Source organism: Bombina bombina, chromosome 1, assembly GCF_027579735.1.
Source record: "Bombina bombina isolate aBomBom1 chromosome 1, aBomBom1.pri, whole genome shotgun sequence".
Taxonomy (NCBI): domain Eukaryota; kingdom Metazoa; phylum Chordata; class Amphibia; order Anura; family Bombinatoridae; genus Bombina; species Bombina bombina.
In genome coordinates this window covers 1,332,031,376-1,332,319,733 of record NC_069499.1, presented here as the reverse complement: position 1 = coordinate 1,332,319,733, position 288,358 = coordinate 1,332,031,376, and the positions used below count along the sequence as shown (strand labels likewise).

The 288,358-nt window shown below is 38.4% G+C and overlaps 1 protein-coding gene across 1 annotated transcript; it reads right to left on the bottom strand.

The window, feature by feature from the left end:
- Positions 1 to 126,149: 126,149 nt before the first annotated feature.
- FA2H (fatty acid 2-hydroxylase) lies at positions 126,150 to 249,503 on the bottom strand. The gene is made up of 7 exons (XM_053695246.1): positions 249,194 to 249,503; positions 166,537 to 166,629; positions 153,008 to 153,150; positions 146,904 to 147,010; positions 145,783 to 145,955; positions 142,081 to 142,333; positions 126,150 to 126,649 (listed from the first exon to the last, which is right to left on the bottom strand). Exons 1-7 carry the CDS (start codon positions 249,470 to 249,472, stop codon positions 126,573 to 126,575), a joined length of 1,125 nt encoding a protein of 374 aa, XP_053551221.1. The 5' UTR covers positions 249,473 to 249,503; the 3' UTR covers positions 126,150 to 126,572.
- Between the last annotated feature and the right edge of the window lie 38,855 nt (positions 249,504 to 288,358).

Sequence of the window (288,358 nt, the reverse complement as noted above, 5' to 3'; positions counted from 1 at the left end):
GGAGTTCGGGATCAGGGTGACAGAGGATGGGTGCCGAGGAAGATGCAGTTTTCAAAGCTACAAAAGCCTGTATAGCAGTGCTTGACCAATCTCTGCAGTTTTGACCCTTTTTAGTAAGGGAAGTGAGAGGAGAAGTAATATTAGCAAAGTCTTTTATAAATTTTCGATAATAATTGGCAAAGCCAAGAAACCTTTGTAAGAACTTAAGGGTGGTAGGTCTAGGCCAGTCCTTAATGGCAGAAAGTTTATCAGGATTCATTTCGAATACAGACTTCGAAATAATATACCCCAGAAAAGGAATAGAGGTCTGGTGGAAAGAACATTTCTCGAGTTTGGCAAGGAGATGATTCTCACGAAGTCTCTGGAGTACTAACTTCACACGTAGGAGATGTTCTTGTAAGGACTCAGAGTAAATCAGAATATCGTCCAGATATATGATGATGAACTGGTTTAGCAAATCACTGAAAATTTCATTTACAAAGTGTTGGAATACAGCAGGGGCATTGCATAGCCCAAAAGGCATAACTAGATATTCATAGTGACCAAATCTAGTGTTGAAAGCTGTCTTCCATTCGTCCCCTTTACGTATTCTGACCAAATTGTACGCCCCCCCGGAGATCCAATTTGGAGAAGATGGATGCGCCTTGGAGACGGTCAAAAAGCTTTGGAATGAGCGGAAGACGATAAGAATTCTTGATAGTAATTTGGATCAGTGCCCGATAATCAATACAGGGTCGGAGGCCTCCATCTTTCTTCTCGACAAATAAAAAACCTGCTCCTACAGATGAGGACGAATAAAGCCTCTGGCCAAGTTATCTTTGATATATTCTTCCAAAGAAATGTATTCTTGACGTGACAGGGGATACGTTTTCCCTTTAGGGAGAGGAGCTCCAGGTAATAAATCAATAGGACAATCAAAAGTCCGATGAGGTGGTAACTTTTCAGCATCTTTCTTAGAAAACACATCACAGAAACAATGATATTGCATAGGTAAAGATTTGGGAATATCCAAAACTGTTTCTACTGAACTTGGAGCCATATGGGGACTCTGCAGGCAATGTTTGAAGCAAGTATCTCCCCAGGTTATAAGTTCCCCTTTAGACCAAGCAAAAATAGGATCATGAAGCTGTAACCAGGGTAGTCCCAAAATCAAAGGAAATTGAGGAGAGGAGATTACATCAAAACAGATAGTCTCAGAGTGAAGAATTCCTACAGACATACATAGAGGAATGGTGGCTTGTTGAATAAATCCAGAACCTAGAGGTTGACCACTGATAGTAGTAACTTTGATAACTTGATCTTTTTCAAGAAGTGGTATCCGGAGAGAATCAGCAAAACTAGAATCAATGAATGTCCCTGCAGCCCCAGAATCAATTAAGGCTTGAACTTGAAACTTAGCACTTCCGAATTTCAAAGTAACAGGAACAAAAAGTTTTGGATTGAGGGAAGAAAAAGAGTTCTAGCTTAACTCTGTCCCTCTGTCAGAAGTTAAGCCCGGGCTTTTACTGGATGTGTAGGACAATCCTTTAACAGATGTCCCTTAGTTCCACAGTAAAGACAAAGTCCAAGAGTACGCCTCCTGAGGCCTTCAGAATCAGTTAATTTGATTGCACCTACTTCCATAGGTTCTACAGACTCAGAGTTAGAAGGATTAGGAGGTCGGGAAGGCAGGCGAAAAGTAGGTTTGGAAAAGGGTCTCTTGTTATGGTCTCTTTCCTGAAGACGCTCAGAATAACGTGTGTCCAACTTAATACATAAATTAATGAGATCGTCATGGGATTCGGGTAGATCCTGAAAAACAAGCTCATCCTTTAGACGTTCACCTAGACCTTTGCGGAAGGCAGCTCTCAGGGCCCCATGGTTCCAAGTAGTCTCAGCCACAAGAGTTCGGAATTCAATAGCGTATTGGGCTACAGAGAGAGAACCTTGTTTAAGATCCAACAGTCCTGCCTCGGCTGCTGCAGACCTGCTGGGCTTGTTGAACACTGAAGAGAAAACAGATACAAAGGAGTCCACATCATATAGCAAAGGGTCATCTTTTTCCAGAAGAGGAGATACCCAAGCCAGAGCTTTGCCCTTCATGAGAGAAATCAGAAACATTATCTTAGAGGATGAGTTAAAAAACACATGAGGGTTATTTCTGAAATGAAGACGACATTGATTTAGGAATCCACGGCAGTCTTCAGGGTTGCCGTCGTATTTATCCGGAGGGGGAATCCTAGGAGTTAAGTTACTAGTAGACTGAGGTGGGTTAAATATGGGTCCAGAACTGGCCACGGCAACAACTGGAGTTGCAGGAGATTAACAGGAGAGGCTAGATTATGAAGAAGTGTAGTGATCTGGTCCAACTTAGATTCTAGGGATTGCAGGTGTGTAGCATGAGTTCCAAGAAGCTGTCCTTGTAGGGTCACGGCCCTGGATAACTCAGCGGGATCCATATTATGGTCCGTTTGTTATGTCAGGTTAAGTGAAGTCCCGAATCAGACCCGAATGCTAGAATGATAATTAACAACACACTAGCACACTCAGTATAAACCAGGACCTGGCCCCACGACAGCCTCTCTGGAAAAGAATAATACAAGGTGAGATGTTACTCACGTAATCCAAGTAATACCACAAAGATGCTTGATTGAAAATAAGGGGTCAGGATTAAACGTAGTCAGGCAGGCAAGGATTTGGCAACGTAAGATCCAGCAACAAGGTAGATTCAGATTAGAGAGGGATTATCTGAGACTCGGTCAAGTAAGCGAAGTTTATTAACAATATATCAGGCAGTAACGTATCCTCAGGTTTGAAGGGGTTAAATAGAGACGTGGTCAAGCAAGCAAAGTTCGTTAACAGTAAATCAGGCAGCAAATTATCCTCAGGTTTGAAGGGGTTACACAGAGACATGGTCAGGCAAGCAAAGTTTGTTAACAGTAAATCAGGCAGCAAAGTATCCTCAGGTTTGAAGGGGTTAAACAGAGACGTGGTCAGGCAAGCAAAGTTCGTTAACAGTAAATCAGGCAGCAAAGTATCCTCAGGTTTGAAGGGGTTAAACAGAGACGTGGTCAGGCAAGCAAAGTTTGTTAACAGTAAATCAGGCAGCAAAGTATCCTCAGGTTTGAAGGGATTAAACAGAGACGTGGTCAGGCAAGCAAAGTTTGTTAACAGTAAATCAGGCAGCAAAGTATCAAAATGAGTACTCACAAAGCCACAGCAAGGAAAAAACAAACGGGCATCAGGTGAAGGACACGCCGGAATTTGAACCCAGAGTGATGTCAGCAGAATGGGACGGCTTCAGGGAGCGTGTCAGCAGAGTGAGACAGCTTCAGAGGCAAAGGATGTTGCTAACAACACAGCAACAGAGCCTCAGAAGCGAGGAGCGTGACAGTACTTTTGCATTGTCTCTTTATTATACATTTATTGATTATGCTATTCTACTGGGTTTTGTGGTCCTTTAAGTAGCATAATCCCTCTTCTGATTGGTCAATTAATATCATGAGGACACCACCTATATAAACTTTTTTTTGTAATAATACAAGCTTTATTGAAGCATTTGAAAATATATGACAAAATATGAAAGATGATAAATGTTTAATTTTTGTCTATAGATACATCAAAGAAGATGGAAGGGCAGCTTGGGATCCTGTCTCAGATATGATAGAGAAAACATTGTCTGTGAATACGCCTGATAGAGGACTAGATTTTAAGGTGGCACTCTATTAGTAATGTGCGTGCGATACAGCAATTTTGTTCCCTTTTGGGCGCAAATTAAAGAACATTTTTATTACAAGTTATAAGTAAATACAACAGAGAGCGCAATCACATTTAGCACAACTGAAAAAGTCTGGTTAATTGATATGCAAGTAAAAAAGAGGCACGAAACACATCAAAAATACACATCAAAAATACAATCACATTCATATTACCCCGTCCCGTCAATCACTTGGTCTGGAACAATCTTTATGATTATTCCTAGAAAACAAAACCTATGGCCAAGTGTTTGCTTTATCCCTTCATATAACACACCCTGTTTTCCTATCTAATTATCAATGAAACACATTTCTAAGAATAATTATCTCTGTGTATAATTGTCCCAGACATTCTGTAGCTTAATATTCTAATTGAAATTAAATGCAGGATGTTATGGATTATACCTGTCGTTATTAGCTTCCTCGATTCCTGACATTAATTAACAAGTAAATAAACACTCAGTATGCATGTGATACTCTTATGTTTGCTTTCACAAACACCTTAATCTTAGGAAACCCAGTATGGATGATTATTGGCCATTGCAAAAATGATCATTTTGCACTCACCATCAAGCAGAGGTTAATTCTCACTTAAATAAATGTCTTTTTCTGAAACAGATTATTCTGATTATACAGTCAGAGCATTTAATGGAATCTTTCTATTCCTGCAGAGCCGTCCTTAGCATTTGCAAAAACTTGGGCAATATTAATTTGTTGGACCCCTCAGCCCAGCATCCTTATTCCCCTCACCCTTTATTCCCTGCCCCCTGTATAGTCCACCCCTGTACAGACATTTAGTTGTACTTATATAAAGAATTACACTTCCTGACACCATAAACACTGCTTCATAAAATAAATACCGGATGTACACTGCCCTTTTCATAACCTCACCCCTGACACTGCGGGTCCCGCCAAAGCACAGGGCCCTGAGCAGGTGCCCTTCTCACCCTGCCCAAATGGCAGGCCTGCATTCCGGTGTATTATGCGGGTATTTTGTAAGAGACGTACTATTATAAATTATTATGCTGTGATGACTTTGTATTGTGCCTTTTTGTATGTATCTATTAAACAGAGTAGTGATGGCAAAAAGAGAAGAAGTAGATTGGATTAAAAAATTAATAAAAGAGAAGTAGAAACAAGGAGCGGAAATGTGAAAAACAGATCTATCAGAAGAAAAATAAGAAGACATTGAGAAAAGAAATGTCTTTGCAAGAGTAAAATAAAAAATATACTAAAAGGCTAGATATTTACTTGGATCCCTAGGGGGCGCTAATCTTTTAGAAAATACAAATAATATTAAAATTAAAAACAAATTATACAAAAAAACTAAAAAATAAGCGCACTACTCGTAATCTAGGCGTTAATAATGTTCAATTCAGGCAAGTCCCAGTATAAATAGTAACAGTTCAGAATTGAAATTTGTCTGTGTAGGGTAAACACAATTCCTGACTGCTACTCTTGTATGTCCCACTCCGGGTCCCAAATAATTCTGCATGTATTCAAACACAAAACAGAGGGTGCCTCATGTGCATATCAGTAGCTCAATATCATGTACAAAGTCAAAGGAATCACAGGGTACTCACATTTAGCTGCAGAACCCTGGTGTACTGATAGAAGCGTTCTGGAGACTAACAAGGCTCCAGCTCACTCAACTGCCGGCTACTGGTGATGCCAAAGCTCAAAGTTGTGGGGTTATCTCATCCGAAGGTAGCATTTAAAGTAGTGCAGACACATTGGTATATAAGTCAAATGTGTTTATTAAACACAATTAAAACCAATAGAAGTGCACAAAGTGAAGAGTATAATTGCATAAGTTCCAACCCCTCATTTGCAACGCGTTCCTCGTCTCACTGGCCGTTTCTTCAGGCATAATAACACAAGCCTAAAACCACTACCTTAAGTACAAGACATCACCAATCATATTGCTTCTAATTAAAACATCAGCTGTATCAAATTAACAAGAGGGATTCCCCATGCTCTCCGTACACAGCTGTCAATAAACATTCAAAAAGTGCTACAGAGCAGTAAAACATAACTTAGATCAATATATATCAGTGGTTATTTGTTTAAAGGGACAGTCAAGTCCAAAAAAAAAGTAATTTTAAACAACTTTCCAATTTACTTTTATCACCAATTTTGCTTTGTTCTCTTGATATTCTTAGTTGAAAGCTAAACCTAGGAGGTTCATATGCTAATTTCTTAGAACTTGAAGGCCGCCTCTAAGCTGAATGGTTTTTCACCACTAGATGGCGTTAGTTTATGTGTTTCATATAGATAACACTGAGCTCACGCACGTGAATTTACCGAGGAGTGAGCACTGATTGGCTAAAATGCAAGTCTGTCAAAAGAACTGAAATAAGGGGGCAGTCTGCAGAGGTTTAGATAAAAGGTAATTACAGAGGTAAAACATGTATTATTATAACTGTGATGGTTATGCAAAACTGGGGAATGGGTAATAAAGGGATTATTTATCTTTTTAAACAACAAAAATTCTGGTGTTGACTGTCCCTTTAATGGAAGGTCTGGCACTAACATACCAATTGTCAAAGTATCACATCATCCATGTCTCTGTGATTTCAAATTGCTGTGTCAGCTTTATAGTATGAAGTGTCCACCACAAAATAAACACATTGGGGCCGATTTATCAAAGTCTGGCAGTCATGATACATTGTAGCGTATCATGTCCGACAGACATTGCTGAATGCCGACAGCATACGCTGTCAGCATTTAACATTGCACAAGCAGTTCTAGTGAATGCCATGCCGCTTGCAAATTCTAGGCCAATTGGCCACTAGCTGGGGCTGTCAATCGACCCGATCGTATCGGATTTGGCAGATTGATATCCACAGCTTCAGAGCAGCGGTCTTAAGACTGCTGCTTCATAACTGCTGTTTCTGGTGAGCCTGAAGGCTTGTGTGGAAACAAGGGCATCAGGGCTATAAGGCTCAACATAATAAACAACGGCATGTGAATTAACCCTATTGGTATCATCTCAGATATTATTACAGTGAGAGCAATTTATTTAATAAAGAACGTACGACTCCATAATAGTAATATAAGCGAAATGACACAACCTGACTGCAGATACTGTATGTAATAACCTAGTAAGAACCGATACGACAAAAGGCGTTAAGCTTCCTGTGACTATCAACACTACAGAACAGAATACAACGATAGCTTTACTGAACCAGGGTGTAAAATGCTGCAGATATATGGTATTCTGTCTAATAATAATAAGGGCATCTACTAAAACAATATAAGTACTGCTAACACAGTACAGTATAAATTAAAAAATCAACCCTTACTACGATGTTGCCTTGAGAATAGAGATAAACTATAACCATTCAGAAATTTCCTTATAGATACCCCTGTTACTATAAAGGGAACAATAAGGTTATCTATCATTTAAGAAATAATACTAATAATACAGTTATTCTCTTGTTGCCCTATAACCTGACAGATAAAACATCACATGCAAAGGTGTCAATTCCGTAATTTGATAGGATCAAATTTTTCCAAGACATCGGATGCACCATGTTCCGTAAGACGTCACATGCAAAGGTGTCAATTCCGTAATTTGATTGGATCACGTTATTCCAAGACATCGGATGCGCCATGTTGCGTAAGACGTCACATGCAAATGTGTCAATTCCGTAATTTGATTGGATCACGTTGTTTCAAGTGTTGGTATATACTAGGTTTAAAACTCAATATTTATTCCTTAGTTATTGATTAGTTAGCTTTATAGACACCTTGAATTATATTTATGTAGGAACTAGATTATGAACCAATTATACACGTTTATTCTGTTACAATTATTCTACACAAAGCAGATCATAAAATGCACCTCTAAAAATTAACCTTACTCACAATGAGTCACTTAAAATATCACAATTAAAATACCAGAATATAGACCGCTAAGTTAACAGTGCTTAGTTAAACAATATAACAAGATACTTCACACAATTCTTACTAAATCTCAATACATTTGGGATAACTTTCAGGGAAGTATAATTAAGTTATTTAGCCCACAAATGGTTCTATATAACTTCAATTAAAAACACCAGAATTTATATATATTATAATGCAACAGCCAATTTATATGCCAATATGTCTGGCCTGGACTGTAATTAGCTTATGATATTAAAATACAAAAAATCTTTCTAAACATTAATATTTAAATACCAGTATACTTTACCAAATAACCAGTATGAGAATTCAGCTTCTGGGGTTTCTTGTAGGTCATATAAGAAGGTTTTATCCACTATTTGCAAGGGTACAGGCCTCAAATTATTACCTTTCTTGTCCAAATAAATTGTGCCAAAATTTGCAGAGAGGTACTTAGCACAAATCTGTGTGTTTCTCTCTCAGGCAAAAGTTATGCTGCTTGTTTGAGTCTGTCCCTTTGTCTAGAGTGTGTGGGCTCTTATTCAAGATAAACCACTCCCTCTTTTCTTTAATCACTCCCACAGAATATTGGATATGCCCTGAACGAAGCTTGTCCCTCATAGGTTATTTGGGAAATACTTCCCTGAGCAGCCAAATACCTTTTGGTTGCAATACCATTTTTATTCTATCGGGGGCAGCAGACAAAGAAAAATGCAGTTTCATTTTCAATACTGCTAACAGCTTACTATATATCTTTTAATTTTTAAAATTTATATTTAGTATACTCACTATTTCTTGCTTCAGCAAACAATTATGTCCAATTTGTATGGGATCATTTAATACTATTTAATCTGAGTATTTCCATACTAAACATAATATACTTCTTTATAATATTTTAAAAATGCGTTTAAAAGTCACATTTTCTATGAAAGGCTTTAGAAGGATTATGTCATACTTTCAGCATGGATTCAATTCATATTTTACAATTGTCATCTTTTCCAGTTATTATAAATATTTAGTGTATAACTATATGATAGGACTCAGGGTAGGCACTCCTGTAACAGCATTTATTAGCCTCATCTGGAGCCCAATCTGTCCCTCAGATGTCTGGAATATAGAAAAACAAAAATATGTTATTTATGGTATATATATTTTAAAATAGGGCAATACAGTTGTTCATTTAATTTATTACAAACCGGAAATGCATTTCTCATATCCATGGATATATATATTTATACAGTCTGAGTATCAATGAAATCTTTGAGAATTATACAGTTAATATAGATGAATTTCTAACTTCTCTTTTAAAAACCAAGATTTAAATTCTTATATGCTTTCAACACTCACAGGGTTAAATATTTTTCTGTTTTCTCCTGCTATTTTCCATTGACATACGTACGTCTGAGCTTCGTGTATTTGAACTCAGTATGGGACAATTTAACACCTAGATGATAATAGCTACATCCTCTGAGATTCAGCTAGCTTTAAAGACCACTTCAGACTGAGCGACTACTGTAAAGTCTGTAACTTTATTACACATCTTGGGCAGGAAATCCATAAATAGGCATTCAAACTTGAGAGTGTCATTCTAAGATTATTTTGAAAGCAATTTCTTTGATGAATTGGGACAAAGGTTTGAAATGTGTCCTTGACAAATGAAAAACAGGATTTGTGTTACAAACAGCTTCACAATTAAATTAATTATTTGGTGTAGATAAATATATATATATATATATATATATATATATATATATATATATATATATATATATATATATATATGATATCCTGACATAAATTGACAGTATGCGTCATAGACAATCTTATTATGAAGAGAGTCCGTTATTTTTGAGTCCTCATATTTATGCTCTTTAGATAGGAATCTTTAAACTACAATACTTCTTTAGTGCATTTGGGGAAATTACCTTTCATTTTCCCTCTATGACTTGTAGTTGGGATCTAGGATGGTACGCTCGCAACTGATGAATATGGACCCATTTATCCATAAAGGTATCATTTTTAGGTATCCTAATTTTATAGGCAACTGGAGATATTTTATCAGTAATGACAAAAGGACCCTTCCATGACGGAAGAATTTTCTTCTCCTTAACCTGATCTCTTCCAAAGTTATAAAGATAAACTTTATCATTAATTTCATATTCCTTTTTGGAAGTTTTGAAATCATAATAGGTTTTAGCTGCAGTTTCGGCCTTCTCTATGTTCCTTTGAGTAAATGCAAGGCATATTGCAGGTGCTTCCTTAAGTTCTCCACATATTGATGCGTATCGGCAGCATTTATCAAGTTCTGGTCTGATGTACGGTACAATAGATGTTGAGGTAGAACCATACTTCTACCAGTCATCAATTTGAAAGGTGACATCTTGGTAGCACTACTTGGAGTTGCTCTTAATGCCATTAGGACTAGAGGTAATTTTACATCCCAGTCTTTACCTGTTTCACTCACAACCTTTTGGAGGATTTTCACAATAAATTGGTTGTAACGCTCTACACCATCACTAGAGGCAGCTCTATAAGCAATATGGAGCTTTCTTTTGACCTAGTATTTTCCACATCTTGGTCATAACTTCGCTAGTGAAATGGGTCTCCCGATCAGATTCAATTTGCTGGGGTAAGCCAAATCTGGAAAACACGTTGTTGATGAGTAATGCTACGCATGTTTCAACACTATTATTAGGTGCACTGATACACTCTACCCATTTAGTGAACAGGCATGTTACTGTTAACATGTATCTGTTACCTCTTGATGACCTAGTTACTGGACCAATAAAATCAATTTGGATATCTGACCATGGCATTACCACCCCCCCTTTCTGCAATGGCACTCTATGCATTGGTGCAGTGGGTTGGAACTGTGGACAGATAAAACACCCTTGACAGTAGGTTTGAACATCTTTCAACATGTGCGGCCAAAAGGCATAGTCATGCATTATTTCATACATTAATTTTGCACCATGATAGCTGGATGTGGGAGCATCATGGGCATGTTTAAGCATGAGACCTCTGAACTTTGTAGGTACCACCCATTGCTGGATACCAGTTTTCGAGGTTCTAATTAACAAACCATCCTGTAACTTGAATTGTGATTTGGATTTCATTAAGATTCTAAGATCTTCCTTGCTAATACCATCCTCTTTTGATCAGGTTGTTTTCAGGATCTTCTATATGTTTGTATAAGATACCTATAATGGGGTCTTCCTTTTGACTAGTGATCAGGTCTTCACTAGGAGAATCCTGACTCCATTGTACCAGGTTAGGCTCATTTTGTTGTTTAGCCTGGTTTCTAGTAATGGCTTCTACCTGAATTGCACCCATTTTAAGTGGTCAATATTAAGGAGTTCTCCAGTTATGGCTCCTTGTTTGGCTAATGAATCTGCAAGATCATTGCCTTCCTTATCAGGACCTAGAATCCTGGAATGACCTTTGGTCTTTTTCCAGTGTGTGGTCAAACCATTGGACACTACCAACTTATCAGTTTCACAGAACAACTTGCCATGTTTGACTGGTTTGTTGTTAGTTTTCTGCATGCCATTTCTTTTCCAAGTTGGCAGGTATTCAACAAAACTGTCACACACATAATTTGAGTCAGTAATGATCACAAATTCATGAATACCTTGTTCAATGTTTTTTGGAACAGCAGTTAGTTCTGCTACTTGACTGAATCTTGGTCCAATGTTGAAACCTACAGAAATATTTGGTAATCCATTTGTCCCAGTTATACCAATGCCAGCGACTAATCTGCACTCATTATCAGTAGTGGCATGGTGAGAACAACCATCAACATATACCCAAGGTAATGTTTGACACTGGTCCTCATTATATATTTTATATGGGGAAAGCAGTTGTTCCTCCAAGAAATCATCTTCTAATAACTCTTCCCCATGATCTTTAACAGTACAGTAATGGAGCTTGGCAAGCCCCTGTGCGACTGGATTCTTTTTATTTTGTTTGGCCAGCCTTGTAAGGAAAGAGTCCAAGCTGTTATGCAGCTATTGGACAGGTTCCCATCTCTTATTCTCTCACTTTGCAGATATAGCAAAGGCTGATGGGCCGTTTCTACAATAATTTTCTCGCCCTGTATATAGCTATGGAAATTTTGAAGAGCCCATACAGTAGATAAGAGGGTTTTTTCACAATCACTAAATTGTATTTCTACTGGGGATAAAGTTTTGTTTGCATAAGCAATGACTTTGCTTAAAATATCATGCCTTTGCTATAAAACAGCACTCATGCTTATATCTGTGTAACCTGTCTCTAAGTAGAAAGGTTTACCCCCTTTAGGGTACGCTAAGCAAGGTGCTTGAGGGAGTTTTCTTTTCAGCTCTCTGATGGCTGTCTCTTGAGCCTCACTCCAGTGCCATTTCACATCCTTATTTAGAAGAAGTAGCAGTGGTTTAGTTAATTCTGCAAAATTATCAATAAATTTGCGAGAATAATTTGTCATACCCAGGAATGATCTTAATTCCTTTAAGTTAGTTGGGTTCTTAGAATTTATTATAGCTTCCACCTTTTTATTCTGAGGGTTTAACCCTTCAGAAGTAACTTCATGCCCCAAGAAGTTAACACGAGTGCGGCACTATTGAGCTTTCTGTAGGGATAATTTGACACTTGCCCTCTTAAGTTGGCTGAGGACGTGTTTAAGTTCTGTGATGTGTTTTTCAAAGTCTGTGCTTTTGATCAAAACATCATCAACATAGGATAACATCCCCCTTTCCAGTGCATCAGGCATAGCCTTATGCATGAATACAGCAAATTCATGTCCTGAATTTATGTATCCAAACGGGAGCCTTTGGAATGCATACTGGACCTTTTAGAACAAGAATGCAAGCTTATACTGGTTTTCCTCGTGTACTTTTATGGTCCAATATCCCTGTGCACAATCAATGGCAGTGAATATTTTGGATCCCTGCATCTGCGCTAGACACTAGTCAATATATGGCACAGGCCAGCCAGACATGTATATTTGTTTTTAGCTGTCAGCACACAAACACCATTGTCCATTGGGCTTAAGAACACCTAGAATAGGATTGTTATAAGAGCTGTGTACCTGTCTGATGATAATCCTTTCTTCCAGGATCCTTATGATTTCTGCAAGAGAATCATATGAGGCTAAAGGAAGTCTGTATTGTTTAACAAAGACAGGTGGTGCATTGGGATCTGTTTGGATTCTTGCAATGTGCAGGTCTGTAGTCCCACAGCCATAAGAATCCCTAGCAAAAATATCCTTGTACTCCATCAGGAGTTCTCGTAGCTGTCGGCGTTCATCATCACTGGGACAGCCATTAGCTAAGGAGATTTGCTCTTCGACTATTTGCTGAAATCCAGGAAAGATTTGAGGCTGTCCTATTTCATAGACTTCTTCCAACCTAAAGGTGAGATCCCCTTGATTATAATTTGCATTGCCCCCATGATTCTGGGTATTGGGGTATTCTTGCTCTTTGATCAGATGATCAAATACTAGGGAGGCTTCTTCAATTTTACAGGTGCCTTCCTCTGAGCTGAAGGGATAAATATACTGAATTGTAAACAATCCCTCTGGCATAGATGTGAAGGATTGTTCTATTAATTGTTCTTCAGTTAAGTATCCTTCAAGTATTATTCTGGAATCCAAAAGTGTAGTGACTGGATTCTAGAGCATATCCTATGGTAGTTCCTTTGGACAAGGTAATATTGTGTGGGGTCATGTTATGCACAATAACATGTATTGGAATAGTACCAATATTTACCATAGGAGTATGGGTCATTGTTACAATTACATCATTGTTAGATACCTGCATATTCACAGCATATGGCATTTGCTGGTTTGATTTCAGGGCTGCATTTTCATCCTGAAATACTTCAGGGTCTCCCTTTAACCAGCTCCAGAGGCAAAGGTTAATCAAATCTATTTGTATGGCATATCTATGTAAGAGAACGTTGCCAATACAAATTTGATTATGGGGAGTATTTAAAACTAAAGACAGGTGCTTTTTAAAAAAATCTTTATTTAGTACCGACATACAAAAAAGAAAAAAAGAAAAAGAATGAGTACATTGATTGAACGCCACGCAGGGCACATAGAAAAGAAAAAGAATCATAGGAGTATACATCATATTCATTTTAATTTATATTTTAACAAAACAAAGAAAATACCACATTGTGATATAATAATTTACAATGCAATAAAACATTTTCTATTAATAAGAATTACCTTATTATTATTTAGCATATACAGATGCCTATAAGGCTGACCAACAAAATGTGGTAGTGACATAAAGCAAAACAAGACAGACAAACAGGTCAAACCAAAACAATATGAAAACAAACCAAAACAATACGAAAACAAAACAAGACAAGAACAAAAAAAAGAAAAAAGGTAATATTTATCCAGTATTGTTTGGTCCTCCCCTCTCTCTACTCCTCAAGTTACCATTCATGAGTCTACCAAATTCTTAGTAGAATTAGAAATGAATCCCTGAATGGAAAAATCATAATATCCTGTTCTTCCTTAGAGAGCGATTGGATAAAAATGGACCTTTTCACAATTTTCCCATTTCTGTAAATTTGGGTATTGTCTTATCTTTCCATTAATGGAAGATGAGGCTTCTTATGCACAAAATGCAAGAGTTGATAATTTTATTATTAGACATAGCACTATTATAGGGAAAGAGGAGGATTATATTATGCCTGGAAAAAGTAAAAGAAGACATTTTAAGAGGCTTATTAGTCCAGTATTGAACTTTTAACCACAGTTGCTTTATTTTCGGGCAATCCCATAGCATGTGCATTAGATCTGCACCTAATAGTTGACATTTAGGGCATTTATTAAAATCTAGGTTATGCCATTTATATCCCTTATATGGGGTATAATATGTCATATATAATAGTTTAAGATGAGATTCTCTTCGGGAAGCTGATAGTGTGGTTTCACGTACCCTGTTAATAGAATATTTTATATCAAGAGTATGGAGATTTGATAATAAAGGTTGCCATTTATTAAAGATATAGGTTAAGTTATCTTCTCCTCTAGTTCCCGCTAGCAGTCTATACCAGGTAGAGATAGAACAGAGACCATTTGAACTAATTTGATCCAGGAATCTAATTTTGCCCAGTTCCAATTCCAACCATATAGAGTGGTAAGATTGGAAATATAATGTCTGATCTGAAGATAAGCAAAAAAAAGTCCTTATTATCTAAAAGATACTGTTCTTTCATAGCAGAATCAGATTTAACTGCATATAGGTTAAAGTCCACAAATTGTGCCACCTTTAGAAGCCCCAAACAGGCCCATTTTTAGAATATCTTAGTTTGGATTCCTCTAGTAAATTCAGGATTCCCCATGGTGATCTGGTAATTGGAAATTGCATGATGAAGACCCAGCTTTGCAACTACCTTCTGCCAGGCAAGCAATACATTATATAATGAGGCTAACTTTTTAACTGATCTAGGAATGGTTTTAAGATTACAATGGAGGAGGGCTATGGGTGAGTATGGGTATAGAATGTTTTCTTCATGGTCAAACTGAGAGAAATAATCCAAAGCCCCAAGCTAACCTACTCAAAACTTCACCAAATAAATCAAACTATAAAGTTCCAGGTCGGGCAGCGCCAGGCCACCATGTTCTTTCTCAAAAATAATCTTTTCAAATCAATTCTAGGATTTTTCCCTTGCCAACTAAAATATGATAGTGATGAATAAAAATTGTGGAGTTCTTTTTTTTTTAAGAATTCTAGTGATATTCTGAATTATATATAAAATTTTAGGGAAGGAGATCATTTTAAACAAAGCAATTCTTCCTGAAATGTTTAATGGCAAATTATGCCAACGAAGCAGATCTTCTTTGACCTTTGAAAGTATTTCTGTAATATTCAAAGTGTACCAGGTACTTGGGTCTCATGAAATCTTAATACCCATGTATGTAAATGAGTGTGTGGCAGTTTTGAATGGTATGTCTATATTAGATGGCTGATGTTCCTTAAGCCAAAAAAATTCAGATTTTAATGTGTTTACTTTATAACCAGAAAAGGAACTAAACAGTTCTACCTCACGTAGAAGATACAGAATATTCGGTGAGAGGTTAGAGATATACACTAAAAGGTCGTCGGCATAAAGAGCAACTTTAACTTATTTTTTTTATCAGTTTTAATACCCTCAACTTTCTGTTGAATCGCTATGGCTAGAGATTCTATGGCTATAATAAATAGGAGAGGTGAGAACGGACATCCTTGTCTAGTCCCTTGCTTAAGACTTATATTCTCAGTTATCTGGCCATTAATTACTAAAGCTGTTTTGGAAGTATTATAAATATTCTTTACTAAATGAAAAAAAACCCTTGTAAACCGAATTTCTGCAAAGAGGAAAATATATGATCATGTTGCACCGAGTGGAACACCTTCTCTGCATCCAGTGAAACTACAGCCATATCATTGTAGGTTTTTAAAGAAGTAGTAGGGATAGTTTTTTTGAAAGACAATAATCTATTATGATAAATAATACTCTGATCTTAGCAGAGGCATTCCTGCCTTTAAGAAAACCAACCTGATCTGCGTGTATTATTTGGCTTAAGGGACTCTGCAATCTCTTAGCAAAAATAGTAGTCAAAATTTTGTAATCCGAATTTAATAGAGCTATTGGTCTGTAGGAAATCATTTCCAGAGGGTTTTTGCCTTTCTTTAAGATCAAAGTAGCCCAGGATGCAGAGAAGGCATCCGAACACGGTGCTTTGTTTATAAAATAATCATTAAACAGATTTTGAAGGTAGAGAGTAATATTAGGTTTCAACAATTTATAAAATTCATTGGGAAGTAAGTCTGGTCCTGGAGTTTTGTGTAAAGCTATGGAATCTATAGTGTCCAAATTTTCTTTATTAGTAATAGGGGCATTAATCAGGGGTAAAAGATGTTGTGGAGATCTTGGCACCGAGATACTGTCCCAAAATTCTACTTTATGATCTAGATAAGGCTCTTTATATGAATACAAATCTGAAAAGTATGAGGAAAAAAAAAGACAGAATCTGTTTAGAGTCTTTATAAGTCTTGTATCGCTTCAATCCCTTGAGAGCTCAGGGAGATTTTAGTGATCCTAGCCAAAAGTTTGCCCGACTTGTTACACAGGTGGTTTGCTGATTTATTACCTATTGAGATAGATCATAAACATTTAGCTGTGACATTATAGCTTTCAGATTTGTCATCCCGGTCATAGACACAGAGATCTTGGGGCGAAAGATATTTGATCACTTTAGGTTCAGAGATCTGCGCTAATTAGCCTTTGCTTATATAACTAGCTTCCTGCTTTAAGTTCAATTTGGCATATTTGGTTTTTCCAAGGTCATGCACTTGCATAGGGATAAATAGATCATCTTTAACTTTCTCAATTTCTGTGAGGAATTGAGAGTGATCCCCCCTTTAGGGGACTTAGTGTCCCCCTTGTGGAGAGATATGGTTAATGCATTGCCATCTAAGGAAATATTGGCTAGCTTTCCAGGCGAAATTTTAAAAGTATTACCATCAGAGTCACTTTGGGGAATCTGATTATCCATTTGTAGGATGGTTATTTCAGGTACGGAGTCACTCCTGAAATGAATCTCCACAACATCTGACTTCTCTTCCCCCACGTGACAGTTATGTCTGGTGCGAGATATGCAGGACCGCTCATAATTAATAGGTCTTTTTACTTGTGACCAAATTACATTATTTATGCAATCAATTATGGTGCTTAATCGTTTCAGGAGATCCCTACCAATTATTAAATAATCAGTTGGCAGATCCACTATAATAACAGGGTGTCTTATTACTCTGTTCCCTAGCTTTAGCTGTAGCCATGCAGTACCCCCAGCACCTATTAGTGAACCATCAGATTCCTTTAGTTTAGGTTTGTGGGGCAGTACCTGTGGGATAAAATAGTTGCCTGAGAACCAGTATCAATTAATCCCATTATAGGGTTAGTAACTGAATCCTGGAGGTCAGCTAATACATAAAATCTCTTTGCAGTTTCTACCATTTCACACATAAAATTTGCATGATTACACATCTGTGGGATTCGCCACGAGTTACCTGAATCTACCACGTTACCTGATGCATGAGAATTTTCACTCTCACCATTCATTTCCTCTATAATATGGCTGACTGGGTTCCAGTGTACTGCATCTGTGGGAATAAGGTTAGGGGACAACTGCAAAAGAAGAGGTTTGTTAGAGCTTCCAGGCTGATGCTGCCCATCATCACCGCTAAACCGCCCGTTTCTATGCTGTAGGGAGAGAACATGATTAGTACCATTATTGACATTTATCAATTAGTTTGGTATATCTCTCCCTCAGGTAATACCGGACAGACCCGGACTGAGCGTCGGGCATACCAGGCAAATGCGCAGTGGACCGGGGCCACAGTGGGCCAGGGCCAGTTGCCATATGATAGGCCCACTCTGCACAGGCACCACACTGCCGCGCAGCTTTTACTTTTAGAAGCAGCTTTTCTTGGTGGCAGGGTCAGCCCTTGAACTATTGATCCCTATGCACCTTCCTCCACTATGCCTCCCAACTGTCCCAGTTTCTGCATTACCATCTAGCACACAAGTGTTGCACACAGCATTTATTTTTTAAACAGGTTAGTGCGAGTAGGACTGTAGCAGGAGCCGGAAGTGGAAAAGAGAGCGCTATACATCGTGTACACGCTACACTAACCCAGACTGTCTGAGCTCTAAGCAGTTTCAATCGGGGGCCGGGCTTTCAGTGCAGTTTCAGTCAGAATCGGATGAGACCACATGATGGGTCCAACGCAGATCTACACTCGGCACTGTGACTTGATATGGGGTAGTATTCTATCAGTACCAGTCCGAGCTTTGCCGGTAGAAAGATGATGTCTGCCGGTCATGGAGCCTGCCCAGTGCTCTGACTATCCTCCTGGAGTATTTTGGCATAGAAAACACGAACCAGTGCAGTGCGGGTGCTGTAGAAGTGATTCTGGTAACCTTTCATTGTGAGAGCAGTCCTGTCCTTACACTGTTGTATACCATGCTCTTATTGTGTGGCCAGGGCATACTTTGTAAGTTTATTGTGGTACAAGATTGTCCATACGTGTCACGCTGCGCCGCTCTAGCCATTGCTAGGGGCGCAGTGTCTCCTTCCTGCTCGTTGTCAGGGGCAGTGTCGGCTCCAGATGCGTGCGGCGCTGATGTCATTGCCGCACACTCCGGATGCCGGGCGGACCTCAGTGGCGCGAATCTGCGCCTATTTAAATCTTTGTAGAACGATCTGTCACTGCCCAAGTATAGGTGTTACTTTGTGTGCTCCTGGGTGTTACAGGTCGTTCTTTCTTGTGCCTCATATCATTACTGAACCTGCCTGCCTGACTACTCTACCTGTCTTAATCCTTTAACTGCTGGACTGTTCTGCTGTTGCCAAACCCTGCCTGTCTGACCATTCTAGTGGTGTGCCCTTGGACTGCTTTACTGTTGCCAAACCCTGCCTGTCTGACCATTCTAGTGGTGTGCCCTTGGATTGCTTTAATGTTGCCAAATCCTGCCTGCCTGACTATTCTAGTGGTGTGCCCTTGGATTGCTTTACTGTTGCCAAACCCTGCCTGCCTGACTATTCTAGTGGTTTATCCTTGGACTGATTTATTGTTGCCAAACCCTGTATGCCTGACCATACTAGTGGTTTATCCTTGGACTGGTTTGCTGTTGCCAGACCCTGCCTGCCTTACCATTCTAGTGGTTTATCCTTGGACTGCTCTGCTGTTGCCGCTGGGGACTGTCCTGCTGTGGTGAGTGCTGTCTTCCTCATCTCATTAACTTTCTCTGCTCTGGGATATTTCATATCATTCCAGCTCGACGCCGGGATAACAAGACTACTGGCCGAGTTTGGTCTGATAGAGGAGTATCCCACGGGAGTTACATTATACTTGGGCCATGCAGGCAGATGAGGTTGCACAGGCTGTTTATCTTCAGGGACAGATGTTGGGAACCCATACCCCACAGTTGCAGAACATGGATTCCAAGCTAGAGGCTATTACCGCTCAACTCTCCTTACTAGTTGCAGCAAGGGATGCCGCTCCTGTTGCTACACCACCAGCCCCTACTTCTAGTGTTGTGACTTCTTCCTCTGCTTCTGGAAGTATACCCCGGATACCCTTGCCTGACAAGTATGAAGGTACTACTGACTGCAGGGGCTTTCTAAACCAATGCAGGCTGCACTTCCGAATTGATCCTCACACCTTCCACTCTCATCAGTCAAGGGTCACCTTTATCATTTCCTTGCTAAAGGACAAGGCTCTAGCCTGGGTCTTTCCCCTTTTTGGAACAGAAAGCTACACTCCTGCATGATGCTGATGAGTTAAATTTCTGCTTTGTCTTCTGTGTTTGGGGCTTCTGGCTGTACCACTGCTGCGGAATATTCTCCCCCGGATCTCCGCCAAGGCAATAAAACTGTGGCACAATTTGTCATTGAGTTCTGCACCTTGGCACTTGAAACCACTTGGGAGGGCAGTGCTCTCAAGGCAGCCTTTAGGAGGGGTCTCCATGAATGCATAAAAGATGAACTCACTTATTGTGATATTCCTTCTTCTTTGGAAGACTTTATTGCACTTTGTATCAATCTGGACTCTCGCTTTCAGGAAAGGCAAGCCGAGAGAGATAGAACTAGGAGGGTCCTTCCCTCCCATCCTCCTGTTCACCCAGTTTCAGCAGCAACCGCTACCCCATTAGCTACTCCAGTTACCTCAGTAGAGGAACCCATGGATCTATCCTCCTTCAAACCTTCAGAGTCTGAAAGACAGAGAATAAGGAGACTGAGACTATGTTTTTATTGTGGATCTAACACTTACCAACTGAAGGACTGTGACATTCAGCCGGAAAAAGCCAATGCTTAGGGGATAACACTGGAGTACCTCTAAGCATGGTCTCAACAAAATCCCCTCACTCCTCTCAGATCCTGGTAAATATTACCCTTACCTTCCTTCAGAATACTGTCCACACTCAAGCCTTCATTGATTCAAGGGCAGCTGGAAACTTCCTGGAACACTGTTTTATGATTCAAGCTAGTTTGCCTCTTCTGCAGAAAAGACTCTGGGGCATATTTCTCAAGCTCCGTATGGAGCTTGATGCTCCGTGTTTCTGGTGAGCCTGCAGGCTCGCCAGAAACAGCAGTTATGAAGCAGCGGTCACAAAGACCGATGCTCCATAACCTGTCCTCCTGTTCTGAGCAGGCGGACAGACATTGCCGGAAATCAACCCGATCGAGTAAGATTGGGTTGATTGACACTCCCCTGCTGGCGGCCTATTGACCGTGAGTCTGCAGGGGGCGGCGTTGCACCAGCAGCTCTTGTGAGCTGCTAGTGCAATGCTGAATACGGCGAGCGTATTCGGGCGTGATCCATTTTGAGTCAACACCCCTGACCCTGACTGTGAGAGTCCTCCACACTGAACAGCTGCAGTTTGAGGTCATTCATTCCCAAGCACAGCCTGTCATCCTTGGTCTTCCTTGGCTTCGGGTACACAATCCACAGTTTGATTGGGCTGAGGGACAACTGGCCTCCTGGGGTACATCCTGTTTCCACTCCTGCCTTGCTAAAGTAATTCCTCTGCCCCGTATTCCCATAGCCAGTATACAGACTCCTTCAAACCTTCCTTCAGTATACACGGACTTTGCGGACGTGTTTGAGAAAAAAGCAGCCGACTTGTTGCCACCCCACCGTCCTTATGACTGCAAGATAGACCTCTTTCCCGGAGCCCCACTTCCTAAAGGGAGGACTTATCCACTCTCAAAGGCTGAAACCAAATCCATGGAGGAGTACATCCAAGAGAACCTAACTAAAGGGTTCATTCGCCTTTCCTCCTCTCCTGCTGGGGCTGGCTTCTTTTTTGTCAGTAAGAAGGATGGTGGGCTCAGACCCTGCATTGACTACAGGGCCTTGAACAACATAACCATCAAGAATCGCTATCCCATACCATTGATCACCAAACTGTATGACTCACTCCAGGATGCTCGCTTTTTCCCTAAATTGGACTTACGTGGGGCATACAATCTGATACGCATCTTTCCAGGCCACGAATGGAAGACCGCCTTTAACACAAGATTTAGGCATTACGAATACCTTGTAATGCCCTTTGGGCTGTGTAACACCCCTGCAGTCTTCCAGGCATTTGTCAACGATGTCTTCCGTGACCTCCTCAACCGCACTGTCATCATTTATCTAGATGATATCCTTGTTTTCTGTTAGGCGTTATTCCCAGGGGGGGGGGGGAGTGTCAGGTCAGGCCGAAGCCGCGGGCCCACTGTACCACCTGAAGCAGATGTAGATTATCTGATAAGGACATCCTTAGAATAGATTCAGACCACGCAGCAAATGATCTAAAGCTATTCATGTTTATTGAACAGTGCAAGCATGTCTTATAGACTTCAGTGAAAATAGTATATTAAGCTTTTTAGGGCTTACAGATAGAGAGGGCGCCAAGGGCTAAAGGTATCAGACACCAATATAGTGTTAAAAATTATTTAATAAAAATCAATATATAAACATAAAATCAACCAATCTAAATAGGGACGTCTCCCTAGGTATTTTAAAATCCTATGTAACAGCTTATTGCTACAATGTGATAAACATAAGAGTTCAAATAGACATAAAATACATATATGATCTGTATAAATGCATTAATCAGTTAATAGCTAAAACTAAAGATAGATAAAACAAAAACCTTTATACGTTAGACTAAAAAATTAGATATGCATATGCCCAAAGGATACAGCAGATATTTACTGTGAGATATAGAATGGCGGGAAATTTTCCAATAGAGGAGATTAGTCCTGAAAATGTCCAGTACACCTGAAATCGTAGTAAAGTGCTTTGTTTCAAAAATATAACAGTGTTGAAGCAGTATTATACTTTACTTTACCGCCTGTGTTTGCAGCTCGGGAGAGACTGCCTTGGCTCTCGCAGTGGTCCCTGGTGTGACTGAAGACTTCACAGGCGGTAAAGTAAAGTATAATACTGCTTCAACACTGTTATATTTTTGAAACAAAGCACTTTACTACGATTTCAGGTGTACTGGACATTTTCAGGACTAATCTCCTCTATTGGAAAATTTCACGCCATTCTATATATCACAGTAAATATCTGCTGTATCCTTTGGGCATATGCATATCTAATTTTTTAGTCTAACGTATAAAGGTTTTTGTTTTATCTATCTTTAGTTTTAACTATTAACTGATTAATGCATTTATACAGATCATATATGTATTTTATGTCTATTTGAACTCTTATGTTTATCACATTGTAGCAATAAGCTGTTACATAGGATTTTAAAATACCTAGGGAGACGTCCCTATTTAGATTGGTTGATTTTATGTTTATATATTGATTTTTATTAAATAATTTTTAACACTATATTGGTGTCTGATACCTTTAGCCCTTGGCGCCCTCTCTATCTGTAAGCCCTAAAAAGCTTAATATACTATTTTCACTAAATCTTGACACTCTTTAGGGATAGTGACTTTTAGAGAGGTGCTTGGTATTAGTTCCTAAGCGCACTTCTAAATTCTTGTTTTCTTATAGACTTCAGTAACAGCATATAGGGTTAAGGGGATGACACGTTATGACCGCGTCATTTTACACAGTTATACAGAGTTAAACACAGTGTGAATCTGGAAATTCATTAGCTCATAAACAATATCTGAACAACATTATCTAGTCATAATAAACCATGCATCTGCGAAGACAACAAGGCCGTTGGACCATCTTATTGATATAATATTCTCCTCGGCATAATGCCAGGGACATCTACAAGGTTAGCTAGCTTTGCAGAATAAAATGACAAGCATATATTTCTCACTACAGAATAACCCATTATAATAAAGTCTAATCATTACAAAATGGATGCCAATCATTACAAGATGGATGCGAAGAACAAGATGGCTCTAGTCAGGTTCACATTAACCCCTAACATTTTCTCTTCCACTTTAGAGGAGCATCATAGGCACGTGAGACAGGTGCTTCTTCGCCTCAGGGAGAATTCCTTGGTAGCCAAGCTAGAAAAGTGTGAGTTTGATCAAGAGCAAATCCAATTCCTTGGTTATGTCATCTCGAAGGAGGATTTTGCCATGGATCCTGCTAAACTCACCGCAGTACTAGAATGGCCTCAACCTACCTCTTTAAAGGAATTGCCAAGGTTCTTGGGATTCTCCAATTATTACCACAAGTTTATAAAGATCTTTTCTCAAACAGTAGCTCTTCTCACTGAATTGACAAGACTGTAAACATTGGCCCCCAGAGGCCATAAACGCCTTCTCTTGTCTGAAAAAGGCTTTTTGTTCAGCTCCTGTGCTTTGCCATCCTGATCCTGACCTAAAGTTCACTCTAGAGGTTGATGCTTCCGAGATAGGGGCTGGAGCAGTTCTTACCCAGAGGGACGCTTTGACTTCCAAGTCACACCCTGTAGCCTTTTTCTCTAAGTGCTTTACTCCTGCTGAGAGGAACTACGATGTGGATAATCGTGAACTCTTAGCCATTAAGATGGCCTTGACTGAATGCGTCACTGGTTAGAGGGCACCACCAATCCTATTCAGATTCTCACGACCACAAGAATCTGACTTACCTAGAGACTGCTCATCGACTCAATCATCAACAGGCCTGGTGGGCCTTATTCTTTTCCCGTTTTAACTTTGTGGTCTCTTATCTTCCAGGAACCAAGAATAAGAAGGCAGATGCCTTTTCCTGTCAGTTCCCTCACTCAAATGATTCCTCAGAAGCTCCTATTGAACACATCATACCCCCCTCCTGTGTGGTTGCTCAACTCAATACCACCCTTCTGCAAAGATTGCAATGTGCTCAGTCTAGTAAACCTCCTGGTGCCCCCATGGCCTCCGATATCCTCTTTGTACCTCAGAACCTACGCATCCCTGTGCTAGCCTGGGCTCATGATAGCAAACTCTCAGGACATCCTGGTTTGACTAAGACTTTCAAGCGTCTTTCCCAACATGTTTGGTGGCCTACTATAAAGTCTGACACTCAGCAGGGTATCAACCTCATGTCTTCCCTCTTTCAGCTCAGTCCACTTGTGTCCCTGCCACAGACCGACATGTCACTGAACTCACCACACATTGGCAATGTATTCGCTCTCAGCTGTGTTCAGCTGTCTCTAGATATAAGAAGTTTTCTGATCATCATAGGGCTTCTGTATGTGCCATCCCAGTGGGTGAACATGTTTGGATCTCTACTCTACACATTCGTCTACGTCAACCCTGTCACAAATTGGGGCCTAGGTTTATCGGTCCTTACATCCAGTCTTCCATATCTCACTACTTAAACCTTACATCAAGAATAGATATAGTGAGTGGTGAGTGCCACCTTCCTCATCTCATTAACTTTCTCTGCTCTGGGATATTCCCTATCATTCCGGCTCAACGCCGGGATAACAAGACTACTGGCCCAGTTTGGTCTGATAGAGGAGTATCCCACGAGCGTTACAATACGTTTTCACATCACCCTAGCACTCACAGGTCACTAACCATGATGAAAGTCTGACAGGTTAATGGACTGGGTGCTAGGCCATGCCATAGAATATGTTTGAGAGAATAGAGAATCATTTATTTTACTCTATTGTTTAATTGCATAGAAAGATGCAGCAGCTTCATTTGCTTGAGGAGAAAATTCTATCACCACACACTAACGTTGCTTTAACACCACTAGCACTCGGATCATTTTTATGGAATATGTCTTTAGGAGTTTTGTAATCACAGCAGTGATTAATATTCACACATTATTTACAAGGAAATATTTACACTGAGTAGGCCCAGGAAACACTGTTCCATGTAGTATAAAATACTGTTTAAATTGGCTATGCTTGTCTATGCTTTTCTTTTTTATTTGTGCAAATATTTTTTGTGTAAAGAGAAATTATTGGTTTAGTCACTAAACTAATAATTTCTCTTTACACAAAAATTGCACCACTTAACATCTTCAGGGACAGATGTTGGGAACCCATACCCCACAGTTGCAGAACATGGATTCCAAGCTAGAGGCTATTACCGCTCAACTCTCCTTACTAGTTGCAGCAAGGGATGCCGCTCCTGTTGCTACACCACCAGCCCCTACTTCTAGTGTTGTGACTTCTTCCTCTGCTTCTGGAAGTATACCCCGGATACCCTTGCCTGACAAGTATGAAGGTACTACTGACTGCAGGGGCTTTCTAAACCAATGCAGGCTGCACTTCCGAATTGATCCTCACACCTTCCACTCTCATCAGTCAAGGGTCACCTTTATCATTTCCTTGCTAAAGGACAAGGCTCTAGCCTGGGTCTTTCCCCTTTTTGGAACAGAATGCTACACTCCTGCATGATGCTGATGAGTTAAATTTCTGCTTTGTCTTCTGTGTTTGGGGCTTCTGGCTGTACCACTGCTGCGGAATATTCTCCCCCGGATCTCCGCCAAGGCAATAAAACTGTGGCACAATTTGTCATTGAGTTCTGCACCTTGGCACTTGAAACCACTTGGGAGGGCAGTGCTCTCAAGGCAGCCTTTAGGAGGGGTCTCCATGAATGCATAAAAGATAAACTCACTTATTGTGATATTCCTTCTTCTTTGGAAGACTTTATTGCACTTTGTATCAATCTGGACTCTCGCTTTCAGGAAAGGCAAGCCGAGAGAGATAGAACTAGGAGGGTCCTTCCCTCCCATCCTCCTGTTCACCCAGTTTCAGCAGCAACCGCTACCCCATTAGCTACTCCAGTTACCTCAGTAGAGGAACCCATGGATCTATCCTCCTTCAAACCTTCAGAGTCTGAAAGACAGAGAATAAGGAGACTGAGACTATGTTTTTATTGTGGATCTAACACTTACCAACTGAAGGACTGTGACATTCAGCCGGAAAAAGCCAATGCTTAGGGGATAACACTGGAGTACCTCTAAGCATGGTCTCAACAAAATCCCCTCACTCCTCTCAGATCCTGGTAAATATTACCCTTACCTTCCTTCGGAATACTGTCCACACTCAAGCCTTCATTGATTCAAGGGCAGCTGGAAACTTCCTGGAACACTGTTTTATGATTCAAGCTAGTTTGCCTCTTCTGCAGAAAAGACTCTGGGGCATATTTATCAAGCTCCGTATGGAGCTTGATGCTCCGTGTTTCTGGTGAGCCTGCAGGCTCGCCAGAAACAGCAGTTATGAAGCAGCGGTCACAAAGACCGATGCTCCATAACCTGTCCTCCTGTTCTGAGCAGGCGGACAGACATTGCCGGAAATCAACCCGATCGAGTAAGATTGGGTTGATTGACACTCCCCTGCTGGCGGCCTATTGACCGTGAGTCTGCAGGGGGCGGCGTTGCACCAGCAGCTCTTGTGAGCTGCTAGTGCAATGCTGAATACGGCGAGCGTATTCGGGCGTGATCCATTTTGAGTCAACACCCCTGACCCTGACTGTGAGAGTCCTCCACACTGAACAGCTGCAGTTTGAGGTCATTCATTCCCAAGCACAGCCTGTCATCCTTGGTCTTCCTTGGCTTCGGGTACACAATCCACAGTTTGATTGGGCTGAGGGACAACTGGCCTCCTGGGGTACATCCTGTTTCCACTCCTGCCTTGCTAAAGTAATTCCTCTGCCCCGTATTCCCATAGCCAGTATACAGACTCCTTCAAACCTTACTTCAGTATACACAGACTTTGCGGACGTGTTTGAGAAAAAAGCAGCCGACTTGTTGCCACCCCACCGTCCTTATGACTGCAAGATAGACCTCTTTCCCGGAGCCCCACTTCCTAAAGGGAGGACTTATCCACTCTCCAAGGCTGAAACCAAATCCATGGAGGAGTACATCCAAGAGAACCTAACTAAAGGGTTCATTCGCCTTTCCTCCTCTCCTGCTGGGGCTGGCTTCTTTTTTGTCAGTAAGAAGGATGGTGGGCTCAGACCCTGCATTGACTACAGGGCCTTGAACAACATAACCATCAAGAATCGCTATCCCATACCATTGATCACCAAACTGTATGACTCACTCCAGGATGCTCGCTTTTTCCCTAAATTGGACTTACGTGGGGCATACAATCTGATACGCATCTTTCCAGGCCACGAATGGAAGACCGCCTTTAACACAAGATTTAGGCATTACGAATACCTTGTAATGCCCTTTGGGCTGTGTAACACCCCTGCAGTCTTCCAGGCATTTTTCAACGATGTCTTCCGTGACCTCCTCAACCGCACTGTCATCGTTTATCTAGATGATATCCTTGTTTTCCCAGGGGGGGGGGGAGTGTCAGGTCAGGCCGAAGCCGCGGGCCCACTGTACCACCTGAAGCAGATGTAGATTATCTGATAAGGACATCCTTAGAATAGATTCAGACCACGCAGCAAATGATCTAAAAATGATCTAAAGCTATTCATGTTTATTGAACAGTGCAAGCATGTCTTATAGACTTCAGTGAAAATAGTATATTAAGCTTTTTAGGGCTTACAGATAGAGAGGGCGCCAAGGGTATCAGACACCAATATAGTGTTAAAAATTATTTAATAAAAATCAATATATAAACATAAAATCAACCAATCTAAATAGGGACGTCTCCCTAGGTATTTTAAAATCCTATGTAACAGCTTATTGCTACAATGTGATAAACATAAGAGTTCAAATAGACATAAAATACATATATGATCTGTATAAATGCATTAATCAGTTAATAGCTAAAACTAAAGATAGATAAAACAAAAACCTTTATACGTTAGACTAAAAAATTAGATATGCATATGCCCAAAGGATACAGCAGATATTTACTGTGAGATATAGAATGGCGGGAAATTTTCCAATAGAGGAGATTAGTCCTGAAAATGTCCAGTACACCTGAAATCGTAGTAAAGTGCTTTGTTTCAAAAATATAACAGTGTTGAAGCAGTATTATACTTTACTTTACCGCCTGTGTTTGCAGCTCGGGAGAGACTGCCTTGGCTCTCACAGTGGTCCCTGGTGTGACTGAAGACTTCACAGGCGGTAAAGTAAAGTATAATACTGCTTCAACACTGTTATATTTTTGAAACAAAGCACTTTACTACGATTTCAGGTGTACTGGACATTTTCAGGACTAATCTCCTCTATTGGAAAATTTCCCGCCATTCTATATCTCACAGTAAATATCTGCTGTATCCTTTGGGCATATGCATATCTAATTTTTTAGTCTAACGTATAAAGGTTTTTGTTTTATCTATCTTTAGTTTTAGCTATTAACTGATTAATGCATTTATACAGATCATATATGTATTTTATGTCTATTTGAACTCTTATGTTTATCACATTGTAGCAATAAGCTGTTACATAGGATTTTAAAATACCTAGGGAGACATCCCTATTTAGATTGGTTGATTTTATGTTTATATATTGATTTTTATTAAATAATTTTTAACACTATATTGGTGTCTGATACCGTTAGCCCTTGGCGCCCTCTCTATCTGTAAGCCCTAAAAAGCTTAATATACTATTTTCACTAAATCTTGACACTCTTTAGGGATAGTGTCTTTTAGAGAGGTGCTTGGTATTAGTTCCTAAGCGCACTTCTAAATTCTTGTTTTCTTATAGACTTCAGTAACAGCATATAGGGTTAAGGGGATGACACGTTATGACCGCGTCATTTTACACAGTTATACAGAGTTAAACACAGTGTGAATCTGGAAATTCATTAGCTCATAAACAATATCTGAACAACATTATCTAGTCATAATAAACCATGCATCTGCGAAGACAACAAGGCCGTTGGACCATCTTATTGATATAATATTCTCCTCGGCATAATGCCAGGGACATCTACAAGGTTAGCTAGCTTTGCAGAATAAAATGACAAGCATATATTTCTCACTACAGAATAACCCATTATAATAAAGTCTAATCATTACAAAATGGATGCCAATCATTACAAGATGGATGCGAAGAACAAGATGGCTCTAGTCAGGTTCACATTAACCCCTAACATTTTCTCTTCCACTTTAGAGGAGCATCATAGGCACGTGAGACAGGTGCTTCTTCGCCTCAGGGAGAATTCCTTGGTAGCCAAGCTAGAAAAGTGTGAGTTTGATCAAGAGCAAATCCAATTCCTTGGTTATGTCATCTCGAAGGAGGATTTTGCCATGGATCCTGCTAAACTCACCGCAGTACTAGAATGGCCTCAACCTACCTCTTTAAAGGAATTGCCAAGGTTCTTGGGATTCTCCAATTATTACCACAAGTTTATAAAGATCTTTTCTCAAACAGTAGCTCTTCTCACTGAATTGACAAGACTGTAAACATTGGCCCCCAGAGGCCATAAACGCCTTCTCTTGTCTGAAAAAGGCTTTTTGTTCAGCTCCTGTGCTTTGCCATCCTGATCCTGACCTACAGTTCACTCTAGAGGTTGATGCCTCCGAGATAGGGGCTGGAGCAGTTCTTACCCAGAGGGACGCTTTGACTTCCAAGTCATACCCTGTAGCCTTTTTCTCTAAGTGCTTTATTCCTGCTGAGAGGAACTACGATGTGGATAATCGTGAACTCTTAGCCATTAAGATGGCCTTGACTGAATGCGTCACTGGTTAGAGGGCACCACCAATCCTATTCAGATTCTCACGACCACAAGAATCTGACTTACCTAGAGACTGCTCATCGACTCAATCATCAACAGGCCTGGTGGGCCTTATTCTTTTCCCGTTTTAACTTTGTGGTCTCTTATCTTCCAGGAACCAAGAATAAGAAGGCAGATGCCTTTTCCTGTCAGTTCCCTCACTCAAATGATTCCTCAGAAGCTCCTATTGAACACATCATACCCCCCTCCTGTGTGGTTGCTCAACTCAATACCACCCTTCTGCAAAGATTGCAATGTGCTCAGTCTAGTAAACCTCCTGGTGCCCCCATGGCCTCCGATATCCTCTTTGTACCTCAGAACCTACGCATCCCTGTGCTAGCCTGGGCTCATGATAGCAAACTCTCAGGACATCCTGGTTTGACTAAGACTTTCAAGCGTCTTTCCCAACATGTTTGGTGGCCTACTATAAAGTCTGACACTCAGCAGGGTATCAACCTCATGTCTTCCCTCTTTCAGCTCAGTCCACTTGTGTCCCTGCCACAGACCGACATGTCACTGAACTCACCACACATTGGCAATGTATTCGCTCTCAGCTGTGTTCAGCTGTCTCTAGATATAAGAAGTTTGCTGATCATCATAGGGCTTCTGTATGTGCCATCCCAGTGGGTGAACATGTTTGGATCTCTACTCTACACATTCGTCTACGTCAACCCTGTCACAAATTGGGGCCTAGGTTTATCAGTCCTTACATCCAGTCTTCCATATCTCACTACTTAAACCTTACATCAAGAATAGATATAGTGAGTGGTGAGTGCCACCTTCCTCATCTCATTAACTTTCTCTGCTCTGGGATATTCCCTATCATTCCGGCTCAACGCCGGGATAACAAGACTACTGGCCCAGTTTAGTCTGATAGAGGAGTATCCCACGAGCGTTACAATACGTTTTCACATCACCCTAGCACTCACAGGTCACTAACCATGATGAAAGTCTGACAGGTTAATGGACTGGGTGCTAGGCCATGCCATAGAATATGTTTGAGAGAATAGAGAATCATTTATTTTACTCTATTGTTTAATTGCATAGAAAGATGCAGCAGCTTCATTTGCTTGAGGAGAAAATTCTATCACCACACACTAACGTTGCTTTAACACCACTAGCACTCGGATCATTTTTATGGAATATGTCTTTAGGAGTATTGTAATCACAGCCGTGATTAATATTCACACATTATTTACAAGGAAATATTTACACTGAGTAGGCCCAGGAAACACTGTTCCATGTAGTATAAAATACTGTTTAAATTGGCTATGCTTGTCTATGCTTTTCTTTTTTATTTGTGCAAATATTTTTTGTGTAAAGAGAAATTATTGGTTTAGTCACTAAACTAATAATTTCTCTTTACACAAAAATTATTTGCACAAATAAAAAAGAAGAGCATACACAATTTAAACAGTATTTTATACTACATGGAACAGTGTTTCCTAGGCCTAGTCAGTGTAAATATTTCCTTGTAAATAATGTGTGAATGTGAATGTTAATCACTGCTGTGATTACAAAACTCCTAAAGACATATTCCAATTTAGCTATGGCTTCACTCAGACATGTATGCTATATAGAGATGTTCTGCAAACATGTTATATTAAAAAAAAAATGATGGCAGTAGGATTGTCGTTTTTTGGCTTCCTGTGGGAGGAGCAAGGAGGAAGGTGTGCTTGCTCTGAGCTCCCTTGAATCCGGAGCTAATTCAAACACCTGATACCCACGCCACGAAAGCCCTATTGCCGGGGCGAAAGATTTACCCGGCCTGGGGGACAGAAAAGCGTGGTAGAAGGAAGCCATTACACCCTTAAGAACAAATTGGACAAAGTATACCTGCCAAGGGGGAGCCCTAAATAGTTCACACAAACTTAATTGGAGAACAGTTGCAAACTGCCGCCAGCATAGTTCGTGGTGACAACTCTGGGCCGACCTGAATGCCGAGAGGTGGAGATCCGAGGTGCAGTGGAGGATCCGGGGCGGGAGACTGTCGTGGTCGCCGCCTGCAACACAGACTGGACAGCGGCTTCAATTCCCCCCCCATACCGGTAAGCCGGCCAGGTATGATGACGTCATAGCGGCTTGACGCCGCAGAAGTGAGGAACAACCGAGCGAGAGTGTAGGTGAAAGCTGCACTGCTCGAAGGGAAAATTTCCAGAGGACTCATACTAAAGACCCCCCTGGTGGGGCAAAGTGCCAGACAGAGCCATCAAGTGACCGGCCGCGAAGCAATGGGGGGGTAAGTACGCAAAAGTCTGTATATATGAAAGTTTGTGAAAAATAGAAAAGCTGAATTTTGTGTGCATCAAGGCCTAAAGAGCCATCCACGACAAGCAGAGCAGAAGGGAGGCCCAGAACTTTATATCAACCAGGGTTAGACTGGTGGCAGTAGCTCCTTAAGGAAATATAATTAAGTGCATAACGGTAGTTCTTGGAACGTTGAAATAAGTAGATATCTCTAATATGTATACCCATACAGAGCACCTCCCCTTCTTAGACTTTTTGACATTTTGAAAAGCACAGCTACCACAATAGCAAAAGTCTGGGGTCCACATTTCAGCAGAGCAAAGCGTGAACACTGAGGCAGAAGCGTCCTGAGACAAGTTACAGCAGTACTAATAGGAAATACTGGGGGTGCTCACTACAGAAGGTGGAATTTAACGTAGCATCTCTACCTTAGATGAACTATATGGCGCTTTTTAAAGGAGTCGGCAGAAAAGGACTGTAGTTTTGCTCAAGTTTAAAAAAAAAAAAGAAAAAAAAAGGGAAAGAATAAGGGGGAAAAGGAAAAACCTCTATCTGGCTGATGGACGCTCATTGTGCATAGCTGAAACACATTGCCTAAATCGGGACAGTTAATCAGCTAAGGCTCTCTGTAACATTGTGACTATATTGTTAGGAAGGGCAAGCTCAAATTCTGCTAAAAGTATTTGGAGTAGAATGTTTGATTAATGTTGCTATTTTTGAAGTTACTTCTGAACTGCAAAAGGTGCATGCAAAATGAAAATTACAATTGTTTTATTTGCTAGGAAATTATTGGTATTTGTTTACAGCAGTAGTAGTGTTTAGGTATAACAAAGAATCAAGGTACAGACTCTAACTGATTTATTGCGCGACTGTGACACACAGTAGATGCTAAGAATAGGCTGGGAAGAAACTAGGTAACAGTAGTGTCTAATTAAGATAAGAAATCAGAGGACAGACCCTAAGTAATCTGCATTTAGGGGAACTTCAGGCAAAAGTACTGCAGTAGATTGTCCGGGTATTATTTCTACCCTCCAGGATACCTGATATCTGACAATTGTAAAAGGTGCAGGTAAACGCAAGTTAAAATTGCTACACATACAATAAGAGAGTAAGTACTTGCATTGAAAGAAAAGGGAGAAAAAAGAAAAGAAAAAAAAAGAGAGGGAAAGAAAAAAAAAAAAGGGGAATTGCAGACAAGTGAAACTATAACTGCTATATCTGTAAAGGGATTACATGTGTAGCACAAGATTAACTCCATAAGTGTAAAGTGCAGCTTGGAAAGCAGACACAGTAGCTGTAGAGCTTAGCTAAAATTATAACGCAGAAATAGAGTCTACTAGCATTTGATATATTGAATAGTCCTTGGATATAGCTTAATACAGAAATACATTTTATACTGTTGATGTTATAAACTATTAGGTATTCTGTGTAAGTTGGTATGCAGAGTATGAGGATGGGTATGTTTAGGTAAAAGTAACACAGCAAATCGGATTATGACTCTGTCTAATGATTAAGGTATCTGAGTCCTGAAAAAGGGTGTAAAGAAGTGAAAATTATCATTGCTATATATGTATATAACCTTGTCTAGCATTTAATAGCATGAACAGTTATTGATTATAGTTGAAGGCTGAAATACAGTTTATACTTTTTTTTTTTTTTTTTTTTTTATAAAATTGTGTGCAGATTAATAGCATAAATGCATGACTGGATGAAGTAACACTAGTATTCAATAGGGCACCAGATCATAAGGAAAGGGAACAGATAGAGAGGAAATAACACAATAGAGTGTGACAGTACAACCTGTCAGCAGGGGTGAGTTTTCTTAAAGGGAAGTGAGAAACAAGAAGGTGCAAGGGGGAAAGCAAATTAATAGCACAAATGGAAAAATATGTCACAAACGCGAAGAACAAATCACCAGCAATGCCACCAAGAAGGGATAAAAAGCAGAAAGCGCAGAGTGAAACTAGCAATATAGAATCAAATGTTCAGAGCCCAGAGAGAAATTTAGAAACACAGCTCACAATAAATCAATTGGCAGACCTTATATTGCCCCAATTTGAAATTGTTAAAAAAGAGATCTCAGAGTTATCCCAGGAAATCAGACAATTTTCGATCAGATTAACGGAGGTAGAAAATAGGGTGTCAGATGCAGAAGACAAGTTAAGCATTCAAGGGTTAACATTGGATAAACACGCAGAAAAAATTAATGCATTACAGGCAAAGTTAGAAGATCTGGAGGACAGATCACGGCGGAGCAATATCCGTGTAGTTGGGCTGCCCGAAACTAACGGACAGGAAGATCTACTGACCTTTGGTGCAGTGACATTACCCAACCTGCTAGGTATGCAACCAGTAAATGGGGGTTTGTTGGTAGAGAGAGCACACAGGATCGGAGCACTAAGACAACCTAGAGAGAGTAACACCAGGCCAAGAGTGCTCATCATTAAATATTTGAATTTTCAGGATAAGGCCAGCATAATGTACCATTACAGAAAGACCAGAACACTTCTTATTGGGGACAAACCAATCCTGATTTTTCAGGATTTCTCAGTGGAGACATCAGGGAAACGGCGTGCTATGGCACCGTACTGCTCAGCACTGATAAAAGCTGGACTGAGAGCCTCTATGAGATACCCAGCTAAAATCACAGTGCTGGGGATGGACGGAGTTACAGCACTTAACACGGTAGATGAAGCAAAAGCTTTTTGTGCTGAAAATAATATAGAAATATAGAATATCAATTGTTCAGCACGAACACAGAAAGAGGATAATGTGGAATAGAGAAACAGTTGAAGAAGTGGAGGCTGGGGGAGTGGGTGGTCCGGGGGGCGGGGATTTCACTTATATATATATATATATTTTTTTGTCTTTTTTTGTTTGTTTTTCTCTTTTTTTTTTTTTTTTTTTTTTCTTCTTTCTTTCTGACATCTACTAGAGTAGGAAAGGATGAGTATGGCAATTAATTGTGTATCATGGAATGTGGGAGGGATAACCTCCCCCATTAAGCGTAAGAACATTTTTAAATTACTGAAAAAGCAAAAGCCTGACATTATATTCCTGCAAGAATTGCATTTAAAAGCGGCTGAAATAGATAAATTAAGAACTAATTGGCTGGCAGAGGTTATTGCAACCCCATGCGTGTCACGGAAATGTGGGGTAGCTATATTATTGAATAGAAGTTTAGATTATGAGATATTAAATTCAAAATTGGATCCCCAGGGGAGATTCATTATTATGCAAATCAAAATTGACGAGAAAATATGGACTCTGTGTAATATATATGCACCCAACACATTTGAAGTAAATTTTTGGCAACAGATAATAAAGGAACTGACACCGTATTTAGGCCAGAATCTGATAATAGCAGGTGACATGAACACCACGACATATCCTGATAGCGACAGATCTAAGGTGGGTCGCAGACAGCCATATCATCGGGAGGCAAGAATTTTTCGTAATTTCTTAAAAACTATTAAAGTACACGATATATGGCGCTTGCAACACCCAGATGAACGATCCTATACGTGTGAATCTAAGGCACATAGATGCTTTTCTAGAATAGATATGTTCTTGATAGATGAACATCTTCTAAAACACGAAATCCGGATGCACATAGAAGAAATAATATTATCGGATCATTCAATAATTAGTTTTCGGATATCACTCCAGGATAGGTCGAGCTTCAGGACAAACACTTTCAGATTTCCGGGGTATATGTCAGACAACCCAAAATTCAGTAACTGGGTTGCAAACAAGTGGAAAGACTATATCGTATTCAACAGAGACTATACAGATAAGCTGGAGATCTTGTGGGAGGCAGGTAAAGCGGTCATACGCGGCGAGATAAAGGTATATATGGTTAACTTAAACCGTAAAAATAAGGCGAGAGAAATCCAGTTAGCAAATCAAGTTAGGAGAGCATATGTGAGGTATTTGAATGGCTCCAGTCGGGTTAATTGGGAAAAATATGCATATGCAAAAACAGAAAGGGAACAATTTATGAAAGAAAAATGGGCACAGGAAGAGGCAAAATGTAGGGCGAGATTCCAAGGGTTGCAGGGAGTGTCGGCAAAACATTTAGCTAAGATAACTAAGTTTCGCAAGAAACAAAATATAATTTCCACAATCAAGGAAAATAAGAATATATATACTAGCCCTACAGCAATTAAAGAAGCATTTTTTCAATTTTACCAAAAGCTATACTCGAAGGAGGAAATAAACATAGAAATGAAGCAACAATTTTGGGAGCAGATAAAAATTCCTAGAGTAACGTCAGAGGTACTACAACAGATTAATTCCCCAATTTTGGAAGGAGAGGTGGTAAGAGCCATTCAAAAAGCCAAATCAGGAAAAGCTCCTGGGCCGGATGGCCTCTCGGCCGAATTCTATAAGATGACTTCAGAAATAATAGTAGGGACGATAACTAAGTTATATAACGGCTATTTTATTAAGAAAGAAATGAAATCACCTTATTTTTCGGACGCAATTATATCATTAATATTGAAAAAAGGGAAAGATGCTACAAATTTATCATCATATCGCCCTATCTCATTGTTAAATCATGACTACAAGATATTAATGTCTATAATAGCGGATAGACTGAAAAAAGTAATACCAGATCTAATACATCCAGATCAGGTCGGGTTCGTACCAGGAAGGAATTCTGTACGTAATATGAGACGGGTATTAACAACGGTGGAGCATTTTTTTTGGGCCGGGCAGAGCACCGCGAGGCAGAGAAGGGAACGGGGAGATAAAGATATTGCATTAGTAACAATAGACGCCGAAAAGGCATTTGATTCCATAGGATGGGACCACCTCTTTGAGGCTTTGGAGAAATTTGGCCTTACCGGTGCCCTGCTCGACCTGATTAAACTGATCTATAAGACACCGAAATCACAGATGCTAATAAACGGGGAACTATCCAAACCAATAACTCTTGAAAGGGGGACGCGTCAAGGGTGTCCACTTTCCCCCTTATTGTTCGATATTGCGCTCGAACCACTGGCCATATACATCAGACATAAAGTAGCCCCACTGAAGATAGGGGCAGAGAAAATGATGATCTCGCTTTATGCGGACGACATTTTACTTTTTTTGTATGACACAAGTACCTGTATCCCACAACTCCTACAGATTATCAAGGTATTCAGCTCATTTACCGGCTACAAAATAAACCCTGCGAAATCTGAAATTTTATGGATAAATAAAACTAAGACGAGTCATAATACAATTTTTAAAGAGGTCCAGAATATTAGTTATTTAGGGATCAAAATTTCACGGAACCCAGGTGAATGGTACCAGTTGAATTATAGAGAACTATTCGATAACATGGAATCAGAAATAGGAAAGTGGAATATGTATTATCTGTCATTATCTGCACGTATCATATTGATAAAAACAATCTTCTTTCCAAAGATATTATTTCGCATGCAAAATTTACCATTAGTGATTAAAAAGAAGGATATTGATAAATATAATAGAGCGTGTTCATTATTTATCTGGGGCAAACAGAAGGCTCGTATATCAACTGAAAGACTGTCTTACGCAAAAAAACATGGCGGATTTGCCTTTCCTAATATCAGGTATTACAATTATGTAACTTTGATTAAATTTGGAATAGACTGGTTGACCGAGGCAGAATATATCACCTATAATAAACTAGAAGCAGAGATAGTCAAACCATTTAATCTGAAAGCAATATTGCACTGCCCATGTAGGAATTTACCAAGTAATGTGGCGAATTTAGTAACATTCACCAGTATAGTTTGGGCATGGCAAAAATATTGTGATATAGTGGGCCAAGAATATCAAGTGTCGGCATTACTACCGATTGTTGGGTGCGTAGATTTTTCACCGGGGCTAAATAATAGGATCTTTCATGAATGGCACGGCATGGGATTGAAATACTTCTCACAAATAATATTGGGATCAGAGGGATCAACACGAACCTTCGAGAGCTTGGCGATAGAATATAATTTACCCGCTAAACATTTTTACACATATCTTCAGATAAGACACTATGTAGATACTCATATCAAGAGATACGGTTTGGACTGGGGCCAGCCAGTGACCGAGCCAGGCTTAAAGCTATATCAAGCAGGAAAACGGTCCATAGCTATATGGTATCAGAATATAATACAGAGATTAGGAATCAGACAAATAAATTTGAATACGGATAAATTTCTCAGATATTTCCCTTCCATACAAAGTGAGAATATAGTGGATAGTATTAAAAGGGCGGAGGAAGCCACGGAGAGAATTAGTTGGCGGGAGTCGCATGCAAAACTGATAAATAATTTTTATTTGACGCCAGAGAGAATTAGTGGCTGGGATAGAACAACTCCAATAAGCTGCTACAAATGTAATCACGTAAAAGCAGATCTGATGCATTGTTTATGGAGTTGTCCGAAAGTACAGCAATTCTGGAGAAAAATTCAGTTCTGGCTCAACAAATATTTAACGGTTAAAATAAACTTGGAAGCAATACAGATATTTTTTTTGTATCAGACGGAAAACATAGGAGATAAAAATCTTACAAATTTGGCCATTCTGGCAACGCGCAGTCTCATATTCCAGAAATGGAAACATAGGGAGGTGCCGAACATGAAGGAGTTTATAAACAACATGAAATTTCAAATGATAGTGGAAAGACAGGATCTAAAAAGTAGGGAGAAATACTACAAAAGATACTTCCGCAAATGGGAAAAATATATTGTAGATTGGCCAAGGGAGTTACAGTTGCAGTTTCTGGAACCGTTACAGAGCTCAGAGCCTTTTCTAAATCTGGTAGTCGCAGGAATCCTGCCGACACATTGGGTGACGAGATAAGGCAATACATCAATACTGGATATGAATAGAAGAAGAATTTTTTTTTTTTTTTTTTTTTTGTTGCTTTTTTTTTTTTTTTTTTTTTTTTTGTCTTTGTTTGGGTTTCCCCCCCCCCCCCCGGCCTCCGACACTCCCGCACATAATAGTGAAAAAGGAAAGATAGAAAGGTAGGTTGAATGTTGATTTTGGAAGGAAAAGTAGAAGAGAGTGAGTGGATAACTTGGAATATTAACACCTTTTTGATAAGATGGAGAGAGGAACGCCAGGTAGAAATTTTGTATGCAAACTAGGAATTAGTATCTCACTCTCGTATATGAGCAAGGGTGGAAGTTTTCGAGACACCAGAGGGTGCCATAATAGATTGGCTTTTCATTTTAGGGTTAAGAGAAAAACTGAATAAGAAAATATGTATTTATAGGAGATGCAGAAGGAATATGGTTGTTATGTATTTTTTTTTTTAACAAGCGTGGCTTTAAGTAGGTTAGGTTCTGAATTTGTTATGATAAGCTTAGGTATTTTTGCCGAGGTCTGGCCACTCGTTATAAAAGACATTTGATTTGAAAAAAAAAAAAAGAAAAAAAAAGAAAAAAAAAGAAAAAAAAAAAAAAAAATGCAGTATTTAGATAACAAATGTTTAATATGTAGCATGCCTCAACTAAGAAATCAGTTTCTAGGTTTCTGCTGCACCAGTTAAGGTCAGGCACCCTACCTAAAGTGCAGCTAAATAAGAAGTGATGAGCGGAGATGAGGGGGAGTGGGCCTCTATGCCCCAAAATGCCTGGGCCTTTATTTTTGGTCCCAGTCTGGCCCTGATACTGGAGTATTTATTACTGTGCCTGTGGCCCACCGCTGGCCACTGGCTGTACCCCTAAAAAAGGATTATTAGGGTGCTGAGCTGTCAAAGCTTGACTCATATTAGTAAATAGTGTACATAATTGATTTAACTGCGTACTAAGTTGGCCCACTTGATTGGACAAGCTATTTTTACACATGGACCTATTTTTTGATCCTTGCGATCCCTCAGAATCATAGCTATTATTTCTATTTTGACATGGTTGTCTTTGGGGTTCAACTTGTTCAGTGTTAATATCTAGGGGAGCACTATTTACTTGGGGTGTCTGGTTACCCTGAGAGTATTTTCGCCATTTTTTGTATTTATTTTTACGGGGATACCGATTATCTTGTGGGTGTTCATCTCTTTGGGGATAACTATTTATCTGGGTATGCCCCCCATTTTGAGTAAATTCTCTCTGCACCTCGGCCCTTGTTGGGGGAGGAGCAGAGTTAAAACTTTGTGGGGAAGGCCTGTTTTCTCAGGCCACTTCCGCATAAGTTTTCTTTTTGGACTTTATCCCCCTGTTCACCGGACTGCTGAATAGAGTATAACTTGGTACTCTCTTTGATCAGCCATTCCAATGAGCAGTTCTCATCAAAATCTGCAGCTAAATTAGTTTTGATGTGCGTGGACAATGCTTCGTAAAATAAATTCACATATTCTGAGCTTTCAAATATGGGGTAGTCTTCGGCCATACTGTACGCACTTTTTAGTGCAGAAAGGAATTCTATAGGGCTTTGATTTGCATCACATTTTAAACAGTATACAGCTACTTTAGCGGCTGTTTCCGTGCAATATTGCCCGAACTCCTTTTTGCACTGTTGCTTTGTTTCACTCCAGGACTGAATATTCATATCCTTTAGTGAAGCAAATAACTTGTGATGTTTACCCTTAAATAACCAGGGCAGAAATTCAAATTTTGACTGCTCACTATTGACATTCATTATGGATAAAGCATTTTCATAGGCCTCTAAGTGGTCAATTATAGCATTGGTTCCCTTGTTGGAAAATTTACTGCACCACTTAAGAATGTCATTATTTTAGGGGTGTCATATACCTTATTATATGTATCTTAGGCCTTCCTAGGGACCTTATTTTTGGGGCTGGAGTGCCCCCTATCTGCCCTATATTTACTATGGGGAGACCCCTTACATACATTAGTATTACGTGGGCTATCTGGATAGCTGACTCCGCCCCCTGACTCACTATTATCACTCCCCCTCCGAAGTGTAGCAGTTCCCTGAATTTAAAGCATGCAGTGACTGTCTATGTGGGAAGTTTACCTCTGACCCAATAGGGGTCCTTTGTTTAAATTCTTCCCTGATACTCTGCAGTTCATTTCTCATAAATTCTTTGAGGGTTTTAAAATACCTGCATTATTATTTTCATTATTTTCACTATCAATGGAGAGGGTTTCATTATGGCGATATGGTCTTTTTAATTCACTAAGCTCTTTTTGGCCCTCTGCGAGTTGTTTATTTAAACCTTCTATTTTAGTGATTAGTTTTTGCATATGTTTATCTAAGGCGGCCATGTCTTGGTTAAATGTGACAATTTGATTTTTGTCTATTTCTAAATTCTCTTCGCATTTGCGTGATGAATGAATATCATCTTCTAGCTCCTGTAATTGCAATTCTTTTTCTATAGGGTGGGTGGACATTTCGTCAATAATGCATATTACAAGGGGCCAGGATTTTAGTATTAGCTCATCTCGCTTTTTAAAATTTTTACATTGATTAATTTTTAATAATTCTTGGAATAATTAACTTTTCTCATTCCACCTTCCATTATCAATAGCAATATTTTTAGCCTTAGTTGCAAGCATATCAATATAATAATTTAAATCACCCGCAATGTTACACCTATTTTTAATGTGACCTATAACGTCCATTTTAAGGACATCGCCCTTAGTGAGGGGTAATTTTGGGGATCATATTTCAACACTGAGTACAGATTCAATTGATTCACTTCTAGTAACAGACATTATTATTTTGGCTTAGTATTTGGTTAAATTAAAATGCTAATACAATTTTGACCAACGAAAAAAAAAATAATTAAAAAATACATATACATATATATATATGTATAAATTTTTAAATTTTTTTTAGATAATAATTCTAATTTACTACAAAATATATTATATCAATGTGATAAAGATAATAATCATCAGCTGTGCCTCCACATTATATGTTGGTATTTACTAGGTTTACAATATCATTTATTATTATATCAGCAGTAATCTCCAGTAAAATGTTGGAGTACTTATCTCAGCAGTTGTCAACCAATAAAAATGTATATACAAAACAATATATTTATTAAAAATCAATCGACTAGATTACAAGTCTTGCGTTATGAGTAAAAAAACAGCCTTAAGCCTCATAACGCTGCTTTTTTACTACCGCTGCTATTACGAGTCTTGCAGATTTAGGGGCATCACACACTTTTTTGGTTTTGCCGCAAATCAACTTACGCAAATTGCGTATAGTCTTTTTTCTATGGGACTTCCATAGCGCCGGTATTACGAGCTTGTCCTGGGAGGCCAAAAAGTGAGCAGTCCTGCCTATCCCGTCAAGATTCGTACCGCATTTTAAAGTCAGTAGTTATGAGTTTTACACTACAACGCTGTAGCATAATCCCTTAGATTCCGATTGGCAGATAGAATTCTATCAGCCAATCGGAATTAAGGTTGAAAAATCAGCCAATAGGATTGAGCTGGCATTCTATTGGCTGTTCCACCTTAATTCCAATTGGCTGATAGAATTCTATCAGCCAATCGAAATCTAAGGGACGCCATCTTGGATGACGTCACTTAAAGGAACCTTCATTCGTCATGTAGTAGTCGTTGGAAGAGGATACTCCGTGCCGGATGTCTTGAAAATAGACCCGCTCCAGGGGGTTAGTGTTAGTTTTTTTTAAGGGTTTATTGGGTGGGTTTATACAGAACCTGGCTCTCGTAAACCTAAATGGAATGGAACCCTAATTAATGTCATTGCTAACACCTGTATTTGTCCTACTAATTCATGTCAAAATGACTGCTGTGAAAAAAGTCTATTAAACCAGGTTGGTGCAAGACATGCTTGAGCATTACATACACATGTGGTATGAGTTTAATTAATTGGAAGCTTGCTAATAAGACCAACTGTCAATCACATCATTCCATTCAAAATGCCAAAGATCACAAAATTTGACAGACATTGAATCATAATTTTGCATCAGCAAGGCCACTCTCAAAGGGAAATCAGCACACAAACTGGATGTTCAAGATGTGGTATTCAAGCTGTTATAAAGAAATTTGAAGAATCGGGAGAGGTCAAGTACAAAAAAAGGAAGGCCAAGAAAACTTTTAAAATCTGATGAGAAGTTTCTAAGAGTTTCTTCTTTGAGAGACCAGAAGAAGTCCAGCATGGACTGGCTCAGCATCTGGCAGCTTCATTGGGATGCCAAGTTGACCCTTCTACAGTCCGAAGAAGCTTGATCAGAAATGGTCTTTGTGGAAAAGTAGCAGCCAAGAAACCACTGTTTTGGAAATGGAACAGGGTAAAAATGTTGAGATATGCTAAAGCTCAAAAAGATTGGAATGAAGATTAGTGGAAAAGAGTATTATGGAGTGACTAATCCAAGTTTGACATTTTTTAGTCCAATCGTCAACAATATGTGAGAAGAAGAGTTGGAGAGAGATAGAAGAATGAGTGCTTGCGGCCTTCAGTGAAACATGGTGGAAGGTCTGTCCTGGTTTGGGGCTGCATTTCTGCCATTGGCGTTGGGGATATTGTCTGAATTGATGGGATCATGAATGCAGAAAAGTACAGACAGGTTTTAATTCATCATGTTATTTCTTCTGGAAAGCATCTGATTGGGAATGGTTTTATTTTTCAGCATGATAACGATCCCAATCACACTGCTAATGCAGTGAAATATTATAGAGGTAGTATGGGATGAACTGGACAGAGAAAGAAACAAAAGACAACCTAAATCTAAAGAAAAACTCGGGGAAGTGCTGGAAGAAGCCTGGTATAATATACCATAAGATAACTTCTGAAAACTTCAGGACAGTCTCCCCAGAAGAGTTTAAGATGTGCCAAGGGAGGTCACACTAAATATTGACTTTTGCCTGAAGAAGCCATTTTGTGCTGAAAAAGCCATTCTGTGCTGAAAAGGCCATTTTGTTCTGAAAATTGTGTTTTTTTATATTTTGTGTACATACTTCCTGTATTTTCTGTTTGTATCTTAATAAAGAGACCGAAAAATAATTATGGATAGTCATTAAAACTTTGTTAAAACAACAAATCTAATTGTGGCCTAAGACTTTTGCACAGTACTGTATATATATATATATATATATATATATATAGATAGATAGATAGATAGATAGATAGATAGATAGATAATAGGTAGATATATAGATAGATAAATAGATATATATTTTACCAAAAAACACTATATATATATATATATATATATATATATATATATGTGTGTGTGTGTATTTATAAATAAATAGAACATATTCTGCTATGTGAAGAACAATGGAATGTGAAATATTAATATTTAATGTCGGGTTAGCGCACTTGAGAAAATGTGATCGTGTTTGCGTGTTTTCACACTCCTTTTAAGTCTATGTGAGAATACATTAAAGTGCTTGCAATATTCTAACTTCATCTTTTTACGCGAGTCGGGTTAGCATGCAACTTTTTACTTTCAACTTGTAATTGTAATGCTCGTGGGATATTTCCCTATCAGACCAAACTTGGCCAGTAGTCTTCTTATCCAGGCATCAAGTGGAAGAATAAGGAAATATCCCAGAACAAGAGAATAGATAATTAAATGAGTTAAGTAGTACTCACAGTAGAGGGGACAATCCTTCACGGCACCACAGGGGATAACTGGAGAGTAATCAGGCAATCAGAGTTCGGCAACAACAGGGCAATCCAGAGTACCAGCAGTTTAGGGTTAAACAGAAGAGTGGTCAGAGATAAGCAGGGTTCAGCAACAGAAAGGCAATCCAGCAGTTCAGGGGTTAATCTGTAGAGTGGTCAGAGACAAGCAGTGTTCAGCAACAATAGGGCAATCCAGCAGTGCAGGGGTTAATCTGTAGCGTGGTCACAGACAGGCAGAGTTCAGCAACAATAAGGCATACAGTAGTTCAGGGGTTAATCTGTAGAGTGGTCACAGACAGGCAGAGTTCATCAACAGGCAAACAGAGCAATGAAACAAAGCACCCAGGGAGTACAAGACAACCTATACTTGGGCACTGTATGTAAGTAATGCAGGTACCTACATAGGCGCAGATTCACGCCAAGGAGGAATCCCAGGATCCGACCAGCATGAGAGGGGAATTGGCATGCGATGATGACGTCATTCCTGCATGCTCACAACAGCTGCCGCATCCCTGGCAACTGCCAAGCACCGGAGCGGGGTGACAGTAATACATGCGGTATCCGACCCACGCAAAAATCCAAAGTCAAGTGCAGTTAGCACGTGAGCATGATAATTAGCGCTCCACTCGTAATCTAGCCCTGAATACAGGACAACCTGACATTTGCGACATAATATCTGAAATATATTTGGAGGAATACAGTTAATCAGATGAGTAGGAAATTCGACTTCAGACCATAATTACGGAAATATTAGAATATATCCAATACTGTAGTTCCTCCAATTAAAGGTACCTAATAGTAGCTGCCTTTATAGCTTAATGGCCAGTCTCTTCCATCATTTATAAATACTTGTAAAATAATTTAGAATCCACATATTATGGATTAAAATTATGGTTGAAATGTATTAGAATTTTTTTTAATAGATATGTAATTTTTTTTGAGTAGTAGCATCTGGTGCTGAAGAACTTAACATTAATCCAAAGTTAGTGATGAGATATAGGGGTTACTGACAGAACCATAATTTTGGAATATGAGTGTCACCTTAAAAGGACACTGAAACCAATTTTTTTTCTTTCATGATTCAGATAGAGCATGCAATTTTAAGCAACTTTCTAATTTACTCCTATTATCATTTTTTCTTCTCTCTCTTGCTATCTTTATTTGAAAAAGAAGGCATCTAAGCTAAGGAGCCAGCCAATTTTTGGTGCAGTACGCTGGACAGCACTTTTTATTGGTGGGTGAATGTATCCACCGATCAGCAAGAACAACCCAGGTTGTTCACCAAAAATGGGCCGGCATCTAAACTTACATTCTTGCTTTTCAAATAAAGATACAAAGAGAATTAAGAAAATTTGAAAATAGGAGTTGTGACAAAACCAATCTCGCCACTGTACATTGGAGGGCCTGTTATGGAACATTCTTTGGGCTGGAGGTACATGGGCTTAAGGATACCCAGAGACTGCATGGAAATATGGAATGTTATATGCTGGACACCCCATGTACTTTCATAACTCTGTCTTATGTCTATGTCACCCTGTATCCATAAATACAGGATGGGTACAGGGTGTGAGTGCCCCTTGTGGGAGCAATTGTGACTCTATAAGCCAAGTGGGCATAAAAGACTTTATAGCTAATAAGAACTGTTCCTATATTCAGTAATAAGATGTATTCTATGTATGTTTCAGATCTGATTGTGTCTCAGGAGTCTGTCTGGGTAAACTGATTGTGTCCTTGTGTGATTATGTTAACTAGACTGCCCAACATCAGATTGTCTGAGTAAACGTTCTTCCCTAGTTAATTAACTTAATATGTTAATCTGTTTTACCTGTGAATAGACAATTGTTAGAGGTTTGATGCATTGTTCATATGTTTGCTTTACTGTTAAACCAATGCCCTTTGTAACCTGAAGCCAGGGTGTATAAATCTGTGTGCTGCCTTCAAATAAAGTAGACATTCTGTTTTAAACCTGAAACTGGCTGGGTTGTGAATTGCTGATTCCCTATGCAGGACATTGTTCATCTGGTATTAACCCTTGGTACACAGTTGGTACCGTAACATTGGTGGCAGCGACGGAATGAACCTTATCGCCCAGAAGAGCAACTACACAAGCCAGTAACCTCAGGAAGAGGGGGATTATTACAATACTGACTAAGATGGAAAAGAGAAAAGTAAATTTTGCAGCTTTTAAAAACTTCCTGGAAACAGAAGGAGAGATTGATGGGTACCTTGCGGATTTTGAGAGGCAATGTGCACTACACAAGGTACCCGCAGAGGACTGGGTCACGATATTATCTGGAAAATTATCCGGCCGGGCCAGAGAGGCTTTTCGGGCCATTCCAGATGAGGAAGTCAGGGATTATAATACTGTAAAAGAGGCTCTGCTCTCCAGGTATGCGGTTACACCGGAGGCATACCGGAGGCGGTTCAGAGACACTGTTAAATTAGCTGGAGATTCCTACCTTGAGTGGGCATGTAAGGTGCACCGCACAGCAGCTCACTGGATAGCGGGGTGCCAAGCCATATCTGGGGAAGAGGTGCTGCAGCTATTCCTGTTGGAACATTGCTTCGACAAGTTACCCGCAGGAGTTCGAGAGTGGGTTCGGGACCGTAAACCCTCCACCCTGCAGGAAGCGGCTCGCTTGGCAGATGAGTATACGGATGCCCGCAAACTGGACACTGCTACCACTAAGCCCCCTGCTAGAGTGGAGTACAGACCCCCAGTCACCCCAGCAGCAGCCAGTTACCAAACCCCGGCGCACCGCTATACCACACGGCCTCCGGCCACGAACTACCCTCAGAGAGCCCTGTTCAATTTGCGGTGCTACTCACAACCTATTCGGTGCTTTAGATGTAAGCAACTAGGGCACAAAAGACCAGAGTGTCCCCTAAACGCAGCGAACCAAGCGCAGTCCTGGAGAAGACCCGCCGGCGGAATCCCACGTAATCCTCAGCCTGCGGCCCGCTACGTAGAGGCGCAAGAATGCTGGAGCATCCTACATGAGGCAGACCTTGTGCAAGCTGCCCACCGGAATAACCGGCAACTGGTTAAAGTGAATGGGAAGAAGGTCAGTGGTCTACGGGATACTGGTGCTACCATGACCTTGCTTCAAAAGAACTTGGTGTCTGAGAAACAGTACACTGGAGACACTGTGGCTGTGAGGGTAGCAGGGGGCGATGTGTTCAGCCTACCTGTTGCCAGGGTACATTTGGATTGGGGAGTGGGCGCTAGACCTGTGAATGTGGGGGTCAAGAAGGACTTACCTGCTGATGTTCTTCTTGGAAATGACTTGGCCCCCCTTGTTTCTGCCTACGCTCCTATGGGTCCCGCTGATGTTAACTCTGTGACTACCCGTGCCCAGATCCATGCAGCAGAGACTGACCCACCTGCTGCTAAGCCCCAGGACGATGAGCTCAGTAAATCTCTATCCGCTATTGATATGTGGAGGTCCCGTTACAATGCGCTGATGAAGGAGAAGAGGAGCGCAGAGGAAAAAGCACGTTTAGAACGTGAATCTCTGCTAGACAAGCTGCACCGACAGACTGCAGAAAACACCAGCTTGAGAGTGGAACATGAAACATTAAAGACAAACTTAGCGACACTTGAGGAGAAGCTGACGCTGGCTCATAGTGAGGTGCAGCAACTCAAGGGCACCCTATGTCAGTATGAAGGGATTGTGGATACCTATAAAGAGCAGGTACAGAAAACTCGTAAAGAAGCTGATGGGATTTTGAAGGACTGTTTGGCCCTGGTCTGGGCACTGAGGAATTTGAACCCTTGTTTGTATGGACAGGAATTCTCTCTCATAACGGGAATCCAGATGGATTGTCCCAGCAAACTGACATGCCTACCAGGCGCTCTGGTGGTATATGGCACATTATATACCCTGGACAGCCGAGCATGACAAACCAGAGGGAGAGGAGTTTGATGGTCCTGGCTTGTTATGGGAGTCCTTTGCAGAGCCTGACTTTGGGAGCCCAGACTCCATTCCCCAGCGGCAGGCTGCGTTAAAAGGGGTAGGGACAGTTGGTCCTGTCCCCCAGCAACACGGCTGTTTAGCCAAAGGGGAGACGATTGGTCTCCCCCTCCAGCAGCACAGCTATGTATCCAAAGGGGAGACAGTCGGTCTCCCCCTCCAGCAACCAGGCTCCCACCAGGCTACTTCCATGGTAGTGCTGGCACCCGGGCAGAGTACAGCTGGTCTCTGCCCACCTCGCAACCCACCAATTCAGCGTACCAGTCCCCCACACAGCTGTGGTGAGGTACCTGGACATGGACAAGTTTTCCCCGTACTCAGGTGTAGTAACCATTTATTGTGGGTGGGCTGTACTACTAATTGTGTTTTATGGGTGGGTTGCTGGACTAACCAGGGCACTGACCGGCAGGAGGTCAGATACCCTGTTAGTCTGTTTGGAAAAGGGGAGAGATGTGACAAAACCAATCTCGCCACTGTACATTGGAGGGCCTGTTATGGAACATTCTTTGGGCTGGAGGTACATGGGCTTAAGGATACCCAGAGACTGCATGGAAATATGGAATGTTATATGCTGGACACCCCATGTACTTTCATAACTCTGTCTTATGTCTATGTCACCCTGTATCCATAAATACAGGATGGGTACAGGGTGTGAGTGCCCCTTGTGGGAGCAATTGTGACTCTATAAGCCAAGTGGGCATAAAAGACTTTATAGCTAATAAGAACTGTTCCTATATTCAGTAATAAGATGTATTCTATGTATGTTTCAGATCTGATTGTGTCTCAGGAGTCTGTCTGGGTAAACTGATTGTGTCCTTGTGTGATTATGTTAACTAGACTGCCCAACATCAGATTGTCTGAGTAAACGTTCTTCCCTAGTTAATTAACTTAATATGTTAATCTGTTTTACCTGTGAATAGACAATTGTTAGAGGTTTGATGCATTGTTCATATGTTTGCTTTACTGTTAAACCAATGCCCTTTGTAACCTGAAGCCAGGGTGTATAAATCTGTGTGCTGCCTTCAAATAAAGTAGACATTCTGTTTTAAACCTGAAACTGGCTGGGTTGTGAATTGCTGATTCCCTATGCAGGACATTGTTCATCTGGTATTAACCCTTGGTACACAGTTGGTACCGTAACAGGAGTAAACTAGAAAGTTTCTTAAAATTGCATGCTCTATCTGAATCACAAAAGAAAACATTTGGGTTCAGTGTCCCTAATAATAATAATAAGAGGGAAACATGACAAACAAAGATAAAGTTGAGAAGGATACACATTTGGTGGATCTATCAGACAGATTTCCTTCGAAGAGAGGCACCTGTCAGGGTTGTCCTCTGTCACCTTTATTGTTTAATTTATCCTTAGAACCCCTTGCAATTTATCTCAGGCAGGAAGTAAAGGGTAAACAAAGGTAGTGGATATAAAGAAATGCACAGAAAGAATGCAAATACAGCACTGTTATGCCCAAACTAACAGAAAAGAAGTTTTCCGGTGTGAAATTAAAATATAACTTTTATTATAATGAGTTAAAACAAAGCTACAAAAACATACCCAATGATTTAAAAGCAACAATGTGAGGCTATATCCAAATAAAGAAATGGATAAGGTGATTAGATAATGATATTGTGCCTTATAATATAAAGTATCAAAATCACCACACACCTAATAGTAGATATCAGAGCGTATTCCCTCTAGGGCATAAGTAAATAATCAGAGTGGATTAAATGAAAAGACCAATATGGGGTGTGATGGTTCCACTGGTGATCACAACATAAAACACAGCTAGATGTCTGCTTATAAAGTGAGAATGAATAGCAGGTAACAACAGGGCTGTGTAATAGGTATCTGTTCAAGATTCCCGTGTTGAAATTATGTGTTTACAGATCAACAGTTACTGTTATATGACTTGAATATTTGTGGTTAGGGACACACAATAGTAAAGTATTGATCATATATTTGTTACAACAGTGTTTGCATTGTGTTATGCTTCTACACGTGTGGTTACAGCTCATATGTGATGAACAGCAAGGCTGGATAATCACTATCTATAAATCAGTCTTTGCTGGTTCCTGCATATATTCAACCACCTATTGATGCTTCTATTGGCCGTAGACCACAACTCACATGTGATTATTCACTTATGCCCTAGAGGGAATAAGCTCTGATATCTACTATTAGGAGTGTGGTGATTTTGATACTTTATATTATAAGGCACAATATCATTATCTAATCACCTCATCAATTTCTTTATTTGGATATAGCCTCACATTGTTGCTTTTAAATCATTGTGTGTGTTTTCATAGCTTTGTTTTAACTCATTATAATAAAAGTTATATTTTAATTTCACACCAGAATACTTCTTATCTGTTAGTCTGGGCAAAAGAGTGCTGTATTTGTATTCTTTCTGTGGATTTCTTTATATTCACTACTTTTGTTTGCCAATTATCTTTAATGCAAAACACTACACCCCATATCTCTATAAATACATCATTTATGTAATATAGCAGCAGATCTACAATTTGTATAGTGCTATAAATAAACCAATACCGTGGGGATTGCCTATCATAGTGCCATTGTTTATCTTGTGTCTTGAGGAAGTAAAGGGTATACAATTGGGAGAGCAAGAGGTTGTGCTTTCTTTCTTTGCCTATGACCTTCTACTGTTTATGAGTAATACAACATACTCTATACCACAGGTTCTTTAGATCTTTGAGTTGTTTAGCTCCTTTTCAGGTTACAAGATCAGTAATGAAAAATCTGAGCTGCTATGGATATATAAACCATTAAAAGTAGTGCCTCACCCTTTCCAGGAAACGAAACGATCAAATATATTGGTATCACTCTGAGCAGCAACCCAGCACAGTGGTATGATTTCAACTTTACTAACGGCTAGATTACGAGTTCGGCGTTAGCTTTAAAAAGCAGCGTTAAGGGGTCCTAACACTGCTTTTTAACGCCCGTTGGTATTACAAGTCTGGCAGGTACAGGTGTACCGCTCACTTTTCTTCCGCGACTTTTCCATACCGCAAATCCCCTTACGTCAATTGCGTATCCTATCCTTTTAATGGGATTTGCCTAACGCTGGTATTACAAGTCTTGGAAGAAGTGAGCGGTACAACCTCTACCTCCAAGACTCCTACCGCAGATAAAAGTCAGTAGTTAAGAGTTTTATGAGCTAACACCGGAACATAAAGCTCTTAACTAAAGTGCTAAAAATACACTAACACCCATAAACTACCTATTAACCCCTAAACCGAGGCTCCCCACATCGCAAACACTATAATAAAATTATTTAACCCCTAATCTGCCGACCGGACATCACCGCCACCTACATTATACCTATAAACCCCTAATCTGCTGCCCCTAACATCACTGACACCTACATTATATTTATTAACCCCTAATCTGCCGCCCTAATGTCGCCGCTACACCAGGGGTCCAGCAGGAGGAGCCGTGTCTCCCCTGTTTGTTGTTTTTTTAATTTGCTAACCTTGCTTAAAAACTTATACTTATGTCTCAAAAATCGAGTTAATATTCTAAAGTGCCCACAAGACTAGCTGTTAATGCTTAAAAATAATTCAGCCCTGGGATTGTAAGGGCTTAGCCTATGTCAGGTTATCATACTAGTGGGCACATATACATTAATAGTGATAATTTGAGCTAACCAGTTATTATCTCTAAACAAGGTTTTAGTGTTTTTAATTTACTTGCCTTTGCTACCGTATGAATGTTGGTTCCTAGTCTAATTAATAAAAACTTTAAAGTATGAATGATATGGAACTCTATACAATTAGTGTATCTAGTTGTTTTGTTCTATTTAACTTAGAATCCACATCAGATGTTGCTCTTAGCTATTAAATATAAGCAAGGGATTATTTAAAACCTGAAGGTACAATCATTGTGATATATATACAAGAGCAACATCTGTTACTTATTAACTCCAACCGATCCCCAACCCTATATGTTCTAAAACCTAACTACAATTATTAACCCCTAATCTACTGCCCCCAACGTCGCCGCTACTATATTAAATGTATTAACCCCTAAACCTAAGTCTAACCCTAACACCCCCCTAACTTAAATCTATTTTTAATAAATCTAAATAAAATTGCTATAATTAAATAAATTATTCCTATTTAAAAATAAATACTTACCTATAAAATAAACCATAATATAGCTACAATATAACTAATAATTACATTGTAGCTATTTTAGGATTTATATTTATTTTACAGCCAACTTTGTATTTATTTTAACTAGGTACAATAGCTATTAAATAGTTAATAACTATTTAATAGCTACCTAGTTAAAATAATTACAAAATTACCTGTAGAATAAATCCTAACCTAAGTTACAAATACACCTAACACTACACTATCAATAAATTAATTAAATAAATGAACTACAATTATCTAAAACAAAATACAATTAAACTAAACTATAGTACAAACCCCCCCCCCACTAAATTAAAAAAAATTAAAAAATATTACAAGAAATTTAATCTGATTACACCTAATCTGATCCCCCTAATAAAATAAAAAAGCCCCCCAAAATATTAAAATTCCCTATCCTAAACTAAATTACAAATAGCCCTTAAAAGGGCCTTTTGCGGGGCATTGCCCCAAAGTAATCAGCTATTTTACCAGCCCTTAAAAGGGCTTTAGCGGGGCATTGCCCCAAAGTAATCAGCTCTTTTACCTGTAAAAAAAAGAAATACAATACCCCCCCAAACATTACAACCCACCACTCACACACCCCTACTCTAAAACCCACCCGATCCCCCCTATTAAAAAAACCTAACACTACCCCATTGAAGATCACCCTACCTTGAGCCGTCTTCACCCAGCCGGGCACCGATGGGGCAGAAGAGGACATCCGGACCGGCACAAGTCTTCATCCGATCCAGCCAGAAGTTTTCATCGAATCCGGGCCAAAGAGGTCCTCCAAGCGACAGAAGTCTTCATCCAAGCGGCATCTTCTATCTAAAATCAATCGGAGCGGAGCGGGTCCATCTTCAATCCAGCCGACACGGAGCCATCCTCTTCTTCCGATGTCCTAACACTGAATGAAGGTTCCTTTAAATGACGTCATCCAAGATGGCGTCCCTCGAATTCCGATTGGCTGATAGGATTCTATCAGCCAATCGGAATTAAGGTAGGAAAAATACGATTGGTTGATTTAATCAGCCAATCGGATTGAAGTTCAATCCGATTGGCTGATTGGATCAGCCAATAGAATGCGAGGTCAATTCGGGGGCGGCAGATTAGGGGTTAATAAGTGTTAGGTTAGGGGTGTTTAGACTATGGGTTCATGTTAGGGTGTTAGATGTAGACTTAGAAAGTATTTTCCCATAGGAAACAATGGGGCTGCGTTAGGAGCTGAACGCTGCTTTTTTGCAGGTGTTAGGTTTTTTTTCAGACAGCTCAGCCCCATTGTATCCTATGGAGAAATCGTGCACAAGCACATTTTGCCATCTTACCGCTACCATAAGCAACGTTGGTATTACAGGTAGAAGTGGCGCTAAATTTGCTCAACGCTCACTTTTCTGAGGCTAACGCAGCCATTCAGAAAACTTGTAATACCAGCGTTGTTTAAAGTGTGCGCTGGAAAAAAAAGACTTGTTAGCAACGCAAGTTTTTACCGACAAAACTTGTAATCTAGCCATAAGTGTTTTGAGGATTTCCAAACTAAATTACAGAACTGGATGAATCTCCCATTATCAGTCACTGCATGTATCATGCTAATCAAAACTATTCTTTTCCCTAAATTATTATATATCCTCCAAAACCTACCTCTTCTTCTGTATAACAAAGACATTACTTTACTTCACAGGATTTTTAATAAATTCATTTGGCAGGGAAAGCAACCTTGCATCTCATTATTTATATTGACACTTCCCAAACTATACGGTGGGCTGCATGCCCAAACATTAGATTTATAACTAGGCTGCTCTTTGCAAATTCGCATTATAGTGAATTACTGAGAGAGACTATACCGCTTTCTTTGAGCTGGAATATAATTTGATTATCCCCTTTACGCTGAAAGCAATTCTACATTGCCCCCCTGCTAAGCTGCCTAGCACTATTATACAACTTTGCTCATTTAAATATATTGCTACGGCATGGCAAAGGATGTGCACAGAGATCAGGATAAACTATCTTAGGTCTGAATTCCTTCCACCGATAGGCAACCCCAACTTTCGACCAGGGCTAGACACATCAGTGTTTACATTATGGGCGCATAATGGACTGGAATCCGTAGGTCAGATATGTGAAGAGAAAATATTATTGATGAGAACATTTGAAGAGTTGAGATTGACTTATAATCTGCCAAGAACCCCATTTTATGCATATTTGCAAGCTAGACATTGGATAAGGAATTTGAGAATAGAAACAGGAGCAGATCTAGACCTTGGGAAATTGGATCAGGTAATTAAATTATTTTATGATGGGGTAAATACTATTTCACAGATCTACAACTTGTTAGTTAACTTCCACGGGGGAAGCACATATTTCTAAGATAGTAGCCAAGTGGAGCTGAGTTAATATATCTACGGATAGGGAAATGGTACTACAGAGTGTTGGTCTTGTAGTCAACGTGGCAGTCTTTGTTAACTGGAGAGAATCGCAGGTTAAGATAATTAATATGGCTTAATACGCCAGCTAGAATAGTGAAATGGGCGCAGTCTGAAGGGAAATGTTCTAGGTGTGGTCTAGACAGTGCAGACTTGGTCCACTGCTTTTGGGCATGCCCTAAGATCTATCAATTCTGGCAAAAAAGTACATTTTTGGTGTGTCAAGACCTTGGGAACTTTTTTCAAATCCAGAAATTATTGTTATACAGCTATTCAACTTCCAACCCAAATTATAGATTTATTAACTCAATGATTTTGGTAGGGAGGAACCTGATACTTAGGAACTGGAAAGGCAATAAAGGGCCTACGTTATCAGAGTTTCTTAAGAGTGTACAATACCAGTTGATATTGGAACAGTTCAACTTAAAAATTCACAATAATAAGCAGAGAGGCCTCTTTTTTACCAAATGGAAATCATTTATTATTTCACTCCCACTAGAAGCACAAATAAAGATAGTCTCGTACTTTAAGCCCTCTGAGTGGATTAGACAACAAATGGACGCTGGGACTAAACCAAGATGTTGGTTCCCTAGAGACTCTGGAGGCTAGGGGAGGGATGGGGCTTTTTTTTGTGTGTTCCCCACGCATACCGCCCCCCACATGTACTATATTTGCTCTGTACCTCTGCTAAAATGAAGTGGTAGTGGTGGTAACTTAAAGGAGGTTTGAGAACATTTATCCACAGCCTTAATGGAACATATGTTAATGAATGTGGAGGTCACAAGTCCAGTAACATAAACCTAATGAATTATCTATAAGAATTAATTTCACTTCCAGACATATCATTATGCAGGGAGCCTTGTTCAAATAAAATTGTAACCTTTATTTTAATTTATGCTGATGAATGTTAAATATAATTCATGTTAATAGATCTTGAGTTTCATTCCGATGGAATGATTTTGAATATTTATTTGGTGCCTGATGGCACAAGAGGAGTTGTGATTACACAAATGTACTTTAAAGTGAATGTAAATTTTGATGTTTAAGTGCCCGGTTTTTAAAACTTTGATTAAAAACAGGGGCACTTTAATTCATCAAAATTTACATTTCACTCCTGTTGTGACAAAAAAATTACCTTTTAAACTTCACAGCAGCTGCTGCTTCCTCCGGTCTCACAAGCCATTTCTGATGTCAGAAATGATTGATAGGTCATCTTCCAATCACAGCTTCCCCCCCGGGGGATTCAGTGTCTGATTCACTGCTGTGATTGGAGGAAGCCAGATACCTCATTTTAGACCCAGGAAGAGGCTTTGAAACAGGTGGAGGAAGCTGGAGCTGCTGTGAAGATTAAAAAGTAAGTTTATTTTCACAACAGGAGTGAAATGAAAATATTGATGAATTAAAGTGCCCCTGTTTTTAATCAAAGCACTTTAGCATCAAAATTTACATTCACTTTAATAAGATTTCTCCCTTTGTTCCTTTCATTTTACTGACTGTAATTAATATGTTTATCGTGAAATTAGAAAACTTTTTGTTAGAATTTTATTTTTATTCTTTGAAGTGGTCAGATTTGATGTTAATATCTGACTCTTTTATATTATTTTATGTTTATTTGTCAATAAAAAGAAGAGAAAAAAAACACATTTGCAAAAGATTTCCTCATATAAACAAATATGCTAATGAATGTAGCTATTCAATGCATAGTCAGGTCCTGGTATATGAGACCACAGGAAAGCTGCAAGTGAACTAGATATTTAACATTCATATAGAAGCAGCATTACGTGACAGCAGTGAGTGATACTGATACTGTCTAGTCACTTTGAATCTGACAAAGGTAAAACTGTCTTATCTTTCACATGACACAGACTGGCTCTTTGCATGCCATTCAGTTCAATATTCAATTATATCACTGAGCTCTGTCACTGATTATAAAGCGATATAGCATACAATAAATAGCTTGATTAGTCACATTCCAATTAAAGGTACAATTCCCCCGTTAGGAATGATTATCTTTACATTGTATGAACAATTTCATTTGTTTGCTTTGATTTTTTGTTAGATGAATCATTCAGAGTGCTTAGTAGATTATCCATAAAACACAATGGATTTTGTACTCTAGGTGCACTGGGCTGTTTTACATGTACAGTGCATTGGAATTTAATTATATTAGTAATGGTGGAAAAAAGCATGACTGATTGATAGGAATGACTATATCCTATATAATTATGTTTACAGTATCCAGATAACTTTTAAAAAGTGATTGATAAATTTGATTTAAACCATATAATGATTCATTATCATCCCTTTACACAATACTGGTCTCTTTTATTGTTGTATGCTGTGCCCAAATGTATATACTATGTGCAATTCATACATCAATAACATATAGCAATAAAAATGTAACTATAAACCAAACTGAAAAAATATTTCCTATATATGTGATTCTATGACTTATTAAACAAAGTAAGAATTTGTGTAAAAATCCAAACAAAATAATAACATAAAACCCAATGTATAATTATACAATCAATTATTAGACCAAATATCTTTTCATCAAGGTCTCCACTTTGCATCTCGGTGCATTTGGTTAGTAGCTAGCATATGTTGCTGTCATTTAAGGACCCAGGTAAAAAGAGGCCTTGATGCAACACTTAGGCCTTTAACCATTTGGCCAAATTTTGTTACCAACTCTTCATTTTTTGCTTTCAACTAACTTGTGTGTTAGATACACACACATTAGTTAAAAGTTGAAGTGAGTGCCCATTATTTTGTGTGTTGTGTTTTATATTCCTGGGTGATTTTCTCTATCAGACTTTGCACTTATTTGAGAATGTTCCTTTTATAGATTGTAATACATTTTAATGGACCAACAAAATCAACGTTTTTTTTTTTAATTTCATAAACTTTCAAGACCTCACAGGTCTCCTCTTCAGATGTAAATAAAATCTGTCTGAAAAGGAGAGGCTTATATATCTTGTACATATAATAATAATACAATAAAAAATCCAGGTAATTAGATTAACACAAAGTCACTCCTTATAAATATTTTCCCATGAAGGCAGAGATGGAACTGTGAAAATAGCAGACTGAATGTCTAGGATATTTTTTAGTTTCACATCACCCCAGTCTGGAGTTAATATCATAATTCCCATGTCCTTTGAACAAGGATATTTTTAAATTTACCCTTTAAGAATGTCCAGGTTGTGAGAAATGTTTACCCATGGGAGTTCTGTTATCTGAGTGGTGTATGCAGTGTCTATAATGATTCATCCTTTTAGTTGTTGTTTTGTTTCACCTATATATTTGAACTGAATTCGATTTATTACATGCCTGGATTTGCAGATATATAATCATTTCATGAGTACTGGCTTGTGATGTGTTTGATTACTGATGTGTTGGCATATGGCACATTTCCTCCTGTTGCAGGGTTCAGTGTCTGTTTGTTCTGAGTAGGTTAGCGGTTTGCTTGTATTATAAGATTGGTGGTTCAGTTAATTTGTTTCTGAGTTTCTGATCATTATTTAATTTAGGTTGTAAGTCCTTAACAATGTGTTTGAGTAGTGTTGTTGCTTTTGTTGTAAGTAATAACCAGGGGGACTCTGGTGGTCTCTTTTTTCCTCTATATATTTCTAAAGGCTGTTTGTGGGTATTTTTATGGCACGCTCAACTTGTTTGTCATTGTGAATGTCCTTGTTGGATCATGGAGTCATTAAGTGAGAACAGATGTATGTCTCTTGTACCCTTATCAAAGCATTTGTATGCTTGGATAAGGGTACAAGTTTGGTATTAATTAGCTTGGCTATATATAACAGATTTCTTTATGTGGTTGGGGTGGAAGCTGGAACTATGGAGGTATTTGTTGCGCACTGCCAGTTTCTTGTATAGTGTAGTTGTATTGGTGCCTTCTTTACTGATATCAACAGTGGTGTCTAGGAAATTGACACTATTTGTGGAGTGTTCCAGGGTGAGATTAATGGTGGGTTGGAGGATAATTGTTCACTAGATGCAAAAACAATTTTCTGTTAGTACCTGGTGAGCAATCCGAGCAGAGAGTTTTGTCGTTGGCATGTGATGTGTACCCCCTCCCGTTTAAGAATGCAATCCATCTCTGTGTCTAGGAAAAATGACAAATATATCATTTTAGTTTTCTTCTTAATGCGTTTGAGAAGAATCTATAACCTATATATCTATAGGAAAAGGCCTTGTTATGACATTTAGAAATATCACCATTTAGCCAAATACTATAACTACATTTTCATTATTTATTTTGCTTTTAGCTTATATATTAATGAGTGGTGGCTATTCTGTGCATGATGTTACGCTGATTTTATATTTTTAAATTAATAATTTATACTAAATATTTTAATTAAATTATGTTACAGACTGACCAAGGAAGAGTGAAAGCAAACCTAATTGTCTCATAAGACTCATAACATAGCGATAATTATTGTGATATTAAAACTATATTGAAATTCTTTGGCTCTGGAAAAGATTATTATAATTTATTTTTTGATAAACTTTCTGTTTGTATGATGAGCCATAAAAAAAATAAAAAAAGAACTAAGCCTTTATGTAAGCTGATAAAGGTCAGCTGCAACCTGTGAGGAACTGCAGTATATCACAGGTCACATTATAATGAGCTGACGGCACAGAATCACTAGAGGTAAAGTGAGTTTATTTTTATTATTTTATAGCTATTCTTATCTCGATTGTGGTGATATGTGATAAGATAAATCTTATGATTAACATCAACCCATTCCACCAGAGACCGTGATGGATGAATTAACTCACATAAGATAGCTTTGTTTTTGGTTTTTTAAAACATATTTTTGGTCCTGAGGGGTTTATGAGGTTGAATGTATAGATAGATAGCTACATCAACCCATTCCTATTGTTGAACTCTTATAGGGACATGCACCCCTAAATTTTTATTTTGTAAATTAGATAGCGCACCCACTTTTTAAAAAGATTCGGGTTTAGTTCTATTATAAAAATGTATTTTGTACTCATGGTATTTTTTGTTGAAGAGATACCTAGGTATGGTAGCGTGCACGTGGCTGGAGCACTACATGACAGGAAAAAGTGCTGCCATCTTGTCCTCTGGCAAATGTATAATATTCTTGCAAAACTGCTGCCATATAGTGAATCAGACACGTGCATCCTCTGCTTCCCTCTCTGCTTTTTAATAAAGATACCAAGATAACAAAGACAATGTGATAAAAAATATATAATTAGAAACTTGGTTAAACCATATCTGAATCATGAAATAAAAAAAAATGGGTTTCAGGTCCCTTTAAGCATTAACAAGTTAAAAATGTTGTCCCAGTCTCAAATGAGATTATGTGAGCAAAAGTGATTTGAAAAACTGTAAAAACAATGAAGGGAACAGACATAAGTAATTATCTGTCAAATTGAATTATTTATTTACTTTGGTTTGTACCAGACAAGAACTGTCTATTCCCCAACATTGCCAATATCAAGTTCCATCCACAGGCTGTGCTGTTTAAAATCATTAATAAGTGCTCAGTACAAAAATAATACGTTGAAAAAAGTACCAACAACTACAAAAAACAAAGGAGTGTTTGTTTTTACTCATTTAATTTCTAGTTCTCTATTTATTAATTTCATTAAAGGGTCATTCAATTGAAAACATTATGGCCTAGATTACTAGTGGAGCGCACAATTGCACTTCCGCAAGCGCGATGTTTGCGCTCCATTACAAGTTAAGCGCAATCGTGTTTGCATTGCCTAGAAGCTTTGCGCTCACGAGAGCACAATTCCATAGGTTCCAATGGGAGCCTCGTTCTAATGCCATAAAACCCTGCAAATAATCTAGCGCAGCATTGGGCAGCAAATTACAAATATATATGTATATGAATACATACATATATATTTATGTTTATATGTGTATATACACATATTAACACATAAATATATATGTATATAAGCATATACATATCAGTGATGTGAAGCGAGGTCAGAGGCTGGTGAGACAGGAGAGTTATAGCCACAGTAGATACAGAAAGGAATATGAGTTTTACAGGGTTATTTTTATGAAATGTATACACAAAACAGTGGTCTAGATTAACACTGTCAATTGTATAAAAAATAACTCTGTAAAACTTCTATTCCTTTCTGTATCTACTGTGGCTGCAACTCTCCTGCCCTATTAATTGATCCATGGAGGGGTAGTTATCAACGTGTCTACCTCAAATACGCTGGAATTCCACAGCGTATTTGAGGCGAGGCTGATTCGCCTTAGTTATCAAGCCCTAGATACCTGCAAAAGTAGAATTTTGTGACGTAAGCTTCGATCCGCCGGACTCAGTCCGACACAGATCGATTCTTACGTCACTCCAGATGTGCGGCACAATCTGACTACTTTTGCTAGTTATCAAAAAACTAGCAGGTACGCTCTGCACTTTACCGGCCCAATGTACCTGGTTTTCAAACCGCCGCCCTGGAGGCAGCGGATCCCATAGGAATCAATGGGAGTCTGACCATAGCGAAAGTTCATGTTCGCTGCTGCCAGACATCCCATTGATTTCTATGGGAGCTGTCTGCACCTAACACCCTAACATGTACCCCGAGTCTAAACACCCCTAATCTGCCCCCCCCCACACCGCCGCAACTAAATAAATGTATTACCCTCTAAACCGCCGCTCCCGGAGCCCGCCGCAACTATATAAAACATGTTAACCCCCTATACCGGCGCCCCCGGAGCCCCCCGCAACTAAATAAAGTTAGTAACCCCTAATCCGCCACCCCTAGACCCCGCCGCAACTCTTATAAATGTATTAACCCCTAAACCGCCGCTCCCGGACCCCGCCGCCACCTACATTATACCTAGTAACCCCTATCCTGCCCCCCCTATACCGCCGCCACCTAGAATAAATTTATTAACCCCTATCCTGCCGATCCCGGACCCCGCCGCAACTAAATAAATAGTTTAACCCCTAAACCGCCGCTCCCGGACCCCGCCGCAACCTATCTTAAACTTATTAACCCCTAATCTGCCCCCCCTACACCGTCGCCACCTATAATAAATTTATTAACCCCTATCCTGCCCCCCCTACACCGCCGCCACTGTAATAAAATTATTAACCCCTATCCTGCCCCCCCTACACCGCCACAACTCTAATAAAATTATTAACCCCTATCCTGCCCCCCCTACACCGCCGCAACTCTAATAAAATTATTAACCCCTAAACCTAAGTCTAACACTAACCCTAACACCCCCTAACTTAAATATTAATTAAATACATCTAAATAATATTTATCTTATTAACTAAATGAATCCTATTTAAAACTAAATACTTACCTTTAAAATAAACCCTAATATAGCTACAATATAAATAATAATTATATTGTAGCTATCTTAGGATTTATTTTTATTTTACAGGCAACTTTCAATTTATTTTAACTAGTATAGAAAAACTAAGGGGACGCGCTGTAGTGTTGATAAAAAATATGTTGATGTGAATATAACTCCCTCTGGTATCGTGTGAGTTGAGCCGTGACAGATAAGTATGTGAGAGTAGAGGTGTATATGTGTATATGGTTGGGTGAAATCTTGTTAATCAAGAGAAAATATGTGACTTGTTATAAACCATAAAACTTGATACAATTGTGATACATAAGCAAAAAATCATGAAACAACTGTGATACCTAAACAATAAATCAATTTGAAGTTCAATCAGATTCAAGTTCAATCCGATTGGCTGAACCAATCAGCCAATCGGATTGAACTTGAATCTGATTGGCTGATTGAATCAGCCAATCAGATTTTTCTACCTTAATTCCGATTGGCTGATAGAATCCTATCAGCCAATCGGAATTCGAGGGACGCCATCTTGGATGACGTCACTTAAAGGTACAGTCATTCGTCGTTAGTCGTCAGGAAGAAGAGGATGGATCCGCGTAGGCTCTTCTGAAGATGGCTCCGCTCCGCTCCGGATGGATGAAGATTGAAGACGCCGCCTGGATGATGACTTCTATCGGATCGAAGACCTCTTCAGCGCCGCCTGGATGATGACTTCATCGGATGGAAGATTTCTTCTGCGCCCCTTGGATGATGACTTCTGCCGCTCCGGATCTCCTCTTCAGTTCCATCGGTGCTCGGCTGAGTGAAGACGACTCAAGGTAGGATGATCTTCAGGGGGGTAGTGTTAGGTTTATTTAAGGGGGGTTTGGGTTAGATTACGGGTATGTGGGTGGTGGGTTTTAATGTTGGGGGGTTGTATTTTTCTTTTACAGTCAAAAGAGCTGTTTTATTTGGGGCATGCCCTGCAAAAGGCCCTTTTAAGGGCTGGTAAGGCAAAAGAGCTGTTTACTTTTTAATGTAGAATAGGGTAGGGAATTTTTTTATTTTGGGGCGCTTTGTAATAACTATTTAATAACTATTCTAACTAGCTAAAATAAATACAAAGTTACCTGTAAAATAAATATAAATCCTAAAATAGCTACAATGTAATTATTAATTATATTGCAGCTATCTTAGGGTTTATTTTACAGGTAAGTATTTAGTTTTAAATAGGAATAATTTATTAAAGTATAGTGTAGTGTTAGGTGTAATTGTAACTTAGGTTAGTTTTTATTTTACAGGAAAATTTCTCTTTCTTTTAGCTAGGTAGCAATTAAATAGTTAATAACTATTTAATAGCTATTGTACCTAGTTAAAATAAATTGAAAGTTGCCTGTAAAATAAATATAAATCCTAAGATAGCTACAATATAATTATTATTTATATTGTAGCTATATTAGGGTTTATTTTAAAGGTAAGTATTTAGTTTTAAATAGGATTCATTTAGTTAATAAGAGTTAAATTTATTTAGATGTATTTAATTAATATTTAAGTTAGGGGGTGTTAGGGTTAGTGTTAGACTTAGGTTTAGGGGTTAATAATTTTATTAGAGTTGCGGCGGTGTAGGGGGGCAGGATAGGGGTTAATAATTTTATTACAGTGGCGGCGGTGTAGGGGGGGCAGGATAGGGGTTAATAAATTTATTATAGGTGGCGACGGTGTAGGGGGGGCAGATTAGGGGTTAATAAGTTTAAGATAGGTTGCGGCGTGGTCCGGGAGTGGCGGTTTAGGGGTTAAACTATTTATTTAGTTGCGGCGGGGTCCGGGATCCGCAGGATAGGGGTTAATAAATTTATTCTAGGTGGCGGCGGTATAGGGGGGGCAGGATAGGGGTTAGTAGGTATAATGTAGGTGGCGGCAGTGTCCGGGAGCGGCGGTTTAGGGGTTAATACATTTATTATAGTTGCGGCGGGGTCTAGGAGCAGCGGTTTAGGTGTTAGTAACTTTATTTAGTTGCGGGGGGCTCCGGGGGCACCGGTATAGGGGGTAGAACAGTGTAGTTAGTGTGAGTGCTTAGTGACAGGGGTATCAATAAAGCTGTGAAAAAGCCGAAGAGCAGCGAGATCGGATGAGTGATAACTATCACAGTCCGCTGCTCATCGCCCCGTACTTGGTGCGCTGCTTTTTGACAGATTTTTTGATAACTTAGGAGAACGTATTCAGGTCCGCGGCGGCGATGTGAGGCGAGCTTAGGCGGGCGTATTGGACCGGCGAAGGCAGGTAAAGTAGACGGCTTGATAATTACCCCTCATGGTATTTATATATACAGGTTTTTTTTAAGGGTACTCACTGGTACTGAGTATCACCACCTCTACCATGTCATAACAGGTAATATATCATCATGTAAATATTTCACAAGAGGAGGCTGCAAAATATATCAAGCATTGTAAACAACTTTGTCCTTTTGATATATTGTGCTCAGTAACTTTAAAAAAGCAATCAATAATCAATTTTGATTACAAAAAAATAAACACTGTATATAATATATTATGATAGAAAAGCTAAGCCTCTCTAAAAAACTTACTACTTACTACTGAGCAGCAAGGTCTATAAATTGCAGTGGCACTAATTTTTGTGCACCTTAATTTTCCCAATATAAATGCTGCTGTTTGGGAATTTTAGTGCTCATCCTTTCCTGCGGCGGATCAATAAGTAATCTTATAACATAACAGCAGCCTTGTTTCGGTCTTGCTTAAATCGAGTTTAATAAATTGTATACTAATTATATATGTAATAATATCTTAACCAGTTATCTGCCAAAATGTGCTGCAATCGAACATCTAAATGATTAAATGAAAATGTATTTGAACTGCTTCAGAGCTGATTTAGGTGAAATAATTTTTTTATTAATCTCCCTCCTCCATCACAAAAATCATAAGGTTTACATACAGGTTATCTTTAGAATATATCACAACATTAATTACAGATTTTATGTTTCATAGAAAAAGTCTCTTAGCCCGGATAGTCCCCATACGGAGAGCGGCCTATCTCTCATTAGGTCTCTTAATAGTCTGCATATGTGTTTTCTTGATTTTTGTCCTAAGATCAACCTTACTTTTTCCTTTCAAAGACTTTAACCAACGATGGTGGCATAGTCTTGTTCGTAGAGTGTGGAGGAGTGATTTATTTTCATTGCAATTTCCCTCTTATAATCTTCTTAAAACTCTTTAAGTATATCGTCCAGAGTAGGGAAAGTCTTGACATGGGGTTTTGGAACCCTATAACATACTAACAATAAAACCAACAAAGAATGGGAAGAAAACCAAAACAACATAACCAAAAAACAAAAACAATAAAAAAAGAACATACATAATAGTAGCATTTCAAGTTGTCACTGTACATTTCAGCTTCTATCTAGATAATCAATACTTCTATATCTAGCTGAATATGTCTTTTCTCTTTCTTTCTCTATTATACATCAGCAGATTGGGTGATGTCCCTATCTCCCTTCTCTTTTCTTCTCTCTCTAAGATAGCTTATATCCTCATCAATTCCCCAGCCTTTGGTTAGGTGATAATTTACTCCCGACTATTGCTACTCTCTGTTATCCAGTAAAACCAAACCTTCTGAAACGTCTGCTCTGTCTCTTGTATAAACGAGGTCGACTCATACATCAGATATACCATCTGAATTCTAGCTAATACCTCCGTCCAGGATGGTATTTCCGTCTTCCAATATTTGGCTATGGCTATTCTAGTTGTAGTGCATAATATTCTAATAAAGTTGTTAATATATTTGTTCAAGTGTGGGACCCTCTCATGCAGTAATACTTGTGTTGGGGTAAGGGCAATCTGCTCATTTAAAACTGTGCTCAATAGGGAAGATAGCTTCTCCCAGATCCCCCTAACCTTAGGGCAATCCCACCACATGTGGATGTATGATCCTACTACTCTGCAGCCTCTATAACAATAATTGGAGCTTCCTGTCCCCATATGGGCTGTCTTTGTTGGAGTTAGATACCATCTGAAGGATGTTTTCAAGATGTTCTCCCTTAAGTCTGCACTGATAAGGCCTTTACTAGCCTGATATAATGTGTCGTTCCACTGCCTTATCTCAAATTCCCTATCTATGTCCGCTTCCCATTTTAACATCAGTGAGGTCTTAGAGTAGGTTTTAGCTTCTTGAATTGAGACATATAGTCTGGAAATTGCTTTTTTGGGCCTAGTAGAGGCTATACATAAATTTTCTAATGTGGTCTGTTGTGTGTGTTCTTTGTTTCTAGCTAGGTATGTGCGTACTGTTGAGGTTATCTGGAGATACAGGAACCATTGCAATGGAAGAGGTTCTAATTTTTGCTGGAGTTGTGTGAATGTTAATAGCTTTACTTGAAGTAACATATCTGCCACTCTATATAACCCTTTGTTTTCCCATTTCTTGATGTGATGTTTAAATTCCTCGTTTATTATATATTTGAGAGGTATTACTAATGAATGTTCAGGGAACAATTTCCTTGACTGATGTGATGAAGTCCACTGCTGTTTAGTAAGCAGTGTAATCTTGTTTTGATATGTATCCTGATCTTTATAGAGTTCGGCATTCCAAAGAATACTGTCCGGAGTCTCCTGCCCTGCCATTTCCGCCTCTAAAACTGGCCAGAGAACATCATTTTGTCTCCTGCCCAAAATAGAATTTTGGGCTAGTCTTGCCGCCATATAATAGTCTTGAAGATTAGGGGCACCTACTCCTCCTGCTTGCCTATGTCTAGTCAATATGTGGTGTGGTATTCTCGGATGTTTGTTGTCTCTTAAAAACTTATGGATATCTCTCTGAAGACTATCTAAATCTGTCGGGTTAATTTTAATTGGGACCACTCTAAATAGGTATAGAATTCTGGGCAGAATTGTCATTTTAACAGCCGACAGTCTCCCATACCAAGAAAATCCCATTTTCCTCCATTTCCCCAAATCTGATCTAATAGTCTTAAACAGGGGTAAATAATTTGCCATATATAATTTGGATGAATGAGTTGTTAATTTGATTCCCAAATATTTTAGACCTTCTGGTACCCATTTAAAATCAAAATTTGCTTCGATTAGTTTAATGGTATGTTTTGGAATAGACAGGGGAAGCGCCTCACATTTTTCAGCATTCATTTTATATCCAGAAATCTGAGAGAATAGTTGTATTGTTTGATATACAAAGGGTAATGATTTCAGGGGGCTTGAGATGGTGAGCAGGACATCGTCCGCAAACAGAGTGATTTTATGGTGCACCTTCCCTATCTCTAATCCCTTTATATCTGGACAATTACGTATATAAGCTGCCAATGGCTCAATACACATAGCAAAGATTAAAGGTGAAAGCGGACATCCCTGTCTCGTTCCGTTGAGAATATATACTCTTTCTGATTGGTGTCCTATGGCTCTGACATGTGCCGTGGGAGTCGAGTATATACCCTCCACAGCTTTTAGGAATCCCCCTTCAAATCCCAGGGCTTTCAGTACTGCTAACATGTATCTCCAATCAACCCTATCGAATGCCTTCTCCGCGTCCAGGGACAGGACCAGAGAAGGCACTCCCCTATCACGTAGAAGATCTATCACCGACACCATCCTGCGAATATTATCTGGGGCCTCCCTATCTTTGATAAAACCTACCTGGTCAGGATGTATAATAGTGGCCAAAATATGTTTCAATCTATTAGCTAAAGTTTTGGTAACTATCTTGAGATCTTGATTGATAAGCGAAATTGGCCTATAACTAGCGCAGAGCTGGGGATTTTTTCCTGGCTTCGGTATTACCACTATCTTGGCTCTAAGAAGATCTGTAGTGATCTGTCTTCCTTCCATTATATGGTTCGCAAACACTACTAAGTGGGGAATCAGGATATCTTTAAATGTCTTATAATATTCTCCCGAAAACCCATCAGGTCCCGGGGCCTTGCCTGGTTTCAGGTCTCTAATAGCTGCCAGCACTTCTGTCCTAGTAATTTTAGCATTTAAGGCTACTCTATCTTGTTCCATTATCTGTGTCATGTTTGCTTTCTGTAAGAAAGAGTCAAAGATTTCTTGTGTCGCGGGAGTATGTTGGACCTTAGTGCCATCATACAGCTCGCTATAGAATTGGGCAAATGTATCAACAATTTCTTGAGGATGGGAAGTTAATTGACCCTTAGTGTTTTGAATATGTGGAATGGATAGGGCTTGATAATTATCTCTAATTTTTTTCGCTAGATATTTGTCGGGTTTATTGGCAAATATAAAATAATTTGTTTTCATTCTATGTGCAGCTCGTATAGATTGGTCATTCAGCAGGGATTGTAGGGTTTGCTTTCTACTCATAAGTTGTGTTAGTGTGGCTTTTGATTTAGTAATTTTATGTGTTTTCTCTAAGGAGATAATTTCGGTATTTAGTTTTTGTATAAGGCGATCATTTTGTCTTTTATATAAAACCTTTTCCTTAATTAGTACTCCCCTAATTACCGCTTTGTGTGCTGCCCATGGTGTGATAGGATTTTCTGTGGATTCTGCATTTATCTGCCAGTATTCTTTCAAGCTATTAAAAAGTTTGGTTTTAATAAGTGGATGTTTAACGCAGGATGGATCGTAAGTCCAGGTTTTAATTCTCTTTGGGTCTGAGAGGTCACCAAAACTAATTTGTGTGATCGAGTGGTCCGACCATACACAAGGGTGGATGTCTATGTCTTTTATAGCAGGTTGCAAGATCTGACTAGTGAATACATAGTCTATTTTTGTGTAGGAATTGTGAGCTGAGGAATAAAAAGTAGTGTCCCCGTTCCCTTTGTTCAGCGCCTGCCATGTGTCATGTAGTGTGTGTTGGCTGAGTAGTCTTAAGATGTTTCTAGCGACTACACCCTGTCGCTGTCTCTTCTTTGATTGTGAGGTAAGAGTCTGTGTTGTCAATGCCTGCAAATCCACATTAAAATCCCCGGCTACAATTATTCGCATTCTAGACCAACCAGTCAGCATGTCGGAGATAGTACTAAAAAATGTATCTTGTTGCTCATTGGGAGCATATACATTACATAAAAGAATCTCTACCTCTCCTATTCGTCCAAACACCAAAAGGTATCTGCCTTCCTTGTCTGATATAGTTTCTCTGTGTGTGAACGGTATTGAGGAGTGTATGAGAATAGAGACTCCTCTCTTTTTTGAATCAAGGGCAGAATGGTACTGGATCGGAAAATCCCTAGCCCAGTATTTAGGGACAGTATTCTCAAGAAAGTGGGTCTCTTGGAGGTAAATAATAGTAACTTTCAGTCTTCTATAGTTAGTCATAGCTGTCCTCCTTTTTATATCAGTATTTAAACCTCTTGCATTATGCGAGATTAGCACTACTTTGGGTATCGTCACTGCCATGGGTGTAATTATGACTTTTGCTATATGTAGCTTTAGAATTTATTTCCCAGTGTGATGAAATTAGTGTTATATGTAGCTTTTGTTCACTGACCCCCCTAGATCTATAAATAATTTTTCTATTCCTCAATCTAGGGAACTTTTGGTCTCTTATGAGGCTCCAACATTTCATTAACTCAACCTTCGCAGATGTATAAGAAATTCTTGTACAGTTTTTCCTAAATCCATGCATCAAAACTACCAACAATAACAAAATTAATAACAGCAAGTATTGATATAAGTTTGTTCGAATAAACATATACTAAAACAAACATCTCATATGTCTGTTATTGTGGTATACCTTTAACTCTAACTCCTCCTATCTGATCTCTTTCCTATTTAAGGACTACCTGTTGCATTCATTTACTGCCTGATTATTGAAGTCATACCTACTCTGATGTAGCTATTCCTATTTCAGGTCTCCTATCACTTGTATTCTGTGCTAAGTATCGTTCCAAAGATTACTTTTGTTACCTTTTTGATTCTCATATGTTTTGTTGCAACTTTGTTATTACCGAGTCTGGATCACTGAACGACCGGAACTACTTTTTTACCGCTACCCGGAAGTAAGCCGCACTCACACACGCTGCCTCTCCCAGACACGGAGCTCCCAATGCGGTAACGGAACACTCACGGTCCCTAAGGTGGTAACGTACACAAACCAAACTAAAGCCTTTAAGCTTCTTACCTGCATATTGTTGTCACCATTCCGAATTATTGGGCAAATTCCATTATATGCAATATCCATTACAAACAAACAATGTATGTTTGCGGAGTGTCTGAACTTGTAAATATTTTAGGCTGTGTGTGAATGCGTGAAGTAAAGGAGTTCTATTTTTGTTACTATCGTTACTGATTCAGATCATGTCAGTATATCTACTCCTTCTGTGGCTTCCATTCGATATATATTGAACATATGAAATGTATCTCATCATTATATACTTATTTTTATTAACACATAAGTTTGTAGTTAATACTAAAATTCATCATATATTAAATGTCTCATATTGTTTAATCAGGCTACATAGAAGTTGTTTTCTGATTAATACAAAAAAAGAGCAACAAGCTCTAATTTTAGGGCTAACCTTCATAACTATTGCCATAAATACTTGTATCCTGATTTACAAAGCTCACAATACCACATAATAATCAGGCCCAAAAGACAATCAAAATCTTTTTTGATTGGAACATTTACTATTATGGATCCTAATGAAATAAAGAAGGAATTTAATAATGTCTATCTCAAACTTGATTATTTGGCAAGAGCAGTAACTGAAGTGCAAACTGAAAATGCTGCACTTAAAACTATAGTTAAAGATTATGTTTCACAAAAACCTCATGATCCACCTGAACCTCATATTAATTATCCACAACCCTTCTCAGGGAAACGTTCTGAGTTCAGGGAATTTAAGAATGCCTGTAACTTATTATTCTCCCTTAGACCTAAGACTTATCACACTGAGCGGATTAAAGTATGTACCACAATATCTTTTTTACAAGGTGAACCTAGGACTTGGGCTAATAGGTTTTTCAAAAACAATAACCCTATCTTAGATTCATTACAGGATTTTTTTTCTGCTTTGACTAGTCTATATCAAGATTCAAATACTCAAATAAATGCTGAAACGAAATTAAGGTCTTTAAAACAGGGTAAGAGAAATGTGGAAGATTATACCACTGAGTTTCAGATGTGGGCAGAGGAATCTCAGTGGAATGAAATCAGTTTAAAGAATCAATATCGTCTGGGGTTGTCTGAATCACTCAAAGATGAACTTTCACGTCTGGAGATTCCTGATACTCTTGAGGGGCTTATCAAATTAAGCATCTCTTTGGATCGCCGTTTGAGAGAAAGGAGAGCAGAGAGGGCCTCTTATGATAATCCATCCAGGAAACCTTACCAAGTCACTACAAGTCATGACAGAGCTTATGGCAGTGCTACCCCCATGGAGATTGGAGTTCTTAGAGGACCTCTGCCACCAGAGGAAAAAATTAGAAGGAGGTTGGAAAACCTCTGTTTATATTGTGCACATAAGGAACATTCAGTATCCACTTGTCCTATGTTAAAAAAACAAAAGAATGGTAAGACAATAACCAGTGACTTTATTTACAGCATTACAAATGATACCCATATGACTTTGTCCATTTGTTTACAGTGGGACCAGAAAAATATCCAAACCAAGGCATTAATTGATTCAGGAGCATCTGGCAATTACATTGATTCCACCTATGTATATAAAAATAAAATACCAGTTATATGCAAACAAAACCCTGTCTCCATTAAGTTAATAGATGGTTCATTCATAGAACAAGGACCAATCACACATCATACTGTTCCCCTTCTTGTAACCTCATTCCAAGGACACACTGAATACTTATCTTTTGATCTCATATCCATACATCAGCATACTCTCATCTTAGGGTATCCTTGGTTGAAGAAACACAACCCAAACATAAATTGGGTTTCAAGTAAGGTAACATTAGATTCTGCCTTTTGTTTAAAGACTTGTTAACCACATCAAACCATAGCGTCACTTGATAATGGTTTACCCTCGTGTTATCAGGATTTGGCAGAAGTATTCAATTTAAAAGAGGCAGAAAACCTTCCACCCCATAGGGATTTTGACTGCCCTATCGATATAATACCTGGTTCTAAAATCCCTCATGGTAAGATCTATCCTCTCTCTCAAGAGGAACTTCAATATATTAGAAATTACCTAGACGAAAATTTACGTAAGGGATTCATTTCACACTCCACATCCCCTGCAGCTGCAGGAATGTTTCTAGTAAGAAACAAGGATGGTACCATAAGACCTATTATTGATTATAGGGCATTAAATAACATCACAATAAAAAACAGATACCCTTTACCTTTAATACCAGAACTTTTGGAGCGTCTAACTGGTGCTACTATTTACACCAAACTAGATCTAAAGGGGGCTTATAATCTGATTAGAATCAAAGAGGGTCATGAATGGAAGACAGCATTCCGGACTAGATATGGCCTTTTTCAGTATAACGTAATGCCTTTCGGTCTGAGTAATGCCCCAGCAACTTTTCAGTTTTTTATAAACGAGATATTTCGAGACCTTATTGACGTCTGTGTCATAATATACCTTGATGACATCCTAATTTATTCTAGAACACCACAAGAACATGAAAAACATGTACGCTGGGTGTTAACTCGTTTAAAAGAACACAAATTATATGCTAAATTGGAAAAGTGTTCTTTTCATGTTACAGAAATAAAATTCTTGGGTTACATCATCAGTCCCAACAAGATACAAATGGATCCAGAGAAGGTATCAGCAATTTTAAATTGGCCTACTCCCACTTCAACAAAATCTGTACAACGTTTCATTGGTTTTGCGAACTTCTATAGAAAGTTTATTAAAAATTTCTCTTCAATCGTTAAACCATTAACAGCCCTTACTAGTGAAAAACAAAGATTTAAATGGACAGATTCCGCAAATCAAGCTTTCAACAAGTTGAAAGAATATTTTACCACAGCACCCATCTTAGCTATGCCAGACTTTGATTTGGAATTTATTCTTGAAGTAGATGCATCTGACTCAGGTATCGGTGCAGTATTGTCACAACAGGATAAAAACATGACTGAGATTCATCCTATCGCTTTTTATTCTAAGATGTTGACTAGCGCTGAGAAAAACTATAGCATAGGAGATAAAGAACTTCTAGCTATAAAACGTGCCCTTGAACACTGGAGACATTTATTAGAAGGTTCCAAACTGCCTTTTAAGATTTTTACTGACCATAAAAATCTTGAGTTCCTGAAGACAAGTAAGACTTTGTCTGCACGCCAAGCAAGATGGTCGATATTTTTTGATTGTTTTAATTTTCTTCTAACATACAGACCAGGACACTTGAATACCAAAGCCGATGCTCTCTCTAGACAACATGATCAAGACACTCAAGATCAAATCAACCAAATCATTCCAAAAGAAAAGATTATAGGTTTACTTACACCTTTGGAAGAAGATATATTAAAAGAATTAAAGCATGAACCACCACATGGAATAGATTGTCAGAAAGATTCCAATACTGGTCTTTTTTACCATAATTCTAAACTTTACATTCCCCAACAGATGAGATCTTCCATCCTCAAACAAACCCATGATGGGACTCTTGCGGGTCATCCAGGTATTTCTAAAACTATTGACCTAACTAGGAGAAATTATTGGTGGCCACTCATGGATGCTTATATAACAAATTATGTAAAACATTGTGATATCTGCGCCAGAAATAAGTTAGTTCACAAAAGACCATCAGGTCTTTTGTCTCCTCTGCCTATTCCTGACAAACCTTGGAGTACCATATCAATGGACTTTATTGTTGAATTACCTGAATCCCATCAATACAATACTATCTTAGTTGTCATTGACCATTTAACAAGACTGGCTCATTACATTCCTTTAAAAGGTCTGCCTACAGCTTTCACAACAGCTCATGTTTTCTTAGACAATATAGTTCGCTTACATGGATTGCCTAAAGTTATTATAACTGACCGTGGTACTCAGTTTACCTCTAATTTCTGGAGATCTTTATGCAAGCTTATTCAGATTGATTCAAGATACTCGACTGCATTTCACCCCCAGACAAATGGTCTCACAGAACGACTTAACCAAACCCTTGAGCAATATCTTCGCTGCTACATATCTCATCTTCAGGATGATTGGTCATCTTATCTACCTTTGGCAGAGTTCTGTTATAATAATACCACTTCTTCATCAACTAAATTATCCCCATTCTTTGTTACTTATGGATATCATCCTACCACCATCTCTTTGAGTTCTCAACAAGTAAACTCACCCTCTGCATTGGATTTTGCGAATAATTTACATGAAAGGCTGGACATCCTGAAAAAACATCTTTCAGAAGCCAAAGAATATCAGAAGAGGTTGTATGATACCCATCATACAACAGGTCCTACCTATCAAGTTGGAGATTTGGTTCTGCTATCAACAAAGAATCTTAAACTATCCGTTCCTAGCAAAAAGCTAGCTAATCAATATTTGGGTCCTTTTAAAGTGTCTAAAATAATCAACCCAAATGCTTTGAGATTGGAGCTTCCTCAGGATTTTAAGATTCACCCCTCTTTCCACGTCTCTTTGCTGAAGCCATATCTTCCTTCACCTCAGTCCCTCTCCTTGTCTAGACCACCTCCGATAGTCATTGATGATCGAGAAGAGTATGAGGTTGAAGCTGTGTTGGATTCTAGGATCCATAGACGGAGGTTGGAGTACCTTGTGAAATGGAAGGGTTATGGTTCAGAGGATAACTCTTGGTAACTTCATTCTGATCTTCGCACTCCCCGTCTTCTGCGGAATTTTCATCGCCGCTATCCTGAGAAACCTAGTTTGGAATCCCCTGGGGTGCTTCCTTGAAGGGGGGGAGATGTGGTATACCTTTAACTCTAACTCCTCCTATCTGATCTCTTTCCTATTTAAGGACTACCTGTTGCATTCATTTACTGCCTGATTATTGAAGTCATACCTACTCTGATGTAGCTATTCCTATTTCAGGTCTCCTATCACTTGTATTCTGTGCTAAGTATCGTTCCAAAGATTACTTTTGTTACCTTTTTGATTCTCATATGTTTTGTTGCAACTTTGTTATTACCGAGTCTGGATCACTGAACGACCGGAACTACTTTTTTACCGCTACCCGGAAGTAAGCCGCACTCACACACGCTGCCTCTCCCAGACACGGAGCTCCCAATGCGGTAACGGAACACTCACGGTCCCTAAGGTGGTAACGTACACGAACCAAACTAAAGCCTTTAAGCTTCTTACCTGCATATTGTTGTCACCATTCCGAATTATTGGGCAAATTCCATTATATGCAATATCCATTACAAACAAACAATGTATGTTTGCGGAGTGTCTGAACTTGTAAATATTTTAGGCTGTGTGTGAATGCGTGAAGTAAAGGAGTTCTATTTTTGTTACTATCGTTACTGATTCAGATCATGTCAGTATATCTACTCCTTCTGTGGCTTCCATTCGATATATATTGAACATATGAAATGTATCTCATCATTATATACTTATTTTTATTAACACATAAGTTTGTAGTTAATACTAAAATTCATCATATATTAAATGTCTCATATTGTTTAATCAGGCTACATAGAAGTTGTTTTCTGATTAATACAAAAAAGAGCAACAAGCTCTAATTTTAGGGCTAACCTTCATAACTATTGCCATAAATACTTGTATCCTGATTTACAAAGCTCACAATACCACAGTTATACAAGTCTAACAGAAATGTTTAACATATTACAACTTACAGTGAGTGAAGGATTCTTAGCAGTCCTTTATATCTTGTATCTAGTAAGTCGCTCTGTCCCATCAGGGGACATCAAGGTAGGATGAGTTTCAAAATTTTGTGTCGGGGAACAAAGGTATTTTCATATAGGACCTCTCTCTTTTTAACCTAGAGATTTCAGGATTTACCTTTCTTCTTAGTGACTTTTTTCCACTTCGGCCTTTGGGGCCTCGCCTGAAGTTGAGATGAGTCCGACGGATGTGGTGCTGTTTCTTCAGAAAGGGTATCTGGCGGATCTAGATCCAGGAATTTGCAGATATCAGGAATCTCTGCTGTGGTCTTGATAGTAGCTGTTCTACCATTTCGTATCACATAGCGTGCAAAAGGAAAGCCCCATCTGTATGGGATATGGTTTTTCCGCAGCAGGAGAGTAAGTGGTATAAGAGAGTTTCGCCTCTGCAGGGTTTTAACACAGAGGTCTTGAAAAAATGTTCCCTTGAAATTTAAATGTGGGGTTTTGTCTCGATGCCAGCAGTATCTTTTCTCTGTCCGGGAACCTTAGGAGTTTAATAATTACATCCCTTGGAGGTTGATCAGGCTTAGGCCTTGGTCTCAGGGCTCTGTGAGCTCTTTCTATTGGATAGTCAGAGTCTATTGCTGTCCCTAAGATGGCATGGAACAGTTGTTGAAGGTAGCCAGGCAGGTCTTCAGCCCCTATTGTTTCAGAGATTCCTTTGATTCTAATGTTAGACCGCCTGCTTCTGTTCTCCATGTCTTCTAATTTCTCCTCTAACTCCGTTATTGTTTGTTGCTGGGATGCCAGGGCCTGCGAGACCGCTGTAACTTCTTCACCCATTTCCTCTGTAGCTGTTTCTAGTGAATCAACACGATTCCCCATCTCCGATTTCATTCTTGATATCCTTGAGACTACCTGTGACTGTAGCCTGAAAACTATCCATTTTTTCCCATAGTTTTTCAAAATTGGAAGCAATGTCCTGTTTAGACACCAATGTTTGAAGATCTGCCCTAGTCACCGGGGTCATGCCCTCAGAGCTCTCTTCATTTTCAGATTCCATCTCTTCCTCTACCTCCACAGAGGACTGTTCTTGAGATCTGGGTATCCTAGATGTTTTGAAAAAAGTGTCCATAGATAGAGATTTCATCCCTTTGTCTTGCTTGTTTTTCCTAGTAGACATATTGAGTGCTGCAGCAGCAAAGCTGTATTTTGTAGGAAAAGAAGCACTATCTCTTTAGCGTAGCAATGCAAGACCCACCTCTCTCACACCTTAGCAAAAAGGCTATGCAGTTTTCCTGAGCCTTTAAAGATTAGCTGAATATAACCCTTTTTATTTAATGTCCATCTGTCTCTAAAAAGTCATCCAAGATCCTCACTCACTACAATTATATTGCTCTCATCAGGTGATAAAGTTCAGAGATAGAAGCAAGGTTGAGGATAACCCCAGCCATCAGGGTTTTGTATTATTGATATCAGAAGAATATTGAGCATTATATTTCTGTCAGATTGCACAGACATATCTCTTTAAATAACTTTCACATTTCACAGGTCAGAACTATTTCAGCTTCAGTGTTATGTGTGCTTACACTGTAGATGTTTCTTCTGCCTTACAAATAGCAGCTTAATCTCATGTCTGGCAACCCAGAGTGGAGTCAGGGGTTAATTATCAGTGGTGTGTTAAGAGTAATGGCGCACTTACATATTCCACGTGGTCTATGCAGATGGAGGTACCGGAGGGTCCCTTTTATCAGCTTCCCTGCAGTCAATCCGCAGCTATCATGTAAAGTGCCTTCAAAATTACCCCCGATAGCAACAGCTGCTTCACATCTCCTTCCCAGGGTAAGCTCCAAAGGAAGATCGTGGGTTTGGTAGGCCGCAGCCCTCCCTAAAGTGCCAATGCCGGGTTCCCTGTGTTTCTACCTCCAGCTTCACAACTCCCCTTATACTGGGCCAGGAGCCAGAAAAAGCATAGACTGCAGATCCGGAGCGGAGCCCCGACCCTCCGGATCGTCTATTTGTAGTGCCTGAGGTAATCGAGTGACAGTTTACTCCTCTGTCCGGTCCGGTCAAATAAGTGTACAGCAGTCAGATATAGCGCTCCTGAAAGGTCATAAAGAGCAGCTGTGTCACCTCCTATACTTGTCTGACACTTTGGGCAGTTTTTTAGTTGGTCAGTTAATCTCACTTTGTTTCTCTGGAGCTAAGCAAAGACACGTCTGCTCCTAATGGCTGCTAGCTCCGCCCCCCTTCAGAGCTGATTTAAAGGGACAGTCTATTCAAAATTAAACTTTCATGATTCAGATAGGGCACAACATTTTAAAGAACTTTCCAATTTAATTTTATGATCAAATTTGCTTTCTTCTCTTGGTATTCTTTGTGGAAAGCTAAACCTAGGTAGGTTCATATGCTAATTTCTAAGCCCTTGAATGCTGCCTCTTATCTCAGTGCATTTTGACAGTTTTTCACAGTTAGACACTGTTAGTTCATGTGTGTCATATAGATAACATTGAGCTCACTCCTGTGGAGTTATTTAAGTACTGATTGGCTTTAAGCTGTTTTGGTACTTATTGATTATTACAGCACCAGCAATCCCGGTAACTACCAGCAGGTGGCACGATAACAGATAAGTACATTATCTGCAACACGAGTGCGAGCATGCACTCTTCTCCACTATCTTATTTTGCCTCTACCTGGGGGGTTTAAGGGGGGCTTTCTTTGGCAACAGCCCCAAGTGTTACTTGGGGAATGAGGTTTATAATAGAGGGGCAGAGGCAAGTACTGTGGTTTTTTTATGAAAAGTTATATTCGTCAGAGATCTTGATGGAGGAATTAACTCACATAAAATAGCTTTGTTTTGTTTGTTTTTAAACATATTTTTGGTCCTGGCATGTAACTGAGGGGTTTATGAGGTTGGATATTTAGATAGATACGATAGACAGACAGATAGACAGATAGATACGATAGATAAATAGATACGATAGATAGATAGATAGATATGATAGATAGCTTGCAGTTGCAGGGCTTGATTAGGAACAAAAATAAGCCTGGGAATTTTAATACAGAGCAGCCCACCTCCATAGTTTGTTATTTAATTATATTAAAACTAGTCCTAAAGCCCATGCACATGGGCCATTTTTTGTAGTACAGCGGTCCCACCCCTTGCTCTCTCTCTTCCCCCTCTCTTTTGGTCTCTCTCCTCCTCTCTTTTGCTCTCTCTAACTCCCCCCTCTCTTTTGCGCTCTCTCCCCCCCCCCCTCTTTTTTGTGCTCTCTCTCTCTCCCCTCTCTTTTGTGCGCTCTTTTGCTCTCTCTCCCCCTCTCTTTTGCTTTCTTTCTCTCTCCCCCTTTCTTTTGCTCTCTCTCCCCCCCTCTTTTGCTCTCTCCCCCTCTCTTTTGCTATCTCCCCCCTCTCTTTTGCTCTCTCTCCCCCCTCTTTTGCTTTCTCTCTCCCACCTATTTCGCTCTCTCTCCCCCCTCTTTTCCTCTCGGTCCCCTCTCTTTTTTGCTCTGTCTCCCCTCTCTTTTGCTCTCTCTCCCCCCTCTCTTTTGTTCTCCCCTCTCTCCTTTGCTCTCTCTCTCCCCCCTCTCCTTTGCTCTCCCCCCTCTCTTTTGCTCTCTCTCCCCCTCTCTTTTGCTTTCTTTCTCTCTCCCCCTTTCTTTTGCTCTCTGTCTCTCTCACCCCTCTCTTTTGCTCGCAGAAAGAGAAAGAATTTTTTAGATCAAAGTACCTCTTCAAAAGTAAACACACAAGAAGAGGTAGAAAGCAAACCAAAAAAACAAATGAAAAAGAAAACCGAAACTCAAAAGAAATCAGAACGCAAACATTGGAAACCTTACAAAAGGGATCCAAGTCCATTCTGGGAGCTAAGGATGAAACAATGATAATAATAAATCTGTCCTATAAAAATGTAACAACTGACCATGTAAGCGTACTCTCTAAATGCTTATCATTCTGTCCCACATCTAAAGGTGACAAATTTGAGATTATAAAACATGTTCAACTATTCGTGAGAAAGATAGCATTGAAAAGAATGCATTCAAATACACAAAATCAAACTAATACTGATGAAGATATATTAAACTTATCAGAAGACGAAAGAATCTCTCTTGCAATTCTTGAAGAATTACTTAGTGAAAATTAACCCATCAAAGAACCAAATTGGCGCAATAACATCAAAAACAAATCTCAATATATGCCTAAAACCACTAACTGTCCACAATTGGAAGTGTTCACGAATGTGGTCTGTAATAAAATTACTAACCTCAAAGAGAATTGGACAACTCATAATCTGTCAAAATCAGAATCTCAAGCACTTCACGAGATGAAAAAATGGAATGATGTCATAATACGCAACTCTGATAAAGGAGGCAATGTGGTTATTTGGTCAATTACCAACTACATCCAAGAAGCACAAAAACAACTAAGAGATATTAAGTGTTATAAAAAATTGTGCTATAATCCTTCACATGAATACCTACAAGAGTATGCCAATATTATTATGACAGCCAAAAACAATGGACTTCTGACTCCCAAAGAAATGACATTTTTGAAGGTCACTAATCCAACAGTGTACATTTTATCTGATACCAAAAGTACACAAGGATAAACAACACCCGCCAGGTCGCCCGATATTCTCTGGCATTAACTGTCTGACTGAAAAAGCCAGTCAATTCATTGACTATAGATTGAGACAATATCTACCACAATTACCATCGTATGTCAAGGATACAATAGATGTCCTCAAACAATTGGATAACATCTACGTGGCTAAAGATACCTGGCTAGTCACAGCAGATGTTGAGTCTTTGTATACGAGTATACATCACCATTTGGGACTCAAAGCTATTAAAACTTTTTTATATATGGGATCAGAAGAACAAATTGAACACAATGAATTTATTCTTAATCTTTTGAACTTTGTGCTAAATCATAATTTTTTCACCTTTGATCACGCTTTCTACCTCCAAATCAGAGGGACCGCCATGGGTACTGCTTGTGCACCAACCTACGCCAACCTATTTTTAGGTTGGTGGGAACAACACTTTGTATTCTCTGATACTAATGATAAATATACTGGTCAAATACCTATATGGTTACGCTATATAGATGACGTGCTTTTCCTGTGGGAAGGCACCAAGGATGAGCTTGATGAATTTTTTCAAAAACTTAACCAGAACGATCTCAATATCCGACTAACACATGAAGCTAGTAAAACTAAAATATCCTTCTTAGATTTAGAAATCACTAAGAATCAGGATGGCACCCTAAGCACAGATGTATACAGGAAAGCAACTGCTACAAATAGCATCCTGCATAGCTCTAGTGCGCATGCCCCGAATATAGTTAAATCACTCCCAGTAGGAGAATATTTGAGAATGAAAAGAAATTGCTCAACATCTGAGAAATTTGAAACAAGAGCAAAAGAACTCAGAAATAGACTATTACAAAGAGGCTATAGTAATAGATCTATTAAAAGAGCAGACTATAGAGCCAAAACAACCCCTAGCCATCAACTGCAGAAAACCAAGGAATCAAATCGAACCCAACAAGATATAGTTAGGTTCATCACTTCATATAACTCGAAATCAGCAGAAGTGATCAATATCTTACAGGAACATTGGCATATTCTGAAATCTGATCACTCTCTCACTAAAATTCTGTGAGAAAGAGTACAAGTAGGGTATAGAAGGGCACCTAATCTCAAGGATATGATTAGTCCAAGCCACTTAAAAGGTACCAGAACTCGTACACAGTTCAAACATGGGTCATTTAAGTGTGGCACTTGCAGTACATGCAGCTTCATGAGAAAAACCAATGTTATAGAGGATCGCTTTGGAAAAACACATGAAATCAAAGCCCATATAGACTGTACAACCGAAGGAGTTATCTATGTACTCCAATGTAACTGTCCAAAACTTTATGTAGGCATGACGACCAGAAAGATCAGAGTCAGACTGCAAGAACACCTCAGAAATATTAAAAATGCAGCCAAAGATAGTCAAGATGGCAAAACAATCACCCCAGTGGCCAGACATTTTCTACAAACCCACAAATCTAAACAATCTGATCTGAAATATTGGGGTATACAGAAAGCAGATTTGGGCATTTGAGGTGGCAATCTAGAACAAGTACTTCTAAGAGCTGAAAGTAGATGGATCTATTTATTGAATTCTACACATCCATTTGGACTCAATGAATGTAATAACTTTGTATAATTTTTATAAACCTATTTAGATAGTCTACCTTTATTAAACAGTCCCCCTCCACTAACACTAATATTATTTAATGACGCCAGTAGTGAATATTTCTTATCTTTAAGATCTTTAGGTAATAAATTGTAGTACCTAATATGAATAAATATGGTAATTGACACTTGTAGATTTCCCTGTAAGCATAATACATTATGCAACAGGAAATTTGTATATCAATTAACATCTAGTATAGTGTCCTTTTAATTCAGTTTACTTTCACAATCCATCACGATATTTACATAATATTAATTTATAATTTGATGTGCATAATAATGACACACTAATATTTATTATAATTTCGAACTCACATATGAATTTCACTAATTACTTTCAATTTTTATCTATTTATTTATTTTTCCCCCTTTCATAGGCATAAGCACTTTTCAGCATTTGATATACTTACCACAGTTTTAGTGCACATAAATTTAATATACCATATTTCTCACATATATCATTTACACTTCACATTTTTTTTATCCAGAGTGGTTAAAAATATTTAATCATTGTACTTAATCATAATACATCCATTTCATTCATCTTTATTCACAATTTTGGTCACCATCAGTTCACGGTCATTATTATGATAATAACTATAAAATTTCCCTGTGATAATTTTCACACTTTCACACAGCTTTATTATGCAATTATACGGTCATTTACAATTTTATTACCAAAGTACATTAATGTCATAATCTCAATTCTCTCAAGGCTTCATTGATTTAGTCATAGCGGTTTCAGTTCCGTAGATTCCATTGGCATCTCATATTCATTATGGAAGACACCCACCGCATTACGTCATTATGGAGGAGGAACACATAGACACGTAGTCTATTTAAACTCACCATTGTGCGCCGCGCGTGCACCCTTCGTTAAAGCCGATAAGCGGCGAAACATGTCAGGGAATTGGTGAGGAGTCCAGTGAACTCCTGTGTTTTAGGCAGCGTTCTGGCGGCACGATCAGCGTGACCCTGTACTTTATGGTCTCATTAGCTTAACTTTGCTTAATTGAATCTAACTGCTCATATGGGCTAAGGAGCTGATTAATTTACCATATCCATTCAAACCGGCTCAGTTTTTACTGACAAGCTAAAAGCGGATGCTCTAAGGGTATTTTACCACAACCACGCCGTTTTTTTTTTATGGTTTATAAGCGCATCAACTCCTTAGTCTTAGAACTGCTCTTGATATATGATATATAATATAAGCACTGCTGGCATTTTGTGATCTCCTAGATTACAAACAGATGTGTAATTTTTATTGAACAGTTTGGTTGACAATATATGTCCTATTAGTTTTTTTCACATAACACAGCTGAAGAGCCTTAGGCTGTACATATACAGATACACTGTTTAACCACTTGCACAGTCTGTTGCAACTCAGAAACGCTGATACATATTTGACTACTGCAGTCGTTACTTTAACCCTGCAGGCACTCATTAGTTTTAACACAATCAACCATTAAGTACAGCGTGAGCAAGTATGAGCTGGATGTATTTCGTTCACCTCATGTAAAGGTGCTGTTGCTGTCTCCCTTTTTTATATTATTAGACTCATAATCGTATGCATCAGTGATATGGACATATTTGATCTTCAACTCTGACAGCATCCAGCACTTCAGGTGCATATTACAACGAAACTCACAGCCTATTGATATTAGCTATAATTAACTACCCTGTGTAATCAGTTCAAAAAGGTAGTTCTAGTTGTATGCAGTATAGCTTCACTAACATTAACTATTCTTAACTCATTCGATGCTATACAATTCTCACGTTTACTGGCAAGTCATATATCATTAGCCACTCCTGTTTTTTACTGTTCCCAAGCATAAGGGCATGTTTGCTCACTCAATATTAATTACTCAATATCTACATATGATTATATGAGTGATGCTATCAATAATTTGCTCGAGGTACATACTTAATATTTATGGGATCCAATATACATGTTGATGACTACTTTATCTTGGCACTTAACATGTAACCAGCAGTGGGATATACTCCATTATGAGCAGTAGTTCTTTTCTTTAAGCACAGGTGTACACTAGACTATTTTGGGGATATTCAGTATTAACTCTGAGCCTTCCCAGATAAAGGCCTCCTCCTTAATAGTTATTGCTTAACTTTCTGTACTTCTGAGCCCATAGTGATGCTATCACACTAGCATTCACTTTAATTTACATGCTGGCTGTCCTCCGTTACGTAGTTTTAATTGGATGTGTTTTGTATGTTTTTGTTGTTTTTAATTATCTTAATAAAAGTTATATTTTATTATCAGACTATCTGACCCTTTGACATATTAAATAATGTGATATTGTCCTTTATTAATTCCACATGATTGTATCATAAGTATTAGGACTCTAGAGTGCTATTAGGTGTATACTCTTGTTGGGTAACCTAGGCTATCCAATTTTGTGGTTCATATATATATATATATAAGTACATAAAATTATACACACTGAAGAAAGTATATGTATACATTGGGACAGTATACATACAGTCCCAGCAGTGAATGTGAAAAATATACATACACACAAGGACATATATACATACATATACTCACTGGGACAGTATACATACAGTCCCAGCAGTGAATGTGAAAATATACATACACACACATGGACATATATACATACATATACTCACTGGGACAGTATACATACAGTCCTTTTAGTGAGTGAGTAAAACATTTTTTTTTAACTAGTTGTGTAGTGAAGGCTCACAAAGGCAGGCAGAGTGCAATTAATTTACAAGGTGTCAGAGCTGCTGCATACCATTGTGTCCATTAAAATCCCCTGCATCAAAGAGGTTAACTAGTAACATGTAGAGAAGGGGTTATAAATGCAGAGCTGCTGGAGGGAAAAAGATTAATAGCTGCACTGCATCAGTTGTCATGCAAAGCTTCAAATAGTGTTCCTACATGTGAGATAACAAATCTGCCATTTTACGCTGCATTTCTCTGTCAATCCTATGCTGTGCTCTCTATGTTTTAGAGCCCCTGCTCATATTTTAATTGTGTAGGCCCTGGTTTCTCAACAGCCGGGCTATGACAGCCCTGCTGGTGGGCCACGACCTGTCATTCCCCACTGAGCACTCTACCCCCCCACCGGGCACCAGGGGCAGACTGAGACCAATCAGGGCCCCAGGCAAAAATTAGGGAAGGGCCCCACTGTCTCACACTGACACACTGACTAGTCCTAAAGCCCGTGCACATGGGCCATGTTTTGTAGTACAGCGGTGCCACCCCTTGCTCTCTCCCTTCCCCCTCTCTTTTGCTCTCTCCTCCTCTCTTTTGCGCTCTCTCTATCTCCCCCTCTTTTTTGCGCTCTCTCTCTCTCCCCTCTCTTTTGTGCTCTCTTTTGCTCTCTCTCCCCCTCTCTTTTGCTCTCTTTCTCTCTCCCTCTTTCTTTTGCTCTCTCTCCCCCCTCTTTTGCTATCTCCCCCCTCTTTTGCTCTCTCTCCTCCCCTCTTTTGCTTTCTCTCTCCCACCTATTTTGCTCTCTCTCCCCCCTCTTTTCCTCTCTCTCCGCTCTCTTTTTTGCTCTGTATCCCCCTCTCTTTTGCTCTCCCCCCCCTCTCTTTTGTTCTCCCCTCTCTCCTTTGCTCTCTCCCCCCCTCTCCTTTAATCTCTCCCCCCTCTCCTTTACTCTCTCTTCCCCCTCTCCTTTGCTCTCTCTCCCCCCTCTTTTGCTTTATCTCCCCCCTACATATTTTGCTCTCTCTCTCCCCCTCTCCTTTGCTCTCTCCCCCCCTCTATTTTGCTCTCCCCCCTCTTTTTCTCTATTTCTCTCTTCACCTTTCTTTTGCTCTCTCTCTCTCCCCCCTCTATTTTGCTCTCCCCCTCTCTTTTGCTCTCTCCCCCTCTCCTTTGCTCTCTCCCCCTCTCCTTTGCTCTCTCCCCCTCTCCTTTGCTCTCTCTCCCCCCTCTCCTTTGCTCTCTCTCCCCCTCTCCTTTGCTCTCTCTCCCCCCTCTCCTTTGCTCTCTCTCCCCCCTCTATTTTGCTCTCCCCTCTCTTCTTTGCTCTCTCTCACCCCTCTCCTTTGCTCTCTCTCCCCCTTCTCTTTTGCTCTCTCTCCCCCTCTCTTTTGCTCTCTCCCCGCTCTCATTTGCTCTCTCCCCTCTCTTTTGCTTTCTACCCCCTCTCTTTAACTCTCTCTCCCCCTCTCTTTCACTCTCTCCCCCCTCTCTTTTGCTCTCTCTCCCCTCTCTTTAACTCTCTCTCCCCCCTCTCTTTTGCTCTCTTTCTCTCTCCCCCTCCATTTAGCTCTCTTTCCCCCCTCTATTTTGCCCCCACTTCCCCCTCTCTTTTGCCCCCTCTTTCTCCTCTCTTTTGCCCCCTCTATCTCTCCCCACTCTTTGTTGCTCTCAGGCCACGCCCACTCCCAGCTGACCACGCCCACTCCAGGTCCGACCACGCCCCATCACTCCCACCGGTCACGCCTCTCGCCGCGCCCGCTCCCCACGACCATGTCCACCACAACGGCCGATCTGAAGTTGATCCTAAAGGCCAGGTATGTTTGTCCTTGTATAGTCTCTACTGCGCATGACAAACATACCTGGCCTTTTATTATATAGGATGACGAATATAATACACTAGTTTGATTGATAAAACATTTAAAGTTTTTAACACCCTCCAGTACCTGTATTTTGTATACTTTGTATATTGGTTGGAATTAAATACAAACGCAAATATATATATATATATATATATATATATATATACGTACATAAAATTATACAACACTGAAGAAAGTATATGTATACATTGGGACAGTATACATACAGTCCCAGCAGTGAGTGTGAAAAATATACATACACACACATCGACATATATACATACATATACACACTGGGACAGTATACATACAGTCCTTTTAGTGAGTGAGTAAAACATTTTTTTTTTTAACTAGTTGTGTAGTGAAGGCTCACAAAGGCAGGCAGAGTGCAATTAATTTACAAGGTGTCAGAGCTGCTGCATACCATTGTGTCCATTGAAATCCCCTGCATCAAAGAGGTTAACTAGACTAGTAACATGTATTGAAGGGGTTGTAAATGCAGAGCTGCTGGATGGAAAAAGATTAATAGCTGCACTGCATCAGTTGTCATGCAAAGCTTCAAATAGTGTTCCTATATGTGAGATAACAAATCTGCCATTTTACGCTGCATTTTTCTGTCAATCCTATCCTGTGCTCTCTATGTTTTAGAGCCCCTTCTCATATTTTAATCGTGTAGGCCCTGGTTTCTCAACAGCCGGGCCATGACAGCCCTGCTGGTGGGCCACGACCTGTCATTCCCCCACTGAGCACTCTACCCCCCACCGAGCACCAGGGGCAGACTGAGACCAATCAGGGCCCCAGGCAAAAATTAGGGAAGGGCCCACTGTCTCACACTGACACAGATGTATTCACATTTATGCAAATGAACATGGTAGCCTCTGTGCCCTGCCCCCACCAGGCCCCCCCAACTTCCAAATCCAGGGCCCGAGACAGGGCCCTCAACTTCCAGGGCCAGACCCCACACTCCATGGTCCTCACAGCAACAGAAGCCCAACAGGACCACCACACACAGTCTCTAGGGTCCCTGAGTAACAAACCCCACATCCAGGCACAAGGCCCCCACTAAACCCACACTTAACTGCTTAGTTACTGATAGGGCAGCTGAAAACCCCAGCTTAAGAAAAACACTAGTAGCCATGGAGATGCCATTTGTTGGCCCCCTACTTGCTGGTCCCTCGGTTCAGGTCCTATTTGCCTGGCTGCTCAGTTCGTCCCTTCTGTGCACTATATATATAAAACTACCGGGCCCTGGACATGTCCGGCTAAAATTTGTCGAGCCTTGAGGTCACTTTGGTTGAGAACCACTGGTATAGGCAGTACCTCTCTGGTTCTGTTGCTCCTATCTCATCTGCTGTTTTGACAACTCTCCAAATATAATGATTTGCACAGTGTAGCCTTGAAGCAGTTTAAACACTGTTGGCAATCTCCCTCTCCTGAGAAGGAAGAGAGAAGAGGCTGGAGGAGGAGGCTGCTGCACGGCTCTGCCTCTGCATGGATTCAGTGTCCTAGTGGGAATTTCTACCATGAGGTCTAGTCTGCCTCTGTATATCGGCCTGTTTATAGCCAGTCCTTGTCCCAGTAGACCAATTCAGCCCTGGCTGCTGGCTGGGAGTGGCAGGCAAGCTCCAACACGGACAGCTCCAATCCTAGTTCCTCACAATGTTGGCGGGCCAAAACAGTGCTTCTCCAATCATATGTCTAGAGTCTCTACCAACATCAGCCCCTCCCCCATAAAGCAGCTTTCAGAGCTGCCTCAGTTGAGCTATAATTTAATTGGCTAAAAGTTAAAAATTTTACTGTTACAGAGTGGGGCGGGTGCTTAATTATACACCACCGGAGCTATTGCACAAGAGGCTGAGCTGGTGGCTACCTTTCTCCATGAATTTCAAGTATTTTTTTTTTTAGTTCATTAAAACTTGTTTTTTGTATTTCTTTGACAGGTGAGGCAGTGCCTCCCCTGACTGCACATCTCTGATACATATATATTTACAGTGATAACACAGTCCCTATAGACTGCTATGCTATGTAAATGCACTTTTCGTTGCTGTTTTCTTTTTTGAAACACCCCACATCCCCTTTTTTTTAAGCACCCCACATCCACTTTAACCCCTTTTTTTTTTCAATATCTTTATTTAGACAATAAAAGTAACGGTACATAATAAAAAATAAATGAACAGAAGATGTGCAAATACATTGAAATACCGTCAATACTGCAATATTAAAGATCTCAGGAATATTATACATTATATAAGCAAGGGACCTGCCAATAAGGGATCTAATTATATGACTTTCCCATGTCCACTGTGTTTATCTTGCAAATGTCCATAGTTCACTTCAATTCGTTGCTGGGGAAGCAGGATTATACCTAGGAGAATGTCCATATATTTTCACAGTATTAGATTACCCTTACGTCAATTGGCTAGGATCCTGAGATCTCTGAGTCTTAAGTTATAACAATTTAAGAAATTATAACAACATTAACATGGGTGTATTAACGCACACCAAACAGTGTAATACGTATATTCAATATGATTATAAATTAAGAGAGGAGAATAGAAGAAGGAAGAAAGGAAGAGAAGAAAAAAAAAAAAAAAAAAAAAAGGGGGGGGAGGAAGGGATGGAGGGAAGGCTATGGATAAGGAAGAGAATCATGAGCAGACATCCCGACATTTGAGTAGCTTGATCCCACATGACAAGCTACTCCAGTTGGGGCTTCCAAAGTCCCAGAATATATTCATATAATTCCATTTTGTCATCTCTCATGTAACGAAATCGCTCAAGCATTAAATATCTCTCAATCTGGTTTTCCCAGTCAGAGACCGAAGGTACTCTAATGGATTTCCAGTTTTTTGGTATAAGAGATTTAGCGCCGTTAAGCATCATGAAGAGGAGGTGTTTTTTGGGTTTGTCAACCAGCTTAGGCAAGCCATGAAAGAGCAAGAGAGCAGGGTTTCTGTTCAGCTTGATGTTTAATTTGGAATCTATTATGTTTAGTACTGAGTGCCAATATGGCTTCACTAGTTCCCAACTCCACCATATATGGAGGAATGTGCCCTGTTCCCCACAGCCCCTCCAGCACCTCCCATCAGATTGTTTATATATTTTCTTAATTCTGACTGGTGTCAGATACCAGCGTCATAGGAACTTATAGTTAGACTTGAGGGTTCTGGCAGATATTGATGCTTTTGCATGTTTGTGAAATATTTTTTGCCAATCCTTCTCTGAGAAAGGAGGTGTAAGTTCCCGCCTCCACTGTTCAGCATATGTAGGCAAGGGAGTGTCTTTATGAGATGTCAGAAGGCGGTACATTATGGTTATAAAGTGTTTGGGGATGTGGGGTAATAGACAAAGTGTTTCCATTAAAGTCGGTTGCCTAGTAATATTCTCCCTAGCTTTACATGACAAAAGGTAATGCTGAAGCTGCATATGGAAGTACCATGAAATCTTGAGTTCAGAATTTTCAAGGTCCTCAAGTGTTTTAAGTTTTTTATCCGCTAATAACCTACAAAACATAGTCTGACCTATTTGCATAGTATTTAAGTTCACATTTTGGGTATTTGTGAAAGGGATGTCTGGATTATGGACAAATGGAGTCAAGGGAGAGGGATTCGAGGAGACATGTGGGTACTCTATTAGTATCTTGTCCCATTGAGAAAAGAATTCTTGCAGGAATGGATGGGAATTAATTGATTTAGGCCTGGTTTTTGTAGAGGTCCACCCCAGTGAACCCACATTTTGTGCCCCTATAAGTGCCCTGCCTATCTGGACCCATATTTTGTCCTTTGAGTTGTTGCTCCATTCTACCTGGTGTTGGAGGTGTATGGCTTTCTTGTACAGGAGGAGTTTAGAAATGCGCGGCTTGGCCCCTCCCCAGATGAATTCTTCTATCCTTCCTTGCAAGTTTTTTAAGTAATGTGTTGGGAAAGGGATCGGAAGCGTTTGTAAATAATATAGAATGCGTGGGAGAATATTCATTTTTATTATTCCAATTCTGCCTAAACATGAGATCTTTTTATTTTTCCACGAAGAAAGATCACTAACTATCTGAGTCATTAGGTGGGTGTAATTAGCTTCAAATAAGGAATCTGCTTTTGGTGTGAGATTAATCCCTAGGTATTTAAGAGTACGGGTCTGTATGCGTAGTTTGCAGATATCTGCCATCTGACTTACCTCTGCTTGGGGGAGATTTATGTTTAAAATTTCTGATTTAGTCTGGTTTAGATGAAAATTAGATACCCTACCATAATTCTCAAACTCCCTTAGGACTTCAGGGAGGGAGGCCAAAGGATGTGATATTGACAGGAGGACATCGTCCTCATATAAAGAAAGTTTATGCTCCTGGCCCCCTATTAGGATACCCGGGATTTTTTCATTGTCTCTTATTTTCTGTGCCAAAACTTCTATAGTCAGAGCGAATAATAACGGAGAGAGCGGGCAGCCCTGTCTCGTTCCATTAGTTATTTTAAAGGGGGCAGATAAGATATCATTAATTTTGACCTGCGCAGATGGGGCTGAGTAGAGAGAGAAAGCTCTTTGTATAAAATGTTGACCAAAATTCATCTTCGACAGGGTAGCCCGGAGGAAAGGCCAGCTGACCCTGTCGAAGGCCTTCTCTGCGTCAGTTGAGATAAATATAGATGGGATGCCACTGATCTGCGCGTAGCTTGCTAGTAGGGCAGCCTTTATGGTATTGTCCCTGGCCTCCCGGGCCAGGCACAAAGCCCACCTGATCAGGGGAAATCAATGAAGGCAGGAACTTGTTCAATCTGGTCGAGAGGATTTTTGCAAAAAATTTTAAATCCACATTGAGAAGGGAGATTGGCCTGAAATTTTCTGGGCGATTTGCCGGTTTCCCCGGCTTTGGAATGGTAGTTATGTGGGCCAGGAGCATGGAAGGAGTAAAGTCCTGTGTGTCCCCTATACTATTAAAAAGCGATGCTAGGTGTGGTGACAAGGTGTCTTTGAACAATTTATAGTATTTGGCGCTGAAGCCATCAGGGCCTGGGCTTTTGCCTGTATGGAGACTATCTATTGTGTTGGCCACCTCTTCTGTAGTTGTAGGTGCGTCCAGTTCCTCTGTCTCTTCGCTAGATAGGGATGGCAGTGTCAGGGAATCTAAATACTTTTCAATGTTTGTTAGGTGAGCCGTGTGACCTCCCCCCGTTGGCGTGTCAGTGTGATTCTGTAAATTATAGAGTCCTTGATAGTATGTGCGCAGTACCTCCGCAATTGCTGGGCTGCTTTTAAGGGTTTGATCTTGCTTGTTTATAATAGAATATACATGGGTTTTTAATTGTCTCCTTTTCAGAGCTCTTGCTAATAATTTACCGGGTTTGTCCCCATATTCATAGTATTTCTGCTGTGTCTTTAGGCCGAGTTTTTGATGTTCAAGGGTATTTAAGTCTTGTATATCTTTCCTAGCCTGTTGTAGCTGTAGTTTAACTTGGGTGTCTGTGGGTGATCTCTTGTGTTTTTTCTCCAGATCCTGTATTTTGAGAAGAAGGGACGTATATTTTACTCTTTTTTGTTTGGATAGTAAGGCTTTCTGTTTAATCAGTTCCCCTCGCAGTACGCACTTATGTGCTTCCCAGACAACATGAGAGGGTAGTTCATCGCTAGTATTATTTTGAAAATATTCTAATAGTGTGTTTTCTATTTGGGTTTTAATCACCTGATTATTAAGCATGAAATCATCAAACCTCCAGATAAAAGGATGGTCTGGTATGGTGGGCCAGCTCAACTTACAGATAACTGGGGCATGATCAGACCATGTCATGGGGAGTATTTGAATGTCTGTAACTAGCGCTAGTGTAGATTGATCCGTAAAGATATAGTCAATCCTCGTAAACAGGTCATGAGGATGCGAGAAAAAAGTATAATCTTGTCTGGTGGGGTGCCGAGTACGCCATACATCATGCACCGCCAGTTCCTCCAGTCTAGAGTTACAATGTTTAATAATTTTTTTCGGCGTAGATGCCGTGGCTCTGGATGTATCTAATACAGGATCAAGGGGTAAGTTGAAATCACCCCCTAAGATCAGCAAGCCCTTTCTTAATTCCAGAATTTTGTTTGTAATCACAGTCATGAATTTGCTTTGGTGTAGGTTCGGAAAATAAGTGTTAACTAAGGTGACCACTTTGTTGTGTAGCGTGCCTATGAGTATTAAATACCTTCCCTCAGGGTCCCTTTCTATGTGAATCATAGAGAAGGGGAGGAGTGTTTTATTAGTATCCCCACTCCATTTTTTTTTTGTGGGCCTAATGCAAAATACGTCGCAGGATATTTGGCGTTGTGCCAAATTGGTTCCTTTACCCTTTTAAAGTGGGTTTCCTGCAAAAATATTATGTCACATTTCAATCTGGTAGCATCTCTTATCAGGTGCGACCTTTTTTCTGGTATGTTAAGACCTTTAGTGTTTACCGTCATCAGCGACAGGTTGTGGGCACAATGTCTGGACATGGTGGAAAAGGAGGGATAGGGGAGGGAGGGGAGAGAGAGAAAAAAAAAATAAGAAAAGGAAGAGAAAGAAGAGTTTGAAAGAGAAGAAAAAGAAAGAGTCAAACCTTTTTACTCCCAACTTAAATGTCGAGAGATTAGCAACCTAAAAACTTTACCTCTGTGCTGTATTCAGATTCAACAAAGGGAAGAATTATAGTAAATTTATACAGTGTTAAAGAAAATTAGCAAGAAAACAACCTAACCTGGTTGTAATTAGAATGAGGTAAATAAGTAAAAGAAAAGTGTGGGATCAGTATCCCCACACCCGATTCAGTTATTTGCGAAGAGTTTTATAGCAAACTAGGAGCAGGGGTATCTAAACCAGTTAGGTACCCCTATCCGCCCTGGGCTTAATTTTATCCAAGGAAGTTACAGTGGGCCAAGGCTCTCATTAAGATGAAATAATAGCCTGGTGCCCTTTTGGGTATAAAGCTTGGTGGACACCTTACATATTGTTACATGCATTGGTTGTAAGTAATGCATTGCAGTTATATTTCAAATTGGAGCAAGATGGAAATAAGCAAACCTGTCCCTCCATTCATAGATACAAAATGATGAACAAAACACACAGCAAATACAGTACAACGTTTATAAAAACTAATCAACTATTTAGAACTGTTTTAACCATAATACAATCCCCTTCATGTGGTTTCAGTTTTAATGTGACTAAATAAGTTTCTTTACCCACACTATTACTACTTCACTGTGCCCCATTTGGTGTAATAGTGATTATCCCAAATCTCTAATGCTAAGATTACATGTCCCCAATCAGGTACCTAGGTCTATATAACCCGGAAGGATCTAAGCAAAATGTCTGGCTGAACTGAACTCAGAATCACTAAGTGTGTTACTGGGCATGTTTCTATTACATATTGTCAAAAGAAAGAAGAGCTCTAATGTAGCAGCCCAAACAGTGTAAAAAGGCTATATACTTGTTCCATCCCTCTTCTTATAGGGAACCCTTCAGGAAAGATGAGACTTGTCTTGCCTAACTTATATGCTCTAGTGTGTGTGAATATGTCACTAATCGAAACTACATGCTTCCTTATCATAAGTGTGCGTTGGAGACAATGCTAAGAACAAAACACATTATAGACCCTAGAGAGAAACACATTTAACAATTGACAGATAATACTTATCACCTTTCTCCAGATGAATATCCAATGGGTTGTACAAGTCACCAGTCACACAAAGCCAGGATGTCCATCACCTGGGCAAAGGAACATACTATTCCCTTGTGTATCCCTAAAGAGACTATTAAATAGCCTGTCAGTTCAAAAAGACTTCAAAAAGTTCAAAGTAGTCCCTAAATCATGTTTGTCTCCTACGCATCCTGGGCCTGCTGAGATGTTGTTGCTCCATCTGGCGAAGAAATGACTATGTCCAGACTTTTGCAGAAATCATGTAAGTCCGATGGGGATCTGTAGATAGCCTGTGTGCCATTTCGTGTGGCAATTATGCACACTGGGAAGCCCCATTTATATGGTATTTTGTGTGCCTGGAGTTCATTTGTTATAAATTTGAGGTCCCTCCTCTTTTGCAAGGTGATTTGACTTAAATCAGAAAATATCTGTAGGGGTATGCCTGCATGAGTGACTCCATTAAGATTCCTTGCCTTTTGCGATATTAAGTCTTTATCCTTGTAGCTCAGGAATTTAACTATGACATCCCTTGGGGGTGCTTTTGAAGATGGTCTTGGTCTCAAGGCCCTATGGGCTCTCTCCAGAGGGACATACGCTGAGCTAGGAGTTCCTTTTATTGTCCTGAACAGATCCTGCAGATAGCCCTCAAGTGCATTGTTAGACACAGATTCAGGGACCCCCCTAATCCTCATATTGTTCCTTCGCCCCCTATTGTCTAGGTCCTCAATTCTAGACAATAAAAACTGTATATTTTCTTCTTGATCTTGAATGTGCTGAGAGTTGGAGTTTACTTGTTTCTTTAGGTCACTATGTTTACCTTCAAGGGTCATGACTCTCTGACTGACCTGCTGTAGATCCTTTTTCAGGTCTCCAAATAATGACCTCATCTCTGTTAACACTACATTTATATCTGCTTTTGATGATATTATGCTAAGGTCCTCTCTGGTAAGGGGGTTCTGATGTTGTAAGTCTGAGGTAGAGCCTGCTGTGGGTTCCAATGTCTCCCGTGGGGTCATGTCAGTGGTACCCGCATCATTTACTGCAGTTGCTGGCTTTAGATAATTGGTCATGTTTGCACTTTTAGGGCCCTTGTCTGACCTACTGGCTTTCCTATTAGACATGGCTCCTAATGTATTGGGAGCAAATTCCTGAGATGCACAGAGAGGATCATCCACTTGTACTGCAAACTTAGATCTCTGAGGAAGCCACATACAGCTTTCTTGCATTGGTGTCAGTGCTGCACATGTTAAGACAGGTGTATAGCGTGTCCTTCTTGGGTAATATTAAAGGAGTATCACAGTTTTTAATAATAAAGATTTTGTCCCTTAGGCCATATATGTGATTCACATCTGTCAGATAAAACCCAAGTGTAAATCTCTTGCAGGGGAAGTATCTGTGCTAACAGGCCACGTATAGAGGTTGATATGTCTGTGCAGGGGAATAACCTGCTTGTCCCTGTAGATATGAATACAGTTGTAGGCCAAAGCGATATCCGCTGTGAGATGTATGCGCGCCACGTGGGGCGATGACTATGGCCCAGGCCTTAATCCGTTATTCATGTACCCCAATATTCACCTCACCCACCACACGCCATATAGGGTAATTTTTTATTACCTGTCGCTCGTTTTCTGAGTTCAGCTGTTGTTACGAGCAGGTCTGTTTAGCCCTTGGAAGTATCCACCTTTATTACGGTTTCGTTACCGTACGGTGCTTCAGTGAAGGAGGCCGGGTAGTGTGATCACAGCTCGTCTGTTAGGTGTGATGAGGAGCGGTCGCAGTATCTTTTCTGTTTTTTACCTCCCTTCACTCCGCTGACACTTATGTTCTGGTCCGATCGCTGTATCACGCTCGCTCATAGGCCAGTTAGTGGAACGCCAAGGCTGGGAGCACTCCTTCCGCTGGGCCCCAAAGTGCCGCTGCTCAGCTATTGTCTTATTGCCTCCGTGATCTGCAGCACATCACCATGTGAACTTATTCTGGGGTGCTTGGGTTATAACACTATGATATGCCAGGGTTTTCAATAAAAAATAAACAAATTAAATACCTAGTTTTGAGTTTACATCGGGTGTGGGGCTTAAGAGCCAGAATTCAAGCAGCCATCACCCTGTATGGCCAGGCTCCGCCCCCCACTTTAACCCCTTTTAACTGCTTTGTGCAGTTATTTTTTTTTAATTATATTTATTTTAAAATATGCTCATATTTTTTATTTTAATAAAGGAACTGTCCACTTTATTTCGAGGGGGCAATTGGGGGACATTTTTTTAATTGAACTTGAGCTTGCGGTAGCATTAACCAGCAACTTGTAGAGGATGGTTATTTAGGTTGAAATAATTTTTATTAGTTTTCAAATAATTAACATCATAAAATGTACAACAACATTGATAAGTAAAATATAGCTTACAAAATATCTGGCTGAATTGGCTCCTATACACTCTTGTCCTGCCATATAACTGATGGAGCACTAGGGCATGTTCGGTAATTAAGTCCAGCAATTCCTGGGGCTCTGGAAGCCCAATCTCAATAAGTTGTTGTCTTCTGTGGTCCAGTTACTCTTTGCTATCTAGTATATATGACCACCAAAGTAGATATTTAAACTTAAGAATCCAACAATGAAAATCAACATAACAGAAACCTGTAACCAATGCATATGTCTTAGCCTATACATTTTGCCTATCTTTGACATAATACTTATAGCATGTGAACAAGAAGGAAAAAAGGTAAAGTCAGCAACAATATCTCAACATTATTAGAGTTCAGCAGAGCCGGGGAAGGCTAGATCCCCTCTCCCCGTCAGTCCCCTCCTCACCCCTCCTGTCTTAATTTCTAAGTAGGTTCAGTTTCCTCTATACCTCCTCTCACTCCTCTGTCTCCCATAATCCAATAAAACCAAATTTTCTGAAAACTCTCTGTCGAACCTTGAATCAAGGAAGCTTGCTCCGACATGGAGTATGTAACTTTAAACTTTTCCATTATCTCAGTCCAAGTTGGTACCCCCATCTTCCAATACTTTGCTACACACATCCTTGTGGCTGTGCATAGTGTTCTTATAAAAGTGTTTATGGCAGAGTTAAATCTTGGGATGTGTTCGTTCAGTAAGGCCTGCGCCATCGAGAGATTGATATTTTCTGATAGCAAAGTACTCAGTAGAGACGATAGCTCAGACCATATCAGCCGCACTTTAGGGCATTCCCACCACATATGAATGTATGTACCTACTTCTCGACACCCTCTATAACAATGGTTGGTGGAACCACGCGAATAGTGAGAAGTTTTAGTCGGGGTCAAGTACCACCTGAAAGTGGTTTTAATACAGTTCTCTTTGAAGTCAGCACTAATCATACCTCTACCAACGTCACGTGTGATGGCTATCCAGTCCTCTATTTTTAGATCTGTACCTATATCTTTTATCCATCTATCAACTATTGGAGTGTTTGAGGTGTATCTTGCCTTTTGTATAGCTATGTATAGATAGGAAATCATCTTTTTATCCCTTTTCTTGTTAATTATAAATTGTTCCAATGTTGTTAATTTTCTTGTATGAGGAAAATGTAGGTATTTGTGTATCGCAGATGAGATCTGCAGGTACAGAAACCAGTGGAGTTTGTAGGGAGCTAATTTATCTTGGGTTTGTGCGAATGTAATGAATTTACCATCTACTAGAAAGTCGGCCACTCTGTAAAGTCCCTTATTCTCCCATTTTTCCAGTTGTAAATGTAGATCATTCGGGAGCAGAGTTTTAATCGGTCTGGCTATTGAGTCTGTTGGTAATAGGTGAAGAGCACTGGTCAACGCTGTCCAGGTCTTTACCGAGTCTCCAGAGGCTGATAAGGTGGTGTTGGTATTTGTGTATCCCTTAGTAGGTCTCCATAGTATATCAGAAGACTTATCAGTTTTTTCTACTTCAGCCTCCAGTGTAGTCCATATAATGTCGTTTGTGTTTTTATTCAGTAGTAGATCTTGAGCTAATCTAGCTGCTTGATAGTACTCCATCAAGTTCGGCATACCCACCCCCCCCCTGTCTGTGAAGTTGTAAAGTTCTGGAAGCAATTCTGGCTAACTTACTGCCTCTTAGAAATCCCGTTAGGTCTTGTTGTAATTTGATTATATCTGGGGTTGGAGGATGGTTATTTAAAGGGACAGTCTACTCCAGAATTTTTATTGTTTAAAAAGATAGATAATCCCTTTATTACCCATTTCCCAGTTTTGCATAACCAACACTGTTATATTAATATACTTTTTACCTCTGTGATTACCTTGTATCTAAGCCTCTGTAGACTGCCCCCTTATCTCAGTGCTTTTGACAGACTTGCATTTTAGTCAATCAGTGCCCTATAACAAGTAACTCCACGGGCGTGAGCACAATGTTATCTATATGGCATACATGAACTAACACCATCTAGATGTGAAAAACTGTCAAATGCATTCAGAAAGGAGGTGGCCTTAAAAATTAGCATATGAGCCAACCTAGGTTTAGCTGTCAACTAAGAATACCAAGAGAACAAAGCAAATTTGGTGATGAAAGTAAATTGGAATGTTGTTTAAAATTACATGCCCTATATGAATCATGAAAGTTTTATTTTGACTAGACTGTCCCTTTAACATGCGCCAGTAAACGGGCAAATGTGCCCATTTAAGGGTGCACATAAAAATAGCGCCTCACTTGTAATCTAGCCCTATATTGTCTAATTTTCAGTACCTATTGCTGAGACTTTGAAAACTTGGATAAGACATTTGTTCCTGGAGGTCATAAAGGCAAGTGTACTATCTGAACTATCTATATCTGATATGCTTACAGACAGTGTAGTTTTAAATATGATGTAATTTTATTTATTCTAATTGTATATATAATTGTATGGTTAAAAACCCACTATCACAACTAAGTGATTACTCTATAGTAAAACACAGAAAGGTCCATCCATATTTTCCATATAGTTTATTAGAAATCAAATTACCCGTATTGTGCCGCATATAGGCCGCAACGGATTATAGGCCGTACCCTTAAAGTTTGGTGCCATTTACAAAAAAATTAATTTTTAAAGAAAATATCTTCTCACACCTACAATACCCATAATGCAACAAAGTTCCCAAAAAGGGAGGCCCTTATATGCACATTAAGCCCACAAACAGTGTGTATATAATGGCTAAACAAGTCAGCCTATCATGGGCGCGATCCGATATCGATCGCAGTTTGCGGCGCAAGCGAGGGAACCGGCATCGCCCGCAGTTTCAGCTCGCAACTCGAGCCATCCCATATAGGTCGCCGTCAGATGCTAACGTGCCGTAAGTCTCACAAACCAGCGATGTCCAGAAATCTGCGTAAGTACAAATTTCTGGCGTCGCCAGTGACTTGCGCCACGTTAGAATCTGCCGGCGCCTATAAAACCTGACTAAAGTCTAAAACACCCGCACTGTCTAACACGCCTCCCTAACATAGCCCGCACTGTCTAACACGCCTCCCTAACATAGCCCGCACTGTCTAACCCTCTATCCGCTATCCCCCCTCACTAGCCTAACAATAAAAAAGCTATTAACCCCTAAACCGCCACTCCTTTACCCCGCCGCAACCTAATAAAGTTATTAACCCCTAAACCGCCGCTCCCGTACCCCGCCGCCAGCTATATTATATCTATAACCCCCTAAAGTGAGCCCTTAACACCGCCGCCATCTATATTAAAATTATTAACCCCTAATCTAAGCCCCTTACACCGCCGCCATCTCTATTAAAATGATTAACCCCTAATTTAATCTACCTACCCTGCCGCCAGCTATATTATCTATATTAACCCTAAGTATATTATAGTTAATATAGGTATTACATTATATATATTAACTATATTAACCCTAATTATATTAGGGTTAATATAGTTAATATAGTTACTATAGTATTTATATTAACTATATTAACTCTATCTAACCCTAACACCCCTAACTAAATTTATATTAAATTAATCTAATTAATTTATAAACTAAAATATTCCTATTTAAATCTAAATACTTACCTATAAAATAAACCCTAAGATAGCTACAATATAATTAATAATTACATTATAGCTATGTTAGGGTTAATATTTATTTTACAGGTAAATAGTTAATTATTTTAACTAGGTATAATAGATATTAAATAGTTATTAACTATTTAATATCTACCTAGTTAAAATAATTACCCAATTACCTGTAAAATAAATCCTAACCTAAGTTACAAATACACCTACACTATCAATAAATTTAATAAACTACAAACATCTATCTAAAAATACAATTAAATTAACTAAACTAAATTCCAAAAAAAAACAAACACTAAATTACAAAAAATAAAAAAAAGATTACAAGATTTTTAAGCTAATTACACCTATTCTAAGCCCCCTAATAAAATAATAAACCCCCAAAATAACAAAAATTCCCTGCCCTATTCTAAATTAAACAAATTTCAAAGCTCTTTACCTTACCAGCCCTTAAAAGGGCCTTTTGTGGGGCATGCCCCAAAGAATTCAGCTCTTTTGCATTCAACAAATACAATCCCCCCCCCCCCATTACAACCCACCACCCACATACCCCTATTCTAAACCCACCCAAACCCCCCTTAAAAAATCCTAACACTACCCCCCTGAAGATCTCCCTACCTTGTCTTCACCACACCGGGCCGAACTCCTGATCCGATCCCGGCAACGTCTTCCTCCAAGCGGCAGCAAAGTCTTCATTCTTCCGGCGAATGAGGTACCTTTAAATGACGTCATCCAAGATGGCGTCCGCCGAATTCCGATTGGCTGATAGGATTCTATCAGCCAATCGGAATTAAGTTAAAAAAATCTGATTGGCTGATTGAATCAGCCAATCAGATTCAAGTTCAATCCGATTGGCTGATCCAATCAGCCAATCAGATTGAGCTTGCATTCTATTGGCTGATCGGAACAGCCAATAGAATGCGAGCTCAATCTGATTGGCTGATTGGATCAGCCAATCGGATTGAACTTGAATCTGATTGGCTGATTCAATCAGCCAATCAGATTTTTTTAACTTAATTCCGATTGGCTGATAGAATCCTATCAGCCAATCGGAATTCGGCGGACGCCATCTTGGATGACGTCATTTAAAGGTACCTCATTCCAAGTTTAGCAGTCGGCCGGGATGGATGCTCCGCGGCGGCGGAGCGAAGAAAGAAGATTGAAGATGCCGCCGGAAAAATGAAGACTTTGCTGCCGCTTGGAGGAAGACGTCGCCGGAGGAAGAATTCTTCTTTGCCGCTTGGAGGACGACATCGCCCGGATCGGATCAGGAGTTCGGCCCGGTGTGGTGAAGACAAGGTAGGGAGATCTTCAGGGGGGTAGTGTTAGGATTTTTTAAGGGGGGTTTGGGTGGGTTTAGAATAGGGGTATGTGGGTGGTGGGTTGTAATGGGGGGGGGATTGTATTTGTTGAATGCAAAAGAGCTGAATTCTTTGGGGCATGCCCCACAAAAGGCCCTTTTAAGGGCTGGTAAGGTAAAGAGCTTTGAAATTTGTTTAATTTAGAATAGGGCAGGGAATTTTTGTTATTTTGGGGGTTTATTATTTTATTAGGGGGCTTAGAATAGGTGTAATTAGCTTAAAAATCTTGTAATCTTTTTTTTATTTTTTGTAATTTAGTGTTTGTTTTTTTTTGTAATTTAGTTTAGTTAATTTAATTGTATTTTTAGATAGATGTTTGTAGTTTATTAAATTTATTGATAGTGTAGGTGTATTTGTAACTTAGGTTAGGATTTATTTTACAGGTAATTGGGTAATTATTTTAACTAGGTAGATATTAAATAGTTAATAACTATTTAATATCTATTATACCTAGTTAAAATAATTAACTATTTACCTGTAAAATAAATATTAACCCTAACATAGCTACAATGTAATTATTAATTATATTGTAGCTATCTTAGGGTTTATTTTATAGGTAAGTATTTAGATTTAAATAGGAATATTTTAGTTTATAAATTAATTAGATTAATTTAATATAAATTTAGTTAGGGGTGTTAGGGTTAGATAGAGTTAATATAGTTAATATAAATACTATAGTAACTATATTAACTATATTAACCCTAATATAATTAGGGTTAATATAGTTAATATATATAATGTAATAACTATATTAACTATAATATACTTAGGGTTAATATAGATAACATAGCTGGCGGCGGGGTAGGTAGATTAAATTAGGGGTTAATCATTTTTATATAGGTGGCGGCGGTGTAAGGGGTCAGATTACGGGATAGATAAGGTAGATGGCGGCGGTTTTAGGGGCTCACAGTAGGGGGTTAGTTTATGTAGATGGCGGCGGGGTCCGGGAGCGGCGTTTTAGGGGGTAATAACTTTATTAGGGATTTCGGGGGGGGGGGGGGGGATCGCGGTTGACAGGGAGATAGACATTGCGCATGCGTTAGGTGTTAGGTTTATTTTAGCAGCTAGTTTAGGGAGTTACGGGGCTCCAATAGTCAGCGTAAGGCTTCTTACGGCTGCTTTTTGTGGCGAGGTGAAAATGGAGTAAGTTTTCTCCATTTTCGCCACGTAAGTCCTTACGCTGCATATTGGATACCAAACTGCGCGGGTTTGGTATACCTGCCTATGGCCCAAAAAACTGCGGGCGACGGCAGAAATATACGCACGTAACTTCTAGCTTACGCCGTATATAGGATACCAAATCCGCGCAATTATTGGCGTCGCCGGCTTTTGCGGGCGACGCTTTATATCGGATCGACCCCCTAGTGTCCATAAATAAGTAAAGTACCAAAAGCCGTTTACAAGCTTGCACACAAGCTGTGGCAACTTCTGTTTAACACCCGGTGCTGGATGTGTGGCTAACTGGACAACCCAGTCCTCTCCGATTGTGTAATCCCCTTGAATGTAGCTGGGAGCGACACTTACCCAGCAAAAATGCTTCCTTCAGCAATAATGGACACCTCCGTATTCCTCCTTCAGGTTACTCGGATTTCCGCACCGGGCAATGACGTCATCACTCAGCGGCCAATTCAGTGGGGTAGCGGTAGAGGTACGGCTTACAAAGTGCAATGTACATCATGGTTGCATTAAGGGTAGAAACAAGTGCTCACTCCTAATGGCCAAGTCTGGATTCAAATGAAAAATTGCAAGGGGAGCACATAGGGGAATTTGTTTTTGAGATCTGAAATAAGCGTAAGGGAGTGTAGTGCCATTGTGTCAAAAAAGTAGAGTTCAAAGTAGGTAGTGCTATGAACCGCGCTCTTAATTAGCAAGGTTGTGGACCTCCAAGCTTCTTCAGGAGCGTCGAAGTGTAGAGCGCCCTCCCAATGAGTGATATAGAAAGATTTATTGTATAGAGGTGCCTGTATGAGGGCAGAATAGGCGAGAGAGAACACTCTCGGGGCGAGATATCTTGCATCCCAAAGCTTTTCTCACAAGGTTCGGGGTCTCAAAGGTCCTGAGGCAAAACTCCAAGCACGCAAGAAGTTTCGCAGTCTAAAGAACTCAAAACTCATTAGAGGTGAAGGGGAGAATCTGCTTTGAAATAGGGCGACTGAAAGCAAACCTGTATCCGAGAACAAATCCCTTATAGTCTGGATCTCCAGTGCTTCCCACTCCATAGGATGCGGGTCTGCTAAGGCCCCCAGTAGGCCTATGATAGAGTGGGTCGGGGAGGGGTGTGGAGCTATTCCATTCCTATGATGAATTTTGTCCCAAAACTTCAGGTTAGAGGCTATAATGTAATTTAAACTTATCTCTGATTTCCTGGAGTGTCTTGGAATCCAAATTAGATCTCGCAGACTAAGTCCCTTTGGTAGGGATGCCTGTTCAATTTCTGCCCACCTACTCTTGGAAGACTCTATACCCCAAGCTGTGATATGGGCTAACCTGGATGCTTCATGGTACACCGCTATATTAGGGGCTGCCACTCCGCCAGCTAATACTGGATAAGACATGATTTTCATCGCCACTCTGGGGCACTTTTTCTTCCAAATAAAATTGTTGCGGGGGGGCGGAGCGAGCTAAGAAACAGAACGGTCGCATATTACTTCAGCTCTGCGGAAATAGTGAATTAAATCTGCCTTTGCGACCATCTGCTCCAGTTATAATTTACTCCAGATATTATACTAACTGCGGTGGCTGCTACCGTTTGCTTTTGAGCTCAGAGAAGTTTACTTTATAGAAGATACTTGCTACATTAGTAAACTTGGTTCACAGATTGCGTGTGAACGGCCATCTTTTCAGCCACGTGGCAACCCTCTGCAGCAGAGATACACCCGTTGTGTACCCGTTAAACTTGGATTGGAGATACCAGCCATCAGAAGTACGACTATACCTGTGACAGCTGAGGGAGAGGGTCTGCCACAGATTACAGGTATTTATGGATAAGTGCCGTCAGTGACTTCCTAAGCTACCTTTCACTATGGAGGATACTTTAAAGACCAAACGGGCCCTCTTTTTAGATTTTGAGGGGGCTGTACTCAGGGACCTAGAGAGCTGGTTTGCACCGTACACGGCTGGGAGGGTAACGACCTCCTTACCTGAGCCTCTCACATCTTTGTACTCTCCGGTGTCTTTGCCTGTGGACAGCTGGAGAGCGGAGGGGGAGCAGCGTTTTCACCATGTGGGGCAGACATGGTCCATGTGGGATGCGGCTGACCCCTTGGACCAAGTTGCAGTTAATTTGGCTCAGCAGAGGCGCAGCTTGGCTGACAGGAGCGGCAGTTTGGAGACCAGATCGCTACCTCTTTGTGTGGAGGAGAATATGGAAATGAAGAGCCCTAACGCTAAATTGGCACTCATACAGAGTACTAAGCCAGAGACACGGAGACTCTACCAGGTGCGGGGGAAGGTGAACATGAAAAGCCCTACCGCATCTACTGCTTTTGATCCGCGGCTTCTCTGGCAGCCCGCTAAGAAGAAGAATGAGGCCAGTTCCTCTGCTCATAAACTGGGGATAAAGATCAGCATTAGTCTTTCAGCTCACAAGCTTGGAATAGGTTAACTCTACTGACTCTGCTGGCCATGAAAAGAAGGTGTCGATATAGGTTCTGTTTTAGACTTTGAACTTTCTATTCAGTTTTGCATTGGTTCCTATTGCCATTATTTTGTTATGTCAGGTTTTATATTTAGGACATGGATAATATGAATATGTGAATATATTTTGCTTGCGATCAGTTACTCAACCCCAAGCTAAACAACTCTAGCTATTGTTAGTATATTAAAATATTTTTGCTGCTTATTAACTATTCATTGTCGCCGGCATGTTGCTTGGGTATAGGGCCCATGCTTAGGCAGCATGTCCGGATAATGTATTGATGTCAATCAATTGCTGATTCCCTGTATTTTTCAGTAAGCAACTGTATGGCTGGGATTATAATCGTACTGTATAAACATGGTGACAGACAGATTTCCCCCGTGCGATTGTATTGACACTCTGTTTGAGATTATTATTAATTATGTAATGATAGCAGTATATAACTCCTCTATATATTATTCCATCCCCTATTAGATATAAGCGTATTGCTTCGGGAGACTTTATTTATCTTTTATATCTGATCCTAGACTGCTTGATATTACAAGATAGACCTAACTGCATATATTACCTATTAAGGCGTTATTTGACACTGTTGGATATGCGTTAGTATACCCTGCTCAGATAATAATGACCGTTCACATGGTATCAATATCCGCTTTGCGCAAACTACATTGACATACTGTTTAACATATATGTATATAATTGTTGCAATAAGCTAGGGGTGCTCATTACGACCTAAAAATCTATGCCAGGATCGTATATTTATAATTGGGTAATTTGTTAATATAATTATGTCCAGATACTAGAATAAATGATAGACTGCCTGCCTGATTTTCCTATTTACAAGATTATGCATTCGGCAGTTACTTATTTCCTATATATATCTATGGTGTTCATGTTATCGCTCACTGTTATGCTGGGTTTTTTCCTTTGGGTAATACATTATGTTTGAGGTCTGTTATTCAGCCCTGAGTTACACAGCTCTGGCTATTGTTAGTATGATAAAGTCTCTACATATATGCCTCAAACTGATATCATTATGTCTCGGACTACTAAAGTTTAAAGTTATTTCATATATGTACGTGGACGATGGACTTTATAGCTCATATTTTGACAAGATGGGGTTTAATATTGTATCTAGTTAAATGAATGCACTCAGCATCATTCTGCCACAACCCAACTAGGTTCTTTATATATAGGTCATATTTGATATGGTTACTATTAGAGGGCTCCCCCCCCCCCCCGTTTATATAGCTTACTGGTTAAGCCTAGGGACACAGACCCCATATGAACCCCCTAATTCTGTTTAATTGTGCTTTTTATTAATATGTTACTGATATACCCCCCATACCCTTTAAATTGAGGTGTTGCCTACAAAAAATTTAAAGCCAGTTACAAATGAGCAGATGATATGTCTAATTACATTTACGCAGAATATTACATTTATGTTTCGCAACAAATTCTATGGATATTTTTTAAAATGTCACAGTTTTTCTGTATGCCTTTCTTTTTTAACCTCAATAAAAATATAAAAAAAAATTTAAAAAAAATTGTTGCACAACCGCTGGAACTGTGAAATGATGCTCTTAGGTATAGGGAGTGGAAGACACCGGAAAAGATATGTTAATTTTGGTAAGAGGTTCATTTTAATGGCAGCTATCCTGCCCCACCAGGAGATATCAGGTGAATCCCATTTTACAAAGTATTCTTTAAATTTTCGTAGTAGGGGGTGGAAGTTAGATGATATAATAGTAGAGATATCGTGTGAAAGAAAAACCCCCAAATGTTTTAGCTGCGTAGTGGACCAGACAAAGGGAAACCGTCGTTTTAAGGCCTGAAGGTCTAGATTGGAAATGTTTAGAGTGAATGCTTCGGTTTTAGGGTAATTAAGTTTGTACATGCTAATGTTCGAAAATGATTCTAGTAAATCGAATAATTTCGGTAGGGATTCCAGCGGGTCGGTGACCAAAACAGTTAGGTCATCCGCAAACAAAACCACCTTTTGGGTGGTATCATGTAGTTTAATCCCCTTTATCTCAATGGACCCCCTAATGGCTTCCGCACACGGTTCCATCATAAGGGCGAAAAGCAAGGGGGATAGTGGACACCCTTGCCGGGTTCCGTTTGTGATTTTGAATTCGGGGGACAAAAAACCTAGGCCCCTTACTCGGGCTGAAGGATTAGAATATAGCGCAAAAATTTTAGTGCAGATAGAAGATGTGAACCCAAAATGCTTCAGTACTTCTCTCATATATAGCCAGTCGACTCGGTCAAACGCCTTCTCGGCATCAAGCGACACCGCAGCGCACGATATACCGAGCCGACCTGCTTCAAAAAATATATTCAACAATCGTCTAGTATTATCGGGGCTTTGTCGCCCTAGTGTGAAACCCACTTGGTCCGAGGTCACCAGGCATGGGATCATCTTATTAAGACGTTTAGCCAAAATCTTGGCATACAATTTCGCATCTAAATTTAGAAGAGAGATTGGCCTAAAATTGGGGCAAGCGCCTGGGGATTTCCCAGGCTTAGGTAGAGTTACAATAGATGCCTGGAGGAATTCATTCGGAAAATAACCTAATTGCTCCGCCGAGTTAGACACGCGTGTGAGAATAGGGGCTAAGCAAGCACTAAAAGTTTTGTAGAAGAAATCAGAGTATCCATCCGGACCCGGGGATTTCCGTGGCTTAAGAGATAGAATAGCATCTTTAACTTCCTCGGCTGACATTGGAGCTTCCATGGATGCAATATGCTCAGCAGAAAGTTTTGGTAAAGACAGGTTTGATAAAAACGATTTGATATCTTCAACCCTGGGGGGGGGGGTGACCTAAGTTGCAGATTGTACAATTGTGCATAATATCTGGCAAATTCCAACCCTATATCATTAGGGTTAGTCAGTTTGCGATTATCAGTGATCAGGTAAGGTATTCTGGCCTGGGCTGTTCTCTCACGCAACCTCCTTGCTAATAGATAGTCAAGCTTATTCCCCTTAAAATAGAATAACTTCTTATTCTTGCGCAATCTACTCTGGACTCTCTGGTTTTCTAGCATTCTAAGATGTTGCTGCACTAAGGAGATTTTTGGTAGGAGGGCGGGGTCTAGGGTTAGCTTGTGTAAATCTTTCAAGGACCTTAACTCCATATGAAGGTGAGCCAAAGACATCGAGGATTCCCGTGGAGTTTGAGCTTGAAGTTTGATGAACAGACCTCGTAAGTATGCTTTAAAGCTCCCCATAAGAGGAAATTGTCGACGTCTCCTGTATCATTTAATTCAAGAAAAGATTTAATCTCAGATTCGAAATTCTCGATCTGCCCTGGAACCGACAGCAACAAATCAATTAGGCGCCAAGGAGGTCTAGAGGACAGCTCGGCCACTCCATTCAAACAGATAGACACTGGGTTATGATCAGACCAAGTTACCTCACCGATGGATGACCCCCCTATCTTATCTAGAAGCCAGGGAATGCTGAAAAAGAAGTCGATTCTAGAGTAGGAATCATGAACCGGGGAATAGTAAGTGTAATCCCTACTGGTGGAATTGAAGGAACGCCACACATCAAAGAGGTTGGCCTGGGTTAGAAGGGTAAAGAATTTTTGGGATGTGTCTATGGAGGCCTTGTCTATAGGCCTATTGTGGGATACTCTCTTATCCATCGCCGGGTCTATGACCATATTGAAATTGCCAGCAAGTAGCAAAAGGCCTCTCTTTATTTTTTCCAAGCGGGTTAAAAACTTCCTAAGATGTCTAATTTGAGATGAATTTGGACCATAGTAGGATGCTAAAGCATAAGTATTGCCCTCCAATTTACAGACCAGAATAAGGAATCTCCCCTGGGGATCAGCCTCCACTTGTAGTTTTTCATAGGTGACATCTCTATGAACTAGTATAGCTGTGCCTCTAGATTTTTTGGTAAAGGAGGCTGCCTCCACAACCGGAAAATAGGAAGAGCGAATAGGAATCGGTTCACCGATCCGCCAGTGGGTCTCCTGCAAAAAAACTATTTTCGCTTTGAGGAATTTTAATGAGCGGAACAATAAACTTCTTTTAGTGGGGGAATTAAGTCCCCTTACGTTTTGTGAAACACATATAATAGGCATTGTGGGAAAAAAGGAAGGGAGGGGTAAGGAATGTAGAGGAGGAGAGAGAGGAGAAAAAAAAAAGGGGGGGAAGGGGATAGGAGGGGGATACGAGGAAAAGTTATTGGTTTTGCGGTATATACAAGGATTGACCGCGCTAGGAGTCACTGGTATACAAATTTACCAGAGAACTATAATGTCTATAAAGATGGTAAGGGATAAAAGAGATAGCGTATAAACACAAAATTACACCTGTTAAATCAAAGCACAAGAAATAGTCTAATCGCTGACAGATTAGGTGTATGAGTGAATGGGTAAATTAAGAAATGGAACTGTATAGATGTTTGGGTAGATGACCAGGGAGGGAACGGAAAGGTGAATAGATAAATGGATGAGGGTTTAATGGGAGGCGAATAGGGAAGGGAATGAGGTATGTAATATGTTAGTGAATAAATTGGTAGGGGCAAGGGAGCGGAATTATGTAGGTATTCGGGTAGGTGACCAAGGAAGGAACGAGTAGATGAATAAATGAATGAATGAGGGTTTGATGGAAGGTGAACAGGAAGGGGGATGAGATATGTAGTATGCAAGTGAACAAGTTAATAGGGGCAAGGGTAAATAAATGAAAGGAAAGTAGCCAAGTTATGAAATAACTGGGTGTGTGGATACGTGGGCTATAGAGGTAGATGGGTAGTAGAAAGGCAAGTAGTCTGAAAGACAATCAAGTGCATAAGTGGGTGGGGAAGGGGGAAAGAAAAGAAAAAAAAAAGGGGGGGGGGGGGAACTGTTAAGCTCCAAAGGAAGAAAAAACAACAAAGAAGGGTAAAGGAGTTTACAGTATACTGACAGTTATCCTTTCTTAGGTGATTCAATACAATAAGCTCAATGCGATAGGTTGCTATCTTATCACTATGTGTCTTCTCTTCTCATAAATCACAGAACAACTAAGCATAAAGTAGTAACAAATGAGAATGACAATAAAAAAGAGGGGGGTCAAGGGGGGACACCAGGGTAAATGCCACACAGATAAACATAAGTATGTCATAGTTAGTTGCAACGAAAAATAGAAAGTCTTGAAGTAATATCAAACCTTACTCTGCTAAAAACAAGAGAGAGAGAAAAAAAAAAAGAAAAAAAAGATGTACACAATTGTCCATATAACATTCTATGGAAGGATTGGAGAATTTTCAGAATCCAGTGTGATATAGTTGACAATATACCACATAACAAGGTTACACGTCTACAAGGATATATCTGGGGGTTAAATAGTCGCCTATTACCATAAGTTAACCTAAATACCCCACCAGGTAGCGGCAGACTAATCGCCACCCCCAGGCAAATAAACAGAGCAACCCAGCATGTTTATCAGGCGTTATAAGTACATTACAAGAAGTATGCAAAGGATAAACAGAAATTAGAAGTGTGCTTAGGAACTAATACCAAGCACCTCTCTAAGAGACACTATCCCTAAAGAGTGTCAAGATATAGTGAAAGTAGATTGTTAAGCTTTTTACGGCTTACAGATAGAGAGGGCGCCAAGGGCTAAAGGTATCAGACACCAATATAGTGTTAATTAAAATTATTTAATAGAAGTCAATATACAATCATAAAATCAACCAGTATAAACAGGGACGTCTCCCTAGGTTTTAAAATCCTATGTAACAGCTTATTGCTACAATGAGATAAACAAATGAGGTTCAGATAGAAATAAAATACATATAAGATCTAATTTAAATGCAATAATCAGTTAATAAGTTAAAACAAGAGGTAAATGCAATATAAAACAATATACGTTATACTAGAAACTTAGATATGCATATGCCCAAGGGATACAGCAGATATTTCCCAAGTTTGCTGTGGGATATAGGATGGCGTGGAACTTTCCAATAAAGGAGATTAATCCGGAAAATGTCCAGTACACCTGAAATCGTAGTATAATGCTTTGATTCAAAAATATAACAGTGTTAAAGCAGTACTTTACTTTACTTTACCGCCTGTGAAATCTTCAGTCACACCAGGGACCACTACGAGAGCCAAGGCAGTCTCTCCCGAGCTGCAAACACAGATCACACACGTGTGTACGGACGGCGTCTGACGTCACGCCTCGTCCGTTTGTTTCCTATGTAGACAGTTTGAAAGCGTGCTGGTATCGAGTGTTACAAAGTTGTGGACGTTGTCAACTCCTTCAGTGCACAAGCACTCTGTTCATATGCTTATACTTGTAAATACAGTTGGATATTTGAATAGGTTGTTATCTTATTACTATGTGTCTTCTCTTCTCATAAATCACAGAACAACTAAGCATAAAGTAGTAACAAATGAGAATGACAATAAAAAAGAGGGGGGTCAAGGGGGGACACCGGGGTAAATGCCACACAGATAAACATAAGTATGTCATAGTTATCAAAAATAGAAAAAGAAGTTCGATCCCAATATCCGTAATGTATAAAACAGCCTTTATTTTCCAAATTTTAAAATACAAACATGATACACACACAAAAGAAGTATCAGGATACTTCTTTTGTGTGTGTATCATGTTTGTATTTTAAAATTTGGAAAATAAAGGCTGTTTTATACATTACGGATATTGGGATCGAACTTCTTTTTCTATTTTTGATTACCCATCAAGGATTACAAGGAATCCTTTACAGATACCCTCTATCCCTCAGCATCTCAGAGGCAACCAAGGGCGGACAAGGTGCTCATTTAATTATTTATTTCGGAACAAACACAGCAGCTTTGGTGATACTGTTCTCAACAAGACATTTCCCTGCATAGGATTGGTTGACCACCCACCACGAGACCTAACATACGATTCCCATTGGATGTCTGCACCTGGAAGCAGACCGGAACTGGTTTGACAAGGAGCCGCGTAACCGAGGTGCTTGCAGACGCAGTACCTGACAAGTAGTGGCTGAATTGAGTGACCGTTCCTCGGGAGGTGACGAGTAGTTGGAGCGCCTGGACGGCTCTATTTCCGCATATGGTGGATGCTCGTCTGACAGAGTTTGCTTGGTCGGTGTGGGTGAGTCCTCAACATTACCTATAGGATTTCGTATGTCATAGAGAAATCACTCCTTGATTACGGTACACATGCTTGACAAGGGTTTTATTCTGATTATCGCCAAAGACTGTCACATATGAAGCTGTGAATACGCCTATTATACATTAATCAGCTAACAAGGGTTAATACACAGTATTATTCTTTTTCTCATTATGTCATAGTTAGTTGCAACGAAAAATAGAAAGTCTTGAAGTAATATCAAACCTTACTCTGCTAAAAACAAGAGAGAGAAAAAAAAAAAAAAAGATGTACACAATTGTCCATATAACATTCTATGGAAGGATTGGAGAATTTTCACAATCCAGCGTGATATAGTTGACAATATACCACATAACAAGGTAACACGTCTACAAGAATATATCTGGGGGTTAAATAGTCGCCTATTACCATAAGTTAACCTAAATACCCCACCCGGTAGCGGCTGACTAATCGCCACCCCCAGGCAAATAAACAGAGCAACCCAGCATGTTATAAGTACATTACAAGAAGTATGCAAACATAGGTCATTGATTATGTATTATGCGCATGATCCCGGATAAAAAAAAAAAAAAAAGGAAGAACCCCCCCCCCCCCCCCACTCAGTCACACTCACAATCACACTCCCCATCCTCCCACCTGAGACCATTGCGCAAGATCATACAACAAGTATCTTAACCTGTAATGATAGGTAAAACTATATCCTGTAAGTCATAGTAGACTATCAATAAGCTAGGCGTTATAGGCTTAACCCACTGCTCTTAAAACAGAGGCAAAACATGTAACACAGGTCGTAACATATATAACGGTATAACTTGTAAATTGGTGGCAGGAAATGTCTCCTACCCTCCCAAAAGAGAAAACACACTGTATGCATAAACTATTCAGAACATTTTAGAAACATGTTAGAAACATTTCAACTCAGTAAGTTAAATTGTAAGACATATAGTCCTTCTTGACCAATGTCCCGGTTACTTTACCAAACATGGTCCTCTCATCAGACAGTTTTTCCCTCTAGGAGAGAGGGGTCGAGGTCCCGTTTCTTGCGTTGAGGCATAGGATTCCAGGATGCTGCAGAGGGCCTCAGTGAGGTCTGAGAGGACAAGGCGTGAGATAAAGTTGGCAATCCAAAAGGAGGAGGAGATGATAGACTTCCTTTATTATTCTGTACTGCTTCCTCCACTGTCTCTCCAGAGATAGAACTTTTGTCCCAGGATTTGAGCAAGGCTAGACCCTGAGAGACAGAGGTGATGGTGAAGGTACGGTCATTTCTGGTAACATGTAGCTTTGTGGGAAATCCCCACCTGTATTTGATGTTGTTTTGACGAAGATGTTTCGTTATGTCAGTGAAAGTTTTCCTTTGTTGGAGAGTTCTGGGAGAGAGATCAGCGAACACTTTAACGTTGGCAAACTTTTCAGGCATCTCTGGGTTCCGAAAGGCAGCTCTTTGTAAACGTTCTTTGTCTGTATAAAAATGTAATCTCACAATTACATCTCTTGGTTGCTCAGAGGGTAAACCTCTAGGTCTCAAAGATCTATGTGCCCTGTCGACCATATTTTCTGTAGGAGATTGAGGTTTGGCTAAAAGAGTGAAGTATTCCATTAAGAACGATAGGAGTTCCGGATTGGTAATTTCTTCCGATATGCCTCTGATGCGCAGATTGTTTCTGCGGGACCTATTCTCTAGGTCAGCCATCTTATCTTCCAACTCAGCAATGTTGCCTGCCAATATTTGTGTGTAACCGAGTAAATTAGATTGTTCCACTGCAAGGTCCTCTTGTTTTCGTTCGACAGTATCTAGTCTCTCAGTAGTAGAATGTAGATCTTTTTTTAGGTCAGCAATAGTTGAAGTCAGCTACTCTGAGAATAAAGTATGGTGCTCATCAAGCAAAGTTTTCAAATATTGAAGAATGAAGGTTGGAGTTGCCTGAGATTGATCCCCAGCTTGGAGATTGTGGATGGCTGCCATAGATAGAGATGATGATTCTGGGCTGGAGGGAGGGGAAGAACTAGGCTCCCCCACTGACATTAGAGAAGCTTGGTTAGAGTCACCTGCGGCCCCAAAGTGATCCACTACGGTCCGTTTGATTCCAGAGCCAGTCTTGTTTCCATTTTTCTTTCTCTGTGAATGAGACATCTCTAATACTCAGGTAAAGGGGTGTCATACACCCAGCACAAGTTGAAATGTTCACGTGTATTCTTCACTATGGATAAAAAACAATTTTCAGTTTAAAGCAAGGTCTCCCTTAGTTGCAACACATTCGAAGGTGCAGCAGTGTGGGCATCCCCTAGGCCCCCCTCATCTAGTGTAGTTGCCTAGCCAGATATATCAAGATTGCTATGTAAAGCGGTGCTGTAAAATAGCAACCCCCAGGGTGTGTGGAGAAAGGAAACAGCACGAGCAACTCACACACAAAAAAAAAGAAAAGTAGCAGTAGACACACTCTCCAGGGGATTTGTCACCACTGGACCAAGTCGGGCAAGGAATTCGGGTATGACCTGCTGCAAGCTGGTGCAGCAGGAAAGGAGGGAAGAGTGTGCTCACGTTGGTTATGTATTTATAGTGCAGGGCCAAGTCTGGCAGGTATACTTTGTCTTCTTTATTGCAATTTGACTTTCAGTGCAAGAAGTATTCAATCTGTAACTAGGCGCCTGCCTATGGTGAGATAGGGGGATATTGCCCAATGAGATCAAGTGAGAAAATGTCCTGCAGTATATATTTTTGAGAGACTTTTTAAAGGATGTTATGCTTGGCTCCCAAATTGTTCTGATTGTGAGTTGCAGTGTCAAGATGAGGTGGGAGAGTATATACCTTTAATGTAGATAATGCACAAGTGTTTGGTTAATGACAATGCTGAGTAAAAAGCCCACGTGGTGGTAGTACTGTGATATCCTGCAGGGCTAATGTAAGACAATGAGCATATAAAAAGTAGGTGAATTGTGGTTTAAATACTTCTACTGCTTGTATGAGAATCCAAATACCTCCTACGGTGAGTTTCTTTCTAGGCTGATACTTAGTTCAAAGGCATTGGGCATATGCAGCGTTATAAGGAAAACAGTTAAGTGTAGCTACTGATTTAAAAATGGCGATTTTCCCGCCACAGCTACAAGTCTCAACAGCAACGGTGTAGTTATATTTATCCCACACTTGTCTCCCCTTAAAACTATGTCCTTGTAAGCGACAAAGTAATGTGTTTGGGTTACAAGGACACCAACTAGTGCCCACCCGGTCTCTACTCACGGCAGCTGCAGCGGTCCCTCCGGACCGTGGAGATTTTCTACTTGCCGCCTTAGGTGTACTCCGAGTTCTTGCTGTTGTGAGCTAAGTTGGGATCCGGAGCGGATCCCCGACCCTCCGGAGCCAAGAGCAATGTACAGATGCGCCCAGTGGCGTCACTAGGGTTGGTGTCACCCGGTGCGGTAAGTTATGGTGTCACCCCCCCCCAGAAAGCAGACACACACAAAAACACAGGCAAACACACATACAAACACTCAGACACACTTAAAACATACTCAGATGCACACACAAACACTCGGAAACACACTCAGACACACACACACAAAAACACACACACAAAAACACTGAGACACACACACACACAAAAACACTGAGACACACACACACACAAAAACTCAGACACACACATACAAAATATGTAAACTGCATTGCATTAATTATAAAGCTCATGCCTAGAGCTGCTCCCTGGCTCAGCAGAGCATCAAATGAAAGATAAACAGAGCACTCTTAAAAATAAATCACTAAAGAAAAGTTTTAGGTGCAAACTATGAAAATTCTGCTCTCTGACTCTGTTCCAGGTCTGTCAGTGCACAGCCCCGGGCCGCGTGCCTACCGCTTCTTATGGCCAATCACCTCTGCCCACCCCCAGACCCCCGCCCGCCCTCCTACCTGTTCAGTGTGCACTTAGTGTACCGTAACTGTAATGGTCTGGTGGGCATCATACGTGGCTCCTTCACTTTAAAGACAGTGTCAAACAGTCATGCGGTCAGGTGCCAGGCATCCCCTCATGATTTGCCAGTTCCCGTTTAGAGAGACAGCACAGCAGTGAGTGACTCCACTGCTCCACATGTCACTGAGCAGTGAGCACAGATAGGCAGGCAGGTTTAGGCTAGCAGTGCAACTTTGCAAGCCCCACGGCATGCCCACAACATTCAGAGCGAAATTGGGCAGGGGAGAAGGAAAGTACAAACAAGCAAAAGCAGCCGGGAAAACTATTTGTTGAAATTGCAGCACTGGCTCAAGGGGCAAAAAAATTGTGTGTCTACATCTTCCCCAGTTCCACCAATGTTCACAAATGCCAGCCCCTCTAATAAAAAAAAATCTATGCATCTCAACATCTCTGGTGGGTGTCACCCGGGTGCGGCCCGCCCCCCCCCTAGTGACGCCACTGGATGCGCCCGTGAGAAGGTGGTGAGCGGTGACAAGTTGGCCGCTGCTGGAAGTGAGCGCAGCAGATCTAAAGTGTGCGCGGCAGCTGGGTTCCTTTATGGCGGCTTAGCTCTCACTCAGTGACCAAGTTGCTCTGTATGTCCCAGAGATGAACGCCACAACAGTCGGGCAGACAGCACAAGGGTTCAGGGTGTCCCTCGATAAATCAATTTAACCTATTAGTAGGTTATTTAACAGGATTTTTATAGTTTATGCTGCTTTTATTGCAGGAGCTCTGATATGGTGCGTCTGGTAAGTGCGGCTGTTGGCTCCGCCCCCCAGTTTTGTTTTGTTTTAATGTAATTTAGTTATTTTTATTTTTAGTCATTTTAGTGTTTCGGTTTTTTTTGTAATGTTAGGTTTCAGTGTAAGGCAGGTTAGGTTTTATTTCACAGGTAAGTTTGTATTTATTTTAACTAGGTAGTTAGTAAATAGTTAATAACTATTTACTAACTAGTCTACCTAGTTAAAATAAATACAAACTTACCTGTGAAATAAAAAAAAACCTAAGCTAGCTACAATATAACTATTAGTTTTATTGTAGCTAGCTTAGGTTTTATTTTACAGGTAAGTTTGTATTTAGTTTAAATAGTTATTATTTAGTTAATAATTGTAACTTTAGTTTAGCTGTATTTTAATTATGTTAAAGTTAGGGGGTGTTAGGCTTAGGGTTACGTTAGGGTTAGGGGTTAATGGATTTATCTAGTGGTAGTTATGTGGGAGGCCAGAGGTTTAGGGGTTAATAACTTTAGTATAGTGGCGGCGACATAGGGAGCGGCAGATTGAGGGTTTAATAGTTTTAAGTAGGTGGCGGCGATGTTGGGGGTGGCAGATTAGGGGTTAATAACTGTATGTAGGTGGCGGTGATATCGGGGTGGGAAATTAGGGGTTAATAACTTATGTAGGGGGCGGCAGATTAGGGGTTAATAACTGTATGTAGGTGGCGGCGATGTCGGGGTGGCAGATTAGGGGGGTTTAGACTCAGGGTTTATGTTAGGGTGTTAGGTTTAAGCGTAACTTTTTCTTTCCCCATAGACATCAATGGGGCTTCGTTACGGAGCTTTTCATTCCGCAATCGCAGGTGTTAGGCTTTTTTTTTGCCGGCTCTCCCCATTAATGTCTATGGGGAAATCGTGCAGGAGCACGTCAAAGCAGCACTTGATTTCGGTGCGGTATGGAGCTCAACGCAACCATATCACCTGCACAAGCCTGCTTTTTTAAAACTTGTAATAGCAGCGCTATAGGGAGGTGAAATAACGCCTCTTTTGTGGCGGTCGTTAAAATCCCTATAGCGCTCAAAATTGTAATCTAGCTGACTGTATGTTAAAAAAAAAATTAAACCGAAAAAGAAACAGATTGTGTAAAAAAAATAGAAAACAGCTTACTTGTTTTCTTGTAAAATGAGCACTTAAAAATTCTGCTCTCATGGAGATAAGGGAGCTGAAATGTAGGCAATTTAGGTTGTATTCTGCTTCTTCTGAGCATGGGCAAATCTGACTCTCTGTTCATCTAGTATTCACTTAAAAGTAAACCATATCATGCTACTCTAGAAGTTTTATGACATCAAGCTAGATTCACCTTCCTTTAAAGACCCCAGCCTCCATGTAGGGCTGTGACAAGTAATGGATACTGCACAAATGAAGTTTAAAAAAATAAACAAAAGGGGGGGAACTTCCGGGCAGCGGCCATGTTCAGTCGCATTGCTGTGTGCTGCTACAGCTTTTCTGCATAAATCTTCAAAATTTGCCTTTCAACAGATCGATCTATGTAACTAACTACCAGCATTGCTCTGCACTTTTGAAGCCACAACTTTTCATACCTCTAGTTAATGGAATTGCTGCTGGCATCAGCGTCTGGAGCCACTATAAGATCTTGGCCCTTCACTTTACCCCCGGCGGGAAGCCCTCGGCCCTGTCGTTAAGAAGCACTAAGTGTGCGTTAGTTAAAATCTACTCTACTTAATCTGCCTGACTATAGATCTACATAATAGACTATGGAGTACGCTATGGATATTTTAAGGGAGCTGGAACTTATACTAGCAAACCACCATGCCGCCTTTGAGAATATTCTGAATTCAACACTCAAGCCCAATAGCATTCATTTGCCGCAGGCAGTCACCCATGCTGAGCCTGTACTTATGGAAGGATGGAGCGATAACATGGTGAGACCTCAGCGCTCCCTCTACACACAGAATAACAGTAAGAGATCAACGGACCCCAGTATCATGCTGCCTACACTGAAATATGAGAAAACAGTTAACGGCTACAACAGCGATGCTGTGAGTTCTGTTGCCGGATCATGGAAATCTCACTGTGATGGGACAGATAGCCTGCAAACCATTTCACTGAACCTTGCAGCTGCAATACATGTACCCAAAGGATCCCCGATTGTACACTCTCCCAAGGAACAAAGAGCGGCGTGGCCGCGAGTTACCATCCTGGACCTGGAAAGTCGCACTCAATTGAGGAGAGCTTGGAGTACAATTACCGCAATGGAGTTTTTGACAGAAGTCTGCACCCGGCTCAACGGCACCACGCTACCACGAGCAGCACAACTGTCAGGCTCGTATTACCTCCTGGTAGTCTGGTCGCGTCTCCCCCTGATGCACCTGGACTGGGACCCAGGAGGCTTGCTGCAGCCCTCTCTCCGTGATTGAGACGTTTCACTCTGGTCTCCCCTGCATGTAACCTTCATTTATTCTTGCCGGCTCCTTGTTAAAGCAGTAGGACAGACTTATCACAGTTAGGTGGGGCCGCAAATAGTTTCCTCTGGAGTGTCATTAACGATCCTTGCAAAAATGGGTCCAAAGAAGATATCTATATATGCATGACTGTTAGAGTGTCTTATTAGCCGCAGTGAGTTTATGTGACTACTGTAGTAAGAGTATTGATGATTTTTTTATCTGCACCCGCATATCATTGTTATACCTTGACTGGAGCACTTTCTGTTTATTATTGTGAGCACGATTGCGGTTGCTGGAGAAAACTACCAGACATTTAGAATAAAACATCCCTTAGTTGATGAGACTATGTCCTGCGACTAGTACAGTTAGTATCTTAGATAAGATTTTAATGTGAAGGTGTCTCCTTAGTTATACTACTATGCATACCAAAATTTCATGTAAGACCACTTAGGGACCCTAAGATGACTCTTTTAAAAGCTCCAACGTCTATGGCACATTAATTGTTTTTAGTAACACCCTGTGTACTGCTTAATGCCTTTGATCACTCATTTATCTACACACAGTATTATTTGCTCTTTATGATATGATGTCCTATTACAGCATATTTCTACATCATATATCTCCACAGTTATAGCTTTTAGTGCTACTCTCTCACACATTTCCCTGCTTAAAGAAGCCATGATCACTCTCATTGTATGTACAGAGATGTCAGGTTCAGTAACACTGTAGGAGCCTACCATTTAGGCATTGAGTCTTAAAGTTATGGTATTCTGTATCCTATGTATATTGCTACTGAAGTCTCATTTGAACAATTTGCACACTTGAAACATGTATATCTTCACTGGGGACTATCTGTCTAATAGTCGTAGGTTCTTGAACTGCCCCTGATTTCTTTAATGAAAACCCTGTGATTCTATAACAATGTCTCCTGCCTATATGGGGACGCCAAGCTCAGTAACATAGTGAGAACCAGTTCACCTGAGTAATCTGTTTATTTGTAATGTCCAGGTTACTACTTTTGGTCCTTTTTACCCATTACTTACAGGCCTTCCGCATCACTTTTGACCTATTTATCACTTAACAATATATACAGTGCTATGCCCATTTCTTAAGAGTTGTTTTACTTATATACCCCTTTATTGCTTCTTTCTAGAAAGCGTATTCGGCCTCCTGTTCAGTTATGCCCTAAATTATAGTATAGCTTTTGACTTCCCCCTACTCATATAATATCTTAGCAAACCATGTTAAGGTGGTGTCTTGTTGCCAGCGGCCGAGGTGGCGAGATATCTATCCTTTATTTTTTTTTCAACTACTTTAGTTTTTGCTATTCATACATAACATCCCAATGTAGGTGGATATTTACTTTGGAACAAGTTTTGGGCATGATCTATCACTGTTCAGATTTTGGCTGATTAGTGTACAACTCATACTTGATTTGATAATAAGGACCTTTCTTATGTGGCAACCTTACCTTCAACTCCCTCTTATTCTCTCAATTTTTATGATATATGTAGATATAATCTCCTAGTTTTTAATTAGTTCCACCTCTGGTTTAGTATATTACTGTCTTTTTCCAAATATATGTCAGGCAGAGTTCTATTTACATTCTCTCAAAGTTCTACTACCCTGTTAAAATGTTCATTCTAACTATAATATTAAAATGCAAAAAGCAAGTGTTAAGCATAAATATAGTATCAAAAAGCAAGAAAACCAGAGGTTCTTCATTCAGGGTCCATGAGTGGCCCTGACACATTAATGTTCACCTACCTTATATCAGGGTTAAAGTAAAAGTGTGGTCCAAGAGTGGCCACTCAAATCTTTTGGTGGGCTTACAGCTTAAGAAGCATTTTCTGCCTGTACTGACAGTGTAGGTTGTCATTAAGTAATTTGTGCATTTCTCAGCTTTGTTTTAACAGCCTACCCTGTAACAATTTATTTTCTCTTATATGTATGTTTTTATTGCTACTAATTGTATGTTTTGAAAAGAACCTCAATAAAAATAATAAAAAAAAAAAAAATAAACAAAAGATAAAATGTGTTTAAAATAATGAATAATAGATATTGAAAACATTTATAGTAAGTAAATCCATTGCTTAGTCCTTTTTTATACAACAATCAAACAGACTGTTTCATATCCCTTTAATAAAGGGTTTATACTTTTTCATATAAAAAAGTGCTCTTTAAGAGATACAAAATGCTTATTCTCTAGATCCTTGCTATTTATAGTGAAATAAAGGGACACAAAGCCCAACATTTTTATTTCATGATTCAGATACAATTTAAAAAAAATGTCAGTATAATTCTATTATCAAAATTTGCATTGTTCTCTTGGTATCCTTTGTTGAGGGAGCACCAATGCACTACTTGGAGCTAGCTAAACACACCAGGTGAGCCAATGACAGGAGACATATATATGCAGTAGTGCTTTGCAGTTCCTGAGCCTACCTAGGTATTCTTATCAATAAAGGATAGCAAGCAAATAATGCAAATTAGATAATAGAAGTAAACTGGAAAATGTGTTGTACTAATGTAGTGATAAGATAAATACAGTAATAGCAGAAATATAAAATAATTGTTCTCTCTCCACAAAAATTTTATATTTTAAATTGGAACGTTGCTTAAAATTGCTTTATCTTAGTCATGAAAGTTTCATATTAACTTTAGTGTCCATGTAAATTAAAGTATTTGTGTATAAAATCCTTCTACTGCACTCATATCTCGTGAGCCCTGTATGTTTTGGATGTTGCTTCTACTTAGTGGAAGTAATTTACTACCTCTAGTTTAAGAAGACGTCTACAGATTTGTATTTATTTCTACTTGACAGACTTTGATGATACTTGCAAGGTATATCCCTTTTTTCTCATGTTGATCTTTGTGACTACATTTTACAATATTTTTCTTGCTGTAATTCAGAGGCTTACTCATCCAGAGCTCATTAGTTCTCAAGTCTAAGGAGGCTTCTCTTTGGTGTTTGAAGATTTGCGACATTCTGGAGTTCTGCAATAAAAGAAATAAAAAGTGCAGAGAAGCCAAGTGCTTCATGCTATGTACAATTGTCGGCATGCACAAAGTAAAGCAAAAGCAAGGATCTTTACCATTTTTCTTTTTTTTTTCATTCTCTAACATGCACAACTTCTGGAGAATTCAGCTCCACTTTTTTGCTGAATTAAACTATGGGGATATGGGGTTCTATTCATAAGCATTATTTACAGACTTTATTGGTCTACCTGGCCAATGATGTAGAAAGATCTGCTAAAACTAGAACAATTTGTTTGCTTTGTTCAAGAAGCAGATAGACCATCCAAGTTCAAACTAGTGAAAACTGAATTTATTGATGCCTTTTGTATGGTGTTTTTGTGTTACATAGGTATATATTGTTGTGACACACAATCCTCTATCCCCTACTGCATGAAGGCCCAGTGGAGTCTTTACTTGGGCAAGAATGATTGCTTTGTCTGCTCTCACATGCTTCATGTCATTATGAAAGTACTAACTGCTATTGTGATCCTGTTTTCCTGTAGAGCCATACAGAGAGCTTCTGTTGACAACGTTCTAGTATGCTTTCTAATATAATCCTACAACTTTAGGGAAAATTTGATAATTTGTCTGCACTTGTGTTCATTTCCATGACCAGTAATTTATATCAAAGTGTAAAATTGGCTAGTTCCCCGTCCTAGCAATATTCCATAGCTTTAAAGGGACATACAACAGTATAAACTAACATAAAATTCTAAATATTTACATGCACAACTGTTTTTGTTATAACCCCCATTAACCACTTTAATTCAGTCATAGTTTTGTTTGCAGCAAGCTCCCTCCTGGGTATTTCCATATATGGAAGGTGCTATCCAGGCCATAGCTTCTGCAAAATGCATTTGTGCATGTGCACATTTGGGGGCAGAGTCACATGGCACCTGACTAAAGCAGTGCACAGTATAATGCTGACATTATCCTCATGGAAACAAGCAATCCTCTTGGCAACAAAGAATAGCAGTACCTGCTGTCCCTCTTCAACCCCCCTTGCATGCATAAGTAATTATCCTCACATGCACACTTTTTTATATAATACCACATGGTTTGGAGTAGGACACTGATAAGGGGGGTGGAGCAGGCTACACTTGGCAACACTAAAGTGTAAGCCATTGTGCAGATTTTTTGGAAATGTTATTAAGATACTTATAAAAAATATTTACACACTTTTTTACCTCAGTTGACCCTTTTATAGTATGCATATTACTTAAAATGTTTCATGGCACTTTAAGCTTGGCATTTCTGACATACAGTAGATCATATAATTGTCTGTGTATCCCGTAAAATAAGGGGCATGGTAAAAGTAGTCACCAAAATACATCACAAATGGCCCATTTGAGTTCCAGTAATACACCAAACTACCACTTGGTAGTTTACCAAAAAGGAGGTGGTAATTTATTTTCACTGGTGTTAATGTCTTGTAGCCATACAGTTTGCTTGACAGTTTGTTATCCAGCTTCCAGATCTTCATTTGATGTATCACTATGCAATATGTATGGTAAGTTAAATATAGGAAGGCAATAATTGGTGAATTAGTCAAACTGTGAATAAGCCTGGCGACATAACAGTGAGGTTCTGCTATCTTAGATTGAAACAGTTTAGCCTTCTGTTTCACCTCTTAGCAGTAGCCATCCCACAACTGTGTGATTGACACTTAGTAGATAAATGATCTGTAATAACTTTAATCCATGCAATTTTTATACTTTCCCAACACCTCCTACTCTGCTTCAAAATCTTTCAGAACATTTTGGACTCCATCTTCTGACAGCAAGTGTCTGATGTAACTCACTTGTCTTTTGGGTGAAGGTTGATGTCATTGCCTCATCCATTTTAACACTTGCGCCAGTAAATATTTTGGAGTAATAAAGTATACATTCTAAGTATGGAATACAGTATTCATCTCCAATACTGCCAAACAAACCTTTATATTTCTGAAAGGCTTACGGGGCACGGGTCAGTTCAAATGGTATAGGTACAATTAATATAGGTATAGTGTTATCCACAAGGTTATGTTTTAGCTTCAGGGTGGGTATGTAGCCAATGGCACCATCTTTATGAGCAAACATTTACCTTTCTACTTTCTGCTCAGGGTAAAATGAAATCAAGTGGATGCCAGTAAGTTACATAACCTTTACCTCCTTAGACTCTACTCTATCATAAGTGGAGTCTATAATCATTTCTATCCAGGTGTCACAGAGGTCTCAGTAGAGACCAGGCCCAAACCTCTAGGGGGGCCACCAGGACTCTGCAATCAGAAGTGGCATCACTCTACCTGCATTATGTCCGGCCCCTCTATGTTCCCCCTGCAATTCAAGGGTATGGATTTACTTTTCCAATATGGGGGCAAGGATTCCAAGATGGCTGCCATGGTGTTGCTGTATAAAAAAAACTGCCACTTTATTTGTAAAGGAAGGTTGTGTATATCATCTGGCACAGACTAGCCAAGGGTGAAGGATGACTCACATTCATAGTGAAGGAGATCCTAATTGTCCTCTGTGGCTGCCAGCTCAGCTTCAGCTGATTGCAAACTGTTAGAAAGGGTGCTGTTGAAATAGGGGGCAGAGCATTGGCCACATACGCCCATGTTCCTGTCAGTACGCACACTTTCATAACTCTTGTTTATAACATATTAATCATAAAACAATGCAACAGGCAAACATTTATAATAATAAATATAATAATACATTATAGAGAAGGAAATAAAAACATTTGACTTTTCTATTTATAGGTAGCAAATTTGGTATCCACCACTAAAAATGGATATCTGAAACTTTTATACATTCAATAAGAAGGGTTGGCTTGTTGGTGTTGCAGCCTCTGCATCAAGCTCCAACCGTTTATATTATTTTAAACAAACTAATATTTTTATAATACAGCTCACTAGGTTCTACAAACATGTAAAAAAATGAAATATTTCTTTATTTTCAAGCTTTATGCACATTTTGGGGTTGCAACAAGATGCTCACATAAAGGGAGCTGCCAGGGTTAATAGTTTAATTCTATTAATTACATTTTAATATACAGTCTTTGTGCATCTTCTTGTCAAGGGCATCAGAATGGCTTTAACTTCATTTGTGTTTTAGAAGAGCAGATCATTCCTCTTATCCTGGAAGGTTTCCTACAGTCCTGACAATCCCATTTAATTTATTTTACTCTTAAATAAATAATTATTTCCTTCGCTTGGCTTGCTCGTGTACAGGGTGGGATCAATGGAAAAAATAAATGTATAAAAATGAAAAATATCCATAAAAACTACATTTTTATTTTCTCCTCCCCCAGTGGATAGATTTCTTGACATGATCCATTCAAAGAAGTCAGGAATCAGTGGTCCTCATCTGTTTCTTCAGGTAGGAGAGTATTAAATGGACGGTCCCACAAGGTGCTAGTGATGCCAAAACCTGAGTAGTAAGAAAAATGTACTGATTAGATACAAACCTAATAATAACAAAAAAAGCCTCAATGAGATGACACCAGGGTCGGCTCCAGAATGAATGAAATGGGGGGGCATTTTTTTTTTCACGAGGGGGCACGCATTTAAAAAGCATGTATGAGAGTCAAAATAAGAGCAGACCTACTGTGGCAGTCCAGGTCTTACATTTATCAGATCTCTGGCTGTGCAGGACAGGAGTTAGATTTGGTTATATTTCTGGAAGTGCAGCGGTTACATGTGTCATATCTCAAGGAGTATAGGGGTTACATTTATAAGATGTATGGCACTGCCGCAGCAGTTACATTTACCAGATTTATGGCAGTGCAGGGGTTACATTTGTCATATCTCAGGAATGTCTCCCACATATGACACAGCCAGTGGACACTGTTTGCATGTGTAGCTCTACCAATGACCTTACTAATGATCAAATAAGCTTTTATGTGACAATAAGTTTGAGTGCCAAGCAGTACATTACTTGTACAGATATTATTAATGATATTTACCAGCACACACAGTATATACAGTATGTATATACACACAAATTATATTTATATACATACACTGTGTGTATGTATATATATATATATATATATATATATATATATACTCTGTGTGTATATATATATATATATATATATATATATACATATACACACACATATACATATATATATATACACACATATATACACACATACACTGTGTGTGTGTGTGTATATATATATATATATATATATATATATATATACACATACATACACACACTATGTATATATATATATATATATATATATATATATATATATATACACACACACACACATACACACTGTGTGTATATATATATATATATATATATATATATATATATACACACACACACAAACAATATATAATATATACAGTGTGTGTATTGTGCGTGTATGTATGTGTATATGTGTATATATATATATATATATATATATAAAATAAAACAACCTTGGGGACAAAGAGGAGATGTTTTGAAACATGTAAATAATAAACATAAGGCTATTTCACTCATTGTCCCACAGCTACATTTGAAGTGTGTGTATGTGAGCACCTATAATCTGACACACATTTTACACTGATCACTGCAGATAAAGCAGGCACAATGCACACTTGTTTTGTGTGACCTGCAGTGGGGAAACCAAGGAGTTCACGATTTTCTTCTTTATCTGTGGCTGCCAGGATATAAAGCACAATAGGGAAGGGATACTACTCTCACACACACATTGGTTATACGGCTGTGTTTTCACAAAATTACTTCTGCCTTCCCTCTCACTGACTGTTAGCTTCTCTCAGCACTTCCTGCAGAGATCTGATGATGTCATCATCTCACTTCAGCTCCGTAGTAAGTGAGCTAGCAGGAGGGGGGGCAATGCAAGCCCTAGGTTAATTGTGAGAGCACCAGCAGGGAAATGCAACTTTATTTGTTATCTGGTTGTAAATAGAGGAGAGTAAAGAGATTAGCTGGGCCCTCCTAAGTGGCGGATCTCCAGGGTCCAGTGGCTGCAAATGGTTTATGCGACATTTGGGACCCTGGACATTCCGTCACTTTTAAAATTATTTTTTTAAAATCACTTATTTTGCCCTGGGGGGCACAGCATTCAATTTGAGTGGGCATTGCCCCCCAATGCACCCCCTTAGAGGCGACCCTGGATGACACACGTATAATGTATGTAAAGAAAAAGAAAAAAGAAATCTGTGCATGTAAAAGTAACATCAATTTCAAACTAAACCACTAGAGAGCTTTGCTATTTGGCCTTCGATCCAAGTCTCTCCCTATTCACCTATTTAACAAAATGTAACTAGTAAATTATAATCCCATTAATAAGTGTTTACAACACTTGTTAATACGAAAAAAATGGGTTTTGAAAAAAATATATAATAAATTTATTTAAAACCAATTAAAAACATTTACGGCTAGATTACAAGTTGTGCTTTAGGGTAAAAAAAGCAGCGTTAAGAGGTCCTAACGTTGCTTTTTTACGCCCGCTGGTATTACGAGTCTTGAAGGTTTAGGGTCACCGCACACTTTTTTGGTCTTACCACATAACGACTTACGTAAACTTCATAAAGTTTTTTTCTATGGGACTTCCATAGCGCCGGTATTACGAGTCTGTCCTGGGAGGCCAAAAAGTGAGCGGTACACCCTACCCCGTCAAGAGTCCTAACGCATTTAAAAGTCAGTAGTTAAGAGTTTTATCGTACAACACCGTAACATAAAACTCATAACTAAATTGCTAAAAAGTACACTAACACCCATAAACTACCTATTAACCCCTAAACCGAGGTCCTCCCGCATCGCAAACACTATAATAAAATTATTAACCCCTAATATGCCGCTCCGGACATCGCCGCAACTATAATAAACATATTAACCCCTAAACCGCTGCACTCCTGCCTTGCAAACATTAGTTAAATATTATTAACCCCTAATCTGCCATCCCTAACATCGCCGCCACCTATCTACATTTATTAACCCCTAATCTGTCGCCCCAAACGTCGCCGTCACTATACTAAATGTATTAACCCCTAAACCTAAGTCTAACCCTAACCCTAACACCCCCTAACAAATATAATTTAAATAAATCTAAATAAAAATTAATATTATTACCTAAATAATTTCAATTTAAAACTAAATACTTACCTATAAAATAAACCATAAGCTAACTACAATATAACTAATAGTTACATTGTAGCTATCTTAGGATTTATTTTTATTTTACAGGCAAGTTTGTATTTATTTTAACTAGGTACAATAGTTATTAAATAGTTATTACCTATTTAATAACTACCTAGCTAAAATAAATACAAAAGTACCTGTAAAATAAAACCTAACCTAAGTTACAATAACACCTAACCTAACCCTGCAATCAAATAAATTAACTAAATTAAAAACAATTAAATAAATTAAATTAGCTAAAGTACAAAAAAAACACTAACTTACAGAAAATAATAAACAAATTACAAGATATTTAAACTAATTACACCTAATCTAATAGCCCTATCAAAATAAAAAAAAGCCCCCCCCCAAAAAAAAAAAACCCTAGCCTAAACTAAACTATCAATAAAAGGGCCTTTAGCGGGGCATTGCCCCAAAGAAATCAGCTCTTTTACCTGTAATTTTTTTTTACAAACAACCCCCCCAACAGTAAAACCCACCACCCACACAACCAACCCATCCAAATGCCCTTTTCAGGGCAATGGGGAGCTTAGGTTTTTTTAGATATTATTTTATTTGGGGGGTTGGTTGTGTGGGTGGTGGGTTTTACTGTTGGGGGGGTTGTTTGTATTTTTTTTTTTACAGATAAAAGAGCTGATTTCTTTGGGGCAATGCCCCGCAAAAGGCCCTTTTAAGGGCTATTGATAGTTTAGTTTAGGCTAGGGGTTTTTTTTATTTTGGGGGGCTTTTTTTATTTTGATAGGGCTATTAGATTAGGTGTAATTAGTTTAAATATCTTGTAATTTGTTTATTATTTTCTGTAATTTAGGCCTAGATTTGGAGTTCGGCGGTAAAAGGGCTGTTAACGCTCCGCGGGCTTTTTTCTGGCCGCACCATAAATTTAACTCTGGTATTGAGAGTTAAAACAAATGCTGCGTTAGGCTCCAAAAAAGGAGCGTAGGGCATTTTTACCGCAAATGCAACTCTCGATACCAGAGTTGCTTACGGACGCGGCCGGCATCAAAAACGTGCTCGTGCACGATTCTCCCATAGGAAACAATGGGGCTGTTTGAGCTGAAAAAAAACCTAACACCTGCAAAAAAGCAGCGTTCAGCTCCTAACGCAGCCCCATTGTTTCCTATGGGAAAACACTTCCTACGTCTGCACCTAACACTCTAACATGTACCCCGAGTCTAAACACCCCTAACCTTACACTTATTAACCCCTAATCTGCCGCCCCCGCTATCGCTGACCCCTGCATTACAGTTTTAACCCCTAATCTTCCGCTCCGTAAACCGCCGCAACCTACGTTATCCCTATGTACCCCTAATCTGCTGCCCTAACATCGCCGACCCCTATGTTATATTTATTAACCCCTAATCTGCCCCCCACAACGTCGCCGACACCTGCCTACACTTATTAACCCCTAATCTGCCGAGCGGACCTGAGCGCTACTATAATAAAGTTATTAACCCCTAATCCGTCTCACTAACCCTATCATAAATAGTATTAACCCCTAATCTGCCCTCCCTAACATCGCCGACACCTACCTTCAATTATTAACCCCTAATCTTCCGATCGGAGCTCACCGCTATTCTAATAAATGTATTAACCCCTAAAGCTAAGTCTAACCCTAACACTAACACCCCCCTAACTTAAATATAATTTACATATAACGAAATAAATTAACTCTTATTAAATAAATTAATCCTATTTAAAGCTAAATACTTACCTGTAAAATAAACCCTAATATAGCTACAATATAAATTATAATTATATTTTAGCTATTTTAGGATTAATATTTATTTTACAGGCAACTTGGTATTTATTTTAACTAGGTACAATAGCTATTAAATAGTTAAGAACTATTTAATAGTTACCTAGTTAAAATAATAACAAAATTACCTGTAAAATAAATCCTAACCTAAGATATAATTAAACCTAACACTACCCTATCAATAAAATAATTAAATAAACTACCTACAATTACCTACAATTAACCTAACACTACACTATCAATAAATTAAATAAACACAATTGCTACAAATAAATACAATTAAATAAACTAGCTAAAGTACAAAAAATAAAAAAGAACTAAGTTACAGAAAATAAAAAAATATTTACAAACATAAGAAAAATATTACAACAATTTTAAACTAATTACACCTACTCTAAGCCCCCTAATAAAATAACAAAGCCCCCCCAAAATAAAAAATTCCCTACCCTATTCTAAATTTAAAAAGTTACAAGCTCTTTTACCTTACCAGCCCTGAACAGGGCCCTTTGCGGGGCATGCCCCAAGAAGTTCAGCTCTTTTGCCTGTAAAAGAAAACATACAATACCCCCCCCCAACATTACAACCCACCACCCACATACCCCTAATCTAACCCAAACCACCCTTAAATAAACCTAACACTAAGCCCCTGAAGATCTTCCTACCTTGTCTTCACCATACCAGGTTCACCGATCCGTCCTGGCTCCGATATCTTCATCCAACCCAAGCGGGGGCTAGACATCCACTGAAGAAGTCCAGAAGAGGGTCCAAAGTCTTCCTCCTATCCGGCAAGAAGAGGACATCCGGACCGGCAAACATCTTCTCCAAGCGGCATCTTCTATCTTCTTCCATCCGGTGCGGAGCGGGTCCATCTTGAAGCAGGCGACGCGGATCCATCCTCTTCTTCCGATGTCTCCCGACGAATGACGGTTCCTTTAAGGGACGTCATCCAAGATGGCGTCCCTCGAATTCCGATTGGCTGATAGGATTCTATCAGCCAATCGGAATTAAGGTAGGAATTTTCTGATTGGCTGATGGAATCAGCCAATCAGAATCAAGTTCAATCCGATTGGCTGATCCAATCAGCCAATCAGATTGAGCTCGCATTCTATTGGCTGTTCCGATCAGCCAATAGAATGCGAGCTCAATCTGATTGGCTGATTGGATCGGCCAATCGGATTGAACTAGATTCTGATTGGCTGATTCCATCAGCCAATCAGAAAATTCCTACCTTAATTCCGATTGGCTGATAGAATCCTATCAGCCAATCGGAATTCGAGGGACGCCATCTTGGATGACGTCCCTTAAAGGAACCGTCATTCGTCGGGAGACATCGGAAGAAGAGGATGGATCTGCGTCGCCTGCTTCAAGATGGACCCGCTCCGCACCGGATGGAAGAAGATAGAAGATGCCGCTTGGAGAAGATGTTTGCCGGTCCGGATGTCCTCTTCTTGCCGGATAGGAGGAAGACTTTGGACCCTCTTCTGGACTTCTTCAGTGGATGTCTAGCCCCCGCTTGGGTTGGATGAAGATATCGGAGCCAGGACGGATCGGTGAACCTGGTATGGTGAAGACAAGGTAGGAAGATCTTCAGGGGCTTAGTGTTAGGTTTATTTAAGGGTGGTTTGGGTTAGATTAGGGGTATGTGGGTGGTGGATTGTAATGTTGGGGGGGGGTATTGTATGTTTTCTTTTACAGGCAAAAGAGCTGAAATCCTTGGGGCATGCCCCGCAAAGGGCCCTGTTCAGGGCTGGTAAGGTAAAAGAGCTTGTAACTTTTTAAATTTAGAATAGGGTAGGGAATTTTTTATTTTGGGGGTCTTTGTTATTTTATTAGGGGGCTTAGAGTAGGTGTAATTAGTTTAAAATTGTTGTAATATTTTTCTTATGTTTGTAAATATTTTTTTATTTTCTGTAACTTAGTTCTTTTTTATTTTTTGTACTTTAGCTAGTTTATTTAATTGTATTTATTTGTAGCAATTGTGTTTATTTAATTTATTGATAGTGTAGTGTTAGGTTAATTGTAGGTAATTGTAGGTAGTTTATTTAATTATTTTATTGATAGGGTAGTGTTAGGTTTAATTATATCTTAGGTTAGGATTTATTTTACAGGTAAATTTGTTATTATTTTAACTAGGTAACTATTAAATAGTTCTTAACTATTTAATAGCTATTGTACCTAGTTAAAATAATTACAAAGTTGCCTGTAAAATAAATATTAATCCTAAAATAGCTACAATGTAATTATAATTTATATTGTAGCTATATTAGGATTTATTTTACAGGTAAGTATTTAGCTTTAAATAGGAATAATTTATTTAATAAGAGTTAATTTATTTTGTTAGATTAAAATTATATTTAAGTTAGGGGGGTGTTAGTGTTAGGGTTAGACTTAGCTTTAGGGGTTAATCCATTTATTAGAATAGCGGTGAGCTCCGATCGGAAGATTAGGGGTTAATAATTGAAGTTAGGTGTCGGCGATGTTAGGGAGGGCAGATTAGGGGTTAATACTATTTATGATAGGGTTAGTGAGGCGGGTTAGGGGTTAATAACTTTATTATAGTAGCGGTGCGGTCCGCTCGGCAGATTAGGGGTTAATAAGTGTAGGCAGGTGTCGGCGACGTTGAGGGGGGCAGATTAGGGGTTAATAAATGTAATATAGGGGTCGGCGAGGTTAGGGGCAGCAGATTAGGGGTACATAGGGATAACGTAGGTGGCGGCGCTTTGCGGTCGGAAGATTAGGGGTTAATTATTTTAAGTAGCTGGCGGCGATGTTGTGGGGGGCAGATTAGGGGTTAATAAATGTAATATAGGGGTCGGCGGGGTTAGGGGCAGCAGATTAGGGGTACATAAGTATAACGTAGGTGGCGGTCGGCAGATTAGGGGTTAAAATTTTTAATCGAGTGGCGGCGATGTGGGGGGAGCTCGGTTTAGGGGTACATAGGTAGTTTATGGGTGTTAGTGTACTTTAGGGTACAGTAGTTAAGAGCTTTATAAACCGGCGTTAGCCAGAAAGCTCTTAACTCCTGCTATTTTCAGGCGGCTGGAATCTTGTCGTTAGAGCTCTAACGCTCACTGCAGAAACGACTCTAAATACCGGCGTTAGAAAGATCCCATTGAAAAGATAGGCTACGCAAATGGCGTAGGGGGATCTGCGGTATGGAAAAGTCGCGGCTGTAAAGTGAGCGTTAGACCCTTTAATCAATGACTCCAAATACCAGCGGGCGGCCAAAACCAGCGTTAGGAGCCTCTAACGCTGGTTTTGACGGCTACCTCCGAACTCTAAATCTAGGCCTTAGTGTTTGTTTGTTTTTGTACTTTAGCTAATTTAATTTATTTAATTGTTTTTAATTTAGTTAATTTATTTAATTGTAGGGTTAGGTTAGATGTTATTGTAACTTAGGTTAGGTTTTATTTTACAGGTACTTTTGTATTTAGTTTAGCTAGGTAGTTGTTAAATAGTTAATAACTATTTAATAACTATTGTACCTAGTTAAAATAAATACAAACTTGCCTGTAAAATAAAAACGTTAAGATAGATACAATGTAACTATTAGTTATATTGTAGCTAGCGTAGGGTTTATTTTATAGGTAAGCACCAGCACGTTTAGTCACATGATGTAAATAGCAACTAGGTTTCCATGGTAACTCTTTCAAAAGCATTCCTAATTTCAATGCCTATTTCTTTGTTATGTGTTCGAAGATAGCTAACTTTATTTAACCCCTTAACGACTGAGGACGTGCAGGGTACGTCCTCAGAAAAAAGGCAGTTAATGCCTGAGAACGTACCCTGCACGTCCTCAGTGTGGAAAGCAGCTGGAAGCGATCCTGCTCGCTTCCAGCTGCTTTCCGGTTATTACAGTGATGCCTCGATATGGAGGCATCCTGCAATAACCTTTTTAAGTAATCCGGTGCAGAGAGAGCCACTCTGTGGCCCTCTCTGCACCGGAGATCGGTGGCTACCTGCGTTGGTGGGTGGGAGCCGGACCGGGAGGCGGGTGGTGGCCATCGATGGCCCTGTGGAAGTGAAGGGGGGCGGGATCGTGGGCGGGGGTGGCTGGGGGCGCGCACGGGCGCGCGCGCGTGCACGGGAGGGTGGGGGCGGGCGCGTGCACGGGGAGGGAGCGGGTGGGAACCGCTACACTGCAGAAAATCTGCAAATAAAAAAGATTAAATAATCGAAAAATTAAATAATCAGCAAAGTGGTGGGGGTTTGTCTGTGGGTGGGGGCCTGTTTTCAAGCTACACTACAGAAAAAAAAAAAACAAAGAGAAAAAAAAACACTTTTTATTGTAAACTGGGTACTGGCAGACAGCTGCCAGTACCCAAGATGGCCCCCAATAAGGCAGAGGGGAGGGTTAGAGAGCGGTTTTGGGGGGGATCAGGGAGGTTGGGGGCTAAGGGGGGGATCCTACACAGGTTTTTTTTTAAAACCCTTTTATTTTAGTACTGGCAGACTTTCTGCCAGTACTTAAGATGGCGGGGACAATTGTGGGGTGGGGGAGGGAAGGGAGCTGTTTGGGAGGGATCAGGGGGTGGGATGTGTCAGATGGGAGGCTGATCTCTACACTAAAGCTAAAATTAACCCTGCAAGCTCACTACAAACTCCCTAATTAACCCTTTCACTGCTAGCCATAATACACGTGTGAGGCGCAACAGGATTTAGTGGCCTTCTAATTACCAGAAAGCAACGCCAAAGTCATATATGTCTGCTATTTCTGAACAAAGGGGATCCCAGACAAGCATTTACAACCATTTGTGCCATAATTGCACAAGCTGTTTGTAAATGATTTCAGTGAGAAACCTAAAATTGTGAAAAATTTTACGTTTTTTTTAATTTGATCGCATTTGGCGGTGAAATGGTGGCATGAAATATACCAAAATGTGCCTAGATCAATACTTGGGGTTGTCTACTACACTACACTAAAGCTAAAATTAACCCTACAAGCTCCCTAAAAGCTCCCTAATTAACCCCTTAACTGCTGGGCATGATACACTTGTGGTGCGCAGTGGCATTTAGCGGCCTTCTAATTACCAAAAAGCAACGCCAAAGCCATATATGTGTGCTATTTCTGAACAAAGGGGATCCCAGAGAAGAATTTACAACCATTTATGCCATAATTGCACAAGTTGTTTGTAAATAATTTCAGTGAGAAACCTAAAGTTTGTGAAAATATTTGTGAAAAAGTGAACAATTTTTTGTATTTGATCGCATTTGGCGGTGAAATGGTGGCATGAAATATACCAAAATTGGCCTAGATCAATACTTTGGGATGTCTACTAAAAAAAAATATATAAATGTCAAGGGATATTCAGGTATTCCTGAAAGATATCAGTGTTCTAATGTAACTAGCGCTAATTTTGGAAAAAAATGGTTTGGAAATAGCAAAGTGCTACTTGTATTTATGGCCCTATAACTTGCAAAAAAAGCAAAGAACATGTAAACATTGGGTATTTCTAAACTCAGGACAAAATTTAGAAACTATTTAGCATGGGTGTTTTTTGGTGGTTTTAGATATGTAACAGATTTTGGGGGTCAAAGTTAGAAAAAGTGTGTTTTTTCCATTTTTCCTCATATTTTATCATTTTTTTTATAGTAAATTATAAGATATGATGAAAATAATGGTATCTTTAGAAAGTCCATTTAATGGCGAGAAAAACGGTATATAATATGTGTGGGTACAGTAAATGAGTAAGAAGAAAATTACAGCTAAACACAAACACCGCAAAAATGTAAAAATAGCCTTGGTCCCAAACGGACAGAAAATGGAAAAGTGCTCTGGTCACTAAGGGGTTAAAATAAATTACATCAAGGCAATAATACAGAAGTAAATACATATACACTATTGTAATCCAATCAGAGAAAAGAATATGATGTTTTTGTTATTATACAGGCTCTCAGCACTAACATGTTTTACAGTAAAGTATTCACATTTGTTCGTTTACATATAGATAATCGAGAGTTTTGACAAATATCATATTAATGATTGTTTATTCATAATAAAACATTAATAACTCTGGTTATGATTTAACACTTCTTACTAAAAAAATACAATTTAAGAGCAATATTCATTCAATCACAGCCAGAAGCAGAACATTCTTTATATTCAATAACAATCATATGAAAACACATCATTCACATAATTTCAATATATATAACTCTTTCAGTGTATTAATAGATTACTCCTTTTGCCATATTTTATCAATAGTTATTCAGTGTTTTATCTTTAAAAGGAAGCACTTAAAAGAAATAGCCTCATTTGAACTATCTGGGGTTTGGCTCTTCAATCTATAAATCCATTGACATTTTCTTTGGACAAGTATTTGATTAAGGCTTCCTCTTCTGCATGTTAATTTTATTTGATCAATAGTAAAAAAAAACACAAATTATATTTATCATCCATATGCATGCTATTCATATGTTCAGCCACAGATACAAGATGTTTCCATTTTATATCCCCCAAATGTCCTAGAACCCAAACACATAGTTCTCTTGTTTGAACCTCATGCATTTAGGGGCATTTGCACATAGCTATATATACCACATTGATTGATCTGCAATTCAAAAATGTATGAATTTATATTTTTCTCCTGTTTTTGGATGTATAAATTCCTTAAGGATCTTCTTGTTAGGAGTTCATTCAAGAGATCAAAGAACCAAACTTGGTTAACTAGTACTGTGGGATTTTACAAATGTGGACAATTTCAAGCATGTAGGAATATGAATACACTTAAGGAATGTATACAAAAACAGGAGTAAAATATAAAATTCATCAACTTTTAAATTGCAGATCAATCAATGTGGTATAAAACAATTATACGGGTGACACAACTGAGCAACTGCAGAAGTGTTGCACTGTGATCCCGATGGTAGAATTAGCCTACATACAAGAGAGAAATGGCAGAATGGACTACAAATCTTTTAGGGAATGCTCCTCCATGTCACCTGGTATTAACTCATCACTTGTGCCCCAGAGACTGAAATGACTAGCAGGGGCGAATTCACCATGGAATGGGCATTATCAAAGGATGGTATTGTTGTCCTAGCTCCTAGAGAATCTGATACCCCAATATATCCACCTATCTGCTAGGTTTGATGGAAACAGGCAAATTGTGCTTAGTAATATGTGGGTGAGAGATGTAGACTCTGAAATACATACACTTTGTTTGATGTATTTTCTGCCTGCTTCGACATTGGATATTTTATGATCAGGGACGAAACTACAGGGGGTGCAGAGGTCGCAATAAAAAACGTTGCCTGCCATTTATCTCACCGGCAGATTATAGACTGTGTCACTGACTCACTATATACAGTACTGGTGGGTTAAACAGTGTCACTATATACAGTAATAGGGGGACAGACCATCTCACAGACTGTGGGCACAGGGTCCCTCCTTTTGCAGACATGTAACCTGATTCACATTTTTTTTTTCTGTTAAATGTAAAAAAAAAAAAAAAAAAAAAAAAAAAAAGATATGTATCAAATTAACTTTTTTTTTTTGGGGGGGGGGCCCTTCTTAGATTCTTGCACCTGGGCCCTGTGGTTTCTAGTTACGCCGCTGTTTATGATGTACAGTACTTGGAGTTCAGATGCTTAGTAAACATTTTGCCCGGCACTACATAGATGGACCTCAAGCACAGGTATGAAGTCACAGGTTTGTCTGGTTTCTCAGTCACTATTTGAGGGCTCACAAAGTCTCCTGCTTCTCAAGTAGTGGAGTGGGTTAACAAACTGTTACAGACCTGCCACATCTCAGTGTGTATGGTACTAGGTATCTGCTATGCCACATATTGAGCCATTTTCTGAAGATCCACAGCTTTTGAATATTCTACCTTATAGCATTGAATAACCTAAAGGGACATGAAAAAAAAATATTTCATGATTTAGACAAAGCATGCAATTTTTAATAACTTTCCAATTTACTTCCATTATCAAATTTGATTAATTCTATTGTTATTCTTTGTTGAATAAGCAGTATTGCACTACTGAGAGTAATGCATTGCAGCTCCACATGCCCACCTTTTCAACAAAGGATACCAAAAAAATTAAGCAATTTAGATAATAGAAGTACATTATAAAGTTGCTTCAAATTGCATGCTCTTTCTGAATCGTGAAGGAAACATTAAATCCCTTTAACATGAGGCAAATTATCTGTTAGACATACGAAGACTCTTTAAGTCTTAGATTTTTTTAAATACCTAATTAGACTGCTCCTCCTTTGTCCAGCCCGATGATACCAGGCGCTGAATATATTTTCACGATTTAGTTTTATTTGAATGTTAGATGCAAGTACAGGTTTCCTTAATGTTTTTACTTTTGTGTCTTATTTTAATAACTAGTATTTAATTCAGTGCTTATCTATTTCTGCTTATAACTATGTTGTGATAGTGGTGCCTTTATTATATGTGGTATCAAGTTACTATGTGACAAACATCCCTGTGTAATGCACCACTGTTGACAGGATGGGTTCCATTTATTAAGCAGCGGATGTTGCTTCGAATCCCCATTGTTTTAGGCCCTCCTGAAACGGAAGTTAAGAAGCAGAGGTCATAAAACCGGTGCTCTTTATCTTGTCCGCCACCTTTTAGGTGACGGATTGAAATCATCCCGATCCAATTGAGATGATTGACAGCCTCTGCTAGTGGCCGATTGCCCGCTAGTGAGCAGGGGACGGAATTGAACAAGTATTTCAACAGAAATGCTTATACAATGTTAAATGCCGAATGGGTATGATGTCGGCATTTAGCAAGGTCGAGCGGACATGACTTACCACAGCCAATCATGCCACAGCCAATCATGCCACAGCCAATCATGCTACAGTGAATCATGCCACAGCGAACCATGTCCACTCGACTTTTAATAAATCTACCCCCTAACCTGTACTTTAGTATATTGGCAATTTGTTTATTTCAGTTCTTAGATTAAACTTCGGTAATGTAGTTGATATAGCTAGATTTGTTTACTTGTGTATATCTGTTATCCATCTGCTGAAGGTAATCCTTGTATATAAATTCCATCTCAGCTAGGCAGTTGTGGCTTACTATAATTTTCTGCAACGCTCCTATTTTAGTAGATTGTGTTCCTTTTAGTGTGGGATATGTACCCCTATACATTACTACTGAACCCCTAACTAGATCCCAACCCTTGCATTTAGGCTTCTGATTTGAGCGGGATGATTTAAATTTGCCACATTGTAAGTGACGGAGAGGTTAAAGGGACATTAAAACCAATTTTTTTCTCTCTCTCACCCCAGGTATTTTAGTGTCGTTACCAGACACACAATTTAGAAGATAAAAAACATAGAGTGACCAAGGTGAACCAACACGTTGCCATAGAAACTAGAAACATGTAACATGTGTTTGGCAGCAGGCCCATTTCCAGAACATTAGTTTTTATTGCTGTAATCCCTGCAACCATTAACAACATAGAGAGTTTTAATTCTGCACGTATTTGTTGATAAATATAAAGAGTTCCTTGGAAAACACGAGCACATTATTGTAACATCTATGATTAAAATTAAAAATGAAACCATAATATTGATGAATCAAAAGCAGAAGAAAGTGTGTGCCTGTGCACATTTGTAGTGTACTATTAAAGATTGATTAACCGGTGAGGCTCTAAAGTGTATTAAACTTTCTAATGTAGTTTTAATTAAAAAGAATGGCTTCATTTAATTACATAATAGATAATGAGATGTAATTGCACTGCTAATTTCTTGAGGTTATTTTTAGTCACTCCCCTACCTAAATTTAATCTTATAGGGGCCGATTTATCACGGCCCGAATGGGGCCATATACCCGGTCTTAAATCCGTTGTTCCTTAACTCGTCCGCCACCTCTGAGGCGGCGGACATCAATCCGCTGATCTCATATGATTGGGTTGACTGACACCCCCTGCTAGCGGCCGCAAATCTGCAGGGGGCGGCATTGCACAAGCAGTTCACCAGAACTGCTTGTGCAATGATAAATACAGACTGCGTATGCTGTTGGCATTTATCGATGTCTGGCGGACATGATCGCTACAGCGGATCATGTCTGCCAGACACTTGATAAATCAGCCCCATAGAGTCTTCTAAAATTGCTTATCTAATTAAGTAATTGTCAGACATTGCAACTGTTAGCCATATGTATTAATTCTCCTAATTTTGTTTACCCCTTTTAAAATATTTTGAATACCTTTCATTGCCAAAGCAATGACCTGATAGCGATAGGTTCATGAAGTCCTTTTATTGAAAGGCTCTTCTCTCTTGGACAAACAGTCGAAAAAGTAAAATAAGTAATCTGCTAGTTTCCTCATATTTTACATTAAATCCCAGCTATCTACTGGTATATATGATATCAGCAGCAGTGGCTTTTTAGCCAACATGCCTTGGTATACTGATGTAGTCTTAAAATGTTATGCCATGGGATTATATATAATTGGATAGGATGATAGGATGTTACACACAAAATTAAATGGGAACCACTGTGATAAATGACTGTTACTTTGATGGCGCATTATTATTTACTGTATGTGCCATTTCCACCTCACCATACACACATTATAACTATTAAGTTTCAACTACACAAGATCTGTCTTGCATCAGAACAGACATTTCTGCTTCATTTCTGTTAAGAATTATTCATTTGGTTAAATATCTATTGAAACCATTTTGCAGCACAAAAAATGTTGAACATTATTAACTGAGTTCCAAAAGATTAGCCAGCAATGCAGCAAATGTTTATCTATATGTGTATCTGATATGTTCATTTGGTTACTAATATGTGGAGTAAAGTAGAAAGACATTTGGAAGACAAATACTGATAGCATCCTTTTAGATGAATACAAAAGAAAATGGCAGCATAAATTGACTAAAATATCCAGATCACAGACAAAGGATGGAAATAGATAAACAGGAAAGAAAATAGCATAACGTATGATATGTGGACTGTCTCTGTACCTGATTTCTGATGCTGAAAATGATGCCGGACATGGTACGACTTGAGCCATGCTAGATAAGAACCTTCATTTGGAGACCCATAGTGCAGGTAATAATGAGTCATATCGTACGCTACATATCCAAAGAGTCCTCCGACAAAGACGGACAATCCTACTGGTGTTGGAAGCAACAGTTGCATTAGGATGTACAGGGGCACTATCACAAAGGATGCTGGTACCGGAGGGAACACCAGACGGGAGCTGTCAAATGGAGACTGAGAGCAGGAATATTAGTTACAATGTGTTATAGGGACATAAAACATTTTGAGATAATTATTAATGTTAAATTATATGCACTAAAATGATTATATACAAATTACTATTATTATTTATTTTGCACCCTTTTCCTGTAATTTAATCCTGAAAACTGTGGACTTTGCCATTCCTATTAGAAGATAAGCGTAGACTCAAGGCTTAACACTGCTATATCCCACATGGTTGTTGGTTGCACACTGTAGTGAATCATTTGTAACGTCCCTGGTTGGCTTTTGCATAGATGTAAACCTAAATTACAAGATGGTAGCACCCGTTGCTTTATGGACAATAAGTGGCGCACTAACTGCAATATCGGGTTTTTAATCAGCTTTTTGTACGCAACGGAAATACCATGTGTATTATAAGTGAAAGTAAACGAATTTGAATAACTACTGTCGGGTTGGCGCGCAAGCGATAGGTGTTAGTTTTTTCTTCTGCGCTCTCCATTGAATTCTATGGTTAAAAGTAGTTAACGCTGTCGTGATATTTGGATAGCGGGCTGGCTTTTGCAGAAAGTTTATAACTTTTATGGGACCAGAATATAAGAACCAAATAAATCAAATTATTTAAATTAAACCACTTCACTGGAACTGAATTTTGGTGGAGGTGGAAGGGGGCTGGGGAGAGGAGACAGAGTACCAGTTTATACCCCCCTTTTTTTTTCTTTTTTTTTTCGGGACTGCATTATTATAAGGTTCTTACAGGGCCCAACCTAGGCCCTTAACAAATTAAGCAATTTTTATAATTCTTATCCTTATTCACATCCTACTTGTCTTAGATAACGTCTGTTTATCATCTTTTATCTATGCATTGTTAAAACATTTAAACAAAATGTACATTGTGTATATAGATATATGTGTAAATATGTACATATGTATTTACAGACATATATACACATATAAACACATAAATACATATGTACACACATAAGACTTATATAGAAATGCATTGGAGCCCTTTACAGTTAAGTAGATGAAAACATGAAAAAACATATTTATGCAATAATCATATTAAATAAAGGGTTATACTATGTATTTACTGTAAACATTTCACATTCTAATGTTCTGCACACAGCAGAATATGTTCTATGTATTTATAAATAGATATTCCTATATATATCTGCATATATCGATACCTTTATATAATTATGTATGTGTATATATTAGGTATAGAATATATATATATATATGTTACAGTTAAAGTGCAGAAATCAGTTAATGTGCACATTGCCTAGCTAATCTGCAGATTAACTAGAGTGATCAGTTAAAGTGCAGAAAAATTGTTACCTAAATAATCTGCACATTACCTACTAGGCACTAGTTAAAGTGCAAAAAAAAAAAAAAAGCCGAAGAATGTAATAAATAAATAAAGAAAGAACAGAATGTTCTGATTTCGGCCGAGGGCAGATACGCTCCAGACACAATTTGTGACTGCAAATTCCTTTCCTAGATCTAATATTTTAAACCGTTTGATTGTTTGTATTATATTTTTTTAATTGTTATAGTTGAGTTTAACGAAATAAATAAAGAACATGATGTTAAATAATATTTGAGTTTAACAAAATAAATAAAGAACAGAATGTTCCGATTTCGGCCGAGGGCAGATACGCTCCAGAGTGCTCTGTTCTAATCAGAGACTCGGGTGCCGCAACTGCCCCTGGGAACCTTACCATGGGTCCCAGACCGCACGTCTTGAAATTCTCTGTCTGGGAAATTATCTATCTATCTATCGAATCTTTAATAAATAGATAGATTCGATAGATAGATAATTTCCCAGACAGAGAATTTAAAGACGTGCGGGCTGAGACCCATGGTAAGGTTCCCAGAGGCAGTTGCGGTGCCCAAGGCTCTGATTAGAACAGAGCACTCTGGAGCTTATCTGCCCTCGGCCGAAATCGGAGCATTCTGTTCTTTATTTATTTTGTTAAACTCAACAATAACAATAATGAAATTAACATAACGTTATTATTTAACATCATGTTCTTTATTTATTTTGTTAAACTCAACTATAACAATTAATGAAATTAACATAATGTTATTATTTAACATCATGTTCTTTATTTATTTTGTTAAACTCAACTATAACAATTAAAAAAATATAATACAAACAATCAAACGGTTTAAAATATTAGATCTAGGAAATTAATTTGCAGTCACAAATTGTTTTATTGCAGTTTTTAGATTTGATATAGGAAATTAATTTGCAATTGCTTACGTATTTGTGCAGTCTAAAAATTGGTGACACTTTGAATTACATAGATAGATTTGATAGATAATTTCCCAGACAGAGAATTTCAAGACGTGCGGGCTGGGACCCATGGTAAGGTTCCCAGAGGCAGTTGCGGCGCCCGAGGCTCTGATTAGAACAGAGCACTCTGGAGCATATCTGCCCTCGGCCGAAATTGGAACATTCTTCGGCTTCTTTTTCAATAAACAGTTTACATGATAGAAACAAACTTTTCCAACTTTAACTACACGGAAGCAGTTAATGTGCACATTACCTAGGTAAAGTGCAGATTCTGCACTTTAACTGAGCAAATCAGTTAATCTGCAGATTAGCTAGGTAATGTGCACATTAACTGATTCTGCACTTTAACTGTAACATATATATATTGTAACAAAATAACATCAGATATATGTAGAAATATGCATTTATGAATAAATAGAACATCATTTGGTATGTGAAGAACATTGGAATGTGAAATATTCATATCTTTATGTCAGGTTAGCGCACTTAAGACTATGCGATTGTGTTTATGCGCAAGTAGGGTGTTTGTTCCATTCACTTCTATGAATGCACAAGCAATATTCTAATTTAGTTTTTTTGTGCTTATCGTGTTAGCACGCAACCGAAAATAGTTTACTTTCAACTCATAATACGAGCGCAACCCGGCGCATGCAAGAAGCTTACTACTAGAGCAGTTAACGCTTTAGTGGGAGCATTAAATAGCGCTCCACTTGTAATCTGGGCCTTAGTGTTTAATGTCCTTTTAATTCATCAGTATTATAATCTCTAAATAGCAGTCTCTGAAAATAAGTTAGGCAGGAGGTTTTTTTTTATGATCAATAAGTGCAAAAAATGTTGTCTATGTGAATGCTGTGTATGCTGGAGAAGCAAGAAGTCGTTATTAAAGTGACAATAGGAGGGCACTTGCAAAATACTAATATACAAAAATAATAAAATAAATAAAATAATATGGTAAACATATAAAAGTGGCAAAAACAAATACACTAAGGGAATGTAGAAGTGACTGGACTATGTTGTGTGTTTTTTTAACAGTTCACTATATTTACTTGTGGCTCTATATCTCAATCTGAGTAAATATACAGTATACCTTGTATGGAATTATATTTAACTGTTTAGGGCTGGGTATTTGGCTGTTGTCTGGGACCCCCCACACACTGCTGACCTTGTGGTGCTGTCCGTGTAGCATAAAATGCAGGGTAATGAGGAAATAGTTGCTGGCAGGGGGGTTCATGTGAAAGACGTATCTGTGAATTCCATATTCCATAAGTGTCCAAATCAAAACTCCCACCAGAAATAGAGGAAAGAAGCAAAACACAGGAACAGGAACTGAATAATCTGTGAAAATGGTAAAAAGCCAACACAACAGATAAGTATGAGCTTGACAGGATTCACAACTTGTTCTACCTATAGGATCTACTCTCTGCACCTATATCATGCTTCTTATAGAATATTAATCATAGTTAGTATATTCTGTATATCTCAGGTGAAGTGAACAAAGCCGCCTCTTTATAATTGGTTGTAGTGAAATATATAATCTTTCTTTCATTACATGTGTCAGACTTTTAGGAAGATTACTCTAACTGATATGACTTCCTAAAATGTCAGCAGGTTTAAAGGGACAATGTACTATACAATTGGTTTCACCTTACTCTGTTAACAATGACTTGTTTTACCAGCTGCACAGTTTAAAAATTAAGGGTTACTGCTCCTTTGGGAATATTTTTGTATATGAAATAATTATTTGAGTTAAGCTTCTAGGGAGAACAGAGGTCAATAGCTTACTTCTCTATATTTACCACAAAAAAAAACTCCTTATCGGATCTCTCTATACACAGTAAGATCCAGTACTTATAGAGAACAATAGAAAATTAACATTTTATTATCTTCCTGTCTCACCACCCAGTGGAGGTGTAATCTGTTCTAAACCTTCTTATCTACATAGATTTTCTATAGCCATTACTGTTCAGTATATGGTGGGATACAACAGGCATAAAAAGCTATTATAATTAACAAAATAAAGGTAAATGAGCTATTTGCAAATTAAATAAACTCCAGTAGGTAAAATAAATCATTGGGAACAAATTAAAGGGTGGGGAAAAAATCACAGGTATCTCAAAGAACTGTGTTATACTAATCAATTTCAGAAATGTATCATACATCCAAATTATTGTAGACATGTTGTATGGTTGGAAAAAAGCACCAGGAGTGGTGTGGACAGTTCCAACATCCCTGGGCATTTGATAATTTTAATTTGTTCTTTGTTCACAGCTATGAAGTTAATACCTTTTGTAAATGAAGAGAAGAGCCTTGTGTCTCCTTGTGCCAGTTCAGTGAGACAATACCAGGATAAGTATAGTACTACAGGAACCCATACTGCAAGGACCACGTACCTAGACAGAAAGGCAGAACAAGAGATGTGATTGGCCACGTAACACAAGAAGATTGTATAGGACATATGAGGTCACAAACAGAAGACTCATTTTTGTATAGCTAAACCTCTGATATAGGTTATCTTTATAAGATTATTTAACCTGCTGTTGTGATTAGATTCTTTTTGAAACTGCTTCACTCTTGGATGGAATAAAAAGGATTGCACAAAAATGCATGAATCAATCTTAGAAGCATTCAACATTATGGCCAGAAATATATGAATAATGAAAAAGGTTTATATTAATTGAATAAGTTATAAAATAATTCCTAATCATACTTTAAGCTTTGAAAATGGTTACAAGAATCCTCCAAAGAAAGAACACATTAACAACAAAGCAAATTCTGATAATATTGTAGATAATATTGTTATTAACGGCTTCCCACCACTAGGACTTTCCATGCCGTCCTAACTGCGCTGAGCTTTAGCGCCGTTAGGATAGCATGGAACGTCCTAGCCATTTGCTAGCATGGAACGTCCTAGCCATAACGGCTTCCTGAATGGGATCGCGGCTGGAGGGGGTGCCTAGCGTCATAGGCACTCCCCCCTGACACAATCCCATCAATGAAATCACGCGATCGCATGAACAATCGTGTGATTTCAATTTTTAGTTATTTGTTTACATCTGAATTTTGTTCTGATGTAGACAAATAAGTACCGTCAGGGAAGGATTAAAAAGCTTTTTATTTTTTGGGGTAGTCTCCAATCTTTTGGTTCAGCTTAATGGATACTTTACCCATTTCTATATACTATGATGATATCCAATTTGCATACCAAGCCATTCCAAATAATCATAAATGCCCCTATTCTGCCCATACAATGGATGCTGGGATACTGTTAACTAGCAACAACCAATCTCTAGTCTAGTGCATACAAAAGTTTTAGATGATTTTTAGACAATATTTAACATCCTCATTTTGTTGAATTTGAGATTTTTCCTTTATATGATATCTCCAAACAACTCAACTAATGCCGAAAGCCATTGTCAACATTTTAACAGCCAATTAGGAGAGAGAAGGACTAGATTCTGACATTCGTATGTTCACCTCTTTTTATCCTAACTTGATTAATCTAAAAATCTTTGACCACGTAATTAATAGTTTAAGACTAAAAAAGACAAAGATGAGGGTGAACAGTGTCAGTCACAATAGAAAAGTGGTTTTCAAAGTGTGAGGTGGTCCTCCCCAGGGGACGCTATAAAGGGTGGCAGGGAAGCAGTGTCACTTCACACTATCCCATGGAAACCGAAAGCAGCAGCTGACTTTGGCTAAATATAGAGCGGCTTTTAAAAGCTGACAATGACACTTGACATTTTTTGGTGGAATAAGGCAAAGGGTGGGATGTAGATGGAAGGTCAAAATTAGACATGTGCGTTTCGGCTGAATTTGTTTTTTGGTAGAATTTTGCCAAATTCGGAGATTCGAATGCATCCGAATTTCCGAATCCGCATATCCTGAAAAATTCAGAAAATGAATAAATTAGTTCCCGAATTTTCGGATCCATTATTCATATTCAGAATTTTTAATTATTCCTAATGTAAACCGCACATCGCCGACACTAGCTCTAAGTCAAAATAATTAAATAAAGCTATTAACCCCTAAACCACCATTCCCCGGCATCACCGACACTAACTAAACCTATTAACCCCTAAACTGCACCCCCCCCACATCGCTAACACTAACTAAATCTATTTACCCCCAAACCGCCATTTCCCAACATCGTCAACACTAACTAAACCTATTAACCCCAAAACCGCCATTCCCAAACATTGCCGACACTAACTAAACATATTAACCCCTAAACCGCTGTTCCCAAACATTGCAGACACTAACTAAACCTATTAACCCCTAAACCAAAGTTCAAAAGACATTGCCGACACTACCGAAACCAATTAACCCCTAAACCGCACCGCACACATCGCCAACACTAACTAAACCTGTTAACCCCTAAACCACAGCTCCCCGACATCGCCGACACTAACTAAACCTATTAATTGCTGTTCCCAAACATCGTTGACAATAACTAAACCTATTAACCCCTAAACCGCTGTTCCCAAACATCCCCAAAATGAACTAAACTTATCAACCCCTAAACTGCCGCCCCCCACATCGCAACAATCTAAATTAAACTATATTAACCCCTAACTCTAACTTAAAAATAATTAAAATAGAGTTAAATTAAAGTTACAATTATTAACTAAATAATATTTAAAACTAAATACAAACTTACCTGTGAAATAAAACAAACCTAAGCTATCTACAATATAACTTATAGTTTTTTACTTTTTGTAATGGTAGTTTTTTTATTTTTGTAATGTTAGGTTTTAGTGTAAGGCAGCTTAGGTTTTACTTTTATTTCACAGGTAAGTTTGTATTTATTTTAACTAGGTAGACTAGTTAGTAAATAGTTATAAACTATTTACTAACTACCTAGTTATTAAAATAAATACAAACTTACCTGTGAACTAAAAGTAAAACCTAAGCTGCCTTACACTAAAACCTAACATTACAAAAATAAAAAAAACTACCATTACAAAAAATAACAAACGAAATTATCAAAAACAAAAAAAAGTATTCCTATTCTAATACCCCATTAAAAAAAAACACCCCAAAATAAAAACCCTAATCTTAAAAAGGCATTTTGTAGGGCATTGTCCTAAAGTTAACAGCACTTTTGCTAAAAAAGAAAATCAAACACCCCCCTAACAGTATACAAACCCCCACCCCCAAACCCACAAAATAAAAATAAAGTTGTTAAACCTAATCTACCCATTGCCCTGAAAAGGCCATTTGTATGGGCATTGCCCTTAAAAGAGCATTCAGAATGGCTATTCTAAAAAAAATTAAAAAAACACCCCAAAAAGAAAAAAAAAACATTGCACAAAATAACAAATAAATTATTCAAAATAATAAAAATGATTCCTATTCTAAACCATTTAAAAAAAAAAAAAAAAACACCCCCAAAAAAACCTAATCTACTCATTGCCCTGAAAAGGGCATTTGTATGGGCATTGCCCTTAAAAGGGAATTCAGCTCTTTTACTGTCATTAAAAGGGCATTCAGCTCTATTAAGATTGCCCATTAGCCATAATCTAAAAAAAACACTAAAAAAAAAACCTTAAAAAACCTAACACTAACCCCTTTTTAGGTACTCAAAGTTGCTGAAGTCCAGCCTTGAACGATCTTCATCCCAGCGGCTCCATCTTCATTAATCTAGGGACCAGCATCTTCTTCATCCCTGCGGAGGCAGAGCGGCCGATGCGCGGAGGCGGAGGTCCAGGCGGAGGTCTCTCTTCATCCAGGGGGCTCCATCTTCATCCATCGAGGGACCGGCATCTTTTTCATCCTGAAGCGGAGGTCCAGGCGGAGATCCATCAATCCAACGTGGAGTTCCTCTTCATGCGATCGTCCGACGCACACTGAGGATTCAAATGCAAGGTACCCCTTTTCTACTGGGGGTACCAGTGCATTCCTATTGGCTGAAAATTCAAATCAGCCAATAGGAATGAGAGCTGCTTAAATTCTATTGGCTGATTTGAACAGCCAATAGGATTTAAGCAGCTCTAATTCATATTGGCTGACCTGTGAAATAAAAACCTAAGCTAGCTATAATATAACTATCAGTTATATTGTAGCTAGCTTAGGTTTTATTTTTATTTCACAGGTAAGTTTGTATTTAGTTTTAAATAGGTATTATTTAGTTAATACTTGTAACGTTAACTTAGCTCTATTTTAATTATGTTAAAGTTAGGGGGTGTTAGGCTTAGGGTTAGGGGTTAATATAGTTTAATTTAGGTTGTTGCGATGTGGGAGGTGCGGTTTAGGGGTTAATAGGTTTAGTGTCCGTGATCAGCGCTTTAGGGGTTAATAACTTTATTTAGTGATTTAGTTCATGTCGCGATGTGGGGGGGGGCTGCGGTTTAGGGGTTAATAGGTATAGCATGATTTTGTGATATTGATCACGTAATGTTGCTAGTCTTGTCAAATAAAGACACTTTTACTATATCTGGTGCTGTGGACATTGTATTGATTGGGTTAATTGGTTTAGGTAGTGTTGGAGATGTGGGGGGACGGTACTTTAGGGGTTAATAACTTTATTTAGTGGCGGCGGTGGTTTTACATAATATTATTTCGGCATTCGCCGGCACATTAGTTACATAAAATTAAATAGTTTTTTTCGGATCCATTCTTTATTCATATGCATTATTCTATAACTTAGTTCAGAATAGAATAATGCATATGAAATAAGAATGGATCGGAAAAAACAAAACGGATCTGAAAAAACAAAACGGATCTGAAAAAACAAACGGATCCGAAACCGATTTAACGGAACTTAACTAATTTGCTGAAACAAATTTTTTTTTTAAACTTAACTAAACTAATTTGCCAAAACTAAATTATTTTTGAACTAAATGAAAACGAAACGAAACAAACCAAATTTTTCAGCGGCGCACATGTTGAGACGAAATTTCTCAGAGACTGCATTGCGTTTGCTTTGATAGCTGTGTGTGAACCCTGGACCTGATGTAAATTGCCCAAATTAAAAATTAAAATAAATATTACAATTTTCTTTAAAGAGAAAACATAAAGTAACATATATTATGGTGGGCCCTGTCTTGTAAATTTCGCCAAAGGGGACGCTCACCACTGAAGATTTTAAAAATAGAAGAAACATAGGGAAAAGTGTGGAATATGGCAGGGACCTGCTTGGGGTCCCAAGGGTCCTGGTAAGTGGTTGTGGTGGGGTGAACTTACAGTGAGGAATCAGACCTACAGGTGGAAATTAGGCCAAGCAGGAGACATTTAGGGTTACCACTTGTTGGTATTTTGGGTGAATAAAAAATTGGGAGGGTTATATTTAGAGCTAATAGAGATGGGGGTAAGTCACAGAGTTACCATAATTGTTTTGTGCTGCATAAGTAAATATATAATTATTTATTGAATGCAGCACAATTTATACAGTTAAAGGGACATAATACTCATATGCTAAATCACTTGAAACTGATGCAGTATAACTGTAAAAAGCTGACAGGAAAATATCACCTGAGCATCTCTATGTAAAAAAGGAAGATATTTTACCTCACAATCTCCTCAGCTCAGCAGAGTAAGTTCTGTGTAAAAGTTATAGTCAGCTGCTGCCCATCTACAGGTAAAAAAATTTAAAAAATGAAGAAATGAACAGCAGCCAATCAGCATCAGCAGTGCTGAGGTCATGAACTCTTACTGTGATCTCATGAGATTTGACTTAACTCTCATGAGATTTCATAGTAAGCTTCCTTTACCTGATTGGTGAAATAATATGAGAGTGCACGATGCTCATCCCTTCAGATGTCCCAGGACAGACACACTAAAATGCTGCTTAGAAATCCTTTACAATGGGAGGTGGCTACTGAGGAACTTTTGAGGTAAAATATCTTTCTTTTTTACATAGAGATGTTCAGGTGATATTTTCTAGACAGCTTTTTACAGCTATGCTGCATCACTTTCAAGTGTTTAAACATTTGGGTATTATGGCCCTTTAATCATATTTCTAAAATGCCTAAAAATGTCTGCCTAACTTTAATGCTGTGTTGTAACAATATCCATATGCCCAGAATTTGTTTCAGAGGCTTTTAGTGTCATTATTATGAGGCAGGTGTAAGAGCTTGGTGCTGTAATCTGTATTATAAGATATGGATAAAAGATAAATTATACTACTATCAAATTTGAGTGTTTTAATAGCAGAACAGATTAGGTTGAGTTGTTTAACAGTAGGTTGCCAATACTCCAGTAACCTTCTTGCTTGATCTGCTGCAAAATGTTGGCAACCAAGTATGCAATCACTTGACTAGAAAAGCCAGATATTAAAATATAAACTACAGATGGATATACATTTGTTAAAGGAATGTTTAAGTCAATGCCTTTAAACTCTCCAGTGAGACAAGTCCTGCACATATATCTGAGCACTGATTGTTTCCTACCAGGCAGTTTTTGAACATGACTCCACAAAGTCTGAATGGAAGAGTCGGATTGGCCTGTCCACAGGCTGGTGGACCCATTCGTCATACTTCTCCCGCAAATGCCCAACTTGCCAAAGTATTGGCTTCTCCCAGTCCACAAGATCCTACAATTGAAATATTCATAAAATAATGTAACATATTTCTACAGAACTGGTAAATAAACTGCAATAATATCAAAACCCATAAATATATGCTTTCATGGAAAGCAACTAAGTTTTAACAAAGAATACCAAGAGAATTAAAGGGAGACTAAACCCACAATTTTTCTTTCATTATTCAGGTAGAGAATGTACTTATTATCTATTATCTAATTTGCTTCATTTTTTAGATATTCTTTGTTGAAGAAATAGCAATGCACATGGGTGAGCCAATCAAACGAGGTATCTACGTGTAGCCACCAATCCACAGCTACTGAACCTATCTAGTTATGGTTTTCAGCAAATAATATCAAGAGAATTAGATAATTTAAGTAAGTTATAAAGTTGTTTAAAATTGCATGCTCTTTCTAAATCATGAAAGAAAAAATTTGGGTTTGATTTTCCTTTAAAGAAGCACTAAAGTAAAAATTAAACTTTTTTGATTCAGATAGACCATGCAGTTTTAAGATACATTCCAAATTACTTCCATTATCAAATTGTCCACAATCTTTTGATATGGACACTTTCTAAGGCACCAGCTACTACTGAGCATGTGCAGGAATTCACAGAGTATACGTATATGAGTATGTAAGAAAAAAATATAATGCTCTTTTGAAATTCAAAGTAAGTGCTATTGCATTGTCTTTTATATTACACACTTGTTGATTATGCAATTATACTGTATTTAATGGTTCTTTAAGTAAATTTGATAAAAGAAGTAAAGAGAGTCTTTTAAAATTGCACTAAATTACTAAATTACGGAAGATTATTTTTGTTTTCCATGTCCCTTGAAATCTATTGAGAACATGGCTAGAATTAACCTTCACATAGGTTTAGAAAAGAAAAAAAAAAAAACTTAAAAACTCAAACCTGAGATTTTCTGCTCTTTCTAGTTTGTAAATCAGGTTTGTAAATAGGGTTGCCTACTTTGGGCTAGATTACAAGCGGTGCGCTAACTTTTGCGTGCTAGCGATATCGTCTTTTTGTGCGTGTTGGAAGCAGTGCGCATTTTACAAATTGAAAGAAAACGCAATTGCTAGAGCGCAATAAAAGTTTACACTCATTGGGTTAGCGGGACTGAAACTCTTGTGTAAAGTGTAATGCGTTAAAAAAAAGTTGCACTAAATACACACATAAATACATTTAAAAATACAGTTATAGTCATAAAAACACTATCTGATAAAAAAAAATATTCATATAAATATTTGTAAACAAAATTATAATGGTTAAAAAGGTATATGACAAGGGGTTTGACTGCAAAGGGCTATAATTTATATAAACATACATATACATGTCTAAATATGTGTATGTATGTACCTATATACAGTATCTCACAAAAGTGAGTACACCCCTCAAATTTTTGTAAATATTTTATTATATCTTTTCATGTGACAACACTGAAGAAATGACACTTTGCTACAATGTAAAGTAGTGAGTGTACAGCATGTATAACAGTGTAAATTTGCTGTCCCCTCAAAATAACACACAGCCATTAATGTCTAAACCGTTGGCAACAAAAGTGAGTACACCCCTAAGTGGAAATATCCAAATTGGGCCAAAAGTGTCAATATTTTGTGTGGCCACCATTATTTTGCAGCACTGCCTTAACCCTCTTGGGTATGGAGTTCACCAGGGCTTCATAGGTTGCCACTGGAGTCCTCTTCCACTCCTCCATGACGACTGCACTCCCCCACCTTTCGTTTGAGGATGCCCCACAGATGCTCAATAGGGTTTAGGTCTGAAAACATGCTTGGCCAGTCCATCACCTTTACCCTCAGCTTCTTTAGCAAGGCAGCAGTCATCTTGGAGGTATGTTTGGGGTTGTTATCATGTTGGAATACTGACCTGCGGCCCAGTCTCCGAAGGGAGGGGATAATGTTCTGCTTCGGTATTTCACAGTACATGTTGGCATTCATGGTTCTCTCAATGAACTGTAGCTCCCCAGTGCCGGCAGCACTCATGCAGGCCTAGACCATGACAGTCCCACCACCATGCTTGACTGTAGGCAAGACACACTTGTCTTTGTACTCCTCACCTGGTTGCCGCCACACACGCTTGACACCATCTGAACCAAATAAGTTTATCTTCCAGTAATCCATGTCCTTAGTCTGCTTGTCTTCAGCAAACTGTTTGTGGGCTTTATTGTCCATTATCTTTAGAAGAAGCTTCTTTCTGGGACGACAGCCAAGCAGACCAATTTGATGCAGTGTGCAGCGTATGGCCTGAGCACTGACAGGCTAACCCCCTACCCCTTCAACCTCTGCAGCAATGCTGGCAGCACTCATATGTCTATTTCCCAAAGACAACCTCTGGATATGACTGTTATGAGTGGAACCTGTCCTGTGAAACCGCTGTATGGTCTTGCTCACCATGTTCAGTTCAGTTTCAGTGTCTTGGCAGTCTTCTTATAGCCTAGGCCATTTTTATGTAGAGCAACAATTCTTTTTTCGGATCCTCAGAGAGTTCTTTGCCATGAGGTGCAATGCTGAACTTCCAGTGACCAGTATGAGAGAGTGTGAGAGCAATGACACCAAATTTAACACACCTGCTCCCCATTCACACCTGAGACCTTGTAACACTAACGAGTCACATGACACCGGGGAGGGAAAATGGCTAATTGGGCCCAATTTGGACATTTGCACTTAGGGGTGTACTCACTTTTGTTGCCAACGGTTTAGACATTAATGGCTTGGTGTTGAGTTATTTTGAGGGGACAGCAAATTTACACTGTTATACAGGCTGTACATTGAACATTCACTATTTTACATTGTAGCAAAGTGTCATTTCTTCAGTGTTGTCACATGAAAAGATATAATAAAATATTTACAAAAATGTGAGGGATGTACTCACTTTTGTGAGATACTGTGTATATATATATATGTGTGTGTGTGTGTGCGTGTGTATACATATGTATTAATGTATGTGTATTACTGTTTATTTACTGTACATATTTCCCATTCCAATGTTCTTCACATACAGGATAATATAATTGTTATTGTAAATACATATTTCTATATATATCTGTATATCTATTCCTATAGATATATGTATATATATATATATATATATATATATATATATATATATATATATATATATATATATATATATATTGTTAGGGGAAAATATTTTTAATTCTGTATATATATTTCTCATGTGTTATAATGGGCTGACGTGACATTTTTAAACAGTTACATTTTTCTTGCCAGTTCAGCTATTTTCTGCTGTGTATGCAAAGCTATAGTAACAACACCCAAAGTTTGTATGGACAAGATAAGAAGAAGACCATGAGGTGCTTACATGTGAAGATTCTTGGTTGGAAGCACAACACATGGGCTATAAAAGAGACGCTGTTCTTATCTGAGGCTGCGCCACACTCTGTATTACTGTAAAGTGACCTGTTGTCATTTTGTTGTAATTTTGTTTAATTGTACAATTATAACCTTTTAATTTGGTCCAGTTGTCTTATGCTGATTTTTTCTTCAACAATATATATATATATATATATATCTTATTATACATATTGTAACAAATTCTAAATAATCTGTATATTATATAGATATTTACTGTATCTATAATAGTTTTTAATTATTTAGAATTTTTAAATATATTTTATATGTAATATTTCAATAATGCAAGATGAGTAATTCTTCATATGCGCAAACCCGACTCCGTGTTAGACCTGAATTGCAAACCCGATGTGCATTACATATCTTACATTTCTTTGCTCTTCACGTGGAATTTTTTATTTTATTAATATATATATATATATTTATATATAAAATAATGTTAATGTAAAATAGATATCTATACCAATATATCTATAAGAATAGATATACAGGTATAAATATACACAGATATATATAGAAATATGTATTTACAATAAAAATTATATTGTTCTGTAAGTGAAGAACATTGGAATGTAAAATATTCATAACTTCTGTTGGGTTAATGCACGAGCGATAGGTGTTAGTTTATTTTCATCTGTGCTCTCCATTGACTTCTATGGGTATAATATGTTAACACGTACGCAATATTGTGAAGTCCTTTGGTTAGTGCGTTCTGGGTTTCGCTTGCACGCAAACGTTTTACTTTTAACACAACAACACATTCCTGAAGTAGGAGATTATAGGGAAGTGGTTTGGCAGTCAAGATTAGTATTGTTAATGTGAAGGGTGACACTTTTTGTTGAAGAAAAAAAAAAAGGTGTTGAAAAAACTCCAGCTTGGGGGGGGGGGGGGAATAAAAGCTTCTGTTGCCTAGAAGTGCAACATAGCATGCTATCTTATTTAACAAATGTCTGTCCGACATGATCCGATCAGCGGATCATATCCGACAGACATCGCTGAATGCGGAGAGCAATACGTTCTCTGCATTCAGCATTGCACCAGCAGCTCTTGTGAACTGCTGGTGCAACGCCGCCCCCTGCAGATTCAGGGTGCCAATCAACCCGATCGTATTCAATCAGGTTGATTTCACGCAATCTCTGTCCGCCTCCTCAGAGCAGGCAGGCAGGTTATGAAGCAGTGGTCTTTAGACCGCTGCTTCATAACTGGTGTTTCTGGTGAGCCTAAACGCGGCCCTTCAAGCTCCAAACGGAGCTTGATAAATGGGCCCTTTAGAGGGAACAGATAATTACTGACCCAACAATCTTATAGGACAGACTGATTAACCCTTTTACATTGCTGGGCTTATGTAATAGGTTTGGCACATCAGGTTTAATACATTAGGCTCATCAGTATGTGCGATTTCTCTCAACGACTACGAGTTTTTGATCAGATTCAGGCCTATAATGGAAAAAGTTCCTCACTAATATTATTATATAGCATGGAAGTTTTGGCAGTGTTGTTCTACCCATGATGGCAGTGTATCCTATTTTTGGCCAGGAATGCGCTGGAATAGCTCACACTATGGAACACATTCCCACTCTTGCTAGGTGTAAATTAAACCTATTCCTAACAGTTTGCCATTTGGTTTGGAAACACAGTCAGAGATATAGGTTTAAAGGGACATAATACTCATATGCTAAATCACTTGAAACTGATGCAGTATAACTGTAAAAAGCTGACAGGAAAATATCACCTGAGCATCTCTATGTAAATAATTCCTCACAATCTCCTCAGCTCAGTAGAGTTAGTTCTGTGTAAAAAGTTATACTCAACTGCTCCCAGCTGCAGGTAAAAAAAAAAAAAAATGAAGAAATGAACAGCAGCCAATCAGCATCAGCAGTGCTGAGGTCATGAACTCTTACTGTGATCTCATGAGATTTGACTTAACTCTCATGAGATTTCATAGTAAGCTTCCTTTACCTGATTGGTGAAATAATATGAGAGTTCACATTGCTCATGCTTTCAGCTGTCCCAGGACAGACATACTGATATGCTGCTTAGAAATCCTTTACAATGGGAGGTGGCTACTGAGGAACTTTTGAGGTAAAATATCTTTCTTTTTTACATAGAGATGTTCAGGAGATATTTTCTAGTCAGCTTTTTACAGCTATGCTGCATCACTTTCAAGTGTTTAAACATTTGGGTATTATGGCCCTTTAAGGATAATTTCTTTGAGAACCATGTTTTATTTAATAGTAGTTTGCTGCTAATGGGCCTTGCTTTTCCCAAGTTCCTTAAGGAACAGCATAATGCTTTGTTTATGTGAAATGCACTTCTTTTGCTGACAAAATGATATCCATTGATATCTCTGTGATATGAAGTAGGCTGGTTGGAAGTGCTGTTTTACATCTTATGCCAGGGTATCCTGTTATTGTCTAGGAAAATTGTCCAACAGCGCACGATGCACCATTACATCAAATACTACCACACGGTGTCTGTTGACATTCTGTGCTCCTACTACTAGCAAAAATAAATTACCTTTGAATTTGCACACCAGCTGCAAGATTAGAGATGCTTTTATTGAAAAAATATTTGGAAACTGCTCCTTATACTGAAACTATTTCCTTTACTTATCATATAATTCTTTCTTATGCTAATATGTTATTCTTCAGTATCCTCCCTACCAATCCACAATAAGCTAAAGTATTAGAGAGGTGAGACAGTAAATCTGTCTGATCTCATTTACTCAACTATGAAAGATGGCGAGATGGTCTGTGCTGTGTTATTCTGTGTGTTCACAGAGATATGAGAGGTGTGTGGAGTTCTGACAAGTGTTTCAAATAGAGGTGTCAACAGTGTATGAATGGCCAGTAACACAGCTGAAGCTTATTCAACTATCCATTAAAAGGGACATGAAACTCATTTTTTTTTCTTTCCAGAATCAGATAGATCCTAGAATTTGACACAACTTTCCAATTTACTTCTGTTATCGAATTAGCTTCATTCTCTTGGTAACCTTTGTTGAAGGAGCAGTAATGAACTACTGGGAGTTAGCTAAAAGCCAATGACAAGAGGCATTTATGTGCAGCCACCAATCAGCAGCTTCTAAGCTTACCTATGTATTCTTTTCAACAAAGGATACAAAGAGGAACAAAACAAATTAGATAACAGAAAAAAATTGGAAAGTTATTTAAAATTGCATGCTCTATTTGAATCATGAAAGAAAAAACATAATTTATGTAAGAACTTACCTGATAAATTCATTTCTTTCATATTAGCAAGAGTCCATGAGCTAGTGACGTATGGGATATACATTCCTACCAGGAGGGGCAAAGTTTCCCAAACCTCAAAATGCCTATAAATACACCCCTCACCACACCCACAATTCAGTTTAACGAATAGCCAAGAAGTGGGGTGATAAAAAAGTGCGAAAGCATATAAAATAAGGAATTGGAATAATTGTGCTTTATACAAAAATCATAACCACCCCAAAAAAAGGGCGGGCCTCATGGACTCTTGCTAATATGAAAGAAATGAATTTATCAGGTAAGTTTTCATAAATTATGTTTTCTTTCATGTAATTAGCAAGAGTCCATGAGCTAGTGACGTATGGGATAATGATTACCCAAGATGTGGATCTTTCCACGCAAGAGTCACTAGAGAGGGAGGGATAAAATAAAGACAGCCAATTCCTGCTGAAAATAATCCACACCCAAAATAAAGTTTAATGAAAAACATAAGCAGAAGATTCAAACTGAAACCGCTGCCTGAAGTACTTTTCTACCAAAAACTGCTTCAGAAGAAGAAAATACATCAAAATGGTAGAATTTAGTAAAAGTATGCAAAGAGGACCAAGTTGCTGCTTTGCAAATCTGATCAATCGAAGCTTCATTCCTAAACGCCCAGGAAGTAGAAACTGACCTAGTAGAATGAGCTGTAATCCTTTGAGGCGGAGTTTTACCCGACTCAACATATGCAAGATGAATTAAAGATTTCAACCAAGATGCCAAAGAAATGGCAGAAGCTTTCTGGCCTTTTCTAGAACCAGAAAAGATAACAAATAAACTAGAAGTCTTTCGGAAAGACTTAGTAGCTTCAACATAATATTTCAAAGCTCTAACAACATCCAAAGAATGCAATGATTTCTCCTTAGAATTCTTAGGATTAGGACATAATGAAGGAACCACAATTTCTCTACTAATGTTGTTAGAATTCACAACTTTAGGTAAAAATTCAAAAGAAGTTCGCAACACTGCCTTATCCTGATGAAAAATCAGAAAAGGAGACTCACAAGAAAGAGCAGATAATTCAGAAACTCTTCTGGCAGAAGAGATTGCCAAAAGGAACAAAACTTTCCAAGAAAGTAATTTAATGTCCAATGAATGCATAGGTTCAAACGGAGGAGCTTGAAGAGCCCCCAGAACCAAATTCAAACTCCAAGGAGGAGAAATTGACTTAATGACAGGTTTTATACGAACCAAAGCTTGTACAAAACAATGAATATCAGGAAGATTAGCAATCTTTCTGTAAAAAAGAAAGAGCAGAGATTTGTCCTTTCAAAGAACTTGCGGATAAACCTTTATCTAAACCATCCTGAAGAAACTGTAAAATTCTCGGAATTCTAAAAGAATGCCAAGAAAAATGATGAGAAAGACACCAAGAAATATAAGTCTTCCAGACTCTATAATATATCTCTCTGGATACAGATTTACGAGCCTGTAACATAGTATTAATCACAGAGTCAGAGAAACCTCGTTGACCAAGAATCAAGCGTTCAATCTCCATACCTTTAAATTTAAGGATTTGAGATCCTGATGGAAAAAAGGACCTTGCGACAGAAGGTCTGGTCGTAGCGGAAGAGTCCACGGATGGCAAGAGGCCATCCGGACAAGATCCGCATACCAAAACCTGTGAGGCCATGCCGGAGCTACCAGCAGAACAAACGAGCATTCCTTCAGAATCTTGGAGATTACTCTTGGAAGAAGAACTAGAGGCGGAAAGATATAAGCAGGATGATACTTCCAAGGAAGTGATAATGCATCCACTGCTTCCGCCTGAGGATCCCGGGATCTGGACAGATACCTGGGAAGTTTCTTGTTTAGATGAGACGCCATCAGATCTATTTCTGGAAGCTCCCACATTTGAACAATCTGAAGAAATACCTCTGGGTGAAGAGACCATTCGCCCGGATGCAACGTTTGGCGACTGAGATAATCCGCTTCCCAATTGTCTATACCTGGGATATGAACCGCAGAGATTAGACAGGAGCTGGATTCCGCCCAAACCAGAATTCGAGATACTTCTTTCGTAGCCAGAGGACTGTGAGTCCCTCCTTGATGATTGATGTATGCCACAGTAGTGACATTGTCTGTCTGAAAACAAATGAACGATTCTCTCTTCAGAAGAGGCCAAGACTGAAGAGCTCTGAAAATTGCACGGAGTTCCAAAATATTGATCGGTAATCTCACCTCCTGAGATTCCCAAACTCCTTGTGCCGTCAGAGATCCCCACACAGCTCCCCAACCTGTGAGACTTGCATCTGTTGAAATTACAGTCCAGGTCGGAAGCACAAAAGAAGCCCCCTGAATTAAACGATGGTGATCTGTCCACCACGTTAGAGAGTGTCGTACAATCGGTTTTAAAGATATTAATTGAGATATCTTTGTGTAATCCTTGCACCATTGATTCAGCATACAGAGCTGAAGAGGTCGCATGTGAAAACGAGCAAAGGGGATCGCGTCCGATGCAGCAGTCATAAGACCTAGAATTTCCATGCATAAGGCTACCGAAGGGAATGATTGTGACTGAAGGTTTCGACAAGCTGAAATCAATTTTAGACGTCTCTTGTCTGTTAAAGACAGAGTCATGGACACTGAATCTATCTGGAAACCCAGAAAGGTTACCCTTGTCTGAGGAATCAATGAACTTTTTGGTGAATTGATCCTCCAACCATGATCTTGAAGAAACAACACAAGTCGATTCGTATGAGATTCTGCTAAATGTAAAGACTGAGCAAGTACCAAGATATCGTCCAAATAAGGAAATACCACAATACCCTGTTCTCTGATTACAGACAGAAGGGCACCGAGAACCTTTGTAAAAATTCTTGGAGCTGTAGCTAGGCCAAACGGCAGAGCCACAAACTGGTAATGCTTGTCCAGAAAAGAGAATCTCAGGAACTGATAATGATCTGGATGAATTGGAATATGCAGATATGCATCCTGTAAATCTATTGTGGACATAAAATGCCCTTGCTGAACAAAAGGCAAGATAGTCCTTACAGTTACCATTTTGAACGTTGGTATCCTTACATAACGATTCAATATTTTTAGATCCAGAACTGGTATGAAGGAATTCTCCTTCTTTGGTACAATGAAGAGATTTGAATAAAACCCCATCCCCTGTTCCAGAACTGGAACTGGCATAATTACTCCAGCCAACTCTAGATCTGAAACACAATTCAGAAATGCTTGAGCTTTCACTGGATTTACTGGGACACGGGAAAGAAAAAATCTCTTTGCAGGAGGTCTCATCTTGAAACCAATTCTGTACCCTTCTGAAACAATGTTCTGAATCCAAAGATTGTGAACAGAATTGATCCAAATTTCTTTGAAAAAACGTAACCTGCCCCCTACCAGCTGAGCTGGAATGAGGGCCGCACCTTCATGTGGACTTAGAAGCAGGCTTTGCCTTTCTAGAAGGCTTGGATTTATTCCAGACTGGAGATGGTTTCCAAACTGAAACTGCTCCTGAGGATGAAGGATCAGGCTTTTGTTCTTTGTTGAAACGAAAGGAACGAAAACGATTATTAGCCCTGTTTTTACCCTTAGATTTTTATCCTGTGGTAAAAAAGTTCCTTTCCCACCAGTAACAGTTGAGATAATGGAATCCAACTGAGAACCAAATAATTTGTTACCCTGGAAAGAAATGGAAAGTAGAGTTGATTTAGAAGCCATATCAGCATTCCAAGTTTTAAGCCATAAAGCTCTTCTAGCTAAAATAGCTAGAGACATAAACCTGACATCAACTCTGATAATATCAAAAATGGCATCACAGATAAAATTATTAGCATGCTGAAGAAGAATAATAATATTATGAGAATCATGATCTGTTACTTGTTGCGCTAAAGTCTCCAACCAAAAAGTTATAGCAGGTCTAAGAAGATTACCTGAACACAGATAAGCTTTTCTTAGAAAGGATTCAATTTTCCTATCTAAAGGATCTTTAAACGAAGTACCATCTGACGTAGGAATAGTAGTACGTTTAGCAAGGGTAGAAATAGCCCCATCGACTTTAGGGATTTTGTCCCAAAATTCTAATCTGTCAGACGGCACAGGATATAATTGCTTAAAACGTTTAGAAGGAGTAAATGAATTACCCAATTTATCCCATTCTCTGGAAATTACTTCAGAAATAGCATTAGGAACAGGAAAAACCACAGGAGATTTAAATACCTTATCTAAACGTTTAGAATTAGTATCAAGAGGACCAGAATCCTCTATTTCTAAAGCAATTAGTACTTCTTTAAGTAAAGAACGAATAAATTCCATTTTAAATAAATATGAAGATTTATCAGCATCAATCTCTGAGACAGAATCCTCTGAACCAGAAGAGTCATCAGAATCAGAATGATGATGTTCATTTAAAAATTCATCTGTAGAGAGAGAAGTTTTAAACGATTTTTTATGTTTACTAGAAGGAGAAATAACAGACATAGCCTTCTTGATGGATTCAGAAACAAAATCTCTTATGTTATCAGGAACATTCTGCACCTTAGATGTTGAGGGAACTGCAACAGGCAATGGTACATTACTAAAGGAAATATTATCTGCTTTAACAAGTTTGTCATGACAATTAATACAAACAACAGCCGGAGGAATAGCTACCAAAAGTTTACAGCAGATACACTTAGCTTTGGTAGTTCCAGCACTAGACAGCGATTTTCCTGAAGTATCTTCTGACTCAGATGCAACGTGAGACATCTTGCAATATGTAAGAGAAAAAACAACATATAAAGCAAAATTGATCAAATTCCTTAAATGACAGTTTCAGGAATGGGAAAAAATGCCAATAAACAAGCTTCTAGTAACCAGAAGCAAAGAAAAAATGAGACTGAAATAATGTGGAGACAAAAGCGACGCCCATATTTTTTGGCGCCAAATAATACGCCCACATTATTTGGCGCCTAAATGCTTTTTGGCGCCAAAAATGACGCCACATCCGGAATGCCGACATCTTTGGCGCAAAAGGACGTCAAAAAATGACGCAACTTCCAGCGACACGTATGACGCCGGAAACAGAAAAGATTTTTTGCGCCAAAAAAGTCCGCGCCAAGAATGACGCAATAAAATGAAGCATTTTCAGCCCCTGCGAGCCTAACAGCCCACAGGGAAAAAAAGTCAAATTTTTAAGGTAAGAAAAAATGATTGATTCAAATGCATTATCCCAAATATGAAACTGACTGTCTGAAAATAAGGAATGTTGAACATTCTGAGTCAAGGCAAATAAATGTTTGAATACATATATTTAGAACTTTATTTATAAAGTGCCCAACCATAGCTTAGAGTGTCACAGAAAATAAGATTTACTTACCCCAGGACACTCATCTACATGTTTGTAGAAAGCCAAACCAGTACTGAAACAAAAATCAGCAGAGGTAATGGTATAGAAATAAGAGTATATCGTCGATCTGAAAAGGGAGGTAAGAGATGAATCTCTACGACCGATAACAGAGAACCTATGAAATAGACCCCGTAGAAGGAGATCACTGCATTCAAATAGGCAATACTCTCCTCACATCCCTCTGACATTCACTGCACGCTGAGAGGAAAACCGGGCTCCAACTTGCTGCGGAGCGCATATCAACGTAGAATCTAGCACAAACTTACTTCACCACCTCCATAGGAGGCAAAGTTTGTAAAACTGAATTGTGGGGGTGGTGAGGGGTGTATTTATAGGCATTTTGAGGTTTGGGAAACTTTGCCCCTCCTGGTAGGAATGTATATCCCATACGTCACTAGCTCATGGACTCTTGCTAATTACATGAAAGAAAATTGGGTTTAATGCCCCTTTAAGCAAGGAGCAATAATATATTCACTAATGTTGTAGTTAGAACAAAAATATATTAATGGGACATAAAGGTACATTAATGAAACTGTTCTAATTTGTTAGAAAATGTAATCATTGTACTATTAGTTGCATATGACTATGTGTTCTGCAAGGAGGCTAATAAGCTCCAGAGCCGTACTAGATGGTCTGTAGTTGAACAAAGAAAATAACGAGAGGAGTAGAAGTGCATTATTGCTGGCTTTATGTTTTATCCCATTACATAAACACATAGTTATGTGCAAGCAGCAGCGCAACAAGAAAATAATCTAACACATTACAGTATTTTCCTTTTGCACTTTTACTTTACGTTAATTAAGAATATACTCTTGCCCGTTGGACAACAGATATTGGACAAAACAAAAGGTAAATGAAATACATTTTTGTGCCGTACATATTAATAACCTCTTCAGACACCATGGAACTAAATAATTATAATTCTGCTTAAAGGGGCATTGTACACTAGATTTTTCTTTGCATAAATGTTTTGTAGATGATTTATTTATACAGCCCATCTGGGGGTGTTTTGTAACAATGTAAAGTTTTGCTTATTTTAAAATAACATTGTGCTGATTTTCAGACTCCTAACCGAGCCCCAAAGTATCAGATGTATACTAATGTATACAGACTCCAGGATGTGTAATGGGTCTTTTAATATGCAGAGGAGGTGTTTGAGGTGGATGTCTGCCGTTCCCGATTTCCCAGCCCCTTTCAGTGGGGTCTCAGCCTAACCTTAACAACAGTGCTAAACTGAGAGCTTCTAAGTAAGTTTTTAAAAGTTTTTATACTGGATTTTTTTTATCCGTATCTGTGCATATTCGTCTTTATAATAGTGGCTATTACATTATTAATATTACAGCTATATGAAAATTTGTGTATATGGGCCCTTTACAGCTTGACAATATCAACCAGATCTTACCTTCTCAGGGTTAAATGTTGTAAACTGAATAAGGGGTGTGCGAGGTTTGTGCCTTGGAGCCGAGCTGTATTGTTGTCCTCGTTGTCTCAGGTTCTGAGAACAGAAAGAAACAATTGTTACTGCTTTTGTGTAGTTTGTTATAATAAATAACATAGTTTACAATTTAGCAAAAATGTTTTAGGACAAAGCAAAGCACCAGATTTAAAATAAATAACCCAAGCAAACATATAGATTAAAAACGTAAATTATGCTAAATTTCTTCTGACGGGGAGAGGTCACAGCTGCATTCATTACTTTTGGGAAATACAGAACCTGGCCACCAGGAGGATGCAGACACCCCAGCCAAAGGCTTAAATACCTCCCCACTTCCTTCATCCCCCAGTCATTCTGCCGAGGGAACAAGGAACAGTAGGAGAAATATTAGGGTGAAAAAGGTGCCAGAAGAACAAATAAAATGTAAGGCCACCCCATGGAATAAAAACGGGCGGAGAGCTGTGGCCTCTCCCCGTCAGAAGAAAAGAAAATTATCTGGTAAGTATAATTTATGTTTTTCTTCTAAAACGGGGAGAGGCCACAGCTGCATTCATTACTTTTGGTAAAACAATACCCAAGCTATAGAGGACACTGAATGCAAAATGTGAGGGATAAAAGAGAGGCAGACCCTAATCTGAGGACACCACAGAATGCAAAACCTCTCTCTTGAAGGCTGCTTCAGCAGAAGCAAAAAACATCAAACTTGTAAAGTCTGGAAAAAGTATGTAAGGAGGACCAGGTAGCCGCCTTACAAATCTGATCCATAGAGGCCTTAGTCTTGAAGGCCCAAGAGGAAACCACTGCCCCTGTAGAATGAGCCGTAATCCTCAGAGGAGGCTTATGTCCGGTTGTCTCAATGCTAAACGGAGGACACTCCTCAGCCAAAAGATAAGGAAGTCGAAGAGGCCCTCTGACCCCCACGCTTCCTGGAAAAGTTTGTCTAAATTCCTTTGTGGCCTGAAGATAGGACTTCAAGGCACAAACCACATCCAGAATTACGTTAAAAATCGTTCCTTCGATGAAGAAGGAGTAGGACATAAAAAAGGAACCACAATCTCACGATTGATGTTGCGAATTGACACAACCTTAGTAAGAAAATCTAACTTGGTTCGTAGAACAGCCTTATGAGCATGGAAAGCCAGATAAGGAGGGATGCATTGCAAGGCAGCAATCAAAGATACTCTGCGCGCAGAAGCAATAGCTCGTAGAAAAGGAACCTTCCAAGACAATAATTTAATGTCTACTTCATGCATAGGCTCCAACGGAGTCTGTGCAAAACCTAAAGAACAAGATTTAAACTCCAAGGAGCAACAGATCTAAACACAGGTCTGATCCTAGCAGAGACTTAACAAATGACTGCACATCAAGAAGCTTAGCGAACCTCTTATGCAGTAACACAGACAGGGCCAAAATCTGTCCCCTAAGGGGACTTGCAGAAAAGCCCTTCTCCAGTTCATCCTGGAGAACAGAAAAAGTAGGTCCTCCAGACCTTATGATAGATGTGATGAGCAACCAGCTACGAGCTTGAATGAGAGTAAAAATAACACTCTCAGAAAACCCTCTCTTGGCTAGGACTAAGCGTTCATTCTCCACGCAGTCAGCCTCAGAGAATCTAGACATAGATGAACAAAGAGAACTTGGTCAGTAGATTTCTGCGACAAGGTAACTTCCACGGAGGAGATAAAGACATCCTCACTAGTCCGCGAACCATATCCTTCATGGCCAAGACGGAGCAATCAGTATCACTGACGCCTGCTTGATTCAAGCAACTACTCTAGGAAGTGGTGGTAACGGCCGGAAAAGATAAATTAGATTGAACCTCCAAGGCACCGCTAATGCATCTGCTAGTTCCGCCTGAGGATCCCTGTACCTCGACCCATATCTGGGTAGCTTGGTATTGAGACATCATAAGATCCACCTCTTGCAAACACTCGGGATGGAGAGACCATTCTCCGGATGAAAGAATTGTCTGCTGAGGAAATCCGCTTCCCAGTTGTCCACACCCAGAATGTGGATCGCTGACAGCGAACAAATGTGGGTCTCCGCCCACTCCAGAATCTGAGATACTTCCCTCATAGCTAGGGAGCTTCTCGTTCCCCTCTCATGGTTGATGTAAGCCACCGAGGATCTATTGTCTGATTGGAATCTGATAAACTGGGACGAACCCAGCAGAGGCCAAGTCTTCAGAGCATTGTATATTGCCCGAATGTGATCGGGAAGGAGCTTTTCCTCTTGAGTCCATAGACCCTGTGCCTTCCTGGCACCCCAAACAGCTCCCCATCCTTACAGACTCGCAACCGTAGTCACAATCACCCAGGATGGTCTTGAGATGGATGTCCCTTGGGACAAGTGATCCGGACAAAAACACGAAGAGAGCGATTCTCTCGATCGGTTGTCCAGAGAAATCTGTTGAGACAGATCTGAATGATCGCCTTTCCACTGCTTCAGCATGTGCAGTTGCAACAGTCTGAGGTGAAACCTGGCAAAGTAAATGATGTCCAAGCTGGACACCATGAGACCAATCACCTCCATACACCGAACCACAGATGGCCTTAAGAAGGTCTGGAGGGCAAGACATGTTGAAGCTATCTTGCAACGGCTCTGGTCTGTTAGAAATATTCTCATGTCTATGGAGTCTATTATAGTACCCAAGAATTCTACCCTGGTACTTGATACAAGAGAACTCTCTCTAGATTTATCTTCCATTTATGGGATCGAAGAAGACAGAGGAGAGATTCCGAATGGTCCACTCTTCAAAAAATTTCTTGGACCCATAGCTAGACCAAACGGAAGATCAATAAAATGGAAGTGCTGGCCTAGGAACGCAAACCTTAGGAACTAGAGGTGGTCCTTGAGGATTGGTACATGAAAGGAGTATCCTTCAAATCTATCGTGGTCATGAACTGCCCTTCTTGAACGAGGGGAAGAATGGACCTATTGTCTCCCTCTTGAACAAGGGGATATTTAAAAACCTGTTTAAGCACTTTAGGTCCAAATCGGACGGATAGTTCCCTCCTTCTTTGGGACCATGAAAAGGTTTGAATAGTATCCCAAACCTCTAACTGCGATAGGCACCAGGATAATAACTCCTAAGAGGACAGATCCCGTATGCACCCTAGAAAGGCTTCCCTCCTTTCTGGTCAGGAAAACAGGAGAGAAAAGGGGAATCTGCCCTTGGGTGGTTGAGACTTGAAACCTATCTTGTAACCCTGAGCTATGACCTCCAGGACCCATGGATCCTGCAAGTCCCTGAACCAAGCGACTAAAAAGAGCAAAAGTCTGCCCCTACATGATCCATAAGAGGACCGGGGACTACCTATTCATGCCGACTTAGACTCGGTGGGCTTCTTGCTCTGCTTGGATTTATTCCAGGACTGAGCCAGCTTCCAAGAGCTCTTGGTTCACTCAGGCTTAGCGGACGACTGCTGACATGGCTTTATCAGAAGGAAAAGAATGAAAATTGTCCCTTAGACTAGTTCATATACCCTTGCCCCCTGTGACCATGGAGATAATTGAGTCCATGCCTGGACCAAACATAATCATTCCCTTAAAGGGGAGGGAAAGAAGTCTAGACTTAGAAGTCATATCCGCAAACCATGACTTCAGCCAGAGCCTGACGGGCCTGAACAGAAAAAGCTGAAGCCTTAGCATTCAGGCGAATAATATGCCTAATAACATCACAGATAAAAGAATTAGCAACCCTCAAGGCCGTAAATCTTTCCTGAGTAACGTCGAGGGGACCCGCCATCCTGATCAAATCCTATAAGGAGTCACACCAGAAAGTGGTTTCTCCAGCAACCGTGGCAACAGCCTCCGCCGGTTGAAACAAATATCCCATATGTTGAAACATCTTTCCATGGGCATCCTTTTTCCTTTAAACAAAGAGCTATCCTCAAGCAGGATAGTAATACGTTTAGCAAGGGTGAAGATAACGCCATCCCTTTTAGGGATGGAACCTCACAACTCCATTGAGAGTCCAGGACCGGGAACAATTTGTTAAAGGGAGAAGAGGGGAACAAGGAATCCAACCCTGTCCCATTCATTCTTGATAATGTTCACCAACTAACAGGAGCAGGGAAGGATAAGGTACCACCCTGTCCTCAAACTCTATCCAATTTAGGAATCAAAGGTTCATCAGGCAATTTGGCCTCTGGAACCTCTGAATTCGCCAAATACATCCTTAAAAGAAAGCGCAAATTCCTAAAACTAAAGTCTGGTTCCTCCGCAGCTGGAGGCTTAGAGGCAGCAGACTCCGACCCAGAATGTTCACACTCTGAAGTCTCAGAAAAAACTTTATCCAAGGAATACCCTATCAGCTTGCGCTTAGCAGGGAGAGGTAAAGGATTAAAGGCCGCAGACACCGCCGTCTGAACTGCGCAGTAACATCTGGTGAAAAATGGCCCCCTCCAGATGGAGGATCAGCAATGCTACGGGAAACTGCATGTATAGAGGGATAAGAATGTAGGGTACACACCTCACTGGATGACAACTCCTCAGAGGTGGACGACTCAGTTGTATGTTTAAAATTATCACATTATCAAGGCATATGAACATAACTGAGGAGGCGGTAACTAAGGCCTCCTCACAATATAAACAGGAATTACTCTTTAGGAATAGAGGGAGTGCCCTCTAAGTAACAGAATCCTCCATCGCTAGCGCACTAACCGGAGAACTATAGAAATAAAACATCTTATTTTATTAAAAAAAAACTGCACCTTTATATCCCAATGGCTGGGGCACTCACTACCTCCCATGACCCAGACAGTACAGAGACTTAGGACTCCTCTCTGATAGACACCCGGTCAGGAAAGAGGGAAAGAATCACATGGTGCACAATGCAGGACCGTCCCTGCTATCAGAAAAAGCGTGCCAAGCTTGTAAGCTGCATGGCTCTCAAAGTGAAAGTAAAACCTGTATATTCCATAACAGCCTATGAGCCCATAACATCTCACACATAAAAGCAGCATAAAATCAAATAAACATAATATTATTCCCCACTGTTCAATAATCCTCCTAATGAGAGATATTAACCCTTGATTCTATACAGATAAAAGGAGTCACACTGTGACCCTGTTTTCTTGTGTTATCATACATGTATAAAAAATAAAACGATCTTACCAGAATCTATGACATGGAACAGTAACACAGCCCTTCAAGTGTGACAGGTTAGTAGCATCGCTTCTGACATGGACTTGAGTGAAGAAAGCAGGCAGCTAAACTTGTCAACGCTGATTGCTTATGGAGCTGTTAATGAGTCGGGATGGTTTCGCAGAAAGACTCTCCCTGCATCTCCGGACTCTAACTTTCATCCAAGCTCTCACTGAGAGGCTGACAGGACTACTTAAAACTCCAGTCCCATCTCGAAGAGTACTACCATCCATAAGAGACTACTCCGAAATCTTCTGACACTTCTCTGCCAACCTCTTGTGACGAAAGGCAAAGAATGACTGGGGGATGAAGGAAGTGGGGGAGGTATTTAAGTCTTTGGCTGGGGTGTCTTTGCCTCCTCCTGGTGGCCAGGTTCTGTATTTCTCAAAAGTAATGAATGCAACTGTGGCCTCTCCCTGTTTAAGAAGAAAAAGTGATTCAGGGAAATAGTTAATATTCTGTAATATTCTGCATTATTGTAATATCTTTATGTTGATACAAAAGTGTTTTTTTTTTACAATCTAAGCTTTTGTCTAGCATTGCATATACAAAATGACAGCCCCCGTCATCTATGTGTTTACAAATACACCTCACAGCATTGGAAAACCGAGTTTAAAACTGATCTATTGCAGTTACAATGAAATTGTGCATGTGCATCTTATTGAAAAACATCATTCTGCAATAAAATCATAGACTGCTTCTTCTTTGTGATCCATTTGTCTACAAACGCTTATTGAACTTATTCTATTGCATAAGTCATTGAATTCAATTTTATATATTTTAATTACTCTTGTTTCAATACACCTATTTCTAGCATGAAGAGTAGTGAATGTGGATGAATAGTTATTTACATAGAAAATGGCCAGAAAATATTTCCATCACTACTGAAATTTGTGTGCATGTGAGCCATAGCCAGATCACACAAGTCTTTGTTATTATCTGTGAAATCAAGGTGAAGTAAACTGTTATTTGTTACATCTATTTAATATTGCTAAAAAAAAAAACAGCAATAACTTTTTACTCTGTTAAATAATAAATATCACAAGTAAGGTTTTAGAGTAAAGTTGTTAAAATTGCTATTAAAGGGATACTAAACCCACATTTTTTCTTTCATGATTCAGATAGAGCATGTAATTTTAAGCAACTTTCTAATTTACTCCTACTATCAATTTTTCTTCGACATCTTTATATCTTTATTTGAAAAAGCAGTAATTTAAGGTTAGGAGCAGGCCCATTTTTGGTTCAGAACCTGGGTAGCACTTGCTGATTAGTTTGCTACAGTTAGCCACCAATCAGCAAGCACTACCCAGGTGCTGAACTAAAAATGGGCTGACTCTTAAGCTGCAGTCCTGCTTTATCAAATCAAGATAGCAAGAGAACAATAAAAAATTGATAATAGGAGTAAATTAGAAAGTTGCTTAAAGGGACAGTCTAGGCCAAAATAAACTTTCATGATTCAGATAGAGCATGTAATTTTAAAAATTTTCCAATTTACTTTTATCACTAATTTTGGTATTCTTAGTTGAAAGCTTAACCTAGGAGGTTCATATGCTAATTTCTTAGACCTTGAAGCCCACCTCTTTCAGATTGCATTTTAACAGTTTTTCACCACTAGAGGGTGTTAGTTCACATATTTCATATAGATAACACTGTGCTCATGCACGAGAAGTTATCTGGGAGCAGGCACTGATTGGCTAGACTGCAAGTCTGTCAAAAGATCTGAAAAAAGGGGCAGTTTGCAGAGGCTTAGATACAAGATAATCACAGAGGTTAAAAGTAGGGTTGCACCGATACCGATACTAGTATCGGTATCGGTACCGATACCAAGTACTTGCATGAGTACTTGTACTCGTGTAAATGCACCGATACTTAAACCGATACCTCCACTTGCTACCCATATGCTATCGTGTGGTGTTTTTTTCAAATTGCATGTTCCCATTTCATTTAAAGCTGGAGTGGAGACTAAACTAAAAATTGTTTACTACTGTTCTGCCAATACAAATTGCTCTTATTTGTATTATTGTAGGAGAGATCACTGTACCTCATTCAGACAAACCCCTGAAGTACTGGGCAGTTAATAAACTGAGATTTCCAGCTCTGGCTAAAATGGCCCAAAAATATCTTTCTGCCCCATGCAGTAGTGTGGAAAGTTAAACCTCCTTACTGATAGCAAAAAAAAGATTTATAGCTGAACATGCAGAGAGGTTTCTGTTCTGTTCCTTAAAAAGAACTTGCCACTAACTTTTGAAAAAATATTCTAATTGCTAGATTGCCTTTTATACTGCTACTTCTCATCTTGCACAATTATGGTTAAAACATACTGTACTCTGAGGAACATCTTAGCTTATAGAATTGCAGGAAGAGTACTCATAGGAAAAATTAAGTTAATCCCAATGAACACTCATCCTGCAATTATAGGACTAGATTTAGATTACATTTGATTGGTAAGCTTTACCAATGCTCTGTTCACATTTCCAACTCCATAGCCTTTAATGGAGTAGGACGTATGAGAGCATTGGTAAAGCTTACCAGTGAAATGTAATCTAGCCCATAGTGTTGTTCACCATGATTAAACAGTATTCTGTTCTATTTTTTACTGTATGGCACTTTTGGTTGGTTGCAATTTTATATTTGTTATTTATTGTTGTTGTTAATATATTTTATTTTAATATTTTTATTTCTAAACATGTTCTGTGAACTTTGTGACGAATAAAACCTGTTTTATTATTTCATAATGCCGAGTTACAGTCCTTCATAATTATAAAGAAGGAATCTTAAATAATTAGTCTGTATTGTGCTTGGTAAACTGTCACATGACATAAAAAAAAGTATCGGTAATTGGTATCGGCGAGTATTTGAAAACAAGCATCGGTACTTGTACTCAGTCTTAAAAAAATGGTATCGGTGCAACCCTGGTTAAAAGTATATTAATATAACCGTGTTGGATATGCAAAACTGGGAAATGGGTAATAAAGGGATTATCTATCTTTTAAAACAATAAAAATTCTGGTGTAGACTGTCCCTTTAAAATTGCCTGCTCTGCCTGAATCATGAAAGAAAAAAAACTGAGTTTAGTATCCCTTTGAAATGATAACTATATAAGGGTTTAATATTTAACTTACAATCCATCCTGAGACAGTGGAATTTGGGATGCTGTTGAAACACATATACCCCCCCCCCCCCATTGCAAGCTCTATCTGAATCACAAGAGTTTAATTTGTACTTTACTATCCCTTTAAAGCAATCAAATCAGATCAGATTGGAGCTTGAGGGCCGTGTTTCTGGCGAGTCTTCAGACTCGTCAGAAACAGCAATTATGAAGCAGCGGTCTAAAGACCGCTGCTCCATAACCCTGTCCGCCTGCTCTGAGCAAGAGGAAAGAAATCGCCACAATTCAACCCGATTGAGTACGATCGGGTTGATTGACACCCCCTGCTGGCGGCCCATTGGCCGCGAGTCTGCAGGGGGCGGCGTTGCACCAGCAGCTCTTGTGAGCTGCTGGTGCAATGCTGAATACGGAGAGCGTATTGCTCTCCGCATTCAGCGAGGTCTTGCGGACCTGATCCGCACTGTTGGATCAGGTCCGCAAGACCTTTGTTAAATAGGCCTCTAATTCTATAGCAAATGACGTACAGTAGTTTAGTTCCATCTGCCAGCCATTAACAGCTCTTTCGAAAACCAATGAGACACTGCTGGGAATGAGTATGTTAGCAGCGTCTGCCCTTGCCTCATTTACATATCTTTAATGTATATAACTCCTATGCCAACAGAAATATGCTTTCCTGGACGTGCCTTTGATAGCTTTAGGATTGACATTTCCATTAGTTCTATCACTGGCCTATATCCATTACTTTCCATATTCAGCTGGATGAACCAACCACCACCCTGGCCTATGAATGTAAGAGCATGTGACATTTGCTGGCTGGCTGCTAAGTTTGCATGTTCAATTCCACAGCAATGATCTGCAGATTTATTGCATATCGATTTAAACCCTTTTGCTAGCTATATCACCTTCATACCTGCTGGACTTGTACACTGCCCAATGCAGTCAGTCACTGTGCTCACTAGAGTGCCATATATAAGATAAGAGTAGTAGGTCACTTCACTGTGATGAAATAGTCATTGTGAACACAATGTGTGACATTTCAGTTTATTTTCTCTCCCCTGCACCATCAGCATGTTTAGGATTTGTGACATTCCTGCTCCTACCCACTCCCACTCCAGAGACAGACATGGGATTTACAATTCACTGTGCTGGAGGCAGATAATACAGCTCCAGTTCTTTCTTGAATATAATAATGTATGAAAGTCTTAGAAATCTGAGGGCCACCTCCTAGTGGGAAGAGATGCGAAAGAGGATTTCTAAATAAAAAGTAATTTTATGGCATATTTTTGTATTTTTTTATAATCAGGTTAGTGTAGCACTCTTTAAAGGTCACTATTTTTTTTTTTTTTTTTTTAATAAAACCTTAAAGAAACAAGAAACTTGAAATTAACCCCAAGTACAAATGTGATGCTTATTTGTAATTTTGTTTGTTTGATCAATAAAATTCTATATTTCAATCTTCCAGTTAAAGTTCTACATGAATCAGTTTCTCTACTCACAAAACAGATACTGAAAGTAAAAAGGTGAAGCGATGTGAAGCTCATTTGCATTCCGTTACCCAAAATACCCTTCTGAAACACTGTTAGCTGTGGTTTTCTGTGGAGAAATTTGCAGATGGGCTATATAATCTGTTGTGCCTCACTATACTCATATTTGGCAAAAAAAAATAATAATGTTTTAAACCAATATTACACAATAAATTAGTCATTGATGCTGTTAAAGCTTTTAATATACATCACTGCTAAATATTGCAATACAATTTTCTACTATTGACAATGACAAAGAGCAGTAATAGATCACAAATCTTGTTTTTTTCACACCCTTTTCCAGCAAAGTACACAGAAGCAATCATCAGTAAATCTGTAGCTAAGTGACACGGCATCATAGAGATGAAAGCATTAAAAAAAAAAACATTATTTTTAAGCTTACTTACCATTGTGAAATATTTGGCACTGAACCATGGCACAATGAAACAGTTTCAGCAAAAATAAGTCATTTTAAATTTAAATAAATAACCAAATAAAAGTGTTAATGCTACCTAGTTTAACTGCTGTACCAACTGTATAAAATACTTAAATAATGCCTGGGATAAGCATAAGGCTACAAACTAGATACGTTTACACTTTTAGGATTTTATGGGCAGACTTGTTGGGCCTATGGTTCTTATCTGTCGTCAAAATCTATGTTTCTAGAACATAGGGGGGCTAACAAAGGTGTTGAAGACACAGCACATATATTTCAACTCACTGGGGATACTGCACATGCGTTTGGAGGTGCATAGCACCCCTCAGTACCCCATAGAACAGCCACTGCATATGGCACTGTTTATGCTGCACAAGAGCCACAAACCTGAAGGTGAATTCAGAGCCAGGAACATATATACTAACTCCTCCCAAAGAGGACAGAAGAAGGAAAACAACGCATCTTCAGCTGAAAGTCACATTTGTCACATAGGGTTTTATGTGTGTTGCATATGGTGAGAGGTAATAGAATTGCATGACATTACAGACGAATAGTTCACTACAACACCACATAACTTGTTGTGCACATAAGTGGCTTGTAGTGTCACAAAATACCTCTATGATTCAGGCACACAAGATATAGATAAGATAGGAGGAGAGAACTGATAAAATGCTTTGGTGGGACAAATTGTGAACCGTAGGCCTTAGATTAGACAGCCATGATCCAGGAACATAATAAAAGACCTTGTTCCAAATTTTATATTGCAGCAGTTTTTAATGACAATCTAAGATTCTAATGACATATCATGTACCAAGGTAATTTACACGGCTATTCTAAACTCTAGAAACCTACAATTCTATGCTGCACCAAAGAGCTTACAGCCCAATAGCAATAAAATCAGCTTTTCATTTAATTATATAGGTATGTTGGGAAAACCTAGCAGTTTCTAATCTGCCCCTAGAAGCATATGATCTAATAATTTTATGGGAGATAATGCCCAAAGTTTCTAATCTAGTAGTATAACAAGAGAACTTGCCTCAAAAACTCTCTGTCCAGAGGTATTACTGGAGACTCTCCAAAAAAAAGTGTTAATAATTTGTTGTTATAGTAATAACCCCACACTCTAAAGGGAAATATGTTTTTGACAGATTTCAGCCATACATCTCCTGAAATATAAAATTCTACAATCACAACACATTAGTTATGGCACGCTAGGTCACTTTTTGACTTGGCAATAAAGAATTCTGTCATCCATAACATCACATTTTAGGAAATACATATTTTCCAGCAAAAAAAGTTACCTTGTCTAAAGGGGTTAATATCTAAGCTGCTGAAAAGAGATGTGCTGATGCCCTTGCGGCCGCTGTGCCAGGGACTCAGAGAAACCTCATATTTACTTTCCAATCAATTTTTAACTATTGTCCAGACGCCTATAGTGGTTAGGTGGCTCCTTGTCGCAGGTCATGTGACCAGAACAAGCCAATGTTCTGTCTGCCTTGCATAATATATAAAAAGAACTACCCAAAATCAGAAAACAAAAACAAATAACTATAAATAAATACATAAAAAAGCATATTAACACCAAATGAAAACACAGTAAAACAAGGGGTTAGCGCAAAATTGCAGAATCTCTATAAAGAGGGCTATTGAGATTTGCCTGTATACACAGTATCTGAGATAATCTCAGGATACCATGTTACAAGGATAAACTGCAGATGAATAAAATATAGTATCTGAATTACAAAAGGTAGAAAAGGAAAGATAGTTGTTTAAAGGAACAGTCAACACCAAAATTTTTGTTTTTTAAAAAGAAAGATAATTACCCATTCCCCAGTTTTGCATAACCAACACTGTTATAGAAATATACTTTTTACCTCTGTGATTTCATTGTATCTAAGCCTCTGCAAACTGCCCTTTTATTTTAGTTCTTTTGACAGATTTGCATTTTAGCCAATCAGTGCTCACTCCAGGGTAACTTCACGTGCATGAGCTCAATGTTATCTATACAAAACACCTGAACTAATGCCCTCTAGTGGTCAAAATGCATTCAGATTAGAGGCAGTCTTCAATGTCTAAGAAATTTGCATATGAACCATCTAGGTTTAGTTTTCAACTAAGAATACCAAGAGAACAAAGCTAAATTGGTGATAAAAGTAAATTGGAAAGTTGTATAAATTACATTCCCTATTTAAATCATGAAAGTTTTTTTTGGACTTGACTGTCCCTTTAATATAAGAAACATTAGCAAAGTAAATGTAACCTAAATTTGTCACACTGAGACAATCACACTTCAAACTCTCTTTTGTAAGAAATGATGGCCTAGATTTAAAGTTGGGCGGTAGCCGTCAAAACCAGCGTTAGAGGCTCCTAACGCTGGTTTTTACCGCCCTCTGGTATTTGGAGTCAGTCATTAAAGGGTTTAACGCTCACTTTCCAGCCGCGACTTTTCCATACCGCAGATCCCCTTACGTCAATTGCGTATCCTATCTTTTCAATGGGATCTTTCTAACTCCGGTATTTAGAGTCGTGGCTGAAGTGAGCGTTAGAAATCTAACGACAAAACTCCAGCCGCAGAAAAAAGTCAGTAGTTAAGAGCTTTCTGTGCTAACGCCGGTTTATAAAGCTCTTAACTACTGTGCTCTAAAGTACACTAACACTAATAAACTACCTATGTACCCCTAAACCGAGGTCCCCCCACATCGCCGCCACTCGATAAAAATTTTTTAACCCCTAATCTGCCGACCGCCACCTACGTTATACTTATGTACCCCTAATCTGCTGCCCCTAACACCGCCGACCCCTATATTATATTTATTAACCCCTAACCTGTCCCCCACAGCATCGCCGCCAGCTACCTACAATAATTAACCCCTAATCTGCCGACCGCAAAGCGCCGCTACTTACGTTATCCTTATGTACCCCTAATCTGCTGCCCCTAACACCGCCGACCCCTATATTATATTTATTAACCCCTAACCTGCCCCCCACAACGTCGCCGCCAGCTACCTACAATAATTAACCCCTAATCTGCCGACCGCCACCTACGTTATCCTTATGTACCCCTAATCTGCTGCCCCTAACACCGCCGACCCCTATATTATATTTATTAGCCCCTAATCTGCCCCCCTCAACGTCGCCTCCACCTGCCTACACTTATTAACCCCTAATCTGCCGAGCGGATCTCACCGATACTATAATAAAGTTATTAACCCCTAATCCGCCTCACTCCCGCCTCAATAACCCTATAATAAATAGTATGAACCCCTAATCTGCCCTCCCTAACATCGCCGACACCTAACTTCAATTATTAACCCCTAATCTGCCGACCGAATCTCGCCGCTACTGTAATAAATGGATTAACCCCTAAAGCTAAGTCTAACCCTAACACCCCCCTAAGTTAAATATACCGTATTGTGCCGAATATAGGCCGCTCCTGATTATAGGCCGCACCCTTAAAGTTTGGTGCCATTTTGAAGAAATGTAATTTTAAAGAAAATATGCACATTAGTTGCACAAGCTGCAATGTTTGCAAATGATTGAGACCTGGATTCACAAATGTGCAAGCAATGAGGGCCAATGCAGGGTGCTAGCTCCCAAGGGATCCTTTTCCACTTTCCCAAGAGTATAGAATATAACATAGGAAAGATGCTGCACTCCTTAGTACCGTAATTTCAAATGTGAAAAAAACCTTTATTCAGCCATTACAGCTTTAATGGCTGAATAAAGGCTTTTTTTCACATTTGAAATCACCAGCACAGCAGCTTTCCTTTGTTTTATTTTAGCATATTGTATTAAAGCAATTTTTTATTTATTTTAGCAGGTATAATATGAGGGCAAAAAAAATGTTTCTTACCAGAAAATATCAGTATCGCAACTGACTCACATGTCCCTTGTACTCTGCCCACTTCCTCCATCCTCATTCATATGTCTGTTCTCAGCATTACTGCATCTTCACAGTGGTGGCTAATGCATGCGAGTGTCCTGCCAAACCAACCAACTATTGTCCCTCTCGCAAAACCACCCAACTCCGGCGGACTACATTACCCATAAGGCCACAGGGTGCACCGGAAGTTCGGCCATACTGCGCATGTACAATTTAGCCGAAAAGCACCCGATTATAGGCCGCGCCCCGCATATAGGCCGCACTGCAAATTTAAAGCTGCAGATCAAGGGAAAAAAGTGCGGCCTATATGCGGAACAATACGGTAATTTAAATCTAACTAAATAAATTAACTCTTATTAAATAAATTATTCCTATTTAAAGCTAAATACTTACCTGTAAAATAAACCCTAATATAGCTACAATATAAATTATAATTCTATTATAGCTATTTTAGGATTTATATTTATTTTACAGGTAACTTTGTATTTATTTTAACCAGGTACAATAGCTATTAAATAGTTAAGAACTATTTAATAGCTAAAATAGTTAAAATAATTACAAAATTACCTGTAAAATAAATCCTAACCTAAGTTACAATTAAACCTAACACTACACTATCAATAAATTAATTAAATAAAATACCTACAATTACCTACAATTAAACCTAACACTACACTATCAATAAATTAATTAAATACAATATCTACAAATAAATACAATGAAATAAACTAACTAAAGTACAAAAAATAAAAAAGAACTAAGTTACAAAAAATAAAAAAATATTTACAAACATCAGAAAAATATTACAACAATTTAAAACTAATTACACCTACTCTAAGCCCCCTAATAAAATAACAAAGACCCCCAAAATAAAAAATGCCCTACCCTATTCTAAATTACTAAAGTTCAAAGCTCTTTTACCTTACCAGCCCTGAACAGGGCCCTTTGCGGGGCATGCCTCAAAGAATTCAGCTCTTTTGCCTGTAAAAAAACCACATACAATACCCCCCCCCAACATTACAACCCACCACCCACATACCCCTAATCTAACCCAAACCCCCCTTAAATAAACCTAACACTAAGCCCCTGAAGATCTTCCTACCTTATCTTCACCATACCAGGTTCACCGATCGATCCAGAAGAGCTCCTCCGATGTCTTGATCCAAGCCCAAGCGGGGGGCTGAAGATGTCCATGATCCGGCTGAAGTCTTCATCCAAGCGGGAGCTGAAGAGGTCCATGATCCGGCTGAAGTCTTCATCCAAGCGGGAGCTGAAGAGGTCCATGATCCGGCTGAAGTCTTCTATCAACGGCATCTTCAATCTTCTTTCTTCCAGATCCATGTTCATCCCGCCGACGCGGAACATCCATCTTCACCGACGACTTCCCGACGAATTACTGTTCCTTTAAGGGACGTCATCCAAGATGGCGTCCCTCGAATTCCGATTGGCTGATAGGATTCTATCAGCCAATCAGAATTAAGGTAGGAAAATTCTGATTGGCTGATGGAATCAGCCAATCAGAATCAAGTTCAATCCGATTGGCTGATCCGATCAGCCAATCAGATTGAGCTTGCATTCTATTGGCTGATCGGAACAGCCAATAGAATGTGAGCTCAATCTGATTGGCTGATTGAATCAGCCAATCGGATTGAGCTTGGGCTTGGATCAAGACATCGGAGGAGCTCTTCTGGATCGATCGGTGAACCTGGTATGATGAAGATAAGGTAGGAAGATCTTCAGGGGCTTAGTGTTAGGTTTATTTAAAGGGGGTTTGGGTTAGATTAGGGGTATGTGGGTGGTGGGTTGTAATGTTGGGGGGGGGTATTGTATGTGGGGGTTTTTTACAGGCAAAAGAGCTGAATTCTTTGGGGCATGCCCCGCAAAGGGCCCTGTTCAGGGCTGGTAAGGTAAAAGAGCTTTGAACTTTTGTAATTTAGAATAGGGTAGGGCATTTTTTTATTTTGGGGGTCTTTGTTATTTTATTAGGGGGCTTAGAGTAGGTGTAATTAGTTTAAAATTGTTGTAATATTTTTCTGATGTTTGTAAATATTTTTTTATTTTTTGTAACTTAGTTCTTTTTTATTTTTTGTACTTTAGTTAGTTTATTTCATTGTATTTATTTGTAGATATTGTATTTAATTAATTTATTGATAGTGTAGTGTTAGGTTTAATTGTAACTTAGGTTAGGATTCATTTTACAGGTAATTTTGTAATTATTTTAACTATTTTAGCTATTAAATAGTTCTTAACTATTTAATAGCTATTGTACCTGGTTAAAATAAATACAAAGTTACCTGTAAAATAAATATAAATCCTAAAATAGCTATAATATAAATATAATTTATATTGTAGCTATATTAGGATTTATTTTACAGGTAAGTATTTAGCTTTAAATAGGAATAATTTATTTAATAAGAGTTAATTTATTTCGTTAGATTTAAATTATATTTAACTTAGGGGGGTGTTAGTGTTAGGGTTAGACTTAGCTTTAGGGGTTAATACATTTATTAGAATAGCGGTGAGCTCCAGTCGGCAGATTAGGGGTTGATGTTTGAAGTTTGGTGTTGGCGATGTTAGGGAGGGCAGATTAGGGGTTAATACTATTTATTATAGGGTTATTGAGGCGGGAGTGATGCGGATTAGGGGTTAATAACTTTATTATAATAGCGGTGCGGTCCGCTCGGCAGATTAGGGGTTAATAAGTGTAGGCAGGTGGAGGCGACGTTGTGGGGGGCAGATTAGGGGTTAATAAATATAATATAGGGGTCGGCGGTGTTAGGGGCAGCAGATTAGGGGTACATAGGGATAATGTAAGTAGCGGCGGTTTACGGAGCGGCAGATTAGGGGTTAAAAAAAATATGCAGGTGTCAGCGATAGCGGGGGCGGCAGAATAGGGGTTAATAAGTGTAAGGTTAGGGGTGTTTAGACTCAGGGTACATGTTAGGGTGTTAGGTGCAGACTTAGGAAGTGTTTCCCCATAGGAAACAATGGGGCTGCGTTAGGAGCTGAACGCGGCTTTTTTGCAGGTGTTAGGTTTTTTTCTGGCTCAAACAGCCCCATTGTTTTCTATGGGGGAATCGTGCATGAGCACGTTTTTGAAGCTGGCCGCGTCCGTAAGCACCGCTGGTATCGAGAGTTGAAGTTGCGGTAAATATGCTCTACGCTCCTTTTTTGGAGCCTAACGCAGCCATTCTGTGAACTCTAAATACCAGCGGTATTTAAAAGGTGCGTCCAGAAAAAAGCCAGCTTAGCTAACGCACCCCTTTGGCCGCAGAACTCTAAATCTAGGCGGATGACTTTTGTGTTTTGTCTCTCTGTAGTGCATACACTTTACTCTGCAATATATGAAAAACACAGTTTTAGGGTTAGGTTTATGGATCACTAGTTTAAATTAGTTTATTGCGATGTGGGGGGCTTTCGGTTTAGGTGTTAATAGTTTAATTTAGTATATTTCGTTGTGGGGGGCTTGCAGTTTCGGGGTTAATAGGTTTATTATAGTGGTGTCGGTGTCGGACAGCGGCGGAATAGGGGTTAATAACTTTAGTATAGTGGGGGCGATGTGGGCGGACGGCAGATTAGGGGTTAATAATATTTAAATAGTGTTTGCGATGCGGGAGGGTGGTGGTTTAGGGGTTAATAACTTTATTATAGTGGTGACGATGTTGGGGAGCAGCGGAATAGGGGTTAATAAATTTTATTAGTGGCTGTGATGTCAAGAGCGGCAGATTAGGGGTTAATAATATTTAAATAGTGTTTGCGATGCGGGAGGGTGGTGGTTTAGGGGTTAATAACTTTATTATAGTGGTGACGATGTTGGGGAGCAGCGGAATAGGGGTTAATAAATTTTATTAGTGGCTGTGATGTCAAGAGCGGCAGATTAGGGGTTAATAACTTTAATATAGTACTTGCAATGCGGGAGGGCCTTGGTTTAGGGGTTAATAGGTAGTTTATGGGTGTTAATGTACTTTGTAACACTTTAGTTATGAGTATTACGTAACAGTTTTGTTGCGTAAAACTCATAACTACTGCTCTCAGATGGCGGTATGGATCTTGTAGTTATAGGGTGTAACGCAAGCTTTTCAAGCCTCCCCGCAAAACTCGTAATGGCAGTGCTATGGAAGTCCCATGAAAAAACAGCATTTTTATGAGTGCAGGACTGACGTTGCGTTACAGGCTAAAAGGCTTGCGGTACAGCTATACCAACAAGACTTGTAATGGCTGCGTTGCTGTTTTAACGATGAAATTACAATTTTTTGAGCGTTAAAACACGAACGCACAACTCGTAATCTACCTGTGAATCAGCTGTATAATAAGGTGACATACTAGCCTTCCACGAAACTGTACCAGTCACCAAACCAACTTACCTACAAACAGTTTGGCTGTTAAAAGTATAAACAGTAGAGAGTAGCCGAATGAAATAGGACCTTTCCGCCCACTTGTAAAATCCTTACGCGTTTCAAAGTCTTAGATGACTCCTTCATCAGAGGAAAGCCAAACTAACTCGGTTTATGTGTACCACTTCCTAGTTTCTATAAGTGGACAAGCGGACTTCGCACGTATTGCTCCACTATACTCTCAGAAGTGTTTTACTCATTTTTTTATGAATATTTTATTATATTCTCTGACCCACACTTAAGTTATTCAATTATTACATGGGGGACATTTCTATATCCCGTTCAAGCCAGCTAAGTCCTCTTGATAATAAGGGACGTTACTATTACTACGACACACCCACTTACCGGACTTTGCCGCACTAAGATCCTAGAAACAGGCTACGGTGCTTCTACATGCAGTTATCTTACCTCATAAATGATTGAGGGTGAATAATGTAAGTATATCTTGTATATAATAATACATTTTATTTTGTTATATACAGTGTTACGCTATGTGTATTTTTCTTTCCTTTTCCTGCACATCCCGGATGACCATTTGAGGGGACAAGGTTTCTCACCACCACCTGAAAGAAAACAAGAGAGTCCAGGATTTCCATTGAATCCCTTAGCGACGTCCCAAGAAAGGGATCTACAAGCGGACCAGGATACTTGGAGGTCTTCTCTCAAAATCACAGAGAAAATACCAACTTTAGCCACTAAAGAGCGGATACCTTACCTCATAAGATTGGGGTACTAGCAGGTAAGCAGGAAATACTTACTTCATGATATTATACTAAGAACTGTTAATTGGAAGAAGAAATACATTTCATCTGCATAAGACCATTATTCAAAATTCTATCTATAAACTTTTGGAATGGAATATACTCATATTTCAAAAAGAAACTATTTAGCTGATTTAGCTGAGCGCCTATTTTCCACTATTGAACTCTCTTTCTACTATATATATATATATATATATATATATATAGATATATATATATAGATATACATACACATATACAGTGTGAAAGAAGACTAGCACTCACTGGATTTTTAAACAGATTTTACTGTGACCGTGTAACGTTTCGGGGACAGTGCATCTCCTTCCTATGTATCTAAGTTTATATGGCCCCTCGGTTTTAAAGGTTGGGCAATCCTGATATTTAGCGACTGTGCAGCTGAAAGGAGACAACAGTATAGAAGAGAAAGGGGTGATATAGATATGTAACCACTGTGTATGGTACACAAAGGCTTCTAATAGAGAACACAAACAAGTAGCTATTGATGTTTTATATTATAAGAAATTCCTATTTGAAAAAGAACACATTGACTGTAGAGTTGCTGCTACCCCATGATATTTCTGCTTATAGTTCAACACATGTGCATGTTAGAAAGTCATGGCTAGTCTTTTATCTAAGACATTTCAGAGGTTACAATCACAATGACTAATAGTATAAGAAAAGGTTCACTTATTATGGCCTAGATTACAAGTGGAGCACTAATTTATTGCACGCAAATTTGCCCGTTTGCGGGGCACACAATAAATAACTAGCTATTACAAGTGGTTGGTTATTGCTACTGCACAATCGTGGTAGCAATTAGCGCTTATTAAATGAACCAGAGATCAGATCTCTCTGGTTCATTTATAAATGTCCACAAAATGACCCCAAAATCAAGTGTAATATAGTTTATTAAGAAATAAAGATAGTAGCATCTTTATTTTTTAATAAAGTAACTGCACTTAGCAGTTTTGGGGGGCTAGAGTGTTAGAAAAAATAGCACTGAAAAGTGCTTTTACATTGCAATCTATGGGAACTGAGTATCCCCAGTAAATATGTGTGTATATGCTTATATACATATATATTTATGTGTTAATATGTGTATTTACACGTGTAATAAGTCCAAGAGAAGTTTAGAGTCTAGGAAATCCTTCAAAATGTAACTTTGCTCAATTGAAGCCTTTTATAGGATGCTACTGAAAGCAATGCTAAAAGATCCAGTAAGGAGTTTAAAGGAGTGACTTTTGTTACAGGTCACAGTGCCCAGTACAAACAAGTATGTGGAATAGTGAAACAAAGCCCTTTAATCTCCTCATTGCAGATGATAAATTGGTTGATTGTGTAGATAAGGGCATCAGATGCTCATACAGACGTGGAAAGACTATTGGTAATTTAGTGTCCCCATCTGATCTGCCCCCCTTTCAGGAACTAAGAGCTCCTGGCTAACCTATGTAGGTATGTTTAAGTGTGGGAAGAACAAATATAGTCCTTGTGACTATGCCATTCTTTCTAAAGAAATTAAATCAGAAGTCACACAAAAGTCTTTTGATATTAGACATTGTCTTAATTGCAATTCCACCTATGTTGTCTATGTCATTACCTGCATTCTGTGTAATCAGCAATATGTTGGACAAACGGCACGTTAAGAGGGGTCAAGGATTAGAGAGCATTTTTTCACTATTGCAGTGGGGAAATCTACTACTCCACTTGTCCAGCACTTTGCTGTGTACCATAATAAGAGCTTGGACTCTTTCAGATGACAGGTAATAGAGAAAGTTCTACTCTCTAAAAGAGGGGGAGACAAAAATATTCTCAGCAAGAATGTAATGTTTTGGATCTTTAGGCTTGATACATGTGTCCCACTAGGTTTCAACTCTGAATATGATTTAATAAACCACTGGCAAAGTTAAAGGGACACTGACATTTTTTCTTTTGTGATTCAGATAGAGCATGCAATTTTAAGCAACTTTCTAATTTACTACTATTATCAAATTTTCTTCATTCTCTTGGTATGTTTATTTGAAAAGCAAGAATGCAAGTTTAGATTCCGGCCCATTTTTGGTGAACAACCTGGGTTGTCCTTGCTGATTGGACAGCACCAATAATCAAGTGCTGTCCATGGTTCTGAACCAACAATTTTCTGTCTCCTTAGCATAGATGCCTTCTTTTTCAAATAAAGATAGCAAGAGAACGAAGAAAAATTGCTAAAAGAAGTAAATTAGAAAGTTGTTTAAAACTGCATGTTCTATCTCAATCATGAAAGAAAAAATTTGGGTTCAGTGTCTCTTTAAATATGCATTAGTTGAATGCTCTCTATTCAAGTGTATATTGTAGATTTAATGAGAGTTGTAGGTAACTAACATGCGGCTAGATTACGAGTTTTGCGTTATGAGGGGTTCAGTGCTAACTTGCACGTTATTGTCACCGCTCACTTCCCTACAGCACTGGTATTACAGGTTTTCATAAACCTGGCGTTAACAGGCAAGAAGTGAGCATAGAGCAAAATTGTGCTCCATACCGCACTCCAATACCAGCACTGCTTAAGGCAGCGGTGAGCTGGTTTTACGTGCTCGTACACGATTTCCCCATAGACATCAATGGGGAGAGCCGGCTGAAAAAAAGCCTAACACCTGCAAAAAAGCAGTGTAAAGCTCAGTAACGCAGCCCCATTGATTCCTATGGGGAAACAAATTTTATGTTTACACCTAACACCCTAACATGAACCCAGAGTCTAAACACCCCTAATCTTACACTTATTAACCCCTAATCTGCCGCCCCCGACATCGCCGACACCTACATTATACTTATTAACTCCTGATCTGCCGCTCCGGACATCGCCGCCACTATAATAAACATATTAACCGCTAAATCGCTGCACTCCCGCCTCGTAAACACTAGTTAAATATTATTAACCCCTAATCTGCCGTCCCTAACATAGCTGCCACCTACCTACATTTATTAACCCCTAATCTGCCACCCCCAACGTCGCCGCCACTATACTAAATTTATTAACCCCTAAACCTAAGTCTAACCCTAACACCTCCTAACTTAAATATAATTAAAATAAATGTAAATAAAAATTACTATCATTACCTAAATAATTCCTATTTAAAAATAAATACTGACCTGTAAAAGGAACCCTAAGCTAGCTACAAAATAATAATAGTTACATTGTAGCTATCTTAGGGTTTATTTTTATTTTACAGGCAAGTTAGTATTTATTTTAACTAGGTAGAATAGTTACTAAATAGTTAAAATAAATACAAATCTACCTGTAAAATAAAACCAAACCTGTCTTACAATAAAACCTAACCTTACCTACAATTAAATAAATTAAATTAATTAAATTCAATTACCTAAATTAAAAAAACAAACAAACACTAAATTACACAAAATAAAAAAAGAAATTATCAGATATTTAAACTAATTACACCTAATCTAATAGCCCTATCACAATAAAAAAAGCCCCCACCAAAATAAAAAAAAACCCTAGCCTACAATTAACTACCAATAGCCCTTAAAACGGCCTTTTGCGGGGCATTGCCCCAAAGAAATAGGCTCTTTTACCTGTAAAAAAATTCAAACACCCCCCAACAGTAAAACCCACCACCCACACAACCAACCCCCCAAATAAAATCCTAACTAAAAAAACCTAAGCTCCCCATTGCCCTGAAAAGGGCATTTGGATGGGCATTGCCCTTAAAAGGGCATTTAGCTCTTTTTATATTGCCCAAACCCTAATCTAAAACTAAAACCCACCCAATAAACCCTTAAAAAAAACCTAACACTAACCCCCGAAGATCCACTTACAGTTTTGAAGACTGGACATCCATCCTCAACGAAGCCGGGAGAAGTCCTCAGCGAAGTGGCAAGAAGTCCTCAACGAAGCCAGGAGAAGTCTTCAACTAAGCCGGCAGAAGTGGTCCTCCAGGCAGGCAGAAGTCTTCATCCAGACGGCATCTTCTATCTTCATCCATCTGGCGCGGAGTGGGTCCATCTTCAAGACATCTGGCGCGGAGCATCCTCTTCAAACGAAGTCTTCTTCCCGAATGAATGTTCCTTTAAGTGACGGAATTAAAGGTGAAGAAATCCTATTGGCTGATGCAATCAGCCAATAGGATTGAGCTTCAATCCTATTGGCTGATCCAATCAGCCAATAGGATCGAGCTTTCATTCTATTGGCTGTTCCAATCAGTCAATAGAATGTGAGCTCAATCCTATTGGCTGACTGGATCAGCCAATAGGATTGAAGCTCAATCCTATTGGCTGATTGCATCAGCCAATAGGATTTTTTCACCTTTAATTCTGATTGGCTGATAAAATTCTATCAGCCAATCAGAATTCAAGGGACGCCATCTTGGATGATGTCACTTAAAGGAACATTCATTCGGGAAGAAGACTTCATTTGAAGAGGATGGTCCGCGCCGGATGTCTTGAAGATGGACCCGCTCCGCACCGGATGGATGAAGATAAAAGATGCCGTCTGGATGAAGACTTCTGCCCGTCTGGAGGACCACTTCTGCCGGCTTGGATGAAGACTTCTCCAGGCTTCGTTGAGGACTTCTTGCCGCTTCGCTGAGGACTTCTCCCGGCTTTGTTGAGGATGGATGTCTGGTCTTCAAAACTGTAAGTGGATCTTCGGGGTTAGTTTTAGGTTTTTTTAAGGGTTTATTGGGTGAGTTTTAGTTTTAGATTAGGGTTTGGGCAATAGAAAAAGAGCTAAATGCCCGTTTAAGGGCAATGCCCATCCAAATGCCCTTTTCAGAGCAATGGGGAGCTTAGGTTTTTTTAGTTAGGATTTTATTTGGGGGGTTGGTTGTGTGGGTGGTGGGTTTTACTGTTGGGAGGGTGTTTGTATTTTTTTTTACAGGTAAAAGAGCTGATTTCTTTGGGGCAATGGCCATCAAAATGCCCTTTTAAGGGCTATTGGTAGTTTATTATAGGCTAGGGTTTTTTTTTGGGGGGGGGTTGGCTGTGTGGGTGGTGGGTTTTACTGTTGGGGGGGTGTTTGTATTTTTTTTTACAGGTACAAGAGCTGATTTCTTTGGGGCAATGCCCCGCAAAAGGCCCTTTTAAGGGCTATTGGTAGTTTATTATAGGCTAGGGTTTTTTTTTTATTTTGGGGGGGCTTTTTTATTTTGATAGGGCTATTAGATTAGGTGTAATTAGTTTAAATATCTGATCATTTCTTTTTTTATTTTGTGTAATTTAGTGTTTGTTTTTTTTGTAATTTAGGTAATTGTATTTAAATAATTTAATTTATTTAATTGTAGTGTAAGGTTAGGTTTTATTGTAACACAGGTTAGGTTTTATTTTACAGGTAAATTTGTATGTATTTTAACTAGGTAGTTAGTAAATAGTTAATAACTATTTAGTAACTATTCTACCTAGTTAAAATAAATACAAACTTGCCTGTAAAATAAAAATAAAACCTAAGCAAGCTACAATGTAACTATTAGTTATATTGTAGCCATCTTAGGGTTTATTTTAGAGGTAAGTATTTAGTTTTAAATAGGAATTATTTAGGTAATGATAGGAATTTGTATTTAGATTTATTTTAATTATATTTAAGTTAGAGAGTGTTAGGGTTAGACTTAGGTTTAGGGGTTAATAACTTTAGTATAGTGGTGGCGACGTTGGGGGCGGCAAATTAGGGGTTAATAACTGTAATGTAGGTTGCGGTGATGTTAGGGACAGCAGATTAGGGGTTAATAATATTTAACTAGTGTTTGCGAGGCAAGAGTGCGGCGGTTTAGGGGTTTATTATAGTGGCGGCGATGTCTGGAGTGGCAGATTAGGGGTTAATAAATGTATTTTAGTGTTTGCGATGCGGGAGGGCCTTGGTTTAGGGGTTAATAGGTAGTTTATGGGAGTTAGTGTACTTTTTAGCACTTTAGTTATGAGTTTTATGCTACAGCTTTGTAGCGTAAAACTCATAACTACTAACTTTAGAATGCGTTACAAATCTTGCGGGATAGGCTGTACCGCTCACTTTTTTTCCTCCTAGAAAAAAGCTTGTAATATCGGTGCTATGGAAGTCCCATTGAAAAAAGACTTTACACAAATTGCGTAAGTTAATTTGCGGTATGGCCAAAAAAGTGTGCTGTGCCCCTAAACCTGTAAGGCTCGTAATACCAGCGGTAATGAAAAAGCAGCATTATGAGCCTTAACGCTGCTTTTTTATTCATACCGCAAAACTCGTAATCTAGCTGATGGTCTTTTTTGGTGAAGTATTTGCTGTTTATATTGGTTAGGTGTATAATACACTATTAGGTATAAAATGATGTTGCCATATTGGTATCTCACTACAACTTCTCTAGCATAGTGGTTATCATTACCACCAGCGGCACAATAAACCATGGTTTGATACCCGTTAGGAGCTAATCCCAGTTCAGTTTTTTAATTTAAAGGGACAGTCTAGTCCAAAATAAACTTTCATGATTCAGATAGGGCATGTAATTTTAAACAATGTTCCAATTTACTTTTATCACCAATTTTGCTTTGTTCTTTTGGTATTCTTAGTTGAAAGCTAAACCTAGGAGGTTTATATGCTAATTTCTAAGCCCTTGAATGCCACCTCTTCTCTCAGGGCATTTTAACAGTTTTTCACCACTAGAGGGTGTTAGGTCATGTGTGTCATATAGATAACACTGTGCTCAAGCATGTGAAGTTCCAGGGAGCTATCACTGTTTGGCTAAAATGCAAGTCTGTCAAAAGAACTGAAATAAGGGGGCAGTTTGCAGAGGCTTAGATACAAGGTTATCACAGAGGTAAAAAGTGTATTTATATAACTGTGTGGGTTATGCAAATGTAGGGAATATGTAATAAAAGGATTATCTATCTTTTAAAACAATAAAAAATTCTGGTGTAGACTGTCCCTTTAAGTAAGATCTTAAGATCTCTACTATTATGATTTAGGTTAATATAGATGAATGAAAATATATTATATATCCATGTGATGATAAAGCTCTTTTTGTAAGGAATTTTTTATAGTACGTGAGCAGTGTGTATAGTACCCCTCTGAGCTACAACGTTATAATATTGCTTTAGCGCATTATATGTAACTAGTCCTAAAGCCCGTTCACACGGGCCATTTTTTGCAGGGTACAGCGGTCCCACCCCTTGCGCTCTCTCCCTGCCCCTCTCTTTTGCTCTCTCTCCCCCTCTCTTTTGAGATCTCTCTCTCCCCCCCCTCTCTTTTGCGCTCTCTCTCCCCCCTCTTTTGCGCTCTCCCCCCCCTCTTTTGCACTCTCTCCCCTCTCTTTTGATCTCTCTCTCTCCCCCCTCTCTTTTGCGCTCTCTCTCCCCCCCTCTCTTTTGCGCTCTCTCTCCCCCCTCTCTTTTGCGCTCTCTCTCTCCCCCCCTCTTTTGCGCTCTCTCTCTCCCCCTCTCTTTTGCGCTCTCACTCTCCCCCCTCTTTTGCGCTCTCTCTCTCCCCCCTCTTTTGCGCTAGCTCTCTATCCCCCCCTTTTTTGCGCTCTCTCTCTCCCCCCCTCTTTTGCGCTCTCTCTATCCCCCCCTCTTTTGCGCTCTCTCTCCCCCCTCTTTTGCACTCTCTCTCCCCCCTCTCTTTTGAGCTCTCTCTCTCCCCCCTCTCTTTTGCGCTCTCTCTCCCCCCTCTCTTTTGCGCTCTCTCCCCCCCCCTCTTTTGCGCTCTCTCTATCCCCCCTCTTTTGCACTCTCTCTCTCTCCCCCCCTCTTTTGCGCTCTCTCTCCCCCTCTCTTTTGTGCTCTCTCTCACCCCTCTCTTTTGTGCTCTCTCTCCCTCCTCTCTTTTGCGCTCTCTCCCCTGTCTCTCTCCCCCCCTCTCTCTCCCCTCTATCTCTCTCTCTCCCCTCTCTCTCCCCTCTATCTCTCTCTCTCCCCTCTATCTCTCTCTCTCCCCCCTCTATCTCTCTCTCTCCCCTCTATCTCTCTCTCTCCCCCCCTCTCTCTCTCCCCCCCCCTCTCTCTCTCCTCCCTCTCCCCTCTCTCCCCCTCTCTCCCCTCTCTCCCCCCTCTCTCTCTCCAACTCTTTCTCCCCCTCCCCCTCCCCTCTCTCTCTCCCTCCCCTCTCTCTCTCCCTCCCTCTCCCTCCCCTCTCCCTCCCTCCCCTCTCCCTCCCCTCCCTCTCCCTCCCCTCTCTCTCCCTCCCCTCTCTCACTCCCCCTCCCCTCTTTCTCTCCCTCCCCCTCCCTCTCCTCTCTCTCTCCCCCTCCCCTCTCTCTCTCCCCCTCCCCTCTCTCCCTCCCCTCTCTCTCTCCCCCTCCCCTCTCTCACTCCCCCTCTCTCTCTCCCTCCCCTCTCTCTCTCTCTCTCCCCCTCCCCTCTCTCTCTCCCTCCCCCTCCCCTCTCTCTCTCTCATCTCTCCCCCCTCTCTCTCTCCTCCCCCTCTCTCTCTCCCCCCCCCCTCTCTTTCTCTCCCCCCCCTTTCTTTTGATCTCTCTGTCCCCTTTCTTTTGCTCTCCCTCCCCCTCTCTTTTGCTCCCTCTCTTGTGCTCTCTTTATCTCCCCTCTTGATCTCTCTCTCACCTTTCTTATATTTTCCCTACCCCCTCTCTCCCCTCTTTTGAGCTGTTTTGAGCTCTCAGACTGCACAGCCTTTCACGGCCTGCCTGGCCCCGCCCATTCACGTTCGGCCACGCCCCCGGCCACGCTCGGTCACGCCCACTTCTGCTCGCTGCAGAGCAGAGACTTAGAGACTCTCAAAGGCCAGGTGTGTTTGTCCTCGTGCTGTGCTGTCTACTGCGCATGACAGCTTCGGACAAACACACTTGGCCTTTTATTATATAGGATGATCTTTACCATGTATTTTATAGCCACTGAAATCTACTGTTCTTTTGGGCAGAATGTGTTTAAGCAGCTGACATTTAGTCTCAGATAATGCTCATTATTACAATGTAAAATTTAAAGTGTGTATATATCTATTATGTGTAAAATCTATTATTGAGATGGAAATTCCCCTTTAAGGCTTTATATATGATTACCTCTCAGCTGTGTAATTCTTTGTTCTTAACCAATAGCTGTTCAGGAAGGGTTATAACTAGTGTGTTTTTCACTTTTTAGACTAGCTATGATTAAGGCTTTTTAGCTGAAAAGTATTTCCTGCACAGCTGTTTGCTTTGTGTATTGTCTTGCTGTTTTTACAAGCATGTGGATTATGGACTTTTAACTTTTTCATACTGAATAAATGTTAAGTTTTCATTTATTTACACATGTAAACACATAAATGTATATGTATATAAGCATATACATATATATTTCAATTTGATGCCCATCGTTGCGCGACTTACCTCCTTCGCTGCGCTAGTCCTCATGCCATGTCTCCCGGCATGAGAATGAGGCTCCCATTGGAATCTATGGAAGTGATTTACAGCATTTCGGCTAACTTTTTTATACCAGCGCACATTGGTATTACTTAGTGGAGCACAAATATGAAAGCAATATTTTGCGCTCCACTTGTAATCTAGCCCTATTTACACTGAACAATTCTTTGAAAATATGAAAGAAAATGAGACATCCCAGCTGAAGTATTATGTGGTATTACTATTCAGCTACATGCAACTGGTTTTTGAAAACTGTATCCCACTAAGATATGCAGAATTATTATACATCACTGATTAAAAAGAAAATTCCTTTCACCACAATCTGCCCACAGTTTTTCAGAGGACATCTAAAAAAACTTCTTTAAACGGTAAAAAAAGAAAATCAGTACACTTCATTCGCGTTTAATTTTTACTTTAGTGTCACTTTAAAACTGTTCACAATCTGGTAGACTGTTCCCTTCAACTTTAAAAAGACATGAGAGTAAACAAAAAAAAGCAATGGTTCAGATAAAAAATATTTTGAAATTGCATATTCTAAGTTTGCGTCTATAATCAAATTTACTTTGTTCTCTTGGTATACTTTGTTGAAAGGACACGTATAGATTCCAGAATCTTGTTAAAAAGACCTTTATTCTTTCATCACAGAGTCCATAGGAACAAACAGCTACAATGTTTCAGGTCTACTATAGGCCCTTAGGGGCCTATTTATTAAGGTGCGAGCGGACATGGTCCGATATATCGGATAATGTCCACTGCACATCGATAAATGCAGACAGCATACGCTGTCGGTATTTATCATTGCACAAGCAGTTCTGTTGAACTGCATGTGCAATGCCGCCCCCTGCAGATTCATGGCCAATTGGCTGCTAGCTGGTGGTGTCAATCAGCCCGATCGTATAGGATTAACCACACCCAGGCGTATTCAGTAACCAGTGGCAGGTGTCCTACAAGTACTAATGGAAGAAATATTCAACAGCAGATAAACAGCAAAGCATAAAAGTTACTTGCTGGTTGCCAAGCTGCTGCTGTTCATTCCGCTATCGCTACCAGTCGAATACTCCAATGTGGTGGCTGAACTCCCTTGTGTGATGTCACACTCCTCACAATTAATAAACTGCAGCCTCCACGCCGCTAGCCTCCCTCTTATTAACTATGTGCGGATCTTTCTGGGAAAAAGAAGGGTTTGCTAATGGTGACAGATGAGTCTGGAGAAGGCTGAGTGAACTTGTAGTGACTATATAAATATTTAAGTAATTTTGGGTTATAATATTTGCAGATCTTTGTCTGTGTAGATGAACTAATGTACCATACCGTGGGAGCATTATAAAATGTAAACAGATATCATATCATTGGCTGCTGTGCACTTTATCTAGGGTCCCTCCTGAGATAAATCTGGAAGGTGATATTGTCAGTGTGTCTGCATGTGTGTGTGTGTTTCTTTATGTCTATGGGTGTGTGTCTGTGGGTGGGTGTCTCTGTGAGTGAGAGTGAGTGTTTCTGTGAGTTTGTCTGTGATTGTGTGTGTATCTGTGTGAGTGTGTGTTTCTGAGTGTCTGTGAGAGTGTTTCTGTGTGTATTTTTTTGTTTGTGTGTTATTACCTTTACAGCATTTTCATGTTTGACTACACTCAAGAATAAAGTGTGCACGTACATGGATCAATGATTTAGTAAAAGCCCCCAATATTTGTATTGGTGACCCTGACCAAATGTGACCAGCTAGCACCCAGTAGTGTGCTGCTTCTCTGGAGAATACTTTTACTATGTGTTTAATCCGTTATATGCAAACAATGTGCAATAATAACATCCTGTCCTACAGCATTTTCAATTTGCTCTTTTATCTCTTTTATGTCCCTTTAACCTAGTGATACCAGCAATGACTACTAGATATCTGCTTGTCATGTACACACCTTCAACCTTCGTCCTCTGAAATAGCACTTTGTCAGGATGGGCCATATTATCTGCACGCACACCTGTCATTTGAAGCAAGTCATAGCAACTAGTCACTCCCAATCCTACTGGCAGATCAATATTTTACACAATGACATTGAAAGGAGAGTGACATACTTCACTGTCATTTTCTTTATATATGTAATGGATAATCTGGGTATGTGATGCATTTAGATCAAACAATATATAAATAGCAAAAATCCCAAAACAATTATTAAAACTAGAATTTAGTACCAATGATGCGAAAAGAGACGTTAGGCCCATTATTCCGACAGAATATAATTTTTCTTTATGATATCAATGAGTGTTTTTGTTGATGTTACCGTTGATATGTTTGAAAATTATGACAGCAATACTTGTTGCATGAAAATAATATATGTACATTGTGATAACTCTGAGCTTTGACAATGCACATTGTAACTTGCTTTTCTAATATTAATAAAGCTGTTTTTGGAAAATAAAAAACTAGAATTCAGTGCAAGACAATGGGCATTGGGTAGAGCTGTCAAGTTACACTATGATACAGTGTGACACAACATCCACATCCCACAATACATCAGTAAAATGATACTCTGGAATTAAAAATTCAATTGTTTAAATCTCTTCTTCCCACATGATCTGAAATATGCAACGATATTCTATTTATCATATCCAACACCTGGGGGACGATTTATCATGGCCCGAATGGGGCCAAATAGCCCTGTTTCCATGCAAGCCTTTAGGCTCACCAGAAAAAGGAATGAAAAAGCAGCGGTCTTAGGCTGCGGACATCAATCCGCCTGATCGTGTACGATCAGGTTGATTGACACCACCTACTAGCAGCCGATTGGCTGCGAAACTGAAGGGGGCGGCATTGCACAAGCAGTTCACCAGAACTGCTTGTGCAATGATAAATGCTGACAGCGTAGGCATTCAGCGATGTCTGGCGGACATGATACGCTACAGTATATCATGTCGACCCTCTAATGTGGTTGTGTCACATTAAAAATTCTTATAGAATCTAGATTTTATAAAGGGGATCCAGTTTCTATATCCTGAGTTACTATAATTTCCTAAGACTTTTCTCATGCAAAACTGACATGTAATTTGTTAGCGCATGTAATTTCTGCATTAAAGTGATGATAAAGTCATAAACATTTCTTTTCATGATCCTAATGCTGACAATTATTGTATTAAAGGGACATTCCAGCTACAATATTTAAAATGTTGGTGCACTGAGAATATCTAGCTATGCTTATACAAATAAAAACCTGTTACCTGCGATAAAAAGCTAGTATCAACTGGACCCACAAATATATATCCACAGTAGCTTTAATCCAGAAAAAAAACACATACAAAAGCACCAACAATATAACAAAATAACCCCCTGTGGGTAAACATATAAAGAAAACCAAATGATAAAATATATATATATTTAAAAAGTCTCTGATGAGAACAATCTTCTAAAAATAATAGGAAATTGTCCATAAATCTGGTGCAACTGAGTAACCACAGGTGGTTATTTTGTTATATTGCTGGTGCTATTGTATGTGTTTTTTTCTGGATTAAAGCTACTGTGTATATATTTTTGTGGGTCCAGTTGAAACTAGCTTTGTAGTGCAGGTAATAGCTTTTATTTTTATATGATATTTTGAATTGTTTCCCAGAGGGCTTTTTTTTAGATTTTAGGAGCATTTGTTTTACTTTTCTAATATCTAGCCATGCTCACATGCACGTGCAGAGAAAAATGTTGTAATTAAACAGTGTTTTGCCCATTAAAGGTAGGGTGACCATATTGCCGCTTTAAAAAGTGACACATATGAAAAATGCATACAGTAAGTCAAGTTTCTTATACAAAACATTTCTTTAAACAGCCCTGACATATGTATATTTCATATGTGTCCCTTTTTAAAGCGGCAATATGGTCAGCCTAATTAAAGGGTACTGTAATATGTTCTCCATTGAGTTCCCAATGGAGTGTATTAAATAATTTACAAATAGCTCCTTTACCTTTATTTTGTCATTTGGAATAGTTGTTTATGCCTGTTGTATCCCCACCTATACTGAAAATATCAGTACTTAAAGGGACAGTAAACCTTAAAAATAATGTTATATAATTCTGCACATAGTGCAGAATTATATAACATTATTTAGGTGCTATAGCCATAAAATCATTTTTTACCTTTTAAAATGTAAAAATGTCAGCGCTTTTATAGACCCGCTCTCTGCTCTCTGCTGAGCGGGTCTGTAATATTCAGTCAGCGCATCGGGCCAGCTGTATAGTCACAGCCCGGCCCGACCGCGCCATAGCACTAAGTGCAGCTCGCTCCTGTGACAGAGAGCGGGTCTGTAAAAGCGCTGACATTTTTACATTTTAAAAGGTAAAAAATGATTTTATGGCTATAGCACCTAAATAATGTTATATAATTCTGCACTATGTGCAGAATTATATAACATTATTTTTAAGGTTTACTGTCCCTTTAAGTACTGCAAATAGAAAAGCTATGTAAATGGGAATAAAATAATCATGCTCCCAATGGGGAGTGGGAGAGTTAGATACTAAAATGTGTATTTTCAATTGTTTCCTCAGACATAGATAAGGAAGCCTTTTCATTGATATAGCACATGGGTTTTCAAACCTATTCTCAGGCCTCCCTAACAGGCCAGATCTTCAAAATATCTGAACTGGATCACAGGTGAAATAATCAGCTGATTAGTAAACATGGGTATTAACCTGCCCTCACACCAGGTAATCCTGACAATCTGGTCTGTAGCCTGACTGTAGTTTTGTGCGGTTGAAACTCAGGAAGTGAGGCGACAAGGAAGTTTAGTGCTAGCCTACTGCTGCCTGTAATAAAAAATATATGTGTTTGGTAAGTGACAGTCTAAATTTTACTTACTTTTTTACAGTGCATAAATTAGATGCTCATGATGTTTGGTTCTAGTCTTCCTTATTTGTAAATTTAAGATCTGTTATTTCTGTCGTTAAAAATAAAGCTTTGATTGTTTAAAAAAAAACAAAAAAAAAAACAACTGTCTCCTAAGTTGTTTAGCTGGCTCCTAGATTCAAAGCAAATTTGCCAATCCCCACTGCACTGGTGGAAGAGACTTAGTCAGTGCTAATATGTTAGGGGGCGCAATACTTGCCTTGCCCTGGGTGCTGACAACCCACACTACGCCACTGATTGGCACCCCATTTGGTGCTTCTATTTAGCACACAAGTAGTTGTTAAGTACAGGTTACCTACACCTCCCTTTCTGAAATACATTTTGGGAATTGCAGTCCTTTTTTTTCTGTTTTCTTTATTATTATTTTTTTTAAATAAACATCTCCTCCCAAGGGCCATAAAAAGGGTAAATCTTGCCCTTATTTGGATCCTAGTATGGGTCACTTCATAACAATGGCACAAGATCTTAGTCTCCCCTTTGTTTGCTGCTTAGCTAAAGGCAGACAATAACCTTCTCTTAATCCAACTACTGCCTTATTTCCCTACTCCCTCTTGCCTCAAAATTTCTGGAAAGGCATATCAAATTTCCTCACATTAAACTCCCTCTTTAATCATTGTAATCTGGGTTTCACCCCCAACACTTTACAGAGACAGCAATCATTAAGGTTACAAATTACCTAATTACAGCAAGATTAAAAGGCCACTGCTCTCTGTTAATCCTTCTCGATCTGTCTGCAGCCTTTGATACTGTTGACCACCATCTCTTGCTCCAAACCCTCCAATCTTTCGGCATCTGCAACATAGCACTTATGTGGTTCTCCTCCTACCTGTCTAATCGTACCTTTAATTTAGCCTTCTCTGGCACATCTTCTGACCCTGTACCACTTTCCGTTGGGCTATCACAAGGCTCTGTCCTTGGTCCCCTTCTCTTCTCAATTTATACATCATCTATAGGTTCCTTAATAAAGTCCCATGGGTTTCAACATAATTTGTATGCGGATGATACCCAAATCTACCTCTCTTCACCAGACCTATACCCTTCCTTACAAACTCGTATCACTAACTGTCTTTCAAATATTTCATCCTGGATGTCCTCTCACTACCTTAAGCTAAATCTCTCCAAAACAGAGCTCCTTATCTCCCCCCCCCCCACTTTCAAAATCTCTGTTCCCCATCTTTCTATAACTGTTGATAACAACATCATTACCTCAACCCCGCATGCCCAATGTCTTGTGGTCACACTTGACTCAGATCTTTCTTTCACGTCTAACATCCAGTCTTTGGCCAGTTCCAGCCATTTCCACCTTAAAACATCTCCAAAATTTGCCACTTCCTCAGACAAGACACAACTAAGATTTGAATCCACTTTCTCATCATTTCCCATCTAGACTATTGCAACTCCAACCTCTCTGGTCTTCCTTGCTGCCATCTATCTCCTTTACAATCCATAATGATCGCATCTGCCAGGCTGATCTTCCACACCTCTCTACTGCACCTCTCTGCTAATGCCTTCACTGTCTTCCTCTAACCTTCAGAATAAAACACAAAATCATGATTTCAAAGCCCTCAATAACACTGCTCCTACCTATATCTCAGGCCTCATCTCCAGATACTCTCCCTCCCATCCCCTTCACTCTGCTCATGACCGCCTTCTCTCCTCTTCTCTTGATACCTCTTCACATTCATGTCTACATGACTTCTCCAGATTGGCCCCTATCTTGTGGAACTCTCTGCCTCGCTCCACAAGACTCCCCTCGTTTTCATAGTATCAAGCACTCTTTAAAGATTCTACTGTTCAGGGATGCATACAATATACACTAACATTTTCCTACCTCTGTTCCTCTCCTCTCACCTGAACCCCCTTAGCATGTAAACCTACGAACCCAGCTGTTTTGTAGATCACCTTCATGAGAACTGATTGATTTACAACAGTGCAGCTCTTGACAGGGCCCTCAACCCAAGCTAAGTTTTACATCTCAAATATTTACTATTCATTGAAAAGCCAATTAAGGGACATTCACAAAAAATCAGCAATTTCTATTTCTCAGAACATGCAATTCACCCTGCTGACTTCTCAAACCTAATTCTGCTACATATCTGTCCCTAATTGGAATTATCAGATAACAACTACAAAACAATGCAATGTATACTACATTTATGAAAAAAGACCAGCTTTGTTGTCAGTAGACTAAATCCTAGATTGGCTTCACCAAATAATGCAAATGGTGGGTGGACTTTGGCTACTGAAAGATAATTGCAGTAAAAAAAAAAACAATATTAATTTGTTCTAAAAATGTTTAAACTGGGGTGATGTTTTTCTATAGCAACACAACAGAAATACCTTGTAATTATAAGGCGTTTACTGTCCCTTTAAGGATGGGAACTCACAAGACGCTGAACTTGATTTCTCTGCAGCATTTATTTTATTTAAAGAGAGATTGATATCAACTGATAAATTTGCAATATCCAAAATTAAAATAAAACTGTTAACCAAACAAAACTAATAAACATCTTGACGACATTTCCAAACCGATTAATTTGTCACTAACTGTGTTTTCATTTTGTGACCCAATTAATTACAGTACATAGTTTATATGTGCTCCTTTTATTCTATGAATTTGGTTTACCCAACTAACAGTTTTGTTTTCCTCTCCTACATTTAGTTCTAGCAATGGCACTGCATTTTTCCTCTCGGCCCCTCATATATATTCTCTATTCTAGACACTTGAAAGAGGCGTTGCTATGTTATGTTTGAACCTGAAATACCATACTGTTGTAAAACAGAGCCAAAGGTGATTAAGATATAAAAAGGGGCCAGTATAAAAAGTACCCACAATCCCATCCATTATCCACATGTCGCCCCATCCCCATGTGACACAACCTCGCCCACAAAACTGAAACCCTACTGCCCCCCCATCAAACTCCAGAAACTGAACCCACCCCATCAACCTCCTGAGCTCAGAGTCCCTAATGCCTAGCCACAAATATTAGACGGTTTCATACTGTAGTTCTGTTTTTTTATTTACCTATACCAACTAATGCTCCCTTGCCTCCTTTACTGTTGTAACAAGAGTTAAGAAAAAAAAACTTGTTGTGTTTAAAGGGGCATGATTCAGATAGAGAATGTGATTTTAAACAACTTTCCAATTTACTTCTGTTATCTAATTTGTTTTGTTTTCTTGATATCCTTTGTTGAAAGGGATACCTAAATAAACTTAGAAGCTGCTGATTGGTGGCTGAAGATATATGTCTCATGTTATTGGTTCACCAATGAATTCAGCTTGTTCCCAGTAGTGCAGCTCCCAGTACTGTGTTGCTGCTTCTTCAACAAGAGAATGAAGCAAATTTGATAATAGAAGTAACTTAGAAAGTTAAACGAACAATGTCCCTTTAAGGTTTAGTTGCAGTGCATGTTAAAAAAGCTCTTTTTTAAACATTCATACCAAACTATTATCTTTAACATATTTAAATAATGCTTATTCATATTCAGAGTTTTTAGAGTTATACTGCGACACAACAACAGTATGACAGAACTGTTTCCAATGATTAAATTAAAGGATTACTTTCTGTTATAATTTTTAAGCTAAACAACTAACATATTAAAGTTAATAAACATTAATTAAAACCTACTGACCTATATTTTCTCCAAAACGAAGTTTCATAACGTTCTAAAAGTTATATCTTTTATTCGCCGATGATGTCACGTTATCCTGCCCACTATTTTCAGCACTGCATGTTCAAAATTCTTAAACCAATAACTTTGTGTTTAAAGCGCCATTTTGAAACCTAGGTATTGTAAACGGATTGGTACAGAGCAAAGGATACCCACGAAGTGGGTTTGGAAAACAATTACATTTGCAGACAAGATTTCTGATATACGGTAGAGATATGTTAATGAAATGCTATTGATAAAAAGCGTATTTGGGGTAGTTAGTTAGTAACAGGCATAGAAAATATTTACTTACAGTGGCCCTTTAATTTGCTTTGCAAAGTTGTTGTTTTTTTACCACAGAATTCTCAATTTTGCAAAATTGCTGAAAGGTGTGTATAAAAGGCATTCTAATGTTCCCTCTCATTTTTTTAAGAAAATAAACAGTTTGTACGATTTATTATTATTACCAATATCAGAACACAGTTGAAATGCAATGCAAGTGAACGTAAATAAGCACATTAAATTGACAGTAAAGTTAATACTTTCATGCTGCTTGGTGGCTGCATAGTATACAGTTACAATCAAAATTATTCAACCCCCATTGCAAATCAGGTTTATTGTCAAAATTTGCAATGAACAGATCAAACTAAAGCAATTAAAATAGCTCAACACAACGAAAGGTTCAAGTGGTTTCCCCAGATTCAACTGAAAATGCAACTTTTCATAAATTCTGCCGTCTCAAAAGTATTCAACCCCTTCATGGCAAGCATTTTTAGAACATAGTAGAGCACCCTTTTGCTGTTATGTCCTGCTGCAAACAAGCCAGGCTCTAGCTTCTGGCAGCATTCCTGAGGAATCTTAGCCCAATCCTCATGAGCAATGGCCCCCAGTTCAGTAATATTCTTGGGTTTGGGTGCTGCAACCGCCTTCTTCAAATCCCACCAGAGATTTTCTATGGGGTTCCAGTCAGGTGACTGTGATGGATACTGTGGAATATTCCAGGACTTCTTCTGCAACCAAGTCTTGGTGGAATTGGAGGTATCCTTGGGATCAATGTCCTCTTGGAAGGTCCAATGATGCCCAAGCTTCCTAGGATTTCCTGTTACTCCAAAGAATCCATCTTGCCTTCCACATGCAGCAGATTTCCAGTGCCAGTGCAAAACAGCCCCAGGGTGTTCTTTTCAGCGTATGCTTCATTCTTCTTCCTCCAGACATACCGCTGATCCATCGGGCTGAAAAGTTTCACTTTTGTTTCATTGCTCCACAGAACAGAATCCCAAAACTTCTGTGGCTTATTTATATGATTTTGAGCATATTGGAGCCAACCTTTGGGTCAGTAGTGATGTACATCTTGGAGTTCTGGCATGGAAACTTTCTTTGTTTAGTACTCGCCTTACTGTGCAAACTGAAACCTCACTGCCTCTTGCTGCCAAGTCTTGCTGCAGTAACTCAAGGGTTTTCCTCAACCTGCCTTCTAAGAAATCTGGTTGCAGCCGTTGATAGCAACCTTCTTCTGCCCCTTCCAGGTAGTGCAATCACTGTTTCTTTAACTTTGAACTTGTGAACTATGCTTCCAACAGTGTCTCTAGTTACATTCAGTGCCTTTGCTATAATTTTGTATCCTGTTCCTTGTTTGAGAAGGTTGATGTTCTCTTCTCTTAACTTTTTGGACCATTCTTTTGACTTAGCCATATTTCTAACATGCAGTCAAGCGTGACATTCAACAAAACTCTAGCCAGTTCAGGTATTTAATGTGTTCTAGCTCACGCACACCTGGTGCAACTAATGAAGCCCTTGATTAGTTGTATCAGGTGTGCTTCAGACAACACCTTTTTTGCATATTTGTGCTGTTGTGAGGGATTCTATTCAGGGGGTTGAATAATTTTGAGACTGTAGAATTCATTCAAAGTTGCATTTTCAGTTGAATTTGGGGAAACCACTTGAAGCATTCGCTGTATTGAGCTATTTCAATTGCTTTTGTTTGATTTGTTCATTGCAAACAGCTGAAAGGCTGTACATTTTGACAATAAACCTGAATAATTTTGATTACAACTGTATGTGTATGTGTGTATATGGGTGTGTGTTTGTGTGAATATATGTGTGTTTGTATATGTAGAGAAACATAGTATTATTTAGCACATATTCCCATTATCATGTGGATCACCTTGTGTAAAGGTGGTTAACAGTGAATGGCAAATCGTGGGCAGGGTGTTTATTTTATTCACAGGGAGTTAGTATTTGAACACAAATATTTAGGGGGTTTTTTGTTTTGTTTTTTTACCCTTTAACGACGTTAGGACTTTGTATTACGTACGAATTTTGCTGGGCTTTAGTGCCGAAGGACGAAATACAACGTCCTAATCGCTTGGCTTTCCTGAAGCCACTGGCGCTTCCATGATAGGATCGTGGTCTGGAGGGCATGCCTAGCATCATAGGGACGCCCCCTGATGAGATTCCATCATTTAAATCTCGTGCTCATGTGCATGATCGCAAGATTTACATTTGTTTACATCGGAACAGTTGTTCCAATGTAGACATGTTAACCCCGACACGAAAGGGTTAAAACTCTCACATATCATGCAGTGTTATGACATTATGTGAATGATTAGTAATGTGAGAGCTTTAAAAAAAAAACAAAAAAAAAAAACTAAGATTATTAACAAATGTTCGCCAGTCCTATTTCCCTGGTGGAATGATCTAAAGCCACTTCTTACCCTGAAAACAGGGTGTCTCGCTAAGGGGCGTATACTGCATTTTCATATGAAAAATGGACAAATAAATTTGTATTTTAAACATCATACAAAACAAATATTTAAACCATTCACACAAAAATAAGCAGGGAAAAATTGTATTGTTAAGGTGCATCAAAAATCGTAACAAAATTCTGCACCAAAAATCGTATGTTAACAAGAAACTAAAATGTATATGTAATTTACACAGGAATACATCAAATTAAATATGCACAGTGTAAATTGCAATTGTATTACACTGGATGTACACAAATCACACAAAAATATGAACTTATAAATACAAAACGCAAAGCGTAATTGTTGGGGTTTTTTCGTAAAATGGGCTGAACATAGGCGTTCCATGGGCATATATGAAAAGGTCTGCAAATCTCACAGTTTTTTCTCGCCAACTAAAAGGTGGCAAAGCTTTTCTCAAAACAATATGAACACTTATAACCCCAATAGAAAAACAAATGCATACTAAAATATAGGCGAATGTAAGATGCTATAAGCAGAAAGCAGCGCAATGTGAGTGATATTGGCTGCAGGATTTTAGTTTTAAAGTGCTCCTCCTGCTCCCTGCTAACTTCGCACTAAGGAGCGAAGTTTCCCTAACCAGCGAGCTCCAATACTTTTAATAAAAGCCATCTCGCCACTCGCAGTGACTGACCCTTTTTTACGATCATTGCACCGGGCAGCCCTGCGAGAGTTGACGAGAAAAAGTAGATTTGAGCTAGCGAAGATTATATCATCAAGGCCTAAATATTTGTGTTCAAATGCTAACTCCCTGTGAACTGAAGAAACAACTGTATACTAAATAAGCACTAAAAATGTTTAGTCTATTAGATACAGGGCTGGCATTAACTTTTTCATTTAAATGCAATGTCTGAACATCATAGTTGCCAACATTTCAAAAAAAATTCCAGGGACACTTTGCAGCAGAGCAAGCATGCAGGTTACTGGAGTATTGACTACCTACTGTTCAACTGCTCCATCCACTCAGTTCTGCAATCAAAACACCCAGTAATAGTATAATTTAGACTTATCCATAGTTTATTATACAGATTACAGCACCAAGCTCTTACACCTACCCAGTCTCTGGAACACATTCTGGGCATATGGTTATTTTTATAACACAGCATTAAAATTAGGCAGACAAATAATATGTGAACCCTTTCAATAATAACACTATTTCATTAGGAATTAATTATATTTAAATAATAAACTAGATCTATCTATCTATCTATCTATCTATCTATATATGTATATGTGTGTGTATATATATATATACATACCAAATGTTGGGCAAAAGAGGTAGCATTCCCAGGGACATTTCCAGGGACAAAAAAAAAATCCAGGGACATACAGCAAAATCCAGGGACTGTCCCTGGAAATCAGGGACTGTTGGCAACTATGGAACATCTGCATTTATATCCATGTACATACATTTCCTTCCATGTTGACAAAACACATATTGAAAAGTCCAAGTCATTTATTTTCCCCCTTATGGCAGCACCAAAACACCTGATCCATAATAATCTGTACATGCTGCAATACAATATGACAGACTATATAGGAGTGGGCACATGGCCAGAGAAAACAGCTGCTGTGGTGTAGAGATTCTGATCAGATGTCAGGACAGGATGCTAAATAAAGTTTTGTTTGAATATTTCTACAATATGACTTTCCTGTTAATCTGGGAAGCAGTTAGTGTGACTACACCCCTTTCTGTTATCAAACTGACTACATAAATCCCCATTTGAATTATAGACTAAATTTGACACAATCCATGTTCTGTAAACATGAGCCCTTTTGTCACACCTAACACTTTAAGATTGCAGACATCCCAACTCTCCCAGAAGGTCCAGGAGTCTCCAGCTTTGAAATAGCAGCTCCCTGATACCTGCAAATGAAACACAATCTCCTGGAAATAGCGGTGCCAGAAAAAAATCAAATGTGTGCCTGCACTTTTCATTTCTACCTCTAGGTGTCACTGTTCCGTTATAGCTCAATGTAAATAGTCACTGCGTTCCACTCTAGACTTTTTGCCCCCTTCCTGATCTCTACTCTACTCTAGTGCGGACAGCAGCAGACCTGTTATATATAGGTGAGATGTACAGACTCCCATACCTCTATGTTTTGCAGACATTCCAATACCTCTATATTGTGCAGACTCCCATACCTCTATATTGTGCAGACACACCCATACCTCTATATTGTGCAGACACACCCATACCTCTATATTGTGTAGGCTCTCATACCTCTATATTGTGCAGGCTCCCATACCTCTATATTTTGCAGACTCCCATACCTCTATATTTTGCAGACTCCCATACTCTTAAGAGGTCAGGTGGCCGTGGAGCAACCTATGCCTGTAACAGAGGGGAGGGTGTCTCGTAATGGTGAGAGAAAGGTAATCTAAAAAAATTATGTATTTTAATTCAGTTTTACAATTTCTGCCATGAGCAGTACAAAGTGTGGATAACATTATATATATATATATATATATATATATATATATATATATATATATATATATATATATATATATATATATATATATATACACACACACACACACACACACACATATATTATATATATAAAAAAAGAAAAGAAAAAAAAGATATAAATTATTTGGCCAGGTAACAATTTAAAGGGACATTAACCACTTTTTTTTTCCGGGGGGGGGGGGGGGGTTGCGCAGTAGCCGGTGAAGCCACCTCCCTGAAATGAGTTTTTGCAGGTTGGGATGTCTGTGATTGTAATAAAGAATATTTAGTTATACATAATAAATAAAACTTTTCAGTATACTTTATCTATTTATTTTAGCCAATTTTCCTGTAATTTAAAGGGACATGAAACACAAAAAAATGATTTCATGATTCGGATAGAGAATACAATTTTAAACAACATTCCAATTTACTTATTATCTAATTTGCTTAATTCTTTAGATATCATTTGTTGAAGAAATAGCAATGAACATGGGTGAGCCAATCAGACGAGGCATCTAAGTGCAGCCACCAATCAGCAGCTACTTAGGCTATTTAGATATGCTTTTCAACAAAGGATATCAAGAGAATGAAGCAAGTTATATAACAGAAGTAAATTGGAAAGTTGTTTAAAATTGCATGCCGTTTCTAAATATTGAAAGAAAAACATTGGGGGCTCCATGTACTAAGCCGTCAATTCATCCGTCATTGTAGACGCGGATAAACTCGCCGTTACTCGCCGCGGGCGAAATGGTGTCCGCTGTCGCTATGTACTAATATTCCCCCAATAAATAGACAAGTCTAGCCCGCCGCGAGCAGTTGCGGATTGTTGATAAATTTGACGCCTCGCTCGCCGCGACTAAGCTGATGTACTTAACTTTCAGTTGAATTGTCTGGCCAATTATTAACACGTGACATGCAAGGTGTCACGAACATCATAGTAGTCACGGGAATAGAATTTTGCTCCTATAAAAGTTCAACTTATCTAAACAACTTTATTATTGTTCAAAAGTTTTTGAAGAGTGATAACAGAGCGTTATTTTTGTAATATTTATTTACAATTTGGATATGGCTTCATCTGGATCTGATAATATATAAATATTAATATAAAAATAATTATAAAGATTGACAACTATACAATACAAATTTAAAATATAGATTACTCTTTAATTACAGTCGACAAATTGGGCGCAATTTATGTACATGGAAATGAGAGACAAATTAGACGCCAGTTATGCTGTAAGTACAATGCTGATATTACTGCCTTTTATATATGTCTAGACTGGCGTCTAGATTGACTTTCCTATTGTTTTGTACCTTGCCCGCCACCTAAAAGGTGGCGAGGCAAAAATAACGAGGTGGGAGCGGAAATTGTAGCGAGCGGACAAATAGATTTTTTAGTACATTCGTTTTTGGCGAGTTGGTGGTCAAATGTGTCTAATTACAGTGAAAAATGGAGCGGTAGCGAGGTTTGGCGGATAAGTACGCTCGCAATTTTAAAGATGCGAGTTTTAACATAATTGACGGCTTTGTACATATCAGTTTGCGAATTTTGACGCGAGATTTGTTGCGGGTAGCTCGCTGACTGCTTAGTACATGGAGCCCTGGGTCTCATGATGTACCTTTAACTTGAAATGGTTTCCTATTTTCTCACCACTCAACTTATTTGGATGAACCAGTCCAGATCTTTTGCTGGATTAGACAAGGATAGCCACTGCTATTTTGTTAGCATTGATTTGTAGTACCATTTTATCTCTGCTGAGACCAATTAGGAACAGATATGTAGCAGGATTGGGCTTGTGAAGTCTGCAGTGTTCAATTAATATAGAAAGTATACTGCAGAGATGTACTTACTACAAATAATTAAACATTTTATATTACAATTGCAAAGTGTTTAATTTTAAAGTCATAAACTGCAACCAAGTCATCTAATGGAAAATATGCCATTTATGCAAAACTGCTGCCATATAGTACTTGAGAGTACCTCAGCCTACCTACCTACATTTTAACAAAGGATTCCAAGATAATAAAATACATTTTATAATAGAAGTAAATTAGAACATTTTTATTTTGTTTTTTTAAATGTTAGGCTCTATCTAAATCATAAAAGAAAATGTGTGGTTTCCATGTCTCTTTAAGGGGTAAAATATACTTAGTGCAAGAGTGAAAATCAATGTATACAGTCAGAGCAAAGAAACATGGTCAGAAAAATACAACAAAAGAGACAAACGAGGCAAGTGGTGCAGATATCCAAGACAATAGAAGTGATACAGCCATAACAAAAAAGACAACTGAAGGAGTAAAACTAATTTAAGTGAAGGAGATAATAATACTAAGGACAATATATAAGTAGAAATAATCAGGGCACAAGAAAAGAATGACCGCCCAAGAAAAATAGCATAGAGTGGTCTAGCAGAGAAAAATCAGTAGACATAGACAGGACAAACAAAAGAGAAATAGCCAGCAATCTTGTGTTTTAAATAAGCACTTGCATTATCTTGGTACTGGTTAAGTAGTAACAGAGGCTAAACGCAAATATGAAGAGAACAGCATCTGTAGCGGTATATGCAGCATACAATGAAGATAGAGAATGGATACTAGCAAGGCCAACATAAAATGTAACAGGCAAAGGGGTCAATTTATTATCATGCAAGCGGACACGATGTTGCGTATCATGTCCGCTGCACATCCATAAATTCCCGACAGCATACGCTGTCGGCATTTATCATTGCACCAGCAGTTCTTGTGAACTGCTGGTGCAATACCGCCCCCTGCAGATTCGCCTCTAATCAGCCGCTAGCAGGGGGTGTCAATCAACTCAATTGTACTTGATCGGGTTGATTTCTGTCCGCCGCCTCAGAGCAGGCGGACAGGTTATGGAGCAGCGGTCCGGAAACACGGGGAATCAAGCTCCGTACGGAGCTTGATAAATATGCCCCAAAGTATCAAATCAGATATAAAGTTCAGTCTAGTAAACTAGGTTGGTGGAACAAGAGGTGCTGCAAGGCTGGAGCAATCCACAAAGTACCTTTGATCCTTGGGTCTCCAACTGTGCATGGATACTCAGCTCTTCTTGTTTTCGTCAATCCAAACATCTCATACAGTGTATAGCAATCTCTCTGAAACTAGTAGCTCTTTCTTGTCCCAAGGGGCCCGTCATACCTGCAGACTCTTTTTTTTCTGACGATGTTCTGACAGATTAGCCAATTCCTCAGATTAGCCAATTCTGTCACCACATTCTCCAGCTACTCTCTACAACAGAACTGCTTGCTAACCCGAAATATATACAATGTACTGTTATTCTCCATCTTCACTATTTTTTTTTGCCTCTGCCTGGTGGGTTCAAGGGGCAAAAAGATAGTGAAGATGGAGGAATTACAGTGCATCATATATATGTTTAATGCTGTGACTCGATGCGCACTGAGGGGATTTGCAGTGAGACATCTGATTCCATGTCACCGGAAGTGACGGAATTGACTAATCTGAAGGGTTGGCTGATCTGCCAGAACACCTGTTTTAGTGATTTCTGCATTCATCCATTTGCATCCAGCCAATCCATATCTATGCAGTACTTAGTTTAACTCTTTGGACTTCCTTTTTCACATGAATTTTTGGACTTCTAGTGAGAATTTCCTTTTAAGGAGATACTTTGATATATGGATCTGTGAACTTGTGGTACTGTATATGAATTCATTATTTTAGGATTTGGATTATTTCAATATTTGATTTGTTTTTATGTATATAAATATATATTTTTTTCCAATGTGCACACTATAGATCAATTATATAATAAAATATTGATATTGGAACTTTTGTATTATATGTTTTTATGTGATATATTTATATTTTAACTATTTCACAGTTTTTTTGTAAAACTTTAGCTCCTTATTAGTTGTGCATCCATCACTTTATATATAATCTAGTTGCATAGTGGTTTTAAAGAGGCCAATTATTTCCTTGCCTTTGGAAGGGGTTTTTGGATAGTGTACTCACTACTAACCGGGCGCCAGAGATTACACTTTTTCTACTGACAATGAATACAGTTCAGCAAAGTAGGACAGTACACAGTTATTTAGGAGGCAATGAAACTGTGGCAAATTCTAATAAACACAAGCTGGAAGAACAGCAGGAACAAACAAATAAACATGGTTGGTGCAAACAAAAGCAAAGGTAAACCAAGAGGCAACGGGATGTCATGCATCAGAAATGTTAACCACACTTACACACAAAGCACAGACATACTGGGGCATATGTATCAAGCTCCACATGGATCTTGATGCCCCGTGTTTCTGGTGAGTCATCAGACTCGCCAGAAACAGCAGTTATGAAGCAGCGGTCACAAAGACCGCTGCTCCATAACCTGTCCGCCTGCTCTGAACAGGCGGACAGACATCGCTAGAAATCAACCCGATCGAGTATGATCGGGTTGATTGACACCCCCCCTGCTGGCGGCTTATTGGCCGCGAGTCTGCAGGGGGCGGCGTTGCACCAGCAGCTCTTGTGAGCTGCTGGTGCAATGCTGAATACGACGAGCGTATTGCTCGCCGTTTTCAGTGAGGTCTGGCGGACCTGATCCGCAGTGTCGGATCAGGTCCGCCAGACCTTGATAACTATTGGCCACTGACTCAATGCAAAGCCCAAGAGCCTTTAAATCAAAGCCAGGCCACAGCACTGGTCAATTGTGGAATTCCATAAAAGTGAGAGAAAAAAAAACTGTGAAAACCGAAGATTCACAGAAATGGTGCTGGTAGGCTATAGAATGCTCTTAGCAAGAATAAATACAAATAATCAGTTATATTGTCATCAGCTTAGACAAATGCATATACAGTGTGTATACGGTATTAGAGTGCTGCTTACATTTTGTTTAACCTATACATTTATAAGTAATAATGTAGAATTTAGTACATATGTGGGTATAAACCTATGGAACATTATATGTATATACATTTCTGTGTCATGATTGATGCCATTTTAACTTATAGGATTTTTTAAGGCATAAGTGCAAAAAAAAAAAACATGAATAAGGGTTAAACTCGTATTTAAATTCAGTTCCAGAGCAGCAATGCACTACTGGGAGCTAGCTGAACACATCTAGTGAGTCAAATGACAAGCCACCTATCAGCAGCTAGTTCCCAGTAATGCATTGCTGCTCCTGACCCCATCTAGGTATGCTTTTCAACAAAAGATACCAAAAAGGCAAATTAGATAATATAAGTCATTTGAATAGTAATTTTGAATATCATGTTCATTTAATATTTTATCTTTCTTAAAATTAAACTGGATTTATTAATCTTTACAACTTTTTTATTTTCCATATATTCTGTCTGTTATATTCATATAAATCTACTTTACTACATCTGATAATTGTATTTATTTTTTCCTTTGCATTATGTATAATACGTTTATTTCAACATCCTTTAGAGCACTATGTTACTATTTTATTTTCTTTAAAGGGACATTGAACCCAATTTTTTTCTTTTGTGATTCAAATAGAGCTTGCAATTTTAAGCAACTTTCTAATTTAATCCTATTATCAAATTCTCTTCATTCTCTTGGTATCTTTATTTGAAATGCAAGAATGTAAGTTTAGATGTCGGACCATTTTTGGTGAACAACCTTGGTCCTCCTTGCTGATTGGTGGATAAATTCATTCACCAATTAAATAGTGCTGTCCAGAGTACTGAACCAATAAAAAAAATCTTAGATGCCTTCTTTTTCAAATAAAGATAGCAAGAGAACGATGAAAAATTGATAATAGGAGCAAATTAGAAAGTTCCTTAAAATTGCCTGCTCTATCTGAATCACGAAAGAAAAAATTTGGGTTCAGTGTCGCTTTAATGTTATCAAGCAGTGCTTACTAACTTCATTGTGGGTTGCTATTTTTCACAAAACAATGTGTTTACAGTTAGTGGCTATGACAACTGCTGCAATGATACTCGGTTTCCCTATCTCCAGTCTGGGTGTCAATAATAGTGACAACACTTACATGTAACAACACATACTGGTATTGACTCTCTATGCCTCTTAGTTTTTATAGAGCACTTTGACCAGGCAAAAAATACAGCTATCTAAGGACACCTGAAAATGATTAAAGGGCCATTATAGTGAAAAAAAAATTAACTCCATGAGGGTCGCGCAACCGACCAGTGAGCTGATTAAAACCAGCAGTTCTCTTATAAGCGGTACTTCTTTGATACAGGGACAATTGTAATAAAATAATATTTTTACTATTATGGCTTTATAAAATTGCTGGATGTCCCAGTTATTGAGAAGTAAAATAAATATTAATCTATCTACTAAGTGCTAGATTACATAGAGCACAAAAATATTAGCGCTGTTGTGCTCTTACATTGCTCAAGTTAGATGAATAGCACCTTTTTACGCTTTTACGCTCCTATTAGTGTGAAAGCAACGCTTAAAGGGACACTAAACCCAATTTTTTTTTCTTACATGATTCAGATAGAGCATGCAATTTTAAAGGGACAGTATACACTCATTTTTATATAACTGCATGTAATAGACACTACTATAAAGAATACGATGCACAGATACCGATATAAAAATCCAGTATAAAAACTTACTTAGAAGCTCTCAGTTTAGCTCAGTTAAAAAGGCAGTTGGAAAGCCCACTGCAAGTGGGAAATAAGACCCTCCCCCTTCTTTTGCATATGAAAAGACCCTTTACACAAACAGGAGCAAGCTGGAGAAGGTAGCTGACGGTATTCACATAAAACTTTGGAGCTTGGTTAGGAGTCTGAAAATCAGAGCAATGTTATTTAAAAATGAGCAAAACTATACATTTTTAAAAAAAAAAAAAAACTTTATGGGCTATATAAATAGACCATCTACAAATCATTTATGCAAAGAAAAATTGAGTGTATAATCTCCCTTTAAGCAACTTCTAAATTACTCCTATTATCAATTTTTCTTTGTTCTCTTTATTTAAAAAGCAGGAATGTGATGCATAGAAGCTGGCCCATTTTTAGTTGAGAACCTGGGTTATGCTTGCTTATTGGTGGGTAAATTTAAGCCTCCGATAAGCAAGCACTATCCCTGGTGCTGAACCTAAAATGGGCTGGCTGCTAAGATTTACATTCCTGCTTTTTAAAATAAAGATAGCAAGAGAATGAAAAAAAAATTGATAATAAAAGTAAATTAGAAAGTTGCTTAAAATTTCATGCTCTATCTGAATCATGAAAGAAAAAAATTTGGGTTCAGCGTCCCTTTAAGCAAAAGTATAGGAGGCGCTAACATCTGCATGATGGATACGGCGCGTACTCTAAATCCCTCACATAATATACTTCTATAGAGGATTGCTGACAAAATCATGTTGGCTTTTGCTCAAGCACTAAATCAATGGTGTGTAAAACTCCACTTAGATATAAACAATGGTGCTGAAATGAAATGTAAAGGGATAGTAAACTTCAAATTAATTTTAAACAACTTTCTAATTTACTTTTATCATCAAATTTACTTTGTTCTCTTTGTTATTCTTAGTTGAAAGCTAAACCTAGGTAGGTTCATATGCTAATTTCTAAGCCCTTGAAGGCCGCCTCTTATCTGAATGCATTTGACAGTTTTTCACAGCTAGAGGGATTTAGTTTATCTGTTTCATATAGATAACATTGTGCTCACGCACGTGAAGTTATTTAAAAGACAGCACTAAAATGCAAGTCTGTCAAAAGATCTGAGAGGCAGTCAGCAGAAGCTTGGATACAAGGTCATTACAGAGATAAAAAGGATATATCTACAACAGTGTTGGTTATGCAAAACTGGGGAATGGTAAATAAAGGGATTATCTAATTTTTACACAATAACATTTTTGGTGTTTACTATCACTTTAAGTTTAAAATTGTGCAACACATACATACATATGTATAAACAATAACACATACATACATATGTATAAACAATAACACATACATACATATGTATAAACAATAACACATACATACATATGTATAAACAATAACACATACAAATACACACACATACATATACAAACAATTTATTTACAGGGACAGTAAAGTCAAAAATTAAACTTTCATAATTCAGAAAGAGTAAACATTTTTTTTAAAAACTTAATTTTACTCTTATTATCACATTTGCCTTGCTCTTTTGGAATCCTTTGTTAAAGACTAAATCTAGGTAGGCTGATGTATGAGTCTATGGCAGCAGTGTTTGTAACTATGCATAACATTGCTATAAACAATGTTGCAAACACTGCTACCAGATGGCTAAAGACAGATGCACTCTCCTGAGCCCTAAGATTACTCTTCAATAAATGATACTAAGAGAACTAAGCAAAATTGATAATAAAAGTAAATTGGAAAGTTGTTTAAAATGTCATACTCTTTCCAATAAATGTAAGATTAATTTTGACTTTACTGTCCCTTAAATAAAAGAAAAACACTATTTTACTATCAATATGTATAAATATAACTAATATACTTAATACATTTTTCATATGTTTTTTTCATGCATATCTTTTCAAGCATTAAGCGCACTGAGTTATTGAATGCGCTCCAATGGTAATCCAGACCTAAATATTGGTGTGTGTGTGTGTATATATATATATATATATATATATATATATATATATATATATATATATATATATATATATATATATATATACATACACACACACACACACACAGTATATATATATATACACACACACACACACAGTAAATACAGTATATACACACACATCATACGGTGCATATTTATAGACGGTTGTATACATTTTTCAGCAACTAGGCAATAATGAACTCTATATCCAGTCACTGCTGGCGAATCAGTTAGGGTTGCCACCTTTCTAGGGAAAATTACTGCTATTAATAATTAGCATAATCTTGCATAAATAATTAGACGTCATAACTTTGAAACAGAAGCTGCTAGAACTGATTTTAAATTAGCATAAAATAAGTTTCCATCACACGTTTTAGAAGTTTTACTATAACAGGATGCTTATATCTACATTTATTGAACCTTGAACCTTAAAAGGGATAGTAAACCCACATTTTTTCTTTCATGATTCAAATAGAGCATGCAATTTTAAAAAAAAACTTTCTAATTTACTCCTATTATCAATTTGTCTTCACTTGGTATCTTTATTTAAAAAGCAGAAATGTATGTTTAAGACCAATTTTAGGTTCAGAACCTGGGTTGCACTTGCTTATTGGTGGCTAAATGTAACTAACCAATAAGCAAGTGCAACCCAGGTTCTGAACAAAAAATGGGCCAGCTCTTAAACATACATTTCTGCTTTTCAAATAAAGATACCAAGAGCAGGAAGAAAAACATAATTTATGTAAGAACTTACCTGATAAATTCATTTCTTTCATATTAGCAAGAGTCCATGAGCTAGTGACGTATGGGATATACATTCCTACCAGGAGGGGCAAAGTTTCCCAAACCTCAAAATGCCTATAAATACACCCCTCACCACACCCACAAATCAGTTTAACGCATAGCCAAGAAGTGGGGTGATAAGAAAAAAGTGCGAAAGCATAAAAAATAAGGAATTGGAATAATTGTGCTTTATACAAAAAAATCATAACCACCCCAAAAAGGGTGGGCCTCATGGACTCTTGCTAATATGAAAGAAATGAATTTATCAGGTAAGTTCTTACATAAATTATGTTTTCTTTCATGTAATTAGCAAGAGTCCATGAGCTAGTGACGTATGGGATAATGACTACCCAAGATGTGGATCTTTCCACGCAAGAGTCACTAGAGAGGGAGGGATAAAATAAAGACAGCCAATTCCGCTGAAAAATAATCCACACCCAAAATAAAGTTTAAATGTTATAATGAAAAAAACTGAAATTATAAGCAGAAGATTCAAACTGAAACAGCTCCCTGAAGTACTTTTCTACCAAAAACAGCTTCAGAAGAAGAAAACACATAAAAATGGTAGAATTTAGTAAAAGTATGCAAAGAAGACCAAGTTGCTGCTTTGCAAATCTGATCAACCGAAGCTTCATTCCTAAACGCCCAGGAAGTAGAAACTGACCTAGTAGAATGAGCTGTAATCCTTTGAGGCGGAGTTTTACCCGACTCGACATAAGCATGATGAATTAAAGATTTCAACCAAGATGCCAAAGAAATGGCAGAGGCCTTCTGACCTTTCCTAGAACCGGAAAAGATAACAAATAGACTAGAAGTCTTTCGGAAATTCTTAGTAGCTTCAACATAATATTTCAAAGCTCTAACTACATCCAAAGAATGCAATGATCTCTCCTTAGAATTCTTAGGATTAGGACACAATGAAGGAACCACAATTTCTCTACTAATGTTGCTAGAATTCACAACCTTAGGTAAAAATTTAAAAGAAGTTCGCAACACCGCCTTATCCTGATGAAAAATCAGAAAAGGAGATTCACAAGAAAGAGCAGATAATTCAGAAACTCTTCTGGCAGAAGAGATGGCCAAAAGGAACAAAACTTTCCAAGAAAGTAATTTGATGTCCAACGAATGCATAGGTTCAAACGGAAGAGCTTGAAGAGCCCCCAGAACCAAATTCAAACTCCAAGGAGGAGAAATTGACTTAATGACAGGTTTTATACGAACCAAAGCTTGTACAAAACAATGAATATCAGGAAGATTAGCAATCTTTCTGTGAAAAAGAACAGAAAGAGCAGAGATTTGTCCTTTCAAGGAACTTGCAGACAAACCTTTATCCAAACCATCCTGAAGAAACTGTAAAATTCTCGGAATTCTAAAAGAATGCCAGGAAAAATGATGAGAAAGACACCAAGAAATATTAGTCTTCCAGACTCTATAATATATCTCCCTAGATACAGATTTACGAGCCTGTAACATAGTATTAATCACAGAGTCAGAGAAACCTCTTTGACTAAGAATCAAGCGTTCAATCTCCATACCTTTAAATTTAAGGATTTGAGATCCTGATGGAAAAAAGGACCTTGCGACAAAAGGTCTGGTCTTAACGGAAGAGTCCACGGTTGGTAAGAGGCCATACGGACAAGATCCGCATACCAAAACCTGTGAGGCCATGCTGGAGCTACCAGCAGAACAAACGAGCATTCCTTCAGAATCTTGGAGATTACTCTTGGAAGAAGAACTAGAGGCGGAAAGATATAGGCAGGATGATACTTCCAAGGAAGCGACAATGCATCCACTGCTTCCGCTTGAGGATCCCTGGATCTGGACAGATACCTGGGAAGTTTCTTGTTTAGATGAGAGGCCATCAGATCTATTTCTGGAAGTCCCCACATTTGAACAATCTGAAGAAATACCTCTGGGTGAAGAGACCATTCGCCCGGATGTAACGTTTGGCGACTGAGATAATCCGCTTCCCAATTGTCTATACCTGGGATATGAACCGCAGAAACTAGACAGGAGCTGGATTCCGCCCATACCAGAATTCGAGATACTTCCTTCATAGCCAGAGGACTGTGAGTCCCTCCTTGATGATTGATGTATGCCACAGTTGTGACATTGTCTGTCTGAAAACAAATGAACGATTCTCTCTTTAGAAGAGGCCATGACTGAAGAGCTCTGAAAATTGTACGGAGTTCCAAAATATTGATCGGTAATCTCACCTCCTGAGATTCCCAAACCCCTTGTGCTGTCAGAGACCCCCAAACAGCTCCCCAACCTGTCAGACTTGCATCTGTTGAAATTACAGTCCAGGTCGGAAGAACAAAAGAAGCCCCCTGAACTAAACGATGGTGATCTGTCCACCACGTCAGAGAGTGTCGTACAATCGGTTTTAAAGATATTAATTGAGATATCTTTGTGTAATCCCTGCACCACTGGTTCAGCATACAGAGCTGAAGAGGTCGCATGTGAAAACGAGCAAAGGGGAACGCGTCCGATGCTGCAGTCATAAGACCTAGAATTTCCATGCATAAAGCTACCGAAGGGAATGATTGTGACTGAAGGTTTTGACAAGCTGATATCAATTTTAGACGTCTCTTGTCTGTCAAAGACAGAGTCATGGACACTGAATCTATCTGGAAACCTAAAAAGGTTACCCTTGTCTGAGGAATCAATGAACTTTTTGGTAAATTGATCCTCCAACCATGATCTTGAAGAAACAACACAAGTCGATTCGTATGAGATTCTGCTAAATGTGAAGACTGAGCAAGTACCAAGATATCGTCCAAATAAGGAAATACCACAATACCCTGTTCTCTGATTACAGACAGAAGGGCACCGAGAACCTTTGTAAAAATTCTTGGAGCTGTTGCTAGGCCAAACGGTAGAGCCACAAAATGGTAATGCTTGTCTAGGAAAGAGAATCTCAGAAACTGATAGTGATCTGGATGAATCGGAATATGCAGATATGCATCCTGTAAATCTATTGTAGACATATAATGCCCTTGCTGAACAAAAGGCAGGATAGTCCTTACAGTTACCATCTTGAATGTTGGTATCCTTACATAACGATTCAATATTTTTAGATCCAGAACTGGTCTGAACGAATTCTCCTTTGGTACAATGAAGAGATTTGAATAAAACCCCAGCCCCTGTTCCAGAACTGGAACTGGCATAATTACTCCAGCCAACTCTAGATCTGAAACACATTTCAGAAATGCTTGAGCCTTCACTGGGTTTACTGGGACACGGGAAAGAAAAAATCTTTTTGCAGGAGGCCTTATCTTGAAGCTAATTCTGTACCCTTCTGAAACAATGTTCTGAATCCAAAGATTGTGAACAGAATTGATCCAAATTTCTTTGAAAAAACGTAATCTGCCCCCTACCAGCTGAGCTGGAATGAGGGCCGCACCTTCATGTGGACTTAGGAGCTGGCTTTGGTTTTCTAAAAGGCTTGGATTTTTTCCAAACTGGAGATGGTTTCCAAACTGATACCGCTCCTGAGGATGAAGGATCAGGCTTTTGTTCCTTGTTGTGACGAAAGGAACGAAAACTATTATTAGACCTAAATTTACCTTTAGATTTTTTATCCTGTGGTAAAAAAGTTCCTTTCCCTCCAATAACAGTTGAGATAATAGAATCCAACTGAGAACCAAATAATTTATTACCCTGGAAAGAAAGGGAAAGCAGAGTAGACTTAGAAGACATATCAGCATTCCAAGTTTTAAGCCATAAAGCTCTTCTAGCTAAAATAGCTAGAGACATATACCTGACATCAACTCTAATGATATCAAAGATGGCATCACAAATAAAATTATTAGCATGTTGTAGAAGAATAATAATGCTATGAGAATTATGATCTGTTACTTGTTGCGCTAAAGCTTCTAACCAAAAAGTTGAAGCTGCAGCAACATCCGCTAAAGATATAGCAGGTCTAAGAAGATTACCTGAACACAAGTAAGCTTTTCTTAGAAAGGATTAAATTTTCCTATCTAAAGGATCCTTAAAGGAAGTACCATCTGCCGTAGGAATAGTAGTACGCTTAGCAAGAGTAGAGACAGCCCCATCAACCTTAGGGATTTTGTCCCAAAATTCTAAACTGTCAGATGGCACAGGATATAATTGCTTAAAACGTTTAGAAGGAGTAAATGAATTACCCAAATTATTCCATTCCCTGGAAATTACTTCAGAAATAGCACCAGGGACAGGAAACACTTCTGGAATAACTACAGGAGATTTAAAAACCTTATCTAAACGTTTAGATTTAGTATCAAGAGGACTAGAATCCTCAATTTCTAATGCAATTAGGACTTCTTTAAGTAAAGAACGAATAAATTCCGTTTTAAATAAATATGAAGATTTATCAGCATCAACCTCTGAGACAGAATCCTCTGAACCAGAAGAACCATTATCAGTATCACAATGATGATGTTCATTTAAAAATTCATCTGAAAAATGAGAAGTTTTAAAAGACTTTTTACGTTTACTAGAAGGAGGAATAACAGACATAGCCTTCTTAATGGATTTAGAAACAAAATCTCTTATATTATCAGGAACACTCTGAGTATTAGATGTTGACGGAACAGCAACAGGTAATGTAAAGTACTAAAGGAAATATTATCTGCATTAGCAAGTTTGTCATGACAAACAGTACAAACAACAGCTGGAGGAACAGATACCAAAAGTTTACAGCAGATACACTTAGCTTTGGTAGCTCCAGCACCAGGCAGCGATTTTCCAGAAGTATCTTCTGACTCAGTTTCAACGTGGGACATCTTGCAATATGTAATAGAAAAAACAACATACAGGTATACCCCACTGATACAGCGGGTTAGGGACCGGAGCCCCGCTGTAAAGTGAAAACCGCCTTAAAGTGAAACAAGGCAGTTTTAGCTTTCTTTTCACTTGCCAGTGTGTTTAAAAACTTAAAAACATGTTTTAATTAACTTATATTAGGTTTGCAATAGCGCTAAGTTTAGTTTAACACTATTCAATAAATACTGTACCTGTAAAATAGTGACAATCACTGTAGTACAATTTGCCAGAGTATAGCACTGAGACACAGATTGCACTGAAATGCTGTAAACAGAGTGAACTAAGCATAATAAAATGGTGCCAGTCACTTTTCTTGCAATCTCACGAAGATTACAGCACTGTTTTAAAATCCTTGGAGGTTGAACTTCAGCTCCACAAAGCGCTGTATTAGCGAAGCGCTGTAAAGTGAAGCGCTGTAAAGTGAGGTATACCTGTATAAAGCAAAATTGATCAAATTCCTTAAATGACAGTTTCAGGAATGGGAAAAAATGCCAGTGAACAAGCTTCTAGCAACCAGAAGCAATAAATAATGAGACTTAAATAATGTGGAGACAATAGTGACGCCCATATTTTTTTAGCGCCAAAAAAGACGCCCACATTATTTGGCGCCTAAATGCTTTTGGTGCCAAAAATGACGCCACATCCGGAACGCCGACACTTTTGGCGCAAAAAAACGTCAAAAATGACGCAACTTCCGGCGACACGTATGATGCCGGAAACAGAAAAAAAAATTTGCGCCAAAAAAGTCAGCGCCAAGAATGACGCAATAAAATGAAGCATTTTCAGCCCCCGCGAGCCTAACAGCCCACAGGGAAAAGTCAAATTTTAAGGTAAGAAAAAATTGATTTATTCATATGCATTATCCCAAATATGAAACTGACTGTCTGAAATAAGGAACGTTGAACATCCTGAGTCAAGGCAAATAAATGTTTGAATACATATATTTAGAACTTTATAAAAAAGTGCCCAACCATAGCTTAGAGTGTCACAGAAAATAAGACTTACTTACCCCAGGACACTCATCTACATGTAGTAGAAAGCCAAACCAGTACTGAAACGAGAATCAGTAGAGGTAATGGTATATATAAGAGTATATCGTCGATCTGAAAAGGGAGGTAAGAGATGAATCTCTACGACCGATAACAGAGAACCTATGAAATAGACCCCGTAGAAGGAGATCATTGAATTCAAATAGGCAATACTCTCCTCACATCCCTCTGACATTCACTGCACTCTGAGAGGAAAACCGGGCTCCAACCTGCTGCGGAGCGCATATCAACGTAGAATCTAGCACAAACTTACTTCACCACCTCCATAGGAGGCAAAGTTTGTAAAACTGATTTGTGGGTGTGGTGAGGGGTGTATTTATAGGCATTTTGAGGTTTGGGAAACTTTGCCCCTCCTGGTAGGAATGTATATCCCATACGTCACTAGCTCATGGACTCTTGCTAATTACATGAAAGAAAATTGATAACAGGAGTAAATTAGAAAGTTGCTTAAAATTGCATGCTTTATCTGAATAATGAAAGAAAACATTTGGGTTTACCATCCCTTTAAAAAGACATGCCAGTAAAGCAAGGTTGCAAAACAAAGAGCAGCACATAAATATATATATATATATATATATATATATATATATATATATATATATATATATATATATATATATATATACACACACACACACACACACACACTGTATATCAGTGTTTTCCCTGGGACCTCTTTAATGGGTGCACCACCCGGCTGATTTTACCGACTACTCAGCTAAAATTGTAGGCAGAAATAAGCTAAAATAAACTAATATTAACATGTTTCAAATTATCATTAAATACATTTATTTAAAATTATGCATTTAATGTGTGCTTTGAATAGCAGAAAATGCTATCTTTTTAGAAAGTATTACACTGCCCCCACCTGACTACTTTATAATGCCACCCCCCTGGCAAAATTGTCTATGGAGAACACTGTACTTATCTATCTCCTACTGATGAGTTCCAAAAAGAACGAAACAGGCTTGTCTAGCGAGTGATTTCTGGTTTGCTGTCATAATCCTGTTTAAGGATCGCTGTGTCAAAACAGTATTTTTGAAGCAAAAAAACTGAGAATTTGCATATCTAATTTGCATATCTTACCCACAATTCTCTTGTGCATTGGAAACATTGTATATTAAGAATTTCTGGGGGAAAGCAAGCAGGGATACTTGCCTAGATGTACTAATTTCCTATGCAAATATTTACATTGAGATATATATATAGATATATATATATATATATATATATATATATATATATATATATATATATATATATATATATATATATATAATATTGCAATTAAATTAACAGAAGATTGTGAGCCTGAATCTCACAAGGGAAGCGCATATAAGAAAGTGTAGAAGCTTTATTTTTAGGCATAAAATAAAATAAGAAAACAGGATCATCCCATTAACAACAAAAGTTATGAGACTCGTTCTTACTTGTTTTGGCTAATAGAGTTGCCTTAATCATAGACCTGAGTCTCCCTATACCTGCCCTTCAATTTAAAGGTTAATGTACAAAGCTAATAGGTAGAACATTAATGGTAGTGGAAACACCCCATTAACCATCCTCCGAACACTCCAACAATAAAAAGGAGGGACAGCGTGTACGTAATAAAAGTGTAGCCTGTGAGTAAGATATGCAGATACATAAGAAAGTATATGTGACATGGGGAAACACAGAGGGATACACCGAGTAATGGACAAATTACATACTCTAATGAAACAGAGCATTTCATTGGCTCCACTGCAATGTCCCTTTAATATAAAAAAGAGCAGGCACCAACAGGTCATACGCATTTTGTGCTTCCACATTGATCTTAGGAAGTGTCAAAACACCACTCTTTTAATACCATCCAATCAAATCTCATTCCTATATTTACAGAGATACTGAACCCAAAATTGTTGCTGTAATCATTATTGTACAACCCCTGGTTCTTAAAGGTGCCAATATCACCTGTTGTAATCATTATTGTACCACCCCTGGTACTTCAAGGTGCCAATATCACCTGCTGTAATCATTATTGTACCACCCTTGGTTCTTAAAGGTGCCAATATAGGCAGGACTTGCCGAAGGTGTCCAGTAGTCATCCGATAGTTAAGTATTTTAGCAGGATAAACAGAAATAAAAAGTTACAGGGGGAAAAAGGTCACAGAAAAAGGTAATATGTTATTCAAACAAATTAAACAAACAATTAAGCATTTTTGAAACGTATTAACTGACAATACATGACTTTTTACATGCTAACAATATAATTTACAGATGAGGGCATTACACAAGTATCAAAAAAGTGAATATTTACTCCGTTTCTTAAAAGGGATAGTATAGTCAAAATTAAACTTTCATGATTCAGATAGAGCATGCAATTCTAAGAAACTTTCTAATTCACTTCTATTATCATTTTTTTTTTTCTGTTCTCTTGGTATCTTCATTTTAAAAAGCAAGAATGTAAGCTTAGAAGCCAGCCCATTTTTGGTTCAGCAACTGGGTAGTGCTTGCTGATTGGTGTCTAAGGGGCCCATTTATCAAAGGGCTTGCGGACCTGATCCGACACTGCGGATCAGGTCCGCAAGACCTCGCTAAATGCGGAGAGCAATACGCTCTCCACATTTAACATTGCACCAGCAGCTCACAAGAGCTGCTGGTGCAACGCCGCCCCCTGCTGACTCGCAGGGAGCTGTCAATCAACCCGATCGTATTCGATCGGGTTGATTTCCGGCGGTTCCTGTCCGCCTGCTCAGAGCAGGCGGACAGGGTTATGAAGCAGCGGTCTTTAGACCGCTGCTTCATAACTTGTGTTTCTGGCGAGTCTGAAGACTCGCCAGAAACACGGCCCTTCAAGCTCCATACGGAGCTTGATAAATGGGCCTGTAAATGTAGCCAGCTAATCAGCAAGCACTACCCAGGTGCTGAACAAAAAATGGGCTGGGTCCTAAGCTTACTTTCCAGCTTTTTAAAAAAAGATACCAAGAGAACGAAGAAAAATTGATAATGGGAGTAAATTAGAAAGTTACTTTAAATTGCATGCTCTATCTGAATCATGAAACTTTTTTTTTTACTAGACTATCCCTTTAAGCAAAGTTAAGTAATAAAACAAAATAACATTAAAAATACTGTTCATAATATTGCGCCATTTAATGTATATTCATTCACCTAGATTACAAGTTTTGCGCTAAACCGGGTGCGTAAATAATGAGTGTTATCGCACTTGTCATAGTGCTGCCATTACAAGTTACACAAAAACCTCCTTCTGCTGTACGGTATGGTGCGATAAGCTCCATAATGCATAAAAGCCAAGGGCTCAGTTTACGTGCTCGTGCACGCTTTCCCCCATAGAAATCAATACAGAGAAGTGTTATAAAAAAAATATAAAACCTGTGATCGCTGAATGGAAATCGCCGTAACGCAACCCCAAAGATGTCTATGGGGAAAATAAGAATAATGTTAAAACCTTTTTAAAAACACCCCTAATCCGCAGCCCCTGACATCGATGACAGTAATTAAAGCTATTAAATCCTAAACCACCGCCCACAACATTGCCGGCACTAAATAAAATGATTAACCTCTAAATCGCCGCCCCCCCCCGAATTGGTACCAATAAACTAAATCTATTAACCCCTAAACCGCCAGCCCCCCACATCGGTACTTATAAATTAAATCTATTAACCCCTAAACTGACGTCCCCCCACATTGCAAAGACTAAACTAAACTAAACATATTAACCCCTAAACCGCTGGCCACCCACATCGCAACACACTAAAATATTAACCCCTAAACCTAACACCCCCTTACTTTAACTTACAATATAACTATCTTTAAATAAATAAAAACTTACCTGTGAATTAAAAAAAAAGTTTAAACTATAAATTAAACTAACATTACTATTTTAAATAAATAAATAAAATAAATGAAAAATAAAGAAACCTATCATTACAATACTCCTAACACTACAAATAAAATAAAAAACCTAACATTACAATGTTAAATAATCCTAACAATACGAATAAAAAATAAAAACATTACAAAAAATAATAAAACACTAAAATTACAAAAAAATAAAAAAACTCTAAGGTTGCAAAAAATAATAAACAAAATTATCACAAATAATAAATTTACACCTAATCTAATAGCCCCATAAAAATACCCCCTAACCTAACAATAAACTACCAATAGCCCTTTAAAGTGCCTTTTGTAGGGCATTGCCCTAAGTTAAACAACTCTTTTACCTCCAATAAATTACAAAGTCCCCCAGCAGTAAAACCCCCACCGAACCAACCCCCAAAATAAAAAACTTAAGTCTAAATAAAACCTAAGCTACACATTTGTATGGGCATTCAGCTCTTTTACTGCCCATCACTAATCTAAAAAAAACACCCCAAAAAAAACTAACACTGACCCCAGAAAATCTACTCACAGTTCCTGAAGTCAGGACATCCATCTTCATCCAGGCGGCGAGAAGTCTATAAAGCAAAACTTGTAATCTAGGTGATTGTTTTCAGTGTGGATGATTAAGACGAATATTCCAATCTACACAACGAAGAAACTCTTCTACAGTTTTGTGGCCTTGCCATCGAGCAACACATACGTTATGCGTTCTTGTAGCTGCACAAATCGTAGATTAACTCTCCTTTGAAGCTGGTTGCCAACAGCATCTTGTTGGACAGTGTTGCTCACTGTCACTTCTTCATGCTGAAATAATTGAATTACACGCCAAATTGAGGGGTGATAGTGACCAACAAAGTTAAAAAATGTATTATTCCACCCTTTACAGATGTTCTTGAACAAGTGCTGTTCATGGTGACATCATGTACATTCCATAGGTGAGTGGCGAACATAGGTGGTACATGACGCACTCTCATCCGCGCAAAATTAAATACGACAAATCGATGCTGAAATAGTCAAAATGTGCCACTAACACAGTATGATAAAAATACATGAGCAAATCCTCTGATTCAGGTGGGTCTGGTGGAATGACAGTTTTGATATATCTTATACCTTTATCAAGGTCTTCAAGGGGGGGGGGAGCTAAAGCATCAATCATGGCACAAAACAATTGAAACTCAGCATTAATATTACACTGTATGTCAGTTAATACATGTTTCAAAATTGCAACTTTTTTTCCCCTGTCCAGTAAAATCTTCACAAAAGTACTGCACACTTAAATGTCCATTTTTTTAAAAAAAAATCATGGGTTTAGTTAAATATAAAATGCCCCCTTTGCCTCAATGATTTACAAATATTGAGCAGAAAGAAATAAGACAGTTGAGGTGGTCAAATCACTAATGTTAATGTGTGGTGAAGCAGCTGATGAGGTAAATGGTTGATCTGTATGTTACTGGCAGCTATGGGGTAAAATGACTGCTCAATTGTGAAAAACATACATGACTGAAAATAGATCAAGAAGGGGGGAGCATTGTGTGGCCCCAGCTACTATTAAGAATTCTTATGGTGTACAACTGACAACCCTCGATGGGAGAAAGACGGAAACTGCATCTTAAAGGCACAGTTTACCATAAATGTTTTTCTTCTTTAATTTGTTTCATCATGATCCATTTTTACCTGGTGGAGTTTATGAAATAGTTTACAAATAGCTACTTTTACTTTATTTCGGCGTTTGAAATAGCTGATTTTTCTTGAGGTATTCCAGCCTATTCTGAAAGATTCTATAGGTTACAGAAAGTATAGGCTAAAGAAAACCTGTGTAAACATAGCCAGCAGAAGAAATTACACTCACAGTAAGAGGTAGAAGAGATAAGCAATGAAATTTTTATTTTCAATTGTTCTAAGTATTGGGCTTTGGTTTATATCAATAATATAAAGACTCATGGGGGGTGTACAGAAAGTGATAAACTAAGGATATCTGATTTACCTGCAAGTTCAACCCATTTTGATGGGTTGTGGTTTTAAAGAACAAATCTGTTATTTCAAATACAAAAAGAAACCTAAAGGAACAATTTATCAGACATTGTATACTCTGCAGCTGGTATAAAAAGTAATTGGAAACACATTAAGGTAAAAACATTTTTTACAGCACACTGTCCCTTTATAGAGACATGATAGTACTTGTACTGTTACACAATTTCTTTCCTCTATGGGTTGGTTAAACACATAAAGTCCATTCAGAAGACACAATATACTGATAATAAAATGGGATATCACATGATCACATTTTATTATTGAACTATTATGCCTTTTTTAATTGCATAAACATTTTTTATTGGTGCTAACATGGTGTGCAGTAAATACAGGTACATTCTTACGTATTTCCTGTGGCCAAATGCCACCTTCTATCAGGCAGTGTCAACAACTATAAATGTATCACTTTTTTCATGTTGTTATCCGGGACAGGAAATGTAAGTGAAAGAAATAAGAAAATCATAAAAGAAAACCTATAAAAAATAATGACACCACCCCACACCAGTACCATCCTGCATTCTTAATATCTATCTATATTACACCCTCGTTAGAGTGTCTACAATTTAAACACCTAGAAGCAATCTGTAATCATCTGTATATAGTAAAATGAGTTCCTTATTTCTAATGAGTACACTCCCCACATTACAAGCTTAGAAGCTTCTATAGATATGCAGGTAGTTCTCTTGTGGGTCTATGGTCTTATGACAGCTGCAAGTGATCTGGGTGTCTGTGTGAATGACCGTGTGAGCACAGTAAACCTGACAATGGGTCATATGCTTGACCGGGCGGTTAAAGACAGACTTTACAAAATGAAAGCAGAAGAAAATCATATGCATCTGAGCAACACGATAGATAGATAGATAGATAGATAGATAGATAGATAGATAGATAGATAGATAGATATGACAGACAGACAGACAAATAGAAGTCAAGGGTTTTTAAACCTATCCTCAAGCCTCTCTAACAAGCCAGATTTTCATGATATCTAAACTGGAGCATAGGTGAAATAATCAGTTGAATAGTAAACATGGTTATTAACTTGTTCTCACCCAAGGTAATCCTGAAAAATCTGTCCTGAGGACTAGGGTTGCCACCTCGCCCATGTTTTGCTGTATACTTATGAGTTACACATGATGTAAGGTGTGCAGGGAGGAACATGTATTGTGCTGTTCATCAGCACTTTTCATGTGATGCTCAAAAGCTCAATACATGTTCCCCCCTGTTTACCCTCCAGCATGCATAACTCATAAGTATCCAGGAAAATATAGCAGAGGTGGCAACCCTGCTGAGGGCAGGTTTGAAAACCCCTGCTAGAGATAGATTAATTAAGTGACGTTTTGGGGACTTAATCCCCTTCCTCAGACCTGAGTAACGTCACTTAATGAAATGGATATTTATGTTTGAAATCCAGTGACTGCGGTCCTCTCTATATGAGTTATGTAACCCTGTACTGGCACCCTGGTAGATGCTATATCAGTAAGTGAGAGTGCAGTCCCTTTTGGATTTTATATATATATATATATATATATATATATATATATATATATATATATATATATATATATATATATATATATATATATATATATATATATATATATATATATATATATATATATAAAATGGTATTTTGGATATGGATTTTTTTTCCCTTTTTCTGAATAACCCCTAATTATTTATGGGTCTAATCCATCAAAAAAACTAAAAGAAACAAATGATTTTGTCATCCGTTAAAGGGAAACTGAACCCAAATGATTCAGATAGAGCATGCAATTATAAGCAACTTTCTAATTTACTTCTATTATCAATTTTTCTTCATTCTCTTGCTATCTTTATTTGAAATGCAAGAATGTAAGTTTAGAAGCTGGCCCATTTTTGGTTCACAACCTGGGTTGTCCTTGCTGATTGGACAGCACCAATAAACAAGTGCTGTCCAGGGTCTGAATAAAAAATTGTCTGGCTCCTTAGCTTAGATGCCTTCTTTTTCAAATAAAGAAAGCAAGAGAACGAAGAAAATTTGATAATAGGAGTAAATTAGAAAGTTGCTTAAAATTGCATGCTCTATCTGAATCATGAAAGAAAAAAAATGGTTTTAGTGTACCTTTTAGCGTCAATTTCTCAAATTAATTTCTCAGGGAAACCCGACAAGCCAGGAAATTAAAATATTTAAAACTACATGCAGATTACTCAGAATAAAGTAATGAGACACTGATTCACCACCACCTGTGCACAAAAAGATACAGACTAAGGCCTAGTTTCCATTGAGGTGGTAAAATTTGGAAACTGGTGGTTACATTAAAATGCTCCATAGACTTTAATTGAAATAAATGATTTTACCACCAGTTTCCATACCTTACCACCTCAATGGAAACTAGTTTTTTTTAATGGTTTATTGCTGGCAGTCACTGTGTTATCACAATGTTTTGACAGTTTTAAAGTTTTAATATACCTTTCAATCCTAGTGTTGAGGGGGTCTTTAAAATGTGTTTGTAAGCCAACCATTTTTAGGGCTTTTCTTGGGTGGGTAAGAGGTAATTGCATTATAATTAAAAAATGTATGGACCCCTTGTTTTCAGTGAACATTATAATATTATACCTCATTTCCTGGGAGAGGGTGTTGTTAGAAGTAGCCCATCTGGGGATTTTGTGGGCAGAGCTATGACCGGAGAAGCAGACCACAGGTGTGACATGGGCAGGGTAGGGAGCATCAGGTTGTGGGTGGTGCCAGGTCAAAAAGGACATTAGCCCTGACCAGGAAAGCTAAGGGGAGAGAGTTCCACAAGATCCGGAACAGTTGTGAGATATGTAATATGCACACATTGTGCCTCTAGAGCAGACAAAAGAATAATCTTGAAACAAATGTTTAACTATATTTAAATATTAGAGGGGAGGGGCTTTTATGAAAAGCAAAACACAATATCTGTATTGTGTTTAATGTCCCCTTTAATATTTATTTCAAAATGAATTGCAGGTTTATTGCGGATATTCTTGTGCTGAATAAACTAACTTCTGTCCTTGTAATTTCTTGTTCGTTTCACTGTAAAGCTATGATATAAATGTTTTCATGCAAAAAAAGTTAAAAAAAAAGTCTGTATATATATATATATATATATACATATATATATATATATATATATATATATATATATATATATATATATATATATATATATATATACACATACACATACACATATACACACACACACACATTCACCTCTCTTCAATATACATGATAGAACATTTTGAGTACAATGTCCTTTTAAAAAAGCTGTGGGGTATTGTGGTATGTCTTGATATAAAAAAAAAGCCCAGGCAGGGCACTTCGTAAAATTTGACATACTGAAAAAACTAAGAACAGAGAGTAAAACAAAAATTTATTTGGAAAATAAGAAAAATCAATAGCTAACAACTTTACCATCTCTTAATGTAACAAACAGTGGCTACAGAATGGTTTTCATATACTTTTATATATATCAGCATTTTCCCCAGGACCTTTTCAGCGGGTTAATCACTGGCTGATTTTACTGATCACCCGGCTAAAATTTTAGCCGATATTAAGCTAAAATTAGCTAATATTTGAAAAGTTGAACTTTTATTGCACAAATTACCATTAAATACATTTACGTTAAATTATGCAATTAATGTGTGCTTTGGATAGCAGTAAATGATATAATCTTAGAAAATATTACATTGCCCCCACCTGGCTACTTCATAATGCCACCCGGCTACTTCATATCGCCACCCGGCTGGCAAAATATTCTGTGGAGAATACTATATTATATACATGTGATCAGACAAAACTTCCTACTTATATGTTAGTGAGTTCAGCTTTTATCTTTGCGGCCTATAATTAAATAAATGCCAGATGTACTCTGTGTGTTATATTAGGGTGTCAGCCTTCCTATTTCAGTAAACAATTTTGTTAATAAGTGACACATTCACAGATACATTGACAGTACATTGATCTGTAACAAACTGGTGATTTGACTACTCCTCACCTAGAGCCTAAGGGGTAGATTTATCATGGTGTGAGCGGACATGATACGATGTAGCATATCATGTCCGTTGCACATCGATAAATGCTGACAGCATACACTGTCGACATTTATCATTGCACCAGCAGTTCTAGCAGGGGGTTTCAATCAACCCGAAGATTCTGCTTGCGCATCAAAAACCCACCGGCATCATATTTTGATGTAGGTTTCTCTTCTTCATACCTCGGACTCTGCATAGCCAGATAAACAGTGCTAACATGTGCCTTTTAAAATTCTTTGAAGGACCTCACAATGCTCACGAGACCTCTTAGATAATCCTCCCAGAACAGAGAGTTTGGCAAGTAACGGGTGCTAGGTGTTTGTGTGTACTTAGAGTGTGGCACTAAGAGGCAGAGGGATGTGGTATAATGTAAGTTGCAACCGATATTAGTAAACAATGAGTTTGACAGAGCTGACAACTGTTATAGGTGAAAAATGAGTAAAAAGTATAAGGGGTTATGATAAATTGATTAATAGTCAGTGGGTCTGGTAGGGTAGATAAAATACACTTACTTTATTAATTCTAAAAGGCACATAAAAACAGCTTTATGATTTAATAAAGTAAGTTTTATAAGGTGCTGTGTACATATTGTACAGATAGAAAACCCTTTTTCCAAACTGTTTGGAACAGGAAAACGTTTGGATTTAAGAATAGTCTAGATTTTGAAATATTTACATCTGTATAATGGGACAGCTTGGAGAGAGGGGTGGGACAAAGTGTAACGATATCTTATGTCATTTAGGCGATATCTACATGTCATAATACAACTTATTCATGCAACCTAATGGTAATTTAACCCCTTAGTGTCCGGAGCACTTTTCCATTTTCTGACCGGCTATTTTTACATTTCTGTGGTGTTTGTGTTTAGCTGTAATTTTCCTCTTACTCATTTACTGTACCTACACATATTATATACCGTTTTTCTCGCCATTAAATGGACTTTCTAAAGATACCCTTATTTTCATCATATCTTATAATTTACTATAAAAAAATATAAAATATGAGGGGAAAAAACTTTTTCTAACTTTGACCCCCAAAATCTGTTACACATCTACAACCACCAAAAAACACCCATGCTAAATAGTTTAAATAGTTTTTAAATTTTGTCCTGAGTTTAGAAATACCCAATGTTTATATTTTTTTGCAAGTTATAGGGCAATAAATACAAGTAGCACTTTGCCATTTCCAAACCGCTTTTTTTCCAAATTAGCGCTAGTTACATTGGAACACTGATATCTTTCAGTAATCCCTGAATATCCCTTGACATGTATATATATATTTTTTTAGAAGACATCCCAAAGTATTGATCTAGGCCCATTTTGGTATATTTCATGCCACCATTTCACCGCCAAATGCGATCAAGTAAAACAAATTATTCACTTTTTCACAATTTATTTTTACAAACTTTAGGTTTCTCACTAAAACTATTTACAAACAACTTGTGCAATTATGGCTAAATGGATGTAAATGCTTCTCTGGGATACCTTTTGTTCAGAAATAGCAGACATATATGGCTTTGGCGTTGCTTTTTGGTAGAAGGCCGCTAAATGCCGCTGCGCAATGGAAAAGTCATGAATGTCTGCTATTTCTGAACAAAGGGGACCCTAGAGAAACTTTTACAAGCATTTATTTTATAACTGCACAAGCTGTATGTAAATAATTTCAGTGAGAAACACAAAGTTTATGAAAAAGTTAACTTTTTTATATGATCGCATTTGGCGGCGAAACAGTGGCAGGAAATATACGAGGCCTACCTCAGTACCTTGAGTTGTCTACTAAAACAAAAAATGTATAGTTTTGATAGGTACATTAAAAAAAAACATAAAAAAGCACACCTTTATCTACCCCACCCCTAACCTAGCACACTTGTATGTACCCCAACCCTAACATAGCACATCTGTATCTAACCCACCCCTAACATAACCCACCTATATCTATCCCACCTCTAACATAGCACACCTGTATCTACCCCACCGCTAACATAGCACACCTGTATCTAACCCACCCCTAACATAGCCCACCTATATCTACCCCACCCTACCAGCCCACAAACAACCAATATATACAGCAACATGTGAGCTGATGCAAGGTGCTAATGAAGAACGGATTCTCTGCTCACTCCAAACAAATGGGTATAATACTGGTACAAATTCCCAAATCCAAACTTATTCTGAAATCCAAACTTTTTAAATAATATTTAAAAAAAAAAAAAAGCAAAAAATTACTTTTTTTTTTCTTCCGCCTGTAAGTCACAACCTTCTCTGTCTGCAGGGGCAGAACTACAGGGGGTGCATAGTGCACAACTGCAACTGGGCCCCTGAGGGTGGGGGACCAGCTTTAAAAAAAATATAAACAAATTTCAATAAAAAATGTTGACCTGCCACTGCCTGCACTGATATCATGCAAATGTGACATGATGCTTCCCTAGTGTCTCTGACTACAGGTTAGTGTTTCTGTTTTACTCATTGGTGTTTAGGTGTGTGTATGTATGTATGTGAATGTGTGTGTATTTATGCATGTATGTGTGTGTGTATGTATATGTTTGTGGAGCCAGCAAATTACAGCATGGGGGGTAAACAATGTCCATATACAGTGCCACTATATACAGTACGGGGGGCTGGACCATGTCACAGACTTCTGTGGTCACTCTATAAAGTACTGGGGCGGGAAGGGTCAGGCCAGCTAACTCACATTTTTTTTCTGTGATAAATGTAAAAAAAAAAAAAAAAAAGGATATGTATCAAATTCACCTTTTTTTTTTGGGGGGGGGGGGGGGCCTTCTTAGATTCTTGCACCTGAGCCCTGTGGTTTCTAGTTATGCCTCTGTCTGTCTGCATCTTTGGTTTGATTTTTGTCTATTAAAATTCAAGTAATAATCTATGTGCCTTTTATGTGTCTTTAGGATTTAATAAAGTAAGTATATATTATCTACCCTACCAGTCCCATTGACTATTAATCAATTTCTTATAACCCCTTCTACTTGTTACTAATTTTTCACCTATAACAGTCATCAGCTCTGTCAAACTCATTGCTCACTAATATTGTTTGCAGCTTCCATTATACTACATCCCTCTGCCCCTTAGTGTCACACACTAAGTAAGCACACACATACAATGACTATTTCAGCTACACTGATCACCTCCAGTCACTAAGCTAGAGCTCCCCTCTGTCTGACCCTCCCTCTTCCTGTTTACACATAGCTGTAACTATCCCTCTCTCCTGTATTAGTTTGGAGCTGTCACTCAAATACTAATAAGTATCAGGTTATTTCTTACAATCCAACTCCCACTTATACTCACATACTGCTCATATTTAATACAACACCTCTTCTTTGATTCTTATTGTGTACTTATAACTGTCACCACATATTAATAGATTAATCATTTCTAATTACATCATACATACATCAAACCTATTCGTCACCGTCAGTACCAGTTACCTCTCTCATACACAAAGACCATGTAAAGTAATAACCTGCATTTATCTCTCATTTCCCCATTTTCATCTGTATGTGTCACAACATCAGAGTAAATGAGTGTCAGTATACATTACTTTCTCATATCTAGCGTGCACCTACACAACCACCTCTTCTGTTATACCTAGTAGTCAGAAAAGGAGGCAGGGGCGGAAATAACATTGGTGCAGCAAGTGCAGTGGCACCAGGGCTCAATTGCTGGGGCCGGGGGGCCCATAGCAGCCAGTTTATACATAGGTGTGTGCAGAATGTGTACAATCCTAATGCAGGGGAGCCTTTTATTAGTGCAGGTTGCCTATCTATCCTCAAAATCATTATATACAGCAGCATGTATATTATTACTATTGCTTACTACGGAGTTATCTTTGGGAGTAGGTCGTCTACAGATAGAAGGGGCAGAAAATGTTTTATTTATTTTTATTTGCAATGTGCAACGTATCGTTACCATTTTACAATGGATGTCCAGAGACCTGAACACATAGGCCCCTACTCCACTTGAGAGTTATCCAAAGCCTAGGGGTTCAAATACAGTAAGGTGATTAGGAAAAAAAAAGTGTATTTCCCTTTAATTGTTACACAGCACCTCTCTTTATAGGCATTTATCTTCTGCAGGAATCACTTCCTAGACCCAGGGGCGGTTCTAGATCATAATATTTGATTATGCAGGTAAATTGACCACCATGTTAAATACCAAGGGTGCATGGGCATAGCCATACATAGAATTTTTTTTGGGGGGACAAAATACTTAGGGCTAGACTGAGAGGCATGGTAACTGTTTGCGTGAAAAGGGGTTTATTGCGGCTCTTTGTGCATGTTGGATGCAGCATGCGTATTAAAGGTTGAAAATAAACGTGTTTGCTTGAGCTTAAATTAAATTTGAATGCTCGTCAGTATTGAATAACTTAAAACCCCTATATATTCATTAAGCTTGACTAAAAAGTTGAACAAAACACATCAAAATAATATTTAAACATACACTCACACTCATAATAACACTATCTAATAAAAATTATTTAAAAAAAAACATATTACATAAAAAAGTTATAAGAGACCAAAAATATGAAATCTCAAGCGTTTGAAAAAATGTTACTGGCCACTTCTAATTCCACCCATATCACACCCAAACCGCACCCACTACTTAACTTCCTCTTTGCATATGTTATGCCATTGTGAAACATTTTGTAATATTGTTTTTATATTACACCATAGCAAATTAACATAAACTAGAGGTTCTGGGAAAAACAACAGCTGAATAGAAAAAGGAAGTTGATGAACATAGAGGGTGCTGACACTCATGGAAGGTCATAGCAGACCTGGTGATTTTTTTTTAGTAATTATCATCTCTCCCTTCTCGCTCTTAACTATCTTTCTCGACTCCCTCCTTCTCTTCAATCTCTCTTTTTACCCTCTCCCTCAACATATCTTCTCTTTACACTCTCTTTCCCCTTCCTCATAATTCTTCACTCTCTTTTTTTCTCCATTCTCTCTTAACTCCACCTTCTCCACTTTCACTTTTCCTCTGCAATCTCTCTTTCTCTGCCGGTTTTCTGTCTCAGAAGTTTAACAGTCTAAGCACTAATGGGGCCCCTCAAGCCCTAGAGGGATAACATATTCTTGCTCTTTCATGAGTAAATAATATCCCTTTAGGTAATAGTTTTAGCACATAGCCCAAAATGTGTGTTTGTCAGTGATGCAATAGGAATGTACATTCTGAAGAAAAAAAACAGAATAGCAGCAGCACCAATTCCTGAGAGCATCACTGTCTGGCTGAATAAATACTCATTGATGCTATCATGGATTGGTGGTGCTGCTATTCTCTTTACTTTGCTGGTTTGTTTGGGGTAAGGATCATATCCCCTATAGAGTACACACCTGCTGTAATCTTTCCAAGGTACTGATACATTGGATTTTAATGTACATTCTGCAAATACAATGTGCAAACTTTGCTACTTCCAACATGCCACCATACTTCAGTCTCAACATTCACTAACTAACTTTTACTTGCCACTGTTAAATTTTCACTCGCCAATGGCTAGTGGAAATTTTGAGCCTTGGTATATACGGTATATATATATATATATGTGTGTGTGTTTATATGTATTTACAGACATATATATATATATATATATATATATATATATATATATATATAAGACAAATACATATATACATGTGTGTGGGTGTGCATTGGAGCAAAGTGATATAAACAAGTATAGAGTGAGTGCACCAAGAAAAAAAGGATAATAATTGAATATACTCTAACCCTAAAAACGACAAATGTTCCTCCAAACAATTGTCAATTACAACAAAGAATGAACAAGTAAGGAGAGCTTTTTGGTATATAAGAATGGGTGATGTGAAAAATGTGTATATATTTATAAAACGATTGCTTGATTTAAGGGGCAACGCATGAAAGTGCAAATATATGTGGACGTGGAATAGAAACTATTTTATATACGTGAATAAAAATTAAAAATAAAAATGCAAAAATGTATGTTGTTGGAATTGTTATCTACGGTTATATAACATATTAGTGTGGGAATAAATCATCTAAACAGTGTTTCGTTTGAAATAGGAAGTGTACCTTGGAGAATGTAACAGTTGTTGGTGTGAAATATACGATGGAAACAATATAGTACAAATTACATAACTTTATTATATACAATAATAGATAAATGAGCTCAAGAAAAATAAAATAAAAATATATTTCGAATTCATAAACTCTAATAGAGTGAATCACACTGCAGTGGATAAAAATGAACATAAAATAAATCATTTAAAATGTGTATATTAAAAAGTTGGTACACAGCAAATTGTATAAGCTGTTCTCCTGATAAAAATACATAAGTTGATATAGTGCTGGCAAAAAACTTGTATGTAGGCTTTTTGTAATCAGTCATTAAAGAGTCTTTGATGCAATCGGTAATTTCAATGCTGTACATTAAATAATAATAGCGGTGCTTGACTGAGGTATCAGCTGTATTGGAATTCAAATCAGTTTACTCACGCTTTAGGTCAGAAGAAAAACTTGTGTTTCCGGGTTACAGGTGTTGTTACCAAACAGTAGTTATGATGTTCTGTTACCTGATTGGTTGTATACATTCAGCCTTTATATTAAAAGGTGAAAGTTGCAGTATGTAGCAAAAAAGAGTTATTAACAATAGCTATTGTCTTCTTCTAGTTACGATCCAAGCGCTAATAGTATTAGCTGGCGTGTCTTGAGAGGGGGCAATGGTTTTCAAAGCTTGTTAATTTTCAAAGTCTTATTAGTTTTCCAAAGATCGGAATCTGCTATAGAGACAAGGTTACACCTTCGTAAGGTTTGTGAGCGTGCCGGTTTGTTAGAAACTTTGGTTGTAGAAACTTTTGTTTGCAACAGTCCAGACGATCTGGATAAATTGGAGTCTGCAAGCGAGATAGAGTTCCACCTTCATAAGGTTTGCAGAGGTACTGGCTCTTTAAGGACTTCTGTTTTGTAAAGTCCAAACGATTTGGGTAAAAACGGAATCCTCCCACACTGCAAGAGTTCCACCTTCGTAAGGTTTGCAGGGGTGCCGGTTTCTATAAAGAGTTGCTGTGCATAAAAGAAAGCTACGATAGCTTAAATGCAGAGTACCTTAAAAGTAGGTATTTGAGGTGGCTTGGTTGTAGAATCAGGCAAATCTACGCGTTTTGGCCGTGGCCTTTATCAAGATCCGAAACGCGTAGATTTGCCCGATTCTACCCCCAAGCCACCTCAAATACCTACTTTTAAGGTACTCTGCATTTAAGCTATCATAGCTTTCTTTTATGCACAGCAACTCTTTATAGAAACCGGGACCCCTGCAAACCTTACAAAGGTGGAACTCTTGCAGTGTGGGAGGATTCCGTTTTTACCCAAATCGTTTGGACTTTACAAAACAGAAGTCCTTAAATAGCCGGTACCTCTGCAAACCTTATGAAGGTGGAACTCTATCTCGCTTGCAGACTCCAATTTATCCAGATCGTCTGGACTGTTGCAAACAAAAGTTTCTACAACCAAAGTTTCTAACCAACCAGCACGCTCACAAACCTTATGAAGGTGTAACCTTGTCTCTATAGCAGACTCCGATCTTTGGAAAACTAATAAGACTTTGAAAATTAACAAGCTTTGAAAACCATTGCCCCCTCTCAAGACACGCCAGCTAATACTATTAGCGCTTGGATCGTAACTAGAAGAAGGCAATAGCTATTAATAACTTTTTTTTGCTACATACTACAACTTTCACCTTTTAATATAAAAGCTGAACGTATACAACCAATCAGGTAACAGAACATCATAACTACTGTTTGGTAACAACACCTGTAACCCAGAAACACAAGTTTTTCTTCTGACCTAAAGCGTGAGTAAACTGATTTGAATTCCAATACAGCTGATACCTCAGTCAAGCACCGCTATATTATTATTTAATGTACAGCATTGAAATTACCGATTGCATCAAAGACTCTATAATGACTGATTACAAAAAGCCTACATAAGCCATATTTGATACTTTTGATACTGTTCACAAGTTTTTTGCCAGCACTATATCAACTTATATATTTTTATCAGGAGAACAGCTTATACAATTCACTGTGTACCAACTTTTTAATATACACATTTTTAAATACATTTTATGTCCATTTTATCCACTGCAGTGTGATTCACTCTATTAGAGTTTATTAATTCGAAATATATTTTTATTTTATTTTTCTTGATTTATCTATTATTGTATATAATAAAGTTATGTAATTTCTACTATATTGTTTCCATCGTATATTTCACACCAACAACTGTTACATTCTCCAAGGTACACTTCTTATTTCAAACGAAACACTGTTTAGATGATTTATTCCCACACTAATATGTTATATAACCGTAGATAACAATTAATTCCAACCAGTGTTAATTTTGACGGCAAATTTCGATTTAGTCTTAGTTTTAGTCTTTTGACTAAAATGCCATTTTAGTTTTAGTCGAATTTTAGTCATCTGAATTGTTTTAGTTTTAGTCTAGTTTTAGTCGACTGAATCTGTGTTCGATTTTAGTCGAATAAATCTCCAGTAGATTTTAGTCTACTAAAATCTAAGGGGTTTTAGTTCAAGTGTAATGCATTATTTAGGCATTTCTCTATAATTTGCAAACTGATTATATACTCCAGGAGTAAACATAACACCTGTTATTATTTATGGTATTAAGGTTTAAACATGCAATACAGACACCGATTTAGCCGTTGTTTATTAAACTTAAAATTAAATAAAACCAAGTTTCATAAACAAACGGAAGTGCAACTTTAAAATATAAAAAAAACCAAAAAAACTGTAAACTGTATTGGCTGTTACGCCATTGCACATATTACCCAATACAAAAACTGTTCTCTGTTAATAATTAAAACAAGTATCAAGTGATTCAACACAACAAAAGTTTGTGCAGCTAGCACAGGCACACCATAACTTAAACCTATACTGGTGGGTTATGCTTATTTCTATAGGAAGAATCAAATAATTGTTCACAGATTCGAAAAATTTTCAGCAACGATATTAGCACTGCTCTAGAACTTCCAAACTCATTATATACTCCTGGAGTAAAGGTTTATTAACCTGTTTTTATTTATGGTATTATGGTTTGAACATGCAATACAGATTTAACTGTTGTGGTATATAACATGTCTTTATCTTAAAATTTCATAAAATGAAGTTTCGTAAATTTGACAAAAGAGCAGTAATTGGATATGGATTGATTATAACGCCTTGATTGAAATGTTTTTGTCAGCAAATTTTGATTTAGTTTTAGTCATAGTCTTTTGACTAAAATGTAATTTTGATTTAGTTTTAGTCATAGTCTTTTGACTAAAATGTAATTTTGATTTAGTTTTAGTCATAGTCTTTTTACTAAAATGTCATTTTACTTTTAGTCGTATTTTAGTCATCAGAATTTCTTTCGTTTTATACTCATTTTAGTCTAGTTTTAGTCGACGAAATTAACACTGAGTTTCCAACAACATACATTTTTGCATTTTTATTTACGTATATAAAATAATTTCTATTCCACATATATACATATGTATACATATATATATTTGCACTTTCATGCGTTGCCCCTTAAATCAAACAATCGTTTTATAAATATATACACATATTTTTCTCATCACCCATTCTTATATACCAAAAAGCTCCCCTTACTTGTTCATTCTTTGGTGTGCATTGGAGCCCATTGCAGTTTAGTAGCTGAAAACATGTAAAAGCATATTTATGAAATATTCATATTACATAAAGTGTTTTACATACTGTAAATATTTTATATTAGAACATACTATGTTCTAAGTATTTTTAAATAGATATTTCTGGAGAGAGAGAAAGAGAGAGAGAGAAAGAGAGAGAGAGAGAAAGAGAGAAAGAGAGAGAGAAAGAGAGAGAGAGAAAGAGAGAGAGAGAAAGAGAGAGAGAAAGAGAGAGAGAAAGAGAGAGAGAAAGAGAGAGAGAAAGAGAGAGAGAAAGAGAGAGAGAAAAAGAGAGAGAAAAAGAGAGAAAGAGAGAAAGAGAGAAAGAGAGAAAGAGAGAAAAAGAGAGAAAGAGAGAAAGAGAGAAAAAGAGAGAAAGAGAGAAAGAGAGAGAGAGAGAGAGAGAGAGAGAGAGAGAGAGAGAGAGAGATTGATTCATATTTCCATGTCAGGTTAGTGCACTTGAAAAAACATGAGTAAGGTTGGGGGGTTTTCACACTTTTTGCACTTGGTTGAAGTCTTTGGTGGTATCAAAGTTCAGCTTTTTACGAAAAAACGTTTTACTTTAAAACTTGTAATACACACGCTACCCGATGTGCGCAAAAAAACTATGCCTAGCGGAGTTAGCGCTCCACTTGTAATCTAGCTCTTAACTGGATAAAGAGCAACATTCTTGGGAGAGGCATTTGCCCCCCCCCATGCAGCCCACTGTAATTGAAATTTAAGTTCTGCTGCATATAATAATAATAATAATAATAAATATTATTATTTGTTCATTCATTTCTAGCCGGCAGTGCTGAGTACATGATCACATGGGTATACAATACATTTGGGTTATGTATAAACAATTAAGAAATAAGCTATAGTTTAGAAACGTAATGTCTACTGTTTTTTAGTGAACACAAGTGCCAATATCTGCTAACATGTTCAGTACACATCCAGAATGATGGATCTTTCTAAAGCTCTATTAGTATACACTTCCTGAATGAATATACAAATTGCTAAAATAAGGCCCAAACTATACAAGAACATCAAATATTTAGAATTAGAATAGAGAACTGGAGGCTGATAAAATACACTGACAAATGTATTATCTTATGGCCCTGGAGCCTTAGGCTGGACAAGCATGATTTATATTGTCTATTACTTATCTGTACCTATTCTTGTCTTGTACTTGTCACAATCGCCCTCCTATTTAGTGCTAACATGTACCAGTCACCCACTCCCTCATATCTAGAAATCACTAATCCTTGACACTCCCTCTCTCATCTAGTGATAATCTGAACCTGTCAACTCCTCCCTCCTGACGCTAATGATCACTAATTCTAACTTGTCACTCTGTCCTTGTGTTTAATGCTCTCCGCTATGGATGTCCCTCTGTCATTTATATCCTCCGCCCACCTTTGACGCTCCCTCTAAGTGCTAACTTGGATCTATCAATATGTAATTACATATCGTGTGCCCATGTGTCCATCACCCTTCCCTATAACTAGTGTCCATATACTTTATACCATTCACTTCCAACTCCACTATCTGTTATCACCATCCCCCACATCTGCAGCTGTCACCCCCCCCCCATGTGTATGTTGTCACCTCAGCCTGAACATATCTACCTGACACTAAACACTCACAATAATGTACCTTGTACTCAGCAATCACTTGCTTCCCTGCCCTCCAGGTTACTACCTCCTACCGGTTTCTATACTTAAAGGGACTGTCTACTCCAGAATTGTAATTGTTTAGATAGATAATCCCTTTATTACCCATTTCCCAGTTTTGCATAACCAACACAGTTATATTAATACACTTTTTACCTCTGTGATTACCTTGTATCTAAGCCCCTGCAGACTGCCCCCTTATTTCAGTTCTTTTGACAGACTTGCATTTTAGCCAATCAGTGCCCTATCATAAGTAACTCCACAGGCATGAGCATGATGTTATCTATATGGCACACATGAACTAACACCATATAGCTGTGGAAAAACTGTCAAATGTATTCAGATAAGAGGCGACTTTTAAGGGCTTAGAAATCAGCATATGAGCCTACCTAGGTTTAGCTTTCAGTTAAGAATACAAAGAGAAAAAAAAAATGATGATGAAACTAAATTGGAAAGTTGTTTAAAATGACTCCCTATCTGACTTATGAAAGTTTAATTTTGACTAGACTGTCCCTTTAATCCTGCAGGGCCCTTATGGTTACCTTACATGAATCTGCAGGTCCTTTATTCCCATTCAACAGGTAAACTATCATTTAGCCCACAGACTCTCATATATGTCCTGTACATCCTCATCAGTCCCCCTCCCAAGTTATTTATAACCCACTGCTGTAACTTTTGTCTGGCCCTTAGTTACTGTCTCAGCACCGGTACAGCCAGCTGTGTCTGCACTGAACAGAACATCCCTAGTCTTTACAACACGATCAGTGCCATAAGTATTAACTTGTTCCTCTAGTTACTCTGCCCATACTGACAGCTGTCTGCACATGTTTATACTCTCTCTGTGGTTACACCTGCAGTATCCCAACACGTGAACCTACCTGCCTACCTACTCTCCATATTATCACCAGATTCTCACATGCACCTGACTGTACTTTAGCGCACTGTTATTAGACAAACAACTGAAGCTGCCTGTACTCTCCTTTCATTCAGCAACTGAACACCTGTACCTGGCTGTACATTAGCACATTGTCATTAGCTATACTGAACCTAGCTGTACTATACATATAATCAGCAACTAAACACCTGTACATTAGCACATTGCCATTAGCTATACTGAACCTAGCTGTACTATACATATAATCAGCAACTAAACACCTGTACCTGGCTGTACATTAGCACATTGCCATTAGCTATACTGAAGCTACCTGTACTATACATATAATCAGAAACTAAACACCTGTACCTGGCTGTACATTAGCACATTGCCATTAGCTATACCGAAGTTACCTGTACTATACATATAATCAGCAACACCTGTACATTAGCACAGTTATTAGCTATACTGAAGCTTACTGAACTATCAATATAATCAGTAATTGAACACCTGTACATTAGCACATTGTCATTAGCTATACTGAAGCTACCTGTACTATACATATAATCAGCAACTGAATACCTGTACATGACTGTAGCCACTGTCATTAGCTAAACAACTGAAGCTACCAGTGCTCTCCGGTCAGCAGCCACACAGCTATACCTTACTGCACTTTGGCACATAGTGATTAGCTAAAAAAATTGGACCTACCTGTGCTCTCCATAAACACATACACCTGTAACTGACTTACTTTTGTACAATAAAATCAAGTGTAATTCCAGCCTTTCTTGTTAAAAATGTTCTGTATTTCCTTACATCAGGGGCCAAGGGAATACAGACTGTTGCAGACCTGCTATAGGCCCTTAATCATGTTAATATGGAAATATATTTTGTGGCATTCTGGATGTGGCAGATCCCTTTTTTTGCCTTTAAAGATAAAGTGTGTGCTGTTTTACAGATTTTGATTTTTGTTTTTTACTTTTCTACACTGTCAGTAGCTAAACAATAAAAGTGAACTGTACTATCCATAATTTCAGCCCCTTACTTACTTTAGTAAACTGACAGTAGCCAAGAAGCTGGTGCTACCTGCACCCTGTATAATATGGGTAGCAACTTATATGCAGCTGGTCATCTGTACTATACTGTATATAAGCACACTATCAGCAGCCGGTAAATTTTTACTGTATATCAGCACACTATAAATAACTGATCACCTGTACCTCACTGCAAATAAGCACACTATCAGCACCCGGTCACCTGTAATTAACTGTACATATAAGCACACTATCAGCAGCTTGCCATCTGTACATTATTGTACATAAGCACACACTATCAGCACCAGGTCACCTGTACTTGTATTTACATATGCATTGCACACAGCTGCATGTACCTTACTAAACATGAGTACACTATCAGCACCCGGTCACCTGTACTTGTATTTACATACGCATTGCACACAGCTGCATGTACCTTACTATACACGAGTACACTATCAGCACCCGGTCACCTGTACTTGTATTTACATATGCATTGCACACAGCTGCATGTACCTTACTATACATGAGTACACTATCAGCAGCCAGTCACCTGTACTTATATTTACATATGCATTGCACACAGCTGCATGTACCTTACTAAACATGAGTGCATTATCAGCACCCAGTCACCTGTACTTGTATTTACATATGCATTGCACACAGCTGCATGTACCTTACTATGCATGAGTACACTATCAGCAGCCGGTCACCTGTACCTTACTAAACATGAGTACACTATCAGCAGCCGGTCAGCTGTACCTTACTAAACATGAGTACACTATTAGCAGCCGGTCACCTGTACTTGTATTTACATATGCATTGCACACAGCTGCATGTACCTTACTAAACATGAGTACACTGTCAGCACCCGGTCACCTGTACCTTACTAAACATGAGTACACTATTAGCAGCCGGTCACCTGTACTTGTATTTACATATGCATTGCACACAGCTGCATGTACCTTACTAAACATGAGTACACTATCAGCAGCCGGTCAGCTGTACCTTACTAAACATGAGTACACTATTAGCAGCCGGTCACCTGTACTTGTATTTACATATGCATTGCACACAGCTGCATGTACCTTACTAAACATGAGTACACTGTCAGCACCAGGTCACCTGTACCTTACTATACATGAGTACACTATTAGCAGCCGGTCACCTGTACTTGTATTTACATATGCATTGCACACAGCTGCATGTACCTTACTAAACATGAGTACACTATCAGCACCAGGTCACCCGCACTTGTATTTACATATGCATTGCACATAGCTGCATGTACCTTACTATACATGAGTACACTATCAGCAGCCAGTCACCTGTACTTATATTTACATATGCATTGCACACAGCTGCATGTACCTTACTAAACATGAGTACACTATCAGCACCCGGTCACCTGTACTTGTATTTACATATGCATTGCACACAGCTGCATGTACCTTACTATACATGAGTACACTATCAGCAGCCGGTCAGCTGTACCTTACTAAACATGAGTACACTATTAGCAGCCGGTCACCTGTACTTGTATTTACATATGCATTGCACACAGCTGCATGTACCTTACTATACATGAGTACACTATCAGCAGCCAGTCACCTGTACTTATATTTACATATGCATTGCACACAGCTGCATGTACCTTACTAAACATGAGTACACTATCAGCACCCGGTCACCTGTACCTTACTAAACATGAGTACACTGTCAGCACCCGGTCACCTGTACCTTACTAAACATGAGTACACTGTCAGCACCCGGTCACCTGTACCTTACTAAATATGAGTACGCTATCAGCACCCGGTCACCTGTACCTTACTGTACATGAGTACACCACCCACAGGTAAACCCTTTGAACCTCTAAGTGATGCCCATTTCCACAGCTGCTCACCTGCTCGTCACGTTGCTCGTGTACCTGGGCACCTGGCTCCAGCTCCCCTACAAAATACTGTTCCAGCCAGCGCAGGGCATTGTCCGAGTGCCGGTGCGGAGGTCCGTCTAAATCCGCCTGGATATCCTTCCCTGCCTTGTCCTGGAGCAGGCGCTCCCCGCCAGGATGGAGTTTCACGAAGCCGGATACATCGTATACTTTGTCTCCCCTTAGGACCCAGCAGGCTCCATTGGAGCAGCTGTCCCGCAGTTCTGCGGCTGTGACCCGACGAACGGACATCGCGTTATGTGATTGTGCCCGGACTGGCAACTTCAAAGTGATTAGGGTGTGTGACCAAGTGAGCCCAGTGTGACAGCGGCCCCGCCCCCTCAGCTACATACTGGGGAATACTCAGCGGGCGGCAGCCAATCAGCACAAGCCCGCAGCTTCTGGTCCGCACACGGGGGGAGGGTCTCCTGGTAATTAATTACTCACAAGTAGTCACCTGTGGCCGCAGGTACACTTAGTTACTGCTGCACTGTGCCCCTAATACCTCCAGGCTTTATGGGAAATAATCAGGGTACCCTAGGTATTAACCCTCTCGCTACAATGAGCTAAAAGGTGTTAGTTTTGTTGTGCTTACTATACTGACTGAGCCACCTGACCCTTAGGTAACTTGGGAGTTACTGATTGTGCTGGGACGTGAGACTCTCAGCTTGCTAAATGTTCATTATCAAACAGGAACTGGGAATTGGTCTCGTTTTGTCACTATCAGATTGGGAATCTCAGAGACTTGGTGACATAGTGGGCTACTCAGTAATGTATGCAGGGTGACAGTGACAAAGCCAGTGGGACAAGTAGTGTGGGATATAAGTGCGCTATGTCACGATTGTTAGACAGTAATGGGTGGCTCTGTTAGGGTGAAATATGTGACAGTGTACAGATTACCAGGGTAACAGTGGTCAAGCCCTAGCTAGGTGACAGTTATGGCCGCAGGTTACTTTCATGTGACCATCATGCACTACTAATTACTGTGCCTGCATAGCATTGTTAGAGTAATGGCAATGTTACTGCTTATTTGGTGACAGTGACAGCAAAAAGTAGCCCTCAACCAGGGGAGGACTGAAAACTTTTGGCCAAGGAGGCAAGAACAACACAAAAGCCCTAGATACAGCATCCCCACCCTATTGAAATGTTGTGATTTATATATATATATATATATATATATATATATATATATATATACACACACATATATATATTATTATCATTTATTTGTATAGAGCCGCCAAATTCCGTTTTTTATATATATATATATATATATATATATATATATATATATATATATATATATATATATATATATATATATATGCACTGGGACCCTGAGGTTTCTAGTAACACCGGCTCTATTTATCATTCCAATTCTCCTATATTTTCTCCTAAAAGTTCTCATGAGAAATAATTCCCCTATTTATCATTCAAAAATACTCCTAAAATTGGGCAAGTTCGACTGTAAAATTCTCCTACTCTGTTCTAACTCTCCTTGGAGAACATGTTCTCCAAAAAAAGGGTTAAATTAGATCTTTTTAGTCAAATTTCATATAGTTCTCATAATTCTCCTAGTTACAAATTTATCATTTATATTCTCCTGTGGAAGACTGAAAGTTCTCCTGCAAGTTCCTACCTTAAAGTTCTCCATAGCTAAAGTGGAGAACAGTATTAGAAATCTATTCTCTACCAGTTGTAGAAGCAGTTACAAACAAAAAAAGGGCTTTACAAGGTGCAAAAATTATCTATAGCAAAGCACAATAATAATGTTTATTGGAGTGCAATAATAATTTATGATGGAGTAAAAAAATATATATAATGGAGCACCAAAATAATACAGGTAGCCCTGAGTTTATGCCGGGGTTAGGTTCCAGAAGGAATGGTTGTAAATCAAAACCGTTGTAAATTGAAACCCAGTTTATAATGTAAGTCAATGGGAAGTGAGGGAGATAGGTTCCAGGCTCCTCTCAAAATTGTCATAAGTAACACCTAATACATTATTTTTAAAGCTTTGAAATGAAGACTTTAAATGCTAAACAGCATTATAAACCTAATAAATAATCACACAACACAGAATATATAATTAAACTAAGTTAAATGAACAAAAACATTTGCTAAACAGCATTATAAACCTAATAAAATAATCACACAACACAGACTTCACTTGCATTTTTCTGCAAACAGTTCTTTCTATGCATTCCAATCTGGACTGATTTATAGACAGGAAGATCGTGTTCCTTTGAAATCTGCTCGATAGCTCAGGTCTGGTTAAATTGATTAATTTCAGCTTGCTTGGCTTTGCCGCAACACAAGCGGATAGCTCCACCTACTGGCTATTTTAATAAACTGGGAAAAAAGGTTGTTATTCTGAAACGGTGTAAATTGAACCGTTGTAAACCGAGGGCCACATAACAGAGCACAAAAATTATATCTATTGGGGCATAAAAATAAGATATAAAAAAGCGCTAAAATTGAAGCACTAAAACAATGAAAATTTAGATCTATTTTCTTATATGAAAGTTTGCTGAAGCGGGGCGTAAACAAAGCTACTAGGAAGGCTGTATAAAGATTTCTATTGGTTTATATATGACTGACATTTGCACACAAACACAACACATACACCACATAAGTGACATAGAAACTGTTGTGCTACCCTCTATAAATATATCCAAGAATCCTGCCACTATATAAATAATTCCATTGTGGCCATGATATAATATCATTCAAAACAAGAATACATATGATTATAATAAAACTTATGTATCGTGGACTCTCAAAAGCAGTCTAAAGATATGTCCAAAGTGCTTAGATAGAAGTGTCCACAGTCTTATACACAATTGTGTACTCCTGTATGCTGACTGAGTATGATTATAATTATAATCCAAAATGCAAAAATGCACAACACAGACCTTGAAAGCGGGGGACTAATTGTTAGTCTGAGAGACAGGTGAGGGTCTATTTTGTAGAGAAATCTTAATCCACCTTGTAGAATCCTCAGTGTCCCCACTGCAGTGTTTTATTACGGGCTGAAGCTTTGTGTTGTGGGAGGTTTCCTGTAGAACAGTTCCTAAAGTGCTGGCACTGTAGAACAAGGGAAGAGAAAAACACAAGCGCCCACACCGGACCTCTAAGGGTAAAAGTTTTAATATAAAGTAAAATTGTGCTATATAAAAGTGCACGTACAAGATAAAAACAATAGCAATAGTGAATAGTGTCACCGTATGCAGCTCCTTTGCCGGACCGTTTCGATCATACACCACATACCAGCAGCACCTTCACAACGCTCCACACAGATATAGACCACAATAGACCCATTAAACACACCACACACACACTAAACATATACTAAACACACACACTACACATAGAAAGTATATACTCATACCACACACACATACTATTAATACTTTTTTTTTTTTACAATAGAAAACCTAGGAAGTTTAATGGTAGAAAATGTTAATCCCGAAATTCCTTATAAAGGGCTAGATCACAAGTGGCGCACTATTTAGTGCTCTCATTCCAGCATAAACATCACTAGAAGTATTCTTTTTGCATGCGCGGGTTAGAGCGTGTATTACAGGTTGAAAGTAAAACTTTTTTACTTTTGCATGCTAACTAAAGGAATTCTTGTTCTCTTGCTATCTTTTAATTTTAAGCAACTTTCTAAGTTACTCCTATTATCAAATTTTCATCTTTCTCTTGCTATCTTTATTTAAAAAGCAGAAATGTAAAGCTTAGGAGCCGGCCTATTTGAGGTTCAGCACCCTGGATAGCACTTGTTTATTGGTGGTTACATTTAGCCACCAATAAGCAAGCGTAACTCAGGTTCTGAACCAAAATTGTCCGACTCCTAAGCTTTACATTCCTGCTTTTTAAATAAAGATAGTAACTTGAGAAATAAGGACATTTGATAACAGGAGTAAATTAGAAAGTTGCTTAGAATCGCATGCTCTATCTGAATCATGAAAGCAAAAACTTGGATTTAGTGTCCCTTTAAAGTTTAAAAGTGCCTGCTCTATCTGGATCATGAACGTTTACAGGGACACTCAGGTTAAATTAAATTTTCATGATTCAGATACAGCATGTCATTTTAAACAACCTTCCAATTTACTTCCATTAAAAAAATGTGCATAGTCTTTTATATTTACAATTCTTGAGTCACCAGATCCTACTGAGCATGTGCAAGAATTCACAGACTATACGTATATGCACTTGTGATTGGCTGATTGCTATCACATGGTAGAAGGGGAGTGGAAATATACATAACTTTGAAATTTGTTATAAAAAAATCTACTACTCATTTGAAGTTCAGACTAAGTGCTATTGAATTGTCTTGTTATCTTGCATTTGTTGATTATGCAAATATAATGTGTTGACTGGTCCTTTAATTTAGACTTTACTGCTGCTTTAGGAAAAAACATAGTAACTCAAGTAATAATTTATTAATAACTTTTAAAAGTCCAGTGGAAAATATTATTGTGATGTTTATTATTATTATTTATTAATATTTTGTTTATCAAGTGCCAGAAAAATCAGCAGCAAAATGAACATTAGGTGTTTGGTGAAATGCTAAAAATTACAAACCACAACTTCATAAATATTGAAGTAATAAAGTAAAACATATTTAAAATATTTACATATTAGAATTGTTTGCAAACAAGGTGATATTACCATGTATACATCTTTAAGGGACACTGAGGGATTGTATAATGTAATAGAGTTTTTAATTTGTTGCTGTACTGAATAAATCTGCATTTTGATCCCATGTTTAGAGATACTTGTCTCTCTCCACCAATACAGCTGAAGGAGGTGTCCCTATCAGCCAGATATCATATACCCTGCAATATTCATATGTATTTCCTGTTACTTTCCAAATCAATTCAAACTGCTTTTACTTAGACTTATTTAAGCACAAGATAAACTCTAAAATGATGTCCTTTCAAATATCCATGGCACATAGTGTTTGTTTTTGTCGTGGGTTTGATTTCCAAATTATTTACCCCAAAAGTTTACATTTTTATCAAGCACAGTCTCACTATTTTCTATTTAAAAAAAACAACTATCTGATATTCTGCCCCACTACAAGAGTCCAACTCTAAAATGGCATTTTGAGTCTATATAGTGTTCATTCTTACAGAGCACACACAGTAGGCGACAAATACACAGCTAGCATTGTGCGAGGACAATAAGTGCCAGTCACAGGCAGAGAGAGAACCAGTGAGTTGTGTTGAAGGGTTGGACTAGGGAGATTGCACCTTTACTGAAGACTATTGTCCTTATCTAGTGTCGGACCCAAAAAATGCAGCCCCCCATGTAAACAGCAGAACAAGAACCACATTGATAGTTCAGGGATTTACGAATATAAGCCAACTCATCTCAGCAATACAAATGATTTTGCAAACGGAAATCTATGCACAAACAGCACATTTTGCATTTTAACAATGACATGTAATCTGATTTTTTGTTCTCAGTAGCGAAATAGGCCATTAACCTATATGTTTTATAAATTCTATATTTGACTTTTTAAATGTTAGTTTTCAATGAGATGGTTAATTATTCCCACAAACAAAGATCCCTTGTAATCTGCTAAATTCAGCTTGATTTAAATATTAATATAGTTCCAGTATTATTGTTAATTACAGTTTAATTATAAAGTGCAAACAAATTACACATCACTGTGACTAAGTGACTAAGTCTACAGAGTATTTAATGTAGTAAGAAATAGACTGACAGAGGGCACCTGACAGCACCTTTAATCACATGTGCAGCTTAATGGCTTCCTCAATTAAATGTTACTGAATAAGTAGAAAGGTGTTTTGTTTAACAAGATATCAAACTGCATTTTACACTGAAACACATAATACATTTTTTCAGTCTCTATTCACTTGTATTTTAATAAACTAAACAATTGATGGGAAAGGGCAGTGGAATTTTTTAGTTCATTCATGTTATGTGACATAAGACAATAAAATCTGTTGTTGTTCATTTGTTTACAGTGTAGTGATATTCAAGGGACATAAAACACATCCTAAAATACATTAAAGGGATATTCTAGCCAAAATTGGAATCCACATTAATGCATTACAGTTTTGAATAGAAGCATTTTAGAATTATACATGTATTAGCAAACATGCTTCTAATAAAAGCTATAGCTGTTTCAAAAGTGTATTTAAAGTGAATGTAAATTTTCACTGAGACGATTCCTCCTAAGCATTGCTTTACTGTTATTTAGTTAAACCGCTAAGTATTTGTCTTTAATAAAACTAACATCTCTATTATATTTATTGTATAAACTTTCTGCCATTTTCAGTTGAACTCCTCCCAGTTGCCACTTTCGAGTGCTGCACTGTCTGACATATAGAGTGTTCCCACCCGCTCTATACGTATCTCTCAAGCGCGCTCCCGTTGAGCTGTGGACCTGCACATGCGCTAAAATCCTCTTCCGTTAAATTGCAACATAGTATTCAGTGAATTAGTACATTCATTGAATACTATACTGTCAGAGATCGCAGCAACAGAGTCCTGCTTGTCCCAACTTGTGAATGCGCATCTAGACTGAGTAGGAAGAATTTTGTTTAGTGCATGCGCAGAACAAGCGCAGGACGTTTAAAAAAAGGGGTTGAATGTCCCGGGGGGGGGGTAAACAATGATTGGCAAGCGGATTTGCAGAATTTTGTCAATCAAACAGCCAATATGTCGGGCGGAGGAACTGCAGAAAGACCAACACAATTTAAAGCTATAATTTAGCAATATTAGTTATTTTAATAAAACAAATGATTAATTAAAATTGCCCTATTTTGGTTAAAAGATTAATATGGCGTTAACGAATGTCCTAAAGTTTACATTCACTTTAAGTATGTACCGTGCACCAGCATTTTAAACATAGCACTTGCTTAGAGAGACCAAGTTGCTTGTACCATCTGGTAATAACTCAATTTAATTGCTGATATGATACAAGCCCCACTGGCACTCTGAGCAGCTGCAATATTTACAATGATAGTGCACTGAGAATATGTGGCAATGCTTTAAATGCACGTGCAGAGACAAATGTTAACACTAAAACAGTGACAACTTTTGCTAGAAGCATTTTTGCCGATACATGTATATTGTAAATATGTTTCTATTCAAAGATGTGATTAATCTATGTGCATTTAAATTTTGTCCAGAATGTCCCTTTAATATACCAACCAAATGGGAATCTTTTCTTAATAGACTTACACCTTATCTGCTACAAGTGTTTTTCAATTGCCAATCTCCCCTACCACTTGCCTTATTTGTAGGCACTAATCTGGACTTGTTACTGGAGAAGACAAGCATTTCCAGTGTTATTTTTGATAGCAAAACTTTCATTGTTTTGCAGAATTTTATCTAATCCCCTCTGCTGAGTCCAGTTTTGAGAGATATATAGCAGAGGCTTGTGATATCTGCAATGTGCACTTTCAATTCTTAGAATTAAAAAAACAACAACAAATTTTTGAGTTCAATTACAGAAAAATGAGAACAAATAAATAATAAGATTATGTTGCAGTTTTTTTGTTTTTTACTACACATACTTAAGGACCATTAAATACAGTAGAATTTCATAATCAATACTTGGATAACAATAAGACAATGCAGTTTCAGTTACTATGAATTTTAAATGAGTAATAGATTCCTAAAACAAATCAAATTATTCTTTAATTTATTGCTGTATCATGTGACAGCCATTTGCTAATCACAGACACATATAAGTATACACTTGGAATTCTTGCACATGCTCATTAGTAGATGGTGCCTCAGGAAAACACGTTGCACAATGTGATAATGGAATTAACTTGGAACTTAAACAGCATGTTCTATCTGAATCATGAAAGCATTTTATGTTACAGTGCCAGTGTTTCATGTTCTTTTAAAGGGAAATGAAACCCCCAAAAATTTCTCTCATGATTCCTATAGAGCATGTGATTTTAAACAACTTGTAGATTTCTGTGCGGGCCAATTGGCAATATGCCGAATGGCTAGCACGCTATTGGCTAAGAAAACGTCTCCTAATTGAAGACATAGTTTTTTTTGCCATGGCATAAACTTGCTTCAAATAAAGGAACTTTCAGCATGAAGTTTTTTATACTTCATCAATGAAAGTCCCCTTTATTTGTAGCATTGGTAAAACCTAGCTTTTCAAAAACAATAGGATTTACCATCACTTTAACCCCTTAACCCAATATGACGTGTATATACATTGTGTGGTACTTTGCTTATCGTACCGCACATCGTATACGTCAGAGCTGCAGGAAGCCCCAGCAGTCTCGGCTGTTAAGTTACAGCCGAGAGCTGGAATTCCTGCGGTCTAGGCAGATGCTTAATCGTTACAGACACCATCTGTAACGATCATCTGCTGGTGCCGGCGGGAGGAGTGGGAGGGAATCTGGGAGGCGAGTGGGTGGTTCAGCAGCAGCGGGGGGGAGGAAGGAGGGAGGGAGTGGAAGGGCCCTACCTTAAAAAAAAAATCAAGAGCCGGAGAGGAAGGCATAGGGAGCTACACTACAAAAAAAGTGGGTTGGGGGGTCCTTAAAGGGACACTGTGCCCCAATTTTTTCTTTCGTGATTCAGATAGAGCATAACATTTTAAGCAACTTTCTAATTTACTCCTATTATCAATTTTTCTTTGTTCTCTTGCTATCTATATTTGAAAAAGATGGCATCTAAGCTTTTTTCTTCGTTTAGAACTCGGGACAGCACTTTTTTATTGGTGGATGAATGTATCCACCAATCAGCAAAGACAACCCAGGTTGTTCACCAAAAATGGGCCGGCATCTACTAAACTTACATTTTTGCATTTCAAATAAAGATACCAAGGCCTAGATTTAGAGTTCGGCGTTAGCCGTGAAAACCAGCGTTAGAGGCTCCTAACGCTGGTTTTAGGCTACCGCCGGTATTTGGAGTCAGTGATTAAAGGGTCTAACGCTCACTTTTCAGCCGCGACTTTTCCATACCGCAGATCCCCTTACGTCAATTGCGTATCCTATCTTTTCAATGGGATCTTCCTAACGCCGGTATTTAGAGTCGTTTCTGAAGTGAGCGTTAGAGCTCTAACGACAAAACTCCAGCCGCAGGAAAATAGCAGGAGTTAAGAGCTTTCTGGGCTAACGCCGGTTCATAAAGCTCTTAACTACTGTACCCTAAAGTACACTAACACCCATAAACTACCTATGCACCCCTAAACCGAGGTCCCCCCATATCGCCGCAACTCGATTACATTTTTTTAACCCCTAATCTGCCGACCGCCACCTACGTTATACTTATGTACCCCTAATCTGCTGCCCCTAACACCGCCGACCCCTGTATTATATTTATTAACCCCTAACCTGCCCCCCTCAACGTCGCCGCCAGCTACTTACAATAATTAACCCCTAATCTGCCGACCGCAAAGCGCCGCCACCTACGTTATCCTTATGTACCCCTAATCTGCTGCCCCTAACACCGCCGACCCCTATATTATATTTATTAACCCCTAACCTGCCCCCCACAACGTCGCTGACACCTGCCTACACTTATTAACCCCTAATCTGCCGAGAGGACCTGAGCGCTACTATAATAAAGTTATTAACCCCTAATCCGCCTCACTAACCCTATCATAAATAGTATTAACCCCTAATCTGCCCTCCCTAACATCGCCGACACCTAACTTCAATTATTAACCCCTAATCTGACGACCGGAGCTCACCGCTACTATAATAAATGTATTAACCCCTAAAGCTAAGTCTAACCCTAACACTAACACCCCCCTAAATTAAATATAATTTTAATCTAACGAAATTAATTAACTCTTATTAAATAAATTATTCCTATTTAAAGATAAATACTTACCTGTAAAAAAAAATCCTAATATAGCTACAATATAAATTATAATTACATTGTAGCTATTTTAGGATTAATATTTATTTTACAGGCAACTTGGTAATTATTTTAACCAGGTACAATAGCTATTAAATAGTTAAGAACTATTTAATAGTTACCTAGTTAAAATAATTACAAAATTACCTGTAAAATAAGTCCTAACCTAAGTTATAATTAAACCTAACACTACCCTATCAATAAATTAATTAAATAAAATACCTACAATTACCTACAATAAAACCTAACACTACACTATCAATAAATAAATTAAATACAATTTCTACAAATAACTACAATGAAATAAACTAACTAAAGTACAAAAAATAAAAAAGAACTAAGTTACAAAAAATAAAAATATATTTACAAACATAAGAAAAATATTACAACAATTTTAAACTAATTACACCTACTCTAAGCCCCCTAATAAAATAACAAAGACCCCCAAAATAAAAAAATGCCCTACCCTATTCTAAATTAATAAATTTAAAAGCTCTTTTACCTTACCAGCCCTGAACAGGGCCCTTTGCGGGGCATGCCCCAAGAAAATCAGCTCTTTTGCCTGTAAAAAAAAACATACAATACCCCCCCCAACATTACAACCCACCACCCACATACCCCTAATCTAACCCAAACCCCCCTTAAATAAACCTAACACTAAGCCCCTGAAGATCTTCCTACCTTGTCTTCACCATACCAGGTTCACCGATCCGTCCTGGCATCCGGTGCTGAAGAGGTCCAGAAGAGGCTCCAAAGTCTTCCTCCTATCCGGCAAGAAGAGGACATCCGGACCGGCAAACATCTTCATCCAAGCTGCATCTTCGATCTTCTTCCATCCGGTGCGGAGCGGGTCCATGTTGAAGCATCCGACGCGGATCCATCCTCTTCTTCCGGCGTCTCCCGACGAATGACGGTTCCTTTAAGGGACGTCATCCAAGATGGCGTCCCTCGAATTCCGATTGGCTGATAGTATTCTATCAGCCAATCGGAATTAAGGTAGGAATATTCTGATTGGCTGATGGAATCAGCCAATCAGAATCAAGTTCAATCCGATTGGCTGATCCAATCAGCCAATCAGATTGAGCTCGCATTCTATTGGCTGTTCCGATCAGCCAATAGAATGCGAGCTCAATCTGATTGGCTGATTGGATCAGCCAATCGGATTGAACTTGATTCTGATTGGCTGATTCCATCAGCCAATCAGAATATTCCTACCTTAATTCCGATTGGCTGATAGAATACTATCAGCCAATCAGAATTCGAGGGACGCCATCTTGGATGACGTCCCTTAAAGGAACCGTCATTCGTCGGGAGACGCCGGAAGAAGAGGATGGATCCGCGTCGGATGCTTCAACATGGACCCGCTCCGCACCGGATGGAAGAAGATCGAAGATGCAGCTTGGATGAAGATGTTTGCCGGTCCGGATGTCCTCTTCTTGCCGGATAGGAGGAAGACTTTGGAGCCTCTTCTGGACCTCTTCAGCACCGGATGCCAGGACGGATCGGTGAACCTGGTATGGTGAAGACAAGGTAGGAAGATCTTCAGGGGCTTAGTGTTAGGTTTATTTAAGGGGGGTTTGGGTTAGATTAGGGGTATGTGGGTGGTGGGTTGTAATGTTGGGGGGGGGTATTGTATGTTTTTTTTTACAGGCAAAAGAGCTGATTTTCTTGGGGCATGCCCCGCAAAGGGCCCTGTTCAGGGCTGGTAAGGTAAAAGAGCTTTTAACTCTATTAATTTAGAATAGGGTAGGGCATTTTTTTATTTTGGGGGTCTTTGTTATTTTATTAGGGGGCTTAGAGTAGGTGTAATTAGTTTAAAATTGTTGAAATATTTTTCTTATGTTTGTAAATATTTTTTTATTTTTTGTAACTTAGTTCTTTTTTATTTTTTGTACTTTAGTTAGTTTATTTCATTGTAGTTATTTGTAGAAATTGTATTTAATTTATTTATTGATAGTGTAGTGTTAGGTTTTATTGTAGGTATTTTATTTAATTAATTTATTGATAGGGTAGTGTTAGGTTTAATTATAACTTAGGTTAGGACTTATTTTACAGGTAATTTTGTTATTATTTTAACTAGGTAACTATTAATTAGTTCTTAACTATTTAATAGCTATTGTACCTGGTTAAAATAATTACAAAGTTGCCTGTAAAATAAATATTAATCCTAAAATAGCTATAATGTAATTATAATTTATATTGTAGCTATATTAGGGTTTATTTTACAGGTAAGTATTTAGATTTAAATAGGAATAATTTATTTAATAAGAGTTAATTAATTTCGTTAGATTTAAATTATATTTAAGTTAGGGGGGTGTTAGTGTTAGGGTTAGACTTAGCTTTAGGGGTTAATCCATTTATTATAGTAGCGATGAGCTCCGGTCGTCAGATTAGGGGTTAATAATTGAAGTTAGGTGTCGGCGATGTTAGGGAGGGCAGATTAGGGGTTAATACTATTTATGATAGGGTTAGTGAGGCGGATTAGGGGTTAATAACTTTATTATAGTAGCGCTCAGGTCCGCTAGGCAGATTAGGGGTTAATAAGTGTAGGCAGGTGTCGGCGACGTTGAGGGGGGCAGATTAGGGGTTAATAAATATAATATAGGGGTCGGCGGTGTTAGGGGCAGCAGATTAGGGGTACATAGGGATAACGTAGGTTGCGGCGGTGTACAGAGCGTTAGATTAGGGTTTAATAATAATATGCAGGGGTCAGCGATAGCGGGGGCGGCAGATTAGGGGTTAATAAGTGTAAGGGTAGGGGTGTTTAGACTCGGGGTACATGTTAGAGTGTTAGGTGCAGACGTAGGAAGTGTTTCCCCATAGGAAACAATGGGGCTGCGTTAGGAGCTGAACGCTGCTTTTTTGCAGGTGTTATGTTTTTTTTCAGCTCAAACAGCCCCATTGTTTCCTATGGGAGAATCGTGCACGAGCAGGTTTTTGAGGCTGGCCGCGTCCGTAAGCAACTATGGTATCGAGAGTTGCATTTGCAGTAAAAATGCTCTACGCTCCTTTTTTGGAGCCTAACGCAGCATTTTTTTGAACTCTCGATACCAGAGTTAATTTTATGGTGCGGCCAGAAAAAAGCCTGCGTAGCGTTAACAGCCCATCTACCGCCAAACTCCAAATCTAGGCCCAAGAGAATAAAGAACATTTGATAATAGGAGTAAATTAGAAAGTTGCTTAAAATTTTATGCTCTATCTGAATCACAAAAGAAAAAATTTAGGTACAGTGTCCCTTTAACTAACAATCCTCAGAGGGGGGAGCGGGGACCACTAAACTACAGAAAATGTTAATATAAAATAAGAAAATGCAGTGGAGGCTCCTCCAGTTGTGCACATTCGCACGTGAACCCCCCAGGGGGCAAGGAGGAAAAAAAAAATGAGCCAAAAAAAAAAAAAAATCAGCAAAAAAAAAAAAATGTTTAATTTTTTTTGTTTAATTTTTTTTTTTTTATTAGTGTGTGTGTGTTATTATTTATTATAATATAATGTAGGCTCTGTTTTTTGTAGCCACCCCACTAGCCGCCCTCTCAGCCTGCTGTAGGACCGGTAATATTTAAAAATATTATATACCACACAAGGATAGATTAGATTTGAAGCAGGAGGGAGCTAGGACCCAGGCGGACGCTGACGTCACCGCATCAGTCACTAGCGTCTCCTCCTCGGGCTGCTCTCACTGCGCGAGTGCGCGCACTGTGCACACCTGGCAGAGACATGGCAGAGCAGACACTGATCGCACGTGCGATCAAGCAAAACCCTATCCTGCACAGTGATCTCTATGCATCACTGTGCAGGCGTTGCTCCTCCCAGCCCGGCACTGGTAATAGAGCCCTATTCGCACAGGCTGAAGTGTGCGAGCTGACTTCAGCCTGTGCTCTGGCTCCACCCACGGTCTGCCTGTCATGGTGAGTCTCGCCTCTGATACGCTACTAGCGTCACGTGACCGCCCCCACAAGGCTCCTCCCGCTCAACGGCGCGAAAATCGCATTGAGGAGATAGCCGTTGAGCGGATAGGAGCCTTGTTTACAGAGCTCTGACCTGTTTTGTTCAACTTTACTTGCCTCTAAAAAAAAACGATTTAGCCCTTGCTGGCAGCAGACGTGGTGTTGTTGGTGGTGGCTGCTGAGTGCTGACACTGAGTCCAGGACTCCTGACATAAATTAATTGAATAACATAACAGACAGACTTACTTATATTAATAGATAATTTTGCCAATAGTTAGCTTAAGCTGCCTTAGTAGTGGGCACTGGCCAGTGGGCCTTATTTTGCTGCAGGCCTGCAGCTGCTGAGCTTATTAGTTTAGTTTAAACTTTTAAACTAACTGTAGTTAGTTAACTTAATTAAACTTACACAACAGAGTTGAGATTACTTAGAGAGTGAGTGTGAGACAGACACCAGTGTGTGTGAGAAAAAAATGTTATTTTTGTGTTTTAACTTAACATTTAGAGTACTTAGGTAGAGTTCTCTCTTAAAAAAATTGGCTTTAGTCAGTAAGTTTAGTGGAGTAATTTGGGAATAATAAAATAATATTTTTGTCAGCAGATTGCAATTAGAAGTTTTGCAAAAAATATTTTTTATTTATTTATTTTTTTACAAATACAGAAAGCAGTTAACTGCTGTGCTGCTGTTGATACTACTAGTTGTTGACCGTTGACGGCTGTCACGGTTGCTTACCATTAAACATTAATACATTTAATTTAAGTATTTTAGCAGATTAATTAGCTGATTGCAATTAGAAGTTTTGCAAAAAAAGAACAAAGTTTTTTTTCACAAAAAAAGCAGTTAACTGCTGTGCTGCTGTTGATACTACTAGTTGTTGACCGTTAACGGCTGTCACGGTTGCTTACCATTAATACATTTAAGTATTTTAGCAGAATAATTAATTATCAGATTGCAATTAGCAGTTTTGCAAAAAAAGGTAATTTTTTTTTTTTTTTAAAAACTGCTGTGCTGCTGCTGATACTAAAATTAGGCAGTAAACCGGCATATTTAACATTTTATATTTTATATATAGTGAGCTATATTATTATAATTATTATAAGATATTACCTATTAGTTGTAGTTGATATTTTCTAACAGCTGCCTGCAATATATTTTATAACAACCAGCACCGCAAAACTACTTGCCGTTGCCTACTAGTGTTGTAGATTTTCTAACAGCTGCAGAGCTACCTACCTACAAGTTATATATTACATAACAACTGCCAAACTATTAAACTATTACTGCAAGTTGAGTTGTATATATTCTAATAGCTGCAGAGCTACCTACCTACAAGTTATATATTACATAACAACCACAAAACTATTAAACTTTTAATATATTTTCTAACAGCTGCAGAGCTACCTACCAGGCTACCTACAAGTTATATATTACATAACAACCGCCAAACTATTAAACTATTACTTCAAGTTGAGTTGTATATTTTCTAACAGCTGTAGAGCAGCAGACCTACATACCTACAAGTTATATATTACATAACAACCACAAACCTATTAAACTTTTAATATATTTTCAAACCGCTGCAGAGCTACCTACCTACAAGTTATATATTACATAACAACCGCCAAACTATTAAACTATTACTGCAAGTTGAGTTGTATATATTCTAATAGCTGCAGAGCTACCTACCTACAAGTTATATATTACATAACAACCACAAAACTATTAAACTTTTAATATATTTTCTAACAGCTGCAGAGCTACCTACCAGGCTACCTACAAGTTATATATTACATAACAACCGCCAAACTATTAAACTATTACTTCAAGTTGAGTTGTATATTTTCTAACAGCTGCAGAGCAGCAGACCTACATACCTACAAGTTATATATTACATAACAACCACAAACCTATTAAACTTTTAATATATTTTCAAACCGCTGCAGAACTACCTACCTACAAGTTATATATTACATAACAACCGCCAAACTATTAAACTATTACTGCAAGTTGAGTTGTATATATTCTAATAGCTGCAGAGCTACCTACCTACAAGTCAGTGACGTGCAGTGACGTCAGAGGATGGTGAGGCAGTGGCAGTAGGATACGCCTTCATTCTTTAGATATGCTTTGTTGAAGAAATAGCAATGCACATGGGTGAGCCAATCACATAAGGTATCTATGTGCAGCCACCAATCAGCAGCTACTGAGCATATTTAGATATGATTTTCAACAAAGGACATCAAAAGAATAAAGAAAATTAGATATTAGATGTAAATTGGAAAGTTATTTAAATTTGCATATGGGTTTCATGTCCCTTTAAATGGTGTCTTGGAAAACTGGTCAACTTAGTAAACATCTGATTTTAGTCTAAAAGGATTGTAACAGAAACTCTTGCCAGATAACACAATGCTTGCTCTGATTATGAGATCTAGAAATCCATGCCCATTAAAATATGTTTAAAACATACATTTTACTTTAATGCTGCAAATTATGCTTATAGATTCTTTCATTACATAAGGGATGAGAGTCAGAGGGGGAGGAAACACTAAACCACATTCATTAAATTATCATTTTAACTAACAGAATCTTTCAGTAAAATCTTACTTTAATAAGATGTGGGTGAAACACTGCTCTCTGTGCCTCTCTCCTGCTCTGTAAGGATTCAGGAAGTGACAGTGGCACATTCCACTGCACTTAGAGGGGAAGAACAGAAATCTCTTTTTCACTTTAGCAAAGCTAGCAGGTTCACAGGACAGCAACAAAATATATGAAAGTTGTTTTTTTGCGTTTTTGTTTTGTTTTATATGATTTAACATCCAGCCCCAACCCTATGTTCCACTTACTAATGCCTCTCACTAGATTGGTTCAGCCCAAATAGGACTGCCTCAAATAAGCAGTTAATGAGCCATGCAATTATCTTAACCACTTGCATCCAGTAGATGGCGCAGCATGTTGTGTAATGGTGGGCAGACCTGATTGTGCCTCTTCATTGCACAACATATAGCTGTGAGAAAAAAAAATGCTGGGGGAAAAAATTTACAATTTTTTTTTAAAGCCAATAAAAAAAATATATTTTTGCCCATATGAGAGGTGAAGCACTGCCTCACCTGCCTCTAGTGACTGCACATCACTGCTACAAGTTATATATTACATAACAACCACAAACCTATTAAACTTTTAATATATTTTCAAACCGCTGCAGAGCTACCTACCTACAAGTTATATATTACATAACAACCGCCAAACTATTAAACTATTACTTTAAGTTGAGTTGTATATTTTCTAACAGCTGCAGAGCTACCTACCTACAAGTTATATATTAGATAAGAGCAAAGGACTGTTCTTTGTGTGTAAACTAACAGTTAAGATGGCACTTAGTAAAATTAGTGTGTCTGAGCTAAAGCAATTACATTTTTCAATGTTGCCCATTGAAAGAAAAATGGAAATTAAAATGCTCAGGCCAACACCTATGCTTAACCTTACCCAGGTGACAAAATGTAAAACTAGAGATTACAAAAGAGAATTCAAACCCGAGGTATATGATAAATATCCATGGATTTGTGGTTGTGAATTATCTAACAGGCTCTTTTGTTTTTATTGTCTCCTGTTTGCAAAACAAAGTGGGGATTCAAGCTGGGTGAGTTATGGTGTCGCCGATTTATCACATTTAAGTCAAAAAACCAATAAACATAATTGCTCCCAATCACATTTAAACTCCACATTAGAGTTTAATTTGCTAGGAAGGGTTGATATTCGGCAACAACTTGACAGTGCATATCGTTTGAATATTAAAAGACATAATGAGCAAGTAACGAAAAATCGCTATGTTCTTTCCAAAATAATTAATTGTATTTTATTTTGCGGCGCATTTGAGCTTGCACTTCGAGGACATGACGAACGCGATGATTCATTAAATCCAGGCATTTTCAGAGGTCTTATAAACTTCTCAGCAGAGCTTGATGCATCTCTAAAAGAACATCTCGCTAGTGCCACTGTTTTTAAAGAAACGTCAAAAGAAATTCAAAACGATTTATTAGACTGTATGCTTACTGTTTGCCAGAACCAAATAAAGAAGGAAATCTCAAATGCAAGTTTTGTAGCAGTGATAGCAGATGAAACTACTGATGTTTCATCTGCCTTCCAATTGGTTGTTGTTTTTAGATACATTATAGGTAACGGACAACCGGTTGAGAGATTCTGGGAATTCACTAATCCAGCTGGACATGATGCAGAATCTTTAGCTACGTGTATTCAAGCTACTTTGGAAAAAGTTATAGACAACCCAGAGAAACTGATATCGCAGAGTTACGACGGTGCAAGCGTGATGAGTGGTCAGCATGCAGGTGTTCAGGCTATAATTAAACGTACCTACAAGAATGCACATTTTGTGCTTTACTATGCACATCAGCTCAATTTAATTGTCAGCCAAGCAAGCAGTCAAAATCAACAAGTTCGAGTATTTTTTTCAAATCTAAGTGACATTACTAACTTTTTTAGTAACTCGCCACAAAGGATAGCTATTCTAGATGAAACTGTTAGAAGAAGGATACCTCATGGTTCAGCCACCAGGTGGAATTTCAAGAGTCGAACCGTCAATACAGTTTTTGAAAACAAGGAACAGTTAATTGAATGCATGGAAAAAATAGAGTCAACATCGAAAAAAGAAATAGCTATAAATCAAGCAGGGGCTATTCGGCGTATGTTACAAGACTCGGTATTCGTGTTTTGGCTTACAGTTTTTCACAATATTATGCCACATGTAGATGTGTTATACAACCAACTTCAGAAAACACAAACAGATGCGGCACTTATTCGAAAACATATTAACACTTTCCAGCAGACAATGGAAAACGAAAGGAATAGAATGGACACAGTGACCATGACGATATCAGAAACAGAGGAAACATCTAGGAAAAGGAAGAGAGAAAATATTCACATTGCTCAGACTGTGGCAGCTAAAGAAATATGCGATGTTATCACAAATCAAGTAAAAGATAGATTTTCTTTTATAACTCACTACTCGGCTGTTTCTCTCCTCCAAGCGGAAAAATTTGCGGATTACGAGAAAATTTTTCCAAATCAGCTTCTTGAACAAACATCAGCGGTTTATCACACATTACAGAAAGATCGCCTGAAAACTGAACTAGGAGTAATTTACAGAAGACCAGATTTCCGAAATATGAATGGTGCCATCAGTCTTCTACAGTTTGTAATAGAAAATAACTTGGACAGTACTTTCTCGGAGACTTACAAACTGTTGCAAATTATTTCGACTATTCCCGTGACAACTGCTGAGGCTGAGAGATGTTTCTCAACTTTAAAACGAGTTAAGACATTTCTAAGGAGCACCATGACTGAGGAAAGACTGACTGCTCTAGCCATGCTCACAATTGAAAAACAATTGATCAATGACATGCCTACATTCACTGAAAATGTTATTGATTTATTTGCCTCAAAAAAAGACAGGCGGATTGACTTAATTTACAAAAATTGTACTTGAGTTATCAACATTCTGTTTTAATCTTTACCGTTGAAGTTAATTATTAAGCACTAGTGTAATAGAAATAATCTTCTTTTGTAGAAAGTAAAATGTTGGTGTATTTATATAAATGTTGCAACGGCCTTTGGCTGCATTGCCTAATATCGAACACTGGGGGCTAGGGCAACAATAATTGAGATGTGGTTTTATTTCTCTATAAAGTGGAAGGTTCTTTAAATCCAGGAATATATATATTTTCATAAATGTACATTCAAGATACTTATTATTTCGCAGCTTTGATTAATCATTTGGTTAATATATATGTTATTATATAATTTAACTGAGCATGTATATTTTAAGACTAGACATGAGTATACTGAAGAGTATGGATTCTTGTATATTAATGTAAATATTAGACATGGTCAAAATATTAAATATTATAAATATATATATAAATATATATATATATACTTACTACTGATAATATCTTAAGAGATTAACTTAATAGTCATTTTGCAAACAGGATCTTGTTTTTATTGTCTCCTGCTTGAAAAACAAAGTGGTGATTCAAGTTGGGTGAGTTATGGTGTCGCCGATTTATCACATTTAACTCCAAAAATATAAATAATTGCTACCAATCACATTTATACTCCCCATTAGAGTTTAATTTGCTATGAAGGATTGATATTCGCCAACAACTTGTCAGTGCATATTGTTTGAATGTTAAAAAACACAATGATCAAGTAACCACAAATCGTTTGTTCTTTCCAAAATTATGAATTGTAATCTATTTTCCGGCGCATTTGAGCTTTCACTTCGAGGACATGATGCACGCGATGATTCATTACATATTGGGAGACTTAAAAGGATTGTAATTTAATACTTAGTATGATAATAATAATCAGCTATACTATTAACTATTTCAAATCAATTGATTAATCATTTCATTTTCTGATATTACATTGCATTTAATTAGAATTCTGTAGTGATTGATTTATTGTAACAATATTTATATTTCCTTATTATCCCACTTTAATATAAATATATTCCATATTTGAAGTCATTCCTTAATAAAGTATAGGAGTATATAAAACTATATGAAAATTAGGTACAAGTCATTTCATATGAAATTTTGTCTTCTATATGCTTGCATCGATTCTGAGCTAGAAAACCTTTCCAGATGTATATGTGGATTCACACCTTCAAAAGTATTGTTAGTCTCATCATTTGTATATCATACAAGGGATAATTACATACTTTCCTGAAGATTGAGCATATCAGAACTAAAGTACAGAATTGTTTCTCTGTCACCCCAGAGAGGTAACATGGTTATCTTGTTTGTAGAGATCTAATTTCATTAAGCGATTAAGTAAAGAATCTTTTGAAGCTTAAACTTTAACAAATGTTCCCTTTGTATATTTTTTAGATATCCTGCCTGTGAGCTGTATTGGAGCATAGTATTTATATATAATTGATGTTACATTTCATAAAAATATATTTCATATCTGAGTACATAACTTTAATACAGTTTGTGTGCATGAAATCATATACAGTTGTATGAAAAAGTTTAGGCACCTCTGACAATTTCCATGATTTTCAGTTATAAATAATTGGCTGTTTGGATCAGTAATTTCATTTTGATCTATCAAATAAATGAAGGACACAGTAAAAATTCAGTAGTGAAATTAGGTTTATTGGATTAACAGAAAATGTGCAATATGCATCAAAACAAAATTAGACAGGTGCATACATTTGTGCACCCTTGTTATTTTGTTGATTTGAATACCTGGAACTACCTAGCACTGATTAATTGGAATTTGGAAGACAAAATTGGTTTGGTGAGCCCATTAAGCCTTAAACTTCATAGACAGGTGTATCCAATCATGAGAAAAGGTTTTAAGGTGGCCAATTGCAAGTTGTTCTCTATGACTCTCCTCTGAAGAGTGGCAACATGGGGGCCACAAAACAACTCTCAAATGACCTAAAAACAAAGATTGTTCAACATCATGGTTTAGAGGAAGGCTACAAAAAGCTATTACATAGATTTAAGATGTCAGTGTCCACTGTGAGGAACATAGTCAGCATGGTGAGGATATGGAAGACCACAGGCACAGTTCTTGTTAAGGCCAGAAGTGGCAGGCCAAGTAAAATATCGGATAGGCAAAGGATGATAAGAACAGTCAAAAACAGTCCACAGACCACCTCCAAAGACCTGTACTACTGGGAATATTGTTGAGGGTCTCATGGATTCCACTCAATATCAGCAGATACTTGAGAATAATGTTGAGGAATCAGTCACAAACTTCAGTTGAAGTTACCCCCAGGCCAGGGCTGGATATCTCAAGAAGACGATGACCAAAAACACTGCTGTTTCAAATGGGTGGGGCCATTTGATGGGCGTGACTTTCGCAAACGGGTGTGGATTTTAAAAATAGGTGTGGCTTGATAAAAGGGGCGCGGTTTTTAAAAAGGGGGCGTGTTTTCCAAAGGGGCGTGGCGTTCTAATAGGGGCAGGGTCTTGTGCACCCCCATCCTAAAAATCTTGTGCACCCCCATCCTAAAAATTCACCAGCCGCCACTGAGAAAATGAAAAATATATATAGAAAAAAAGTGTTTTATAGGTACTGGCAGACTGCTTCAAGTACCTAAGATGGTGGACACTAGTTAGAGGGAGAGGGTTAGAGAGCTGTTTGGGAGGTATCAGGCAGTTTGGAGGGTAAGGGGGATCCTACACTGCAGAAAATAACTAAAAATTAAAAAATATATAATAGAAAAAAATGCCTTAAATATTCATGTTGGCAGACGGTGGTAACCAGTTGGGGGTGAGGGAGGGAAGGGATCAGGGGTGGGAAGTGTCAGTTAAGAGGGTAATCTCTACACTAAAACTAAAATGAACCTTACAAGCTACCTGATTAACCCCTTCACTGCCAGGAATTTCAGGCATGTGGTGCGCAACTGCAATTAGCAACCTTCTAAATACCAAAAGGCATTGGCAAAGCCATGCATGCCTGCTATTTCTAAACAAAGGGGATCTCAGAGAAGCTTTTACAACCATTTGTGCCATAATTGCACAAGCGATATGTAAACAACTGCAGTGAGAAACTCAAAGTTTGTGGAAAAAGTTAACTTTTTTTAATATGATCGCATTTGGTGATGAAATGGTGGCATGAAATATACCAAAATTGGCCTAGATCAATACCTCTTGGGTTTTCTACTTAAAAAATATATATAGTTTTGAAAGGTAAATAATATAAAACAAGGCTCTATTTCTATTTAAATGGAGTGATAGCAAAAATGCTACAAATTCTCCTGTATTTTGGGCAAGTTCTTCCCTGAAAGTCCCGGTAGTAAACTGCCATAATTTTTTTTTTTTCTTTCTTTTTCTATTTTTTTTTTCATTACATTTTTATTAGTTTTGCCATGTACAAATACAAAATAAATAAAACATAAATATAATAACAGACTGTTGTCTGTATAAGAACATAACACATATAACATATCACAAAACTCCATACTTTCTGTCTTGGAACAATTCTTGTTAACAATTACTGTATAAATCAATTACACTTATACCATGACCAATTAGTCTCACACCTTATTCCTTCACCTTCTAATACGACTTAAACAAATTTATAGTAATTATGATTAGATTCAACTCTCATAGCGAAAGAGAGATCTGAAAAAAAGAAAAAAAAAGAAAAAAAAAGACATGGACCAAAAATCGAACTAAAACAGGAAACAAAAAACCCCCCACAAAAATAAAACATTATCCCTCTCTCTCCCTCCCTGCCCTCCAGGAGGCACTACTGCATTGACCTTATTATAACCAAGACTCTGGGAATTCTCCTGTCAATACTGACATGCAGAAATAATCTGATTTTTTAAATATACAATTATTTGTTTCTGCATGTCCTCTGTATATGAAAGTATTACTTTTAGCCATTTATTAAAGAATTTTTTGACAACGATTTCCGAGAATCGAATTGGTTCATATTGCTCTAGACTAATCTGTAATAGAATTTTCTTTTTAAAATTGTTTAGACTTGGGCTATGTTTGGATTTCCATGAACTAAGATATTTCTGCTGATCAAGATGGTTACATTAATTAATTTTTATTTTTTTTAAATGTAATTTATCATGTAAAAAGATTATATCTAATACCGTTAAGCTCACTGGCCTATCTAAAAATCTATTCAGCCAATAGTTCATTTTTATCCAAAATTTCCTCACCTTGGGACAGTTCCATAGACAATGTACAAGATCTGCACCCAGGTACGAGCATCTAGTACAACATGTAATTTTCGACGGATACCATTTAGATATCTTTGCTGGTTCATCACTCTCATTTGTGATTCTCTAAACCCTTGTGCTTTGACACATTTTTGTGCTAATTTAAAGGAATTTTCAACTTATTCCAATGTTATCTCAGTAAATTCTCTTCTCCAATTATTGTATATTAACTCTAAGTTTCCCTTACCTTTGTTTTGCATTATCATATTGTACCAAACGACTATAGATGTCAGACCAGCTTTATATAATTTGATCCCATGATCTATCTCTTCCAAAGACCAATTGTTCCCATATTTCTCTGTTATAGAAAAGTAATATTGTCTAATTTGAAGATAGGCGAAAAATTCTTTGTTTGACAGATTAAAATCTTGTTGTTTTTTTTTTTCAATCTTTTTTATTTTTCTTTAAAAAGTGACATACAAACAAAGCTACACACACAGGGTTTACCAAAATAATAACAATCTCTAAAGTTTTCTTATATGAGCACCGCATAATTGTATTAACTCCTTTTTGGACTATTACTTCCTTGCCCGCCTCTTTGCTCTGAGGAAGATGGAGAGACCCCTATTAACCTCTCCCACAAAGCTTTTGCTTCCCTAGGAGTCTCATATCTATTGTTATACAGAAAATAATATTCCTCATTCAACAAATTTACATTAACTTTTTTTATCCATTCTTCTTTTGTAGGAACCCCTGCTGTTTTCCACTTAGACAAAATTAGATTCTTTGCACTATTAAGCATAATCTGATATAAATATCTTCTAACTTTATCTCCCTTGAATTATAGATTATTTAGTATAGCAGTATTAAAGTTCTGTAATTTCTTCCTATCTTCCCTTCTATTACTTGTAATATGTACCCCCAAAAAAGCCTTATTTTGGGGCAAAACCACATGATATGTGATAGTGATCCCTTTTCCCCACACATTCTCCAGCAACTATCTTGAGTATGTGTGTATAATTTTTTGATTCTAATCGGAGTTAAATACCACCTTGTTAATATCTTTAAGTTTTGTTCCACCATTCTAGCTGAGACGGAAGATTTAGCTGTATTCTGGAATATATTTAACCATGTACTATGGTCTATATCTCGTTCTAATTCACCAACCCAATTCTTACAATAAGTTGGGAGGGGTGCTTTGTGCTCTTGTACTATACTATATGCCTTAGAAAGAGTATGTTTTATATTATTTTAGCATTACACAGATTCTCCATTTTTGTTAATGCTCTGAAAATCTTCTCTTTATCTTTAATTGTTTTTACATAATGGTGTACCTGTGAGTAAGTAAACCAGTCCGTTATTTCCATTAAGCCCTTCATTGGAAGGTCATTCTGTGATTTCAGTTTGCCCCTCTTTGTTAAGTCTATAATGTGGTAGCTGTTCTCTTTTTCATCCCCTTTAAATTGCCCGGCAAAAAAATGTTTGTTCTCTACTAGGGCTAATAATGGAGATGGAATTGATGATATTTCCCCTTTTTTCCTAGTTATTTTATCCCATATCTTGAAATTTTCTTTCATTATACTATAATTCTCTATTTTTATAGATCTATCCTTTGGGTATACCCAACACTGATTGCTTAACATCTTCCTGTCTATAAGGTCTCCTTCCAATTTTACCCAACTTTTCCCTTTCTCTTTCACGTGCCATTCTATTACCCTTTGAATCATAGACGCCTGTCTATATTTAGCCAGATTGGGTAACCCCAATCCTCCCTCCATTATTTTCCTATACATAGTCTCTATACCTATTCTTGGATGTATTTTCCCCATACATAATTATTAATTATTTTTTGTACTTCTGCTATGTATTTAGTCGGCAATGGGATTGGTAATGCTTGTAACAGGTATAAAAATCTAGGTAAAATATTCATCTGAATTATATTTATCCTCCCTAACCATGATATCCTTTTAGGGAACCAAGATAACAGCTCATTTGTTATAGTTTTCTTAAGTTTAATATAATTAAGGTCACACATTTCCCTCACTGATTTCGCTAGAACTATCCCTAAATATTTCACCGTCTCTACCTTTTTAAAGGGTGAGATCTTAAGTATATCTTGTTGTATCTTATCATCTATTTCTACATGTAGTATTTCCAATTTGTCTAAATTGACTGAAAAATTAGATAGGGTCCCAAATATCTTGAACTCTTCCTTTAATTCTTTAATTGAGGAAACCGGGTCAGATAGAGACAGGAGGATGTAGTCTGCGAACAAAGACGTTTTATATTCGCTATCTCGTACCTTGATCCCCTTTATCATGTTATTGTACCTAATATGTGCTGCTAAAATTTCTATAGATAAAATAAATAGTGTTGGGGATAATGGGCATCCTTGCCTAGTTCTATTATGTATCTCAATGCTATTAGACATACTCCCGTTTATCTTTATCTTAGCTGTTGGATTTGAATATAGGGCCATTATCCTCTTGATCATTACCTGATTAATATTAAATAAACCTAATGTTCTTTCTAGGAATGACCTCTTAACCCGGTCGAATGCCTTTTCGGCATCCACCGAAATAAATACTGATGGTATATTTTTATGTTGCACATATTCAATCAAATATATATTCTTAATAATGTTATCTTTAGCTTCTCTGTTCTGGACAAAGCCTACTTGATCTAAGTGGATAATTCTTTCCAATATATTTCTTAAAAGATTAGCTATAATTTTTGCGTAAATTTTTAAATCTAAATTTAAAAGTGACATTGGTCTATAATTTTTAACCTCTTCCTTGTTTTTGTCCGGTTTGGGAATCACTATTATACAGGCTTCCTGCATTTCTGTGGAAAATTTCTTCCCTTCATCTATTGACCTAAATAACCTCCATAGGTGTGGTATTAAAATATCCTTATAATTTTTATAATAGGCAGCCGTGAACCCATCTGGACCTGGGGCTTTTCCTTCTGGGAGAGATTCAATCGCCTCTTGTATTTCCTGTATTGTTATTATTTCCTCTAACTTTTGGTTTTCCAAATCTGTAATTTTATTTAATTTTATTTTATTTATATACATATTCCAATCGATGTCTTCTCTATTTCGGGAGTCTATATTATATAGGGATTTATAAAAATTTTCAAATTGGGTACTAATTTCTTGTTGGTTCTTACAGAGTTTCTTTTTATCATTTCTTAATTTATATATCCCGTTACTTATTTCTTTTTTCTTAATCGCCCTAGCCAAAAGCCGTCCATTTTTATCCCCTTCTGTGTAATACTTACGTTTTAACCAAATTGCTTTTTTTTTAATTTATATTAGACCAGTATTCCTGTATATTCTTTCTTTCCATCTCTAGCTCTTCTAAGATCTTTTTATTATCTGGGTCTAGTTTATGATTCCTATCTAATTTATAAATCCTATTCATTGTCTCCTGGAAAAATTTATCCCTTAACCTTTTTTGTTCCTCTCTCAATTTAATTAGCTCTCCTCTCATAACACATTTATGTGCATCCCAGAGGACCATTACTGATATATCCTCTGTATTATTTATGTCAAAATATTCTTCCATTATTCTTGCTATCTTATCCTTATCTTCTAATCTCTTTAAAATGTAGTCATCCATTCTCCAAGTATATTGATACTTCTCCTGTGTTCCCCATTCTAAATTCATCTTTACTGGAGCGTGATCCGACCATGTCATTGGTAATATTTGAATTTCCTGTAGTTTTGATAACCCTTTTACATTTAGACAGAGGTAATCTAATCTTAAATAAGACCTGTGTGGATATGAATAAAAAGTATAATCTCTTTGATCTGGATTTACCAATCTCCATGAATCATACATATCTAACTGTCTTAGACAATTGTTAACTTGATTTACTATATATTTAGACGTAGCAGATTTTTTTTTTCGAATTATCTAGCAATGGATCCAAAGTTACATTAAATTCTCCTCCCTATATAGTCACCCCTTCTTGGAAATCCAAAATGGGGTTAATTAATTTCTTGAAAAATACATTCTGTTTAGTATTAGGGCCATACACATTAAATATTGTCACTGTTTCCTCTTGTAATTTTCCTTTTATCCCTAAATATCTTCCCTCTTCATCTTTTATTTGTTCCTTTAATTGAAAGTTCATGTTTTTTTGTATTAAGATACAGACTCCATTCCTCCTACCTCTATCCGACGCCATATAGCATATTTTATATTTTTCATCCATAAACTTAGGTTCTCTATTCCTTCTAAAATGGGTCTCTTGAAATAACAATATATTCCCTTTTAATTTCTTCATCTCCCTTTGGCATTTAAAGAAATAATATTTATATCATTAATTTTGATCTATATCTCTCCCAAAGAGATTCCATGATATTATCCAATGTGCCCATATTTAACCAAAAAACTTTATGCTTTATTCCATAAATCAATCTTATAAACCCTGACATAGACATACTAGTTACATACATATCAACTAAACAAAACACACAAAACATAAACTCAATGGTACCCAAAGGGTAGACCTTTCTCCCTGATGGAATTATTCCTCTTCTTTTACAGAGAGGGAAAAAAAAAAAAAAAAACCAGAGGCCTCAAAGCACTTAGTCATGCTCTACCTTATGAGGTATTCAAAAAAGAAATGGAACCACACGTGTTATTGAGTGTTGTGTGTACAACCTCTTGGAAAAAGACCAAGAAGTTGTAAAATGTGCTTCTCCATATGTGAGTGAAGAGGAGAAAAAAAGAAAAAAAAAAAAGAAAGAAAGAATGAATGAATAAAAAACACACGTGATACTGGGTGTGGTATAAACAACCTTACGTTGATAAGATCTGATAGGTGAAAAAGTGTTCTTCTCCTTGAGGAAGAGAAAAAAAAAAAAAGGAGGGTCCACGCAAAATGTTAGGTGTTGGAGATCCAACATATGTTAAGCAAATTAATAAAATGTGCATTCTCTAAAGCATAGGAGAAGGGGAAACAAAAAATCACACTTGTGATACAATATGTTGTGTAAACAACATTATATTAATTAAATCTAATACGTGGTAAAGTGTTCTTTCCCCTATAGGGGAAAAAAAATAAATAAATCTTTTTTCTCTTCCTTTTTTTTTAAGGTTTATGCAGAAAAACTATTACATACTGTGAAAAATAAAACTCCAGTGCATTGTGCAATCTCTAGTGTCTTAAAAAAAAGTTATTTGTGTTGTAAAATTTAGCGTCCGCCTGACAGGTGGGCTTCTGTGAGGAAAAAAAAAAAAAAAAAGGAAAACTATAAAAAGATAAAAAAGAAAGAGAAAGAGCAAGAGAGAAGACATCTTAATACCCTTCCTGTATGCCCTTAAGGGGCTAAGTCCCTTTATTATAGCTATATTAATCCTATATTGCAGCTATTTTTTCCCACACACATTTCTACCACATTATGTATGATTCAATACTGGGGTAAATTGATTTGCATGGTGACCCTTCTTTTTTTTGACTTCTTCCCAAGTCTGTTTCTTTTGTTGTTGACCTTTCTCATAGGATCTCTGCCATGTCTCATAATGTTCTTCTCTCTCAAAATCCTCAGGTACTTCTATCGGTATTTGTAATTTGGATTTTATTTGCCATATATCATCCTTTGTTCTATAACATATTGTGTCCCCCTTATAAGAAATTATTAGGCCAAAAGGATATGTCCATTTATATCTGATCCCATTTTCTTGCAGGGGTCTGGTTAGAAATCTGAGATCTCTCCTCTTCTTTATTGTTGCCGCACTCAAATCCGCAAAAATCTGTAATTCCCATTGTTGATATTTAAGAGTATGTTCCTTTTTTGCAATGCCTAATATTCGTTCTTTTAACTCAAATTCTTGTAAGTTTAGTATCACATCTCTTACTCTCCCTGGAATACCATGATTCATTGTTCTATGTATTCTTACAATATTTATATCTCCAGCTTGCGTATTTGGGGTAAGTGAGCTCAAAAATTTCTGCGTAAATGATCTTAGTTCTTCTGTTTTGATTTCTTCCGGTATTCCCTTTATCCTCAAATTCCCCCTTCTAGACCTGTCTTCTAGGTCTGCTAATTTATTTTGTATTTCAGTTATTATGCAAGTTTGAGCATATATAGTTTCATTGGCCTGCTTAAGGTCTTTCCTCATTTCTTCCTGTTGGTTCTTCACTGCATTAATTCTTTGGCCCACATCTTTCAAATCTTTTTTCATTTCTGCCAGTTCAGCTACTATGCAGTCTTTTATAGACAAAATGTACTCTTTTGTGGCCAAATTCTTTATCTCATCCATATTTATCTGGTTGCCCATAACTATTGAATTTTCCATTGGTTTTACCCCTGTGCTTTTGGGGCTAGTATGGGCCTCCATACTCAAATTTTGGAAAAAGGGGTTATCCTTCACACTTGGGGATTTATTATTTTTGTTGCCTTTATCCTGTTTAGTCACTTTTTTTGAAGCCATTTATCTCTAACTTCTTTTATTTTTCACTATTTACTTAGATCTAATTTTTCTTTGCAGCTTATCTCTTTCTTTTAAAATTCTGTATGTAGAGGCTGTAATTACCCAGATCAGCGTTTTATTTTGTAGCTCACCCTTATTATATGCAGCTTCTCCTAAGGGCCAGGTTTGTGCTTTTAGTTGGGTGTTTTTTTCTTCTTCTATACTTGGGGGTTATTCAGCATATTGATATAAGCGTCTTTACCTTCTATGCCCCTCTGTTCATATGACAGTTTGTGTCCTCCGCTAATTTCCACCACCAATATCAACCTTAAGCTTTCTCCCCAGTATTACTATTATACAACTGTGTGTCCACAGAACTTTACCTGAGCTGTCTGGACCCGGTCTCTTCTGACTTCACATATGCGGTCTTTATTTGTTGCTCCACGCCGCTTTCTCCGCTGAGGGTGTATTTCCTAGGCTCACCGCCTATCACCTGGGTGCTTTTTACTTTGCCTTCTAGTCCGATTGTTGGACCCGGCACCTCCGTGACCTCAGTCTCCTTTCTCCTTCAATCCGGTCGCTCAACTCCTTAGTGTCTCTCAGCTCACAGCAACCGAGCCAGGCTCTCTGCCTCTTCTGAACACAAACACTCGCCCGGGTGGCTCCAAGTCCTCACCACACCTCAGCTCTCCTCCCCTTCACCTGCCGCCGCACATACACTTCGCTCTCTTCCTCCACACCAGATGTGTTTATGTTTGTTTGTATTGTGTATGTGCCGTCTTGTTTCTCTTCTTACTTTATTCTATTTGTTTGACCATATCTTGACCGGGTCCTTACCGCTCTATTTTTGCTCCTTTTTTTTTCTTACTTTTATAGCTTCTAAGTATATTGCTTAACTCCTTTAGCTTAGTATTCCGTCAGGGAGAACATAGGAGCTTCAGTTCTCTGCTGCCATCCTCACGCATGCAGCAGGCTCCTCCCCCGTGATTAAAATCTTGTTTTAACTGTGAAAACGATTTAATTGTCTTCAAGTTACGATTCTCTAATTAAAATACATATCTTAGGCCATTCCATTTTTTTTAACAAATTTGTAACTAAACTCGCAGCGAAAGATGAGTTGCCCCATATCGGTCAATATTCTGATAGATGATACTCTATCTGCAATTCTTTATTTAGCTTCTTCCATGCCCTGATAATGTTAAAGAGTGTTTTCCTATTTCTAATTGATTTTGGGATATCTACTTCTGGCATAGGTAATAATCCTGATGGTATGGCTGGGGTTGTTAGTTCCATTTCTATATGTAAAGGGGTTACTAAAATTCTGTTATCCAGTCACTGGCCACCTTACATAAACAAGCCCAATTATAAAATTTTAAATTAGGTAATCCTAACCCTCCTACCTCTTTATTCTGCATCAATTTATATAATGCTATTCTTGTTTTTTTCCCATTCCATAGAAATTTTGAACATTGCTTATGAAACTTCTTAATATCTTTTTCCCTTAAAAAGATTGGCATATTTTGTGATAGGAATAGTACCTGCAGCACTATTATCATTTTAATCAAATGTACTTTTGTAGAAATTGATAGTGGAGATTTTTCCCATCTTGTTAATTTATCTGCAACTGATTTCCAAAGGTTACTATAATTAATTTCATACCACTCAGCTGGATTTTTATTTATATATATTCCTAAGTATTTAATATAATCCACAGCTTCCTTATAGGGGCTTGATTCTATACTCTCCTCTCCTTTATTTAGCCATGGTATTTTGGATTTAGATATGTTAATTTTATAACCAGAGAATGAACTAAAGATGTCAATATTTTTTTTATAAAATTGGTATATTTTTTGTCTTATGCGTTTTCGATTTGCAAGTGTACAATCTTACATCTGGATTTTTAATTCGCCAAATATCTCTTAATTTTAATGTCTTGCATTAATTGGATAAGATCTTAGCCTCTTTATTATATTGTCTGCTTACTTTTTTATTCATCCCATCTATTTTGGGGCACTTGGCCATGTTAAAGTCCCCCGCCACCATCAATAACGTATTTGCATAGGGGATCAATTTTATAGATAATTTTGACCAAAAGTCTTCGTCTATGTGGTTTGGGCCATATACATTGCAAATTACAAACCTTTGTTTGCCAATTTGAACTTGAATAATTATAAGTCTTTCTTCTGTATCAAGATCTTGTGAGATTATTTTATATTCTAAATTTTTGTTAAACAGACATGCAACTCCATTTCTTTTTCCTATACAGGGTGTAGCTATTACCTCTCCTACCCATTTCATTTTTTTACCTCTGTACTATTTAAATGCATTTCTTGTAATAAGACAACGTCAGGTGAAAATTTCTGTAGAGAATTTATTATTCTTTTCCTTTTAACAGGTGAAGTTATGCCTCCCACATTCCATGACATAATCTCTAACTTATTTTCCTTCATTCTTTCCTTTACATTTTACTTTAAAATCGTGCTGCCTCGAGCGGGGAGGGGAGAGGTTGGGCAAAAAAAAAAAAAAAAAAAGATAAAATAAAAACATATCCTCAAGGAGTAGATGGATTAACAATACTGCCCAAAAGTAGCTACTCTGTACTTTATAGTACCACTACACCAAAATTATTCTCTTTACCGTTATGACTTCTTCTGTTTGATCAAATACCTACTATCTTACTCTCTATTTTTCTTTAAGACTCTCTATAAACTGTTTAACTTGTAGTTTGTTGTCAAATATCCTAATTTCTCCATTGTAAAAAATTCTCAATTTGGCAGGGTATAATACTGTCGACTGTATTCCCATATTTATTATTTGTGTACAAAGTGGCGTCATCTCCCTCCTCAACATAGAAGTTTCTAATGAAAAGTCCTGAAACAGTGAAATGATGTCATCCTTATTTTAAATGAGAAGGCTTTTCTATATTGTCTTAGAATTTCTGTTTTATCTTGAAAGTTAAGATATTTTATGATTACCGTTCTTCTACCGTTTTTCTTAATTCCTTGCTCTCAAAATTGTCCTATCCTATGTGCCCTTTCGACCGCAATGGGGGTAGGTATGCCTAGTAACTCAGGTAGTTTAATTGAAGCAAAATATAGTAAATCTTTATATTCTTGGAATTCAGGTAGGCCAATAACTCTTAAATTATTTCTGCACGCTCTATTCTCTAATTCTTCTACTTTATTCTGAAGTGAGCTAAGCTTCTTCTCGTGTTCTCTAAGCCCCTGCTCTTGTGATGAAGTCAGATCTTCCAGGTCTGACACCCTGTTTTCTACTTCCGAAATTCTTGTTGCATACTGTCTTACCTCATGCCGAGAGTGTATAGTAAACTCTTTATGCAGTTGTTTGTGGATCAATTCAATATCCATCTGAGAGTTGGTAAAAATGTGCAAGTAGCTAAAAGCAGGAGGAATAGCTCACTAACTCGCCTGGCTACTTAACCACTGCTAGTGAGGAAAGAGAACAAGTAGAAAGATCTGGACTTCAAGAGACTTAATATATACTGTCTATTATATAGAGAACGGCATAAATCATCCTGCAAATTAATTCCAGCTGTTTGTTTGCTATAAGTATATGGGTGATTGCTTATACAATGGAAAAAGCCCTAAAAAGCTGTTATTTGTGATAGAATATAGAAGTAATGGTATATTATAAAATCTGCTAAAACCTAGTAAGGTAAAGAGCTTAGAGATGATCTTAGATTGGGGATTTGAGGTTATAGTAAGACCACTATATGATATAAAACAGATAGGGTGAATGCTTGGTCTGATATAGCATATAGCTTAAAGAGGCATTTAAAGGTAAATACATTTGAGAAGAAGAAAACCTAGGATGTAAAAGGGTTTTTATACACAGCAGTTAAAGAGTGCAAGAAGAAATAGCGGTTAGTAAAACTTTCCTCTCACCAAGAGACGCTAGAAGGTGTAGTATTGATTATAGGAATAAAATGTTTGTGAACAGGCTCTTGGACATAGCGTAAAGGAGAACTATTGCCTTTTTGTGGGAGTTGTATAAGTTATTCTGCTGAATTATTCTGTAATTATTGAAGGTTACAATTCTAAAGTTCTGTATATATATATTGTGATTTGGTGCTAAGAAGGCCTTGTATAAAGAATCAAAAGCCAAATTGTCAACTGTAAAAACTAGTTAAGGAGGCCAAACACTATTGTAAATTGTGGTTAAGAGTAACATAACAAGTCTATGAGGCCCATTTATCAAGCTTCGAATGGAGCTTGAGGGCCCGTGTTTCTGGCGAGTCTTCTAGCTGAGTTTTTTTTTTACTTTTGCTCAGAAGCCCTCTTATACCACTTTCTAGCTCCAATATCAGCCTTACTCTCTTAGGCCCGTTTTAGTGCTGAAACACTTCCAATTGCCCAAACATATAGTATCACCAATGGAGCCACACAACTTAGCTTTTGCACTCCTTGCCGCAGGAATCACTCAGCTGCTCATCTTGTCTCCTTCTCCGTACCTTTGCAGATATACAAACTGCTGTCAATGCCCATCTGTGTCTCTGAAACACCTCCACCCTCCCCCTACTCCGGAGAAGAGTGATGGGGTTACGCATATGACCGCGGCACCTTACCTCTCAACTCTTAACAGAGATTGTGGGGGGAGGACTCGTAGAATTCTGTTGAATGCTCTTGCCTCTTGAGTCGTCTGCCTTTTAACAGACCTCCGGGTTCTTTGGGCAGACTCATACGACTCCTTGATATGTATCAGCTACCTTTTTTTCAGCCGCTGACTCCCGGCTGTGACCCTGACAGCTGGGTCTCCTGTCGGACGTGAGGATCTGTGGAGCGCTTCCCTGCTACCTTGCAGGCTCCCGGTACCACGCTGTGAGAGGTGCCTAGGGAAAGTTGTGCTCTCTCTCAGTGGCGTGCGTTCTCCAGACTACGAATGTTCCGCTGCACGTAAAGCGTAGCTCCACCTCAGATTCCGGCCAAAATTATATTTAATTATTCAAGCAAATTTTCTGTTTGTCTATGCATCATGTATCGCTCTCTCTACAGCACTATTACACAATTAAACAAATTATATGGGCCAGATGGCAGGTGACAAGCAATATTTATTTTTCCCTCATGCTCAAACACCGCTCAAGTTAACTTTTAACGTGAGCGGGTTAGCACTTGTATTACATGTTGAAAGTAAATTGTTTGGGGGCGGGTCTCTGGGCAGCACCTTCAATGGTCGCAATATTGGGAGCTGTCTGTAACCTGCTGATAAATTCACCAACTACCTACAGATGGTGGAGTCATCTAATCTCGGAAATTAGGTAGTGGTTATCATTCAATACACTTTCCTGAACCGAGAGATATCAAAATCATCTTGAGAATTGCAGCGGATTCCTGAGGCCTGTGGTGACTCCTGTGAGGAGAGGCTGTTAACTGCGCCCCACCCCCCGGTTAGATGGGTATGCAGTGCCGGTCACTGACACATACAAAGATACTTATGTTTTATTGCTGTACCGCTTTAATTTGAGAAGCCACAATGATGAAAGCCACATGGGAAGAGGAATTATTAAAAATTCTTGACATTCACTTCGCCAAATTGGAGCACCTTGTGATCAATACGTTTTGTCTGGAGGGGAGTAGTGTGGAGACGCAAACGGCACTTCAAGAGAGTGAGAAAAGTGGAGATTCAAGGTGCCTTAAAGGGACAATCTAGTCAAAATTAAACTTGCATGAATCAGATAGGGCATGCAATTTTAGTCAACTTTCCAATTTACTTTTATCATCAAATTTGCTTTGTTCCCTTGGTGGTATTTTTAAAAAGCTAAACCTAGCTAGGCTCAAACTGATTTCTAAACTGTTGAAAATCGCCTCTTAGCTCAGAGCATTTTGAAAGTTTTTCACAGTTAGACTGTGCTAGCTCACATGTGTCATATAGATAAACATTGTGCTTACTCCCGTGGAGTTATTTAGGAGTCTGCACTGATTGGCTAAACTGCATGTCTGTCAAAAGCACTGAGATAAGGGGGCAGTCTGCAGAGGCTTAGATACAAGGTAATCACAGAGGTAAAACATATATTTATATAACTGTCTTGGATATGCAAAACTGGGGAATAGGTAATAAAGGGATTATCTATCTTTTTAAACAATAACAATTCTGGTGTAGACTGTCCCTTTAACTATCACACCGGACTTGGACGTTCGCTTGCAAAAATGGATAAGGTGGATAAAAGAAGATGGTGGATTAGAGCACGAGATCACGCTAATGGATATGCTTACTACGCTGCCCTGACATTGAGGATACTGCAGAAAGTGCTTATACTGCACCAAGATATATAGCGGTAGCAACTTTTACCAACACAGATTCTATATCTTATAATATGCATCAAGCTGTTGGCCTCACAGGTAACCTGTTGAATATGATCAAGCTGAAGAACAAAAGATTGGCTATATCTTTTCCTTCTAGGGAGCCTGAGAATACTGATAGACAGTTTACCCACTCAGTAACCCTGACTGCCGTGTTCTACAAGGGTGAAGCCGTGTTCACTGATATGTCAGCAACCCTGCTCTGGAAACGGGCAGACATATACAGCTCTATTACAGATTTGTTTCAACAGGACGGAGAGTGGCTGAATGTGGATGAGATTCTGTCGACCCTGAACAATCAGCACAATCATGGGGAGAACTTTGGAGAGTAGAGGTCTGGAGTTGGTTAATGGCTGCTGCAAATCCATTGCATATCTTATTTTGATTGGGGTAAACTGGACCTCTGTATGAGGACTTTTGGTCTGTTTCCTGAAGTTTCGATATATTATTGCATCGATAAAAAAAATTCGGACTTCCACTGTCTACCTAGTAAAACTTATGTAGTTCAATAAAAGTCTAGAGATAGTATTGTGAGAGCCAGAGGGCTTCTGATGTTGCATATTACACTCGGGGGCCCTGATGTTTATAGGTGAAATTAATGTCTTTTTTATTAATATGCCATGTTGTAAATTTTTTTTCCACCGAGCTCCCTTTATATCCTATTTAGGAATATCTGGCAGGGAGAGAACAAATCGTTGATAATTTAATTTATAATCTTGTATATTTGTTATACTTTCCCTTTCTTGGTATAAAGCTACGCCTGCTGCCAATGGCCCGGCCTGCTAGTATTTATTTGCCTAAGCTAACTTATGCCCTAAGATTTGATATTTAAAACCAGGTAGCAATTTTAATAGTTTACATTATACCTTATATAAATCATCATCAGATCCTGTAAGCTAAATTACACGACTGTGGAGCTAATGGTTCATCACATTGACCAGTACTGTAATAGCTGCCAAGTAAAAGACTGACTTATTAATCTAAAGGCTAATAGTTTGGTGATACTTTAGTTAATTATAGCAGAAGGCAAATAAAGCACTTTTGTTAGGTGTAGCGATTATTACAGCATTGTTTTATAATGCTTTTAATCTTCTTAATACATGCAAGTTACATGGCTGTTTGTCCCATGTGTCTCTCACCCATGACCAGTTTATTATAGACCAGTGTAAATAAGTACTATCTATATTGATGGCAACTTTAAAGATAATACCCCCTTAACACACATTTCTGTCCAGTAATCAAGATGTCCCTATGTTCTCACTTTATAGCACTTGTCTCTAACTAACTGACCTGATCTCTATGAAAATGTAATTCCTTACCATGTTCACGTATACTGTATTATATTACTGAAACTACCTCCCAATGATTCTATGGCTGGTAATGTTGATAAAGCATTTCTAGCATTTCCACTTCATATAGTTATTCTATCCATTTTCCCCTTTTCCCCATAGTCAGTAAGGTTCAATAATTACCTATTTTTGAGAGTGGGGGTACAGGATGTTCTAAAGGTTATAATTTTCAGATGTTATACTAAATCTACACAGGGGTCAAGTCCTATAAAATGTGGTAACTCACCAAGACTTCCACTCTTTTACAATTAATATTGTTTTACACAAACACACACACTGTATTTATACAGTATGCATATAATCTATACACTTTGGTTAATAAAAGCAAATTAAAGCAAATGAAGGGTTGATTGGTTGCCTTTGGGTCTGAGACTCCACCTCTGTCACACTTAAGGTGCAATAGTCGTATTTCTGCTGAGGGGAGCTTACTAGCCCCAAGCAAGCCACACAGAAATGTAAGCAACATGCGTTACACACATTGCGGGTTGATAACACAGTATTACATTTAGTGTATTGTAGGAAGTTTTACTGCCTATTTCTAGAGAATCTCACTATCCCTCTAACCAGAATATGCTACAGCTCCTCCCACCAGCAGCAGCAATGTTTACTGAAGTGTTTCTGTTCTCTGTCCAGAGGGAACTTAGTTCCACCTGCAAAAATAGTGAAGAAACTCCGTTCCCATGCGTTACCGCTCGACTTGACCCCTGAATCTATATATGTTAAAAGCCCCCTTTTTACATTATTGCAAACATTCCTATTGACTCCTTTTGTTTCCTCCCCTAATTGCCCCCATTATTATTTAATTTATACTTTGTATGATCTATGAGAGGCCACTGGACATGATAAGGGGGACTTCATTCATTATACATGTTGATCTATATATAGGGTATAGTTATTATAATCCTATTAAGAAAAATTGAGGTTTGCTTCTTGTAATTTTAGAGCCGTGTATTTGCATCATTGCAACGTTGAAAAGTCATATTAGGCAATGTCTCTTTTATGTGCGCTTTTTTACAAGTTGGCTATATATGCTATGTTTATAGATGATGTGTTCTTTTTTTTAAATCATTTTTATTAGTTTTTTACCATGATCAAAACAGGCTTGTATTTTGACAGAAGTCAGCAAACATACAGTCCCATACATTTATATTGTTATTTACATAACTTCCAAAAAGACAGAAAAGATAATAAAAAACAAAACAAAACATATTTTAATATCACCGTTACTCTATAGTCATTCAGACCTGACTCATAACCATTCTCCTCTAAGTCTACTTTCCATTATGTACACAGTATTTTCAAATCTTGAAATAAGTTCCTTTTGAGTATCTGTATCCTGAGCCTTAATCCAAAACTTCCACTTTTCAAAAAATCGGCTAACATTTACTTCCACATTAAACCAAATATCATTTTGCTCAATCATAAACTGTTTCCACACTGTGTTTTTTACTGTTCTAAGTGAAGGTGCTCTTTCCTCCTTCCACCCTTTCAAAATTAAGTTTCTGCTTAATACAATTAGC

Excerpts from the sequence above, each read along its gene's own strand:
- FA2H (XM_053695246.1), bottom strand. The coding sequence starts at position 249,472 with ATGTCCGTTCGTCGGGTCACAGCCGCAGAACTGCGGGACAGCTGCTCC. Across the intron at positions 147,011-153,007 it reads TCATGTTCAAAAACTGCCTG|GTACGTGGTCCTTGCAGTAT; the intron begins GTAGGAAACAAT and ends CTTTCTGTCTAG. Across the intron at positions 145,956-146,903 it reads CTTCTCTTCATTTACAAAAG|ATTATTCAGTTCCTGTTCCT; the intron begins GTATTAACTTCA and ends CCATTTTCACAG.